The sequence below is a fragment of the Panthera onca genome, chromosome B3, assembly GCF_046562875.1.
Source record: "Panthera onca isolate mPanOnc1 chromosome B3, mPanOnc1 haplotype 2, whole genome shotgun sequence".
NCBI lineage: Eukaryota > Metazoa > Chordata > Mammalia > Carnivora > Felidae > Panthera > Panthera onca.
In genome coordinates this window covers 34,792,670-35,081,027 of record NC_138344.1, presented here as the reverse complement: position 1 = coordinate 35,081,027, position 288,358 = coordinate 34,792,670, and the positions used below count along the sequence as shown (strand labels likewise).

The 288,358-nt window shown below is 46.8% G+C and overlaps 1 protein-coding gene and 2 long non-coding RNA genes across 7 annotated transcripts; 2 read left to right on the top strand and 1 right to left on the bottom strand.

Annotated features, from left to right (window-relative positions):
• Positions 1-153,521: 153,521 nt before the first annotated feature.
• UACA (uveal autoantigen with coiled-coil domains and ankyrin repeats) lies at positions 153,522-248,260 on the bottom strand. 3 transcript variants are annotated; one of them, XM_060618139.3, is made up of 19 exons: positions 248,061-248,260; positions 197,824-197,957; positions 192,663-192,751; positions 189,652-189,716; positions 188,825-188,882; positions 185,084-185,154; positions 184,879-184,985; positions 181,200-181,381; positions 179,772-179,809; positions 176,909-176,977; positions 173,174-173,281; positions 172,611-172,643; positions 172,006-172,104; positions 166,367-166,403; positions 165,436-165,488; positions 160,901-163,639; positions 158,754-158,906; positions 156,606-156,671; positions 153,522-153,706 (listed from the first exon to the last, which is right to left on the bottom strand). In XM_060618139.3, exons 1-19 carry the CDS (start codon positions 248,142-248,144, stop codon positions 153,635-153,637), a joined length of 4,257 nt encoding a protein of 1,418 aa, XP_060474122.1. In that variant the 5' UTR covers positions 248,145-248,260; the 3' UTR covers positions 153,522-153,634. The 3 variants fall into 3 exon arrangements, with proteins under 3 accessions (XP_060474122.1, XP_060474123.1, XP_060474124.1); XM_060618140.3 differs by lacking the exon at positions 248,061-248,260 and adding an exon at positions 200,143-200,598; XM_060618141.3 differs by lacking the exon at positions 248,061-248,260 and adding an exon at positions 199,365-199,383.
• On the top strand, positions 200,374-205,765 carry LOC144616718 (uncharacterized). Its single transcript, XR_013556362.2, has 2 exons — positions 200,374-200,457; positions 203,448-205,765. It is a non-coding gene; the product is annotated as an uncharacterized LOC144616718 (long non-coding RNA).
• Positions 248,261-248,384: 124 nt separating the features above from the next.
• LOC145715556 (uncharacterized) lies at positions 248,385-279,828 on the top strand. 3 transcript variants are annotated; one of them, XR_014137792.1, is made up of 6 exons: positions 248,385-248,485; positions 248,687-248,809; positions 258,363-258,446; positions 265,146-265,226; positions 277,517-278,866; positions 279,302-279,828. It is a non-coding gene; the product is annotated as an uncharacterized LOC145715556 (long non-coding RNA). The 3 variants fall into 3 exon arrangements; XR_014137793.1 differs by having other exon boundaries at positions 248,388-248,485; positions 277,517-278,065; positions 278,258-279,828; XR_014137794.1 differs by having other exon boundaries at positions 248,393-248,485; positions 277,517-277,691; positions 278,258-279,828.
• Positions 279,829-288,358: the final 8,530 nt, after the last annotated feature.

Here is a 288,358-nt window from a genome sequence, read left to right as displayed (position 1 = left end):
CTGCCCAAGGGAGGACCCAGTCCCCACTCCCTTGGCCACTGGCCCGCACCACCTGCCCCCCTTCCTGGTTTAACGGAGGCAGGAAATCACGTCGCAAGGAGAGACTACTAGGGAAGCCTCCCTGTGGAATCGAACATTCTGGGGCTGCAGGAAAACCGCTGGCGTCCCTATCGCCTGGGTCACCAGCTGATTCCCCAGCAGTGCTGAGTATACAGTAAACACCGGCCCCATGGGTTTTCCCCGTGTTCACACAGCTCACCCCAGGATTTCCTGTGTGCATTTTTGCGTGTGTCATCTATGCGGGATGACATCAGCACCGGCCATGAAAGCAGTGGGGGTAGAGGGGCTTGGCTGAGGAATCTTGACGCTAGCTCTGGATCCAGTTGGGAGGTCCAAATATGCCAGAGCCAAGCTTAGGGAGATGGCTGTTCGTCGTGGTGGCTTTGTTGGGGCTACGGTGTTAGTGCCGGGGCTGTGGACTCACGTCAGGCTATATGCTCTAGAACTTGAAGCAGAATTTCCCAGGAGCTTGCAGTGAGGAATCTCGTCCCTTCAGTGCTTCCCCGCTTCCGCCTGGCCTGGGACACAGACACGGGCAGGGTCAGGCTCAAGACATTGGCTCTGTTCCCCACCCAGGGCCCAGGAGCTGGTCAGAGAACCCTCCACTGCCTGAGCACCTGTGCCTATCACCCCAGGCCCTGACCTCCCTCTCTGATCCCCTGGGGCCTGGGATCCGTAGGCCTGAGGGTCAGGCTGGGCATCGGAGAAGCCAGGGGTGGGAGCCAGACACAGAATTTTGAGACTTGCCTCTTCCACTTCCTCACTGTGTGGCCCTGGGCGGGTTACTTAACCTCTCTGAGCCTGAACCTCGTCCCTCACCTGTAAAAGGGAGATTATAACCTTCCCTTAGGCATGATGTGTGGACGAAACAAGGTAATGCCCGGACAGTCCCAAGCTCAGCAGTGATGAGCCCCCAGCAGAGCTAAGTAAACTTTGGCTACAATTATAAGCTGTTATAAAGCACTTGGCATGGAATAAATACTCTACAAATAAGCACCATGCAAGTCTAAATAGTTATTAATTATTATGATGACTAATCATCATTATTGTTGATGATAAACGTGAGAACTGCTACCCAAACACCAGCTCCCCCACTCAATCTGTCTGCAGATGGTTATCCCTCCTCAACCACGAAGAACATTCTGGGACCCAGAAAGATTGCTGGTCCCAAGCTGGCACGCAAGGAGCACTGTCCTCCCCCCAACACTCTGGGCAGCACTGATGGGCTGGTCTCACCCAGGCAGGTGACATTCACCCAAACGCATCCCATCTGGCCAGTCAGGCTGCTCAGTCTGCCTCTGCCTGCTCGGCTTCTCCGTCTCTGGGTTGTTACATATTTTAGAGATCACCTAATGAGAACACCCCTTGGCAATTCCTTGAGTGCCGGCTTGTAGGCAAGAGGGAGACGTGAGTGTAGAGTGTGACCTGCAGAAATCCTGGTCCAGCTCCCAAGAACTCTGTCTTTAGGATGAGAGCAGATAGGTAAGGAGGAGGCCCTGGTGAGCATGTGACTTTCACCACCATCCTGAAATGAACCAGAGGAACCCGGGACCTAGCTCAGCCCCAGCATAGGAGGAGCCCAATAAATACATGGATGGATAGATGCATGGACAGATGAATGGATGGGTGGATGGATGGGTGGATGGATGGAAGGATGGGTGGGTGGATGGATGGAAGGATGGGTGGATGAATGGATGGAAGGCTGGATGGACGGATGGATGGGTGGATGGATGGAAGGATGGGCGGGTGGATGGATGGATGGATGGATGGGTGGATGGATGGCAGATGGATGGAAGGATGGATGGATGGGTGGATGGATGGGTGGATGGGTGGATGAATGGATGGAAGGCTGGATGGACGGATGGATGGGTGGATGGATGAGTGGATAGATGCAAGGTTGCATACATGCATATATGCATAGATGGATGGAAGTGAGTATATTAATCATATCTTTTTATTTTTGCTATTTCTGATGCTTTGGTATCTGGGACTTTGCTGACCAAGGAGACACTGCCCCTCCCAAAGGTAGTCAATTCCTAGAGATAGTAAACAACTTGCCTGTGAGTATACCTTTCAGATGCAAACCAACCAATCCAAAACCCAGGCCCCTCCCAACTACCTCCTTTATCAGACTCTCCTACTCCAGGCCACTACCCACCTTCCCTAATCATCCCAGGGACAGGTACAAGACAACCAGGGACAGTCCCTATGCCCCAGAGCCTACTGAAATTATTTAGACTAGCTAATCCTGAACCTGCTCGCCCTGCCCCACCTGTCCCCTCCCACGGAAACCACTATAAAGACACTTGCCCTGCTTTCCTCTCACTCCCTCTGCCTCCAGACTGACCCCAGGACTTCCCCAGGGGGCCCGGCATGACATGCAATGAACACCAGTCCTTGGGACTGGAAGTAATAAACTCTGTCTTCACTGGCAATCCTCTGCTCATCTGATGGCCTCGCTGTACCTGAATAATAATAAAACCTGCATTTTAAAACAGAGAGGGGTGGAAGGAGGTGGGGGGGAAGGAGGAGAAGATGGAAACAAGGGTGGAGGGAGGGAGGCAAGGGAGCAAGGGAAGTTGAAATGAAACTGGGTCTCAAGTTACTGGAGGGAAGACCTGACCCGCAACTTTGCTCTATGCTTGGAAGAACCAGCTTCCTCCTAGAAGATTCTGGATATGCTGGAGAGAATGTTTCTTCAAAGTGTCATAGGCCAGCGATGAACACAGTGTGTTCTCAGGGCCTTCGGGGACAGACATGGCCCTGCTGTTTACTGGCCATGAGACCTTGGAAAAGTGACTTAACCCCTGTGACCTCATTTCCTCAACTGTTATAAACACACACACACACACACACACACACACACACACACACAAATACCTACCTTCCAATGTCTTTGATGCTAGAATAAGAAGACACATGCATAACATAGTGCCCAGCTCAGAGCAGGCACTCCATAAATAATGAATGTTATTACTTGGCTCTTATGCCATCCTGCACCCCCAGTGCCATCTGCTAGAAAGACTGTGCTATTAGGTCTAAACGTCTTCCTTACTCAGAAGCCCCTATTTGGGTCTCTTGGTCTCGGCCTCCCAGAAAGTTGTCTTAACCTCCCAGAGTTTGGGGCTCGGCAGGCAGAACGCTCGCTGCCCCGTGTGAAGGAACCTTCCAGAAGGGCCCCTGCGTGATCCTCTCCCTGACCCCTGCCTGTGGAGATTCTGTTCGGCTTCCCCTGCTGATTTGAAAGTGAGGAGGGATGGACCTTTCCACTGGAATAGCATTTCAATCTCCCCATCTCCCCGGTACACCATCACTCAGTAAAAATAGCTAATTTTAAAATGGCTGCTCTTATGATGGACGAGATTAATGGATCTTGAAGAGCAGCCAGTATCCAACTGCTCCTGCAGCCATGATGAAAGCTAATAATGTAGAAAATTCTGCCAATTCCTTTAATTCATGAATATTTAAGCCTGTGAAAAATCTGTCAGATTATATCATTTTTTTCTGGTGATTTTCCGCCTAAGTACATTGGTGGCGGCCTGCCAGTTGCTCAAGAAACTTCAGTGGGAGCAAAATCGTTTTTGTTGTTGTTGTTGTTACTATGGGCTGTCGTGTTCTTGCTGAATTTATCCCTCATCCCAGGACTGAGTCAGGTTCGCCGGAGACAGCCAAAGGCAACTCCGGGGATTTTCACCTCAACAAATAGATGGATTCCTCTCTGAGCCCAAAGGCTGGAAGAGGCCTTTGAGAGCAAAGCCTGTGGTTTTCAAACTGTGCTCCACGGTACCCCAGGGTTCCCCCGGGGGGCTCCAGGGGATCTCCAGGAGGGGGTTGGGTTAGGAATGCGGAGTGGCTGGGGCTGTGGAATGTGAGCCTCCCCACCCCATCCCACCCTGCCCCCACCTGCTTTCCGTATTGAGGTTCCAAGTAAAATTTCCTTGGAAAGAAGTGTTGCCCCAAATTTTAAGAAATTAAAAAGGGGTGAGTATGGAAACCACGGCTTAGCCCACCCCTCAAACATCAGATGAAGAAACTGAAGCCCCCCCCTCCACCCCCAAAGGGTAAGGAGTTTGTCCACGTCCTGGAAAATGTCAGCGGCAGCACCCGAACCGCGGCCGGGGTCCCCTTTCCAGCACGTTCCGGCCGACCTCTTGACGGTCCAGCTCGGCCAGTCTGGGGGAGGCAGGAAGTGGGGCTCTGATGGCAACAGCTCCCTGGCCACCAAGGAGGGGCCCCCGTCCAAAGCTGAGACGCTTCCCTGCAGAGACACGCTGGAGACAATGAGCACGTTCAGTGACTCGGGAGGGAGGGGCAGCCAACTTCAGAGATGATTATCGTTCGGGGACTTGGCTGGAAGAAGGAGCGAGCTGCTTTTTATAGGAATTGCCGTTCCTTGTTTTGTTCTCCTCGGGTTAGTCTCCAAAGAGAGCGGCTCAAGTCAGCTGGCGGGAGCGCCAGGCAGAGGCGGCGGCTGTGGCCGCGATGGCCCGGGTTCAAGGCTTGCTCCAGCCGGTCACGTCCTCACCGGGGCGGCCGGCCGGCCCCTCCTACCCTCTGCCAGGGGCCCAGGTCAGCCTCCGCCTCGCGGGCCGGACACCGGCCAAAATCAACAAGTCTTTTGTGCTTCTCCTTCAGACACTGTATAATTACAGCAAACACGTACTGGCCGTGCGCAGCGACCGTGAGGCAATCGTTGCCGGCTCTCAGATGCTCTTGGCACTGGGTCCTGGAGAGCTGCGCGGGGGACCGCGGCTCCAGTTGGCTCGCGCCGGCCAAGAAAACAAGAGATTTTCAGGAGTCGTGAGTGGGGCGCTGGCACGGCACCCACGGTGGGTCGCTCATCGGCTATTTCCTTGACAGTGGGTTGCGTCCTGCCACCGACCCAACCGGCTGACTCACGAGTCAGTCACTTTAAAACTAAATAGGCAGTCGAGGCCGACCGGGCCCAGCGAGCAAAACAACGCCGGGCTGCCGACAACACGGGCCCCTGCCGCTTTCCGGGTGGTTTCATTTTTCCTCTTTTTGCCTTCTTGGTTGCAAACCCCGAGAACGAAACCGCACACCTCCCCCCTCCAGCTGCGCTGCTCCCAGGGGGCAGCCAGAGGGGGTCCCCGTGCAGAAGGGAAGGCGTCCCGGCGACACGGCCCCTCAGCAGGTTCACAGTTCCATCAGGAAGGCTGGACCCGGGTACCCCCAGTGCCCTGCTCCGAGCGAGGCCCCGAGGGGGAGGGGGCCAAGTGCTAGGTGACCACGGACCGTGGCCGGGAACCCCCCACCCCCACCCCCGAGGCTGGCCTGCTTCGTCCTCTCCATGGCTTTATTGGGAAAACAGCCATGGCCTCCATTTACAGATGAGGAAATAAAGGCTTCTCAGTCTGTAATTCGGATTCAAGGGTCCCGTGGAGGGAGTGGAAGAGGTGGGGGCCGAACCCGGATGTGCCTGACTGCAAGACTCTGCGGGTTCCCAGGCTCACCTGGGATATAGATATCCCATAATATCTAACGTTTTGGGTCCACCAAGTGAGGTATGTGGGCCTACAGGGTGATCGACACCCATAGGGCCCTCACCCCCACCCTCGACCCCCTCCCTCCAGGCTGCCGGTCAGGCTGGGGAGCCAGAGAGGCAAGGTGAACCAGACGAGTGACCGGCTCACTGCGATTGTGTTCGAATGCTCAGGAAGCCCAGGGTGGTCTCAGCACGAGGCAGAGGGCCTGGCTTGGCTGGAGAGGCCTGAGGGATGGGTAGGAATTAAGTGGGCAAAGCGTTGCTGGCCCAAGGAATGGCAGGCACAGAGACCCTGAGACCGGCAGCGTGGGGGGCTGACCTTCCACGACCTTCAGGACACAGAGGGAGGGGTCACCAGGGTAAAGAACTTGTCCCAGGGGCCTTGAAGGCCAACCAAGAAATAGTTGGGGGGTCGTTATCCTATGGGGCAGCCCTTGATGGGTTTTAACCAGCCGCATAATCAGCTCTGTTTTTTTTAAAGGGTCCCTTGGTTGTTTTCTGAATGATAGATCAGAGGGGCAGGAGTGGGCAGGTGGGGGACAGAGGTGGCTCCTGCTTGAGGGTCAAGCTGAACCAAGCACGTCACCTCATCGCAGTGACGTTCCTAAGGACCTATCGGCTAATTAAGGCAACCTCATGATGGACAAAGTTTATAGACGTGGAAGTAACCCTAAAAGGGCAGAATGTCCTGTCGCACTGGCAGCAAATGCATGGCCTCGGGTCCTGTGGCTCTCGGTGCTGTGCGCGGTCCCCTCTCCGCCCCTCTGCGGGTCTTGGAAGAGCCGGGCCAGAGCTGAGGGCAGCCTGTGCTGACTGCAAAACCGGCACCCCCTTTCCCTCCTCCCCCTCTTCACATCGCTGTGAGTCACTCTTCTGAGCAGTCCCTTGTGTTCCCCTCAAGGTGGCTTTGAAATCCACTTGACCAGATTATACCAGTATTGAAGAAGATGCAGGTGTTTCTGCTTCCCTGCCTTTGCCCTGGAGGTTTCCTCCGCCAAGATGGCGTCTCCTCTGCCAAGCGGGCCTCTCCTGGTCCTGCCTTGGCCATCTGGTGATTGGCGGTCAAGTGGAGCTCCAGTTGCCTGATCCCTTCTCACCCCACCCCCACCTCCTTCCTTACCCCTCCCCCCAAGCCTGGAAGAGCCCAGGGCCAAGGGAGATGCTCAGCGGTGCCAGCTGCACGGGGGTGGGACTTCTCTCCCTCCAACCCCATCCAGCGTCAGCTGGGCCAGACCCTCTGTCCTGGCCCAGAAGGCCTCTGGCTGGCCTGGGCACTAAGTCTGGGGACAGGCGCCCTCCCCCTACCCCCATCTGGCCCTCCCTCAACTGTTCCCACCCCCTTACGGGACACAGCAAGACTGAGATCCGGGCCCCAGTGTAGGGTAAGGGGCAGGGGTGTCCCAAGCCCCGCAGCGTGCGTGGGCACCATGCTTCCAGCTCTGTAACGTCTGCTCTTTTGCCACAAAAAGCCCTCGGGGAACTCATGGGGAAGGAAGGGCAGCGTCCGGGGATCCCTGGGGCGCTCGGCCCAACACCACCTCAGAGCATGAGAATCTCTGCCACCGTGTCCGACCTCCATTCTGCGAATGAGGAAGTGGGGGTTTCAGGGGCCGTCGCTCACTTTCTGCTGAGTGGAAATAGCAGAGGAAGAAGCCAGGCCTGCTCTTTATATTGCTTCCTCCATCGTGAGGAGGGAGGCAGGAGGAAACCTCCAGGACCCTGTCCCCCTCAGCCAGCCCGTGGTGACACCCCCAGGACCTCAGCACAGCAGCCCGGGCGAGGTCTGGCACGCAGCTACCGGCCTCTCTGCCCAGGCTGGGGGCCAGTCACCGAGGTCCCCCAGAGCGCCCTCGGTCCCCACGAAAGCATCCGCTTGAGAAGCTGATTCAGGGCTAGGATTCGCTTACCCCGAGGCTCCTTGGTTGGGGCTGTTGAAGTCTTTCCCAGCCCCCTCCCCAGCCCCAGGACGGCCCTGCCCCCCCTCCTGGGGTCCCTCCCACCCCAGCACTTTGTCACCACTCAGACTGGGCCTCTCCCCACCCCCAGGTTATGGCGCGTGGTGTGGGAAGGGGGGGGTGACAAGTGGGATTCACAAGCCAGCCGGTCCTGGCGGGGGCCTCGCTCACCGAAACCCACATCACGCACACGTATTGCTCAGAAAACATCGGAAATGCGCTGATTCATAAATATTTAATGCCCTCACAGAGGAGCAGCCTTGGGGGGAGGCGGAGGGAGTGTCCCGAGAGGCGGTTAACTGCCTCCGGGACAGAGGAGGCCAGGCTCTCCCCGGGGGCCAGAAGGCCTCTCCCTCCTCCGGGTTGCTCAGCCCGCCAGGCCCAGCCCTCCAGCCCCTTCCCCCCAAGTGCTGAGCAGGTGGTTTCACTTCCGGGAGCTGCTGCCCGAGGATGGCCCTCCCTGAGCGCTGGGGAGTGTCTGCCATGGGGAGGCTGCATTCAAGATGGCTTCCAGGCCTGGCTAGTCAGTCGCTCAGCCCTGCGGGCCCTGTAGACAGCCCCAGTCAGGTGGGAGGAGGACCCCCAGCCAGAGAGACCCCAGGGAGGCCTACTTGCCGGCTGTCAACCTCAGGTAGGAGTGGAGGTGGAGGGAAGGAGGGAGAGAGAGAAAGAGAGAGAGAGATTGAGAAAGGAGCTAAGGAGCCAGCCTCAGCCGGGGACAGTCGATCCCCGGGGGACAGTCACCCCCAGGGTGATGCCGGATTTTTACCCCAGTCTTGGGAAAGCCCCCCCGCCCCCGCCAAGAAACAGACATGGGAAGGGCCAGAAGGAGGCCCTGGGGACAAGCACTGCCATGTTTGGGGGAGAAGGCAGGCTGGCTGACTGTTCCCTGCATTTGGGGTGGGCAGGGACAAAGGGAGACACTGTGCACATTGACTCACCGCCCCCCAGCCTCTGGGCCCTGCGTCTTCACCCCTGCAGCCCCACAGCCCTCTCCTGGTAGCTAGTCTGCATCCCCAGGGGACTGGCCCCTAGGACAGCATCCTCCCCAGCCTCCTTTGCCTGCTTGTCCCGCTGGGGCTCAGTCCAGGGGAGGCCTGCAGGAGAGGAGCCGGAGGTAGAGACGGGCAGGGGTGTGCCACCAGCGGTCCCCACATCCTCCATGACCACAGCGTCTCCTCCAGGGTCCGGTTCTCACCAGGTCCCCACAACACTGCCCCCCACCCCTCCAACCCAGCTCCCACCCCAGCTAGTCTTGGGGTTCCTCAGCCTGTCTCACGGGTCCCTCCGTCCTGCACAACCCCTCACCCTTCAGTGAGAAACCCCTGTCCTCAGTTCCTTCATCTGAACCCTTGGGGCAAATCCCCTTCCTGGCAGGAACCAGCTCCCCGCTCCGCCCCTCACTTCCTCTTCCTCTTGGCCCCTCAGAGGAGAGGCAGAGCTGCCCCCAGAGGGGCTGGCATGGGACAGGGGAGAGAGGGCGGCTTCATGGACCAGGCAGACCTGGCACCAAGTCCGGAGGTGTCACTGAACATCCACGGGGACTTGGGCTGGTCCCTTAAATTCTCCATGCTTCAGTTTCCTAATCCGTAAGCTGGAGAACCGGGGCAGGAGCCTCCTTGGGAGTTAAGACGAAATTCGACCCTCTGCACACTTGGAGCCCTCACTGTCCTAGAGGTCCACAGCCAGTGGGGAGGGGGGGGACAGCTCCCCCAGGGACTCCCCAGAGTCCCTCCTGTATCCCCTGGGTCCCAACACACTGAGCTCTCCATGGCAGCCCGAGGGGTCTCAGGAGCCCACACCCTCTGCCCCCAGACCTCAAAGCCACAAAGAAAGAAATGACTGTCGCGGTTCCTGATGACAGCCTCAGACCACAGGGAGAGGGCTGACTCACCCCCCAGCTAGCAGCCTTCCCCCCTGCTTCTGCTGGGTTCCATCCACAGACCACCACGTTGTCACCTCCTCTGTGCCAAGTGCAGGGAGTGGGCAGAACAGCGTAAACACGAGGAGCTTGGTTCTCAGCTCAGAGTGCCTGGGTTCCGATCCTGGACAGAGGCTACGTGAGAGGATCACCCCATCACCCCCCAGGCCCCGGCACCAACTGCCCGGAATCCAACAGTGGCCCCCTATGAGTGCCCGTTGGTCCTTCCAAGGGATCCTGAACCAGCCTCAGTGTTCAGGGAAAGCCATACCGGGCTACCTCAGCTACCTCTTAATAGTAAAAATGATCTAACTAACACCACAGAACCGATAGCCGATTTCTCTTATACCATGTGTTGGCTCAATCAAAAAAATACTTACCAAGCGCCTACTATGTGCTAGGCGCTGTGCCAGGAGTGAGATGGGATGAGAAGCAAGCAGAGACCAGGATTTCATCCTTTTCCCAAGAGCAATGGCGGGGCTATTGAATGGGGAGAGGGAATGGGTGATCAAATTTGCATCTTGAAAGGATCCCTCCGATTGCAGCATGAAGAACATCTGGGTGGGGTTCGATGGGCACGGAGGTCACCGAGGGACCTCACAGCAACCAGATGGGACACGGAGGCCACACGGACTAGTGATGAAGCAGGAGAGAGAGGGTGGATGGAGTGGAGAGATGTCGAAGAAGTAAATTGGCAGGGCTGAGTGAGGGGGTTAAAATGAAATGGTGTGGGAGAGAGAGGGAAGGGCCAAGGATAACACTGGCCTGTGTAAGCAGGTGGATGGCATTGCCATCTAGTGAGCTGAGGAGCCCCGGGGGGAGGGCCAGCCTTAGGGACCAGGGGTGGAGGCAGGAAGACCCTTTGGTTTTCAGCATATTAAATTTCAGGTAACTTTGAAGATTCTCAAGAAGACGCCAAGTAGACAGTGGGACATAGGGTCATGGAGCTCAGAAGGAAGATGAATCCGGTGAAAGCTGAGGAGACATCCAAGCCCAGGGGGCGGACGAGGACTGCTAAGAACAAAGTTGAGTGAGGAGAAGGGAGGTCCGTGCCCTGGGAAACTCCAAAATGGAAGGCCAGGTGGAGGAAGGTGGAGAAAGTTGCAAAGGAGGAGGGAAGCGGTGACCCAAGGGGGGGAAGAAAATCAGACCAGCCTTGCGTCCTGAAGCCAAGAGACCTGTATTAAGAAGGAAAGCGAGGGGCGCCTGGGTGGCTCAGTCAGTTAAGCATCGACTTCAGCTCAGGTCACGATCTCGCGGTCCGTGAATTCGAGCCCCGCATCGGGCTCTGGGCTGACGGCTCAGAGCCTGGAGCCCGCTTCCGATTCTGTGTCTCCCTCTCTCTCTGCCCCTCCCCCGTTCATGCTCTGTCTCTCTCTGTCTCAAAAATAAAAATAAGCGTTAAAAAAAAATTAAAAAAAAAAAAAAAGGACAGCGAGGCATTACACGCAAGGTCAAGGGAGACAAGGACGGAAAAGCATCCACCGCTGGTAGCGATACAAAGGTCCTCGGTGCCTTGGCAAGCGCTACTCTGGGGACACTGGTTGGGCTGGAAACTATTTCATCAAAAATGTGTGCCCGTCTAGGCTCTCTGCCAGGCGGGAGGTATACTGGGGACCTCAGGGGGGCCGCTTTGCACGTTGATCTACCTCCCCCGCCTTTCTGCCAGACGCCTGCCGGTTGGCGAGGCCGTGTGACTAATTCCAGCCCATGCACTGTGAGCAGAACCAGCGGAAGTCACTTCTAGCCCGGACAGGTGCGAGATACACCACAGCTCGTTTTCCTTCTGGCGTGGGACTGGCCAGGCTCGAGGGGGTGGCCGCCCTCTCAGCCTGAGCCCGGAGTCATCATGAGGAACTGAGCCTCCCCGCCATCTTTCTTTGGTATTCTCCCAATGTTCGGCCACAGCGTCCCTCACTCCGCTCAGTGTCCTGTCTGCAGACACCCTCCTGTTAGTGGCAGCTTCCAAAAAAAAAAAAAATGAATTAACGAAGAAGCTTTTCTCACTGATTGAGGCTTGACGTCCCAGCTGACAAGGGTTCCTGGCACACCGGCAAGCCATAGCCCTGGGGCTGGGAGTCCCTGCTCGGGCAGGTGACAGGGGAGACGGTGTAGGCATGAGACAGCGAGGATGTGCACAAGGTAGGAGGAGGCGACAAGGGTGAGGAAGAGGTGAAAACAAGAGGCAGTGAGAAGCAAGAGGATTGACAGAAACTAACAGGGAGCTTCCGCATCGACGTGGGCTTGCAAAGCAATCATCCTGTCAGAAGGTGGGGACGTTTTAGGAACGCGGGCTTTGTTGTCAGAAAGACCTGAGTTCGTATCACACGTCTTCCGTGTCTTTGTTCTATGGCGTCCGGCGAGGTATGGATAATCTCTGTCTAATGTGCTCTCCGGGCCACTGTCCTCCAAATCTTCCCATTGCTCCTTGGTTCTGAAGCGAAGCTGGAAGACACAGGCCGTGCTGGCTGTCACCCCCGGGTCCCAGATCTAGGGAAGACGTCACCCACGGCTCACAGCATTCTTTGCTAGAAAACCAGATGCAGCCTCAACATCCTTCTTAGCGCAGTGCTCCAAGCAGCTGCCACCAATTCAGCACAGTTGGCTTTGAAGATAAAACGTCCTTGCTGTCTGCAGCCTTCTAAGTGTTTTGCAATGTCACAGGTTAGGCCCCCCTGTTCTTCCTGCCTGGCCTCTCAGCAGTCTTTCTTACTCGTTTTATTTATTTTTCTTAATGTTTTTAAAGGTTTTTCTTTCTTTTATTTTTGAGAGAGAGAGAGAGAGACAGAGCATGAGCGGGGGAGGGGCAGGGAGAGAGAGGAGGAGACACAGAATCTGAAACGGGCTCCAGGCTCCGAGCTGTCAGCACAGAGCCCGACGCGGGGCTCGAACTCGTGAACCGCGAGATCCTGACCTGAGCCGAAGTCAGACACTCAAGCGACCGAGCCACCCAGGCGCCCCTTCCTTACTCATTTATGTTCCTGTGCCTATTTCTGGTGAAGAACCACGGTGAATGGCATCTATCCACTCGTCTGATAAGTGACCCCCACCAGGCAGGAACCATGACTCTTCATATTTAGACGCTTCCCACCTTTCCCTCCAGCACTGCCCACTGGCCCCCAGTGGGTACTCAATGCAGATGAATAAAATAAAGGAAGGGTACCCGGGGGCGGAAAGGGGAAAGATTCTAGGGCTCACACTCTTCCTCTGTAAAATGGGATTAGTGCCTCTCTGTTAAGGCGAACGGAAAAGCAGGACAACGCGTGCAAAGCACAGTGTCTGGGATTCAGAACAAAATGAAGGCACGGCGCAGGGAGTTTGCAGGAAGAATACGCTGGAAAGGAGGGAAACCGGAGGCAGACGGGGAGAAGACAACTTCTTAATGAGCCCTGACCATGTGCCAGGCACTGTTCTAGGCCCCGGGTGTACTCAGTGGTGAAAAAAAAAGACAAGCCAGAGGCAAGACAGATCGCCTCTTTAACCTCTGCGGGAGCTGCCCCTCTAAGACTCTATTCATTTCCCAGGCCTGTAGGATCAAGGCCAATCTCCTCGGCTTGGCATTTGTATAGTCAGGACAGGTAGGATCATGCTGCAGTAACAACCGCCCCTCCCCCCCAGATTTCAGGGGATTGCACAAGTTCGTCACTCAGGCAAAGCCACACGCATCTAGGGACGCTCCAGGAATGGTCTTGTCTGTGTCGGCCCCAGGTTTGGGGCTGCTCTGTTCCGGGGCCACCTCCAAACACCATGGCCCGTTTCTCTTCTTGTCGCTGGTGGGGTTGAAACCCCAGTCCTATGCCAGGGCCCTCGCTGGGCCCCCTCGGAGCCGCTGCATTTACCCTCCCCCCTGCAGAGAAGACACTGCCCCTCACTCCTGCCCTCGCCTGGCTGGCAGGTGCCAACAGAGCCTGGGACTCTGACGCAGTGGGGACTCTGACCCCACGCCAAGCTGTGCCGTGGGATTCAGAAAGGCAAGAGGGACGCAAGGTGTTGGCCACGTTCCCTTGGGACCTCACCCTCTCCATCCGGGAAATGGGCAGAATGGCTCTTGCTGCCCGGGGAGGGGGTAAAGGTTGCCCCTTCCTGCCTCTGAGAAGAAGAATAAAAACCCAGCTAGTTGGAGTCTTCACCTCTTCCTGGTGACAGTCCCGACCTGAGAGCAGTTATAGGCCGGGCTTGTGAAGCGGAGAGAAGAAGAAATGGGTCTTGAGGCTGGGAGCCCTGAGCCCATGGCCACTGCGTGTCAGCTGAAGGGGAAGCAGGCCAGGGAGTTCCAACTAGAGGAAGAGGAAGAAACAAACAGGCTCATGTCCCTGGCTCCCCCCACGCCACTGCAGCGCGTTAGAGGGGACACCTGCTCGGTCCCCTCATCCCTCTTCCTCTGGGTGTCGTGGTCGGGCCGGGGGTGAGCAAGCCGTATGGTTCCCCAGTGTGGTCACGGCCACAGTCACCGGACCCTCGCTTCAGTCCCCTGCCCTGCCTGTGTGGACGAGCCCCGTGACCTCTCTCACCGGTCCCCCCCCCCCCCCCACCGCTGGCGCTCCCCCGGTGGCCTCTGCTTCCCTCGCCCAAGTACAAGTCAGACCACGGTCAGCCCCAAACCCCAGCCCGGCCTGGCCCAGCTGGCCCCTAACTGGAGCACAGGGCGCCGCCTGTGACCACATCTTGCAACGTGACTCACTCCATCTGTGGAAAGACTGACACAACTGTAGGTGAGGAGTCATTTCTGCTGATGAGGAAACCGCAGCAACCCAATGGGGGTGAGAGGGCAATCCATCAGGGCCATGGGGACCCGCCCTGAGAACAGGCACGAGGGAGAGGACTCGGGCTTTCGGGCTTTCGGCTTTCGGGAACCACCAGCCGCACCAGAGAACCGGGGCCAGAGAACAGCCCCGGGGCGCATGGCTGGCCACCTGCTGAGATGTAGCAGGGCTGGGGCCAGGAGGAGGGCTAGACTATTCATAGGCAAGGGTGGGTGCAGTTCAAGGACGCCAACTCTGCCAGGGACCCCCGGGCCATGCATCTTCCACCCTCTGCAATATAAAGGTGGGTGTGGGGGGGTTCTTGGAGGAGGCTGGGCGATCATGAGCGGGGAAAGCCTTCTCTGGGGGCTGGGTCTGGTGCCTGGACCAAAGATGGGAGCCATCTTGCTGCGCGGGAAGCATCTGCGTCTACTTCTAGAGCATAAGCTCCCACAGCCAGAGCAGGTGCTCAGGAAATACTACTGAATGGAACCTGAAATCCCAGAGGCCCAACAGCCCGCAGGCTGTGGCCTGGCTCATCTCGGCGCACCCGCACTGGGTGCCTGATCTAGCGCCCGTTTCCAAAGGCCGCAAAGCCCAGCTGAGCCACCTGCCCGATGAGACCTGAGTTCGTTCCCCCAGCTATGAAGGATCAAGCCAGTGAACTGCCCTCTTGTGGGTTTACAGCACCCCCTCCCTCCTCGGAGCTCGGCACTTGCTTCCAGGACTTGGCAAAGGGTCCGGTGGCGCCTCCTGACGGTCCTTGTACTGGATTCTCTTCCTGTCTTTCTATTATGTCTCCGCCTTCAACATAAGCCATTCCAGACACGGGCTGCGCTGGCCTAGAGACACCACCCCTGCCCCATAGCCACACCTCCGCTCTCCAGATCTTGATACATCGCTGCAAGAGAGGCACTGTTACCTCATTCTACTGAAGAAACCCGGGGCTCAGGAGGCTATATAATCCACAAAGACGCTAATAAGAGGCAGACTTAGAGCAAGGACGCAAACGCTCTCCAAATTCCCTGCCCAGAATTCTCTCCAGACTCCAGCCCCATGAACTAGCTTCTTCCATGGGGTCTCCCGGTGAGGGCCAAAGATGTGAGGAGCCCTCCAGGAGGTACCAAGCAGAATGTAAATACAGGAGAAGACAGCAGTTCACCTTCCAGATCTACAGGTCACAGACCCCCCAGCCCAGGAGCCACAGGGAACATGTGGCCCTCTAGCTCACACGCCGGAGGCCCCCCCAGAGCAGCACATAAGGCAGAACTTAGCCATCGACGTGCAAGCCTGACCCCTGGTGACCATAACCTTGAACTGCATGGCCAGCCATGCAGAGCAGAAGAGGTCAAGAGGTTTGACACTTACGGGGTGCCATAGACCAGGCCAAGTTCTCACCTGCACAGAGCTTAAACGTTGGGCCGTACCTCTCAGCCTTCCAGGCCAAGTGGCTTTGGAACCTCACGCGGCTAGCTCTTGGGGTGTGCTCATGAATCGTATATCCCAGGCCACCTGACAGGCAAATAGAGTTTTAGCCCTTTCTACAGATAAATAAACTGAGGCCAGAGCAGTGAAAGAAATTCCCGAGTCCAGTCAGTTAGGGAATCAATGGCAGACCTTATACCTGAACCCAGATTTTCTGACTTAAGAGGCTGTCCTCTCTAATTTTCCTAACATCTCCACTCCCCAGGTCACTAAAGGCGAGAAAGCAATAGGAAAACCTGGCCTCTAGGACACCCCACTTAAAAAGTGGATTTATTTAAAATAACATAAGCGTAGTAAAATAAATGCATTGGGGTGCCTGAGTGGCTCAGTCGGTTAAGTGTCCGACTTTGGCTCAGGTCATGATCTCACAGCTCGTGAGTTCAAGCCCCACGTCGGGTTCTGTGCTGACGGCTCAGAGCCTGGAGCCCGTTTCAGATTCTGTGTCTCCTCTCTCTCTCTCTGACCCTCTGCCATTCATGCTGTGTCTCTCTCTGTCTCAAAAATAAATAAACGTTAAAAAAAATTAAAAAAAAAAATGAGTGCCCTATTTGGGACACACTTACACTAAAAAAGCCTTCACTGTTGATCTGAAATTCTAATTTAACTGGGTGTCCTGTATTTTATCTGGCAATCCTAGACTAGCCGCCACTCTGGGATGGGAGAGGATGGCAGCTGGTTTAGGGGGCTCCGGGACCAGCCCGGCACCTGAGGCATGAAGCAGGAGACCCAGGCAGGGAGAGGGGAGCCCCTGCAGGCTCTGAGCAGGGGAGCGAGGTGCTGGTGTGTTTCTTTCCTCAGGGATTATTTTGACAAGCATGTGGGGGAATAGGCTGAGGGGGAAGCTGCTGAGTAGGGAGGGCCAGCAGGGATGCATACTATATGATTTGCATGCGGGTTGCAAGCAGGGCAGGGGGGTAGGGGGTAGCGGTGGTCTCTGGCCAAATTCTAAATTTTTTTTTTAATGTGTATTTATTTTTGAGAGAGAGAGAGAGAGAGAGAGAGCATGAGTGGAGGAGGGTCAGAGAGAGAGGGAGACACAGAATCGGAAGCAGGATCCAGGCTCTGAGCCATCAGCACAGAGCCCGATGCGGGGCTCGAACCCACGAACCGTGAGATCATGACCTGAGCCAAAGTCGGATGCTCAACCGACTGAGCCACCCAGGCGCCCCTCTCCGGCTGTATTCTAACTATGTTCCTCCCAGCTCTGCCTCCTCAGACACTCACACCTGGGTTTCCACCCCTACCTTGGACTTCTGTTCCTTTCCTCCTCCCTCTGCCTGTTTTCCTCACCCCCCTGTCTTCCGACTGCCTTGTCCCCGCTCATCTGCAGCAGTCAGAGTAACAAAGGGAAGAGGAAGGAAGCCACTTTGCTGTTTTTTCTTTCCCACCTCAACCTCCCCAGCCCTCCCCACCCGGGAGGCGGCGGGGGGAGGGGGGTACCCAGCCAAGTGGCCAGTGGCCAGCCTTCCTGAGAAAAGCCTTCCCCTTCCACATGGGCCTGAGAACCAGAACAGGAAAGGCCTCCCGCTGGCCGTCCCCTAGAAGCAGGAGGCTTCTGGGCCCTTGTTCACCCCTCGGGCCGAAGGCTGAAGATACCAGCCCCCCAGGACACAGCCCTACCACCCCCCTGCTGCCGGCAAATGCTTCCTGATGTCCAACAGCCCCACCCCCAACCCTGTTCTCCCCGGGGGAATTCTATACTAATTTCCCCTGAGCTGAATCTCAGAGGGAGACGGGGAAAGCCGGTCTTCCCAGGTCAGTGGTTTTCAAACTTACCCCCAAATCAGGTCACCGTGAGGGTGGCGAGGGGGGGACCTCTCCAGGGGGCAACTCCAGGAACCTGTCCCTCATGTCAGCCACAGATGCCATTATACTTATTGTGTAAACAGAGCTCCTTGTGAAATTCTTGTTTTTTAAGAAGGGATCCGCTGCTGAAAAATAGTCACCTATATACATCTGAACCCCATGGGTGAGTCTGTGTGGTGACGCTTTGTTCTCTTGTAGGAAGGCTCCCTGAGTTCAGCCCTTCCTATTCCACATCACCATCACCGGACCCTTGTCCCCTCAGCTTTTAGTCCCCTCCTGTCTTTCTCCCCGAAGCTTTAAATCCTGGTGCTGACTGGCCCTCTCTCCAAAGGTCTCTTTATCAATCCCCACAGCAGCTCCCTAGCACCACATTGGCTGTGGCTTCGTGGCCCATTTTACAGATGGGATCACTGAGGCCCTGAGGTAGCACAACCCAAAGTGGATCCTGGGAGTCTGACCTTGGATGCTGGCCCTCCCTCGATGGGCAACTACTGTATCCCCAGCCCAAACTGCTCGCCGGGATCCCCGTCCAGAGAGGAGTCCCCAAGTCTTTGGATGGCCCGACTCCCACCCAAAGGGAAGAGTTTGCCTCAAGAGCTGGGAGCTCCCTGCTAGCAGCGTTCAAATCAGTGTGGCCCAGCTTCCCCGTGGAGAAAAGAATGAGGTTTCCGGGGTTCTCGGCCCTGGAGACAAATCCCCACGTAGCCTCCTCTCTGCAAGCACCCAGGAGCCCGCCGCCTGTCACCTGTTAATGGTAGGAGAGGAACAGCCCCCCATGCTGGGAGACAGCTCCCGGCTGAGACAGATGCTCAGTCAGGGCTGTTACTCACCCACACGCATGCTAAGAGGATATGCAAAGCCCTGCTCACGGCAGTTGATTGGCCCCCCTCCCCCATACAGCTCTGCTACGTTCCGTCCACTGGGGACCCCAGAGCCATCCGGTGGCTCCCACCCTTCACTCGGCATCACGACCAAAACCACAGAGGCTCAAGTGGCACCCACAGAAGTTCAGCCGACCTGGGTCACGCCTGGGCCTCAGGATTGCTTGAAAGCTGCCCAAGTGAGGGGTACCCTCTGGTCCCACCTCTCCCTTTCACAGAGGAGGAAACTGAGGCCCGAGGGAGGCTGGTGACACATGAAAGCTAGGACCCCGGACCACTGGTCTGGAATCAGGGGTCTTTGCACCCTAAACCAGCGCGCCCCACGATAGTCAGGTCCGTGCTGCAAGAGGTCAGAGGAAAGGGACGAATACCCTGGTTCCCACCCCCAGACGGAAATGCTGGCCTTCCCTCCTGACTGAGACACGTCTTCCTCCTCGGATTCTTCTCCATGAGTCAGATAATGGGTAGGTGACTCGGAGCAGGCAAACAGCCCTTTCAGGCCTCGTTAGCAGTTGTGAGCACCTACGTTATGCAGACACTCTTGCTAAATCTTTGGCTGGCATTTTCTCATCGCTGAGCTCTGCCATTTCTGGCCAGAATCGCTCAATGTTCTCCAAGAGGCAAATGCAAGCTGGTGTTCATCAGTGGATGGGTGGATAAAGAAAACGTGGTCTAGGTACATAATGGAGTATTACTTGGCCATAAAAAAAAAGGAAATCCGGCAACAACTTGGACGGACCTCGAGGGCACTATGCAAAGTGAAATGAGTCAGACAGAGAAGGGCAAACACCACGTGATCTCACTTACACGTGGAATCTGGAAACATCAAACCCGTAGAAACAGGGAGCAGACTGATGGTCACCAGGGGCTCTGGGTGGCTCCGTCGGTTGGGCGTCCGACTTCGGCTCAGGTCACGATCTCGCGGTTCGTGAGTTCGAGCCCCGCGTCGGGCTCTGTGCTGACAGCTCGGAGCCTAGAGCCTGCTTCGGGTTCTGTGTCTCCCCTTCTCTCTGCCCCTCCCCTGCTCATGTGCTGTCTCTCTCTCTCTCTCTCTCTCAAAATGGTAATCAGGGGAGGTGAAGGATGTGTTCGCTAACCTGATTCTGGGAAACATTTTGCAATAAATACACATATCAAATCATCACGTTCTGCATCTTAAACTTACACAATGTTATATGTCGATAAAGCTGTGGGTGGAACACAGGCGGGGCTTCACCGGATTTTCTTAGCCATGCCCCGCCTCACAAAATCCAAAAGGCCTTGCTTGGAATTTCCGTTGGACAGCCAAGGAGCTTCAATCCTTGCCCAAGGCAGGCAATTCCTGGTCCGACTCCAGGGCCAGGGCTGGCCACGACTCTGGAAGGTGCCGAGCACAGAGCCAAGAGTTAGGCCGCCTGAGTTATTGTCCCAGCTCTGCCATCATCTGCGAGGCAAGTCATTTCCCTCAGTGTCATTGTTCATTAAATGGGAGGGTTGAACTCTCTCAAGGATACTTGAATTTATTTCGTGCCGGACAATGCTTTCTTTTCCTTAATTTTATTCATTTTGAGAGAGAGAAAGAGAGAGTGAGCAAGCAAGGGAGGGGCAGAGTGAGAGGGAGAGGGAGAGAAGGCCTCTTGGGAGCAGGCTGGATCCACACTGTCAGCCCAGAGCCCGACGCGGGGCTCGAACTCACAAACCGTGAGATCACGACCTGAGGCGAAGTCAAGAGTCAGACGCTTAACCGACGGAACCGCCCAGGCGTCCCCATGCTTTCTTCACATAAAGCTGCATGTGGGCCGCGCCTGGGTGGCTCTGTCGGTTGAGGGTCCGCCTTCGGCTCAGGTCGTGATCTCACGGTTCGTGAGTTCCAGCCCCGAGTTGGGCTCTGGGCTGACAGCTCGGAGCCTGGAGCCTGCTTCGGATTCTGTGTCTCCCTCCCTCTCTGCCCCTCCCCTGCTCACGCTCTGTCTCTCTCACTCAAAGACAAACAAACATTAAAAAATTTAATTAAAAAAAATAATAAAGCTGCGTGCAGAACACGCAGATGATCGTGAACCTGACAGAAGCAACAGCCACGCTCTCAGAGCTGGGCACACACAGCCCTCCCCCTCCCCCAAGCTTCACTCTGGTCTGTGAGGCCCCCTTTGGGTCTGTCACCCTGGGATTCGACGGTGGGGGCGGGAGAGGGCGTGGTGGTAAGAGACCGCTCAAGAAAACAACGATATCTGCGCAGAAGGGTCCAGCGTTCCTTTTTCCCCAGAATAACAAGGGTAGGAAATTTCTTGCTCATTTAACATGACTCTTACAGCTAAGGAGGTGACGGTGCAGGGAAGAGTGCTCCCAGGGCACCAGGGAGGAGACAGAGGGGCAGATGGGGCCCAGTAGCACCCTTGGTTTGCAGCCACGTTTCCCCTTTCCTGCAGGATGTGAGCCAGGGTGCCCCCCCCACGGATCCCCAAGGATATTTTCGTGTGTCTCCCAATCTGTGAAGTGGGCACATCAGGGCCGTTGGAAGGATTGTGGAAACCATGCGAAGGGCCCAGAGCAGGGCCCAGCAGTTACTCCCCAGCAGTTAGGACTTGCCAGCTGTGGTTTTCCGTGTTGTTATTTTGTTCCCTTGCGGTTTGTATGCTCCTTTGATTGGGTGGGGGCAGGGGAGAGTCATAATTCTTAGAGCCCTGGAAACCTCATCTTAGAGATAAAGAAAGAAAGTGAGGCCCGGAGAGAGAGAAGGCCTTGCCCAAGTGCACGTGGTGAGTCAGAACCGAGCTGGGCTCCGACCCAGGACTGCAGACCCCGGGGGGAGCCCCCCCGCCAAGGCGGAGCCCACAGCGTGGTTTCCTCTCCCTGCTCAGCCTGGCCCTGGCCTGCGTGGACTCATCCTCCCACAAGCCCTCCGCCCTCCGGCCGGCGGTGCAACCACTCACCCCTGGGGACGCGTCGGGTTCCTGAGGCCCAATTTGCCCCACCCCTCCTTCGGAGCATATCCTCTCTTCCCTGGCGGGCCAGGGCCTGTAATTGCTCTAACTGGCCCCTGGGGAAGGGGGAGCCTGGTCCTCGTCCACATGAGTCAGGTTTCCAGAGAAGAAACCTCAGGCACAGCCACATCGCACAGCCTCGGCCTCGTCTCCACTCCCCACAAACCACTTCCTGCCCTTTCCTGGCACCACCAGCCCGAGGCTCCTGGCAGCTGCACAGCCCTGGTCTCTGCTGCCCCACCGGTCCCAGCCCACCCCCCAGCCCACTGCAGACCCACCGTCCCGCCTGCAGGCAGGGGCAGGAGTCTGCCCGTCCAGGTGCAGGGACCACCAGCCGGGGCACCGAGGTCGCGGAAGCCCCCCCACCCCACCCCGAGCTCAGCCTAGCCCCGGCTGTTCATGAACCCTCAGTCACTGTAACTACATTGCCCACTGTAACTGTGGGCAGCAGAGGGAGGGACGGAGAGGCGGGGGTGGCTGTCCCCTGCCCATCCACCCGGGGCCGGGGCCCAACTACATCCGTCTCTCCACGCGAGGCGGCAGGAAGGACGGAAAGAGCCCGGGCTTTGGAGTCAGGGAGGTCTGAGTTTGAATTCTGGCTTTGTCCTCACCCTACTGGGACTTGACCCCGGTGACTTCACCTTTCTTAGCCTCGGTCTCTCCACCTGTAAAATGGGGAGCATATTACCTCTCTTCCAGATGGGATGGGGGAAGCAACTGAACCCATACACGCAAAGGCTACACAGGGCCCGGCACACAGTAGATACTTAGCAAACACTAGTGTCCCTGTTCTTCCACAGCGTGATGCCAGTGGCTCTGGTGAGGTGATGACAGGTAGCACAGGGCTGGGTCTTCCCTCCAGTGGGAGTCGAGAGACTGGATCCAATCCCAGCACTGCATCTGACTTGCTGTGTGGCCTCAGGCCAGAGGGACAACCTCTCTGGTCCTCAGTTTCCTCACGCGGAAGTGTGGGGACTAGATGGTTTCCAAGGTCTCCCCTAGCTCTTGACGCTCCAGGACAGGGGCTTGGGGCTAATAGGACAGTGACACTGGGGAGGGCAGAGGTGAACGGGATGTGGTTATCACCATCAGCAGGGCGATGGGTAGTCTATCTGTGACCGTGACGCGGGCAGGGCTGGGGAGGCGTGATCGCTCAGATAGGGCGCCGGAGGCAGCTCCCAGAGGCACAAGCGCTGGGTGGGGAGATGGGCCAGTGCTCCAGACAAGCAAGCACCCAGCACCTCCCTCCACCTGGCCTCCCCGGCCCCTCTCTGGAGTCAGGCCCAGTGAACGGGCACCACAGGTCCTAAGAAAAGCCGAGGACTGTCTCCGCCTTTAGGCAGCTTTTGCTAGGGAAGGCCAGACTTCACAGCACGTGATCAATAACAATACTAATAATAACAGCACATCAAGACATTTACTCACGGCTCGCCCCAGGCCATGCCTGTGTTGAGCCCTTAATGAGCATTATTTCATTTAATCCCCAACAACCCCAATGAGATCATCACCCCCATTATTTTGACTCCATAGTTAAAGCGAAACGTAGAAAGACTATAGTCCCCGGCTCTGCGGCGAGCAGCGAGGGTCAGCATTCAGGCTCAGGCTAGCCCCCCCCCACCCCGCCCGAGAGCAGAGGTGCGAACAAAGTGCCAAGGGGGCCCAGAGGACAGGGCCGTTATCTGTTGGGGGTTTGGAAAGGTGTCCAAGAGGCAAGGCCAGTTGAGTCCGTCGCCGACAACACTAGCTGCCATGTACATTGGGCACTTGCGAATGTCACGTACTTTTCAGCCTTCCGGTGAGGGTCTCATTTAACTCTCGATTCCCATCCGTGTGGTAGGCGTTCATGTTATTTCTTTTTCACGGAGGCACAGAGAGCTCAAGGCAGGGGCAACAGAGGCCAAGGTGAGAGAGCAGATCAGAACCCGCCAAGCTCAGGGAGGGGCAGTGGCTGAGTGGCTGGAGCCTTAGGCTCTGGGAATAGAGGCTGACAGGCAGGCAGGGCCCAGTCCTGAGCCCCCACCCAAGGGCACACACACCCCCTTGAAGACCCAGGTCTTCATGTCATGTCAGAACCTGGCGCTCGAGCTTCAGGGCCTCCCTCTCCCCGAGTGGCGCTGTTAGCCATCCTGTGTGTGACCGATGCACAGCCCCTGAGAGACCAGACACTGGGGCCCCTAATCCCCTCACACCCAGAAAGCTGGGGAGAGGCTGGGGTGTCTGGCCTGGAACTCGTGCCCTCTGGGAGAGACAGGGAACCTCCTTCTCGCCCTCCTTCCTGAACCAGTAGAGCAATTCCAGTGTGATTCATTTTTTGGAAGATAAAGAGTCAACAAAGTGGGAGAAGAGATTAGGTCTTTGTTTCCCCCGACTGAAGATGACCGGAAAAACAGGGTCGAAAATGGTGAAACTCGGGGCGCCTGGGTGGCTCAGTCAGCTGGGCGACCGACTTCGGCACAGGCCATGATCTCACAACTTGTGAGTTCAAGCCCTGTGTCGGGCTCTGTGCTGACAGCTCAGAGCCCGGAGCCTGCTTCGGGTTCTGTGTCTCCCTCTCTCTCTTTCTCTCTGCGCTCCCCCACTCATGCTCTCTCTCTCACTCTCTCAAAAATAAATAAACATTAAAAAAAAAAAAAAGAAAATGCTGAAATCCAGGTTGGCAAACAAAAAATCAGTGGCAGATTAATTTCACTGTCTCACCAGGGAGTGGAATCCTGTACATTAAATATAGGATTATGGGAGATTAATTTCCCATCTCACTGGGCTGGAGGGAGTAGCCTGGAGGGAATTCACAAGGGTTCCATGCCTTTGGGGTGCAGGGGGGGCCCGTTTCAGTGGAGGAGAAGCAAGGATTGTCCAGGGGTAATGTGGCGGGGCAGGACGGGCAGGAGGGTCCCAGCCCCTGATAGCTGGGAAGGAGGCACTCATTTTCACTATGGTCGTGACTCCTTTCTGTCGCTTCTCTGTCCTGCAAAGGTATGTCCAGATTCATTCCATCTTATTCACATGCCCTTTGTGTACCCATTCTGTCCTTCTTTCCTTATAATGGATTATATATACGTGTGTGTATATATATATATATATAATACATATATTTATAATTTATAATACATATATATATACACACACACACACATGTATTATAAATATATAATATACCCTATGTAATCTTTACATCGTGGTTACTAAGGGCCGGCGCTCTCCTTCGAGTCATTCGGTCCATGCTTACAACCCATGAAGAATTTCTATTATTATCCCCACTTTACAGATGAGAAAACAGAGCCACAGAGACGATACGTGGTAGAGCTGGTAAGCAGCGGAACCAGGCTTTGACTCCAGGCCAACCGGCCACCAAGCCTGTGCTCCTCGCTCCTGCCTCTCCAAACGCAGGGCTTCGTAAATGAAGCACGCCTGTACCCTGTGGTGTCGTCTGGGCTATTCCTGGCCCCTGCTGCGGCGGCCCGTCTCGGACCGAGTCCCGCCCTGCTCGCATCCCTCACTCACACACGCGTCGTGAGGCCCTGCGCAAACTGGAGGCATCTCGGGCAAGCTTTGAACGTTGTCGCTGGGCCCAGGGTGGCGGCCCTGGGCTTCAGCTGCTGCTGCATACAGGTGGAGAGCAAGCGGGGTCCAGCACGGAGACCTGCCCACCCACGCGGTCAAACGCTGGCCAGGGATGCTACGGCCCTCGCTGTGGGGAGGGTGGGGTGCATACAGCCGGGGCCAGCCAAACCTCGAATGGCAGGGCTGTCCCAGCTGCCTCCCAGACCTGCGGTCAGGACCTGGCACCAGAAGAGGCTGGCCTGAGAGAAGGGAAGGCCACGGCTTCCCAGTCTGCTGCAGCCCAAACCACAGTGTGGCAGAGACAGGAAAGGCTTCATAAGGCTCCCAGCCAGGGGCAGGGATGTGCGAGCGGGTTCTGGCCCGGCCGGGATCTAGTCCTCTCTCGGGGATGGCAAATAGCCTTGAACTTACAGGTGAGAGCCAATCGTCTGGTAGTGGCAGCCGGGAGCATTCACTGATGATGCCAGAGTCACAGCCTGGCTCAGCAAGGAAGAGTTCTGTGATCGATCAGCCATGTCTGCAGCAGGGGCAGCATCGGAGGTGGGAGCATGATCGGAACCCGGAGCCATCCCCGTTAGCTCCATCATATCACATTACCCCCCCCCCCCCACATACACACACACACACACACACACACAACAGGGCTTCATCACCCACTCCCTTCCCATTCTGCTCACCTGGAGCCACGGCCCCCGCGGTCAAGGTTCTCTGGCCACATTCCGGAAGACGATGCTCTAGCCTGGGCTTCAGGCAGCCTTCGTACCTCATCGTGTTCCCACTGTCTCCAAAGCCCCTCCAGCCTCACCCGCCTGGTGAACTCGTTTTCATCCCCCGACACTCGTCTACGCAGCGCTGCCCCAGATCCCTGCCTTGACCGGTTCCTCACTTTCTCTTCCGCTCGTTAGAATCAATACAAGTAGTGTTGCGGAGGGATTCCCAGACCCGGGGCCAAGTGCATTACACGCATCATCTCCCCACCTCCTTAGACACTCTACATCATGTTCTAAGATGATCCCGTTTTACAGATGAGGACCCGACACTGAGCGATGGTAACTACTTACCCCAGGTCCCCCAGCTGGGCCGTGACGGAACCGAGATCGGAGGCCTGCTTGTCTAATTCCACGTCTCCATCCTGATGCCTGCTCTCGCGGTAACACACCAAGGTGGAGGCCCTTATGAATGTCTCTGTCTTCCCTCCGGAGAAGTTGCTTCCCAGGTGCCTACAGCCATTTCTCTCTCCTGTCCTCAGCAGCTAGCCCACGGCCTGGCACGCAGGAGGCACTCAATAAATGGTAGCTGAACTGGGGTTGATGGGGTGATGGAGAGCTCGCTTGTCCTGTCCCCCTGCCTCACTTCTGTCCCAGTCCTCCTCCCAGGACTTCCCCCAGCCCTGCCTGTCTGATCCGGGCAGTCTGTGTTTAACAGGGCCTCGTGGGGACAGAGTCCCTGTGGCCTCCCAGGCTGGGTGAGGGGTTCATCTTTCCAGAGAGGTTGTAAACTCACAGTGAAAGAAGACAAAGTATGCATTTTCTGTTTTAATTAAATTCTATTATTTATTTTATTTTATTATTTGATTTTATTTTTTCCTTCCTTTGCCTCTTATCGATTGAGTGCTTCCATTGTATCAGGCATGGGCTGGGTCCAGGGGGAACATGTCCCCCTTCTAACCCAGTGTTATCAAAGTGGGTGCTGTGGACAATCCACTGCTTTAAAATCTTTTTTAACATTTATTCATTTGTGAGAGACAGAGAGAGACAGAGCATGAGCGGGGGAGGGGCAGAGAGAGAGGGAGACACAGAATCGGAAGCAGCAGGCTCCAGGCTCTGAGCTGTCAGCACAGAGCCCGATGCGGGGCTCGAACCCACGAACCGCGAGATCACCACCTGAGCTGAAGTTGGACTTAACCGACTGAGCCACCCAGATGCCTCTAACAAGCCACTGCTTTAAAACACAGCTTCCTGGACTCCCCCAACCCTCCAGGCTCCAATTCCAGAAGACCAGGGCAGAGCTCTGGATTGCCCAGCTTTCATGTGACATTTCTGATACAAAGCCATCAATGGCTATAGAAATCCCCAGGCTGGCATCCCAGGCTCAGTGTCATTGGGTGCCCTGGTTCCCCTGCTGCCCACAGGGCACTGGGGGTCCTAATTCTGGCTGTTCCTCCTTCGGACTCAATTTAAATACCTCTTCCCTGGGGAGGCCCTCTCCGATCCCTCAGGCTGGGATCAATGCACCCTCACTTTGCCATCCATCAACTCGTCCCACTGTGATTGCCTGGTTATGTGTCTCACCCTCACCCTAGACTGTGAGCTCCATGAGGGGAGACGCCTCTTACGAACTGATCTACTCTGTCTAGCTCATCGTACATTTTTGTGGATTTAAAGGAAACATTTTAACCTGCCCAGTACAGGCTGGCTTGAAGGCATGGGGGGCTGTCTATCTATCCGGGCTCCAGGGGCGTGCGGGTCCGAGTTGGGGCCAGAGCAGAGGTGGGGAAGCACTGGGCACCAGCTCCCCCAAGGGTGCGGAGGGGGAAGGCTGGCAGGGCCCCTCAGGTGGGACAGTTGGATGTAAGCACAGACGTGCTATGGTCTGAAATGCAGCCCCAAATTCTGCCTCAGAGATTCTGAACTGCCAAGGCCTTAAGGGACCTCCGGAAGTCGGCAGCACGGTCTTCTCCCTAGGAGCTCCAAGTGGGGGCTGCTTTCGCCCACCCAGAGATTGTTGCCTCGTGACTCGGCTCTCCCATGCTGATCCCTAAGAGATGATGCTAACTGGTGACTTCATTAGCAAGCATATCCAGTACGACCAGCCATGCCCAGCAACAAGCGTCGCGTCTCGTTACTGGCTGTGTGACTTTGGATGCACAGCGTGCCTCTCTGGGCTTTATTTCTCCCACCTGTAAGACAGAAGTAACTACAGCTGTGCCTCATGAGGCTGTGGGGAGAAATCAGTGATACAGCAGAAGGCCCGTGACATCTCTTTCCCTTCCCCTCCATGACTGTGTCCCACCTCTCGCCCTGAGAGCTTCCCAATACTGGCCATCTGCCGGCCTGAATGTCCCCTCCCAGCAGCATCTTCCTCGGTTAGGCCAATCTGCCACTGCCAGGCCCCGGAGAGAGCAGAGACTTTTCCGTCCACAGTGCTTAGGTGACTCATAATTTCCTCAAGGCTGAAACATGCCTTTTCTGAGTTGTGACCCCCCCCTCCCCCCGACCCCGAGAGGTCCTGAGGTCCTAGGCTTGCACTGGGCTCAGCGACACCTCTGTAGCCTGGTCACCTTCCCAGTGATGGACCCACCCAATAGGCCTCGGGAGGAGGGTGTCCTCTGTTAGCATCTCTAGGGGACCATATGCAGCCCATGGCACATGGGCAGTGTTCAGTCAATGCTGGTTAATCACATGAGGTCCCCGTAAGGTAACACGTCCCTCAACATGACGAATCAGCTCCCCCTCCTACATCAGCTGCTTCTGTTTTCTTCCAGCGCCTTATCTCTTGCCAGGAAGAGAGATAACTAACTATCTCTGGGCAGGAGAGAGGAACTAACTAGGTAGGACCCGGATGCCTGTGCACCTTCATTTAAATTTTTATGAAATGAGGAAATTCTCTCTCCCACCGCTAAGGTCCTGGGGTTAATGAACCTAGTCTGGAGGAAAAGACTCACTGCTCCTCTCTGGTGGGCACACGGGCGGGAAAAACCTGGTGCCCACCCCTTCCAGGCCTGCGGGAGAAGAGGGCTCCCTTTTCTTCCCCAATGCCAGGAGTAAGAGGTGAAAATATCTTGAATTCTCTTGCACTTGGGCTCACCAGAACGTACCTCTGGGCTCCAGCAACATCCAGGATTTGAAGTGAAACACAGAGGGCAATTCTGTCAGGAGACAGGGAGGTACCAGCCCCCAGTACAAGGAAGAGAAGCCAGGAGCGTGCGTATAAATGCTTGGAGATCCCCCGCACGTCGGAGGCACCCACAGCCCGCTTTAAACACCCTTGTGACCAGTCATCAGGCCGAACGTCTTGACAAGGTGCATCAGAGTCTGGGATTTCACACACTCTGCCTGTGCAGAGGTGGCTTCTGAGGTCCGAACAAACAGCTTTTTGCAGGAACTTGCGAGAAATGATTCCTTGTTTTGGGGGGTGGGGTGGGGAGAGCAGATGAAGGGGGGCAATGATGTCTTCAACGGAAAGCATGCCCAGGTGCTACATGTCAGGCAGACCCCCTTTGCCAAGATCCCCTCCCCTCCCCTGGACTGGCCAGTTGGAGTCACCAGGATGAGGACTCCGCATGTCTAGGGTTGGGGGTGTGGGCAGGGGGAGGGGACATCATCTGCTCCGGGATCTCACACAGCCCCGTGTCACCACTGGGGGGCAGTTGGGCCTGCATCTTCCGGGGGGGCAGTTGGGCCTGCCTCTGGAGCCAGCCTGGTTTTATTTTTATTTTTTTTATTTAAAAAAAAATTTTTTTCAACGTTTTTTATTTATTTTGGGGACAGAGAGAGACAGAGCATGAACGGGGGAGGGGCAGAGAGAGAGGGAGACACAGAATCGGAAACAGACTCCAGGCTCCGAGCCATCAGCCCGGAGCCTGACGCGGGGCTCGAACTCACGGACCGCGAGATCGTGACCTGGCTGAAGTTGGACGCTTAACCGACTGCGCCACCCAGGCGCCCCAAGCCTGGTTTTAGATCCCAGCTCTGCCACTGGCTGTATGACCTCGAGCGCGTCACTTAACCTCTCCGAACCTCAGTTTCCTTTTCAGGCAAATAAGGACAATAAAACTACCTCCTTAGTTGTGGTGGTGGGATGGAGTGGATAATAATGAGTGTGCCCGAGATATTGTTTGAAATCACTGTGTGGGATCTCTCATTGTTTGTGTTAGCCCTTCCGCACTTGATCTTAGCCAAAAGGTGGAGAAGCGATTGCTAACCCTTCTGGTCAAGGAGAAGAGGTTGGCCTGCCCCTCCCCTTCCTCCCCCAACATCCCTGGTTGCTGTCAGCGTACCTTCAGGGGACTTCTCCCCGGTCGCAGCTGCTCTGTCCCCAGTAGCCACTTCACCTGGATGCTACCTGCACCCTCTGTCATCCCCTTGGCCTCGCCTCACCTTCGGAGAGCACACGAGATGCCCCAGCACAAGCGTAGCGTGGAGGGGGAAAGACTCCGGCCTCTGTGCGGAATCCCGGGGGGTGGGGGGCTCTCCATGAGAAGTTATGGCCACCCTGGAAGGGACTCAAGTCATCCAGGAAGAGAAGAGCTTGGACATCCAGTCCCCACCCTGCCATCAGCCCACTGAGTCACCTTGGGCGAACCCCTCTCCACTCTGGGCCTGGTTCTCCTTTGTATGATACAAGGGGGAGGGACCAGAGCTGTGGATTTCAAACCGCACGGTCCGGGGGCCCCTCCACCCCCATCTACGGGCCCGGGAGGGCAAGGCTGCAATGGTGCAGCTCTCTCTGGTTTGTTTTCTACGCCGGGGCCCCAGGGGTATTGTCGCTTGAGCAGAACCGGCTCTCGCGACCTACCACCCTGGGCGTGCGCCTTAAACCCCGGGCGGAGTAAAGGGGAGGCGGTCAGTTAAGCTGCTGAGTGAAGGAAGGGAAAGAGAGAGCCACGGAGATGGGAAGGGAAAAGAAGAGAACCCGGTAAGCGAGGGGCAGGGGCAGGATAAAAGGCGGCCGGTATAGGTTTCCGGGGCCCCCGCCCGCTGGCACGCACATCGGCCTCCTGAAGGGCTGGCTCACCGGGAGGCCAGGAGGGGCCGCTTCCCCTTGCCTGGCAGGTGCCCCATCTTCTGCTCTGAATATTTGATGGCCCCGCAGGAAGGATAGCGCTTCCCGGGTCGGGAGCAGCGAGCGGTGGAGGCAGAGCCAGTAATGAGCCCCCCTGGGTCCCCCCGTGCGGCAGTCATGCCTGCATCTGGAAACCAGCTGGGCCCTCCCTCCTCGGCAGCACCCCCTCCATCCAAGCGCTGCTTGCTGATTCCAATTGAAGCCCGCACCACAGGAGCCTCGGGCCTCACGCGGCCAACGGCCTGGGCTGGGGGGCCAGGCCGGATGCCTACAGAGGGCTGGCCCGGCCTTCATCCCGCCTGCGCACCTGCCGGACCCTCAGCCTCCTACCGAGGCCGCCCAGCGCTCTTCTCTGGGCAGAAGAACCAGAGGAGAGGTCTCAATGCTCAGTCAGGACAGGCGCTGGCACCTGGCACCTCCACCATGTGGGAGCGAGGCAGGCCCATGTTACAGATGAGGAAAATAAAGTCCAAAGCAAGGAATTGGTCCACGTCCACGCAGCTGCTGGAGCCCTGGTCTTCTGAGGCCCAAACCAGGGCTCCTTCCGGCAGCAACGGCCCCCTCTTACCGGGTATGTCGTGTCAGTGTCTGTCTACACGCGGTGCTCACACGGTGAAAAGAAAGAAGCCAGAGCAAGGAAAAAGCTGGAAGGCTTGGGATACCGATTCTCAGCGTCGTTTAGTTGTCACCACTTTCTACCCTTTGGGGCGGGCCATTTACATCGTCAGTTTACAGATGACGAGGCTAAGGCTCAGGAGAGTAAGTTTCAAGTCCGTTGCAGCGGCCCCGGCAGCGGCTAACAGATGTGCTCATTCCACAACCCTGCTTGCCCTCCCGGGGATTCACAGAGCACCCCTGGGGACTCTGCTCGGCTCTCTGCTAAGAGGACACCGGGGCAGGGGAGGGGGTAGATCTTGAGGTTCCTGACCTCGAGTTGCTGGTAGCCTTAAGGAGGGGGTCGCCTCCCGCAGGAAGATTCCCTGATTTGCCCAGCCTGGGCTATGACTTCGCTCTACTCTCTCCTGGTGCCCTGTGCTTTGCCCTCATGGTACGGATCCTAACCCTCATCATATGTGGGCGGAATTATCCATCTGAAGCCTCCGTCCCTTTTCTACAGGGCGGGGACCGGGCGTGCCTGGTCCCGGACGGAGCCTGGTGCTTGGAGAAGCCCGCCAACGCTTGTCCCGTGAAGGAGTGCCCAGATGGATGGATGGGTGGACAGACGCCTGTCCACGTGGTGAAGCAAGCAGTTAAGTGGGAAGTCAGAGAACAGAGAGAGGGGAGTGTAAGCACAAGCCCGAGAGGGAGTATAAAAGAAAGTTTCCGCGTGTGTGGGTGGGGAAAAGCAGAAAAGCAGCAGCTGTTATCTTTAGCAGAGCTTTCTGGAGAGAGATGAACCCAGGGTCACATGGAAAGAACAGTCAGGAGACCAGGGTCAGTGTCCACCATGGTCCCAACTTGCTGGTGACCTTGCTAGGGGCCCTGACTTGCTAGGGAGTGGGGTTGACCAAAAGCCCCGGGCCCCGGAGCCTGAAGCCCTGGCAGGGCAGGGCCGACCCTGACGCGGCCAAGCGGCTGCAGAAGTGTGTGTGTGTGTGTGTGTGTGTGTGTGTGTGTGTGTGACTTCTCCTACCTCGCCCCAGGTCCACTTGGGGCCTCTGGGCCCCGCTGTGTCTTACAGCCACGAGGCCTAAATCTGCCAAATCTTGGCTCCGTGCATCAGGACAAGTCACTGTGAGCTTTGGGGTTCCCATCTGTGACGCCACAGAGGGGCTTTGAACCCCTCTCTAGTCTCCCACCACGAAGTTGCTGGGAGCTCCAGTAGAATCCGGTTTGTGTAAGAACCTGTATATCCATGAAGTTCTACCTGCAAAGACATTAGGATGGAGAGATTTGTCTTCTAGCTGTCCTTCCCTCCCCGGCCCCTTCTGGCGCCCATAATGTCCTGTGTATGTCCTGGGGTCCTTCCTTTTAAGCAATCCTAGTGGTAATGATGGCGACTTAAGTATTACTTCTTTCTTTCCAGGGGGACAGGGGTCCTCTGAAAGCCAAATACAGGCTCTCTCCCGGGCAAGATTCCGGCCAGGAATGAAGGAAGCTGGCAGGACAAGCAGATGCCCATTCAACCTGCTCCCTGAGCTCAAACATCCCTTGGGTCCCCTGGAAGCTTCTCCCCAAATGCCACTCCCGGAAGCTGGGTGGGGCTGCGCTTTGGGGAAGGAGAGGCGGAGCTAAGATGTCAGGCCATTCCTCAGGGCACCTCTTATCCACCCCTCACTGTACAGACAGGACCTCAAGAAGGGCCAGGAGCTGCCCAGTGTTACCCAGTGAGCCAGCCCCAGGCCCCCCCACTCTTCTGACTGCACTCATGCTGCCTTCTCAAGGTGCTCACCGGCTGGGCCATCGTGCTGCGGGATGTGACGGTGGCAGAGGTGAGCAGCACCCCTGGGTTCATCTGCCTGTAGCACGGGGGCATCTGGGGAGCTGCAGAGCTTGGCAGCTCCCTAGGGGAGCTCAGGGGATCCCTTGCCTCTGTTAGGAAGGCTCAGATTTGGAAGCCAAATTCAGGCTTGGCTGCCAAAGAGTTCTTGGCCAGAGGCAAACGCCTCCAACCCTAACAAAGGGTCAGCCCCTTCACTTTCTAGCTGCTAGCTTCCCCCTAAAACCCAAAAGCAACCCTCTAGTTTGGCCTTGAATGCCGAAACAGTGACCCCTGCTGGTGGCCAGGTGTTTGCATCACCAGGCTCTGACCCTGATGTCTTAAGGCAGCTTGGAGAGCAAGCTGGGCAGTAGGCACAGACCAGAAGGAACGGAATGACCATCTATGCCTCGCCCAGATAGCAAAGGCCCAGAGGGAGAACCCTTAGTTCCCAGCCTTCCGGGGCCCTCCTGGAGTTGCCCAGACCTGCCCTCCCCAGAGTTGCCCTCCCTTTCGTCTGTGCAAACAAGGCCTTCTGCTTGCCAATGGCAGCTCTCTTCTCACCCATTATACTGGGCCGCTTGTGCGGACAGATACAAAGCTGGGAAATTCTGAAAGGCAGAGCCTGCCCAGGCTGCCTGAGTAATTCAGGCCACCCGCTGTACTTCCATCAAAAGCCCCTTCCCTTGGGGATGTTAATGGGGAAAGCAATCTGATTAAACTAATTCACACTCAGGTGTGGCTGACTAATAGCACTATTGAGGGGAGTGGGGAGAGGTGGTGGGGATTACTTCTCGGGTGTCTTGCCAACCCCAAACAGAGGGAAATCTCAGACAGCTGCCCAGCCCATGAAACCAGACCCAACGGCAGTTAAAGAGAAGAGCCGGGGGGGGTTTGTCAGGGAGTTCCCTGACATCCCTGCCTGGGAAAAGGGCCTCCACGGTCCATTATGCATTCAGGAGATTAATCATAGACTCACAGTCCCAGCAGAGTCCGAAGGACCTTGCAGGCCAGCTGGGCCCGAGTGGTATGCAAATGAAGGCAGACGAACTCGCACAGGGGCATTCGCACGGTGCAGTCACCTGCTGAGAAAATTCCGGGGTGCAGAGTAACGCTGATGGCCAGAGCCCAGAGCGTCATCCAAAGGTCTCCTACTGGAAATGTCCAAAGAGGCCCCGGAGAAACTCCAGAGAGCACGGAGGGACTGGCCTGCCCAACCTGGCCTTGGGAGGCAAGCGGTTCTCTACCTCTGCCAACAGAGAAGCAACAGGGAAAAGGAAGTGTAGCAGAGACAGGGCTCAGCCAGAGGCGCGCGCACCGGTACCCAATGGCGGGGTCCGTGCCTGTGTGATTGAGTAAACGGTGACTCAGGAGATGGTGTGAACCCAACTCTAGGGGAAGGGCCCCAGAGCAAGTACCCCTGCTCTGCCCACCTGGTAATGGTCCTAGGACTAACAGAGGCCACGCAAAGAGGCAGGTCAGGGGTAAAGGGTCGGGGTTCCCAGATGTCCTCTGCCAAACGTCCTCTGCCACCATCCCTTCCGTCTTCCGGCCAGGCTCCTGTGGCGGGCATCTCGGGGCACCCAGCTGTGACTTAGGCAGGGTATTTCCCCCAGAAGAGGATGTAGGGGCCGCGTGCACCACCCTGCGTCAGGTCAGAACTCAAACTCAGGCCTTCAGATGCCGAGGACAGCACTCTGGACATAGGTTGTCCTCTACTGTTCGTGCAGATGGCCCAAAGCCAGGTAGCCATCCCGCCAGGCACAGCCCACCCACGGCATGGCACTCACATGGAAGAAACCTGCCTGGCCAGGCTCCAGGAGGTGGGTCCGAGCAGAGGGGGAGGGGGATTGATATTTATTGAGCATGTAGTGTGAGCCGCGCCTCATTTACTCACAACGGCCTTGGGAGGTAGGGGTATAGCCTCTCCAATGTACTATTGAAGATCTTAGATTCAAAAAGGTTAAATGACCCTCCAAAGCCACACAGCTAGAAATCTGTAGGACTTCCAAGCCTTCAGACAAGCCAAGGGAAGTGGGGGGGGGGGGGGGAGCAGGGGGGGGAGAGGCTGAAGTTAGAGCAGGTGGTTTCGGGGATAGCTCGCTACCGGCCGCCCGGCCCCTAGTGTCGTTCTGGCCACTCCCACTCACAGGTACACACACACTCTTGTCTCCTCCCGCCCATCCCCCAACACCCGCACACACGAGTTCATAGTACAGAGCACAGCCAGGCCCACCAGGCACGTGGCAGGTCTGAACTCCCCCCGGGAGGGTTAGGGGAGGGAGAATCATGCCTTTAGAGGCCCCTCCCCGCCCCCTCCCTCCTCTCTCCAAGTCGGAGGCAGCAGCTGCCTCCCCAGCGTCAGCATCAAAGATTCATCAAAGCGGAGGCCCTGCAAAGTGTGTGCTTCACATCTCTAAATGTGCTTCTTCCCAATGAAAAATTCAGTGGAAAACGCAGAGAGTAAAAGGGGGGGGGAGGGGGGGAAACAGGTTCAGGAAGGAAGCAGGGAGGGAAGGAAAAGAAAAGAAAGCTACCTCTGAGTTGTGGTTCTGCTGAGTCCACCCACGTTTATTGAGCATCTGCCTCACTCGGGGCCCTGGGCCAGGCACAAAGGCAAGGCCAAAGAATACAGTGGCACAGGCTGTGCACTGCACAACTCCAGAGGATCCATTCCTGGAGACAGCAGAGGTGGTTCTGCAGAGGAAGCAGGCTGGCTCCTGTCCACATGGTGTGGGAATCCAAGGCCTGGGTCCGCTTCCCCACTCCTTCTTCATCTAACATCCTTGAGCCTTAGATTTCTTAAATCTAAATGGTGGGGGGAGGGGGGGGGACGGCTTACGGTATTCACGCTTCTCATCCCGGGTGTCCCAAGGAAGACGTGCCCTTTGTGATAAAAAGAGAGAAAGCAGATAAGCGGTCCTAGAGAAAAGCCCAAACAAGGGGTTCGAGGGTAAAGAGGAGGAAGGGAGACGGCTGGGGAGTCTCCAGTGGGGAGACCAGGGGAGGCTTCCTGGAGGAGGTGATATTTGACTCACATTATAAAGGATGAGGAGGATTTCTATAGGCAAGCCAGCAGGACAGACGAGCAGCCACCACGGGGCCAGGGGAAGCGACAGTGTTGGCAAAGGCCTGGCAGTAGGAATGAGCAAAAGGGAACGTCTGGTTTGGCCTAGAAGGAGTGGAGGGGAGGGTGATGGATTTAGTCTGTAATAAGACAGGGAAAAGAAAAACCCAGGGTCGTTGCAGGGAAGGCCTTGTGGGGCCCACGGGTGTGGGGAGGGGTCAGGAGCCAGTTCAGCTCGACCCCCTCCCTGGTTTTGCCACCTCAGATGAGCCACAGCCTCAGTTTCCTAATCCATAAGACAGGTAGATGTCAGGTAAAGTCATCTACAAGTTTCTGGTTCCTTCGGCCTGGACTTCTAGTTCTAAGACGTTGGCTCCGCTGGCCATGGGGCATCACGGGGAGCTTAGATTGACCTGCCCTGGCTTTCCCATTCCCCCGAGGGCACCCCCGTCTCTACCCCACATCCCATTTCCAAACAGCGGGCCGACAGCCCCGGTGTCCCCAGCTCAGACCCGGGAACCCCCAGGGCGAGCAGCCATAACCCCCGGGGCCCACGTTGAACTGCACGCCAGCATCCCCGTCAGATGCAACCTGAGGTTAAGCCTCTGCATCCTGGTCAGGCCCGATGGCCCTGTGCAGAGACCAGAGCGACACCCGTGAAACAGCCAGTCCCCGAGCCGCTGACACCTCCTCCTGCTGTGACAAGACCTTCCCCATCTCCTGATGAGAAGTGAGGTGCCTTCTCAGCCCAGCTCTGGGGCAACACAGAGAAGCGGCTCCCGTCGTGGGCTTGGGGGTTAGTGGTCTGAGCGGGGAGTCTCAGCACGATCTTGACCTCGGACGACTTCCTTATCCTTTCTAAGTCTCGGTTTGCGCCCTCCTGCAAAAGAGGAATTCTATCATCTTTCTCATAGGGCTTCGAGGATGATTACGTGCGATCAAGTTTTTAAGGCGCCCTTCCCGAGGTGCCTGAATTCTATCATCTTTCTCATAGGGCTTCGAGGATGATTACGTGCGATCAAGTTTTTAAGGCGCCCTTCCCGAGGTGCCTGAAGGTCCTGCACATAATATGGGTTCAACAGTATGGTGGAATTTGCTGGCGGGGCAGCCTTGGACCAAGCAGAGGATTTGCAATAAACCGGGTGGGTCATGCAAGGTGAATCCTTCAAACTGGGGCTGGCCGGAGGGGCAGGGGTGATTTGCCCAGAGTTTCAAGGGCTTGGCGCTTGGCTCCACGGCGCCCTCTTCCTGCCAAGCCTGGCCACTACCCCTGCTAGTGCCACCCGGAGACTCGAGCGCCCCCTGTGGCCGAACTTTCGTTCTCCTGGCACCAGGGGAAAGTCGGCCACGGCAGGGTCCCCACAGCCTGTGAAGACTTTTCCTGGACGCAGCAGCAGGGGGCCCTTCGTCGGGGCCACGCGAAAGCAAAGCAGCTCCCAAGTAATACCTAATAGGCTTCTGCAAGCTCACACTCTCCCAAATTAAAAGGGATCGAGTTTCTCCAGCGAGCATATATTGGTTATGTTAGAAAAAAAAAAAAAAAAAAGAAAGAAACAAGATAAAAATTGATTTTAAAACAGCCACAAAACGTGATGGAGGTGTTGGGGTGCGAAAGAGAAAAAAGTCCGTTTTCCGCCAGCTTTGTTGCAGGGGTGAAGGAAAGTGGGGAACAGGAAATTACGGTTCCCAGATCCACTCCTGTATACTCTGCCTGAAAAATAAGGTTGTCCAGTCAGCACCGGGGATCGCAAACCATGGCGCAGCCACAGCCTGCAGGCTCTTCTGTGAGCAGGTGGGATCCCAGGCAGAAAGGCACCTTCTCGGGGCGCCTGAGTGGCTCAGTCTGTTAAGCGCCCACCTTCAGCTCAGGTCATGATCTCACAGTTCGTGAGTTCAAGCCCCGCGTCAGGCTCTGTGCTGACAGCTTCGGATTCTGTGTCTCCCTCTCTTTCTGTCCCTCCCCTGCTCTGTCTGTCTCTCAAAGATAAATGCACATTAAAAAAAAAAAAAAGGAAAGAAATAAAGGCACCCACACCACCCCCTGCTCCTGGGATCACCCCTGTAGTCGGCTGCGACTCGCTTACGGCCCTCCCTTTGGCCATGGCAGAGCGCCTTCAAATTCAGGGTTTCAGAGCAACCCCCAAGTGACCAGGAGAGGATGACTGAGCCTCCCCTGGGGAACGAGGACGGACAGTCGGCCCGAGCACCCTCACATGTAACCCTCATGCCTCCAGCCCTCTGGGTTGCAAGGGTCACCTTTCCTTTGAGAACCCAAGAACAGCAGCCCCAGCACCCATCCCAAGTGCAGCGGGGAGCTGGTGTTTCTTGGGATTCCCCTCTGAGGATTTCTGAGCCTGTCCATAGGACACTCTGGTTATTTCCTATGACTCAGCTCCCCAGCCATTCGACGTGGGGACGCCTGCCCACCTTCCCGTCATCTGCTTCTCCAGGCCACTGCGCCCAACATCTCCATGAGTGTCCCATCTCAGCCCTGGACGCAAGCCAGTGTCTCTAGCCTCAAACTCAGTGAAGAGCGAGCTGCTATTTCAACACAATTTTATTGAAGGTTTAGGAATCATGTTTGTGCAACACGGAGATTAATTTACAGCTGCGGCTAGAAGTTGCTAGTCTTTTCTTTTTTTTTTTAACATTTATTTATTTTTGAAGGAGAGGGAGACAGAGCACAGAGAGGCAGAGAGAGGGAGACACGGAATCCGAAGAACTCACGAGCCGTGAGATCCCGACCTGAGCCGAAGTCAGATACTTAACCGACTGAGCCACCCAGGTGCCCTTAAAAGTTGCTGGTCTTCAAGTTCATAGTCCAAAACCTGGCTTCACCCCCACGGTGGGGTCTGTGCTAACAGCTCAGCCCAAGGGCTCTTGGGCTCAGCTCCCGCCCAAGCCCAGTCCCGTGCCCGGTCACCCCCATCTGAGGTGAAGGGCACGTAGCTTGCACACCTCACCTGGCCCGGTTCGGTCTCGGCTCTGGGCATGTCAAGAGACAAGAGGACACCAAGGACCCAGCACAAGAGTTTTGTAGATCCAAGTGTTGGCTGAAGAAGCAGGGTGCAAGTACCCCCCTAGGCTCCACGGGACCGGGCTCTCCTGACCTACCAGGTACATTCGAAACGAGACACTGAACCTCTCAGGCTGCAGCCTCAGCTCTGGGTGCCCTTCACTCGTGTGTCAGAGATTCCTCGGGAAACACGGGCAGGTTCTTGCTGCCCTGACCAAAGGCCTCAACAAAGGATTGACTCCCAGAGCTCCCCAAAGGTGAATTCCAATCTCCTTCCTAGACTGTCTCAAGCGTGTCCAGGCCCCCAGGGGCAGATTTTCATCTCCAACTTTATTTGAAAATCCAGTCCCTACCAGATACCTGATTACATACATGCAGAATTGAGAAGCCCTTTGTCCAGTGTAGGGAGGGAAGAAGTGTTCTAATCAAGATTCTTTTGTCCGTCATCTGGCTCCTTCCCTCAGTCTGTCTGTCTATCTATCTATCTATCTATCTATCTATCATCTATTTATCTATCATCTATCTATCAATCATCTATCATCTATCTATCTATCTATCATCTATCTATCATCTATCAATCATCTATCCATCCATCTATCTATCTATCTATCATCTATTTATCTATCATCTATCTATCAATCATCTATCTATCATCTATCATCTATCTATCATCTATCAATCATCTATCTATCTATCATCTATCAATCATCTATCTATCCATCTATCTATCCATCTATCTATCTATCTATCTATCTACCCATCCATTATCCATGCCAATCTTTGCTGAAATAGTCATGTTTTACGTCAAAGAATCTAGTCACTCACAGGTTAGACTTTCAATTCTGAGTCTCCTCCAGTGGTTCCCATGATGCTAGCCAGTTCTGTCCCTGTCACTTCCACAGACTCCGTCCACACCCAGAACTGGGGTGATTTACTTTCCTTCAAAGCACGCCTTCTGCAAAATACCAGAGTCGGCTTCTTTATCGGAATCACTTTATTAAATTTAGAACCTTTCGTTTTTATTTATTTATTTATTTAATTTTTTTTTTCAACGTTTTTAATTTATTTTTGGGACAGAGAGAGACAGAGCATGAACAGGGGAGGGGCAGAGAGAGAGGGAGACACAGAATCGGAAACAGGTTCCAGGCTCCGAGCCATCAGCCCAGAGCCTGACGCGGGGCTCGAACTCACGGACCGCGAGATCGTGACCTGGCTGAAGTCGGACGCTTAACCGACTGCGCCACCCAGGCGCCCCTGAACCTTTCGTTTTTAAACATTCGAAAAATACCGGAAAAAATACTAGCTGGAAAAGAAAAGCATCTATTCCCAACACGCAGAGTTAAAAGCACTGTTAACTCCTTGGCATAATTATTTTCAGGGTTTTCTACTTTACCACAACTAACAGGGGGAAAAAAACACTGGATAATTTTTGTTTCAAAAAATGTATATGTTCGGGGCACCTGGGTGGCTCCGTCGGTTCAGCATCTGACTTCAGCTCAGGTCATGATCTCATGGTTGGTGAGTTCGAGCCCCGCATGGGGCTCTGTGCTGACAGCTCAGAGCCTGGAGCCTGCTTCGGATTCTGTGTCTCCCTCTCTCTCTGCTCCTGCCCCGCTTGCACTCTGTCTCTCTCTCTCAAAAATAAACATTAAAAAAATTAAAAATATATAAATATATGTTCATTATAAAGAACTTAGGCAAAGCAGAAAAGTACAAAATCAGCATTAACTATCACCCAGAAATGACCATTATTCACATTAGGTAAACATCACTGTGGATAACTGTCTCTGCATTTATATGAAGAGCAAGTCAAATAATTGGGTACATACGTAGAGAAAAAGTCAGAAATACTTTAATAAAAATGAGATAATACCATATATGCTAGCTTAATAAAAAGTATTCAATTTAATTTTGCATGAATTTATCCAAAGAGAAAGAAATTGACATGAAACAGAAAGAATCGTTGAATTTCAAATGTTTTTTTTTTACCGCGCACACACACACACACACACACACACACAAATGTGTTAACAATTCCCGTAAAGTTAACTAAAGAGATGATGAGAAGCATTATATTTTGTGATCATTATTTTCTTAAACTACGTGTTGCATTATAAACAGTACCAACTGAGGGGCACCTGGCTGGCTCAGTCAGTTAAGCATCCAACTTCAGCTCAGGTCATGATCTCATGGTCCGGGAGTTCGAGCCCCACGTTGGGCTCTGTGCTGACCACTCAGAGCCTGGAGCCTGCTTCGGATTCTGTGTCTCCCTCTCTCTCTGACCCTACCCCGTTCATGCTCTGTCTCTCTCTGTCTCAAAAATAAATAAACGTTAAAAAAAAAAATAAAAAAAAACCAGTACCAACTGATTTCCCCCACTCTCTCTAAAGACAGGTTTTATTTTTCCATTTCTATTAGTTACATTATTCTTTTAATAAGATTTATAATATTCATATTTGATAGCTATAACTCTCACAGTTGTTGGAAACTCTATTTTTAAGTGGATTCTATGATCCCCATTGGTTTTTCTTAATTCCTGAACTCTTTTACTCATAACTTAGCTGGCTGGCTGTCCTTACCAAGTACAGCCCCCCTCACGGGCTCATGGATGATGTTCTCACAAGTTCTTTTACATTTGGAAATATACGTCTGCTTAGTCTTTTTTTTTTTTTTTAATGTTTATTTATTTATTTTTTGAGAGACAGAGCACAAGCCGGGGAGGAGCAGAGAGAGAGGGGGAGACACAAAATCCAAAGCAGGCTCCAGGACTCCAAGCTGTCAGCACAGAGCCCGATGCGGGGCTCGAACCTACAAAATGTGAGATCGTGACCTGAGCAGAAGTTGGACACCCAACTGACCGAGCTCCCCAGGCGCCCCTACCTAGTCTTTATACTCAAACGATAGCCTGCGTGTAATATTTTTAGGCAAGACTCTAAGATCACCCCAGAGCTTTGGAGACAGGATTTTACGACCTTTGGGAATTGATGATTGCAATGGAGAAAGCCTGATTTGCAACCCCCCCCTCCAACCCTCGTTGGCGGTTTGCTTTTGCTTTCTTGATATCCAAAGATATTGGGGGATTTGGAGACTTTCTGGTTTTTGTTTTATCCTGGAAGTTCAATAGCCTACCTATGTTCAGCAAAGAGTAGTTCTGATCACATTTTCCTGGAACATGGTATGCCCTTTGGATCAGCAGGATTATTTCTTTCCTCATTTCAGGGAACCTGTCTGGCACCTCTTTGAATACATCTTTTTTATCCTTTGTAGGGCTCTTGAGTTCGGGCAACACCTGTTATGCTCAGGTGTTGGAGCATCCGTGTCTCATCCGGATATCTTGTCCCTCCTGTCTAATCGTCATAATCCTTTGACTTTCCTCCATGTCAGTAATGTTGATGTCATCTACGTTCAACGCCGTCAATTCCTTCTTGGCTCTTTCTAATTTATTTATCGTGCATGAAGATTTCGGGCCCTCGGTTTACTTTTTTAGCTCTTGTAACTTCCCTTGGAACTTTAGACTTAGGATTTATGCACGTATGAGGTTGTTCTTACATGTGGCGGTAGCGAAGAATCAATCTCCTTCTGCTCTGTGAGTGTCTTTTCTTCCAGGTTGGGTCCTTTCTTCTTTCGGCTGTAGCACGTTGGTGTAGTTGCCCTGTGGTTTCTGTTTATTTTCCTTTTGTTTAAATAGTTCCGGACTTCCTGTTTGCACGCATGCAGCAAGGGTGTTTCTCGACTCTTTTGCACACCTAAGACCAGTCTGAGCTCTGAACTCCCGACTGAGGCCTGGGTAAAGCGTTTCTGTCCACTTTCCTTCAGCTTGAGGGATTGGGAAGGGTACAGGGTGTGGAGGCGCTCAGCTAAGGCATTAGGCGCTCTTGGTTAGAGTGACTGGGCCGGGGGTGCCTGGGTGGCTCAGTCGGTTAAGCATCTGACTTCGGCTCGGGTCACGATCTCGTGGTTTGTGAGTTCGAGCCCCACAACGGGCTCTGTGCTGATAGGTCAGAGCCTGGAGCCCGTTTCAGATTCTGTGTCTCCCTCTCTCTCTGCCCCTCCCCCTCTCACACTCTATCTCTCTCTCCTACAAAAAGAAATAAACATTTTAAAAAATTTAAGAACAAAAAAAAAGAGTAACTGGGCTGACTACTTTCTCGTTGAAAGCTTGTCAAATGACCTGTGCCAGGGTTCACCCCACCTGCTTTGAGGATGTACTTTGTCACCGTGGGGAATATCCTGAGGGAGGCATCTTCCCCCTAACTGGGAGTGAGGCCCTGAAGCCTTACTTGGTGTTAGAGGGGGTGGCTTCACCGTCCATTGTCTCCCATTTCACACCTCCCTAACAGCCTTCCCACTATCCAGAGACAGAAGAGGAAAGAGGGAGGGGAATCAAGTCATTTTGCATTTCTACAGACTTGGGAGTCTTCTGGAGGAAAAAAAAAAAAAAAAAAAAAAACCTCCAGCCTTTTTATCTACTTAAAAAGAATCCTCACTGGGTACATCACTCCATTCCAGAACCTTCTATTTCTTTTCTTGGCCATCAGTGTTCACACTTACAGGACGGGGCACGCCTTTCCTCACGGGGTTGCTGTGGTTGATCGCTTGCTTATTGGAGTTTACAGTTTTAAATTCATTTTCTTAAGCATTGCAGGAGGGGATTTCTAAGATTCGGTCTGCAGTCCCCCGGCTCCCTCTAACAGTTTTGGTAGCTGTGTTCGTTTTGATAATAATAATCAACATTTATCGAGCGTTTGTCACCTTCTAGGCACCACGCTAAGCCCTCTGATACTTAACCGCCTCACCAAATACTCCAAACAGTACTTTAAGGAGAGTATTGTTAATGAGTCCCATTTTAAAGATGAGAACGCTAAGACCTAAAACATTTAAAGGATTTACTCAAAGCCACCAGCCAATAAGCAGAGCCTAGACTGGCCACCACGCCCTTGAAGGCAGCCCAGGCTTTTATGGAAGCAAAAGAACGTGTAGGCTGACCATGCCGGAAATGGCTTCTACTTCCGCCCTGAGCGGTGAGAGCGGCGTCTCTCGCCACTTCCTGTGTCACGTGAGTCATCGTCGCCAGGGAGCCACGGTCACAGGCCACGCCTGTGTGCCCTACTTCTCGGTATTCTAGGGGGTCGTCAGGGCCCTCCAGGCCCACCGATGGCACAGCGCTGCCCCGAGGGTGGCCTCCAGCTGCAGCGAAGTCTCTACTTGGGGTTTCTATCCCAGGGGCCCCACATCTAACCCAGAGTCACCCAGACTTTTCCTGCCAAAGCAAGTCTCAAATGGGCCTCCGGGTAACAGAAGGGCCCCTTCTGATGGTGAAAGGCCTCCAGATTTTCATTTTTAAAACGTATGGGAATTTTTGCTTTCTGACACGTTTGATTTAATATTAAAATCGTCCAGGAAAATTGGCCTTCCAGGAAGAGAGGCTATGCTTCTCCTGTGGGTTTGCCTCCCTGGCACTCTGCCTTTGGTGGGTGGGTGAAAAGAAGATTTCCCCTCCACAGCCATCCCAGAGACCACGGGTCGTTACCCTTCCTCGGTTCAGAAAGGAGAAAAACGGTTCATAGTGAAAATGGGCGTGAACAGGAGCGGGCCTCTTGCCCGGAAGGTTCGCCTCTCCTGGCTCACCTGCCTCAGTGCGCTGCCTGGGCACACTGGCCAGGCCACAGGCAGGGGGAGGCCGCTTTTTCTAAGTGCATCTCCACACCATCCCTCAGACTGGGCGGTTTTCACAGTGTGGCCCTGTCTCCGGAGACGTGTTCACCGTGCCCAGGGGAGCCAGCCAAAGCTCGCTGCCAGGCAGGGTGCCGGGGGCCCAGACACAGGACTCCCCAAGGCCTCCTCAGTCACTCACGGTCCCCTCCCAACCCCTCCAACCTCCAGAACCACACCCTCCAGTTCGTAGGTCTTAAAATCGCTTCCATTTACTGAGCAACGATAGGCCACAGGGTGTGAGCTGCTCTGAATTCATCGCCTTTAATCTTCTCAACAGCCCGGCAAAATAGGTTTGTTTTTTTTTTTTTTTTTTGCACCCATTTTGCTGAGTAAAAAACTGAGGTTAAGGGGCTTGCTGTCAGGCACACAGTCAGTAAGGGGCACGGCAGGATTCAAATGCACTTGAGTGGCTTCATGGAAGTCTTAGCTCCGCGATGGGGACCCTCAAGCCCGTGGGCCGGAGGCGTGGCTTTTCCTTCTGTGAGTCTGAGCAGTGGACAGCGTGAGGTACACTCAGACTCGTCCCTCTTCTGAGCAGGGTCACGCCTGTGTACTTCCCTCCTCTTTCCCTTAGGGTGACATCTTTGCCCTGAGGCTTTTTCAGTCTTCCTGCAAATACACCTATAAGGGCCTGAGGCCTCAGCCCTGCAGGACTGCCCTCTTTCTGTGACCCTTCCCAAGATGGATGGGGTCCCACTGGACAACAGGATCCTTTTCCATTCAGGAAGCGCGTTCCTGTGCCCTGAGGGGGTTCCTCTGTCCCCTGCAGTCACCCTGGACCCCTAATCTCTCCTTTATACCACTGAGTGCTATGCTGGCCCTGCAGAGATGCACCTGAAGGAGGAGCCCACACAGCCTGGCTGCAGAGAACACACACACACACACACACACACACTTTGAGAAATTGAGCGACACTAGGGTTATCAGTTGGCATTCTGTGCTCAGAGTCATGTGCATGACACAAGGAAAGAAACAGGGGAGAAAGAGAACACTTAGTTGGGTTGGGGCTAATCAGGGAAGGCTTCAAGGAAGAGGTGAAATCATAATTGAGCATGAGTTGAACAGACACTTCTCCAAAGAAGACATCCAGATAGCCAACCGACACGTGGAAAAATGCTCCACATCACTCATCATCAGGAAAATACAAATCAAAACCACAATGTGATACCCCCTCACACCTGTCAGAATGGCTAACATCAACAACTCAGGCAACAACAGATGTTGGTGACGATGCAGAGAAAGAGGATCTCTTTTGCATTGTTGGTGGGAATGCAAGCTGGTGCAGCCACTCTGGAAAACAGTATGGAGGTTCCTCAAAAAACTAAAAATAGAACTACCCTACGACCCAGCAATTGCACTACTAGGCATTTATCCACGGGATACGGGTGTGCTGTTTCGAAGGGACACGTGCACCCCCATGTTTATAGCAGCACTATCGACAATAGCCAAAGTATGGAAAGAGCCCAAATGTCCGTCGATGGATGAATGGATAAAGAAAATGTGGTATATATACACAACGGAGTATGACTCAGCAATCAAAAAGAATGAAATCTTGCCATTTGCAACTACGTGGATGGAACTGGAGGGTATTATGCTAAGTGAAATTAGTCAGTCAGAGAAAGACAAAAATCAGATGACTTCACTCCTATGAGGACTTTAGGAGACAAAACAGATGAACATAAGGGAAGGGAAACCAAAATAATATAAAAACAGGGAAGGGGACAAGACATGAGACTCTTAAATATGGAGAACAAACAGAGGGTTGCTGGAGGGGTGGTGGGAGGGGGGATGGGCTAAATGGGGAAGGGGCACTAAGGAATCAACTCCTGAAATCATTGCTGCACTGTATGCTAACTTGGATGTAAATTAAAAAATAAGTAAGAAAAATTACAAAGAACTGGGCATGAGTTCTGTCATCCTTACAGTGTAGCAAAAAGTGAAAGGAGATCCTGGTAAGCAGAGGGGCAGAGCGGCAAAGAGGCTTGAGGCTGCACCTTGCAGTTAGAAGACAGGACCGGGAGGTGAGGCCAGCCACGGGGAGGCCAGGCTATGTGTAGGCCTGCTGCCCCCTTCTCTGCGTGTTTCTTCTTATCCCCTGCCCCGCACTGGCCACCAAGGGAGTATACAGTGGGCACCGGTGGGGTGACAGCTTTTCAGGACGCCCATTCTCAAGCATCAGCCCTTGATGGATGTAAAAGCGGGATCCCAGGGTCGTGAGGATCTTTCAAGACCCTGCCCGGGCAAGGACGACACCTCCAAGCCCCTGAGCTTGGCCGATCAGACTCTCTCCCCTGGTAGATTGAAAAGGAACCTGGGAGACACAGGGTGGTCAGGGGATGGTCGGGCAGAGCCAAGGCCTGCCAGGGGGAGATTGCAGAGCCCAGGAGCAGCCTGGCTCCTGCCCTCCTCAAGGCAGAAGTTCACCAAGGAAATTTCTTATTTTGCTTAAGTCCGCCAAGACTGGTTTCTGTTGTTTGCGATGCAGATACCCTCCGTTGATACGAAAAGGAAGGTGGGCAATTTTCCCACCGGGCACCTGTGTGTGCTAGGAAAATTAATGCTGTCATCTCTCTGCATATTCCCCAGAACCACGTGGAGGTAGGCATTCGTGTTCCTATTTTACAGATACGGAAACTGAGGCCAGGCTCCCGAGGCCAGGCCTAGCATGCCCAGTGCACCCGGCTCGGAAGGAGCAGAGTTGACAAGCTCACCCTGGTCTGTCCGACTTCAGAGGCTGTTCTTTTCCTACCTTTCCACCCTTCCGTGTAATCACCCCACCGCCCATCGCTCTAGGCCTGATGTCGATATTATCTCAGGGTCAAACTTATTTCCCTTTAGAGAAGCCAATATAGCTTTTCTCTTCATTATTACTTTTGGGGCAAAATGTACACAACCAAGTTGATCATTATTAACATCTAGCACTTTCCAATGTCGAGCGACCATCACCGCTATCTAGCCAGCTGTCCAGAACATTTCCTTCACCCCAAAAGGAAATCCTGTACCCGTTAAGCTGTTACTTCCCATTTCCCCCTTCTCCCACCCCAACCTGGCAATCACTAATCTACTTTCAGTCTCTAGGGATTTGCTGACTCTGGACATTTCAAATAAATGGAATCGTACGATACGGGGCCTTCCGTGCCTGGCTTCTTTCACTGAGAATAACGTCTTGGAGATCTATCCCTGTTGTAGCATACTTTAGTGACTTGTAGTCACTACTTTATTCCTTTTTCCGGCTGAATAATATTCCATTGTATGGACATACCACAGTCCGTTTATCCGCTCATCTGCCGAGGGACATTTGGATCGTTTCCATCTTTAGGCTATTATGACTAACGCTGCTCCGAAACTCACATACAGGTTTAGTCTGGACACTTGCTTTCAATTCTTCAGGACATATGCCAGGAGTGGAATTGCTGAGTCATACAATAATTCTATGTTTAACTTAATGAGGAAACGAGATCCTTTTATGTCTTTCTTTTCCTGAAAATTTCCACAGCCTTCTCCCCAACATCAAGGCACTGTGGCAAAGGACAGAGAAGAACAGTGCTCAGAGACCAGAAAGAAACCCCTTGTGAAATTTTCAAAAACGACCATGTCTACGATGGGCTGAAGGTTTACCATGGACAGGCACGATGTTGAGTGCCTTGGAAAGCTTTCTCCAGGGCCCGGAACCAACAGAAGCCAAGAAAACCGTGTTTCCCCAACCACCCCGGGACTTAGGAGGGGCTGAGAGGGTGCCCTGGGCGGTGATGGGTGGCCTCGGTAGTAATCTGGTTCCGGCCACCCCAACAGAGCCGCGGCTCGTCGCGCCAGGCGGGGGTGGGGGGGGTTGGTGCGTCACTGCAAATTGGCATTTCAATTTCCAAACACAAATTAAGCCCAAAGTTGTCATCAAAGGAGAGATGAAGACAAGGGTCAAAGTGACTCCACACTCCCGGAAGAGAAGAGATAAAAGAAAGTGAATTGAACAGTCTTAAAGAGGTTTCAAAGGTCTTAATGCAGGTTAATGCCGTTAATGAAGCTTAAAAAAAAAATTAGCGGTTGCTCAGTTCGCATTTTCAGCCAGAAGAACTGTTTGCACCTTCCCTCGTTTCAAAGCCTGGATGTTTCCTCTTCTGAAAAGACAGCCTCGATTATTTGAAAAGGAAGAGGAGATTAAAAATAGATTGATGATAATTGCCTCATCCATAATAGTAACAATTTATTTCTCGGCTCCCCAAACTGAGCCTCATAATCTATGATATATTTGGCTGCCCCCAAGCGGTCCTCGAACCAACGCGGTAGGGGCTGCGGGGTGAGGTGTGTAAAAGCAACGGTCACGATCGAGGGTTTGACTTTCTGCTGGATACTCCGGTTCTCCTGACATAGTGGAAAGAAAAGGGAGCCCAGATGGACCCAGAAAGTCCTGAGGTTGGATCTGTTGCCCGGTGTCTATTCTGAACATCAATATTACGTAATAAACAAGAATCGGGCAGTCGGCCTTCCAGCATGGCTGGTGGTCAGGGTTCTGCGTGACGGTCTCTGGGAAGAGGTAAGCGCCGGTAAGGACGCATTTCCTCCCAAGACAAATAAACTCAGCAGGTGGCGGGGCCCCGGGCAGAATGCCAGTCCATGCCGGGAGGGTCCCAGGAGCCAGGAGGGTCTGCTTCAGAGGAACGTAAAAACCAGACAGGTTGGTGAGGCACGAGGGAGTGACACAAAGTCCTTGTCTTCATGATCTGCATTTTATTCACCATCACCATTGCCATCATAGTAGCTAATGCTTATTGAGCACGCCTCATGTGCCGGACCGTATTCCCAACACTTTACAAATATCTCATTTAATCCTAACATCGATCCTATGAAGCTGGCACTATTATTCCCATTTTACAGAAGAGAAGCTAAGGCTCAGAGAGACACGGTACCAGTGAGGAGCTGAGGTACATTCTGGGCCATCGCTTTCCATCACGGTAAGTCCCAGACACGGGTCAGGGACGGCCCCAGTTACCATGGAGGGTTCCTTCAAGATCTCCCCGCTTCCAGCCAGGGACATGTGGGGTTCTGGGGCGGGAGCCAGAGTCAGCAAGTGGGGCAAAGCTTCCCTGTGGGGTTGGAGGAATCGGGAGGGTCTTGAGTTATGGAAGGAGTGCCCTCTTCTGCCCTCGCGCGCAGGAGCCACCTGCAGGGACCCAGGAGGGACAGGAGTGATGCAGGCAGGGACCTATAATGAGACCCTTAGCAGAATTTGCTCAGTACAGGCTTACTGGGCAGGTAACCTCAGATGGTCCCACTTTCGCTCAACCAACGATCATCAAATGCCAAGAAAGCACAGTTCGTATCCTGAAAACCTCTTGGTCGAGGTGTGGGGAGGAGACTCTGAAACGGGGAAGGATAACATTTATAAAACCACGGATAAGTGAAATGCACGGGCTCTTGCTACATCACCGAGAAAAAGCACCAAACTTAACAGGGGAGGGGGCATTCAGGGAAGGCTCCCCAAGGGAGGCGATGCTGGGTGACGGTCATGGTGGGGCCCGCTGTGGGAGCCCGGACACCCAGGCTGCCGGTCTAACTAGCTGCTGATGTTTCCAGTTTGTTACACGTTAAGGACAGCTTTCAAGTCCTGGGCTGTCCGGTGGGGACCAAGTAAGGGAGGAGGAGTAACTCATGACCCAGTGCCTTTATTAGGCCTCCTCTGGCATCAGAGATGCGGGCAAATGAGCAAACTCTTCTGGCGGGGGCATCCGCCTCTCTGGATTTATCCATTTCACTTGAGAAAACGTCCTAAGCCCCAGAAAGACAATGGGGAACAGAGGACACCGGTGCCCCCCTGCACGGGGCTTACACCCCGAGAAACCTGGGCTCCCCTTGCTTTGTTTCAGAAAAGCTCGGGGGAGCCTCAGGCATTTAGGTGAGTGATCTTAACACAGAAAAGAAGAAACATTTCAGAAGTGACTGAATCCACGGCCGTGAGTGGCCTGGGCGTATCCGTAAGAACAGCCGCCTTTGAAAGAATCAGAGTGCTGATTCTTGAACACGCCTGGGCAGGGCCCCGGGGGGGAGGGGCCTGGTTCTCAAAGGGGAATCCTGAGGACTCACCAGCAATGCCGATTCCCAGGCCCCATCCCTGGACCTGCTGCACCCGAGACTCCGTGGGTGGGGCCAGCGATGGGTGGGGATTTCACACGGACTCTTATCGGTTCTGCTCCACACTCCAGCTTGCCGAGCACAGAACTGGAGAAAAGCACAGTGGTAACCACACCCCCCCGGTCCCTGTGCTGGGGCGAGTCCAGGAGCCGATGAGGCCCCAGACCCCCTTCCCGCTAGCCCCGGCCTGCGGGAGTCAGGAATCACGGTGGCGGTGATGGTGGCGGTAAAGGGGAAGATGGAGACAGTAATCAGCTGTCGCCACCGTAACCATTCACTGAGCCCTTCCTAGTGGCACCTCCATTCATTCCTTACCCGCGAGATTTGCCTCGATGTTACGTTCATCCTACAGGTGAGAGCACTGAGGCCTGAAGAGACTGTGGTTCCCTCTGGGGTCCCATAGTGTCATCCAAGTTATCCCGTTAAGTGTGTGCAAAGCAAAAGCAAGCAATTGCTCAATGAGACGTCGTCAGTAGCTCCCAAGTATTCGCGACGTGTAAGATTCTAAGGGCAAGAGCCAGATGAAAAGAAGATTCTCCTCTCCTTCCCGCCCCCGAGTCACTTACAGCACAGACGCTCTGCGTCCCACAGGCAGGTGCATCCTTAAGAGAACTGACCCCCGTGGGGCGCCTGGGTGGCACATTCGGTTGAGCGTCCGGCTCTCGGCTTCGACTCAGGTTCATGAGATTGAGCCCCGCATGGGGCTCCACGCTGACAGCACTGAACCTGCTTGGGAATTTTCCCTCTCTCTCTCTCTCTTTCGGTCTCCCCGGCTCTCTCTCTCTCTCAAAATAAATAAATAAACATTTAAAAAAAAAAAGATCACTGACCCTGGTCATTTGCAGATTTGCTCTTTTGGATTTTAGTTGTCGGCTGGCAACCCTGAATCCCAAGGTCTGTAATCGGCGGTGGCTTCGCTGAGTCACCCACCGACATCCCAGGCTCTGTGACCGTGCGGTGGGGGAAGGAGACCAGCAAGCGGGCATGAGCAAGAGTCTGGCTTGGGGCCCCTCTCAGCTCCCGTTCCCTGCGGTCTTCTCAGCAGGTGCAAAGGCTATTAGAAAGGGATGGAGACTTTGCTTCCTTTTGGAAGGAAAAAAGCCCGGATGTTTGTGGCTCGGTGGCTTTGCACAGATCTCTGGATGTACTCCTCCCGTGGACAGGGTCTGTGGCGTTCTGCTAGTCTGTGCTTATGACAGCAATAATATGTGTGGGTTGATGCTTCTCTCTTACTGCCCCCAGCCATGGAAGGCCCTGGTGCACCTCCTATTCTCCTGCCCCGACTCCCTGCTCTCGCGTCTCCCGGTTCCTCCTCACTCCACTTGGATGGACATCACACACCAACGCCGTCATATTTGCACACTGGCCCTCCAGAGGAGGCCGCGAGCCACTCAAGGGCAAGCCTGGTCCCAACGGTCTCTTTCCCCCAACGCTTAACACGGTGCCGGGAATCAAGGCGCCACGGGAAAGTGTTTGTTGGATGGGTACGTGAATTACTTAGTTAACTGATTGATTCATCCACTTTGCCATAGCCCCGTGGATGTGTCAGGGGAGGTGCTATTTCCCTTCGGTTCCGGAGGCCAGAGAGGGTAAGTGACTTGTCCAAGGTCACGCAGCCGCTGAAGCCCTAGCTTCTAGTCCAGAGACGTTATGCAAAGTACCTAGCCTGCTGCTTGGAAGACAGCATAAACGCAACGTGTTCTAATGTCCCCCCCCCTCCACAGCTTTGCACGTGTAGATTGGCAATAGAGCTGGGACTAGTTTCTTCTTCTCCTTCTCCTTCTTGATGTATTGATTTCTTTTGAGAGAGAGAGAGAGAGAACGCAAGTGGGGGAGGAACAGAGAGAGAGGAAGAGGGGGAGAATCCCCAGCAGGCTCTGCCCTGTCAGCACAGAGCCCGGTGTGGGGCTCAAACTCACGAACCGGGAGATGGTGACCCGAGCCGAAACGCTTAGCCGACTGAGCCACCCGTGAAGAGTTTGAGTTAGGAACCTGCCTCTGAGGCTATCAAGCCAACCTGCGAAGAGAAGCCAGCACTTAGCCCCCTGTTTTCTTCTCACGAACGGACGCCTATCCCGTGCCCCGGGCGCCAAGAAGAAGGATCAGTGAAGGAATGGGTATATCCTTCCACGCTGTAGCCACCGTTCCGTTTGCAGAGGGCGCCAGCGTTGAGGAAATTTTCCCCCATCCCGTTCTGCTTGTGGTCCTCAGGGAGCCCCTGAGACCTCGGAGAACCGGCCCAGTTCTTCGGCCCGCACGGCCCCCCTCAGTTTGAAGACAGCCCCTTCCATTGCGAACGTGTGCCTGCAGGATGCACGTTCTTTCCGTTACCATCAGCGGTACTCCAGCTTGCTGTGCTCGGGGTGGCAGAGGGAAGACAAGTTTATGTTCTTTATTCATCTCCCAGGTTGGTGGCAGAACCCTTACTTTATGTCAAGGCCATGTCTCCTCTCAGTTTCGGGCTCCCCGGGGTCAAGGTCTCTGCCTTCCCCTTAATGAAGTCCATATAGCATCCAGGTCTCCATGGGGCCCGGCACTGAACTGGCACCCGGCCCAGCACACATGCGGGGGAGCAGTGAAGCACCCCTGGCCTGGGGGCGGGGGGGTGGGCAGGCCACCTCGCCCGGTGCCATCCAGACTTTGCAAATCACCCAGATAACTCTCCAGCCAAGAGCCACGTCTTTGCTGGGGGAAGGGAGGCTTAAATTGGTAGCTTCCGAACATAACAAGCTCAAGACCAGACAAAGGCTGCTGAACGGCCCCCGTGGGAACCAGCGGTTTTATGAGCCCGTCATATTTACTATTATCCAATGAGTCATCGGCGGCGTGTTTTCATTTTGAGGCTGCTGGACGAATGGGCTCTCATCGGAGCCGCTCTCGATCCATTATTTATGCCCACTCTTTGTCCTCTCCCAATTGCACCTTTGCAGACCGGAGCCTTGGTCTACCTCCACCCGCAGCATTTCCCGGGCTGATGCACATCCTTCATTTCCAGCAAAGCCTGCGGCGCTTAAAAATAGCAAACTAGGCAAACACTCTGATTATGACATTTCTAGCTGATATTTCCCTCGCCTTTCATTAGGGAGAAAGCTAGCATTAGGCAAACCCGCCAAGTCCGATGGGTGGAAATTAAGAACGCCGTGTTTACGACTTCTGCTCAGACCTGTTTCGCGCGAAGCTTATGCTGGTATCGTAACAACCGGGGATCAACAATTTGAACGTGTCTGTGGTGCCTAAAGATCCCTCGGCTGAGGCCAAGGAAGCCGGAACAATTAGCCGATTAGAAATCGCCCTTACATTGGTACTTAGCCCGCAAGAACAAATCACTCGTGAGTGCTCGGAGCTGGCCTACGCCTTTTGGGCCACGAGAAAATATAAGGCTTGTGAAATTTAAAGTGACTCATTGCATCCAAGTTTGCATTATGGTATCGGCCACTAATGACCCGTGATCTTGGCTAAGTAAGGAAATGGTCTACTTTCTAAGATGAGGGGTCAACAGGAGGGCAGTTCCCTTCATGGCTAATTGTCCTGCTGCTGCTGGTGTCACGGCCCAGAGGGCCATGTCACCTGGATCAGGCAACAGCCTGGCACCTCAGGGGAAGGCAGTTCGGGAACCCCCTAGTGGAGCTGCGTGCGTCCGGAGGGATGGGTGGTTCTGGTAGCCAGAAAACAGCCAGGAGGCAGGGCAGTGGACGTCGAAGCAGAAGCACGTTCCAGGCCCAGTTGAACACTCTGTTGGAGCTTGAATCCTGAGCACGGCCGCCAAGAGACTAAAAGAGGTTGGCGTTCGGGGCGCCTGGGTGGCTCAGTCGGTTAGGCGTCCGACTTCGGCTCAGGTCATGATCTCGCGGTCCGTGAGTTCGAGCCCCGCGTCAGGTTCTGTGCTGACAGCTCAGAGCGTGGAGCCTGTTTCAGATTCTGTGTCTCCCTCTCTCTGACCCTCCCCCGTTCATGCTCTGTCTCTCTCTGTCTCAAAAAATGAATAAACGTTAAAAAAAAATGTTAAAAGAGGTTGGCGCTCACATTCACTGGCAGTGGCAGCGGTAACGCAGTCCTTGAGGACTGTTCTTTCCTCCATAGTGCCTGTTTCTGAGAGCCACACCCCACCCGTGTGCTGTCCCGGCCCCGGTCCCCCTGAGCTGGCTCTCCAGCACTCCCTCCAGTTCTGTGAGCTCTGCCACAATGTCCCAGTAAACTCCCTGATGCTGACATCAGCCAGAGGGGTCTCTGTTGCTGGCGTCCAAAGTGCCCTAGCAGGTAAGAGCAGGAGAACGGAAGCAGGACACGGATAAGTGCCAAGACCCGAAGCCCAGTGGTCCAGGGGAGGGGCCGAGTCGGAGAGAGAGACGTGGCCCCAGGGCTCAGGGCCTGAGAAGCCAGAGAGCACGTTCAAAGGACTGGCTAACACATGCCTCGAAGCTCAGACATCGTTCTCTCAGGCAGAGGGTACTGTTGCCAGTGGGTTAGACAGCCATGGGCGGTCAACTGTGGGGTCACTCCCAACCTTGAGTCTCAACAATGTGACAGCTCCGGCTGCGATCCGCCAAATGCTTATTGTAATTTTGACCAATGGCGAGAAGTGATGTTCGCAAGGCGAGCACGCTTCCCGCCCGGGATGATTTGAGTGCCATTGTGAGAAAGCAGGGCGTCGGATTAGAATGCCGTCCTGACTCACTGAACAAACGTTTATGGAGCTCCTATTCCCGGCAAACACCCGCTGTGGGCACTGGAGGAGTCCCAGGCCCTGCTTCTGTGCTTGGGGCAGGACGGGGTGCACGCAGCACTACCCAGCAGGGCGTGGTAAGTGCCCGGAGACTGGGACACACCCGGGGTTCGGAAGCCAAGAACTCCTGGGAGCCAGGAGGAGGAGAGAAGACGACAGGGAGAAGTTGGCCTGGGAGCTGCTTCCTGAAGGAGACAGAAGCTCTCACTGACGGTGATTCCAGACACAGGAGCAGGAAACAAAAAGGCAAGTGGTCTGAGCCGGCTGGTGTACCTTCAGTCCCAGGCCGGGTGGGGAAGGTAGGCCGACGTCAGATTGTGGAAGGCCAGGCTGGGAAGTCTGGGGAACCAATGGGGAGCTGATAAGGACTTGGAGCCAGAGGGGGATGGCCCCAGGCCGTGTCTGGCAGAGAATTTCTTGATAACAATGTGTGCGGCCAACGGGAGACGGGAAGAGTCTCAGCATAGTCCTACGAGCTTGGAGGCTACTGCAATAGTCCAGGCAGGACCCTTCATTTGAGGCTAACGGTGGGAATACAAAGGAAGACAGGGATGGAAAGCCTTGACGGTGGAAGGACTGGAAGGCCTGGCCTTGGTACACGGGTGGGCATGGGGAGAGAGGGTAAGCCAAGGTCTGGGCCAAGATGTCTGCTCAGTTCCATTTAATTAACAGACGTTTCCTGAGCACCTGCTGTGTGCCCAGCAATGGGTTGGGTGGGGGGGGAGAGAGGCAGAGGGGTGGGAAGGAGGCAGGAGGGTGGGAAAGGAAAGAACTAGAAGGCCCAGGTCCCAGAGAGCCTGAGATGCTCCGTTGAGGAGCTGGGGCTATTTCTTTACGGCCAGGTTCTTACCAAAATGCGCTCCGCGCACGTGAATTTTCCCTTTAGCATCTGTGAGGAGACAGACACTGTGTCTCTTAATTCCTCCCCTGCCAGTTTCCTTGAGTGAAGGCTTGAGGGTAAGAGAAAGGAAGTACAACCCGGAGGAAAACGTGCCGTCACTAGGAGTGGCTACTCCGTGAGCCGGGGGGTGCAAACTCAACCCCAAGCCACGGTCTTCACTGGGGCGCTTCCTGGCCTGGTTTCTAGGCTGCTTCAGACTCCTCTCCCAGGATCCACTTCAGCCCAGGACAATTACGCCACCCTCGGCTTGTTTCCGAGTGAAATGTATCCACCAAGAGAAGACGCTCCTAAGAGTGCACGGCACGCCGTCCCCAAACTGTGCCCACGTAACATCTGTCACGAGAGGACAGGACCCAGTCAAGGCTCAGCTGTGCCACGCCAGGGCCTGCCCCCTTGCACCACCTCCAGCACGAGGGGCCGGGGTTAAGCCTACATGTCCCTCCTGCAGTGAAAGTCTCTGTTCGGTCCCCACCGGCCACCTCGTGACGGAGAAGACGCTGAGGCTCAGGAAGCACCAGTCACAAACAACGGGTGAAGCGTCGAGAGCAGAGCTGGGACTTGAACTCGGGTCTGCCCCTCCTCTCACCCAGGAGGCCTGTGGCCGTCCCTGCCAGGCAGCGATGGGCACGTGGTGGGCTGCTGAACCCTGAGGCCTTGACCTTGGGAGAGATGCGTCGAACGTGGGAAGCTCGGGCACTGAGAAGATAAAAACGGGTAGAAATGCTGTGTTTCCGTCTCGTGCTTGGGACTTGGTATTTCGAAGCCTTTCAGACGCCGTTTGTGGTCAAACACCAGGCCTTCAAAGCAGCCGGGCCTGGCTGCCTTGACCTTGAATGATCTGGCCCACGTGAAATGGCCGACCAACCTTACCCCAGCCTGCCTGCCGACCCCAGCGTGATAACCGGCATCGGACTCTTGGATCAGCTCCCTCTTCTCAAGCAGGTTTGCCTTTGCCTTTTGTTGAAGGGAAATCAGGGCTGAGCCCCGGAGGAGAGATGGGACTCCCCCGCCCCCCTTCCCGAAAACAAAAGCAAAGCTGTGCGACAGGCAATTACTTTTGCTTTCATTTTCGTCGCTCCTGATGCAAAGCGGGAAGGGTGAACTCACCGGGGCCCAGACCTGCCCCAGGACTCGTCCAGAGTCACAACTCACGGGCTTGGCATCCAGCTGCCTGACCGTCAGCAAGCGATTCTCGCCTCCTTTCCACCGGCTGCATCTTTATTTTGAAGACCACACACGCGTGCCTGCACGCACACAGCCTCTCGGAACCAATTAAGTAGACCCTGGGGTGACTTATCATAGATCAGTCACAGCATCACAGGTGGGGAGCTCTTGAAAGGTTGTTAGCAAACTAATGAATTCTGTAATAGCTGCTCAGTAAGTCCCAGGGCTGAGGGAAGCTCCCGGAACACATACCTGTGCTTGAAAGAGTAAGTTAAAACCATGTGTACTGTGCTTTGGCTAATCTGCGAGCACCGCCCTCTTTCCTGAGAACATTTGGACGAGGAAAAACGCGTGGGGATGGAAGGCCAGGGCTGCCTGGGGAGGTAGACCTCAGGAAACCACCTGACTCTGGTGTTGAAAAGGGTGAGAGCCACCCCCGACTCAGCACTAGGCTCCCGCCACCCCCGGGCCCGCCACGGGGGTGGCGGGCAGGAGGCCGTGAGCCCCGAGGATCCGTGTGTGCAGGGCTCAGTCCTGTGCACTGTGAGAGGAGACTACATTAGGAATATGGTTCCCGGACTCAAGAAGCTACCGCATTGGTCGGGAGACACCCTCCCTACTTTGGGAAAACTCCCGGGGAAGAGAGTGTAGCCTCCCCTTGGAGAGCTCTCGAGTTTGTTGAAGACATATGTCCTTCTGAAGTTCCTGGTTGGTGGAGAGGACACGGGATGTGCCCTCGGGAAAGGCCAACCCATCTGCAGGTTGGAGGGGAGGGGGGAAGACGGAGCTTGCCTTCAGGAACCTTCCAGGCTGAGGGGGAGGATAAAGATGTGCTCTGATCGGGGATGGGCGTGGCCCTTGGTCTCATGGGGGGGGTATCATCCGCGCGTCCTTCACTCTAACAGGGAGTTGAGTCCCGGAAAGTGGTGCCCACGCGTGTGTGTTTCTGCCTTGCAGGACCTTGTCTGGAATCTCCTCTTATATGCATGGCTTATATTGACGATCTCCTTGAAAAATATAACCCAGCTCAGAACAGGGCCTTCTGCCTGCGTGTCTCCGACTGCACTGACACCTGATTTAGCCAACCCCCATGAAGTCGCCATCCATCCGTACACGGAGAGGCCAGCCAGTCCCTGGAAGGCGGGATGGGGGGCCTCTTACTCACACCCTGCACAAGACTCTCATCCCAGGCAAGAGGCCCCAGGGGCTGGCAAGTTCGAGAGAGAGAGGAGGGGCCGTGACGGGCCGCCGTCAGTTTCACAAAGACGGCAACGGAGATGGCCATCCAGCTCTAGTCTCAAGAGGCACAGAGGGGACAGTGAAGAGAATGGAGGGGACAAATGAAATCTGCGCCTGCTTCTCCCCACCTCCCCTCTGTTGTGCTACCCCTAATTCCCAGGCCCTAACAGCCTTAAGGACCAGTGCTGACCTGAGTGAGAAACACAGTTTTCTCAGTAACCACAGCTTATTTCCAGGGTCCATGTTTGGCTTCCCAGTTCACTTCCACGAGGATCTTCGAACAAGATCTCGAGGGTGGTTCAAAGGGCCCTTTGAGAAATGCACTCACGGGCCAGTATCGATACTGAATTGGGCACCCACTGGGGAGCCATGGGCTTTGACTGCCTCCTACTTAAAGCTCAAGTCCCAGGCTTCAGGGAACCTACCAACCTCCTCCCACCCCCCACCCCCACCCCCCCAGGACATATCGCAACTTCCCTCTTTTGTTCGAGAGAGTCTCGGTTCCAGGGTAGATATAGCTGCTCTTAGGTTCCAGCGTTTCTGAAAGGTAGTTTCCAGATCATACCCGACACAATGACCACACGACTTAATGGACTGTATTAACAACTACTACCTTGAAAAAAGTCAACAAACAATGTAATAAGCCAGATAATGCAGTCCAATCATCGTGCGTTAAGTTTACTGGGGGAAGAAAGTCGCTCCGACCTGTTTAATGATGTAATCTGGAATCGTCTTGAATAAATGCAGATTGGAAGCTCAGGAGGGCATCCTCGCCCTCCCCACTAGCACAGCAATGCGCCAGGGGCTCTCGTGGGAAGCACACAGTTTCGTGTTGCCCTTTGAACCCCAGTGCACACGGGCCACTGATCGGAGCCAGGATTTCTGAACAGTAGGAGCAGGTTAACAGGTGGCTAGGTGTCAGGCGGGTGAGACAGCAATGAAACTGAGCTTGGAGTCAGAGGACCCTGACTCTGTGCAACTCCAAGAAGTCCTCTCATCCTTCCATTTCATTCAATGCATCCATTTCATTTCATCCAACGCACAGAAAGAGGGGATGGTTGTAACGTCTCGTGGATCGTTGCAATGACCTTGAGAGAGACGCACAAAGGGACCCAGGCAAAAGGAAGCCCTGACTGAGCACAGTCGTGTCCTTCTCCTCCTGCCAATGTCTCTGGGATCACTGAAGGGGTGCGTTTTGAAGAAGGAGGGAGGAAGGGGGTGGAGGAGGAGGGGAAGAAGGGAGAGGAGGTGGAAGGGGATGGGGAGAAGGATGGGGAGGCAGGAGGAGGGGGAGGAAGAAGAAGAGGAAGTCTGTGTATACCAGGACCAAAACCTGGAAAGAAGAGAGGGAGAAGAGGAGGGAGGGAAGGAGGGGGGCAGTGCTAAAAAACCAGAAACGTTGAGGGATCCCTGAAAGACACACAGCACAAGGGACAGAGTTGATGGAGAAAGAAGCGTAGAGAAAAACCCAATTATGAGGAGCCCCACGAGAAACAGGGATTCTCAGGCGCAAGGGTGAATAGACCACCAAGAACCACCAACCGTAGGAAGACCAACCACATGAAAGAGGGCCCCTGACACCTGAGGGAAACATCAGTAGGGGAAACAGAGGGCCATTTTAAAGCAATAGTTAATATTCTCAGAACGAGTCGAGACGATGACACACCCATACGGAATAAAAAGTCGCCGTGACAAGCAACGATTCAACAGTGATTTCGTATTCAAACTATGACCATAAACATTAAAGTCACAATCACGGGCTGAATAAACGAACACACACGGGGATCGGATTAGTGAGCTGAGTGGTGGAATCCAAGAAGTGCCCCCGAACACAGAGGGAGAGGCCAGAGCCAGACTGGGGGTGAGCGGCGTGCCCGCAGGAAGTGGGGGTTCAGTCGATGCTGGTGGAATCTGGGGAGATGCAGCCTGGGGTCAGGGAGATGGTTTTTCCATCGTGACACCAACAGTACTCGTGAGTGAATCAAGCCCTTTGCTGTGTGAATTATGCAAGACTAGCCTTCAGCCTAGTGCAAGTCAAAAAAATCACACGTTCAGAATCAATAAGGTCTGAATTTGCCACATTTGGGTGCGCTGAGCTCTCAAAGGACACACACACACACACACACACATACACACACACAGCCAAACTCCCGAGCTTGCTGAGTAGAAGGGTCTCCTCCAGAGATCACATAACCCGATGCACTCTTTGTACAGCTGAGGACACTGAGGCTCTGTGAGGCCCCCAATTCTCAGTCAGCCCATCCTTCCAGAAGATTCCAAGGGGTCTGACGTTGGGGGCAGCTCTGGGAAGGAGGACATGCCAGGGAGGTGCTCGAGAGCTGCTTTTAGAATTGTTTATGCAGTAGAGGGAAAAGGAAGCCAGCTGCTGCTGTCCCTGCCATGTGTCAGACCCTCACCCAGGCCCCTGACAGAGGCTTTGTCCGTCCATCAGGGGCCGTTCCGGGTCCAGTTTGTCCTTCTCACTCCCCACCTCCCAGTTTTCCATAAGTATACTTTTCCTTCCGTTTTTAGTGCGGTTGGCTATTTGCCCCTCACTTGTCCCGTGGGTTCTTCCAGAGGAAGAAATAATATTTATAAACTTCATAAAACCGCTCCCATGTGCCCTCTCTGTGGGGGCATTTGACGCACTTGACTAAGTTTTCTTCTCGCGGCAACTGTGTGCTACAAGCATCTTTCCCACTTTGACAGATGGGAGCCCTGAGTTCAGAGAGGGTAAGTAGCCGGTGGAGGGCCACACAGCCAGCAGGTGGGGAAGTCAGGATGAAACCCAGGCCCGACTCCTTGCTCCTCGAGTCCCCCCGCCACCTTCCTGGGAATTTTAAGAGTCTCCTGAGGCTTCTGGAAAAGGGCAGTAAATATAACTGGGGTGGTGGGGGGCGGGGACAAGTCACACTAGGCTGGGACTTAGATGATCTAACTCCAGGTAGCGGGTGAGTAATGGCCGAATGGGGGCCTTGCCACAAGATCGCAAGCCACGGGATCAGGGAAGCTTCGTGGAGGAGGCGTTCCCCTTAAAAGGTCAGGCAGGCAGAATTTGAAGAGCCAGGGGGAGAAGGAAGAAAGACATTCCAGGCTTAGCAGGTAAGATTTTCAATTGCTCTGAAGAGTAAAAGACAGTCACGCCATCTGCCTTGAAAGGGGGTCAGCGGCGCAGAATAATTTATATCAAGGAAAGATTACATCATGGCCTGGATTCTTTTACTGACCCAGTGCGGTGGGGGTGGGGAGCCACATGGAAAAACTGATCACGGTAAAGGTGACAGGTCAGAGCCTCTGCCGGTTCCTGTGCGTGTCTCTGATTTACAGAAACGGGTCCCAGCCCAAGTAGTGGGTGGAGGCTAAGAACCGCTCACTCCTCTGGGCTGAATTTCCAGGGTGGGGGGCGGGGGAGGCAAAGGGACAGGGGTGAAAGGGCAGAGGAAGCGAAGAGGGGGAGAAATTCGAGGAGAGTCCCGTAAAAGCGAGGAGCCAGGGAACCCAGGGACAGATGGGGAGGCCTGGGGGAGAAGGCGGGGTGCAGGAGGAGCTCCAGGAGGGAGTGGCCCCGGAACCTTCAGATCGGCCACGGGTGCCATTCAGTTCGAAGCTCACTGTACTTCCCTGTAAGGAACACACGCCCCCACCATCCACAGCAGAGCACGCGTCAGCCTACGGTTGTGGCTGCTGGATAGATTCCGTGGCAGAAGGGGCCAGCCGTGGGTTTCCCACTCCTCGTGACATGGGGCACCTGCAGCCATGGTAGTTAAATCACAAAGGGTGACCTCAGACGTGGGAGAGTTTGGGGACGGCTGGGGGGCCAACAAAGGCAGAGAGAATAGCGGAGCCGACACGCAGGCTTGAAGTTGATGGCTCTCATTCACCGGAAGGAGGCTTCTCTTCATCAAACCACACTGGCTATTTTCATCGAATTTTATTTAATGGGGCCGGGACACCATTCTTGTGCCCCGGCAGCAATTTGAGCCACTTTTTTTTTTTTTAATTTTTTTTTTTTTATCGTTTATTTATTTTTGAGACAGAGAGAAACAGAGCATGAACGGGGGAGGGCAGAGAGAGAGGGAGACACAGAATCGGAAGCAGGCTCCAGGCTCTGAGCCATCAGCCCAGAGCCCGACGTGGGGCTCGAACTCACGGAACGTGAGATCGTGACCTGAGCTGAAGTCAGACGCTTAACCGACTGAGCCACACAGGCGCCCCTGAGCCACTTTTTAATAGCAGCTGAGGCGAGTTCGTTGAGTGTTCTCTGCTAACGTAGGTTACCACGCTTATCCCCGCTGTGCAGGTGAAGAAACCGAGGCACAGAGAGGTTAAATTAGCTGCCGAGGTCACACAGGAAAAGGTCACATCTGGGGCTCCGACCGGGCAGTCTGGCTCCAGAGTCTCACCTTCTCTATCACCTCACTTCCTTACAGCTTCAGCCACTGCCTCTCCCTGAGACTAGATGGAGTATTCTCAGTGAGTGGAAGGAACAAGGAAAGAGATCCCAGGTCAGTAGAGGAAAGACTTGGCTAACATCCTGAGCCACCTGCACGAATACACGGTCTCAGGAGGTAGGGAGCCCCCTGTCGTCAGAGGGATGCGAGCCGGGAGTTCCCAACAACTTGGTCTGGATGCACACTCAGCAATGGGTGCTTTTAAGGCTCTCTCCAGCTTGAGATTCTCGGTCTCTGGGAAATTTCCCTGACCTCAAAGAAACTATGCAAAAGTGCTCGACACCGAGGAGTGCAAGGATCCAGGGGCTTCCAGTTACCCCACGTTTGTTATGTTGGCCCTTCCTGAAATCCCCTTCCTCTCTCTTTGCTCGGTTAACTCCGGCTCATCCTTCAGAGCCCAGCATGAATGACACCTCCTCTGGGAGGCCTTCCGTCCTCACTCCATTCCTCCTAGGCACAGCGGTCACCCAGGCCCTTCCCACTCTCTTGCTTCTTTCAACTATCCCATCTTTCTGATTGCATGTTAAGTCTCCTCACTAGGCAGAAACGAAGCCCGTTTATGTCTCTAAATCCATAGCTCCCGGCGTGGAGAAGGTCAGGGAGATCAATTCAGCTCAGCAAATACGTCTTTACGGTCAGCCTATTATGTTCCACTCTGATTATCCGTGTAGAGACAAGCCATCTCCCTCGAAGCGCTCACTCCCCCCTGAACACCACGGCATGACGCCCTCTCCCGCTGTCTGACCTATGCACACCCTGTAAATGATTCATGGATGAACAATGTCGGGGGCTCCCTCTCGGCTTAGTTCTCCAGGGCCCGCACAAGGCGACATCGCCTGGTCGTGAGGTGCCACATTTCCGGCAGCTGAGCTCTTCGGCCACGGCCACGGAGTGAGCCTTACTCATCTCGCGCCTGTACCCGCGGTGGACCCGCGGAGACAGGGGCCCCTTGAAGGAAGGTCTTGTCGGGAGGGCAGTGGCAGACGGCTGTCACTGGTCGGGCCCTTCAGGGACTGCCTTGGCTCAGAGGGCAGCCACGTCCAAGGTTACATCCCTTCGCCCAGAACACCACACCCAGCGACTGATGGGACTAGAGAAACGTGTGCAAAAATATCACCATAACCACCCGAGACTACTTTCCTTACGAAGGCCTGCTTGCAGGGCTGACCTCGGCTGGCACCCGGGAACTGGGATTTGAGGAAGGTTCCTACCATTCCCCGATAAGAATGGTTCACGCTGCCTACTGTGTCCAAACAATATGATTTATGCTGAACACGTGCTTTCCCCATGGGCGGGGGGGGGGGGGGGGGTCTGGAAGTTTGCTAACGAGGCAGGCAGAGGGTGCCTAGGTGGCCAGGCCTCCCGCATCTCCCAACAAAAACCCGGGGCACGGAGTCTCTCTCTGCCTGGCAACGCTTCACACGTGTTGTCACGGTTTTGTGGCCGCGGGGATTAAGATTGTCCGACATGGTTCCTGGAAGCTTGAGCCTGGTTTCCTGGACTTCTTCTGTATACCTTTCCCTGCTGCTTTGGCTTTGCCTCCCTGCAGGGCAACAACCCATTGCTAGGAACATGACTATGTGCTGAGTCCTGGGAGCCCTCCCGCTAAATCCCCAAACCCGGGACCTCCGGCACAGGGTGGAAAGGGCCCCAGAGCTCCGTGAGGGTCAGGTGACGTTGCACGCGGGCCGCTTCCTCTCCCTCTCCCTCTGCCTCTCCTCTCCCTTCCCTCCTTGGCGGGTGACCCCAGGAGCACCCCCTAATCAATATCCTGAGCGCTAGACTCCGTGTCAGAGTTTGTTTCCCTGGGAACCCGCCCTTCGACGGTTACAAACGAGCGTTCCTGGACTCCCAGGTCAACGGGCACTTTGTGGTGTGTTAATTTCACTGTCACAGCAGCCCTCTCTGGGTTTCACAGAGGAGGACAAAGGGCACTGAGGGAAGCGAGGACAGCCACCGCGAGTGCATGATGGAGCGGGGAGTGGGCAGAACGATTCTGGAGCCCGTGGCCCATCTCCTGAACCAGACCGCCTTTCACCTGTGCTTCTGGGCATCCGGGATTCTTCCAGGCCTGAGTGGCCATGCATTCCCCTAAGATATTCTAGGGGGCACCTGGGGGCCAGGTCTGGCCAGCCCCAAGCCGGAGAGAACTCCAGGACCAAGAAAGGAGGCAGGATGCCTCCTCTGTCCCTGAACGATTCCAAGGAGAAGATGTGTAAACACAGCTCCTGTAGTGTTCACACCCACCTGCACAAACACTGCAGGCTCCGGCTGGACCCTCCGGCCTCCCGGGTCTCCCACCCCAGCCCTGGAGTCTGTGCATCAGACAGGAGTGATCTAGGCTTATCCCGTTAACCCCGAGGCACCAAAGCATTCAGCCTGGCTGCAACTGCAGGAACTCGCCCAAGGAGTGACGTCACTGAGAGAAACTTGGCTTCGGGCTGGAGGGCGGTTGCCCTCCGCGGAGGCAGCCCGGCCAGCTGTCGGTGCCAAAGACGATGGGGCTGCTGGAAGATGTGACAGACAGAGTCCCCGGGAGCTCGGGAGCCCCATCTGCCCTCGGGTGGGCGGGGGGAGAGACACCCCTCCCCACGCGTGGCACCGGCTACTAAGGCGATGGGGACAAAGCCCCACAGGGCCCCGGGGGGGTGTCCACCTGCTCCACACAGAGGTTGGAGGTCCGAGGAGGCAGGTCACGTGCTGCAGGGCACGAGGGGGCTGGTGGGCCACACTCCTCCCCGCCCCCCACCCCGCACGCTGCCAGTCCCACTCCTGTGCACTGGACCTGAGTCTCTCTCAGTCCACAGCAGTTACATGAGAGAGAGAACCCAGGTCATCTCTGAAGTGCATTCGGGGCTGATCTCCGGGACTCTGTCAACCCAGAAGGAAACCAATCTCAGAAACCGGAAGGGTCTGAGGCCGGTGCTTCCCGCCTCCCAGAAGGTCCCAAGAGGCGGTCCAGGGGGGGCCCCGGGTACTCTCCGTGTCTGAGCTCGCCACGCCCCACCGCTCCCCCTCCCTGAGGCTCGAGCCGCAAATTGGATCATGTGACGAGCACGCACTGCCCGAATCACTCGTAAGATGGCTTGAGAAAAAGCAATTAAATGCTTTCTTAATTGTAGGATGGCAAGAGGTTAATGAGTTACTATAAAAACCGGTCCCTGCCATCTGGTGGCTGTCACCAGAGCCCGCATGCAGGGAGCGATCCCAATTTGTAAGACAAGATGACGGGATCACTCCAAGTCAGGAGAAGGGGTGGGGGCTGTCGGTGCTGAAGCCTGGGTCCCGGAGCTCCAGAGCCCAGCACATCCCGGCTGGCTTCCAGACGTCCCAGGGAACCAAGGGGGGGGGGGGGGTGGTTCAAGACCAAACGGAGGAAGATCAGACAGGGAGCCAAAATCGCGCATCGGTTCCAACACTGTTTTTCTCTGGGATTCGGCTCCAGGGAGAGATGGCCCTGACAGCCACTTTGCTCAGCACGAGCCAGGAGGAGAAGAGAAAAAAGTGACAGACTGAGAGAGAACTTGGCCAAAGGCGGAGGGAGGGACAGACAGAGGCAGGGGCTGCAGCCCCTGCAAAGACAAAGAGATGCAAACCAGCCTGGACAGACAGAGGGACAAAAGAGAAAGGACGAGAACTGAAATGCCAGGAGATGAAAAACGACTATGACATCGGCAGGCTGTGAATGTGACAAGCAGATGAAAGGGCCGGTAATTTTCTGGAATCAGAGACAGGAAAGAACCTTTCTGGAATCAGAGACAGGAAAGAACAGGAAAGACAGGAAAGAACCTTTGAGGGTTTTGCTTTGTTCTGGGCAAATGTGTCCTCTGCCACAGCTCCCAGGAATCATCTAGAAACATGGCCCTCCTCCCTTGTTGGAGGTGAAGAGGCAGCATGGGTCAGGGCCAGCCTTTGCTCTCCCCTGACCACCCCCCCACACACACACGTGTCCACACACATGCACATGTTCACATATGCACACGTGCATACACATTCACACACACACACATGCATTTACACACATACATACCCACGTTCACACACACATTTGCACACACTCGCACACACGCACATTCACATATGCACACACAGGAACACACACGTGCACACATATACGCGTGCACACGTATACGCATGCACGCACGTGCACCTGTTCACACAGGCACACATTTGCACACGCGTGCATATGCACACACATGCACGTAGACGCATTTACATAGGTATGCGCGTTCACATGCAGACACACATTCACACACACACACACACAGTTCACACATGTGCACGCGCACACACACCCCAGTTCTCACCAGCCAAGAGCCACTTCTAGGGCACAGGAGGCCATGGGCCTCAAGCTGTCTCTCCTCTCAGCTTCCCGAGGTCCTCTTGGCCATGCTCAGCCTGGCCGCGAGGCAGGTCTGGTTTTCTGATACAAAGAAAGGAACCCAGAAAGTCCACATATCCCCAGGGCTGCACAGCCTGTGGTTTCTGTGAGGCCACGCTCAGCGCCGGCCCTCTCTGTCATCTTGAAGGAATTGACTGAGAAGGTGACTGGGCCACCCCTCCCCTGTTCTCCTAGCGTCTGACCTCAAGACACCCACTTCCCAGGCCTCTCTGGAAGTTTCCCCTCCCGGAGCAGGCTCTAACTGGCCACAGCGACCCACCTACAGCAAGGGGGTGAGGGTCCTCTTCCCGCGACCACTATGGCTCCCCCCGCCCGCCCTGCTTTCCATCTGTGAGGACAACTGGCAGCTTGTGCCTGTAGGTCAAAGTCTCCACTTTCAGAAAAACTCTGTGGCCCAAAGTAAACACCACCACCACCAAACAAACAAACAAAAAACCCCAGGCATCCAGAGCTAGAAAATTCCAGAATCTCCACTTTCCCCATTATCTTGCGTCCTTGCTTTAACTTCTCTCCAGTGCCATTTGGCCGATTCGCTTTCGAGCAGACTCTGCCCCTGTGAAACCAGAGCATCGAGGAGATGTCCCACTAATCCATCTAGGGGTTAGAGATGCCCCTAAAATCCCCGGGGCGGAGGGGGAGGGTGTTGCTGGTATTCCAGGGCTAAATTCGAGTCTGAAATTCCTCATCTGCACTCTGGGCCCAAGCAGCACAAGAGCTGACCATAATAAGCGTCCCTTCTATTTCCAACAATAAACCGGAATGCCAAGACCCCACTGAGCCAGCTGGGCTCTCTGGGGACTCCTGCCACCTCCAAGGCTCCCAGGAGAGGAGTGCCTGGTCTTTGAGAAGCTTCCCTGATTCTGGTGTGGGCGCAGCCAGGGTCCGGCAGCTGCACGGCCGCGGTGCCAGTGGGGGACATCCAGGCGCAGGAGGGACGTCACCGGCGGTGTCCCCACAGGCCTGGTTCTGGGGTGCGATTTTGCCTGTGCCTTTGGGAGGTCTGTGTTCCTTTTCCTGGCGATTCTGTGAGCCACCCAACAGGTTTTCTGCTTCAAAAGAAAAAGAGTGTGCAGACACACGCTTGTGACAGAGAGGCAGAGATTGACAGACAGAAACAGACAAGGAAAGACAAAGAATAGAAAATACTCCAGTGCTTGGAATTCAGTCATTAAGTCACGGGCACTGGTCTCTGGCCCTCTTCTGCTGACTCTGGACGGAGCCTTCAGACTCCCAGCCGCACCCTCAAAGTCCCCCGAGTGCAGACCCCAAGCTTTGTCCCACGGCTTTAAACCTTCTCCCTCAGCCTGCAACAAAGACTCAGTCCCTGCTCATTATTTGCCACCCACCTTCCGCCCGCCGCCCCACACCCCTTCCAACACAGGCAGACACACATGCGCGCGCACACACACACACACACACACACACCACACCCGCAACGGCTTTTGCTCACGTCCCGTTCCGCATTTTCCAAAAGTCAGCGCTGGGAGTTGGTGCTGTCCAACCTCCAGCTCCTGGCCTGGCTTGTGCTCAGTCCCCCTCACCCCAGACTGCAGGCGTGGGAGGGGAGAAGCCAAGGGGCCGTGGGCAGGGGCAGGGGGAGGAGGTGGAGGTGGGCAGCCTTCGGCGTCTGAGCTGTTCCACGGAGACAAATTGAAAGCCACAGAAATCTACTCCATGACTTTAAACGGTGTGGAATTAACACCTGAAACATCGGACCCAAGGGTTTTGCTTTAACTTATGAGTCTTGAGGAGGAATTTTCACCCAGGTGGGGTAGGCACAGCCTGGTGGCACTGCCATCCGAGGCACCTGAACTCCTTCTGAGCCACCACCTTTCGTCTTCCGAGCCAGCGGGGTGCCGCTTTGTTGGGAAGGATAACTCAGATGTCACTCTGAAGGAATGAATCAGAGGAAGGCGTTCCGTTTCGAGGACAGAGGGTGCACATCGCAGTGAATTTTAATAAGCTCAGCCCTGTGAGAAAACACTTAGACAGAACAAACCACCAGGGGATAACTCTAAAGCAAGACAGGAGCAAATGCAAGTTGCAGGGAACCCTCTGTGTTACACTCGGCATGTCGGGGAAGTCGGGCGTAAAGGACAGATCGCTACTGGGAGGTGATGCTGAAATGCGTGTGTCCCCTAGCCCCGCTGTCACAGCCTAGCCTGGCTGCTCTCGACACGGCTCCCTCCCTGTGATTCCCTGGGGCTGTCACTGAGAACACGGGCCCTGGAGTAAGAAGGCTTCAGGGGTGAGTCCTGGCCCCACTGCTTGCTCTCTCTGGGCTTCGGTTGGAAGTGGGAATAATCCTAGTGACCCGACCAGCGTTTCTGGAGAGGATTAAGTGAACCCATCCGTAGGAAGGCACATCGGTCCAGGTTCAACGGTAGAAAGAACACCAGCAGGAGGTATATATGGAGAGATTTATTGCAAAGAATTGGTGCACGTGATGGTAGGGCTGGCTGGCCGAGTCTGAAATCCAGAAGGGCAGGCTGGACCCTCGGGCACAAGCAGAAGCTGCAGTCCACAGGTGGAATTTCTTCTCCTTCCAGGAAATCTCGGCTCTGCTCTTAAGGCCCTTCGACTGATTACATCAGGCCCACCCAGGTGGTCTAGGATAATCCCTTACTTAAAGTCACTGCTTTGGGACTTTAATGACATCTACCTTCACAGCAACACCCAGATCAGTGTTAGGTTGAATAACCGGAGGCTAGTGCTGAGGCAGGGCGACACCGCTGCCCACCCCAGCAGGGTCAGCACCGCGGCTGGCTCGGGATAACCCATCACTCAGCACTGTTCAGCTATTACTTTTTTTAGGGCTCCAGAGCATCTGCTGAAGAAGTGGACCCGGGGACTCAAGCTTCTCCCCTTTCTGGTTTCCATCTTCAGGACGGGTCGCACGCTCTTCCTCCCTCCCAAATCTCCAAGAGGGTTGAGGACTCACCCCAGGGAACCAAAAGGAAGGTGATCCCTTGGATTCAGCCCCTCAGCAAACACTCCCTGGGAGCACCCTGCACCAGCCTGGGGCCAGGGGCTGCACATCCAGATCAGGAACGCTCGGGGCTCCTCGAGTCCTCTTCTGTGGCCACATGCTCCCTGCCAGGCCCACTGTGGTAGCCAGGGTCTCCTCTGCAGCAACATGTCCTGCACGGACACCTCACCAAGGGGGCAGGAATGCAGCCCGTGCTCTGATCTACGCACCGCCCAGGGAGACAACTTTTGCCCGAGGAGCCAGTGGCACCTGCTACTCCGTTTGACCACGGACCATCTGCTCAGCGACAGAAGGGGGATGCCCCCCGGGAGTCACGTGCCGTTGATCCTGGGACGTCTCCTGTCACAGGCACACGTGGGTTGCAGGGAAGAACGCCTCTCAGCCCCTCCGAGCTACATCCACCCCTGTTCCGGTCTGCAGGCCCTTCTAAGTACCCGCCCAGACAGCCTCCGTCCCCCCGGCCCACCCCCAGCCTCTTACCCTGGCTCCCCCAGCTCCCAGATGGCAACCATACTCAGCCCATCCTTCCTCCCAGTCTGAAGCCGCCTCGCTCAGTGGCACCCACTAGCCTAGGACCGGCCCGTCCTGGGTCCACGGCGCCCCTGCCAGTCTGCCATCCCTCAGTTCACAGTTGCCCTTGCCAAATTTGTGCTGCCCCAGGAAGCCCCCAGACCCTTTCCGCAAGCACGGCTTTTGAGTTACGTGGGCTTGGCCAAGTTGCTTAACCTCTCTGAGCTTTCATTCCTCCGCAGGAAAACAGACGCAATCACAAACCCCACTTCAAGGGGCTGTCACGAGACGCCAGCGAAACAATGGGTACCAAGTGCCTGACACATGGCTGTCAGTCCATCTCCCGCTCGCCCAGCCCCCCAGGCCTCCCCTCCCTCCGAGCTTACAGTTATCAGGTACACGAAACCCGCACTTAACCCATCTGATGGCATGGCATCCCCGTGCCGGCCGAGCTCACCGAGCTCGGGGCACCACGGCACCGGGAGAAAGGGTATGTCTGCCTTGACATCTGCGGGGGGGACGCCTCCCTCTCGTAACTGGAACCTGGCACAATGTGCAGGGTTTGAGTCATTGGGGTTGTGATCAAAGGGAGAACGTGAAGAGTCTTATGACAAGGAACTGATTTCATGGGAGAATGAGAAGCAGGTGTAGACTTCCCCGCCCACCCCCACCCCGCCCCTCGCCAGCCCATGACCGGAACAGTGCGGCGGGGAGTGCAGAGGACCCCAATCTGCACGAACCTCAAGCACAGAGGAAGCACTTTATCACTTGTCAAGCACTGTATCAACATCCATCATTATTATAACTTAATTTCCCCCAGCTCTGCGGGGCGGTGGGCAGTGGTGTGGGGGTGGGCAGGGCTGGGCTGGTTCTCTCCACCTGGCCTTTGGACAAATCTGCTTCTCCTCTGGAATATGAGGAATATGAGCACTCCAGCCAAGGAACTTCCAGATGTGGGGTCCTTAGAACACCCACCTCTCTGCAAAGCTGCAAGGCTGGCCAGAGGGAGCTAACTCCAGGCAGGTTTTGAAATTTCAGCACCACTGAGACTTGTGGCTGGGTAATTCTTTGGCTGTCGGTACGGACTGTCGGATGTTCAACAGCATCCCTCGTCTGCAACTGACTAGATGCCAGTAACACCCACTCCCCATGGTAACAAGTAAGAGTGTCTCCAGACATTGCCAAATGTCCCCTCGGGAGGAAAACCGTCCCCGGTTGAGCTCCACTGCTCTAGACCTGTGCAGGCTGGTTAACGTGGCTCACCGGGCCCACCATGGCTTGACCACCCACTCTTCTTCGGTCTCAGCACTCACCTCTGTTCTACACCGGAACAGGACAGTCCATAGAGCCCAAGTGACTGCCATGCCCGGAGCCCCTTCCGAGTCAAGCAGCCAGAGGACTTGTGACCCTATGACTGTGGCCAAGAACAAATGGACAGGATCTCCGTCCTGGACTAGACGCCCTGTAGCATCACTCGGTTGGATCAGAGCACTCTAATTGCATGGTGATTCCCGGCCCCTGACCAGGTTTGCTTTGGGGCTTGGAGGTTGGAGCAGGATGTCCTGGGAACAGGCTATGGGGAGAAAACAGAGAAACAAATACACCACCGACCGCAGCGCAGGAGGCATGAGCTTCCCGGAAGCAACTCGATGACCATTCATTCTATCAGCTCTGTAATCCCACACTTTCTGCAATGATGATATGCTACCTTTCAATCATTTTTTGAGGGCTTTATTTAAAATAATTGATCTACTATTGAAGTAGCCATCGAAAGCCCTACTTCCAAACTGGGCTGGTTATTTCTGGCACAAACGGGTCGCGTTATTTTTCAAGAATGTATTTTTGTTACCAGACGGGGCCATTTTTATTTCATTCAAGTGAAGTGGGCTCGGGTAATAAAAAAAAAAAAAAAAAAAAAAAACAATGAAAACAGAAGGGAACTGAGCAGCTAGCTTTATTTTCTTTAATCCCACCACTTTTTAGGAAGAAAGCAAATCAACCTACTCTCACTGCCCTTTCAGTCGCTCCCACCAAATTACTTTCTATAATTAGAGTAACGCAAACATACATATAAGTAACATGCATATTACATGTGTAGACACATATATTTTAACCAAAATGCAATTATGCTGTATCTTTCTGCAACTTGCTTTTTTATCACATGACATTCAACTTTTATCGGTGATCCCCTTCCGAGTCCGTGCCTGAGGAATCTCACTGCCTGGTTCAAATACCAGCTCTGACTTCTCACAGCTGTGTGATCTTGTGAAGGTTAACAACCTCTCTGTGCCTCTCCTGCAACATACGGATGATGATAACACTGCCTACTTTATAAAGTGTCCGGAAGGTTAAGTGAGGTCACATTTGGAAAGCACTCAGGGGGCGCCTGGGTGGCTCAGTCAGTTAAGCGTCCGACTTCGGCTCAGGTCACGATCTCAGAGTTTGTGAGTTCGAGCCCCACGTCGGGCTCTGTGCTGACAGCTCAGAGCCCAGAGCCTGCTTCGGAGTCTGTGTCTCCCTCCCTCTCTGCCCCTCCCCTGCTTGTGCTCTCTCTCTGTCTCTCAAAAATAAATAAATGTGAAAACAAAAAAAGTTTTTTTAAAAAAAGAAAGAAAAGAAAGCACTCAGAAAAGTGTCTACCCTGCATGGCAAATGGTCAGGAAAGCCCTAGTCCTTATTAGACAGATCTACCTGGTTTCTTAACAGTTGGCTAGAATTCCATGCCATAAATATGCCATGCTCTGTGACGGGGATTTTTAACTTCTACTACTGTTGGTTCTCATGAGCCACCGTACAAAGAATGCCCTTGTACGTATATCTTTACTCATTTATGCTCTGATTTTTGGAGGATAAATTCCCAGAGGAGACATAGCTGGATTATTAACAAGCACATTCCAAGGATATATATATATCTCTTGACAAATTACCCTCAAAAAGGTCATTGGGATTTACATTCCTACCCGTGTCCGCTCATTTCTTCATTCTTCCCAATTCGGAGGGTTACCGATCTTTTTTTTTTTTTTTTTCAGTTTATTTATTTTGAGAAAGACAGAGAGAGCTCGAGCAGGGGAGGGGCAGAGAGAGAAGGAGGATCCCCAGAAGGCTTTGCACTGTCAGCGCAGAGCCCAATGAGGGGCTCGAACCCAGGAAACGGAGATCATGACCTGATCTGAAATCAAGAGCTGGACACTTAACCTGCTGAGCCACCCACCCAGCTGCCCCTGGTTACCTATCTTTTTAATCAGGTAGGCAAAAACAAAAACAGTGTCATGGTCTTGTTTACACTTAAATTTCTTTAGTTATTAGTGAGATAGAATATCTTGTTACATTTTTCCCTCTTTACTGGGCCATTAAAGAGGAATGCGTGTGTGTGCACATTTCCTATTTAATCATTTTTGTTGTTTCTGCTTGATCTGGAGGAACAAGTTCTATAGCACGGATATTCACAGTTTTCCTGCTCGAATGTGTAGCAAATACTTTCTCCCCAGCTGTCATTTATGCATTTACGTTTTGGTTTTTTATGACGCTTTTCACAGTACAGTTTTGGGATTTTTTTTTTTCGTGTTTTGCTTTTTAATTTCTAGGTGGTCCAACGTGCCAAACTTTTTTCTTTGGGCTACTGGGTTTGGAGCCAGATTTAGAAAACGCTCCCTCACTCCAAGATACAGAGACAGAGATGAGATAGAGACATGACATATGCCCTCTACCTGACCTTGAGGGATAGATATGTACACAGATACGTAAATACGTAGACACATAGATACATAGATAGACTTGACTTACATGTAACCTTACATACACGTAGTCTTATACTGGTTTTTTTTTCAAAATTTTTTAAATGTTCATTTATTTGTGAGAGACACAGAGACAGAGTGCGAGCAGGAGAGAGGCAGAGAGAGAGGGAGACGCAGAATCCGACACAGGCTCCGGGCTCCAAGCTGTCAGCACAGAGCCCCACATGGGTCTCGAACCCGTGAACCAGAAGATCACGACCCGAGCTGAAGTCGGACACTTAACCGACTGGGCCACCCAGGCGCCCCCGGTTTTTAATTTCTTAATATTTTATATTTAATGCACAAATCTTTAGTCCATCTGGCATTTGTTATTATACACAGCATGCGGTAGGTACCTGATTTTACCCTCTTGCAAACGGACAGCGATCTGTGCCATGGTTCAAAGTGCTCACTTTGACCTCCAAGTGGCTCACCTGAAGGAGAAGAATCTCTAGACTTGAGTCTGCCTAGCCTGGGAAGAAAACCGGACGGGGAAGGAAGCAGATCCCCCAACCCCCTGCCCCACCCCGTCCCTTTACATTTATCGCATCCAGCAACAGCAGGTGTCAGCGAGGTTCCTCTACTCAGAGAGCAGGGCAAGGCGGGCAGGCTACCGAGGGGGCCATGAACACTACATCACTTGAACACAGCATTACAGGAATGGTCAGGGCCTGAGCTATGGTTCCCCTGGGACCACAGTAACTTATGTGCCCAGAGAAATCATTTTCCTGGAAGATGCATTTTAGGCAGTGCGGAGGCTCGGGTGACCCTTATATCATCCGGTCCCAGGTTTCTGTGGATTTACACATGCTGGCTCCCCACAACAGAAAGAAATCTAATTACCAGTGGAATAACTTACAGGTTAGGGGACCTCCAGTGTGCACTCAAACCGGCCGTAAATCCTCTGAGCTGGATCCCGAGGAAAGTGAACTGGTGCTCAACCGAGATACCTCACAGCTCAGAGAGCGAGCGTCCTTTCTAACCCAGGTGTGGCCAGGGGGAGCAGGTGGCCTTTAGAGGAACCGGGGTACAGGGGGCCCGGAAAAGGGAAGGAACCTCAGGCCGCGCGTCAGAATGCCCAAGTCTTCGTTCTCCTACTGGCCACCAGCGTGACTTTAGCCTCTTGCTTAACACCCTTCCTCAGTGCCCCTGTCCCAAAACACTGGTTCCCACGTATTAAGCCTCCTCCCAGGGATGTGCTAGTTGTTTTAGACGTACATCTCCGATTTTCAGGACGGCGCTGAAAAGGGAGAATGAGTATTTCCATTTTGCGTATGTGGAAACAACATCAAAGAGTTTAAGGGGATCTGTTGAGGACGGCATTGCTGGAAAGCAGCAGAGCCCAGCCCCAACCCCGCCCCTCCGGCCAAGCACAAGGGGTAAACACTTGCCCCAGCATCCGTGTCTCCAGCTCTGTGCATAGAAGCTGAAGGGTGCGTGGAGGAAGGATTTCTGGGCCTCCCGCTGAGGCCACTGAAGAGGTTTCTCCGGCTTGTCTCTCCCTCGGCCTTGGTGTGGCCTTGGCCCTGGTGACACACACACACACAGTCAGTGGCAGCCTGGTCCACACAGCAGGCCAGCACTCTGCACCGAGGGCTCCAGCCTCACCAGAAACCGCGTCCTCCTCCAGCGGACGTGCCCGGACATTGGCAGGGCCAGGGCAAGAGACGAACGGGGCCCGCAGGCCACGTGTCTGCACACGAGAGTTCTAACACAGCCAGTGTTAGTAACATCACAAACGGCCCACGCTCCCACCTTGACAAAAAGACCTTTGTAGCAACAAAATGCGAACAGATCAGCGATTGCAGCCTTTAAATAAATAAAAGCCTTCCGGGGCGCCCGGGGGGCTCAGCCAGTTGAGCGTCCAAGTTCAGCTCAGGACGTGATCTCACAGTTTGTGAGTTTGAGCCCCGCGTCGGGCTCTCTGCTCTCAGCGCCGAGCCTGCTTTGGATCCTCTGTCCCTCTCTCTCTCTCTGCCCCTCCCTCACTCGCTCTTTCTCTCAAAAAAAAAAATAAATAAATAAATAAATAAATAAATAAATAAAATACTTAAAATAAATAAATAAATAAATAAATAAATAAATAAAACACTTAAATAAATGAGTAAATAAGTAAATGCCTTCCATTAAAGACAACTGAATTTAACTATTATTGTGCACATCTGAGTGTTCCATTAATGGGCTGGTAATATTTAGACAAGCATTAAAATAAAATAAACGGAAACATAACTCATTTACTTTTTTATATTTGTGTCATAACGTTTTCGCCTTCATTTCAGCATAAATCTCCATGTGTGTCCATTTTATTCTATTGACAATAATCATCTGATGATCAAAATACAAAATGCAATTGTGTTCGAAGAGAATAAACCATGACTGTACTTTCGTTTTTAAAATACCTTAAAATGGGGGCACCTGGGCGGCTCCGTCGGTTAAGCCTCCGGCTCTTGATTTCTGCCCAGGTCATGACCCCGTGGTTCATGAGTTTGAGCCCCGTGTTGGGCTCTGAGCCTGCTTGGGATTCTCTATCTTCCTCTCTCTCTGCCCCTCGCGCACTCTCTCTCTCTCTGTCTCTCAAAAATAAATTTAAAAGTATCTTAAGAAATAAAATAGGGGGACCTGGGTGTCCAGTCAGTTGGGCATCCAGCTTTGGCTCAGGTCACGATCTCACTGTTCATGGGTTCGAGCCCCGCATCGGGCTCCTTGCTGACAGCTCAGAGCCCGGAGCCTGCTTCGGATTCCGTGTTTCCCTCTCTCTCTGCTCCTCGCCCATTCACATTCTGTTTCTCTCTCAAAGGTAAATAAACATTTAAAAATATAATAACAACATAAAACAGGAAAAAAGGAAAGAAGATACCTTTAAAAGTATGTACAAATTAGGAACCCTAAAGTTATATGTCGATATGATTCCAGTGGAAGTTATTTCTCTCCTAAAATATTTAAACGTTGTTAAAAAAAAATTAAAAGGCAAAATATGAGTCATAACGAATATGAACTATTTGGATCAAAGCTACTTAAATAGAGCTGAAACTTTCAGATTCGATTTCTTAAAACTTTGGATGTAAGCATCTTTGTAGAAGTGAAACAGTTCGCGACCCTACGAGTCAGTGTCCATCTAGTTGCAGATGGACAGAACCGATGTCGTGCTTCACGCACATTACATCTCGAGCTGCACACGTACACGAATTTAAGAGTAACATGAATTGTTTCCTATACTGAACTATGTCTCCACATCCATACGCAAGCACCGTGAGCCCTGTGCTCAGTCTTATCTCCAGAACCAGGAATTGGAATATGAAGAGAAGCGACACAATCATTTGTTTTATGAGAATCTATGGCATTCGAGCTGAGAGGAAGGATTTGACAAGCTAATTAATTTGCCTTTTCTCTTACCCAAGCACTTCCCCTGCTCCGATCCACCCTGCTCTCCGAGGCGCTGCCTGCCCCTGATGTTTCTAGAAGCATACGGCACACAACCTTTGTGGCATTCGATCTAGCTTTCCAGGACATAAGGCAAGGGATGTGCAGAAGGGTTTCCCTGGGGCCTCAATGGTGACTGTCACTGAGCTGGTCTTTAAGGTGACAGATTGTGTTGGGCCAGCCCTGAGCTCCAGGTCCCAAGCGTGAGAGTCGTGTGTGTGTGTGTGTGTGTGTGTGTGTATGTGTGTGATATTCAGGGCCCTTCAAAGTATAAATCTCAGAGCAGAGGCTACTCTATTCAGAGTCTCAATGTGGTTCAGGAAACAGAAGTTTTGGGGGAATGCCAGGGGCCCCCAAGACCACCCCCAGGTAGACTCATAGGACCCAGCATACGGTCAAACTCATGGCTATGATTTATTATGGCAAAAGGATACAGAGAAACTCCGCAAATAGAAAGGCACAGGGGGCAAAGTCTAGAGGAAACCACGCACAGGCTTCCAGACTCCTCTCCCTTTGGGATCACACAGGACAAGCTTAATTCCCCAGCAGTGAATTGTGACAGCATGTGTGAAATGCTATCTCCCAGGGAAGCTCATGAGAGACTCGGTGCCCATGGCTTTTACCGGGGGAAGGTGAGCGGGGGTACTGGTCACATAGCACCCTCTGCCTGCCACATACCAAAATTCCAGACTCCCAGGAGGAAAGCAGATAGATGTTGAGCATGAATCATATTGTTTGGAAAGTTTAGGCGCCGTGAGCCACCCTTACCAGGGAATGCTGGGGACCTTCCCCCCATCCACGTTGCTGGATGTCAGTTGCAAGAACCAGCCTTGCAAGCAGGACTTTGTAAGGAGAGCAGTCTTAGCGGATGGGGAACGTGGAGGAAGGGGAATCCTTTTCATTCCACCCATCCTTGAATTCCATTTAAGGTGAAAGCTGGGGACCGGCCTGAGCAGAATCGGAGGCAGTGACGAGCTTCCTGCCCTGGGCAGATTAATCTGAGTGCTTGCATGCAGTCTGAATGTGTTTGTTCATTTTCTCTTGGAGTAACATCCCGTTGTGCACACACACCACAGCTGATTAGCCTGTCTCCTAGAAGAGGCTAACAGACGACAGCATTCTTATAAAGCTCATGTTCAAGCAAATCTAAACAGTATACTGTTCAGGAATGTCCTAGACGGTTAAACTATTTTTAAATACAAAGGAATTCGGGACAATTTTTACCAGAGGAGGCGGCGGTGGCTGGGGGGGGGGGGGGGGGGTGGAGGCAGCGATTCGAGGTTCCTCTGGAGAGGGGCACGTAGTTGATTAGCAACGTTCTTAAGACAGGGGTGGGTTCAAGGGCTCGTTTTATAATTATGGTTCATAACTCCACATGCAAGCTATGAATACATAGATTCTTTCTTGTGGACCAAAAAATATACACACTAAGATGTTATAATTGTTTAACATTTGCCTACCATCTGGGCAATGGTTAGGCAGGCACCCGTTCTATGAACACATGTGGGAAAGGATTATCAGTGCTGGGTACCCTCAAAGCTAAAAATCATTATACTACAAGGCGCCTGGGGGGCTCAGTCGGTTAAGCGTCCGACTTCAGCTCGGGTCATGATGTCACTGCTCGCGAGTTTGAGCCCTGCGTCGGGCTCTGTGCTGACAGCTCCAGAGCCAGGAGCCTGCTTCCGATTCTGTCGCCGTCTCTCGGCCCCTCCCCTGCTTGCACACTGTCTCTCTCTCTTTCTCTCAAATATAAAAAAATACATAAATAAATAAAAACATTTAAAAATAAAATACATTATAACTTAATTGACATAGAAACCCATGGTCATCTTAACTCAAATGACATCAAGCTTAATATTCTTTTTTTTTATTAATTTTTTTTTTTTTACAGAGACAGAGAAAGAGTGTGAGCAGGGGAGGGGCAGACAGACAGGGGGACAGAGAATCTGAAACAGGCTCCAGGCTCTGAGCTGTCAGCACAGAGCCCAACGCCAGGCTCGAACTCTCAAACTTCGAGATCATAACCTGAGCCGAAGTCGGACACTTCACGGACTGAGCCACCCACGCGCCCCAAGCTTAATATTCTTTCCTCAGCGTCTGGTCGTATACCATTTTTCTCTTGGAGGATCTCATTTTCGTGAAGCAATTAGGTTTTGTGAATCAATTCAAGTTTTATTACTCTGCCTTTCATTATTTCTATTCGCAGGTGAATAGCATTATTTCGTTTTCAGTATATTTACCTTCATAGCTACATTCTATTTATGAGGAGTGATTGTAAGGGAGGAAAAAGTTTTCCCTCCTTCTCTTCCGCATCCTTAGGCCAATCTAATGATTGAATTGACATGAGGCAGATGAGCAGGAGAATAAGGAGTTTAATTTTGTATGTACGGGAGCCCCACGAGGACATGAGATGCTCTCAGACGCTCAGGTAACTGAGGGAGAGGTGTCATCCTTAGCTAAGCAGGAGGCAGCAGGGCTCTGGGACTTTAAAGAGGCGACAACCTACAGGAAAACGAGAAGAAAAGCGCTCTCTTTCCCGTACAGGCTCTCCATCTAAAGTCCTGTAGGCCGTGTAGGGGGAGGGAAAAAGCTCTCCCTGACTCTGTTGGTCCTCGAACGTCTTTAGCCTGAAATACTCCACATGCCAAAAATGGGACATTCTGGGGCAGCCTGCCCTGAACCCTATCCTGATGCTGGTTTTCTATTTATGGCACAGACGCAATGTTTCCCTTTAAAATAAGTTTCTCCTTATCTAAGCTCAACCTGGAGACGAGTTAAATACAAGTATTAACCAGACGGTAGCACGAGGGGTACAGGATGTGGCCAGGTCACCCGTGAAGTGAATGAAAAGTCTCAGTCGGGAAAGTGCCATACGACGCTACGTGACCTCCAAATATCTCTCACCCAAGTTCGCCCAAGTGACGTGCTGTGGGAGGCCACAGAGTTGCGGGGGCAGGAGGGCAGTGGGGCGACATGACCTTTATTCTTGGTGAGTCTCCACCTGGAAAAGCAGCACATACTGTCGTAGACGAGGAAACAGTGCCGGTGCCCATGGTGGGGGGGGACACCCAGTAAGCGGAAACACGGGCAGGCCCCGGGCCGTGAGCAAGTGTGATGTTTCGAGTTGCACAGCCTTTTAAAAACACTTTCTAGACGTTAGGCTACAACCGAGCCCAGCGTTTCCAAGGGCTGTGTACAAATCCGGGGGCTCCCGGCTGGCACCACTGGGTTGCTGGACTGTACGTGCTTTCCCGAGGCAGGGTAACAGGTGTCAACTTTAAAGTGATGAACCAATAGCACAAGGCAGGGGGTAATAGGGTCTGTCCCACTTCTTGTCCGTGTGTCAGGCCTTACTGGGAATAGTCACTCATCCTGTCTGCCCATGGAAACTGAGCACCACCTTGCTGGGTCTGAACTGATTGTGTTGGCGTATCCTCAGTGGGGAAATAGAGGGGGCACGCTGGGAAAAACCCTCATGAGATGTGACCCAGGAGTCAGACGGCAGTCCTCTGAGGTTATGGCGTCCCGTCTCCTGCGCTCCTTTCAGTGCCGCGGGGCAACAGAAACAGGTGATGTAACACATTAAATAAGTCATTGCGTACGACACCGTTGGGGACCAGGCAAGGCAGGGTGGCAGACGGCCGCTACAGCTATACCCTAGGCCACCCAGGCCCAAGGAGACGAACACCAAGAAGGCCAGACGCCGAACGTTTAATTCTGAGACAGAGTGTATTATTAAAGCCACCTTAGTCTCTAAAGAAATTATATGCGTAGTGGGAAGAATGAGAAAGGGAAGCCGGAAGCGACTTGTTCATGGAGTCCCAACTACATGTGCCATCTAGCACTAAATACAGGTATGGCGAAGTTAGGTCAACCTTCAAGGGGCTCCCATATGTGGAGGCGGACAGGCATAGAACGGTTACCAGCACAGGAGAACGGGATGATCGTGCTATGTAACAATACCATGCTCCGGGAGGGAGGGAGCCCAGATAAGGGGTAGTTCACCTTGCAGGAGACGATCTGAAAAGGCTTCTTAGTCTTAATCACTCTTGTGGCCTAGAACAGAGTCTGGCACGTAGTGGGCACTCAGCAGATATCTGTTGAAGCAAGGAATGGATAAGGAGCCTGTGATAGGCTGAATGACGGTCCCCAAAGACTCCCATGTCCTAATCCCTGGAACCTGTGACCATCACCTTGCATAGCAAAAGGGACTTTGCAGACCTCATGAAGTTAGGGCTTGAGATGGAGAGATCATCCTGGATAATCCAGCCGTGCCCTAAACACAATCCCAAGTATCTTGTGAGAGGGAGATGTGACATACGGACAGGAGGAGGCAATGTGAGGCCACAGAGGCGGAAAGACTGACCACAAGCAGAGAGACATCGGCAGCCCCCGGAAGCCGGAAGAAGCAATAAAACCGATCTCCCTGAAGCCTCCCAAGGAAGCCCCGTCCTGCGACGACACCTCCATTGGGGCCCCTAAGACTCAGTTCAGATTTCTGGGCTCCAGAACCGTAAGAAAACAAGTCTCTGGTGTTCTTAAGCCCCCCAAGTTTGTGTCATTTGTTACAGCAGCCACAGGCAATTAATACAGCCACCGCTCTGGGAAGAAATTATAGGCAGAGGGGGCTACAAAAGCTGTCTGGGTGGGGCGCCTGGGTGGCTCAGTCGGTTAAGCGTCCGACTTCAGCTCAGGTCACGATCTCATGGTCCGTGAGTTCGAGCCCCTCGTGGGGCTCTGGGCCGATGGCTCAGAGCCTGGAGCCTGTTTCAGATTCTGTGTCTCCCTCTCTCTCTGACCCTCCCCCGTTCATGCTCTGTCTCTTTTTGTCTCAAAAATAAATAAGCGTTAAAAAAAAAAATTAAAAAAAAAAAAAAAAAAAAGCTGTCTGGGCAATGCCAGGTAATTTGGAGAGCCTAGGGATCCTGAGCTGAGGCACCCTAGGATGCAAACAGCTTGAGGAAGGTGAGTCTGGCTTGACTGGGCAGGGTGGATGGAAGACACAGAGGCCAGAGGCAGGGAGCTCTGCCAAAGAGGTTCTTGAGGCAGCTCGGGCATGCAAAGGGGATGAGAGCCAGGCCTCAGGGATTAGCAGTGGGAATGAGAGAAGGGGCCGGTACAAAAGAAATTTCAAAGGCCAACTTGATGGAGCTTAGTGAAAGATTGAATATAGCAGATGAAGGAGAAATTTCTTCCAGCTGTTAGAGCTGAGACTGGCAGAGAGGGGGAAATCGGAGGGAAGAAGAGACATTTCTACATGTTTCTAACAATAGCCAGTTGGTCGCAAAAACATCCCAGGGCCATGATTTGAGCTGATCTACGCATCCAAGGAACGCGTCAAAGGCCAACACCCTTCGTGGCTGGCCACCAGTGGCTGGAGTAAAGGGTTATTACCAGAGCTCCTTGTTAGAAAGTATGGAAGAGTTCCTTCCAGCCTACCTCCTGATCTCCCATCAGCTAAAGCCTCCCATGGCCTCAATTTTCAGAGGGGTGGGGGGGGAGCGGGCAGGAGAATGGGGTAGAGGAGACAGAGGGAAGGGGAGAAAAAAGGGAGGAAGGGGAGGAGAAAACAAGAGCGCGGGTCAAGCACACGCAGACATATTCTAGCTACTATCTTGCCAGGAGCCTGGCCCCATCTCTCACTTGTGGCTACTTCCTTTCTCGAGGACCCTGGGGAGCAACCTTTCTCACCAGCAACGCAAGTGGCTTCTGACATGTTGGGAGACTGCAGAGCACGGAGAGGTCAGTGGACTAAGCAGGACCTGATCTTGAGGCAAACAGCTAATTGAGAATGTGCTCTCAAACCGGGAACTGCCCGGAGCGTGGAGCGGGGCCCAGAAAAGACGGCGGTCAGTCCCAGAAGCACATCTCAAGAGATCTTGGCTATGGCTCGGGAGAGCATGAATAACAACAGAGCACAAGCATTCGGTCCCCGCCCTCAGCCTGTGGTCGCCCTGGCACCTACTGGGGAATCCTGCAAATGTGTCAACTAATCCGAGAAGGCCACAGCTCTCGAGTCCCCCTTTGTACAGAAACTGCCGGGCCTCCGTCTGCATCTTGGCTTGGGGGTGGGAAGGAGAGAAAACAGAGCTTCCTGCATTTACTTATTAGTAACTTATTGAGCATCTCCTGTGTGTCAGGCACCTGTTAGATGCTCAGACTACTCAGTGAATGAGACAGGTCCGGGCCTTGTCCCCATGATGCTTCTAAATATTACCAAAAATAGCCTTACAAAAAAAAAAAAAAAAAAAGGCCTGAGCAGAAGCTTGAATCAGAACCAAATCTCCATATTTTCCAAAAGCATTGAACTGGCGAACGTGCAAGTGTTCTCTGGACCAAACCAAGATTCCGTTCCCTCTGAGTCTCTCTACTTTTAAAAGGAGACTCACGCAACCTGCCGAACAACAGGAAGCCACGTGGCCTGCCTCTTCGGACGCCGTCCCCAGAGGAAGGGGCCGTCATCACTGACAAGTCAATTTAATCGCGTCACTTTCCAGAAGCGTTACCCCGTTCCCTGCCCAAGCCCCTTCATACGTCCATTCGCTCACCTGACAATGATTTATTGAGTGCCCAGCACGTGCCAGGTGTGGACAAAGGGCCGACAGGCCAGCAGTTGTACCCCATTCGCTCGCTCTTCCTCTCGGCCTTGGCCGGCGGACAGGGACACTTTGGTCAGACCGGCGGAGAGCTGAGGGTCAGCCTGCAGAAGGAACTGGCCCCCACACCAAGGGCTGGCAAGTGGCAGGGCCGGAAGAAAGTGCCCAAGACCCTGGTTTCTATTCTAACACCTTCCCCCTACCCTCCGCCCGGTTCCATCCCTGAGAACCAGCCAGCCAGAGAGCTGCGGCCCGGCCTTTGGCATTACCCAGTGGGTTCACGATCCATCACCGAGTCCCCTGGTGACCCTGTACGGTAAGCTTTGCGACCCCCCCTTGACAGACAAGAAAACGGAGGCACAAGGAGTGTCGGAATTTGTCCCAAGTTACGCAGCTTGGTGGGTTGCCAGATCGAGGCGTGAGCCCGGATCTTAAGACTTCCATGTGTTCCTTTCTCTTAATAGTGAACTGCTTCTCTTTCTTCCTGGCATCTTGTCCCCATCCCCCCGCCCCCACCAAGTCCCAATCCAACCAAAAAAAAAAAAAAGAAATACTAATAATTAAGTTAAATTAAAAACAGAAATGTCTTCTCCTCCCCAGAATCTGGCAGCCGGCAGCAGCCAAGCCTCTGGAGAACACTTAGTGATTTCCAGGGGAAATCTGACCATTGCTAACGGCCAAAGATACTGCCGTGTTTTCAATTAGGGAGCTGAGTACTCTGGCTTCAGAGGCCAGGGAACTGTGGACAGAATGCTCCAGGAGAGAAGAACTGACCTCTCTCAGAACCCCCTCTGTTCCCGGCTAATATGTCAATAGCCTCTTAAATGGAACGTTGTATGTCTGGGATTTTACGGTCAGACTCATCCTTTTGGGGTAGGGTTGAGGGTTGTTGTGTTTTTTTTTTTTTTTTTAATCTAAAGTTGATTGCCTCCCTCATTATCAAAGCCACCATCCATCTGGTTCCACTTTCTAAAGGGCTGCAGCAAGGATTGAGCTGGAAATGTGTTTTTCCTTGAGGTTTTAGGATTCCCTCCTCCCGCCGTGTTAAGGGTTGTTCAAGTTTTAATGTTGTCACTGCAATGTGATCTTCCAGTAGTGGGGGGGGGGGGGGGGGGCCGGCTGCGCCATTTGAAACTAATTTACAGCTTCATCGGGGACTATCGTCACTTGAAATGAATTAACCCAAAGCACCAGAAATTATACGACGGAGGGAGCAAGCAAGGAAGGGATTGGGGGGAATGTTGTAAGCCGTTAAGAAAGGACTCCCCGAGCTTTGCCAGATACTGCCTTTGGGTACAAAGGGCAATCTTTCCTTTCCTTCCCACCCACCTTTGGAAACCAAAACACACAGGGACAACATAAAAAATTCAGTATGTTGTTTTCTGAAAGGTTTCTCGGGGAAGATACAGGACTCCACTTTGGCTTCCACAAAGCCAAGGCAGAGCTTTTACCGGGGGAAAAAAAGGTGGGGAGCCCCAGCACCGGGTGATGGGAACTTCTGCGGCACATGTGAAGTCGAAATGGGAGTCTGGAGCAGGAATCAGGGGTGCATGGTGGGGAGGGGGCGGGCTGCAAGCCCTGTGGGGGAGGGGCACGCGGGGAAGAGCCTCGAAGAGGCTTACAAGCTTCATCAAAAATGGCAATCATCCTTTGCACCACTCTTGGCAGTCCCACACCTTCTCCCTTGACCCTCCCAACCGCCCTGCGAAGCATGCAGCGTTATCAGTCCGCCCGACCAGGCTCAGAGAGGCCAAGAGGCTTGCCCCAGACCACACAGCTAGCTGTGAAGGGACAGCGCCAGAATGCGAACCAAGGTCCGTCACTGGAACCCACAGCCGGGGATTATAAGCACAACAGCGACCAGGACAGAAGGGGCATGGAATCTTTGGGTGCCTCCACGCGAACAGCATTGGGAGTCGGCGGGCGGCTTACTCTCCTGCCGTCAAGCGTGCTGGCCCCGCCACCTTGAGGCTCGAGCTAGTGACGTGGCCCAGAGAGGCAGCTCTCTGACTCGCTCGAGGGAGTTCTCTGCCCTCACTCAACACAGCATAAATCTGTCAGTGACAAAGCCACGCGCATCATCTCTGGCTCGACGAGACCTTCTAAAGCTGAAACACGCAGATTATAATCCGTCTGCTCCTATACGCCAACGAGTATCTGAAAGTAATTTGAGAGCCATTAACTGATGCTTGCGTAATGCCTGGCACACACAGAATACTCAAAACACACTGGCTGTGACTGTCTTCCCCAAATCCTCCCGCTCCCCTCCGGAGCTGGGATCTCAGAGTTGGAAGGAAGCATCACGAAGGTCCTCGATCCAGCCAAAAGGATGGATATCTGTCATGGGGTTATGTCGCGTATAGTAACCGCTAACACCGAGCACGTAGCCCGTGGGAATCACCCCTCCACTGCTGTAAGCGCCTTCGTTCTCAGCACCACCCTGTGAAGTCTTGGACGACCCTATTTGACAGCCGGAGAATCTGGAGTGAGGACGAGTGAGACATCTCTTGCCCAACCAGGATTCAAGCCCACACGCCTTGCCTCCCAGCGAGGAAGCTTAGCCACGATGCGATGTAACCCGTGGAGCCCTCCCCGCCGTCTAGAGCAAGCGGCTGTCTAGCCTTAGCTTGGAGATCGCAGGGCGGGCCGCTCACTGCCTCCAGAGACAGCCCTCCTGCTGCACTTGAGGACAGCTCTCTGGGGCAGAAGGTTCATCTCGACGTCTCGCTCCCTGCCATTTCCTACCTGTCACTCCCGATAACGCGTGGAGCCCTCCCCCGACGGCGAAGCCCTTTTTCCCAAACCTTGGCAGGCACAGGGGATCTACCGAAGTGCAGGTCCGTGACTACCGACCTAGGGTGGGGCCTGAGGCTCTGCATCGCCCACACGCCCCCGTGACGCTGCGGCTCCTGGTCCACGGCACACACTTTGCGGATGGAGCTTCCTCTAGGCCGGGAGTGGGGTCACGTCCGGCCTGCCACCTGTTTCCGTAAACGACATTTTGTTGGAACCCATCCGCAAGCCCATCTGTTCACATACTGGCTACGGCGGTCTCTGTGCGACGGCGGGGCCGAGTAGCGGTGACAGGAGCCGCCGGGCCTACAAAGGCCTTTACACGAAGGGTCTGCCAACCCCTGGGTCAGGTGACTGCCGTTCAGATTTCTCAAAGCACTGTGGCGCCCTCCACCCACGCACTCAGAACGTTCTCACCTCAGGACTTGCCGTCTTTCCCACTGGGCTGAGTCTCAAGTCCCCTCGGCATCCTGGGGCCTAACTGCCGAACACATTCAGGTTAGGCAGAAGCCCTCTTAAAGGAGGAGGGAGCGTCACCCCCAAACACTCAGTCGCAGGAGTAGACAGAGACCATTCACTGCTGACCCTCAGGCCATATTCTCTGCAGGGGAGGGGCGCCAGGGCTTCTGCCCCCCCTCCTCACCCCTCACCCCCAAGCCCCCCACCCCGCTCCCTCACCTCCTCCCCAGCGCTCTCGCCCTCCCGCTCTCCGCCCACACTCTCTACTGCCCCACAGCCTCTGCTTGGGCTTTCTGCTTAATAATTGATACCGACTGCTGCCAAATGCAGAATATCAATTGTCAGGAGCTTCAGGATTCTCCACCCAGGCTGTACCGAACCGGTCCCCCCTCCTAAGGCTGCGGGGAGCAGCCCTGCTCAGTTCCACGCTGTAAGTGGGCATCTCTGACCATCCAGAGACAGCATCCCAGAGGGATGCAGGGACCAAGGCCTGGGAGATGACCAGGGGCTATTCATACCCTCAGGACCACTGCTTCCGCGATCTCAAGGCCTGTGCTCACTCGGGGCTCGAGGTGGCTCACTTAGTGGCTGAGTGTGGCTCAATGAGGAGGCGTTAAAGACTTAGCTCTTCTTAGGCAGGGCAAGAACCTCTTAACTGGGGTGATTCAGGACTGAAGGAAGTCCCCGATACACCTCAGGCCTGCTTTTTTAAAAACTGCCTTTCCTTATCTCAGCATTTCCTTATCATCCGCATCTCTGATGATGGAGACATATCTGTCTAGGCCAATTCGGTAGCCATTAGCCACACAAGGCTCTCGAGCATTTGCAATGTGGCTACGGTAACTGAGGGACTATGTTTTTAATTTTAATTAATTTAACGTTTAGTTCTTTTTGAGAGAGAGAGAGACAGAGACAGAGCATGAGGGGGGAGAGCAGCAGAGAGAGAGGAAGACACAGAATCCGAAGCAGGCTCCAGGCTCTGAGCTGTCAGCACAGAGCCCGACGCGGGGCTCGAACCCACGAACCGCGAGATCATGACCTGAGTCGAAGTCGGATGCTTAACCGACTGAACCACCCAGGCGCCCCTAATTTTAATTAAATAGCCACACGTAGCCAATGGCTACGGTATTAGACAGGAAAGGGTTTAGCTCATGCATGAAACTCGTTAGAATTTGATCTTTCCACTCTGGGGCCTGGTCAAAAAGTCCCTTGGGAGAAGTCACATTTGGGGCTATTTGAAGTCATGGGCTCCTTAGTATGAATCCAGGCACTGAAAATAGGGATTAATTTGGGGGTGGGGAGTCAGGGAAAGGGGGTGCTGGAGGTCACTGGGACCCAGGGACGGATGAGAAGGGGCAAGATCAGGCCAGCTGGAGACCAGTACAGGCACATATACAATTTTGCCAACCTGGGACCCAGCCGGGACCTTGGAGGCGACCAGTCAGTATGGAAGGAAGCCCTATCCGTTTCTACTGGCACACCAGACACTTGACGAATGGCAGCAAGGGAGGAAGAGGAAAAGAACTTGTAAGCTGGTTTAAGAAACAAAATCACAACAGCTGAAACCACGGCAGGACAGTCAGGGGCCACGGTACAGCCATGCTCCTATATAAACCAGAAATTCCGGGAGCGGGGACGTCAGTGGGGGCTGAAGAAATCCTGGAGGAAGTGGGAGTCGGCGTGGGCCAGGCACCGGGCAGGGCTCGTTTTGATCACAGGAAAAGAGATGGCACCCTGGGCAGGAGGAGGCCTTGAGCAGATGCACAAAGGTGGGGCCGAGGGGGCAGGTGGCTAAGCGGGCAACCGATCCCATCCGGTGATGAGAGTGACGGGCCAGCGGGGAAGACAGAACTGCGGTGGGACGGCCGCCATGGCGCTGGACGTGGGGGTCAGGACAGCTGCGAGGCAGGAGTTTGGGCTTCGGTGGTGTTCTCATTGTCTCAGAAGGTGTCTCAGAACAGGGTTCCGGCAGAGGCATCCTGGAGAAGCAATGCCTAAGGTCAAGCTCAGGAGGAGCCAGGGGCGGAGCACCCTGCATGGGGGACGCAGGCCCCTCGAACTGGCTGATGGTTGCCCAGAACTGTACTGTGGTCTGAGTGCTTCCTGTCCGATGCCCGTTGCCTCATCAGCAGGTGGCAGACTCCTGCCCGCCCCCTGCCCTGTATCCTTCCCAGGAGATTCCCCCCAAAACCTGTTGCGCACGCCTCATTCCATCTCAGGCTCTGCTTTTGTAGGACCTGAAATAACACAGTAAGGGATAGAGAATTCTATTATCTCCTAAGAGATTATTGCTCTTTAAAGGCTGAGGCATCCCCCTGGCCCAAACGGTCCCTGATAACGTCTCTGGAGCTTAGGAAGTACTCCAGACACATGGGTAATGTGAATATGCATCAGCCACAAAGAAGGGGTCTGGCCACCAGGAGCAGGGGCATGGAAAACACAGGTTTTCTAATTTGCCTGGGCAAATCCTGATGATGGCCCCCAGTGGCCTCCCATATCCCATTCTAACCCCGCCCCCTTCTGCTCCTGAAACCCACCCGCTCCGCTTTTCTCCAATATGGGCACCAAATGTTTCAAACTTTTGATCCTGCAGCGATAACAGAAGTGTGAGGGATGGGTGGGGGTGGGGGGACCACAGAGATGCTCTGGGTCCCTGGTAACATTTTCCCGGTGCGGGAAGGAGTAGGGAGTAGAGAGGGCTTCTGTCACAGCCCCTCCCCTGTCACAGGCCAGTTGAAGCAATTCAAAGGCCATCAGAGGAGGCCTTTCACGAACCTCCTCTACTCACTGGGTTCGCTCATTCCCTTGTTTTGAGTTGGGCTTCTCAACTCAGCACTAAGGACATTTCAGGCTTGATCATGCTGTGTTGGGGCTGCGGGCAGGGGGGCTGTCCTGTGCTTTGTAGACACCAGCATCCCTGGCCTCTACCCACCAGATGCCAGCAGCACGTCCCCCCCCCCCCCAGTTGTGACAACCAAAAACGTCTCCAGATATTGCCAAATATCTGCTGAGGATAAAAGCATCCTATTTGAGGACCACTGAGTTAAATCATCAGGAGCACTCCCACTTTGGGCAGAATAAAATAAATCCGCATCCTGTGGACTGCTTCTGTCCCCACCAATCTCCCTACACTGAGTGGAGCTTTCAAGTCTTGCCGGGTCTCTGGTTCACCTGAACCTCCCAAGATAACTTTTCCAGACCTGGTCCTGGGGGACCCCAGCCCCTCCCCAGACTCCAGAACCTTCTCTGTGTGTCCAGCCCCATCTTATCAAGTCCCGTTGGCCAGGCAGCCCAGCAGAGCCCAGCAAACAGCCACAGGGGTACTGTCTGCCCAGAGAGTCTTCAGATGGTCTTACTTAAGTATGCCAGTGGCTTCCGTTATGGATCAATAGTGTAGCGCTGTTTCCCCTCACTGCATTTAAAAGGAACTAATCCAAGCAGGGATTACATTTGCTGTCCATCACTGAACATCTCTTGATTTATTTATTCATCCAACAAATAGTTACTGAGCTCCTTCTAGATGGCAGGCACGGTGTTAGGAGCTATGGATATAATCATGAGTCAGACAGACACAACCAACTCTGCCCTTCCCAGCGGGAGCAGGTGCGGGCTCCCAAGTCAGGCCGCTTGGGTTTGAATCCGGGATCCACCACCTGCCAGCGACCTGACTTTGTCTGTCTTCACCTCCGTAAGGCTCAGTTCTTCATCTGGAACGTGGAGATAGTGGTGGCTCCCACCTCACGGGGAGATGGGAATTAGAAGGAGGAAAGAATACAAAATGCTTAGCGCAGCGGCTGGCAGGTGTTAGGGTAACAAAGCGCTCATCCTGCAGCGGGGGGGGGGGTGGGGGGGGTGGGGGGGTGGGGGGGTGGGGGGGGGTGGGGGGGGGTGTCATTATTATTCAAGATGTTGCATTCACGACTCTGTAGCCTGGGGGGAGAGACTGACAAATTTAACATATACGGTGTGATAAGTGACCTGAGAAATAGACCACCAAACTCATTTGGGTGCCGGTGGGGGAGGGCTAGGGCTCAGGGATGCTTCTGGCAGGAAGAAGTGCCGTCTAAGACCCGAAGCTGAAGTTGAAATTAACCGGAAATTAATGAGGTGGTGGAGAGAGTGTTGCAGGCAGCGGGAAGGGCATGTGTTAAGGCTCAGAGACCAGAGCACGGGGATGGGGGACGGGAGCGCAGATGCTGCAGATGTAAGCTGGGGTCACACCAATCAGTCCTGTAGGTCAAGGTGGCTGATTTGACCCTAGAGCAATGGGAAACCATTGCGAGTTTTCAGCAAAGGAGGGGCATGATCAGATTTGGTTTCGAAAGCTCACTCTGGCTGGAGAGAGAAGAAATGATGGGAGGGGCGGACGAAGAAGTGACAGTGACCTGGCCTAAGGAGTGATAACAGGAACTAGAAGAGGTGGACAGCCTCCAAGTCCACAGGGCCGCAGACTCTGGGATCACTACACCTCCAAACACACAGTAGATGACCCAGAAACAGCTGAAGAACAAGTAAGTGAATGGGGTATAACCATCCGGTGTCTGGGGGACCATTTAGGCTCTTGGCAAATTCCCCTCGCATCCAGCCCAGGGGCATCTTCAGGAAGCTGATTCAGAGCAAAACAAAAAATGCCTTCCTCCCAGCATCATCTTCCCCCACCGGCAGCCACGACCTGAGCAGACAGAGAGAGAGAAAGAAGGAACAAATACCAGGCAGTCAGAGAAGAGAAACAAAACGTGCCGGGCTCAAGCGGCTGCGATCTGTGGTGAGGCTAAAGAAATGAGGTCCAGAGTCTGGAAGGGCAGGAGCCAAGAGGGACCGGATCAAAGGCTCCCAAGTCCCGCCACAGGCACCTAAGGCCGGCTGACGACAAATGAGCTCACCCTGGGAAAGCGCCCGGCATGTAAGGTGCTCAGCACCGTGTTTGGGGGTTTTCCGGCACTGATGCGGCACAAGCTCGCTCCCCACGGCACAGAGCACCAGCTTGGAGCTTAAAGCGGGGAGTCTGGGGCGACTACAAGAAGGAGCAAACTTTCTTAAATATTAATTTTTAATTAGACAACTAATTCTCATAAAACATTAAAGCATCACAGATAAGCTGAAGTCCCTTGGCACCACTAAGCTCCGTTCCCAGCGCCTTCCTGCCCTCTCCCCGGAGGTGACCGCTCTCCACGTTCCTGAGAACGCTTCCCAGCCTTTTGCTGTTTATTTACAGGCAGGTAAGGTGCCCAAAGAAAGCACATTATACCGTTTTGTGGGGAGTCTCGTTTGCTCGCTTATCATTGTGGCTGCAAATAGCCAGTGTTCTCCATCTGCAATTTGCTTTTTAATTCGCATCCGGTCTAGCGATGTGCCCATGTGGGTCCACAGGGCTCTGCCTCACCTTTCCTGACTGTAGCACAGTTACACATATTACACCTCGGGGAACGGGGCCATTCCCCCATGAACACTTTATACGATGGGCAGAAAATCCACAACACCTTACCCTTTAAGGATAGTTAGTATAGGTCAAAAAAACAGATGTCTCTTCCAAAAGCTCAGGATAAGGTCCAGAATGGTAGTGTCTACAGGGCCCCTGAGGCTTATAGGAGGAGCTGGGGGAAGTCTCCAACCTCAACAGCGAGGGCCCCACTCGGGGGACAGTTCAAAGGCATGACTGAAAAGAGCTGCAGTGAGTGAGAAGCTGGGCAGAGAAACTGCTTCCGGCCTTGTTCATACTTGTCCTAACCCCTACCCCACACGGTAAAGGAAGCTTTTCTTAGCTCTCCCTTTGGGGTAAAGTCCAACCCTACCCTGTAGCCCAACCTGACTTCTGAGCTCAAGCAGAGCGAGCTCCTTTGAACATGTTGGCAGACGGGAAGAAGGAGGTGAGTAAGAGAAATTCATCCCTTCTGTAAATGTCTTCATTGACCGGGGCCACCTGCCTCCTGACCCAGAAGCATACATCCCGCCCTTCTTGAAGAGAGAGAGGGGGCTTGTTGGATTGCCGTGGCTTCTGTACTGGGGCCCTTCAGACGACACCTGAGTTTGGATGACTCCCCCCAGGCTAGATTCTATCAGACACGGCAGCTCAGAGGGTAAAAACCAAAGCAAGGCCGAGGATGCTGAGATGGGGCTGCTGGGGCTCTTGACTGGCCCTATCTGTAGGTTGGGTGAATGGTCACCACACTGTCACCCCTGGTGATGCCTGACGTCCCATACAACAGTGCTTGCTCAAGGTCCTCTCCCTCATCAAAATGAAACTACCCTCCGTGCCCACCAGCTTGAAATCCCACCACCTGGCAGAAGTAAGCCACACGGCACCCAACCCCACACAGATGAGCTGGACATTACCAGGGTTACCGCAGGGGTTGGGTGAAGACCCATAGAGACCCAAGGAGACGCTGGGTCTGGGCTGCGACCTTGTCTCCAGGTCAAGTCTTGGCTTTGCTCCTTATGGCGTCTCAAGCAGGTGACCCGCCCTCTCGGGAGCACCCTTTCCCAGTCACATCAGGGCCCCAACAGGGCCCTGCCTGCCTCCAGGGCTATTGGCAGCTCCCATGAGCTCTGGGTGTGCCGTCCAGATGGGCACGGGACAGGGGAGCCAGGAAGGAACTCGACACTCACCCTCCGTTTTCTTATCCTTAAAATGGAACACCAACGGCCCCTACCTCGCAGATTGTTATAAGGATGGATGTAGACGCTGCAGGAAGCACCCAGTAAAAGGGAGGTGCCAATAACCATCTTTGAAATAATAATTAGGCGTAATGAACACTACGAGCATTACAGTCTGGGATATGCCGCTGGTGTCTCAGAGAGGAAGGACTTAGCCTCCGGCAGACGGAAGCTCAGCTGACCCCCAGAGATCCCCGGTTCTTGACTCCGCTTTTCTGAGAGGTACGAAGACCGCTGGAGGCAAGCCTCCACCCACCAACTTTCTCAGTCTTCCCAAAGTCCCCCGCCATTGTGCGCACAGGGTGCTGCCACGACCACGCTGACATGACTCAATTATCTCCACCATGGACCTCCGCGGTTGGGCAGGGAACAGCCGGAGGGAGAGTGTGACAAGCTACCTCAGGCTCCTGGTCACCATTTGCTACAAGGGGAAGGGCGGGGGAAGGTCTGGTGGTGGCCCATTGGCTTGCATCTGGGGCCTTCCAGAGAAAACTCAGGATGGTGGGCCAAGCAAGAGGGTGGAGGGTGGGGCCTTTGTGGCCCCTCCTTTGGTTGTTTTTCATTTTTTTTTTCATCTTTATTTATTTTTGAGAGAGTCAGAGTGCCAAGGTGGGGAGGAACAGAGGGAGAGGGAGACACGGAATCCGAAGCAGGCTCCAGGCTCCGAGCTGTCAGCACAGAGCCCAACTCCGGGCTCGAACTCATGAACGGCGAGATCATGACCTGAGCCGAAGTCAGACACTTGAACGACTGAGCCACCCAGGCGCCCCATCCTTCGGTTGTTTTTAATGTTGTTGGTCCCCATCCAGCATCCAGGAGCCACCCACATCCCCCCTCCTCCTCCGTGAGGCCTCACACCATAAGGATGTCTGAAATTTGTGTGGCCCCCACGAGAGCCTTCTGTACCACCCTTACATTAGACTGGAATACTCCGGAAAAACTCAGAAGCGGCCCCAATCTCCTGCTCAAAACAACTGGCCTCGGTGCAACAGCGTGGCCATTGGGGTGGGGGGTGGGGGGGGGGCTTGGGGGACGGAGCGTCGTGCCAAGTCACTCCCAGACTTTCAGAAGGTCGGAGCTCAAAGGTCCAGGCCCCGCCCCAACCCCTCACTCAACAGATGAGGAAACTGAGTCCCAAGCGAGGAGCGATGCGCCCAAGTCACAAGCCAGCGAGGGACCAGGAGCCTCTAGACCCTCCCCTCCTGCCCCCTGCAAAAATAAATAAATCCCACCTGGATCCCTGCGTCCTGCTTTTCAGTAAAACATGGTAATAAACCCGTTCGCAATTCCTTCCTGAGTGGAATCCTTCGCGGCTCTGGCCTTTAATGAGAATCATCTGGGCAGATGCCATGTGAACCGTGGGCTGACTTGGGGGGGCGGCTGGGGGGGAGGTGGTGAGAGGGAGCAGGCGCCTGGCGGAGCCCTGAGGCCCCCAGCACAGACCCGCGGAGAGCCAGGATCGCGGCCCCCACCTCCCCCACCCAGGTGTGGGGGAGGGGTCTTAACACCGCCAGCCCTCCTTCCCCACCCCCCCCCCGCCGCCCCCCACTTCCTGCCGGGGCGCCCCAGGCTCCGCTCGGGGCTGTGAAAGCACGCGCCTGCCCGTCCTCGCCGCTCTGGAAATTCTGGGAATTTCCTTTGAAGTCTGGAAGCCCTTTCATTCCGCCGCCTTCCCTAGGAATTCGGGCGAGCGGGTCTGCGGCGGACTGGGAGCCCCACCCCCTGCCCTGCGGGCCTCGCCGCGCTGCCTTTTGCTCGGGTGCGCAGCGCCACCTGCGGACCGCTCGTGCGTCCCCTTCCCCGGGAGGGGTCCGGTCCCTCGGCCCCGCAGGAGAGGCTGAACCCGGTGTGGCGAGGACCCGGACAGCAGCGGGTCCAAAGAGCGCGCGGGGTTCAACCTGAAGAAGTTCTGGGGTCGAGGCCCTCCGGGACAACGTGAACGCGGGCCACCTGTGAGAGCCACTCCGTCCACAGGTGGAGGACCCCCAATCTCCTGAGCTGCTGTGAGGATCACAAGCAGTGGAGGTAAGATCCTTGGCAGTGCCTTGCCTCCCCTCCTCCTCCCCAGTCTCTCCACCCGGGTCTTGGATGCCCACGTGGGCCTCCCTCCCCCTCGGCGGCCACCTCTCTTCCTCTCCCAGCACCCTTCCCCATCCCTTACCTGTGCAACCAGTCTAGTTGGGGCTAAGCCTCGAAGCCTCCTTTCCACCACGACAGACAGAAAGGCACAAGCACCGATCTGGGCCTCAGGAGACTGGACTGCATTCAGCTTAGCCAGCCGTCCCAGGACCTTGACCTTGGATAATTCCTTTGCCCCTCGCAGGGCAATTTCCTCAACTTTGAAAAAGGAGAGGCTCTGTTTAGATCTGTCCTCCTTGACTCAAGTTCTCTTTCTGAAACCAGTATATAAGGAGAAGTGCTCATGTGGCCTTCCCCCACCCGATAATGACCCCTCCCACTCCCTGCGCCTCCTGGGTTGAATTAGTAAAGGGCACCACCCCAAGCTCCTCGCCCACCTGCAGACCTGGGGAGGGAGCAGCATAGACTCTGCTCCTGTAGTTGACGGTCTTCAGAGGCAGCCTCTTCTCTGCAGCCTCCTGCCTCTGCCTCCTGCTAGAGCAAAGCTGCCCCCACCCATCCCATGAGCGCGTACACACACACACACACACACACACACACACACACACGACTGCCAGAATGGCCACCCAAAACATGGTTCTCACCAGGCCACTCCCCTGCTTGACACTCCCCAGGGGCTCCCTAGGATGTGAGCCCAGGGTCCATACCCTAGCAGAGTGAGCCCTTGGCAATCTGCCCCTGCTGACATTTCCAACATCATGTCCTGTCCCTTCCCACCTTAGCCTTGAGAGCCCTGTATATATGAATCTGCTTCACAGGCCATGCTGACTCACACCCCTGCATTTTACTTGCAAGGTCCCTTTTGCAGAGGAGGCCCCCTCCATGGACACACTGTCATGTGACTCACTTCTGCTGTCGTTCTTGTCCCCTCCCTGGCCAGGCTGTCCTTCCTCTGGGCCGCAGAACCCTGTATGCGGACTTCTCCGGCTTCCCCTAACCACATTGTATTAAAATGCAATTCAGTGTTCTTGTTCCAATTAGGTGTCTGTCTTCCCCTCTAAACTGTGAACCCCTCAAGGGCTGTCTTATTCATCTTCAAACAACCCAGATGGCTCCTGGGGCCTCCCAGCCCACTTAGCTCTAGTTTAGATGAGATCTCAGGCAGACACGGCTAATTGCCTACCAAACAGACTCTTTCCAAGTCTTCCTTAATGACGGAACCCGGATTTTGTTCAGGGTGGCAGTATGCCCAGCTAAAATAGTCTCCTTCCCAGACTCTCTTGCAGCTAAGTGTGACCATGTGACTGACACCTGGCAGAAGTCACTGGATGGGGCTTCTGGGAAAGCTTTTTCTAAAGAGGACAGATTCATGCATCTGGCCTTTTTTTCCTCCCCCCTTTCCCTTCCTGATGGGCAAGATGTCTGCAGGAATAGCATCCATCATGCAATCATGAACACAGAAGCTAGAGTAGAGTTAGAGTTAACCACACGCTGAGTTAGAGCAGCAAGATAGAAGGAACCTCTGTCCCCTGTCACAACCTTGAGACACTACACCAGCTCCCTGCTGTTTAAGCCACTCTTGGGTGGGGGTGGGGGTGGCAGTGGGGAGGCAGAGATCTCTTACTTGTAGCCAAATGCAGTCGCAACTGATACAAACATCACGTCCTCTACCAGGAGTTCAAAGTCCTCCCCTCCAAGATGTCTGCTAATTCCCAGGGGGCTCACATTCTCATGGTCACCACTGGCATTAAGATCCCTCTCCTTGGTCTCTTTCACCTTGGAGCCTTTAGTGACAAACCGCCAGCCCTTCCATTTATATAATTTCACAGTGGGAAGTAGGTTAACTGAAAACATTTTACAGTAAAGACACAGACATTTACTCAGACTAAAGAGTGGCCTTATTCCTAGCCCGTCGGTCACTTCAGTCCTCTGGGGAATAGATTCTGACCACATCATTCCATGGGGTCCCCAGCCTCACACCCTCTGGCCTCCTCTCTCCTCCTTCCCTCTCTGCTGATCTTCCCTCCCCAGCCCGTGAAGGGGAAAAACCCGAATTCTTCTCATGTCCTCACTCACAGCAACTTAACCATCAGTTCTCTGGCTTGGACTCCCGGAAGCACCCTCCCTTTCTGTCCCAGTGGCTCTCCAAGCTGTTATTCTAAAGTTATTTCTCTCTAAGAGGAATTCTGTTACTAGGGGTTAAGTTTGGTGCATGGCTCCTTAATTTTTAGGCTTTCTTTGCTTCTCATACAAGTATTTAAGGCTATAAACTTTCCAATATGTACTGCTTTGGCTGCATCATGATGTTTTGATGTGTAGTATTTCTGTTACGATTCAATTCTAAATGTTCTATACTTATGATTTCCTTAACCCATGCGTTGTTGAGAAGTGTTTCTTTTTTTACCTTCCAAAATAATGGGGAGGGTTGTAGTTTCTTATAATTATGGTTGTTAATTTCTAACGTAATTGCATTGTGATTAGATAATGTAGTCTGTATGACAATAATCCTTTTGAAATGTTTGAGGCTTACTTCATGGCCTCTCATGATCAGTGTTCATAAATGTTCTATGTGTTCTTAAAAAGAATGTGTGTTTTCTATTTGTGTGCAAAAGTCCTTACGTTTCTATTAGGTCAAACTTTGTATTCGTCAAATATTTTGTATCTTTGTTAATTTTGTATCTCCTAGAAAAATGAGTTAATAAGAAGGGAATGTTAAAAATCTACTTTGAGGGGTACCTGGTTGACTCAGTCATTTAAGCATCCAACTCTCAATGGTTTTTGTTTTGTTTTGTTTTTTGTTTTTATTTATTTTTGAGAGAGAAAGAGACAGAGTACGAGTGGGGGAGGGGCAGAGAGGGAGGGAAACACAGAATCTGAAGCAGACCCCAGGCTCTGAGTTGTTAGCACAGAGCCCGATGTAGGGCTTGAACTTGCGAACCGTGAGTTCATTACTTGAGCCGAAGTTGGACACTTAACTGTAAGCCACCCAGGTGCCCCTAAGCATCCGACTCTTGATTTCAGCTCAGGTCATGATCTCACAGTCATGAGATGGAATGCTGTGTTGGGCTCTGCACTGGGCATGGAGTCTGCTTGGGATTCTCACTCTACCTCTCTCTACGCCCCTCCCCCACTCATGGGTATGCACTTTCTCTCGCTCTCAGAAAAATCTACTTTGAACATGAATTTGTTAATTTCTCCTTATAATTCTATCAATCTTTGCTTTATATATGTTAAGGCTATTATTTTAGATTCATGTCACTTAGACTTGTTACATCTTTCTGATAAAGAATGTTCTATCATTATGCAGTCGTACTCTGCTTTTGTAATTATGCTTTCTTCTTTGAATAGTATTTTGTCCTATATTAATATCCCACACCATTTCTTTTCCTTGGCTTAGAATTTGCCTGGCGTGTATTTTTCCATGCTTTTACATTCAGCTTTTATGTATCTTTATGTCTCTTGTAAACCACATACAAACTGAATTTTGCTTATTTAAGAATAACCAACTCTGAAAATCTTTGCATTTTACCAAGAGATTTTAGTTACTTTATATTTATTGTGATTATTGGCATGTTTTTATTTTTTGCTCTCTTACTTTGTATTGTACATCTGTCCCACTTTTTCTCTTTCTCTTATTTAGTTTTTCTTGTCATTTGTGGGAGGGAGTTAATTTTTTTTCTCATTCAGTTTTTTACCTCTATTACTTTAATCATTACTCTGGAAAATTTAAGTGCATTTTTAACAAAGTCTAAAGTTAATCAGTATCCTTACCCTTTTTCTGAACAATCCATAGACTATAAAATATTTATCTCTGCTCACTTCTCCATACTTGCAAGTTATTGAGGGTCTACATTTTATCCTTTTTTTTTCTTTAATCAAAAATGGGCATTATTCTTATTTTATACAGTCAACATTTATTTATATATACACACATGTTTACCACTTCCTTGTCTTTTAATTCCTTTTTGTGTGTCATAGCTGGGATTTAGAATCACATCTGAGATTACATTCCTTGTGTGGGAAAACATGATTTTAGAATTTCCTTTAACAAAGATTTGTTAGTTTTAACTTCTCATTTTTTGTATAAAAAAGATTTTACTTTGCTCTTCCATTATAAGACACTTTTGCTAAGTGTATAATTTTCAACTAACAGTATTTTCTCTCTACATATTTTTCTATTGCCTTCTGGCTTCTGTTCTGCTCATAGTATAATTACTTTGTGGGTAATAGACTTTCTGGATGCTCTTGTAATGTGTTCTCTGCCTTTGGTGTTCCACATTTTCACTATGATATGTCTAGGAGTGAATTTCTTATTCTGCTTAAAATTCAGAGCATCCTCATTCTGATGTTTTGCATCTTTCAACATGGAAGATTCTCAGGTGCAATCTCCCTTTCTTCTCATCCTGAAACTCCGATTTGAGACTGCTCTATCCTCCATGTTGCTTAACTTTTCTCTCATACTTTCCATTGCTTTTTCCCTATGGTCTACATTCTAATTACTTCACATTTATCTTTTAGTTTATGAATCTCTCTTTAGCTGCTTCTAATCTCTATATCTCCCATCTACTGAGATTTTCCATTTCAGTTGCTATATTTATTGTTACTAGGAGTTTTGTTTGGTTCTTTTACAGTTCTTCTTGGTCTTTTTAATACTCTGTTTTTCTTTGTTTATTTTCAGAGTATCTCTTTATTTTCAAGTATATTTTTAATTTCTGTAAATGCACTAACATAATTAATAGTCTGTATTCTTAATTCTTTTGTCTGCTGATTGTTACCCACTGTGCCTTTTTCATGTATGTTTTTTTCATTTTTGACTATGAGCACAACTTCCTTAGAATTTTATCTGTGAGAGTTCTTTGCATTTTGGGATGAAGTTGTGTTTCTCCAGATAATTTACATTTATTTCTGCCAGTGTCCGGGGTACTACAAACCTAAGACTACTTTAAATTCTCTATTTAAAGCTTTTGGGGATTATATAAGTAGAATGAATTTAGACTATATTAGGGCCAGCCAGGAATTATGATTTCTCAGAGGATCTTCTTCCTCTCCACTCAGTGCCCAGTCTTGTCAAACAAAGGCAAGTTTGCTTGTTGTCCTTCCACCTGCCTGGTGGACTTATTCCCCACCTCAACACTAGGGATACAGCCCTTTTGAGTCCAAGCTCTCTATGAGGGTCTCTATTATATTTACCAACCTGGGTGAGCCCAAGACATTATCTCCCCACACCCCATATCTAGCTGTCAAAAACTAAAGCTCAGGATCATCAGTTCTTGGTGGAAACCTTCAAGGTGAACTGGCTTCTGTGCTAGCTTACCTACCTGGCTTCCCTGTTATTCTTGTTATTCCTCTTCCTCTTCCTCCTTTCTTTTTTTGTTTTTGTTTTTGTTTTTGAATATTCTTTATTTTTTGGTCAGCTCAGCTCTTCATTTAAAACTTTTTTTTTCAAAATAATCTATAGAGGTTTTGTTTTGGTTTAGTTTGGTTTTGGTTTTAGTTTTCTCTAGAATCTAATTTAGGATGTCCAGTCCACCAAACTTTGTGAAACAAAGTCTAAAAACATATTTGGATTGTGACAGTTGTCCCTAAGTGGATCTGTGATTCATATTGTCTTCACCACCAGAGTCCCACAAGTACTATAGTGATTTCACTGTCTTGCTTTCATGCCCCCCTCACCCTTACCAACACCAGACCCTGTGGATGATGACAAGTGACTTTTATCTGCACTATTTGGAGCCCAGAATGGTACTAAACTTTCAGGGGTGATGAAAGTTCTTCAGGTCATCTTCTAATAGAGATAATAATGACTACTAACTCCTAATGAGCACTCACTACATGCCAGTCGTTATGCTAAGTGCGTTTTGTGCATTCTCCCCTCTCATCCACACAACAGCCCTATGAAGTAACGTGGTAATTATCATATCCATTTAAAATATGAAGAAGCTGGGGGCGCCTGGGTGGCTCAGTCGCTTGAGCGTCCGACTTTGGCTCAGGTCATGATCTCACCGTCTGTGAGTTCGAGCCCCGCGTCAGGCTCTGTGCTGACAGCTCAGAGCCTGGAGCCTGCTTCGGATTCTGTGTCCCCCTCTCTCTCCGCCCCACCCCTGCCTGTGCTCTGTCTCTCTCTGTCAAAAATAAATAAATGTTAAAAAAAATTTTTTTTTAATATGAAGAATCTGAAGTCTGAGTAGTTAAGTAAATCACCCAAGTTCATCAGCCAGGCAGGACTGGAGTCTGACCCCCAGGTTGTGTCTAATTCAGAACCAGAGTTCTTAAGCACCGTGCTGTACTGCATGAGTATGCTCTTTGGCCATGATGACTAACAGCCACAGAGAGCATGAAAACGCTACAGGCAAGGAGGTGGCTGAAGGGGCTCCAAAGCATCCCAGAGCACTTTCAGCCTTCAGAAGCCTTAAAACCAGAGATTCATCCCTTTAGGTGAAGGCACTGTGTCTTTAACCTTTACTTCGAGGAATGGTAGCATACAATGGCTGATAGTGAGGGAAGGAGAGAAAACTATCGTGTATGTGGCATCTGTTATGTGCCAGACCCTAGCCAGGTGCTTCCCCATTGACCTTGTAAAATGGATATTCTCGTCCCATTCTGAAGATGAAGCAACTGAAGCTCTGAGAAGTTAAATGACTTCCCCTGACCTGGACCGGGGGGTGCAGAACTATGTCACTTCAAAGCCACGGTCTGTCGTCCACATAACACTGAAGATGGTAAGGCAGTGGAGGGAGGCACTGCTACTGAAGTTGTGTGGGAGAAGAGAGCCAGAGAGACCAGGCGACAGAATCAGAGAAGGTCGGCCAAGGCCCCCAGAGCACGGATTGATGGGGGAAAGTGAAATACTTTGGCAGAGACTGTCCTGACCCGCTCGGCCCTGCTATCCTTGGCACTGAGATGACTCAGACCCCCAGAAAGGGACTGGGGAGCTGGATCCCCAGACAGTCCTACACAATAGGGACCCAGTTCTGGGGTAAGTGGGGGTGCTGACAGCCCCTCAAAAGCAACTATATTACAATTTCCAAGACTCCCCATGGTGGACAGTAAAGTGCTGGGTTATACAGTAGCCCTGGCTCTTGAATAGTATGGGGACAAGGCTAATTCTAAAGATTATGCGAGTCATATGGCTTCTGTTAACTGCTCTGGAAGCTTTAAAAGACAATGATCTACAAAACTCTAGTGAAAGATATCAAAGAAAAGCTAAGTAAAGGGAGAGGTGTTCCATTTTCATGGATAGAAGGCTCGATCTTGTCAAGATGTCAGCTCTTCCCAACTTAATCCAAAGATTCATTCAACCCTAATCAAAACCCCGTCAACTGATTTTATTGATGTTGACAAACTGGTTCTACAGTTTATATGGAGAGGCAAAAGGTCCAGAATAGCCAGCTCAATCTGGAATGATAAAAACAAGGGTGGAGTGGGCGCCTGGGTGGCTCAGTCATTCAGCATCTGACTTGGGCTCAGGTGGGATCTCACAGTTTGTGAGTCTGCGTCCCACATCGGGTGAATGAGCTCCACTTTGGGTGGGTGAGCTCAAGCCGCACTTCGGGGGAGCTCGAGCCCTGCTTCAGATGAACACGAGCCCCACTTCTGGTGAACACAAGCCCTGCTTCGGGTGACCCCCACTTCTCACTCTTTCCCCCCACCCCGCCCCTCATGGGATTCTCTCTCTCTCTCTCTCTCTCTCTCCCTCTCCCTGCCCTCACTCACTTGTGTCCTCTCTCTCAATTAAAAAAAAATGTGGAAGACTAACATTATCTGAATTTGAAACATAATGTAAAGCTGCCATAATCAAAATACTGGGGTATTGGTGAAAGAACAAATAGATCGATGCAACAGAATCGAGAGCCCAGAAACAGACCCGTGTAACTAGAGTCAATTGATCTTTGGCAAAGACACTATGGCAGAGCAAAGACAGGATTTTCAACAAATGGTGCCGGAACACCTGGACATCCGCATGTAAAGAACTGAGTCTAGATGCAGACCTTACACCTTTCACAAAGATTCATTTACGATGGATGATGGGCCTAAAATGCAACATGAACAATTATAAAACTTCTAGAAGATAACAGAGGAGAAAGCTAATGACCTTGGGTACGGTGATGACTTTTTAGATACGACACCAAAAGCACAATCCATGAAAGAAACAATAAAAAATTTTGTTCTGCAAAAGATGCTATCAAGAAAAAGAGAAGACAAGGCTTAGACTTGGAGAAAATATGTTCCCAAGACATATCTGATAAAGAACTGCTTTCCAAAGTATACAAAGAACTCTCACAATTCAACAAAAAGGAAATGAACTACCTAATTAGACAACAGGCCAAAGAGCTTAACAGACACCTCACCAGAAAATATATGCGGGTGGCAAATAGCATATGAAAAGGTGCACCACATCACGTGTCATCAGGGGAATGTAAATCAAAACAACAAGATACCAGGGGCGCCTGGGTGGCTCTGTCGTCGGTTGAGCATCTGACTTCAGCTCCGGGCATGATCCCCCGGTCCGTGAGCTCAAGCCCCGCATCGGGCTCTGTGCCGACAGCTCGGAGCCTGGAGCCTGCTTCCGATTCTGTGTCTCCCTCTCTCTCTGCCCCTCCCTCACACATGCTCTGTCTCTCTCTCTCTCTCTCTCTCTCAACAAAAAATAAACATTAAAAAAAATTAAAAAAGCAAGATACCACCACGCACCTGTTGGAATGTCCAGTCTCTGGAACACTTGACGACACCAGAGGCTGGTGAGGGGTGTGGAGCAACAGGAACTCTCATTCATTGTTGGCGGGGATGCAAAAGGGCGCATCCACGTTGGAAGACAGGCTGATGGTTTCATATAAAGCTAAACATACGTTTACCGTACAATCTATTAATCGTCGTATTTCCCTAAAGGACTGGGAAACTTCTATCTGCACAAAAACCTGTGCGCGGACATTTGTGGCAGCTTTATTCATAATTGCCAAAGGTTGGAGGCAACCAAGGTGTCCTTCGGCAGGTGAATGGATAAATAAACTGTGGTCCGTCCAGGCGATGGAATATTATTAGGTGCTAAAAAGAAACGAGCTGTCAAGCCATGAAAAGACCTGAAGTAACCTTAAATGCGTGTCACTAAGTGAAGAAGCCCAATCTGAAAAGGCTACAAAGGTATGATTGCAACTCTGTGACCCTCTGGAAAAGGCAAAACTATGGAAACGGTGAAGAAACGATGGTTACCAGGAGTCAGGGAAAATGGCAGAACGAATAGGTAGAACACGGAGAATTTTTAGGGCTCGAGGTATGTAAAAGGGTATCTGAGAACTCTTGGGTACTTTCCACGCAATTTGGCTCTAAAAATTAAAATCTACTTAAAAAAGGAACAGAAAGGGAAAAAACTAACAGGCCCAGACCAGGTAGCGACCAACTCGGGGTTCACTGTGAAAACCACAGGGCCTTTGTGGAGACTCATCAATGTTACCCACAGGGACTCTTGGGCAAAAACCCGGGCCCCAGATCGAACTGTAAAGGTATCAGTGTTACCGGGGGGGACACATCTTCCGCATCAAAGTCAACAACTTCATAGGAAGAGGAGGACCCTGAGATACAGGACAGGGACAGAGTGGACAAGCCTGGGAATTTTGGAACCTCCTGATGCCCTGAGTCCTCGGGGCTAGAAGAAGCTCCCTCCTTTTTTGCTAGAGACAAGGGGTCTCCCCAGGCCTGGAGAGCGTGCATACACGTCACCTGAGACAGGCCCCTCCCCAAATGATTCTTGACCTTCTCGAGGTCTTTCGGCACCATTGCTTGCTGCCCCGAGGCCAGTAACCAGGGTCGGGATTCAGCAGGGCCCAAGCGTGGAAACACTGCCCCTGCTCTGGGACAGGACAGCTTACACCTCAAAGGAGTGTCAGCGCGTGGCTGGTGAGCACCTGCTAAGAACCACGGGAATATTTGTGGAAGCAGATCTTCAGAGTCTGGGCTCACTACAGTTGGCGAAAGAGAAGGTGGAATGTCTTTTACATTCACGGACGTGGGCGCGCGTCGTCACTCGGGCGCCAGAGTCCCGGCAAGACCTTTGGACTCGGCCTCAGACACTGCCGACACCGTCTTCGAGGCTGGGCTCAGCGATGGCCTGCGGCCCAGGAGGCGGAGATGCTGGAGCGTGTGGGAGAATTCTCAGGAAGGTGGGGGTGTTTGGATGTAGTACGTGAAAGCTCAGACCTCACTCTGCTTCCTCAAATCAGCCAGCGCCCACCCCACATATGAGGCAGTAAAGCCGCACTGGGAAGGGGGCCGCCAGCCTCTTCGAGAAGCCCAGCAGTGGTGGTGGCTGTTCTCCGCAGGACACGGTGGAAGGTAGCAGGGGCTGCCATGGAACCGGGACCCCCCGGCATCCTAGGGGGGATGGCGGGATTCCAGAAAGGCTCAGGAGAACAGTTAACCAGCAGCACCGAGGTGGACAGAGCTACTGAAATACCAAGGCTGGGGTGCCGTCACACTGCCCCGAGCTGCAGGGATCGTGGGTTGCTAATTGATCCTGCTGTTGTGAGGGGCGTGGCAGATTGACAGCCGACTTGTTACCTGTGTAACCAAAGCAAAACAAAACACGAAAACCGCCCAGAGCTAGCGAGCAGAAGCTGCCGTCAGCCGCCACAAGCCGCCACGCTAGAACGCAGGGGTTCTGTGTGCGGCTCCCAGAGCTGAGTCCGTTCGCAGACGCGGGGCCCGTGGATTGCAGAGGAGGCCAGGTCTCCAGAAGGGCCCCCGTAATGCCATCACGAGCGTATATATGATAAACCCTTTCCCGATCCCTTCCCAGAGTCCCGCAGCCAGTTGCCATGGTACCTGCACACTGGGAGAGGAAAACACCCAGACTTTTCAAGAAGCGCTGGACAGGAGTCTGAGCTGACCCTGATGCCAGGGGAGTTGAAATGCCACTGTGGTCCGCCAGCCAGAGTGGGGACTTGCAGAGGGCGGGCACCACAGGACGGGAGTGGGAGGGGACGCTTTCGGATCGCGCCCTGGGTCTCTCTGCAAAGCGGTGCCCGTGACACCGTCGACCTCTGAACTGAAAGAACGAAATGGTGTGCACGTGAAAAAAAGACCACATAATCCTCCCGGCCGGTGATAAATGCCATTTAGTTTATAGCCTCACGGTAAGAAAGTCCCTAAACCAATCCTTGAGGAGCCGGAAACAATTAAAATGAAAACATTTTATAAAATATCAAAAACGCAATGGGCTCACCCACCCAGTGTTGGACGCCACCCCCATACCGCAAGTTCCCCATGAGAAGGGGCCAAGCCTCCTGGGCTTTCCCAGTGTCTCCCAGTCTGGGCAGGCACTACAACCCGCTCTCCCATCTAAGAGGTGGTTCTGTCACCCCCTGGCGGTGGAGGGGCGCACACTTGACTAGGAATCAGGAGCCGGAGCCCTGTCTTCGTTCTCCCCCAGCCGGCTATGTGATGTCAGGAAAGTTCCTCACCCCATCCACGTTCCCAGGGTGAACTAAATGGGGGGGGGGGAGGGACTGGATACCCCCCAAGGCCTCTTTTATCTCCAGGACCCATAGACTTACCGGGAGCAACTCCCAGGGACTGCCTCTCTGGAACCTCAGCATTTCGAAGAAAGTAAACCTCGTTACAATGGTCTCTGCCCAAAGACCTTCAGAGTGACTGTGTTTATCTAACACAAATGACCTTGTTTCGGCTGGCACGTGGCCTTCCACGTTCCCAGGTACACTCGACGTGCGCTGAGGGGCCCAATGGGACTCTGGCCTTGGGACAATCCCTGAACAGACTACCCCATGCCACCCCTGGGCACACGGCTCTTCTCGGCCTTCAGCTGCCTTTTCGTTCTTTTTTTTAATTTTATTTTACTTTTAATTTTTTTTTTTGAACGTTTATGTATTTTTGGGAGACGAGAGAGACAGAGCACGAGGAAGGGGAAGGGCAGAGAGAGAGGGAGACACAGAATCTGAGGCGGGCTCCAGGCTCCGAGCTGTCAGCCCAGAGCCCGACGCGGGGCTCGAACTCACAAACCGCGAGATCATGACCTGAGCCGAAGTCAGTTGCTTAACCCACGGAGCCACCCAGGCGCCCCTACGTTTTCATTCTTCATACCCTCAACATATCCTCAAACGTGCCATTTGTGTCCTCGCTGTGATGCCCTTTGTGCCTGTGCGGGGTGGGGGATGGGAGGGGGGGCAGGAAGCAAGCTGGAGGCCCTGCCAGTCCCCCTCTCGGTCCAGGCCAAGGGCTGCATTTAATCAGACACAGGCCGGAGCCTACTTAGCCCGGGAACGCATACCTTGGGCAGATGTCAGCTGCCTTGAGGAAGCTTTTACAGCAGCCGCTTTCTCCTCTCAGACTTTTGGCAAAGCCCTCGCCATTTCTTCGTGTTAATAATGAAAAAAGAAAAACCCTCGATGAATGTGCAGTGAAATGAATCTGCAATTAATTTCAAATAAGCTTAAAATCCCATCGAAATGCCCTCCCTTGGTGTTTGGATGGGAAATGGTTTTCGCTAGATATGCGCCCGGTAAAGATCCTGAAACATACGAGAGACGAAATCCTCCCAGGCGTGCTGGAGGCCAATTTGGTTTTTCTCAAAGCTACATTAAAAAAAATAATAAATACGGGATAGAAATAAGCCAGCTTTTAAAGAAATCTTAACCACTAACCTATAAACTATCCCAAGAAGCAATCTCCCCACTCAGGAAACCTATGGTTCGCCAAGCTTAACCCTTTTCCTTCCTCGCATCCTTACCCATCTCGCGCTTACTTAAGTCAAATCCCTTATCCCAAGGGGCCTAAGAAGGCCCTTTCTCGTGGATCTAAAACCAGCCACGACCCTCATCCTGCACGGGGCTGGTCTGGCTGCAGTTCAGGAGGGCAGCCACTCCAAGGCTGCGGGAAGCCCTTCTCCCCCGGCCTCTGGGACGGTTTCCAGATCCAGCTCCCAGCCCCCCGCCCCCCTGTCTGATCCCAGGCCAAACCTTGGCTCCAATAATAACAAAGAGGCCCAGAAGATGAAAAGCCGAAGTCCTTTCTCTTCCAGCTGAAACCAGGTGTGATGTCGGCGGGGAGAGGTGCCAAGCTCCGGCGGGCCAGATGAAGGCACTCTAAAGCAATAACCCGACAACGAGCCCCAAGTGGGGCCAGATGCCCAGACCTTTCACTTATTTTGCTATAAATGAGTTTCCTGGGGCAAAATAATTTCTTCCTTCAAAGAAAATCGCAGTCAAAGGCCAAAGAAGAGAAGGATGGGGAGGTGGGAGGAAGGGAAAGGGGAGGTAGGAGAGGGCCAGGGGCAGGAGCCTCCTGGTGGGTTTTCTAGGGCTTTCCAGAGGATCCACCAGACCCAGAGGGAGCTCTGGTGGGTAAGCTCCCACTTTGGTGTTTGCAATGGGAAGGAGCCCTAGAAGCTTTGCCCAGCCGTGTTCCTCAGCAGGGAGACAAGCCATCGGGATGGTCCGCTGGCTTCCCAGAGGGCTGGACCTCCGGGTGCCCTAAGGGCTGGTAGGCTCCCAAGGGAGGCATCTGAATCCCAGAGTAAAACCTTGCGGGGGGAGGGGGGGGGTGGACGCAGGCTGCAGGCTCTATTAGAAGTCTGCTCCCACCTCCGTCTCCCTTCGAGGTCACTCAGATGCAGGGACTTTAGAAGGCGGCCTTCAGCCCTGCCTGCCAGGAAATCCTTGGTCCCTTTTTATAATCTCAGGGTCGCATATATTTGAAGCTTCTGGACTCGGTCTCAGAATGAAAGCCAGATGCCCTGCCAAGCTGTTTCTGCCTGGTCGTTTCGAGTAGATGGCCCTACAGGGTGAGCCAGAGCCGATGGCCATCAGCCCAGAAAGGGGTGTTTTCTGTCGTGACCAGAAATGGGGACATGAAGACAGCAAAGCCCCTCTCTTGTTTGCCTTTGGTTAACAGCTCGTTCAGGTAGGGAAGGGTGGTCTGGCTGGTCACCACCCCACTTGCCAAGGCCCCAGCTGCCTCCTGGATCTCGAGCCACTGCTTGGAACCCAGCACATTCAACCTCAAACTCACGACCCTATCCCTTGGGTCAGTTTTTGCTTTCACTGCAACTTGGAGAAGTCTGAATTCTCACTCCAATGCATCCAGCCTACCGAGATGCAGAGAGGGCTGAGGCATTCCTTTGTTTAGTCGATACTTATTGAGCACCTACTGTGTACCTAGTACTGTTACAAGCACTGGGGAGATGGCTGAGAAAGAAGAGGCTCTTTTCTCAAGGAACTGCTGCTTGGAGTCCCAGAGTGTGATCTACAGTCTTTAAGAATCATCCAGCCGAACACCAAACAGCCCCCTCTGCCAAAGGGCCCTGAGACCCAGAGAGCGGCACGGCCTGCCCAGTGCTGCCCAGAGTGGGTCTTCTGCCTTCTAGTCCAGTGTTCTTTCTGCTGCCCCCACACGGCTTTGTCGATCACCTGTTGGGTACCCAACTTGGAGGACCCAAGATCCTAAGAGGAGGCAGGATAAGGGGCTCAGAGTTCGAAGCCCAGAGCTGCCTGTTACTGCGGGACCCTGAGTGGAATCATTTAACTTCCCGAACCTCCTTTGCTGAGTGGGATCTGAGAGCAACTAGCTCATGCTGCTGACATTGTTAGGAGAGTTCAGGAGAATGTCCAGCTCCTGTCGCCTGATAGAGCCCTATAAATGCTGGCCGCATTACCAGGTCATGGCGACTGCCCTGCCTTCAAAGAGTACGGTCTAGCTGAAAAGATAAGACAGGGGCAAAATGGTTAGAATTCTGACACCCGAATATGTGACATGTGTCCCGTGATTGATGCAGAGGAGGGAAAGAGCATCCCGTCTTTGACTTCTTTTTTAAAAAATTTTTTAATGTTTATTTATTTTTGAGAGAGTGAGACAGAGAGAGAGTGCGTGAACAGGGGAGGGGCAGAGAGAGAGGGAGACAGGATCCGAAGTAGGCTCCAGGTTCTGAGCTGTCAGCACAGAGCCCGATGCGGGGCTCGAACTCACAGACCATGAGATCATGACCTGAGCCGAAGTCGGACGCTTAACCAACTGAGCCACCCAGGCGCCCCCCGTCTTCGACTTCTTGAAGGTGATGGGGCCTTAGCCTGAGCACTGCTGGATGGGTAGGATTTGAGTAAGTCTGAGCAGGCTGAGAATTTCCTACTGGATGGGACCTTGGTGACCACATAGTCATCCATTCATTCTTTCATTTGTTCGCCTGACAAATACATATTGAGCAACAATTATGCGCCAGGCTCTGCTCTAAGCATTGGAGAGACAACGGGGAACGAGATAAGTGATGTCCCTGCCTCCATGGAGTTTATGTTCTAGGAGGGGAGACAGCATATTAGTCAGCATATAAATTAACAAGAGAATGTGAGGAGGTTAGTATGACAGAGAAACTTGGAAAGGGAAGGAAACTTCTTTAGACAGGGAGGCCAGCAAAGCCTTTCTGGTGTGGCGGTTTTTCTGAAGGGTGCAATGACAGCTCTTGCTTGCGGTCAGCCACGGAGAGGAACAGAAAACAGGGAATCAGGAGGTCTCCTGGGTTGTTCGTTGAAGCAGTTGGATGATGATCCTGCCTTCTGTGAGATGGGGAAGATTTGTGGTGAAGTCGTGGGTTCTGTTTGGGGCATGCTGTGTCTGATATGTTTCATTCAGGGAAGCAATGGAACCTTCAGTGGGGAGCTCGAGAGAGTATCAGGCCTGGAGACACAAACATGGGACCCATTGAAATGGAGATGAAAAGCCATGGTGGGGGGTGGGGGGGCACCTGGGTGGCTCAGTCGGTTGGGCGTCCGACTTCGGCTCAGGTCATGATCTCGCGGTCCGTGAGTTCGAGCCCGGCGTCGGGCTCTGTGCCAGAAGCTCAGAGCCTGGAGCCGGCTTTGGATCCTGTCTCTCTCTCTTGCCCCTCCCCATTCCCGCTCTGCCTCTCTCTCAAAAATAAACATTCAAAGAAATTTAAAAGCCATGGAACTGGGAAAGATTACTTGGGAGGGGACAGAGGAATTGCAGAGGATCCAGGGGCAAGCTCTGGTGCCCTTGGATACTTAGAGGTCGGTTGAGCAGAGAGCATGAAATCCAAGAAGGTAGTATCAGAGAAGCTGTGTGGCTCACTCAGTTCCATTTGTACTTCCTGGCAGTCAGCCTTCCTGCCTGCTCGACACTGGGAAGCTAAAGAATATCTTCCTCGTGCTCCTCTCCATCTCGGGTCTGCACATGGCCTGACTTTCCCCAAGCAGGTGCACCAACTCAAGATGTGGGTGACAGGGCGTAAGCCTGCATCCGCTGTGCCTCCTGGCAAACATGGGATCCAGAACGGAGGAAACCGCTGGCCTTCCAAAGGATGAAAGGAACTTCCTCCGTTATAACAACCTCTTGGCATGCAGATGATACAGAGCAGGGGTGCCTGGGTGGCTGAGTCGGGTAAGTGTCCCACTCTTTATTTCAGTTCAGGTCATGATTTCACGGTTTGTGGGATCGAGCCCTGTGTCGGGCTCTGCGTTGACAGCATGGAGCCTGCTTAGGGTTCTCTCTTTCTCTCTCTCTGCCCCTTTCCTGCTTGCAAGCATGCTGTCTCTCTCTGTCTCAAAATAAATAAATACTAAAACAAAAAAAACAAAAGAGAGAGGGCAGACCAGCTGGGTCCCAGGGCATGTGTTGGGATCCGTGAGGGATAAAGTGAGAGGAACCCAAATTGTATAGAGTCTTGAGCCGACCCAAGGAATTTAGACCTCCTCCTGTAAAAGGCGAAAGATGTGTACTGTCTGAAGAGAAACCAGAGTGTAGACCTCCTCCCGCAGACGCCGGTTTTGGGGGACAAATAATCCCAGCCAAGAGGATTACACAAGAGCAAATATCTGAGGGAGACCCCAATCAGGTCCACAGGAAGGAAAACCATTACTTAGTACAGTGTCCATGGTTGGGCTGGTGTCAGAACTGGGGCAGGGTTTCGGACTAAAGAAAGAGCAGTATGATGGATAGAGCACTGGCTTTGGATTCAGACAGATCCAAGTTAGAATCCTGCCAATTCATAGTGGTGAGACTTGGGAGAAAATCTTCAACTTTTCTGAGCCTCCTCTGTAAAGGGGGAGGAATAATTGTCCCCTTGGAATGGATGTTGTAAAGATGAGATGAGATTACGTACTCGCCTCACACACAGTGAGCGTTTACTGAATAGCAGCTACTGAACCAGAATTCCTGGAAGAGGGGCCTGGGATCCAGTTTTAGAAAGCCCTTGGAGGTGATTCAAGTGTGGGCCCCCGGGGCCTGCAGAGAAAGCTTGTCTTGGGCTTTCCCATGAGCTTTCCCTGCTTTGTCCAATGCTTAAATAGATAGACCGACAGACAGGTGGGGTGGGGGTGAAGAAGGAAAAGAAGGAGAAGAAAGAGTGTCTTAGTCCATTCAGGCTGCTATGACAAAATATCACAGACTGGATAGCTGATAAACAACAGACCTTTATTTCCTACAGTTCTGGGAGGTTGGGAAATCCAAGATCAAGGTGCCAGCCTCGGAGGACGAGGGCCCTCTTCCTGGTTCATAACTGACACATTTCTACTGTGTCCTCACCTGGCGAAAGGGGCTGAGGGTCTCTCTGGAGCCTGTTTTATAAAGGCACTAATCCCATTCCTGAGGGCTTCACCTCCATGACCTAGTCATCTCTCAGAGGCCCCACCTCCTAATGTCATCACCTTTCAGGTTAGGATTTCAACATATGAATATGGGAGGGGGTGGTGGATACAAACATTTAGAGATAGGTGATGATTGATGATAGATAGATGATAGTTAGATAGATAATATAGATAGATAGATAGATGATATAGATAGATAATAGATGATATAGATAAATAGATGATAGATAGTAGATGAGATAGATACATAGATAATGGAAAGAATGGACATAAGTAGAAAACAGGCAGATAAACAGAATTAGCTATAAAAAAATTAGTCTCAGTTTGGGGTACTAAAATTTAAAACCCACTTTGTAAGACCTTACCACCCTCCTGTAAGTAACAGGGTCATTGGACATGAATCATTTTCCTTTTTGGAGAACCAAAGCCCAAGGGAACGCCCCATAACCACACAAAACCCAACACCGGGCAAAACCAAACGAGCCACGGACTAACTGCATATACATGCTTGTTATGTCTTAATAGGACAGCGGGGGTTTTCAGCAACATCCTTGCAAAGCTGATCCGTTTGAAACACACATTCATCTGGAAGCAGAACAAGTCCGTTGGACCTAATTATACTGAACCCACATCAGGACCAGATCTCGCCCCTCCATCCCAACGCATGCCAGAACTCAGAATGCACACACCCAAAAGATTCCCTGCCAGGATCCCCCGTTGAAGGTTTTCACCAACACCTTCTCATTCACCTAATTTAGTAGTGTCTGAACACCAAGGCTTTGGAACGGTCCTAATTTTACTTCTTCCTGCCTGATTGGCAGGAAGTTTAAATAAGCCAAGATGTAATGGGCAGGGAGTGGGGGGAGAATAAGAGAGGGGGTGGGTGTGGGTGGGGGAAAGAGAGTCCAGGACAAAAAAAAAAAAAAAAAAAAAAAAAAAAGAGCCTGCCTGACATTTTCCTTCAGGAGAATCATTTGTTATGCTATTAAAGCTCCCCACCCTCATCATTCTTAGAGAATGTCAGCTTGAATATTCAACTCTCCATCAACCTTGATCTCCACTTGATGCCTCTTCCCTGCAGAGCAGGAATTTTGAAAGGTTAGAAGCAGCCTCAAAATCACAGCCTTTTCAGGGCTTGGCAGGCAGACCACACCTCCTCCCGCTTCACCTCTTTGGGCAAATGGTGTGTGTATCCAGTGGCAGCTGAGCCTTGCTCCGTGAGGGCCCCGGTGGCTTCTGGGGACTTCCCCCTCCCCCCCCCCCCGCTGGTTTTCAGTGAACATGACGTTTTGAACCTGAAACTGGCATATCAATCAAGTCTGCATCCGGAATAGGACTCTGAATCACCTGAAATGTACAGACTCCATTTGGAACAGCGATGGTTCCTGCAGCCATTTTCTGCGGATGCCGTCAGGGCACCAACACGTCTTAAGAAGGGAGGGGGACACCTCTCAGATGAGCTCAGACAAACTAGCCGGAGCCATATTGAGACCTGGTATAAAGCTTCAAAATATTTTTCAGTTTTTCTTCGAGTGTGACAGCCCAGTGAGCTAGAAATGCCACCTGGGGTTGGAATCCTAGCATGCCCATGAACTAGCGGGGGTGGCCTTGGTTGAATCGCTCTGGAGCTCAGTGTTCTCAGCCGTTAGCCGGGTGGAGGTGATGCCGGCTTCATCAGGAGAAGGGTGGAAAATACAGAACAGACGGTAGAGGATGCCTCGCCCAGCCCTGATGCATGGTAACTGGTCAACCCAAGTTCGTTCCTCACTCCCTCTCTCCCTCCCTGGCCCTCTTCCTAGGACTGTAGAGGGAGTCTTCTCAGAGGACACTCACTGACCAGAAGACTCAGAAGAGTAGTTTTGCCAAGGTTTTGTCCGTGTATAAGTTCAACAAGCAAAGACTTTTTTGACGCTCAACAGAGAAAACTGTGTCCTCACCTGTGTGGTTAGCAAGTTCAATATCAGCTGCTTACTTCACATCAAGAGAGACAAAGGCATTGAAATTTAAGTCCCTTTGAGGACTAAAAGATAACAGTCAACACCTGCAAAAAGAACCCTTATGTTAGTAGTTTCAATGAGGGAATTTTTTCTACATTGGAAATGAACACGTGTATTTTCTTCCCTGAAAAGACCTCCACTCAGGCTGCTGAGACGTTGTTAGCATCCAGCCAAACAGGGCGTTTATTTCTAAGACACATTAATACTTTTCTTTTAAGAAAAAGTTTCAGGGAGCGCCTGGGTGGCTCAGTCGGTCAAGTGTCTGACTGGGGCTCAGGTCATGATCTCGTGGTTCATGTGTTCGAGCCCCGCGTCGGGCTCTGTGCTGACAGCTCGGAGTCTGGAGCCTGGTTCAGATTCTGTGTCTCCCTCTCTCTCTCTCTCTCTCTGCTCCTCCCCTGCTTGCACTCTGTCTCTCTCTAAAATAAACAAACATTAAAAAAATTAATTAAAAAAGAAAGAGAAGAAGTTTCAGGATCTTCGAAAATCTTTTTTAGACCATGCATAAAATCTCCTATGTGCCACACCATGAGTTTCCCCAGCACCCTCCTTCACCCAGTCCAAGAATATTCCCCCATTTGACTGTCCTCTGCCTAAAAACCCTCTACTATGGATCCAATCCTTTGGGTCCCAGGGCGTTAAGGAACATAATAGCTGCTAATGACAGGGTAGCAGGAATTCGTCTCTACACACAAATACAAATATAGTTACAGATAACTATAATTGGAGTTCTTTTCCTCATCAAACTAATTCCAGACCTCTGCATCTTGAATCCTTCCAGAGGGCCCCCCCGATTCTCCAGCTTCCTGCCCCCACCTCTCTCAGGAGTCTTGCTGAAGTTCTAGCAGCTCAGTCTGGGAGGGTTTGGTTGAGAAGTAGACCCCACCTGGTAGGTGTCTCCCTCATTTGCCTGATCCTATCCTTAGGGGATAGGATTCACACCCTCCCGAAGATGAGCAACACCATGATGAACATCTCTCAGTACCAGTGCCAGAGAGGCTCTCTGGCATTTAGAACAGATAGCTAACTGTGGGTGTCACACTTAGCATGTCACTTAGCATGCCCAGTTTCACTCTGCACTGCCAGATTGCTCTCTAAGACCACTGGATGTATGTGGCAGTGGCTCTGGTTCCCGCTGGCCTTCCTGACATTGGTCATTCTCTGGTTTTCCAATTTTTGTCACCAGATGGGTATAACGTGGATCTTACTTCTGCCTTAGTTTTGCATCTCTGCGGTTACCAGCAATGTTCAGCATTTCTTCAGGTACTTATCACAGTCACGTTCCCTTTTCTGTGAGCTGCCTGTTCCTGACCTTCGCCCATTTTTCTAAACTGTTCTTAAATTTTTTTTTTAATGTTTATTTGTGAGAAAGAGAGAGACAGAGTGTGAGCAGGGGAGGGGCAGAGAGAGAGGGAGACACAGAATCGGGAGCAGGCTCCAGGCTCTGAGCTGTCAGCACAGAGCCTGACGCGGGGCTCCGACTCACGAGCCTTCGAGCCGTGAGATCATGACCTGAGCCAAAGTCGGCCACCTAACCGACTGAGCCACCCAGGCACCCCCTAAATTGTTCTTGATTTTTTTTTTTACTGTTGATTTTCAAGAGCTCCATGTATATTTTGAATGTTGCCTTATTGCTATTTCCTCTATCTTCTCATTTTGAAAAATCTCAAACTAACAATAAAGTCACATGAATGTCATAACAGATTTACCAATTGTACATATTGTCTCACACGTTTGCTTGCTTTCTTTTTCTTTCTTTCTTTTTTCTTTCTTTCTTCCTTTCTATGATATAGGTTATAAATATAGATATATAAATATATATTTAGATGAAACATTTGAAAGTGAGTTGGTGACATTCAGACCCTTCACTGCTGAATATTTCAATGTATATCTAAGAATAAGGACGATCTGTTGTGTAAGCCGTAATACAAGTCCTCCACTCAACAAATTTCATGTTTATTTAACGCTCATGTCTACTGTAGGGTTCATATTCAATGCTTCCCGTTATCCTCATCCACTTGGACATTGTAAAAAATACCTCCCAATCTATCAATTATTTATTAATGTCATCTATGAAGACCATTTAACAAGATCTCTCCCTTTTGATATCATCAAATGCGTTAATTTTCCTCCCTTAGGAGAATGGTTTTGAGAGTCTCATTTAAGAGGTTTTGGGCTATCCCCACGTTGCAAAGTTATCTTTGAACAATTTCTCCTGCTAGCTTTTCAGCTTCACCTTTCAAATTGAGCTTTAAAATCTCAGAGGGGTTCACCTTTGTGTAGGGTAAGAACTAGGGGGTCAACGTTCTTTTCACAGAGTGGGCAGGGTTTTCCAATGCTATTTATTAAACAGTCTGTTGTCTCCCAAGTTGTTTGTGGTTGTCTGTGCTACATCCTGTTCCCGCCAACGATCTGTTCTCAGGCTCTCTCTTCTTTCCATGTATCTATTTGTTCTTTCCCAGTCAGGAGCCACCAGTGGTTTTGCCACGTGGGTGGTGAGCAACCTCGAAGGTCCCTCTCGCTGGACTAAGAATCAAATTGACATGAGACCGATTAATAGGAGAAAATCCAGTTGAATAGTGTCTGCATGGAGAATGCACACACACGTGGAAATTCCAAAGGCAGGTGAAGTGAGGTATGTATGTCATTTGGAACTAAGGAGAAGGGCATCAGGGGTGCACTTCACAAGGTGATGAGAGCAGATGTTTGGTAATTAGATGTTTGCCCCGCCGTACAGATGGGTCACTCAGGTAAAATTTTTCTCTATTAATAACCCTTTTTCTGGGAAAGACCCCCAGTGTAGATTCTTCTATGTGGCTAAAGGAGGGACAGAGGTTTCTCTTGAGCCTGCAAGGTCTCAAGTGCCTTTAGCTCAAACTAATCCATATGCCAACGGGACACATTCGGCTGGGGGGGGGGGGGATTGGGATTGTGGTTGCATTGAACCCCTTCAACATGTTTTCATATATTTTTGATAAATCAAGTTCTCTCTTTTTGCTCTCAAGTTTCAACCTGGACAGCTATTTGGAGACTTAGTTACTCTACTGTATCAATTTTTGACCATATTTTTTTAAGTGCCTCAAACAATCTTGCCGGTAGCCGACCACTGTAATAACCTTAATACAGAGCTGTCATGACACTAAGTAGCAGAGTTACTTCCATATCCTACCACACACACACACAAAAAAAGCCAAAATTTAGCCTGACAATAAACCAATAAAAGCAACTGTGAACGGGTGTGAATTCCAGTGTCGCAACGTCATAAATACAAGAAAAAAAAAAAAAAGCACTGTTTCTGATTTCTCAAGACGGAAATGAATTTCCTTTTGGAGCTTCTATTCCACTGCAGCAGAAACTTAATTTCATTCCACTTAAGGACACTTCCCATTTCCTCTGGGGTGGTATTTGAGTTCCAAAGGACTTACAGAGAACCAAGTCTTCAAGGGGAGGGGAGATCTATTAAGCCCTCGATATCCCTGAGACAGACAGACATCAGTAGATGTCCCTTGCCCCATCCAGTGTTCAGCTGATGGTCCCCAAAGATCTCTCTCTACTCCTATTCCCCCTTAGGCTCCTGCACGTCATCCCAGCGCTACATAAAGGGGATTGACAAAGGCCGGGAGACCCTCATCTGCCGAGAGGCTCCTTGCAACCATCAGTCCTCTGGGATCCTGCTGCCTCCCCAAGGTCCGCCAGGAAAACCAGGCCCAGGTGCCCTGCAGTCTCAGCCCCCACCAATTAGATCTCATCAATGTTCATTGTCCACTCCCTGGGATCACCAATAGCTACCTCTCCAGACTGGTCAGCGGTCTCTGGAAGAAACAGAACCAATAGGATGTATAGAGATAGAGAAAGAGCTTTATTGTAAGGAGTTGGCTCACACGATTATGGAGGCTGGCCCATCCAATATCGGCAGGGTGGGCTCCCAGCCTGGGGACTCAGGACAACAGATGCTCCGGTTCAAATCTGAGGGCAGTCTGATGTAGACCCAGAAGGAGATGTCACAGATGAAGTTCAAGGACAGTGTGTTGGGGAATTCTCTCTTGCTTGAGGGAAACTGGCCTTTTTATTCTAATCAGGTCTTCAACTGATCGGACAAGGCCCACCCACATTGTAGAGGGCAATCTGCTTTACTCAAAGTCCACTGATTTAAATGTTAATCTCATCCAAATCACCCTTCCATAAACGCTCAGAATAATGGTTGATCAAATATCTGGGCACTGTGAACCAGCCAAGCGGACGCATAAGATTAACCACCACATTCTCCTTGATTAGTGCGATCCCCTTTAGGATCCAGTCAGGTAATGCATTCCCCATAGGGGACTATATTTTTAATGAGGTATAATTCACATATCCTAATATTCATCCTTTTAAAGCATGCAATGCGGTGATTTTCAGCATAGTCACAAGGTTGTGCAATCATCACCACAGTCTAATCCCAGGACATTTTTTACCACCACCGCCCCCCCCCCCCGCCCCCCAAATTCGAAAACCCATACCCATTAGCAGGCAGCAAGAGGATTAATGACAGGGAGTTGACAACAAAGGGACAGGCGTCTGGGGATTGAAAAGTCAGGAAAAGGACACAGCGTCATACAAATGCGTAGCCGCAAGAAACAGCTCCCACTCGTATGCCTGCCCTCGCTTTTCCCACCTGCTGAACCCGCAGCGCCCCACGCCATAGCTGGACATCCAGCCCCAGACTCTCAGACGTGGCGGCCCTGCGGAGGCCCCGGACTTCTACAGACTTCTTCCCCCACCGGCCCCGGTCTAGCAGCTGCACGTGCCCGGTTGCCGGCTCCTGTGCCAAGTCCGAAAGCGCACCCCATGTCAAACAGCGCTTCGGGGGGTTGGTGAGCAGACTTCTCGCTCCTTCGACTCCCCTTTCTGAACCTCAACTCCCCTAGCCTTTCCCACAACTGCGTGAGCTCTGGTTCCTCTAGCGCGTCCTGCACGCCACGAGATTTCACAGTGTCCCGCTTCCCGGCTGGAAAGCCAACTGATACGTAGGCCTCCGCGGTAACCGCCTTCTTGGTTTTCTTCACAGTGTTACCAACCAGCGGGCATCCCTAAACGCTGGACTTGAGTCTTGCCTCTTTGCTTGGTTAACAATCTGTGAGTGCAATCCTTCAATGTTTCACTCGACGGCCAGCTCTGCCGACTCAACATACGTCTGCAAGATGCATCCGCGCTGTTGTGTGAGGCTGTCGCCGATTCATTTTCTTTGCTGTGAGAATTTCTTTGCACGAATAGCTGACACTTCATTTACTCATCCTACTGGTGGTGAGCCTCTGGGTTGTTTATTTGGACTATTATAAATGATGCTACTTTAAGCAATCGTGCGTGTAGCCCTTGCACTCGTGTGTCTGTATGTTGGTTGAATGCATATTTGGGGGCAGAGCGGCTGAGTCCCCGAGTGTGTGTGACTTCAAGTTTAGTCAATAAAATCTAATTGTTTCTCAAAGTGATTTTACCGGTGCACATTCTCACCAAAATCACAATTAGTTTTATCAGTCTCTTCCTTTTAGCCCTTCTGGGAGCTCATAGGGGAAGCTCATTTGGGTTTTAAATTGCATTCCCCTGATAATGACGTTGAGCACATCTGCATATCTTCATTAGCCATTTTTTTAAGCGTCTGTTCTAGTCTTCTGCTCAATTTTGCATTAGGTGTTTGCTTGCTGTGTTTATTTTTTTCTCATTGATTCGTAAAAGCTGTATATATTCTGAATGTAAGAACCCATTTTAGGGACGGCTGGGTGGCTCAGTCATTTAAGCATCTGAGTCTTGGTGGCTCAGGTCATGAACCCATGGTTGATGAGTTTAAGCCCCACATCGGGCTCTGCGTGGAGCCTACTTGGGATTCTCTCTCTCTCTCTCTCTCTCTCTCTCTGCCCTCCCCCCACCCACACTTGCTCGCTTTCTGTCTCTCTCAAAGTGAATAAATAAACTTTAGAAAAAAAGAAACCCATTTAGTTTGGGGAGGGTTGACATTTATATACACCACATATGGAAAAGCCTGCTCTTTCTGTTGAATGATCTGGGCAGCTTTGTCAAAAATCAATCCGTTCTCTGTGGATGGTCCATATCTGGGCTCCACTCTCCACATATATCTCTACACACTGTGTTATTTACAGCAAGTCTTAAAGTCACATAGTTTAAGTCCTCCAACATTTTCCTTCTTGTTCAAAATTGTATTTGCTTTTCATGGTCCTTTACAATTTCAAAATTTAAAAATCAGTTTACCAATCTCTGGTTTTAAAAAGCCTGCTTGGGGAACGCCTGAATGGCTCAGTCGGTTGAGAGGCTGACCTCGGCTCAGGTCACGATCTCACAGTTCGTGGGTTCAAGCCCGGCGTTGGGCTCTGGGCTGACAGCTCAGAGCCTGCAGCCTGCTTCAGATTCTGTGTCTCCCTTTCTCTCTGTGCCTTCCCTGCTCATGCCTTATTCCTCTCTCAAAAACAAACAGTAAGAAAAAAAAACACATTTTTTTAAGCCTGCTTTGGGGGAGCGTGGGTGGCTCAGTCAGTTAAGCATCAGACTCTTGATATGGTCTCAGGTCATGATCTCACAGTCCTGGGACTGAGCCCTGAGTCAGGCACGGACTGACTCAAGCATGGAACCTGATTGGGATTCTCTTTCTCTCTCTCTCTCTGCCCCTTTCTTTCCCTTTCTCTCTCTCTCTCTCTCTCTCTCTCTCTCTCTCTCTCTCTCTCAAAAATAAATAAATAAACTAAAAAAAAAAAAAAAAGGCTGCTTGGATTTGTATTGATTAATAGATTCAATATCCCAATTGGGAGAGAATTGACATCTTAATGATGCTGAGTCTTATGGTCCGTGAATATGGTATTATTTGTCTATTTATTTAGATCTTTAATTTCTCTCCACAGTGTTCTTCCATTTCAGTGTACAAGTCTTTCGTTATATTTAATCCTCAGTATTTCATGCTTTTGACATTGTATTCAATGAATCTTCTTATTTTATTTTCCAATAGTTCACTGCAAATATAAATTACAAAGAATTTTTTTGTTTTACACCATGTCCCACAGCTGCTAAATGCACTTTCTAGTTGTAGTAGATTTTTTGCAGAGTCCTTGGAATTTCCTGTGTAAACACTCAAGGCACTCGCAAATAGGGGCAGTTTATTTTTCTTACTTTTCAACCCGTAAACCTTTTATTTCTTTTCCTTGCCTTATTACAATGGCTACGACTTCCAGTATAATGTTGAATGGTAGCAGTGAGAACTGCATCCTTATGCTCCCAGTCTTAGGAGTAAAGCATTCACAATTTCACCAGGAGGGATGGGTTGCAATTCGTTCACACACGCCCTAAAGGCGTTTGAAGACGTTTCCTTCTTTCCTAGTTGTGAAGAGATTTTACGAGGAATGGATATTAAATTTTTCAAATGCAGTTTCTACGTCTTTTGAAATGATCACGCTGTTCTCCTTTTTTCCATTAATACGATGAATTACATTCATTCTGAAATGTTGCACCAACTTGGCATATATCTAGGCTAAACCCACCTGGTCACAGCATGCTATCCTTTGTATGTATCGCTTGATTCAATTGGCTAACGTCTTGTCAAGAACTTCTGTGTCAAAGGTTCATGAGAGATATTGGTCTGTAATTTATATTATTTTTGGAACACCTTGCACAGATTTTGATATTGGGGTTTATGCCAACTTCAGGAAATTAGTGTGATAGTGGCCCCACCTTATTTTCTAAGGGATTTAATGTAAGATTGGTACTGTTTTATTTCACTCTTAAAGTTTTTATAGAATTTATCAACAAATATATTTGAAACTGATATTAACTACACTGGAAATATCTTTTAGGAAATATCCAGGCTGGAGATTTTTTTATGGGAAGTGTTTTGTTTTGTTTTGTTTTGTTTTGTTTTTAACAACAAACAAACTAAATGTATCTGATGAGTATAATAGAGTGCTATAGTGAGTTTCTGTTTCATTTTGCAACAGTTCTTGTAAATATTATTTTTAAAGTCACATATGCATTTAATCTATAGTATTGACTTTGTTGGTATAAAGTTATTCATAACATTCCCTTACTAAGCTTTTTAAAACTGTTTTATTTATTTTTGAGAGAGCGCGAGCAGGGGAAAGGTAGAGACGGGGGGGTGAAGGATCTGAAGCGGGCTCTGCACTGACAGTAAAGAACCCCATGTGGGGCTCCAATTCAGGAACTGTGAGCTCATGACCTGAGCCAAAGTCGGATGCTCAACTGACTGAGCCACCCAGGTGCCCCTCCCTTACTAAGCTTTTAACTGTCTATAGTGTCTGTAGTGATAACCTGTCACTTCTTCTTGGTGTTGGTCATTTGTCTTCTATGTGTTCATCATGAGGAACTTAGCAATTCTGTTCATCTTTTTCAAGGAAACAACTTTTGAACTTGTCAATTTTTTTGTATTACTTGATCTTTTCTACCCTGACTTGTGCTCTTATCTTTATCTTTTTTCCTTCTACTTACTTTGGGTTTACTTTGTTCTTTTTCTGTTTTCCCCTAGCTTTTAGAAGGATACCCTTGGGCATTTCATTTGAACCTTTCACCTTTTTTTAATTATAAGCATTTAAAGCTGTATGTTTCCCTGGTTTATTTATATAGTATATATCACACTGGTTTAGCTAAATCCACAGGTTTGAATGTTATATGTCACTCTCAGGCAGTCTGAAAGAGTTCTAAATTTCCTTGGGTTTTGGTTTTGGTTTTGGTTTTCGGGCTTTTTTTTTTTTTTTGTTCTTTTGACCATGAGTTCTAGAGAACTGTAGTGTTTAATTTCCAATACATGAGTTTTTCCTACATGTCTTCTCGCTATTGATTTCTCACTTAGTTCAGTTTTGGTCAGACAACATGCTCCAGAAGTCCTGAATTCTGAACGTATCCTCCTGAGCTGCTGTTCTCCCCCAAGACTCGTTACAGTCTCGTCAGCTAACTATGAGCTTCCAGCAGATTCTTTAAAATCATATTTCCTGGTTTTTCTTACTATGCCAAGTGGGAGGGTTCATCCAAATGACCTAGCCCTCTCTTACCAGAGGTCACTATTGCTGCTTTTACAAACAGGTATCATTCAGACAGAATCGATCATTTAGCATGAAAGCTAGGCCATAAATGCTGTTGGGGGAATTTTTCCTGCGTGGGGTTACACTGGGTCACGTCTTGAAACAGGAAGTCAAATGAAGTCTGGCCAAAGGTATTTTCTCCCTCTCTTAGGATGACCTTCAGAATCAAGCCGAGGCATTCTCTCCACAAGAACTTCCAAGAGGTGCTCCAGACTGGGGTCCTCTGTCTGAAGCTTCATTGCCCACTCAGTTTATCAAGATTGTCTTCAACAATTATTATGCAATAATGTCTGAGGAAAGAGAGATTCCATTTCTTCCTCTTTATTCCTTGATCCCTGTTTTATCCACCTGAAAGACCCGTTTTGGACTGCCTTCCTCTTCAACCATCAAGTACAATATTTTCTGGAAAATTCTACAATGCTCTAGCCAGTCTTAGAGTTTTCTTCAAACCCCCTTGTTATTGTGAGGTGGGAAAGCTTAACCCCGCTCATGTGTCATTCCACATGGAGGGTGTAACACTTTGTAACACTTTGGCCTCACTCAGACTGGTGAGGGAGAAAACAAACTGGGCATGTGCAGTCCAGGCCCCTCTGTCCTTTCCCTTAGGAACAGGCTGCTCTAAGAAGCATACCTTCTTAGGTGTGCAAAATTTTGCAAGCCAATATTTCTGGGTGGGTACATCCATCACAATCTGAGGTTCAGGGTTAGAAAGCCCAGATATCAAGTTCACCATTAATAAAGGAGCAATTTTTGGTGTTTCTCTGCCTTATTCTCTCGTCTATTTTCTCAGGACATTCAGAAACTAGGGTAGGGTAAGAGGGTGCTACTTACTAGGTTCTCTCGAACCCAGTAGATATGCCAACCAATTCTCTTCCTGAAGTGAACCATCCATCCTTTGTTTAAAAGGAAAACATTCTCGGGGCGCCTGGGTGGCTCAGTTGGTTAAGCATCCGACTTCGGCTCAAGTCACCGTCTCACAGTTTGTGAGTTCGAACCCCGTGCCGGACTCTGTGCTGACAGCTCGGAGCTGGGAGCCTGCTTCGGATTCTGTGTCTCCCTCTCTCTGCCTGTCCCCCATTCGTGCTTTCTTTCTCTCTCTCTCTCTCTCTCAAAAATAAATATTAAAATTTTTTTTTAAAATTCTTATGTTCTCAAACATTCCAGAGAGACTGTAGCTCTTCTCAATTTGTTCCTCGGCTCAGAGGTGTCCGATGATATAATGCATCCATGAGAAAGTATGCCCACCTCGTGAATCAGCTCATCATATATTTTTTTTTTTTGGTCACCATTGATCATTTGGACTATTAACAACTTCATATGAATCCAGAAAAGAACTTTAACGAAAGGAGTCTTATTTGTAATAAGAAAAGTCAAATATGAGGAAAGGGGCAGTGAAAAGGTAGGTAGGTTGAGAACGTCTCTAATGAAAGACGAACGGTGGTCTTGAGTCCCCGTGTGGCAGGAGAGGCCAGAACTGAGTTCACATCCCTGCTCTGTGACTTTGAGCAGATACTTGGCCTCTCTGAGTCCCCAGTTCCTTCTGCTGTGAAAACAGAGACAAATGCCCATCCCAGAAGGCTGTTCAACGAGGTAACTTCGGAACGCCTGAAAGGTAGTGAATCCTCGACGATGGTAGTTTCTTTTCTCTTCTGAAAACACCAGCTGGCCTGGGTTTTCTTGATCGCCTTAGGAAGTCTCGGGGGAACTTCTGGATGATCCCGAAAACCAGAGAAATGGCGCGATTGGCAAAAACCAACAGGCAAAACAGAACAACAGAGTTTAGAGACAGAACGACTCGGTAAAGCTTCTTCTATCTGTACAACTTCACGCTTTGCCGAAGGGCTCCCCTAACTGCAATTTGATTGGGCCTCACACTCGCTCGCTCTAGGAGACCTGATGGGGCAAATACCACCCGGTCCACGTGAAGCACGAGGAAACTAATGGTAAGAAATTAGATACGATCGCTCATGGCCCTTCGGTGTCCAGTCTAGTGCATTTCTCCCATGGTGCTTTCTCAGCATCACAGTGATTCTAAAATAATGACCATAACGACGTCGCCTGCGTGCGCACACGTAGGGCCCTTTTCAGCGCGCACACCTCCCGTGGGGCGTCTCCCCTGGCTCTCACGACAGGGATTTCTGGGCTTTTCACCCATGAAGAGCCCAGCGCTTCAGATAGTCCAAGAGTCAGCTCAATATCACACGGCTGATCCAGAGGTTGAGCTTGGGCCTCCTGCTACGTCCAGGGCTCCCGTGCTGGAGGACGTTCATCGCACTCAAGGTACCGAGGGCAGTGGGGAGGTGGATGCGTGTCTAGGGTGAGAGCAGGCCGCGCGTTCTCTGGCCCCGGTGGAGGGCCATGCCCCGGCGGCCCCGGCCCCGGCGGTCACAGCGACGGGCACAGCCGGCTCCCTGCCCAGGTCATTTTGTGTGATCCGCGGCGGCGGTGTGATTTATTGACGGCCTTTCTTCCCCGCTGGGACAGCATGGAAATAATCAGATGAATAATGAGCCTGTGAAGACAGATGCCGTCTGAGCCAGCGCCCACAGAAGGGAATCCTACCCCGCGATTCCCGCCTCGAGCAGCACAGGACGATGGATGTTTCCGCAGAAGGCTGGCCCTTGTTTGCTCCGTTGGCAGCTGATTGTTCCTCTCCACGGACAGCAGAGAGGCTTCGGATTTAATAGTGCTGGCAGCTCTGTGTTTCAGGAGCGGGGGGGAGATGAGCGCTGGTGGGCTCAGGGATGACAGCACAGAACCTCGTTCTGGGGACGGAAGGCCGCCTCTGACCCGGAGTCGGCTGTCAGGCGGGCCAGCCACCCTCCGTGGAAGGTTTTCCCACGCAGAGGTGGCCACCCTACCTGGTGATGAGCCACGGTGCGCCCGTGCGACTTTCCTCACCTATTGCTGGATCACAAACCATCCCCAAACTCGAGGCTTCACACCAAGTTGTTCTGCACCTTACCATTCTATGGGCCAGGTTTCTGTTCCACGTCGCGTTGGCTGGGGTGGCCCGACTGGGGCTGGAGGATCCACCGTGGCCTCGCTCACGCGTCCGGGAGCGTGGTGCTGGCGGTCGGCGGGGTGCCTCAGTTTCCCTCCACACGGCCCCCCTCCGGCAGCGCAGCCCGGACTCGTTTACGCGGCAGCTGGGTCCCAGGAACAAAAGTGAAACGGTAAGTCCGCGGAGGCTTGGGCCCCGAAGTCCCAGAAGGTCAGTTGATCAAAGCAAGACGATACATGGAGCCAGCTCAGATTCCGGGGTGGAAGCAGATGGCATGAGAGGAGCAGCAAAGTCACTGCAAAGGAGGGGGGACCCAGGGGCACGATTCACTGGGGGCCACCGGGAGGCGCCTCTGAGATGGAGTTTAATGAGTGAGCAGGATAGGGATCCAGGGGTGCCCTTGGGATGGACACCAGTGGCAGGGACGGGAAGGAAGCAGAAGCGGGGAGAGGGAGACCCTGCAGTCAGGTCCACAGGGCGCCCGAGCTTACGTCACAGGAGCAGCGAAGCTAGAATGGCCCGTCACAGCTGTCCTAAGGTGATCCAAGATGCCAAGATTTCATACGCTCACGTCACAGGTAGTGGGCACCACAGGGAGGGGCATGACCTTGGGCGAGGCAGTTCCTGAAGGGGCTGACCCTGAAGGCTGCCTGCCCGGGGCTCCTTGCAGCCGGGAGCAGACCCTGCGGGGAGGGGGGATCTGGGAAGCCAAGCCAATATTCTGCCATGCTTGCCTGCCCCAAGAATCTGTTTTTCTCCGGGGCACCTGAGCGGCTCAGTGGGTCAAGTGTCCAACCCTTGATCTCAGCCCAGGTCATGATCTCACGGTTCGGGAGATCGAGCCCTGCATGGGGCTCTGTGCTGACGGTGTGGAGCCTGCTTGGGATTCTCTCTCTCTCTCCCCCTCTCTCCCTGCCCCTTCCCTGCTTGCACACGCTCTCTCTCTCTCTCTCTCAAAATTAATAATAATAAATTTAAAAATTTTTAGATCTTTTAAAAAAATGTATTTTTCTCCCAAGCTCCCATCTCCTTGCACTCCCCACGCCACCACCCCTCCCCAAGACAAAGCAAAATGCCCTGACACCTCCCTCTCCTGGTTTGCCTCCTCAATGCCCCCCTCCCCACCAGCCCAGGCTTTCCCTCCTGCCCCGCCCCAGGATAGCTTCCTGACCGGGTTTCCTCCCTTCTGCCCCACCCCTTTCACAGCTAGCTTTGCCCCCATGACTCTCCCTTCCCCGCTCCCCATACCCTCCCTTCACTTTCCTCCCTGGCCCTGGGGAGCTTCGTGCACGCTCTCGCCTCTGGGCTGCTGCACGAGCTGTTCCATCTGTCCTGTGTACCTTTCTTCCTCACCTTTCCCATCTCCCTCTGCTCGGTCTTCAGCTGACCCCTCGCCCCGGCAGCCTCCCTGAGCCCCAAGCCCACCTTGTGTGGACAGGCGGCCTTCCTCCCCTTCCTGTGGCCCCTCCGCTCCCCTGCACCAGCTCACTGCACAGAGGTACAGATGCACCTGCTGACCTTGTCCGTCCTCTCCCGCTAGACGGTGAGCTCCGCGGGGAAACACCTGTGTTCTCTGCACCCCACGGGGCAGGCGCAGCACGGCACAGCGGCTCAGTCCCATGTCCTCCGGGCTGTGGATGGGGCAGCGAGAGGAAGAGAAAAGAGGGCTGCCCCGAGGTCCTGAGTTAGACAAGCCTCAGAAGATGAACGTCCTCCAGGGAGAAAAGACAGCTGTTCTGGAAAATGGGCCTGGCCTACAGACTGTGCCCAGCCACAGTGGGGAGAGGCTGGCAGTCACATTCATCCGTCACGGGCATCTCTAGTTGGCTCTTAGCAAGCCCAGGGGAAAAGGCATTTCTCTCTCTCCTAGTTTCTGCCTGTCCATTCAGAGAACTTGGGAGTGACCTTGCTTGGGTGTTCACACACGATTGATCCCTGGGGCCCCGGAATTCTGATAGACTGAGCCCCGTCAGATGACTGCCCTGGTTTGGGGTGGGTGGACAGCGTGCCCCTCCTCAGATGCAAGGCTGAGCCAGGCGAGGGGAGCCCAGGGGACACCCCGCAGAAGCACCCTGCCTCAGGACAGCATCCGGATCTCTACTCCCTCCTGGGCTTTTCCACACTGGCAGAGTCCTCCGCGTTTCTGTCTGTCTTCCTCCCACCCCAGAACAACGCTGCCACCCTGCAATGCGAGAGAATTGCCCATCATTTCCTGAGCTCTCACTATGAGCCACACCTGTCTGGCCAACTTCATGAAGATTATTGTCCTCGTGTTCCAGGTTAGCTAACTGAGGCTCGGAGAACTCAAGCGGCTTGTCCAAAGTGTTGGTGTATGGCAAATCGGGGATTTGAAATCCGGTCCTGACTCGTGTGGACCCCCCGGGGACTTTGCGTGAGTCCCCACAGGGCAACCTAGAAGAGTCAGAGCTCGTGCCTCGGAAAGCAGCCCAAACCAAAGGAGGCTGGGGGCTCTGGAACTAGAACACCAAGCTCCTGTGTCTGACTTCCGTGATTCACGCTGCCTTCTACAAACACGGGGCTGAAAGGGAACTTGCAGACTATCTTATTGAACTACCTCCGTTCGTATTTAATTTTATTTCATGGGCCCCGAGGGCTGCGGTTTTAAGTTCCATCCACGCTTCTCCGGTGAACATGTGGTCTGTTGCTTTTAAGTGCTCCTAACAGTGCCTCCTCCCTGGTTTCCTGGCCCCCGCTGTAGTGATGGACTTTCAGATCACAGCTCGCTCCATAAGCGAGCGCCCACAGTCATGGCCCTGTTTTTAAAAGTGAGGAAAAAATAAAGGGACGAGAAGTGGGGAGAGGCTGACGGCCAGATTCATCCATCGTGGGCATCTCCAGTTAGCGCTTAGCAAGCCCCTGGGGGGAGAGGCATTTCCCTCTCTCCTAATGTCTGCCTGTCCCTTGAGGAAAGACCTCAGAGTGGCCTTGCTTAGGTGCTCACACCCGTGATTCATCCCCAGGGCTGGGGCTTCCTGCCTTGGGTCCTGGGACCTTCCCCAGTTTGGGATGGGTGGAGCTGGGCTTTGCCTCCCTCCTGGGGACACAAGGAATGGGGGACACGAGAATGCTTCCTTCTTCCAAGATGAAAGGAAAACAGCAGGGGGGGTTGGCCAGGAAAAACAGCAGGGGTCCGCGGAGGGACTCACAATCACTCCCAGGCTGGGATACAAGGTGCTGGTCACAGAGGCGGAGCCCTTTCTGGGAGGGGGGGGGGGCACAGTGGAACTGCCTCTGGGGGGCAGGGGTGAGTGCATGTGGTTCCATGCTGCCCATCCAGAGGGATGTGTTCCCTGCAGTGTGCTCCCCCACACGGGGGCTCGGGAGCCCCAGATGCCTCTGTGCTCCCTCCGATGTGCTGAGCAGGGGGCAGCAGGGCCCCCTCGCTTACTAGACACCCCCTCCCCACCTTGGCGCAGCCCAGAGGACGGAGATGGTGAGCCTCGCCACATTTGCACAGAAGCAGGTGCAGGGGCACCGAGAGTCTCCCCGCCACGGGAGGGAGCGCCATTCTCCACCCCGCTAAGGGTGGAGTCCCATCCTGGCTGACAGTGTAATCTCTCAGAAAGTGCAGGAACGAGAAGGTGCCTCCGCGGACTTGGTTCTGGTCAACAAAGCAAGCCACAGCCACGGAGGACCGGGATGCAGTGCCTTAAAGGCCCCGCTCCCTCTCCTTCCGTGGGGCAGCTCGGGGTATGATCTCCGGGGCCTCCCAGGGCTCCCCACGGGGACTGAGCTTTCGTTGCCCAAGTGGACACTCACGATGCACACTCGCATGGAAGCTCAGACACCCCAGAGCTTCTTTCCCTCTTGCCCCACCTCCCCACTCCCCTGCCCTTGTCTCCCAGATCACACTCCAAAAAAAAAAAAAAGACTTTCACTCACATCCTTCCTTCAGGGTCTCTGTGTGGAAGGGCTCCAATTCAGGTAACGTGATAACCAAGAAAGCAAATCTGGAAACCTGGAGGCCTAGGAGCAGGCTGGGTAATCTTACAGGCTTTGGAGTCAGGCAGTCTGTGTTTGAATTTGCCTCTACGAGTATATAAACATTTAATATTGAAATGAGTGCTATTTACAGACTTTAGGAAGTAGATTTCAGAACAGGCAGAGCTGGAAACCCTGGGAACAGGAAGGTAGCTCAAGTATGGGAGGCTTTTACAGATTCTGAGAAAAACACAAATAATCCGTTCCTCAGAGGCAGCTCCAGATACACTGTGGCTCCCCAGGATGCTCTGGGGCGGGAAGGGGCAGGTGTTTAAAATGACCAAGAGGGGCACCTGGGTGGCTCAGTCGGTCGAGCATCCGACTTCGGCTCAGGTCATGATCTCACGGTCCGTGAGTTCAAGCCCCGCGTCGGGCTCTGTGCTGACAGCTCGGAGCCTGGAGCCTGCTTCATATTCTGTGCCTCCCTCTCTCTGACCCTCTTCCGCTTGCTCTCTCTCTCTCTCCCTCTCTCAAAGATAAACTTAAAAAAAAATTTTTTTTAAACAGCAAAGAGCAGGAGTAACCACAGCCAGGCAGAGAGCAAAAGAGCCCACCCCCAGCCCCGAAGGCTGGCATTGGAAGGCCAAAGCCCAGAATGCACTGCGGCTCACTAATATCCCAAGGACGATAGAGAGGGTTTTGTTCAAGTATGTCCCGAATGAGCTGAAGGAGCAGGGAGGGACAAGCCTGTGCCTGTGGCGGAGCGTTCGTGAGTGACAGGGAGAAAGCAGAACTGCCTTTCCTATCAAGGCAAACGTTTTAGAACATAAAAGGTGAAGACAGAGTTAAGAGAAATTAACACTCAACTGAAGCCCTAGCAGGCGTTGGGGCTTCACAGGGTCCCTAGACTGGCAGACGCCGTGGTGAGGCTGAGCTGGGTTCCACGGCCGACCGACCAGCAGTGTCAGTGCCGAGACCCCTAGGAGTGGGCTGCTAGGCTCTGTCCTTCCTCCCAGCATGCTTTCCCAGAAGCGTCAGGAAGATTCCAAGCACGGCGTTTGCCTCTCCAAAGGCTCTAAAGCAGCATTGAGAAAATGCTGCTTACATACAAGGTCTGGAGACCATGTATGGTGGTCACAGCTGGGCGGGGGGGTGGGCATTGGCGTCTAGTGGGCAGAGGCCAGGGAGACTTACCGCCCCACAATGCGCAGGACAGTCCCTTACAACAGAGAATTCTCTGTTCCAACACGTCGGTCAGTAGGGCCAAGACTGAGAAACCCAGCTCTAAGTGGGTGACTGTTGAATGAATGAGGGAGCAGTTGAGCACCCGCTGTGTGCCGCGGGACTGCACGGATGCATAAAACACAGGCTGTCCCCTCCAGAGTTCATCCTCCAGAGACAGAGGCAGGTGGCCGCCTTGCCGTGTGAAATGTGCTCTAATGGGGGGGAGTGAGAACAGACATAAAAGAAACGCCAGCCCCGCCAAGCAAAGGCGCCATGTGAGCTGGGCCATGAAGGATGGGTGGAAGCTTGTCCAGGACACAAGGCAGAGACAAAGGTTGAGCAGAGGCATTAAACACGCCTCCGTGCTGGGGACAGCAGGAGCTGGAGTGCGGGACTCTCGAGGAGGAACAACTGGAGGCAGGGTGGGGGGCTCCAAATGCCATGGTCAGGCTCCTGGACGGAGTCATGCAGGCACAGGGTTCAGGAAAGGTGGTCATCAGATGACGTCATGATCAGATTGGGCTCTCTTTTTCTTAAATGTGTATTTATTTATTTTCAGATAGAGAGAGTGCAAGCAGGGGAGGGGCAGAGGGAAAGGGAGAGAGAAGCCCAAGCAGGCTCCGCACCGTCAGCACAGAGCCCGACTCAGGGCTCGATCTCACGAGATCATGACCTGAGCGGAAATCGAGAGTCAGATGCTTAACCAACTGAGGCACCCAGGTGCCCCAGATTGATCTCTTTAAAATAAGAACATATGTATTGCCTGTTTGGTTAAAAACAAAACCAAAAACAAAACTTCTTCCTTCCTGTAAAGAATGAGTGTAACCTTAATCTTATTTATAAATCCAGCATGATGACCAAAACACAGGGGAATATGTTGGAATCTTCTAGAGCACACCAAAACATTACCCCAACCATCCCATCAAACCCTCCCTTTGCCCTGTGTATGTGCCAGATTTAAGTGTACAATTCACTAATTTTTAGTAAATTTACAGGATTGTGTAACATTACCATAATCCAGTTTTATAAGATTTTTTTTAAGTTTATTTTTGAGAGAGAGAGAGAGAGACAGTGTGTGTGTGTGTGTGTGTGTGTGTGTGCAAGCAGGGGAAGGGGCAGAGAGAGAGGGAGAGAGAGAGAATCCCAAACAGGCTCCACACTGTCCGCACAGAGCCTGACACGGGGTTCGAACCCACAAACTGCGAGACCTGAGCCAAAATCAAGAGCTGGACGCTTAACTGACTGAGCCACCCGGGCAGCCTTACTGTAATCCGGTTTTAGAACATTTGTGGTCAACCCCCCAGCCCCAGGTAACCACTAATCTGATCTCTGTTGCTATTCATTCGCTGCTTCTAGACATTTCCTATAATGGCCATCTTACAATATGTGGTCTTTTACCTCCAGCTTCGTTCACTCAGCACTGTGCTCTGAGGTTCATCATGTGGGAGTATGACTCAGCAGTCTGTTCCTTTTTATCGCTGAATGATCCTCGGGTCAGATGTCTACTGAAAAGACGATGCTAACTGAATGAAAGATGGGCGGGAGGAGGAAGAACCGAGAAGCCCGGGGACCTACTAGGAGACCACGGTGGTTGTTCAGGCTGTAGACAAAGAAGGTCTGAGCCGGCAGAGTGGCAGCGGGCACGAGAGAGGGAGGGATGAGGTGGGGGCGGGGGGGCGGGACACAGGCCCTGGAGGCAGTTCACTTACACAGGGCTGTGTGGGGAAGGGGAGAAGCCTGGGGGCTAAGGAAGGGGTGGCAGGCAGATTCGGGGCTGGCTGATGAGGTGGGGTATCCACAGGTCCATGTGGCCCTAAGGACCCTCTGGGGGCCTGCTGAGAGGCTGCTTCCTTAGCTTTGGGATGAAGACACTGAAAACATGTCTGTCAACCCTGCTGATGACACAGAGCCGTCAGGGGACAGCAAATTGGGGATGTCAGAATTGAAGAAAATTCTTGGCAGGCTCAGATGATGAACCGTGGCAGAATCTGGGCAGCTCTTAGGACCTAAAAATGCCAGGGGACTGTGGTTTTCGGGACCCTCGTCGGTCCTCCTGGGCTGCCACACCCACAACAAGGGCAGTGAGTGAGTCCTTGTGAGAACAAGGACAGTGTCTACAGCGGTACAAGGAGGATCATGAGAAAACGGCCCCAGTAGCTTGCTCTGGGTTGTTGGAGCCTTCTTTTGTCAGCTTCCTAGGGGACCAGGAGCCCCTTTGCTCTAGCAAGATAGTCTGCGCCTGCCTGAAACTCCCACAGGTCCCCAAGGCCCCCAAGCGTAAGGTGACGGCTTTCCTGGACCACTCCTCTAGCGTCCCTCCACCTGACAAGCCTGGCATGCCACTCCATGGGATGTTGGAAAGACGGAGACCTCATCCGTCTTCTTCCTGATCTTTACTGTGTGTTTCTCCCAGTAAAGTCTGTTCCTTATCGCTGACTGTGCGGTGTGCCGGAATTTGTCCCCAGCCCTGGGACACAACAGGTGGCCATCATGGTAGCAACAGCAGGACAAGAGTGACGGCCTCATCTTTGTATCCATCCATGCCAGCGGAGTGCCTGGCCCGTGCTAAGAATTCGATAGACGGCAATGGACACGTGAATGCACAAGCCCCCTGGGTGAAGGATGCCTGCCTTGAAAGGGGGCAGTTCCGACCTCCAAGTAGCAAGCAGGGATCCCATCCCTCAACTCTGTTCATCGTGCCCTAATTCTTGGAAACTGGGACTTCTGGTAACATTTACTGTAATGTTTAATTATAGAAGTAGCACGTGATCTCCAAGGCAGATTTAGAAACTATAAGCAATGCTACCTTTTTGATTAATTTCTTTCTCTCTCAATATAGAACGTATGTTGAGAGTAGTCATCCGTTCATACGTGTACTTCGTATCCACACACGTACGCCACGGATCTTCACTACATAATTGGGTCAACAGCAGGATTTTCCGTTTCAACTTAAAAACGTTTTTCTGGGGCGCCTGGGTGGTTCAGTCGGTTAGACTTCCGACTTCGGCTCAGGTCATGATCTCACGGTTTGTGGGTTCGAGCCCCGCGTCGGGCTCTGTGCTGACGGCTCGGAGCCCGGAGCCTGCTGCGGATTCTGTGTCTCCCTCTCTCTCTGCTCCTCCCCCGTTCATGCTCTGTCTCTATCTCTCAAAAATAAATAAAAAGTTAAAAAAAAAAGTAATTAAAAACATTTTTGTGTGAGTAAAACTCTTTGGAAGTACCTTTATAATCAGGGCAGCATGTTCCGTCACACGTAGGTTACATGATTGACTTGCGCATTCCCGTCTCACTGTCCCTGTGGGTTGTTTCTGGGTCCGGGGTTGGGCTTCGGTGGTCCCTGAGCCTGTGCTCCCCACATGGGGCTCAGGAGCCCTGCTCCTGCCACGTGGTTCTCTCCTCTTTAACTGCCTGCTCTCAGTACCTGAAAACTCTCCTCTTCCGGTTACCTTGCCCAGAGTCTATGATAGGCTTCACCCTCACCCTGCTCCCCACCACAGGGGCCATCTCGCTGGGTTCCTGTCTTCTCCCCGCCAGCTGGTTTCCAGAGCGTCACACCTTCACAGTCCTGGAGGCCATGCTGGTGGTTCCTGGCTCTCTCCTGCCATCTCCTGCCCAGTTGCAACATGTCTGGCACCAGGCTTAACTCTCCTGGTGCTGGAACGAGCTGGGACAGGACAGACCTGAGCCACCATGACGACATTTAACATGTTTGATTGTGTGGGGCGCCTGGGTGGCTCAGTCGGTTGGGCGTCCGACTTCAGCTCAGGTCATGATCTCGCGGTCTGTGAGTTCGAGCCCCACGACGGGCTCTGTGCTGACAGCTCGGAGCCTGGAGCCTGTTTCGGATTCTGTGTCTCCTCCTCTCTCTGCCCCTCCCATGCTTGTGCTCTGTCTCTCTTTGTCTCTCAATAACAAATAAACGTTAAAAAAATTTTTTTTTTTAAACCAACATGTTTAATTGTGAAGTCCCATACTTAACTTTGTTCTCAGTTATCTGCATATTCACACCATGAGAGGCCTGATTTCATTGCATCTGAAAATGGTCCTAAAGGTTTTACTTGGTAATAAGCCCAGTAAGAATCAATAATGGAATGTGGCTGTCAAAAAAAAAAAAAAAAAAAAAAAAAAGGCTGGGATGCCTGGGTGGCTCAGTTGATTAATCGTCTGGCTCCTGATTTCAGCTCAAGTCATGATCTCATGGTCCATGAGTTCGAGCCCCACGTCAGGCTCTGCGTTGACAGCATGGAGCCTGCTTGAGATTCTCTCCCTCTCCCTCTCTCTCTGCCCCTCCTCTGCTTGTGCTCTTTCTCTCTCAAAATAAATAAACATTTAAAAAAATTGAAAAAAATAAGACTAATGCCATTTCCAGCTACGTTTATGTACTGTTTTTAGGCTCAGGACCAATAGGGGAATGTCATGAGAAGGCGATTTTAGTCAAAATCGGGAAAAAGCTTTGTCACAGGAGTTGTCCCCCCATGAAATGGGCTGGCAGTGAGTTGCCCAGCACTGGCAATGTTCAAGAAAAGATGGGGTCCCTTATGCCTCCAAGATTTTATTGCTACCTTCACCCACTTATGACACATACTTCTTAAGTGACTGCAGACCGAAAGAGAGAGAACACCCAAATTTCTGTGGAAAGTGTGAGCACTGGGTGAACCTTCATTATGCAGTCCATTCCCTGGGGTCGCCAGGACCCAGAGGGCATCGAAGGCCAAGTGAGGTGTGGTTCTTCCCCTGAGGCAGGTCCTGAACAAGCCCCAGGCAGGTTTTTCATGAGCTGCTTGGCCTTGGCAGAGTGGGGCAGCACCCAGTCTCATTCACTAAGACAACCCCGGGGTGGGGTGGGACACGGTATTCTCCACTCTCCCTGACCCTAGCAAGCCGAGCTCAGAGGCCCCACATCCCCTCCCCATCCGATCCATGATGCTTTGCTGCTGTCACTGCACTGTCTGTGCTCAAAGCCAAGGCAACTCCAATAGACATGTACCTGTTGTTCGTGCAACGCACGTTTCCTTCCTCTAGGCCTGTGGTGTGGAACCATCTGCAAGGGCGGTACGCCAGGGCCTAAGAGAAAGTCTCCATTTCTCTTGGGAAGAGGGATCAAGAGAGCAAAAGCCTGGAGGGCCAGGGCAGAGGACTTGTCAAAGAATATATCTGCCAGACAAAAAGGAGCCAGTGCAAAAGCAGGGGAGCTGGAGGGGCTTGGGACAGGCTGTTGGGAAAGAAAGCATTCAATATGGCAAGCAGCTGCTGGGCTCGGGCCGTGGAGGGCAAGACACAAAGCTGGAGGGGCAGACGGGGCTCTGGACGAGAACAGCTAGGGAACTTGGATATCAATCCGAAGGCCATGGCAGAGATCGGTATGCAAAGCCTCAAGAATTCAAGGACTATGAGGTGAGTGGTTCCTTCTAAGGGCGATGGCCAGCTGGTTGGAAGAAAAGCTCCAGTCCCCACATTCTTGATCCTCCTGGGCTCAACCTGCCAGCAGTGAGCAACCCGAGACTTCATACAGCACCATGTGGACAGAGTGGCACTTTGTTCTCAATGCAACACGTTTGGATCCCCTTTCCGTGCCCGCGATGCTGCTGCCGGCACAGCCATCTGCCGACTCCCCTTCTACACGGACTTCGTCACAAAGACAACCTTGCTTCTAAGGAAATTAGAATGGGATGCCTGGGTGGCTCAGTTGATTAATCGTCTGGCTCAGCTCAGGTCATGATCTCACGGTCCATGAGTTCGAGCCCCACGTCAGGCTCTGCGCTGACAGCATGGAGCCTGCTTGAGATTCTCTCTCTCTCCCTCTCTCTCTGCCCCTCCCCTGCTTGTGCTCTTTCTCTCTCAAAATAAATAAACATTTAAAAAAATAAGACTAAAGAAGGAAAACCTTGCTTCTTCTGCAAAATTAGAAGACTGCATGATGGTCTTTGTTCGTGAGTTTTTACCACGTACCAAACCACCCAGACGCAGTGGGCCTTCCAGAAGCGTTTTTCTATTGAAACCTCCAGTTACAGCGCCGTTGGAGAAACGGCACCTTCGAGGTGAGGGTGCTGATGTATAGTGCACAGTACCCGTCTTGAACCAGCAACCGGTCCCTGGGGCCTGGAACCAAGCAGCGGACATGGAACCGGCGCTGGCTTGTCAGTATCACACCTAGCGTTTGCTTCCCATCCCTCTGCCTCAGAGCTCTTTTGGCTTCCAGCTTTCAGTCTTGAGAGAAGAACACGTCCATCGGGAGGCCAAAGAGTGGCTTCAAATGCTCGGCCATGTCACCTCCTCAGGCTACCGTGGTGGCCTCACCGCGCTACTGCATGACGCAAGAGGAGAAAAGTGAAGACAGAGCACACAAGATCCCATGGGACTCCCCTTGACCCTGCAACGGTCAGGGGCTGTGCTGCACTGTTGGCCAGTTTCCTTAGGGTCAAATCTCCTCCGCTGGCTAATTTCGAGCTATCGATATGCCATTACTGCACTAAGAACATGGAAGGGGGAAAAAAATGAAAGAGCACGCATTCTCTGGCATTTCTCCCATGTAGGTTAAGAGACACAAATGCTCTCGAAAGGACAGATAGTAGTAAAACAATTAGGAAGTGACGAGTTCGGGGGTATTTATTACATTGTTTTTAATTTGCTTTATTTAGTTGCGGATTTATATCTTTTAATCATTAATAATAGCTGTTTTTAACAAACGACTCCCTCCATCCCCAAAAGTCTCCTCTCCCAAGGCGGGAGAAGGTAAAACCAGCACACCACTGATAAGCAGCTCCCTAGAAAAAGGATCATCCTCCCTAGGTCCCTCAGAAAGGAAACTCTTCCTTTCTGGAAGAGTTCCTTCCTTCCAGGAAACCCTTCCTGGTTAAAAAATCCAATTGAGATTCTGGCTGAAGGCAAAGGGAGTCTTACGTTTTGGTGGAGGAAAAAAAGTCATAAACACCGATTCTGGCCTTGGGTCCGTTTGCAAAAGCTGAGACTAGAGCAGCCATCCATATTTTCTCCCAGTCCGTGTACGCATTTCTGGGTTGTAACTCATCTTCCTCGTCTTTGCTCCATTGTCCCCACTCAGGGAGTCAAGTTTACAAGTTAGTGTCTAGGTCAGGCCACAGAATTGTGGGAAGAATGTGACGGGACTGGAAGAGGAGGATGTCCCCAGAGACCCAGGACATAGACTTGGAACCGTTTTCAGTCTTTATGAGACGCTGGTTTGTCTCCCTTTGTCAAATGGATGGATGCGGGTTTTTGTTTGTTTGTTTCTTTGTTTGATCATATGAGGGTTACCACTGGGGAAGTTTTGCTTGGTCATATTTTGTTTTTGAAGCAAAAATGTGGGAAGAAGGAATATACTGATATACAATCGTACACAACCTCACTATACAGACTTGGACACAGCACAATTAGTAATCATTCTGTCTCCCGCCCAACCCCTGTTCTCTAATGGGGTCAGGCATAACTTATCTTCTGCTTCTGCGGCAGGACCGAGGAAGGAGAATGAAGCCGAGCAGAGAAACAGCAGGCTACCTTGTACGGTAAAGGAGAGAGAGAGAGAGAGAGAGTATCCTCTTCCATCATTGGTATTCGCTCCAGATCAAGGCAATGAAATGGGAACCAACTGGGGGAGTTTTAGAATCACTGCAACTGTTCTAGAATCCTTTCCTGCTGCAGAATCCAGAATCGTTCTCTTGATATTTAAGCTGGAGGTGACACCTGCCCCCAAATGACACCAGAGGGCAGCCAGAACCTGGACCCAAGTGCGTCATGTGATGGGGCTCTCAGAACTGCCATCCGGCTAACTGCCGTCACGCCCACATATGATTTGTTTCACGATCATGCATCTCTCATCTTACGAGGCTTAGATATTCTTGGAACTTACTGATAGTATTACAACTGGGTGCTATGGTATTGGACACCAAAGGGAAGTTAATGGTGGATACTTGTGTTTTGTTTGTTGGATTTTGGGCTTCCCAGAATTGGAGCCCATTTCCACAATTGGGACATTCCCACCCTAAGAGTCTTACAGTAGGAGGTGGTGCTGATGGTGCCCTGTGCCCACTCTCCCAGCCTCCCGCACACTTAGCACAGTCAGGAGCAGCTAGGTCGCAACCCCCCCGGCACCAGGCACTGAGTGGTAATGGTGCTGGCATCCGCACTGAACCAATTCTACATGGCTTGGCTGTGTAGACTTCACACTTTGTCCTTCCTTCTTTCCAGTGGTTCTATGAGCTTCCTTATATATTTTTTCTCAGTAAATTATGTTTATGTTTAAACCAGACAACTGTTCCTGTAACTGAAATCCCTGGTTGTTACTATATACATAATTTCTAAGGGGAAGTAGCAGAATCTCATTTTAACTGTTGGACGAGTGACCCAGGTTGTAGGGCCACCCCCCCCCCCCCCAACAGAGTTCTGGGCACACAGTGGTTGAAATAAAATGATGAGCCACTTTGAGCTACTATGGAGACTTCTTTGAATGAGTCTGCTTCCAGCATCAAATTGCTACTTCCTTGGTGAGTACTATGAACTTCCCGGCTTTAATCTCTCCTTCTTTCATATGGCTTGTCTTCCAGTCACTTTTGTAGAGGCAGGAGAGAAGCTCTTCTCTCCGTAGCAGCTTGATTGTGCCCTGTATTTTTCCTCTCCTGATTAATGCACACAAGCTCTTGATCTCAAGGTTGTGAGTTCAAGCCCCTTGCTGGGTGTGGAGATTACTTAAAGTCTCTAAGAGAAAACGAGAGAAGAGAAGAGAAGGGAAGGGAAGGGAAGGGAAGGGAAGGGAAGGGAAAAGAGAAGAGAAGAGAAGAGAAGAGAAGAGAAGAGAAGAGAAGAAAAAAGAAAAGAAAATGCAACCTGAAATCCATAATTCAGAGAAAACAGTAAGAGCATGATTGGCCCAAATGCCAAGACAAACCAGCAATCACTCCAGGAATAGACCCTCATAAAACTTTTATGCTGAGAAGTACTTTTGTAATCATCAAAGCATCTCTTTTTCCATTCAGGTCTAGATACTGGAGTTATTTATCCAAGGTCACACCAATAATCAGGAGTGTACCAGGAGCCAGAACCAAATCTTGCTTACACCTGTACATTTCACAAAACTGTATACGTTTTCATCATGAAGTATGTTCCGGGAGGGCCCATAGATACTATTTAATGTGATCATATCACCATAGACCTAGTGTCCAGTAAGACGAAGAGCCTTTCTACAGAAAAGCAAGTCCAACTTCTAACTGAGCCCACTCATCTTTAAAAGATACCCCTCACTTGATCTACAGTTAATTTCTCTCCCCGAGAGGTGAACCTCTTCTCCTACCCAGTGCCATTTTGGAAGGATCACAGCAAGCTTCGCACTTTGGAGATTTTACAGTGCTAGTTTTTCCAACACGGGCTCTGGCCTTTCCTGCTGACCATCATGGCCACGGCATAAATTGGGCCAGCCAAGCTCTTGAATATACCCAGATCCCGACGCAGAAGAGAAAGGACTGATTTGGATCGGTATTTTCAATGTAACACAAAATGACAGAAAGTCCCTTTGATTCACCTGGGTCCTACAGGTACTGTCTTCTGGATTAGAGATGTAGCTCGGGGTGGGGGGGGGGGGACAGAAAACCCTAACAGACTAATTTTTCTTTGGCCTTTAGAGAGCTCAGAGCTGATTTCGTGGGTTATGAGCTTTATCTTAACCCTCAACTTCCTAACATAATTACTTCTACTTTGTCATATATGTTTCTGTAAGTCATTGCTTATTTTTCTCAAGAACAAAATTATTTTTACGATCTTTACGCTGTAAAATCATTTGAGAGTCACCAAAAGTTTTAAAGATATTACAGAGAGGTTCTGCTCACCATTTACCTAGTTTCCTCTGGTGGTTACACTTTACAGAAATACAGTAAAGTATCAAAACCAGGAACTTGATGTTGGTACAATGTGTATATAGTTCCTGGTCATGTTATCATGTGTGTAGATCCGTGTAACTATGCAACTCCCAATGCAGTCAAGACTCAGAACATTCCATCACCACAGAGACCTCCTTTGTGCTATTTATTCCTTTATAGCCACCCTCCCCACGACTAACCCCTCTGGTAACCCCTAATCTGCTCTCCATCGCTGTAACTTTGTCATTCTGCAAATGTTACGTAAACGGGTTCATGCAGTGTGTGAAAGTAAATATATTTTTGAAGTATATTTATTTGTTCACTCATCTCTTTTTCTCTAAGTCATTTTCATTGGCTATTTTGTTCATATGTTCACTTATTCAAGTGGAAGATTCTGGGCTGGGATAGCCACTGCTGGAGAGATGCAAAGTTTTCTAAGTTGCCCAGTAGTTGATAATTTGGTTTAGGAGATAAAAAAACCAGTAGAACCGATTTGGGACTTCTGCCTTCCATAGCTTTGAAAGAATACATTTCGGTTGTTTTATGCCACTGAGTTTATAGTAATTTCTTATAGCAGCCATAGTTAACTGATATATTCCTCATCCACTAGCCTTGTGCCTTTCTGTACATGACAAGGACTCAGGAAATGTTTTATGAATGTCTTTGAGTTCAGAATAAAAGGAAAGACTCTTCCAAAAGGAAATTCCTGGAAGCCTTCATGGAAGTAGGATTTGGGTTGTTCCTTGAAGAGTTAGGTGGGGTATAATAGGAAGAAATGGAGTAGATTATTTCCAGCGGTGGGATAAAATGCACAGAGCAAGGAGGCAGGCAAGCCTAGGACTATGAGAGCAATGACCTTGGCCCAGTTTGCCTGGGATCCAAGGGTGCAGATGCCCTGGCTCCCTCATTTATCAGCCCATGTGTGGGTTTTCATTGGTTTTCCTCCAATAGAGTCAATTCTACCGATGTGGGGAACATTCACGGATTAAAGACCTGAGCGTAAGCAGTGGTATTCCGTGGTGTGCCATAGAAATTCAAGTGGGTCCTCTTGATAGCTGCAAGGAAGCTATTTAGAACCTAGTAAGATAGAAAGAAACTTTTCCCTCCCCTGGGAAATGGCTGTGTAAATTACTGACCAACTGTTTGGGATTGTTTACTTAGCATTCTGTAATAGCACTAACTCACAGAGTCCATTCATCAGCTTAGTGTGGATGTGGTAATTCACATAGCAAATTGGTAAACTTGTCATCTGTCTCCAAGGACCTATACTCACTTCACTGCCAGCATCTGAAAAGAAAATATAGTCAATTCTAGTTTATCCAGTATTCTGCTCAGACTCTGTTAATGAGCACATTAGTGTATCTACAGCATAATGATAATTAGTGTTTGTGGTGTTGGTGATGATCCTGAGATACTATAAGGTCTTGACAAGCCTTGTGAGTTCTCAAAGTCAAAATCAAATGACTTCAATCCAATTGCTTATTTACAAGAATCCTGCATTAACCAGAACATCCCATTCCCTGTCCACATGAAAGAACAGTGTTTTCCATAATGGCAATCCCCAATTGATAGGTACCCCCAAATCCTTGCCTATTTACCCAGGATGGTTTTAGTTTGTTTGTTTGTTTGTTTGGTTGGTTGGTTGGTTGGTTGGTTTTGTTTACCCAAGAGCAACTGCAGAGAGATTTGGAACTTGACAGAACCTATAGATATTGAAGCGGAGGGAAGAGATAGGTAGACGAACGAAATAGAACGAAGAGTCAAAAACCAGCCCCAGATAGGAATTTGGCACCTTCCCACGGTGCCATTAGAAATCAACCAGAGAAAACACAAATTACTGAATTAAAGATAAAAGATAATTGAATTAATCAAACTGGAGAGCAATATAAACAATAATTAAACAGAATCTGTACCTCACGCGACACCAGAAAACAAACTCCAAGTGGATTATTTGTTTAATGTAAACCGTAATACCATACAAGTACTAGATAAAATGTAGGCCCGCATGTTGGACAAGGATGTTGAAGGTATGACATTAATGCTACAAACCACAAAAGACAGCCAAATTTGTATATGAAGTTTCAACTTCTAAATGAGAGGAAAAAAACAAAAAACAAAGTTGAAGCACCGTTGACAAAATTAGAAGGAAAAAATTGCAACCTACACAGCAAAGGAGTCAACAGCCTTTTGTAGGTGATGCTTTCAATAGCTCCAGGGGTTAGAAGTAACTCCTGCCCACACAGTCCAGTGCAATTAAGCCCTCTTAACCCCAGGCTGTTAAAACAGGGGTAGGAAGCCTATTTATTGGATTCCCTGGACAAAGAAGACAGTGGCCCCCCAAATCCTGAACCATTATTTTTCTAAAGCATAGTCTTCCTTGAAATGGATGCATACAATAGTATTAGGGGGGAAAAATGCTTTACCAAAGCATTAACAATATTTGGGTTATCTGGGCTTGGGGTAAATTATGTTTTCGTTTTTCTAAGTTTCTAAATTGAATAGTTTGCTTTGGAAATAGGTGGAAATTTTTATATCAGCCTAGGTTCTTAATGGCAAGAAACAGAAACCAATCTTGGCTGTTTTCAGCAAATAGGGGATTTATTATTTATTACGAATGTACTAGGTAGCTCACTGAATTATAGAGAAGGCGGGAGACCAGGCTTGGGCCCAAGCAGACAGAAAAAGCTTCCAAATCATGCTCCAAAGTCTGTCTGGGAGAAAACAGCAGCTGTCCCACCAATGGATGCTAATCTCTGGGCCACCTCCATCTCTGCACCAGGAACTTGATCTTGGTGCAAACCAATCTGTCCCTGCTACTAGAAAGTGATCAGTATCACCTCTGCCTCTTATGGTCTCCTAGTGCCCCGAAGTCGAGGACACAGTTGGCAAAATGACCTGGCCTGGGTCATGTACCTCCATCCCAAGATGTCAGGTAAAAGCAAATATCTGACATTTTTAGTCTCTCTATCTCATTAAGGAGCAAAAGACAGACAATCGCCTAAACACAGAAAGATGGTTCATGTGATGGGTGATCAGGAGGACAGTGGCTGTCCACTGCTTAATACACTTTACAGAAGAGATTTTCATCAAAAATCTCGAGGGAGGGAGGAATCTGTGAAAAGCAGTAATAGAGTAATAGTTTAGAGGGAGTTGTGACGACAGGGCTAGCATAATTCAAGCAAGGCTGACGTCTCCTCCACTTGCTGCAAGTTATTTTCCTCTCCCTTTAAAATGTGATTTCCCCTTAAGTTTACTATTCCCCCCCGCAAAAAAAAAGTTCTCGGATTAATACATTATTGGGAGTTCAGCATGTCTTTTTAAGTAAAAATTCATTTATAATAGTTACCACATTATCAACAAGGTACAACTGGTGTGAGCTAATTTGGTCGTAGTGGCTTTTGATACCTGCCCCAAAGTGCGGCCCCGTTTCCTACTTTGGAATGGAGGGGAGGAAGATCAAGGGAAACAGAAGCACGTGGCTGGCCCAGATAAGGGGGTGCCAAAGGGGGGTTTAGGGTCTGGTGAGAGCATAGGCGCCTGAAGGGACATAGGTAACGAATGCAGAGCAGAAAGGAAGGTGCAAAATCCCAGAGACAAACCTCTACTCGAGAATAATTTGGCTTGAAACATCTGTGGATCAAGAGGAGAGGGGTGAAAAAATTATTCATCCTCATGGACTCAAATGGCCCCCACACGTGGGCAGTTATTACCGATCCAGCTATCTCGTGGGCTACAAGTTATTGCAAAATAGAAAGGTTGTCCCAAACCAGCTTCAGTTTCTTACCGTCAAGTCCGACGGAAGCGCTTCGGAAGATGCACCATTCATTCCACCGTGCACGCCCCCAGGGGACTGCATACCCCGGTTTGAGTTGTGCACCACCAGATGTGCTGGACCCATGGGGGGAAGGCCGGCTGGCTTCAGAACCAGGAATACCTGTGCTGTCCGTGACGGGTGCCGTGCCTCACAGATGGGATGCTCGGTCCTTGCACCGGCTGCTAGGAAGCTGAGTCGTGTCGAGGCCAGCTCCAGAAAAGCAAGCCGTGGATTATGGTGTTTATGAAATGTTTTCTGGATCCCAAGCTGCTGCTTCTTTTTCCTACCCTTTCACTATTTACCATCCCCCTTCTCCTCTCCCACATTAAGGAAAACATTGCAAGCCACCTTAATTTCCTTTTTGTAACGCGGCAGGGCAGAAATAATAAATATGCATACTGACATTTGCTTGGGAACCCAGAATGTAAATTCAAGGCACCAGCTCTTTATTCTGGTTAGACATCAGATCACAATTAAATCTTCCTCAAATTCTCTGTCGTCCTGGTAACTGCTCTCTACTTAGAACATGAGGGCGAAATTACCCAAAAGGGTCTGGAAGGGTGTAGCAAGAGCTTATTAAGGAATTCTGATGTTGAGAACCACACAACAAGCTGTGCCAGCAGGGTAGCGTGGAGTTGGAGAGAGGCCCTCCTTCAGGTTATCGCAATTGCTGTGATGTATTTGGGCTTTGCCGCCGTTAAGCAGTTATGTACATTATAATAACAAGATTGGCTATGGCACACCAAAAATATTGACAATGAATAGTATTTTGGATAATCACAGATTGCAAATCCTCTTAAACGCATTCAACTCTAACAGATATATTTAGACTTAGATGAACAGTAGCTGGAGGAATTTCTTCAAGTGTCAATTGGTGTGAATGAATAAAGATGGCTTTCGAGGAGCCATATTGCTTGGGGATTAAGGCCAACTGGAACAATTCACTTAAAAAAAAAAAAAAAAAAAAAGCCTCCAAGCTCAAGAGAGCAGCTTCCCCTTTATTCAATTGCGGCGCACAGACTTCAGTCCTTAAGACTGGTGTTGGCAGCCCAGCCCTGCCGTGTCGGTTCAGCTCTCTCCGTTTGTCTAAAGAAGAGTTTTTAATTGTGCATCAACGGGAACTTGCAAATCCTGTGAGACAATGTTTGTAGCGGCGACGAGGAAAACAAAATTTAAGTAGCAGTCATTTTTATTTTGGCTTAACAGATTTGAGCAGGAAGACTCTGAATATGAATCGGCTTCATCTTTAAATCCTGAAGACAATTTCTGAAGCAGCCCAGAAGGTGCCACTTTAGTCTTGAGGCAATTAAAAAAAGCCTAGAATAGCAAGAAAGAAAATCACACAGTTTGTTTGGACATTGCAGGGGGAGAAAGTTACAAATTCTATTAACTCCAGTCCTTCATCCCCCCGCCCGCCTGTTTGCTTTTGTGACCCGACGTAAGACCCTTCCTGGTTTTCAGAGGTGGGGATGGGACAGGAGGCATGGTGCGAATCGTAAGAAAAGTTTTTAATATTTAAGATATTGCTTGTCACGTTTTAACTGCAATGATGTGAAGTGTGTGACGAGCTTTGAGAAAAAGGGTGGCACAGACTTTCCCCCCATAGGTGAGTGAGTCTTCTCAAGAGTTGATTCCTTCTTTGATAATTTGGGCATCACTAACAAAAAAAAAAAAAAAGTAAATACTTATTAGAACTAACTTCTCCTCTCTAGGTCTTTTTTTTTTTTTTTTTTTTTTTTCTTTCCTGGTCCTTAATAAGGACCCCTGGAAAAGGCATTTTCAAACTTAAATTCTTTATGATACCGAATGACCGGGAAACCATTAGAAATTTCTGGAAGTGGCATATCAACAGAGGGTCCCTGGCCACTTGGATTTCTGCAGGGACCACCTTTAGAGTGGCCTTCACTATATTCTTGTAGCCTGTACGCTACTTAGTGATGAACAGAACTAATTATTCTAACACCAGACCGTATCTGTATAGCAGCTGTTCGCAAGGTGGAAAAATCAGTTTTTTCATGGCTTCTTTTCTTTTAAAACGTAGGCCCTTTTCCCATCCTTGATGCGTTCTGTATATATGAAATAACTACTCTTCGCAGCAGGATCTGGACTCAGAGGCCTCAAAACCCAATAGACGAGTCCTGTAGTTTAATGGTCCTTAAATGCTCGACATCTTTTTCACTTAATGTAAAATCCATCTGATCTAATAGCCGTGACTGAATTATAGATATATAATTTTTTTTCTATTAAATGTTAATCTTCTGACTTGGCAGAGCAATAGAAGCTCTAAATTATTAAGAAGGCAATAACCTCTCTAAACTCTTTCCTGAATTCAGAATATTCCCAGGACTGCTATCTTGAGAAATAAATTGCAAAGCTGTTTAAAATATAAAAATCAGGCCCATTCAGTGTAACAATTTGATGCCAAATACCAATTATAATGGGCATTATTTTTATGGCTGTCTCTTCCAGTATTTCACAGAGAGTACACACACACACACACACACACACACACACACACACACACACAACTGGGGGAGCGACCCTCACAAGCCTTGGCTCTTTTTCATTTACATATGACATTTTTGTAACCTTCCCTTTTTGGTTGAATTCATTCATCATCGATGTTTGTTCACACAGGCATAAATAATGAAAATGCCCTCTGATGCCTAAGTGATGCCACATGGCCAACTATGCTAACCACGAGTGCTCTCAGTGCCCAGGGATCTTCCCGGGAACGCCACCTCTGTTGCAGTTTTTCGGTTTTTTGTTTTTAATCTCTACAGTCATGACTCTTATGAGGCAAAGGCCCCTACGTGGAGGTAAGAATCAGGCCGTGCTAAGAAGCAGGTCAGGATTTCCCCAGAGAGGTCCGGGCCACGCGGTCTTGGTTCAAGTAGCCAAGCCCCGGACACGAGAGAGAATTTCCAACAACGAAGTCTCAGATGCAGTTTAGCTGGGGGTATCACTGAAGGCAATGGGCGCTGAGATGCCCATTTTCCATTCCGTGTTTCGTACGTGATATATTTTATGGTGCCTTTTCTTCCCCCCTTCTGAAACGTAGTCATTGCCGCACCTCTCTCACACAGCATTGATGAGCCAGGAGGCAGGCCCAGGCTCTTGTTTCTCTGGCAGGCATGGGCGACCATATTTCTGCATGTTCATCACAGGCAATTCTCTTTCAATCCTTATTTTGGTGCCAGAGGTACAGCCATTGCTCTGATGCACAGAACTTGCGAGAAAAGATCACACGAGGTTGCAGAGTCCGGTGATGAGGCAGGTCAAGAGGTAGTAAGACGTTTTCTTCCCCTGTGGGGAAGCAGGTGTCGAGACGCTCGTAACCAATGCTAAGGTTGCCCGTGCGAGCAGGCACCGATACACCTGGTCATCACAGACACCAAAAATTTACTTGAAACTCTTCCCTTTTCTACTCCGAAACAAGCAAACCAAGAACATGAACCATTCAGGTGGGTTCCGAAGCTGCAACATTTTCAAAGCAGCAATGATCCAATGCATAAGAGAGACTTTTACGCCATGTAACGTTCGGTTAGGGTCGAAAGCAGTCTAAATAAGTAAGCCTTCAGAAAGATTAAGCTACATTCATCCAGGGTTTTAGAACAGCACAGATATGGCTAGTGAATACAGTCACTGCAATATTAAATTTTGAGAGGTTCGTTGAATGAATATTCAATTTTAGTAGTTGTTTATAACACTGACCTTCTGGCCAAAAGAATGAGCTTTCCTGAGGAAGCAGGAATGATAAGAATAAAACTGAACAGGGGAAGAGTAATAAAGCTTTCGACAAAGGAACACACCCCGACAGGGATTTGGTGAGTCTCCCAGAAAGCACGCCCATCTTGGACACAACCGATCTTTCTCCCTCTCGCTTCTTAAGTTCAGATGTTATCGTTTTTCTGAACACAGACCGGCAGAGAGGCCAGCATTGCCCACTATATATATTCCATTTGTTTACTCTCTAAAAAGCTTTAGCCTTCAGTGTTGTAAATGCAGTCTCTGCCTTTGATATCAAAAAGTGGGTGAAGGAGACAACGGGATTAATTCAGGGAGGCGACCTACTACTCCACCCTCCACGGAGGACTGAAAATGGGTAACACCTGTCTGTACTTGGACCCCATCGTTCTCTACACCAAATTCTCCACAGCGGCACATGGAGTAATTGGCCTTGTAGATCTTTTACGAGGATGTTCAAAAACAGTAGTCCACAGAAAACATTTTATTTGTGATTGAAGACAAAATAAAGTACACACAAGTTTCCCCTCCCACTTCTAATAAGGAAAATACAAGACGAAAGTGTGAGTATTCAGTAAGAACTTTCTCTCCTCTACAGCTTCAAAGGAGACCTACATAAAACTCATGGAACAGACTTCATGCAGAAGGACAACATTAAGCATAAAACCAAGGAATTTGCGTACTGCTCGTGTAAACTGTATAACTAAAGAATTAAAAAGAAATCCAATTCTGACTTTTCACTGTGGTTTCTACACTGAAGAAATCTGATGGCTTGTGGGGGGAGAAGCTATTCGGATGGCTCTTTGTCCTTGTTATTATTTACAGAATTGGGCTAAAAAGTCTGGCTCAGGGAGCACCTTACTGGTTCAGTCGGTGGAGTACACAACTCTTGACCTTGTGGTCATGAGTTCAAGCCCCACGTTGGGCACAGAGATTACTTAAAAAAAAAAAATTCCAAAAAATAAGAAATCTTTCAAATCTTTCAGGATGCTCAAAGATTACTGCTAAGGCACACTTTGCGATTGAAAGAAAATCTGGCTGAAAGTATTCATTGGTTCAGTTTATTTGCTAACAGTCAAACTAGTAATCTTCAATCTGGATGGAAAACAAAATATTAATAAAAGCAACAAAACATATAAACTTTCCTTAATGAGATGTGGTTAATAAAAATGGTTGGTTACAATAAAGTATTCACTAAAACGTGGCCAATTTTATTTTTTCCTTGTGATCTATATTCTTACAGTTTACTATATTATTGCACTTTTATCTGAAACCTTAAAAATCTGTTTTCTAAAATTAGTTCTCTAATTTTGCAAGAAAACTGCATTTCACATTATTAATTTCATTAGTGCAATTTTCCTATAAATAAGTGCAAAACATTTGGAGGATGCATGTATAATGAGTGTTTGGTTACTATAGTAGCAAATGTCAAAGTAATTGCTAAAAAAAAAAAAAAGCCTAAGAATTTTGATACTTTGAAAAATCTAGGATACCAGCTATCATAGCTCTCTAAATACTGTGGCAAGAAAAAAATCACCACGAGTAAAAAATTAAGATACTGTTGTGGATATTATGAGGCCATCGGATTAGGAATTCCTGATATGTTCTACGCTGGTCTGCTTTTAATCTAAATGTAATTTAGTACAGTACACCATTTATGAGAAGAAATGTATTGAAAGAGGCATAAAAGTTAGAAGAAAAAAATCTGTGCCTCCAAAAGAAGTCAAAGGCACTCATTAGGTTACTTCAATAAAAAACGCAACTCGGCCAGCCAAGTTATGATGCATATTCCTTAAAATCACGTTAGGCTCTCGTGGCTCAGCTGAAGGCCTGAAAGATCTTTTGATCCACTTAACCAAATTAATTTCTCTGAAAGAAACCTTTAAACAATTATTTCAGCCTAACGCCTCTTCATATGGACCTACACAGATGGCTTATGTTTTATTAGGGACTCGACGGCTTAAAAATACGTAGCCAACCCGAGGCAAAGTGTTACATTGTTTGCCTCACCATAAAATTAACATATATAGATTATAAGATCTGAATTGCTATTGAAAAACTCAGGAACATCCCCATCTAATTAAAAAAAAAAAAAAACTTGCTGATGAAACAAAATATATTTTATTTCAATGATACTAGCACAAAAGGGCCCAGAAAGGCTGTGGGTTTGCACACGGAAGGCTCGGCACCAGCAGCTGAAGCACAGGCTGCTTAGTTAGCACACAAGCCCCTGCCGCATTTGTATGATTTGGAGTAAGGCCGCCTGCACGTCTTCGTCCATGTGACCCTTGAGAGAAAGAAGAAAGGGAGAAATATTTTACGTCCTCTTCAATGACACAAGAATTCTATTAGGCCTAAATGGCTGTGATTCACCAAATGCTAAAGCCTCATCATTGCAGAGATATTCTAAAGGATTTATTGGAAAAGACAGCAGAGCTCTGCGACGGAAATTTAAAAAGTCAATCTAAAAGCAGTGCAAACCAGCTGCTCTTAACACTTATTATCAGAAGACAGATGGACAAACTTTTCTCCTTCTCTCTTTTTTAATAATGGCTCAGATAATAGGGGCGGCGTAAGTCATAAGTGAGCGAAGTCAGCTACACGTTAAGTTTTCTTTCTGCTTCTGCTGAGAAACGTTTTTGTAATTAGAAAAATTAATGGACAAGCCCCCATACTTATATTTTCATCCTAGGGAAGATCACATCATTTTGCAACTTGCCATTTCACCTAATGTCACGGATGTCTTTCCTAAGCTATTTCTCTAATTATTTTAAGTTACTGGATACCATCCCACCGTACAGATGAATCGTACTTTCTTTACTCGTTCCCCCAAACGACGGGCGTTTAAGGGGTTTCCCATCTTCATGGGCAGACTCCTAGAGAAGAAACTGCTGGGTCAAAAAGCAAGGCTCCATTGCTAATTTTGCAAAGCACTACAAAACTTCCCTCTACGGGCATTGTAACAAGTTACACTCCCACCAACAGGGTATAAATGCCAATTTCCCACAACACCTTGGCCAATGCTACAGATGCTCATCTTGTTTAATACTTGCCAATCCCATAGGTGAAAAAATGGTCCCTCCCTGTTTATTTGGATTTCCCCCATTACCAATGAGGTGGAGATCCTTTTATGTGAATGTTAGTCATCTATATTTAGGAAGAAACATTTTGAACTTAAAAAGATGGCAAGGGGCAGATTAAATGCGAGTCAGTATGGTGGGCTTACGACACCCTCGGCCCCCTTCTCTTTGCTTGGACATTTGAATAGAATTCAGCTTAACACTTCCCATTCATATAAAAAGTTGTGCTTCCAAAATCTGTTTCTGTAAGAATGGGATGTTGAAATTTCAAACATTAGCCATGGCTGACTACACTGAATTTCTTGGTTAACTTTATGATGCCGGAAGGCAAGACAATTTCTGATGCCAGTTGTTTTTGTTATGTTTCATTAGGAGTCAGTAGGATTTCAACTTTTGGAAGCATACATTATACAGAGTTGAAAGGCTTGACAGTTTGTGGTGTCTTTCATGCTCTTTCTCTCCTGGCTGATATCAGATCTGAATGAGTTCTTTATCCACATCTTCCACACTTGTCTACCATTTCCCTCCTAAAGTTCCCACTCTGCTGTCCCTCAACGGTCTTCTCTAACAATTTCAATGTACAGCTACCCTTGAACAACATGAGTTTGAACCGTGGGGGTCCACTTACACAAAGATCTTTTATTTGGATTAATACCGTACAGTACTATAAGTGTATTTTCTCTTTCCTTGATTTTCTTAGTAACACTGTCTTTCCTCGAGCTTCTTATTGTAACACTACAGTATTTAATAAATATAACATACCAAATACATGTGAATTGACTCTTTATATTACTGGTGAGGCTTCCTCACAATAGATAGCCTATATGAGTAGTCAAGTTTTGGGGGAATCGAAAGTTACACACAGATTTTTGACTGTGCAGGGTCAGCGCCCCTACGTCCCACTGTTCAAGGGTCAGCTGTACTTTCAAATCCCAGCTTATCTTCTAGCTCCTCAAAAGAAAGTAGCCAAACTTCCTCTTATCATACCATTCATGCTTTTACATTTGTTTCCCCTCATCTCCTATAGAAAAGGAAGGCTTTTTGGTTTTACGAATTCGATGTTGTAAAGTTTCTTCTTTTTATTATTTTACCTAGTTCTTCTTATTAAAAAATGACCTTCTTGGAAGCTTTCTCGCAACAACTCCCCGCCACCCCCCCCACCCCGCCTTTTTTGGTAAACAGTGTCGCCTAATACTTCAAATCCTGAACAATTCCTAATGTATCTCACCTGCCATTCTAACGTTGCCTCTTTCAGGACATCTTCCTGAAAAATCTACTCTGAGAATTTTAGAGATTGCTGATCACAGGGTTTCTACGGGGCATTAAGTATGGTATTCTTCACATGCTGAACAGTTTCTCAGTGTGATATATTCTTCCAAAAGAGGAGCCTTTTCATTACACCCCCCAAAGAGGGAATTCTTAATCTGATGTTTCACTGAATTTAAGCCACATTAAATAAATACTATTGATAATCTCCAAACAGAACCAGTTTATTTTCTTACATTATTACAATTTTGTGCACACCCTGTCATCTTTGCGCTTTTATAGCATTCTCTACGTTTCAAAGAAACACTCCTGAGCTACCAAGAAACAGTGAAGTCCTTTGCACTCTCTTTAGCTGACAGCCAGGTATGGATGTCAAGGCATTATCTCCAGCTAGCAATACCATTAACATGTGCTGCCATCGTATGTTGCCAAACTGTCTATAAAATGAGTGACAAGCAGATGGAGAGAACACTACATTTAAGATGTTGTGTTACCATATAGCTTTGTAAATTTCTCTGGGAGATACACAAGCCATGATTTAAAAAAACACAATGATTTTAAAATAAGCATATGGGATACAACTACTTTACACAGCAATGACTTTCACATACATTTACTTGAAAATAAAAAAATGATCTTCTCTAAAATGGGGATGAAGGAGTGCACGTGTTGTGTTGAGCACCGGGTGATATATGAAATTGGTGAATCGCCGTATCGTACACCTGAAACTAACATAACACTGTATGTTGACGATATTGGAATCAAAAAAACAGAAGCATTTTTATAAAGAAAATTACAAAATAAAATGGTATCTCTGCCAGAGGAGAAATCGTTTTTTACCTGCGCAGCACTAAGGAGATGTGTCCGATAAATTGCAATTACCTCTTGGTGCTGTCTGTCGGCATCCTAGACATGTGGAAAGATGGACAGATCAGAGTATCAGCATTCACGTTTTCAAACACACGGAGGCTTGTGACAATGCCATCTTCAGGCCTGACACTACAAAATGGCAATATTATTAAAGTGCTCCTGCCACGTCTTGTAACAAACCACCTGGGACCCACCGGATGCAAAACTGCACAGCATTAACAATCGTTTAAACTTTCCTAATCAATGTGTGGAAACATTCATAGCGAAAGCAATGCCGCTTGTCCTAGGTAACATGAAATTACTGCCTTAGTTCACATCTAATGCCACGAAATTATCCAGATACTTAACAGTTTATCCTTGGGATTATTGCAAAAGCTTCCAATCTTGTCTCCCTGTCTCTAGATTTTATTCCCGATCATGCTTCCAAGATGAAGGCAGCTCTTTTCTGGAATCACTTCTGGTTCAAAGACCTTGGGAGAAACCTCATTACATATAAAAGAGAATCTAAACTCCTCAAACTTCTCCACAGCCTGGACAATCTAGCCACAAATACAGTTTCCACTCCCAGCCAGGCTGATCAGCTTTTACGGCCCCTTGGGGACACCGTTCACATTCGACCCCCACGCCCTTCTTCAAACTACTTCCCTTGCCTGGAAGATTCTCTATTTTCCATTCACCTACCAAAACACCAACTATCTTACAAGTTCCAGCCAGGTATTCCCTTCCTCTCGGCCTAGCTCCTATCGCACCAGTGATCTTTCCCTCCTATGAATTCATATCACTTATAGCCAGGGACCTTATTCTCAACTCTGTATATGACATTTTTTATCTTGTTAATTCACTTTTCATGGATCTAAATTTTGCTTCTCTAATTACCTAGAACTCCTTGGGACAAAACCTGTGTACTCTCTTTATCCCTGACAGTGTTTTAGCACAGTGTCATGAATATAATAAATAAGAAACAAATATTTCCAATTATTGAAGGGACTACCAGATCCTTTTGATAAGATCCAAATCAATAATCTGTCATCATTAATCTGTAGGCCAGAGTATTAATAAACAAACACTTACAAAAAGAGCTTTCTTCTATTCAAAAACAACTCATAACCAATTCCTATAAAATAGGAAATTTTTAGTAACAATTTACATTTGACTGGGCTGTTTTACTTAGCATCTCCATGTATGTCATATTACCTCATTTGATTAAAAAAGCAAATAAGTAATCAGTTCTTACTATTCCACTGTATGGATAAGGTAGCCGAGGATTAGGGGGAATGTTCCACGTCACCTGGTTTTTAAACAGCAGTGTTTAGAACTGAGCTCCCGTGTTCAGTTTCTCAATCCAGTTGCTTTCCTTTTTTTTTTTTTTTTTTTAATATTTATTTATTTGGGGGAAAGCACAAGCGGGGGAGGGGCAGAGAGAAGGGGACAGAGGATCTGAAGCGGGCTCTGTTCTGACAGGCTGATAGCAGAGAGCCCAAGGTGGGGCTTGAACTCACAAACTGCAAGATCATGAGCTGGGCTGAAGTAGGACACTCAACCCACTGAGCCACCCAGGCGCCCCCAGTTGCTTTCTTTAATATAGAAAGGAAATACATATATGCATATAGGATACGTATGTGGATATATATATTTCCAGGTGTTTTCTTTTACTATATAAGGATATAAGGTATAAAACCAGAGGGATGCCTACCTTCATTCATAAGTAGAAAATATTTTAAAAACTTCCCTTAGTTTAGCGGACGGATATTTTAAAGAGTGTGCTGCAGCTGGGAAGACACCACCAGAGCTGGAGTTAGCCAGTCTCACGATCGAATCCCAGCTTTATGTCCCCAAGCATCGAGTATTTTCTTCTTTGTTTCCTTAAGAATCAAATGGGGGGGGGGGGCGTGATGAAGATAAAGGCTAAAGTACGTACAATGTTTAGTGTAGTGCGTGGCATATAGTAGGCACCAAATATACCGCCGCCATGGGCGTAAGTAACTTCTGGCAAAAATGATTCCGTTCCTGGATCTCAGCACAGCCACAAATCAATCCCGGCTCTACATAAACTTTCACAAGCAAACGAACACGACCCCGCACGTACAGCACGAAGCCCTCCCAGGCCAGGGTACTCACAGCCAGCTGCTGCTGCAGGGCCTTTACTTGGCTCTGTAGGCTGTCAATCAGCTGGCTCTGTCTCCTGCCGGGGCTCCCACTCGGGTAGGTGAGCTGTGAAAGGCCACTGAGCGCCTGCTTCAGTCTTTCCACGTCATTAAGCAGTTCGGTTATCTTGTAAACAAAGAGAAAAGGTATGGGAGAAACATATATTATTCACTTATGCGATTCTAATGAACATCTTTATACCAAAATCCCTCCGCGAGGAACCAAATTTATCTTTGTACACCAGAAAATTGAGGAATGAATACTGTCGAGATTGTCATCAACAGTACATAATACAATACATAATTTAATTGCTTTAAATTCCTCTCAGTAAATTCCTTGCAAAAGCATTACTAAGTTGAGAATAAATATATATCCTAAGGTCTGAGAGTGACCTCAGTCTTCTTATTCTTAATATTTAAGTACCTATGAAAGTCTACAGATCACCTTCTAGGCTCTCTGAAACACAGGAGCTTGTGGGGCATTCCCTCCAACAGAGTTTGAAAAGAAAGGCGCAGCTCACACAAGCCTCGCATGAACTTATGTGCCTTGTTCATTTCAAGAAGGTAGGATTTTAGACTACTTTATCTTAAAGAGGGAAAAAAATCAGGAGGCCGTTTACCAGAGAGAGCAAAACCTTTTTATTTCAAGTCAGACTGATCTGGTATTTATTAGCTGTGTGAGCTTGGCTAATTTCCTTTATTTTTATGAGCTTTAGTTCCCTTATCAGTGAAAGAAAGAAGTTCTTTAACAGTTAAGAAAATCAAATGCGGGGTGGCTAGGGGGCCCAGTCGGTTGAGCGACCGACTCTTCATTTCGGCTTGCATCATGATCTCACAGTTCGTAAGTTCGAGCCCCGTGTCGGGCTCTGTGCCAACAGTGTGCAACCTGCTTTGGATCCTCTCCCGCTCTCTCTGCCCCTCCCCTGCTCACGCTCATGCTCTCTCTCTCAAAATAAATAAACAAACACTTCAAAAACTCAAACCCAATCATAAATATCTGCCTGGTACGTAGTATATCCTCAATAAATGACAATAATTGTAAGTAGTTATTAATAACTTGCTATTATAATTATACACTGTTATATTCCTAACTACCTTCTGAACAAGGTGCGAGCATTTAAGTTCTGGGTCACACAAACAGATGGATCAGAAGGCTAGTACTTGTACTTCTCCACTGAGGAGGGCCAGGGATGTGTATTTGCCGCCGTATCCCCAGAACTTGGCATAGAGAAGACATTTAATCATTGCTCACTGAACCGATAAAAATGCACCCAATCTCCCTGATTTCTCATCCTCACAGTACACACTTTATTATGCCAACCACCAGTTTCGAAAATATTGAAAGCATCTACTGTGTAAACTGTACCATGGGAATGAATGAGAAGAAAAGCTTAAGTTGCAAACCGTCTGATCTTAATAGCTGGTTGAGAAGATCGAGCACCTAACTCTGACACAGTAATATTTACGTCTTGAATAGTGGCAACGCTAACATTTCAGAAGAGGAACAGTTCACGGGAGGCTAGAGTGCATAGCGAAGGCTTCAGGAAGGAGGATAAGTGTTGAAGTGGGCGTTAAGGAACGAGTAGGACTTAACTCGGTAGAAAGGAGAGGCAGGACATTCTGGGTGCGGAGACCAGTCTGTGGGAAGTTATGAGGACAAAATGTACACGGAACTGGAGGGCTCGGTCACTGGTGTGGGTGAATGCCAAGATCAAGTCTGGGGTGGTTCCCAGTGTCCTTTGTTTCTTGTAGCCTGGAAACACAGCTTTCTTCCTCCTCTCCCTCAATCACCCTTCAGGTAACCCTAAAACCCACTGGACTCTGACCACTTTTGAGGCAAGTGAACCTGGAGTCTCCTCATCTTTCCTCAATTCTTGGCTATGCCAGTTGAGGAAACCCGAGGAGAAATGCTTTTTGCTTGTGTGACTTTAACTATTTTCTCAATTCTGAATTTTTTTGCACACCAGTAGACTAACCGGAAAGGTGGCATTTAGTGGTCCCGCAGCTAATGCTTCTGGAAACCTGTCTTGTGGGATGCTGCGGTAAAGGGGCCCTATTCCACTCGGGAAGTTCCTCTCGGGGGCTCCTGACGCAAAGCCGTGCCGCCTGCTCGGTGCCTACCTTATTATCTTTCGCTTCAATTTGTTTGGCAGATTCCTGTATTCTTTTCTGTAACTCTGTGATTGTTGTTAAGGACTTATCACACCGTTCCTGCTGGTCCTTGATTTCTTGCTCAATGCTGAAATGGAGCAATTCCTTCTCATCCTTTGCAGACAGCTGCTTCCTTTGGGCGTGCAAAACCTCCTCACAGGCTTCTTCGTACTTTCTATTCAGATTGGCCAATTTTTCATTCAAGTTGGAAATCTGGGTCTCCAAATCACTTTTTGTCGCTTTATATTTAGACAAATCAACCACCTCTCTCGTCTCTAATTTTCTTAATGCTCGTTTAGTGTTCTGCACCTCGGATTGGAGTTTGGAGACCTCTTGGGTTTTGGTTTGGTTTTCTTCTTCCTTCTCCCTCAAGCTAGCCTTGATGATCCCCACTTCCTTCTCAAATGCCTCCTTAACCTGCAAATGCTCTGCCAGGGGCACCGACGAGTTCTTCTGGTTCTCCAGCATCTGATGCAGGGTGGCCACTGTCTGCTGCTCTTTCTCGTAACATCTTTGCTTATTCTTCAGTTCTTCCTTGAGACTCTCGATTGTGCCGTTCAGAGACTTTTTGAGGGCCTCAACCTGTTCCAACGGAACATGCTGCTTCTGCAGAAGGGTCTGGGCTGCGAGAATCTCCGAAGTCTGTCTGGCATTTTCGTCGACCAGCTTCTCTTTCTCGGTCTTTACCTCCGTGTATTTCTGCAGCAGGTCTTTGAATTGTTTGTTTAGCTCTTCTGCTTTTCTGCTTAGCGCTCTTTCCATTTCATGAGCACTCTCAAGGAGAACATTCTTATCTTGCAAATCCTTCTGAAGAGTGAAAATCTCCTTCTTCAACTTGTCATTCTCTTGCTTGCACTTCTTGGCCTCTTCTTCCCTGACGTGATATTTTTGTGTCTGCTCGGATAACTGTTCTTTTAGTTCTTTCTCTGTCGCTTTAAATTTTCTTTCACACTCTTCGAAGCTGATGATTGGAGCATATTTGAGCTTGATGCATTCTTGAATCGTGTCGAGCTCCTTCTTCTGGGCTTCGATCTCTGCGTGCAGCGTCACGATCTCCTCTTGGCCCTTCTTGTAGTTGGCCAGGATTTCCGCACTGTCATCCTGTACCCTCTTCATGCTCTGACTCGCGGCACCCATCTTCTCCTCGTGCTCTCGGAGGCTGATGTACTCGGCCTTCATTTGGTTCTGAGTGTTCTCCAGGTTTCTTTTGAGTAGCTCATTCTCCTCTTTTGTTTTTACAAGTTCCCGACTGAGATCCTCGATGTTTTTCTTCGCATCTAGTAATTCTCTGTTCGTCTTATCTAGGGTGCCACTCAGTGCGGCTTTAATCTCCTCGTGGGCTGGAGCTGGCACATACTGAGTACTCAGGCTCTTTTTCAACGCGGTGTTTTCGGACAGGAGTGCATGTATTTTCTCTTGGTCTCCGGCACGTTTTTTGTGAAGCTCAGAGAGCTGTTGTCTGAGGTCAGCAAGGCTGGAGTTCAAAGCCGTGACCTCCTTCTCATGTTTCTCAGGAGGCACGAACGCGGTCTCGAGGCGGCTGACGTTCTCACTCAAACGGCCATTCTCCACCAGCAGCTTCTCCATGGCCATCTTCTGCTCCGTGTACTTCTGCGTGACATCTACAAGCTGTTGATTCAGCTCACCGACCATGACGTCATGCGACTTTTTCATTTCTTCGCTCACTTGTAAAGGAACGTAATGACTCTTCATTTCACTTGTTAAGTTACGGACTTGCTGGCTGAGGAGCTTGTTATCCAGATACACCTTTTCGACGTCCTTTTGTAACGTCTGATTTTTCGACGTGAGTTCGGTGATCTTCTTCGTAAGTTCTCCCGCCCTCTGCTCCAGCCTGCTCTTGAGCTGCTCGTGCTCCTCCGGTCTGACGTGCTGAGCAAGCTTGGCCTTACAATTCTCAACTTCTCTCTTCAACTGTCTGATTTCGCTAAGTGACTTTTCCTGCTCCCTTTCCATCTCTCCTATTCTCTTGGCCTTCTCATTGACTTCACTTGACAACAAGCTCTTCATGCTCTCGAATTTTTCCGTCGGAACAGAAAGGGCCAACTTGGCCAACAGTTCTTTGACCTGGCCTTCCGCCTCCGTGACCCTCCTGCCTTTCTTGTCTCGCTCCGTCTCACACATACTGAAGTCCCTCTGCAGTCGCTTGTTCTCTTCCACCAGCTTGCCTGCATCCCGCTTCAACTCTTCTACCAGCATCTCGCTCTGTCCGATCTGGCTTCGTAACTTCCCCACTTCTGCTGACGCGCCCTCGTATTTTGCTTTCATGTCTTTCAACTGGTCCTTCAGTTCCTCGGTTAGTCTGTGATTCCCCGCAGCTGCTTCACTTGTTAGGTGCTCTTTAAGGGCAAGAAAATGTGTCTGCATTTGTTTTACTTTACCTTCCGACTCGTACATTCTCTTCTGCACATCTTTCAATGCGTCTTCTAACTGCTTTACCTGCTCATCTGAGTCCTCCTTGATCCGTTCACATTCTAATGCTAAAGCTTTGCATTCGGCCACCTTGTGAGCCAGCTCGTTCTGGAGCTTGAGTCGGTCTTGTTTTGCTGACTCGCAGAACGTTCTCATTGCTTCTAACTCTTTCTTTAAAATGTCATTTTCAGAATATGAGGTTTGATGGGGTAAGGACAGCTCCAGCGGTCTTAACATAGACCTGCTTTGCATGTGGGCCGGCACCCCTGGGGATGTACACTGAAAGGGGAAACAAACAAACAAAAAAAGAGACACTAATCACAAAAGCCTAAAGAAGACATTTACTTATTTGCCAAACTTCTAGATTCCCACATCATCAGTAGTCAAGGGGTTTTCAGACTAGCGTATTGGAAAAATACAGTACTGATTTTTGAGGTTAAGAAAAGCAATTCTGGGTATGATTCCCTTAAAATGCTCTCAAGCAGGGATACTTTGAAAGTCTGCTCACCGTAAGTGTATTTCTGGCAGAACAAAGAAGGAAAAGAGTTGTGGCCTCTGGGGACCATTTCCTCTTCCCTTCTCCATTCACAATAACTACCCACAAGTGATATCAACTTTATCAAAACACATTTATTATTTCTATGCTTTATGGCACACAGTGTGCTTAGAACTTCCAATTCTGAAGACAGTCATCAAAACCGTTGAATAAAAACAAGTATGGCAATTTTATATCTGCAAATAATTTCACAGAATGATATATTATTTAACTTCTAAGAAGCTATATAATTTCTGAATATCCTTGTTAACTCCAATGTAATGTTCTTTAAATTATAAAAACAGCACCAAAATAAACACAGCTAGCATGAGTTGTCGAGAGAATATTAGTTAACTCACAAAAAAAGAAAGAAAGCAGTTTTCTCCTCTCAAGTAGGATAAAGTAAACCTTAACATGTGATCTTAGTACAAAATTTTATTGACATCTTATTCCTCCACTAAGAGTTGACACAAAAAAGAAGTATAATTAAACTTCTCATGAAATAGTGCCTAAATAGAACATGTAACCATGAAAGACTAAATTCAATTATCTTACTTTTTCCCACACAGCCTATTACAGCAAGGGCTCCTTACAAGTACTAACTCATGGATAAAAGCTATGTGCTGTGAATACATTCCACCATTTTAACAGGCAGGTTTTACTGTTGTTCAGTTAAATCTACACTGTCTTGCCCTGGATCAAGAAGAAAATTAACAACATGGAATAATTTCGCAGCCTTTAGTCTGCTTTTAAATTCCCTTTCAATTTACCAATGATCTTTAGACTAAGACTACTATAATTTAGCAATTACTTACACAGCTTTACAATTTCCATACTTGCTTTATTACAATCCAATATTTATCTAATCTTAAATACTTCTCAGGTGACATTCATTTTCTCAACTTAGAATCTTAGAGTTTTCCAGCTTCAAGTGATCTTAGACATCACAAAGGCTAACTCACTCTGCCTATAAATGATGGTATGTAAAAGGGCCTCTCAAAGCCCAAATATTTATCAGTTCAGGCCATGGGAAGTGCTGACCTTCCCATGCAATGCAAACCTGTATCTACCGGAAGCAGTATAAACAGGTTAGAAAATCAGACAACACTACCTCTTGGAAGCTTTCCTTATTCTGAGGTGACTTTCCAACACACAGGATATATATTGGAATGCAAGGAAAAATACATTTCAAAGTCCAAAAAAATGACTTCTGAATTACTCGTAGTTGGCTTCCCCTTTATATGGGTAAATATGAAGCGTTAACCGAACACGGTTAATGAGGCTTACTATCAAAGACAATGAACTTGTAATTCAAATCTCTTATTTAAGCTACTGTCATCAAAACACTCTAGAGGGCACCAGAAACAGTACTATCGGCTTTTATTAAACTCAGAACACCAAGAACAACTTTTCTTTGAAAATGAAGGCCTTATTCAATGTATATTGAATTTCTGTATTCCATTTTCGTATTCAATTAATATACAATACTGTTTTCCTCTTTTTAAAAAGGTACAAATATTTTTAATTAAAAAACAATTACCTGTGAATCTGTCATGTACATTTGACCCTGTTTGAGAAGCATATCTTCTTTTCCTACATAAATCCAAATAAATGAGATCTTAACTGAAATACTCATACCAAATAGGCTAAGAATTAATTTGGTGTTATTATCTCTCCTCTTATTCAAACTAAAGAAAAGTATGAGTTAAAACATAAAGTTATCCTTGTTCTAAAATACCCCTGTTTTTCTTTATTTTTTCTAGACACATAAGGGAAGTATCTATATTGTTCTGAGTAGAAACTAAGTTGGTTTTTAGAAATATATAAGACTGTTAGACTAAATAAGCTACATGATTATTATAAAATATGTATCTTATAATCAGTCAAAATAAAAATGGTGTTCTTTACAACTTACGGGATAAACATTACTATTGTACTTAAAGGATAATTTAATATTTACTAGGAAGCAAAAAATGGATTTTGTAGAGAAATTCTTTAGAACTAGCAAACAAAAAACCGAAGTCAATACTAATTACATATACTCTTAAGTAAGAAATAATTATTTATGTAACTTCTCATTTTAAAATGCTTCCCTGCATTGAGACTATATCCAAAGATTTCTCCAAATGAGAAAACTATGTCATTTTTCTTTTAATAAAAAACAAGCTCCAAATATCACAAGACAAATATCTACTAATCAACAAGGTAAGTTTGGCCATTCATGCAATATCCAACTTAAAAATACAAGTGGCTAGGGAAAATCGGAGCCTCAGGATTACCAGATTTTCTGTTAGAGGCTACAGCAGTCATCTTAACCTCTTCCTGCTTCGATGTGTTGAGGTTTAACACACAAGTAGTTGACATTTAGCAGCAAGAAGGGCATATACAGTTAGACAAAACAAACAGACGTAAACATTCTCCCTTGTCCGAACTGGGTGAAGAGTAATGATAATCTATGCTTCCATACTTACGGTTACTGAAATGACTTCCTGATCCTAAATGATCACTCTGAAATCAGAAGCATAAATTAAAACATTTGGGTGAATATTGCTTCATTTTGTTAAATTCTGTATCTATTTCAGTTCTAAATGATCCAACCATTAAAACCACATTTTCAACATTCCTTGTTTCTCCCGAGTATTACTCTACTTTAAAACCACAAAAAAGTCACAGCACTAGCAACAATTAGAGAGATCAGTTGGGAATAAACTACTTCACTAGGCATTTTAATAAAAGCAGCCAAGTGTTCCAAGGAAAAATTTTATTGCTCAAAAGAAAAAAAAAAAAAAACAACCGAGCCCCAAATGAACTACAACAACTTTCAGCGCATGCTCTTTGCTGCTGTTTTACCTCAAAAGGAAGAAGCTGCCACCTGTGCGTCCAGTACTGACTTTACCCCTGTTGGGAGCGGGAACCCTACCTCACTGCCTGTGAAATATTAGTGTAACCTCTTTTTTCAGAATTTATAAAATACAGAAAACTTTGGAAGGCAGAGGGAGACAGAGAGCAGAAAAGGAAACTGAGGCACAGACCTACACACAGTTAGTAATAAATCCGTCAATGTGTCGGTTAGGAAAAGGAGAATAAAAGAGAAATTTTAGGTACTCTGAATTGAAGTGTGTTTGAACTGCTCCTTTTTTTTCAAGTCAGAATCTAGCAAACAAACTGAAACATATACCTTCAAGAGTAAAGATACACAGAGGTGAAATTTAACCAAGGAAGTGAAAGGCCTATACTCTGAAAACTAAGAACCTTGATGAAAGAAATTGAAGATGACACAAACAAATGGAAAGATATTCCGCACTCATAGACTGGAAGAATTAATACTGTTAAAATGTCCATACTACCTTGGGGCTCCTCGGCAGCTTAGCCGGTTAAGCGTCAACTCTTGATTTCGGCTCAGGTCACCATCCCATGGTTCATGGGATTGAGCCTCACTATCAGTGCAGAGCCTGCTTGGGATTCTCTCTCTCCCTCTCTCTCTGTCCCCTCCCCAGCCTGTGTGCACACTCACTCTCTCTCAAAATAAATGAATAAACTAATTTTAAAAAAGTGTCCATACTACCCAACGCAGTCTAGAGATTCAATGCAATCTCTATTAAAATATCAACAGCATTTTTCACAGAACTAGAACAAATAATAGTAAAATTTGAATGGAACCACAAAGACCCCAAATGCCCCAAGCAATCTTGAGAAAGAAGAACAAAGCTGGAAGTATCACAATCCCACATTTCAAGGTAAATTACAAAGCTGTAGTAATCAAAACAGTCTGCGGGGCGCCTGGGTGGCTTGGTCGGTTAAGCGTCCAACTTCGGCTCAGGTCATGATCTCACGGGTCCGTGAGTTCGAGCCCCGCGTCAGGCTCTGTGCCGACAGCTCAGAGCCTGGAGCCTGTTTCGGATTCTGTGTCTCCCTCTCTCTCTGCCCCTCCCCTGTTCATGCTCTGTCTCTGTCTCAAAAATAAATAAATGTTTAAAAAAAATAAAAAAAATAAAAAAACAGTCTGGTAATGGTACAAAAACAGACACCTAGATCAACATAACAGAACAGAGAGCCCAGAAATAAACCAGTGCTCATACAGTCAATTAATCTATGACAAAGAAGGCAAGTGTATACAATGGAGAAAAGACAGTGTCTTCAACAAATGGTGCTGGGAAGACTGGACAGCTACATGCAAAAGAATGAAACTGCACCACTTTCTTATACCATACACAAAAAATAAACTCAGAATGGATTAAAGACCTAAATGTGAGATGTGAAATCATAAAGCTCATGGAAGAAAACACAGACGACAATCTCGCTGACGTCAACAACATTTTTCTAGATGCCTCCTCTGGCAAAGGAAACAAAGCAAAAATAAATTACTGGGGCCACATAAAAATAAAAAGCCTTTGCACAGTGAAGGAAACTATCAAAAAAGTAAAAAAGCCACCTAGTGAATGGGAGAAGATATTTGTAAATGATATATCATATATCTGATAAGGAACTAATATCCAAAATACAGGAAGAACTTATACAAGCCAACCCTCCCCCAAATAATCCAATTTAAAAAATGGGCAGGGGACCTCAAAAGACAGTTTTCCAAAGAAGATATACAGATGGCCAACAGATACATGAAAAGATGCTCAGTACCACTAACCATCATGGAAAGGCAATTGAAATCACAATGAGATATCACCTCACACCTATCATAATGGCTAGTATCAGAAAGACAAGACATAAGAAGTGTTGGCAAGGATGTGGAGAAAAAAAGAACCCTGTGTACTGTTGGTAGGAATGTAAATTGGTGCAGCCACTATGAAAAACAGTATGGAGTTTCCTCAAAAAATTAAAAATAGAAATACACCATATGATCCAGTAACTCCACTACTGGATAATTTACCCAAAGAAAACAAAAACACTAACTTGAAAAGATGTATGCACTATGTACAATAGCCAAGGTGTGGGAGCAACCCATGTGTCCATCCATAGATGAATGGATAAAAAAGATATCGCATATGTACACACGCACACACACACACACACACACACACACACACACCAAGAACTATTTGGCACTTGCAAACCATGGATGGACCTCGAGGGTATTATGCTAAGTGAAATAAATGAGACAGAGAAAGACAAATGCACTTATACGTGAAATTCCCAAAACAAAACAAATGAACAAACAAAAAGCAGAAACAGACACATAAATATAGAGAACAGTGTTATGGTTGCCAGAGGGGAGAAGCTAGGGGAATGGGCAAAACAGATGAAGAAGAGTGGAAGATATAGGTTTCTAGTTATGGAAGGAATAAGTCATGGGGATAAAAGGTACAGTACAGGGAATAGCATCGTAACAGTGTTGTATGGTGACAGATGGGAACTACGCTTGTGGTGACCACAGCATAACACACAGAGTTGTCAAATCACTAAGTTGTACACCTGAAACTAACTGTGGGTCAACTATTTTCAATTTAAAAAAGGATGTGCAGACGTAGTTTGTGTTTGTGTATCTGTATCAGTACTAATAGCTATGTGTCAAGGTGATATAGGTGACCACAATAAAAATGGTCCATAGTTCTATAAATTAATGCCACATCCACTAATCCTTAGTGCCCCCAGGGAATGGAAAGATGTCTGTAGGCTTAGTTAAGCTCTTTGTTAGATGTAATATTAAATATTAGAGTTTGCAATAGTTGCTAAATGGGCTTATACATGTATGGGTTGGGAGAGGCCTATCCCCATATAAGGAGTTCAAAAAACTTAGTTTGGGTTTATTACCTTTACTTGACTACTCACATAAAAATGGATTGATGAGTTGTCTCATAAAATTAGTCTCATTCTAAAATACCCATATTTTTCCACGTTTTTCTACAAACGTAAGGGAACTGCCTACATATTATATATACAAATAATGTAGCATTTCTGTTGGCAGTTTAGGAGGAACTTTTAGCATGTGAGAGGACACAGTTGTAAATATTCAATATTTATAAATAAAGCATTCTTAGTTTTTAATGGCTGCTGTCACAAATACTGGATCACATGTAAAATGGACCCTCTAATTTTCTTTTTGAAAGTAAAAACTTATTTCTTACGTAAAAATTCATCAAAATGAATTATTTATTGACTAGAGAAAATGTCCCCACTATAATATGTGCAAAAGTTACAAAACGATATTCCCACCTCTGGCTGAATGTGCATGTAACACAAGTTATGCACAAAGCAAGTTCTGAAAGATCAGTCAGGTACTAAGAGTGCTGGGATCCTAGGTGTGTTTATCTTCTGTTTTTAGTCTAATAATATTTTCTAAATTTTCTAAAATAAATTATGTATTGTTTTTATGAGAAAAAACGTGTTATTTTTCTATAATATATTATAATCTTACTGAAAATTATAGACTTGACTCCAAGTTTGTCTACAGCTCCAGAAAAACATGTTAGTCTTAAGATGTGAGAGTCCGCTCGTAGAAGAAAATACAAAAATGGTACTCGATTATAGGTATCCAACTTTGATAAATACTTCAAAAATCCTATATTCACAACTGTATTTTCTCATTCAAGCTATACTGAGGATAAAACTAGTCAGACTGCCTGGGTTCAAGTTCTAGGCTTGCCACTTACTATTTATAGAGCCCCTCCATGCCTCAGTCTCCTCACTTACAAAGCAGAGTTAAAGTAAAATCTACCATACAGAGTCGATGTGTTTATGAAATGCATACAAAGCGCACAGAGCAGTTCCTGGCACATGGTTGGTGCTATGAGCTGTTAACTGTTACAAGTTTCACTATTAACCTTAAAAACAAACATGTTCAAATGTGAAAGGCAGAAGCCACTATACTAGTTCTAAATTAGCCTATAAACCTGTATCTCTGAATAATCTTCAGGATTCAGTCATATAAACGCAAACATGCTTTTATTTTTTTCAATGTATCGAGGCATAAAATACATGAATATTAAGTGCACAGTGCAACACATTTTCTGCATATGCGCACCCTGTGTAATCACAACCCGGATCTAGAACATTCCCTGCACCCTCAGAAGCTTCTTCATACCTCTAGTCAGTAACCCGTCACCAAAAGGTGGCCTCTACTCTGACCTCGTTCACTACAGATTTGTTTTGTCGGATTCCGAGTTTCATAAAAATGGAGTCATGAAGCATGTACTCTTTGTGTCTGATTTCTTTCACACAACATTATGTCTGTGAGATTCATCCACGTCTTTACTTTTTTTCATAGCTACATGCATTTGTTTCATTTACAAAGAAAAAAATTACTTTTGTTATGTCCTTTGGAGTTCTATTCCCCAATGAAGATAAAAGATTCACACTGAATCAGCCACCTTCTTCAGTGACCCCCGTGATGAACATTTATAAAATATATATTACGGCCTTTCAAAACAAACCTGTGCAGTTAAAAATCAGGAGAGTGGTCACTGTTGGTGCAGGAAGTGTGGGTAGTGACAGGAAGTAAGAATGAGGAGGCTTTTAGGTATTGGAGGTGTTCTGCTTCTTGATCTCAGTGTGTTTGACTTATGAAAGTTCTTCAACATATATACACTTTCACAAGTGTACTCTATAATGTATACTGTATTTCAACAAAAAAAATTTTTTTAAAAAACCATGACTTTGGAAAACATAAGAGCTAACTGATCCAACCAAAGTTGAGTATACGATCTAAGACTTATTAAGACACTACTCTCACCAAAGTGGTCTACTTAAGGCATATATACACAGACTCCTGAGATAAGCCTGGAAAGACACTATTCATTTATGACACTTTGTTATTATCACTATCATAATCATTGCAGATTTACAGGTAAAAGTATGAAGTTTTGTAAAGGTAAAGATGGACAAAGAGAAAAGCTAGGGAAGAGATACTGGGACGGAAGAGAATGCCAGGCACACATTGGTCAATTTCGGGCGTCTCGTTTAACCTTTACAACAACTCTGTGGAGAGGGGGACAATCCCCCCGATTTTGCGAAAGCGGTAGCAAGCTCAGAGACTTTAAATGAATTGCCCGAGGTTGCACAATAAAGAAAAAAGTGATCATTCAAATTTAAGTCTGACTCCAAGCTCCTTATCACTGCCCATTTTGTGTTATATGAGATAATTTATTTAAGCTTTCTATACCTCAAAATATTTAAATCTATTTTTCAGAGCCTCGATAGTTCTCAGGCTTTCTTCATGTTGCTTTTCTTTAGCTGCCAAAAGGGACTTCAGCTTTTCTTTCTGAAATGGAAAGGAATAAATACAGAGCAAAATCATTCTGTGCTTGCAACTGGGTTAAAAATGGGTTTCAGAAAATGTGAATTAAAATTACTTTAATTTTTTTTAGTATTTTTAACTATTAGTAGAGTTGAAAATTTCTACAAGTATACTAATATAGAACACATACCAACAATACTATGAAAAATTCAAATGTCCGTTGTTTGTTTTAGATCTTATTATTTTCAGACATTTTGTTTGTAGTGTTTAGAACTTTACGTCTTTTCATAAGAAGTTTCACAGAAAATCAGGCATTCAGAGGCAGTGACAACAAAATGTTTATGATAAGCCATGCTACTGTACTTAACGTGTATTTTCACAGTCACACGTACGTTTTGTTTTCCCCTTTAAGCAATACCCAGAAACAGAATCCTCATCCCCAACTCAGTTCAAGATTCAAACCTCTCCAGCAGTACCATTTTCCATTTACGTAAGATTTTATATCTTTAAAGTAAAACCTATCATCCTACCTCACTTTCCAGATCATCAGCAACCATTACTTCCTAAATTTAAAAAGAAGAAATGTACTTTCGTTATTAAAAGGCATGAACTTGGCGAGTATCATTTGAAAAGACTAGCGTGTGTCTTTAGGATTGGGAACAGGAACACAAGAAGCACACGTCTCTAGGTGACCAATTCTGTGGTCTGAGCTTTCATTTGTTTTTCCCACTAACCAGGCTCAGATGCACTGATTCTCCTGAGAACCCATCACTTATCAACTCCTACTTACTCCTCTTCCTCACGTCTTTTGTCTGCTCCTTCCTCTCCAATCCCGGGGCCCCTACTAGAGTTCAGAGCTTTGCTATCACCATCTACCAACAGTATTTCTCTGTTCTTACATGTGACACTGAAAGTTTCCTGTAAAGATCCCAGTAGGATATAACTTTCCTCAAGGGCAAGGACCTGGTTGTACCTCCTTTAGCATCTAGCACGGTGACTTAATGTGACAGGCGATCATTAACGATTTGTTGTCAAGGACGATTACTGGTAGTAAAACATTTTAAAAATTTTTTAGATGATGTAGATTCTTTACCTCATTCAGCTGTAGTTGTAAACCGTTGACTTTATCCAGTAATATTCTCTGTTCTTGCTGAATTTTTCTCAACCTCTCTTTCAAATCTTCATTTTCAATCTCCAGATCCTTAAATAGTAAAGATAACAGGTGCTAGACTGGCCTTAAAAGAGCAATTCTTATGGAAGAAAATTTTAAAAGTAGTTTGCTATCACGTATGGATGTATACATCTATAAAACGGCTTTAAGTCCAAATACACAATAGTTTCGATGACATTTAAATGATCTAAAATTTGTGGATCAGAAATCATACACAGGCATACTCATTTTATCGTGCTTCGCTTTACTGTGCTTTGCAGACACCGTGTTTTTTACAGATTGGAAGTTTGTGGCAACCCCGCACTGAGCAAGTCTATGGGTGTCATTTTTCTAACAGCATTTGCTTACTTTGTCTCCGTGCCACATTTTGGTAACTCTCTCGATGTTTGAAACTTTTTAATTGTATTTGTTATGGTGACCTGTGCTCAGTGATCCTTGAGGATACTACTGTAACTGTCTCGGGGCACCATGACCTGTGCCGATCTCCGATTATAAACTTAACCAACGAATAGTGTGTGTGTTCTGACTGCTCTACCCACCGATCCTTCCTCTACCCCTCTCCTTCTCCTCAGGCCTCCCTAGTCTCTGAGACACAACAATACTGAAATTAGTCCAATTAACAACCCTACAGTAGCCTCTAACTGTTCAAGTGAAAGGAAGAATCACACGTCTCTCACCTTAAATCAAAAGCTAAAAATGATTATGCTTGAGGAAGGCATGTCAGAAGCTGAGAAAGGCCCAAAGTTGGCTCTCCTGTACCAGTTAGCCAAGTTGTGAATGCAAAGGAAAGTTCTCGAAGGAAAAAGGGCTACTCCAGTGAACGAATGAATGATAAGAAAGCAAAACAGACTGACTGCTGATATGGAGAAAGTTTTAGTGGTCTGGATAGAAGATCAAACCAGAACCATCCACAACATTCCCATAAGCCAAATCCAGAGCAAGGCCCCAACTCTCTTCAATTCTATGAAGGCTGCTAACATATCATCCATGCTACAGCTCATGGATCAAGGAGTAATTTCAACTTTCAAGGCTCATTAGCTAAAAAAATACATTTTGGGGGTGCCTGGGTGGTTCAGTCGGTTAAGCATCTGCCTTCGGCTAAGGTCGTGATCTCACGGTTTGTGAGTTCGAGCCCTATGTGGGGCTCTCTGTTGTCCGCATAGAGACCACGTCAGATCTTCTGTCCCTCTCCCTCTCTCTGCCCCTCCTCTGCTTCCTCGCTTTCTCTTGCTCTCTCAAAAATAAATTTTAAAAAATTTTAAATAAAAAAAAATCAGTACATTTTGTATGTATTGTATGGCTGCCTTAGACAGAGATTCTTCTGATGGATCTGGGCAAAGGAAATTGAAAACCTTCTTGGAAAGGATTCACCTTTCTAGATGCCATTAAGAACATATCAACATTAACAGGAGTTTGGAAGAAGTGGATTCCAACCCTCATGGAGGACTTTGAAGGGTTCAAGGCTTCATTGCAGGAAGCACCTGCAGATGTGCAGCAAATAGCAAGAAAATTTGAGTTAGAAGTAGAGCCCGAAGACAGGATTGAATTCCATGATAAAACTGATGACTTGAGGAGTTGCTTTTTATGGATGAGCAAAGAAAGTGGTTTCTTGAGATGGAATCTACTTCTGGTGAAGATCCTGGAAAGATTATTGAAATGACAACAAAGGACTTAGAATATGACATAAACTTAGTTGATAAAGCAGGTTTGAAAGGATCAGCTCCAATTTTTTTCAAATGTTTATCTCTTTATTTTTGAGAGAGAGGGAGAGAGAGAAAGAGAGAGAGAAAGCAGGGGAGGAGCAGAAAGAGAATCTCAAGCAGGCTCCACGCTGTCAGCATGGAGCCAGACATGGGCCTGGAACCCATGAACCTTGAGATTGTGACCTGAGCCGAAATCAAGAGTAGGACGCTTAAATGACTGAGCCACCCAGGCGTCCTGGATCAGCTTCAATTCTGAAAGGAGTTCTACTGTGGGGAAAATGCTAGCAAACAGCATACTACCAAGAAAACCTTTGCTAAAGGAAGAGTTCATCGATGTGGCAAACTTCATTGTGATCTTATTTTAAGAAACTGCCACACTCACTTGCACCTTCAACAACTCACCACCCTTATCAGTCAGCAGCCGTCAACATCAAGGCAAGACTCTCACCAATAAAAAGATGACAGCTCACTGAAAACTCCAATGATGTCTAGCATTTTTCAGCAATAAAGTACTTTTATTTTTTTTCTCTTTTTTCTTTAAAAAAATATATTTATTTAAGCAATCTGTACACCCATCATGGGGCTCAAACTCATGACCCCGAGATCAAGAGTCGCATGCCCTTCTGACTGAGCCAGCCAGGTTCAGCAATAAAGTATTGTTTTAACGTTTATTTATACTTATTTTTGAGAGACAGAGAGGCAGTGAGAAAAGGAGACAGAGAATCCCAAGCAGGCTCCACATTGTCAGCACAGAGCCTGATGAGAGGCTCGAGCTCACAAACTGTGAGATCATGACCTGAGCTGAAATCAAGAGCCAGACACTTAACTGACCAAGCCAGCCGGGTGCCCCAGCAATAAAGTATTTTTAAATTATGACATATACATTGGGGGTTTTTTTAGATACAACACTGCGTCACACTTAACAGGCTACAGTAAAATGCAAAAATAACTTTTATATATACTGGGAAACTAAAAAGTTCATTTGACTCGCTTTATTGCAATATTTGCTTTGCTGCAATATTCACTTTATTGCGATGATCTGGAAATGAACTGCAGTCTCTCCGAGGTATGCCTACAGACGACGGTCCTATGCCGTCTAGTTAATACAAGCATATACAACACAGCAAACCACCATGATTCTAGTAAGTACAAAATAAAAGAATCACCTGGAAATAGAAAATAGAAGAATATGCCACTTTAACTTCTGTTTAACACATCTCTCAAGTTCATGAGAGCGTTCTACTGCTTTTGCTAAACTAATTATTATTTCAGTGCTCTGATGACATGTTTAAGGCTCCAATTTAGGGCTATAGTTCACTTTGTTAATACCACACAGTAAACTAAAAAAGCCCAAATAAAATGCTTTTGTTTTATCATATGGAAAACAGCTATACAATGTATACTTTAACGGTGTTTCAGTCGTAAAATAAGCCATTTAACTATGGAATCTTCCTCCGACATTAATCCACATAATAATTATTTTTTGAACACTTTGATGAACATAAAATATTGTGTGCTTAACAAATGATTTTTTTGATCAAAATAAAAAATACTTGCATTAGACAAAAGTAAATATTTATTTACATTAATAACCATCATTTTTAACCACAATATTTAAACTTGTATTCATTTTTTAAAATAAACACAAATTTAGAATTTATGGCCCAAAACAGATAAATTTAAATCAACAAAAAGTTACATAAAGTTGTTAAATTATTTGCTCCTAATACATACGAAAACGATACTTTCTGTAAGATAATACAACCCAACCATTTGTTTCAAACGTCAATTCTTTGAGAAGATATGGCAAGAAAACAGAATCACAAAACATAACAGGGTGCCCTCCTTTCTCCCACTCATTTTCTCTCGTTTCTTGTTCCTTCTCCTCACCCGACCCCACTACAAACAACACTGCCATTCTCTGCAAAGGAAGACACCACTTTTTTCTTTTTACCTGAATGTTTGGATGCTCCCTCTGACCTGACTTCATATTTACTTCATCTAGCATGTATGGCAAATTTCGCTTTGGTGAAACATAAGAAAACACAGGTTAGCAAGTAGGAAAATACAGAGAAGGACATTTTCCTCAGTAGGCAATGATCTCCAATCAGCGCTCTGAAGCTTATCCAACGCTAAATTTTGCTGTACAAGACACAAGGTGGCAGTGTTTCCACTTAAAACTCCAAATGGACGGCAACTCTTTAAGTTTTAAATAAATCAAGTATGATGTATTTTGAAATACGAAGACATAACAAAATTTAAAATCTGAATTGTGAAGGGTTTATTTTAACTAAAGTCACCAAGATTTAAAAGGTAGGATTCACGCTAGACCCAAAACTAACATTGCGTTAGAAGGCACCATCAACTATTCCCAAAGGAAAAAATCTAGTATTGAAAATGAAGAAGGAGGGGGACTTACATTAATGTTAAAATGAAATACGGAAATTATTTACTTTTCTAAGCACTGATAAACTACAAAACAAAGGGTGTGGGAAGAAAGAGAGAGACAATCCTCTGACCAGAGCTATACAGAAGATCTCTAAAATGACTTGGTTCAGGACATGTCGTTTTGTACACTTACCGCTTTGAAACCTTATTCCAGCCTACAGATGTGCTTTCATAAAAACATTAATAAGACAGCGTAAAACCTTTTTTTTGGCCCCAACTGACCTTTTAATCTACATAATAGTTTAGAAAGCTATGGTCTTCCTTTTTGAGAGCTTTAAAAAAAAAAAAACAACTAATACTTTAATTCTCCAAGGTTTTTTTTTATATTTTGTATTATTTGTCAAGTTTTGTTTCACCAGGTGTTTTAACTACCATTCTAATGAGAGGGGCAAGGTCCCATTAGACAGATATTTCATACCCACGATTTGGTCCAAACTACATTTCTAGCCTCATTCCTTCCAGCAAAGGACTGTTCCTCATTTGAGATCTGACCTGCTTCCTCATTCTACCTTCACCCCCGCCTTCCCTTCAGAGGGTCCTTCATCATCTGACATCTGCTTACCTCGCCCGCCTCTTCTCCTCCTCGGTCAAGGGCATTATCGCTCCTCCACTCTGACCTTCTACTGCCCCGTGGACATGTTCAACATGTTCCTGTATCAGGGGGCTGGCACCTGCCCTTCCCTCTGCCCATGAGGCTTCTCCTACAGAGCCCTTGTGGCTCCCTTCTCGCTTCCTTCAGACCTCTGCTCAAATGTCACTTCCTGAGAGAGGCCTTTGCTGGCCACGCCATCTAAAATAGCTTCCTGCCCTCTCCTTCTTCATCCCCTAATCCCGTTCCACTTTCCTTCAAAGTGTATGCCAGGATGCTAACTACTAGTATTTGCTTGGTTTTCATTTCTCTCCCTAGGAGGGGAGCAACGCGAGGCAGGGACTTCGCACAGCACTACGATTCCATGGCACTTAGGACAGTGATTGGCATATAGTAGGTGCCTCACAGATGTCTGTTAAGCAAACAACCGAAGAAGTCTTATTTTGACAACTATACTGTGGTCTTCTTGATAACAGGGATTAGCTGTCCCTTAGTTCAGGAACAAATCCTGTTGACAGCAGATATTTTTAAATGTATTCAATAAATAACGGGAATAAGTGAGTTTTACTGTTCCTAGCAGAATATTAACTCCATGCATTCACTTAGATAACTCCTAGAGCACTAAACAGAATACCATTCCCACATTAATATTTGACAATTCTTTATCTTAACTATCTCTGTAATTCAGAAATCACTTTGGTCTGATCCCATGTAAGATGGCTGATACAGACATAACAGGGTACAGTTTGTTTTTTCACTCCACTCCCACTTAGGTTGCGTGAGGAATGGAAGAGAAGGGTGAAATGGCTGCTCCAGATGGAAAGGTAAAGTGACGGCAGGCGTGACCCATGCATGAAGTATGACTTAATTCTGATGGGTGGAAAAGGAGAACATGCGTTAATGTAGCTTTCGGATTCTGGTGAGAGGAAGAGAAACGATGTTCAGAGAGAATGATGATCAGGACTTCTCAGAGGGTACCTGAGGCCTCTCTCCGGGGTGCGCAAGTGCTCAGGCTCCTCTCACTAGAGAAAAGCTGAAAGCCTGGAAGGGAACAGCCAACAGAAAAGGACAGCTGCCTACGCTAGCTTTGAGCAAGTCGGTGACCGCGCAATACGCCAGCCCCCTTACTCTAACCTAAAGAGATCAGGGGAAAACAGGAAGACATCTACTGAGACGGGGACACAAAACCAGGGTGACACAGTGTTTTGATAACAAGTTAGTACAAAGTATGAATTATCTCATGCATTGTATTTCAAAGTCCTCGTTAAATACCGATAAGGCGAAAACAAAAAGCACAAAAAAGCAGAATAGTAACAATGGTATTGAAATCACAATATATAATTAGTTTTCATTTCTTACTGCATTAGAAGAATTTCCCGAAACAGTAAACATTTCGCTCTCTTATTAAGGGAGAGTAGAGGAAACTGTTAATGCTCTACCAGGCTAAAACTCATCATTTAAGAATCTCCACAAGGTACAATATCTCATATTTGAAAGGGCTGGAGGCTCAAGGCTGGCAATCAGGAGGTGATTTATTTCCCACTGGATATATTCACTGTATGACTGTATCACTGTAATTGAGATTCACTGTCTCAAGCGGAGTGATTGTATCAAAGCCTCAGGATCTAAATATCTGGGTTCTACAGGGGCATGATTAACTGAGGAGAGAGAATAGCATGCACTTAAACTCAAAACAGTTATGTATAATCACTAACCTGTAAACACGTTACTGAAATTGAACAATATATATAATTTTTAAAAAAATAAAATGAAGACCTACCTGTTGTAAAGATGGTCCTTTCTTCCAAAGTTCTCTTCCTGAAGATTTAAAGAGAGAGAGAGGAGAAAGGAATAGTAAAATGGCAGGTTAACTTGGATAGATTACAGACTATGGATTCCCTAACACACAACTGAGTCATTAAAGAAATCAGTTTTAAAGTTTCCTCTAAAGCTTGCTACTTCACAGGTAAAGTGACAGGGACCTATTTTTTACCTGCATTTTTTTTTTTTTTTTTTTTTTTTTGCTATGACTATGTCCAGGTAGATAATATTCAATGCTAGGAAGTGGAGGCAATTGCAAAATACGAAATTTTAAACAATTTTAAATTGGAAGGTAATTTGTCAATATATATCAAAAGCTTAGAGAAATGTGTATATCCTGAGACCCATGATTCAATTTCTAGGAACTGATCCTAAGACTTATAAAAATATGCTAAAACATTTATGCATAATGACAGTCACTGAATTGTTACACATATTACTAAAAACTATAAACTTAAATGACACATACAGAAAATTGCTTAATTAAATTAAACTTAAATATATGGAATTTTAGGGGCACCTGGGTGGCTCAGTCAGTTAGGCATCCGACTTCGGCTCAGGTCATGATCTCATGGTTCATGAGTTCAAGCCCTGCGTCGGGCTCTGTGCTGACAGCTCAGAGCCTGGAGCCTGCTTTGGATTCTGTGTCTCCCTCTCTCTCTTTGCCCCTTCCTCACTCATGCTCTGTCTGTCTCTCTCAAAAAAAAAATAAATATTAAAGAACATATGTGGAATTTTATGCATTAATAAAAACCACAATATAGACAAAATGTTTATCTAGGAGGGCAAACTCTTCAACATTTATTACACAAAAAACAACCTGCAGCTCACTGTAAGTGAGCTTAATTTTACGCATGGGCAAAAGACTGAAAGGCTATTCCTCAAAATAGTAATAAGGAGTCTTCAATGGTAGGATGAGTAACTAATTCTATTTGTTGTGCTTTTCTGTATTTCCCAATTTCTCTTTCATAAAGATAGAGAAATACTTGGTACAGGTATCTGATAAATATTGGTTGAATATTTTATATACATGCTTAAACAAGGATTCTTTCTTTAAAACTTTTTAAAGAAAGCGCTACAGCCCTCCTCATCAAAAAAAATACGTATATACTAGTAAAACGCACTTGATTTGGCTCTTTCTCCTCATTGAACTTACTCCACAGTACGGGGTTTACTCAATCAACTGGCCAATATATGCCCCAAACACACTGCTCCAAACACGTGACTGCTAAAATCAAATACGCAAAGCTGCGGAACAGAGGGAGACAGACCAATGACGTGCATCATGAAGCAAGGTTTTGCTTCTTACAAACCATGGCTCCACCATCTAAATCTTTCAAGGCTGCTCTTTATTAAGCTAGACATTTCTCGTTACTTTGCTACCTACCTTTGTTGGTATTTTCCGATGCGGTCTTCAGTAAACTTAGGATGTCCAGGTTGTCACCAATTCTTGCATAGTAAGAGCTGTCATGGCCCAGGGCATCCAGCAAGCTTACATCAGCACCATTTTTGATTAAGACTTCCACAGCATCTTTACAACCATACTCACAACCTAGCATGAGAGCAGTTCTAAAAGAGAAGACAAGAGGCACAAAAGACCTTGAGAGAGATCCAAGAAGATATTTCAGAAACCTTCCAGGGGCTCCCTTCTTAAAGAATAAGTATTACTTATTAGGGGCGCTTGGGTGGTTCAGTCGGTTAAGCGTCCGACTCTTGGTTTCGGCTCAGGTTATATCCCACGGTTCATGAGTTTGAGTCCCGCATCAGGCTCTGCAATGACAGTGCAGAGCCTGCTCGGGATTCTCTCTCTCTCTCTCTCTCTTAAGATTCTCTCTCTCTCTCTCTCTCTCTCAATCTCTCTCTCTCCCACTCCCCCTCCCCACCCACCGCCTTTCAAAAAAATAAAGGAACTTAAAAAAAAAAAAAAGAATAGGTATTACTTTAAAAAGTCATACTTGTTATACATACCGATTTTATTTCATAAATTTAGCTTCTATTTTAACTTCATCACATTTACAAAAACATTTGCTGTGTGTCTTAGTTTGCAGAACTGAAAACCTCACATCACCATACATACACTTGTTGCTGCCGCTGCCGAACTCACCGCAAAATCTTCCAAAACGGATACTGTCACCCATCCATTCAAAACCCACAGCTATAAACCCACGCTATGCGAGTCCCTTCATGAACTGAACCTTGTATCATGCAAACCTCTTCACAGCGTCCCTTCTACTCCAAAACAAGAATCAGATTCCCGTCCTGATTTCTCTCCTTGGAAGAGCTTGCCTTCTCCTAACCGGGGACCTTCGCATCCTCACACTTAATTTCAAAACCTGCCTCCTCTATAAACCTTCCTCAACTATCCCCATTATCATGGACCACCGTAATAGGATCATTAGCACCGAAACCCTTTGCAAATAGTAATAATGTAATTACACAACTGAATCATCATGGAGATGTGGAAGGACGCTGGAAATTATTTTGTCCCATTCCTAGTTTTACTGCTGAGGAAACTAAAACATAACGAAATGGAGTGACTTATCCTATGTCTAACACTGTCTTTGACTTTGAACGTTGGATTTTGTAAGGAAATGGGACTCTTGCCTTATTCTATGTATACTCTGTTTCTCTTCTCACTCCCCAGTAGTTGCTGGAATACAATTTTATATCCACCAGGCACCAACAAAGTTTTTTTTTTTTTAATTAGGGAAAAAAAATGTTATAGATAAGACAGGAAAATAAAGAAATACAGAGTATCAGAAACTAAGATTTTAATTTATTTTTAAAGCCATCTGCTACCTAGCCTATTTAATACACATTGCCCTACCTTACTCTGTGTGTGTGTGTGTGTGTGTGTGTGTGTGTGTGTGTGTGTGTGAGAGAGAGAGAGAGAGAGAGAGAGAGAGAGAGAGACAGAGACATTCAAGTGCTTGGGAAAATATAAGATTAAAAAATAATAATAACATGGATCAACCAGATCATCCCTCTCTGATCCTAAACTTTATTTTTAAACCAAGTGTTCTTAGTCATACTTAGAACCAGATTATAGTATCTGCAAAAACAAAGTAATGCAAAAAAGCCACTTCCTTAATAATCACATTAATGATTTAATTGCTTAAGAATTTCCTCCTTTGAGAGGTCTGAACAATACAAACAAGTAGAACTATAAAATCTGACATCTAAAGACTATTTTATTATACTTATCTGCCTCTAATGAAATACAAAAAACAGGATACATGTTTAGAGGAATAAAACTAAGTCAAACGAAAGCAAAAATTTTACCAGTCATCATTTACAAAACGCCAAAAATCTGTTATAAATTATTGTAATGCTTCAACTAGGGGATGGGATGCATTTCAGATACTTCGTTGTCAGAAGCGTGACCATGAACATGAGAATTAATGCAGTGCCACCACACACTAGACCTACAGGAGGGGAAATGGAGAATTACAGACAGAAAGGGAATTACAGACAGAATTACAGACAGAAATGACATTGGACACAGAAGCAAAAATAAATGCAGGGAACCTCAGGGTACAGAAAGGAACTCGGTTTCAGAGAAGGAGACAGCACTATGCCCAGGCGGGGTAAGGAGAGGGAGCACGTTGGGGAAGTCTATAGAGAAAAACGGCAAGCTCCAGGACACCCAAGAACCTTTGCTCTCAAAAGATTCACTAACGAAGAAGCAGACTGTAGATGTAATTTTTTATTCCTCTCCCCCATATCTTATTTGAGCACATTTCTCATTGAAAATTGTTTTAAAACTTTTTTTTTTTTTTTGGTTTGGTCTTACATATTAATCCTTTATTTTTTTTTTTTTTGATGGTGCATCATTACTTTGTTTTTTTTTAAATTTTTTTTTTTTTCAACGTTTTTTATTTTTTATTTTTGGGACAGAGAGAGACAGAGCATGAACGGGGGAGGGGCAGAGAGAGAGGGAGACACAGAATCGGAAACAGGCTCCAGGCTCCGAGCCATCAGCCCAGAGCCTGATGCGGGGCTCGAACTCACAGACCGCGAGATCGTGACCTGGCTGAAGTCGGACGCTTAACCGACTACGCCACCCAGGCGCCCCCATTACTTTGTTTTAATGTTTGTTTGTTTATTTATTTTAAACCTAATTTATTGTCAAGTTGGCTAACAGCAGCCCCTCTGGAAAACAGTGTGGTGGTTCCTCAAAAAATTAAAAACAGAACTACCCTACAACCCAGCAATAGCACTACTGGGAATTTATCCAAAGGATACAGGAGTGCTGACGCATAGGGGCACATGTACCCCAATGTTTACAGCAGCGCTTTCAACAATAGTCAAATTATGGAAAGAGCCTAAATGTCCATCCACCGACAGATGGATACAGAAGATGTGGTTTATATATACAGTGGAATACTACTTGGCAATGAGAAAGAATGAAGTCCTGCCATTTGCAGCAACGTGGATGGAACCGGAGGGTATGATGCTAAGTGAAACAAGTCAGAGAAAGATCTGTTTTCACTCATATATAGAACTTGAGAAACTTAAGAAGACTTTAAAATAGGGGCGGTGCTTGGTGGCTCAGTCAGTTAAGCAAATGACTCTTGATTTCGGCTCAGGTCATGATCTTGCAGTTTGTGGTATCGAGCCCCTCATCAGGCTCCGTGCTGACAGTGCAGAGCCTGCTTGGGATTCTCTTTCTCTCCCTCTCTCTCTACCCCACCCCTGCTCTCGCTCTCTCTCTCTCTCTCTCTCTCAAAATAAATAAATAAATAATAAATAAATAAAAATTCTTAAAAAAAATAAAGTAAAAATAAAATCAGTAAGTGGGACATGATTCCTCTTCTTCAGTTTTCTGACCTGAACACAGGCTCCAATCACTGCTTGTATTCCACATTTACCCTGTCATCTTCCCCTATTTCCCTCTCCTTCCTTCATTAGACTCTGGGGAAAAAAGGGGGAAAAAAAAAGAAGTGGGTGCTAATTCCAAGGAAGGGGAGATCTAAGGGGGAGTGGAAAGGCCAAGGCACAGCGGCAGAGTTTCAGAGTCGCTGCAAATCCAGCTGGAGTCTGCAGAGCTGTGATAAAAGGGTTACCTGTTTTGTTTGTCTCTGGAATTAATATCCGCCCCTTTATCTATCAGCATTTGACAAATTGTTGGCCTACACATCTGAGTGGCCAGAACCAGTGGTGTCCGCCCATCCTAAGCAACAAGAAAAATAAAACAGCATCAGGACAACAAATCTCCCAAAGCATAAAAGGCAGAATACTTGGATTGAAATGAGAATATAACTGACTTACTACATCTTTGGCATTCACTGAGGCCCCGTGGTCACAAAGCAGCTGAATGCTAGAGGGACAGTCGGCCATGGCTTTGAGGAACAGAGGAAAATGATAAATGGTGAACATCTGGTGGTAAGACACATGGTGCTTTGCTACGTCCATAAAAGGCGTAAGTTCTTCCATTTCTAAACTACCGAGCTTCACGTCAGCTGCTCTCAGTTTAGTACAAGTACCCATTTTCTCTCTGAAAATGGATTAGACAAGATCATTTCATAAATGTTGTATAATGTATTGGGACTAAGGAATATTGTCACCCTTGCAGAAGACAATATGCTGCTACCCTACAGGTAAACATGGGAAATAAAAATAAATTTTCTACTTAGAATGTATTCTTAAATGTGGCTTAATCCTTGAAGGGTGAGCTCAATTATTTTTTCAGTGAATCATATTCAGTTGTTTACAGAAGAGTCACAGTAAATACGGTTTGACTCATAATTCATATTTCCTTTTAAAAGCAGAGACTGCAATGTCTGCCTTTAATGATGCAAAGCAGAGTCACTTTCCTAAAAATTCTATTACAAAAACCACACACTGCTTCTCCTCTGACCAACACTGGAGTTCATTATTTGTATTAGAAAAAAAATTATTGTTAACTTCATAAAAATAGGATTGTGTTTCAACTCCCCATGAGTTTTTATTAAAAGTTTTTATATTATTATTAACAAATACTCCCCATGAGTATTTATTAGGAGTCAAGACTAGACTATTACCCACAAAAAGTACAAAGTCAGCATTCTTGTGTGTGTGTGTATGTGTGTGTGTTAAACAGAATAAAACCAAATATAAGAAAATCAAGTAAATTTCATTTCTGCTGTCTTTAATCCAGCAAGCCTTTTATATAAAATACAAACTCAGTCTTAAAAAAAAAGAGATAAATTGAAGCTGAATACATTAATTCAGGAATTATAAAATTAACAACCATTCAGGCCCAATTAAAAGTAAGAATGAAAAAGTGTAAAAAGCATAGCAAAGTCCAGAATTACAATATGGTGAACCAGGAAAGTCAGTACTAAAGGTGCTATGGTGGAGAGTGGCAGCTGTTCATCAAACTGTGGTCACCCTTTCTTCCATGGTGATAAAGTCGTGCTGGGAGCATGGGAGCTCACCTGGAGACCACAGTTCCCAGAGTTCTTTGCATGCGGGCATGACCACGTGCATTAGATCTCACCGGCGGAATGTGACAGGAGTGACGTGTGCTACTTTCTGGCTCTAGGGCTTAAAAGTGTGGTTTGTACATTCCTCCGTGATCTTTCCCCTTCCTGTTAGCAGGAAAACACAAGTGCCTGCTATCAGCTTCAGCCTTATAGATGAGGACAACACCCTAGGCAACAGCAGAACTGCAAAGTGGAAGACATCTGGGTCCCTGAATGACCATATGGTACAGAGGCACAAGCCAATCTGAACACCAGGACTATGACACGAGAGAAAGCAATTGCTAGGTTGTCGGTTTTTTTAAGCCACTGTTATGTTATGGTGCCTTTGTCACAGCAGCCTAGTCTTAGCCCTAACTAAGACAAAAACTGCTATCAGGAGTTAGGTGCTATTACAACAAATACCTAAACGACATGGCACTGGCTTAGTGGCTGGACACTAGGTGGCGAATAAACATATTTCAGGCTAGAGGTCTTGTGATTTTTCTCATGCTGTGGCAAAACATTTGAAAGAGCTATCATCCATGATAGAAGCATATCATGTGGCTAGGGAGCCTTTCCAGGTGACTACAGAAGGGGTACCATGTGTCTATGGAGCCCTTCTAAGTGAAGCAATAGAAAAGAGCCAAAATTTTGGTGCGTGTTGGCAGCTGCTTACTACTTTTGGTGAGGTATTTACAAGAAAGAGATGAGGTCAAGCAAGACTCAGCCGGTTTATGAACAGAGATAAAAGGGAATAGAGAGCATCTAGATAGCTGGGACCTCAGAGATGTGGGGAAGCCAACTGTTTATATCAAACAGCAAGATACAAACTATTGTTGGTCACAGATTTTCTCAAGGACTTCCCAATAAGGAGAAAAGAAAAAAAAATCTAGTCTTGGAATAAACAACATCTTAAGGATACTATAATCCCATTCAAGAGTATGATTTCAGATGGCTTTAAGGTGGCAGCCATTAAATGAGGCAGGGAATCGTGAGCCTACAAATAAGGACAAGAAATAAAGGAGGCTTAAGAACTTTATGTCCAGAAAACAACTTCGAAGACAGATGTATGGAAGCAGCTGGTGATGAATAAACCAGAAAGTCCACCAAGGCTTTATAGGAACCGTACTACGCAAGGTCCCAGAAGCCCAGTCTGCTAACACTCATGATTGTTCTAGCCCTTAAGCTGCCTCTACAGAGGACATGTTCTCTGCCGTGCAATTTATCTGTGACCCTAGAGAATAATGGACAAGGAAGAACCTCCCAGAAGGCGGAGCTAGGGCCTGTAGAGAACAATGGATAAGACATTTCTCCTCAAGACCAAAAACCACATAGGCATCATTGAGGCTCAACTGACAACGTATGTGAAAATGCTTTGCAAGTACCACCATCTTATACAAAAATAAAAGAAAAAAAAATCATTGCGTAAAAAAATTAAACTATCCTAAAGCACATAAAATGTTTTTAAAAACTAAAAAAAAGGGGCACCTGGGTGGCTCAGTCGGTTGAACGTCTGACTTGGGCCCAGGTCATAATCCCACGCTTCGTGGGTTCTGGCCCCACGTAGGGCTCCGTACTGACAGGCTCGGAGCCCAGAGCCTGCTTCGGATTCTGTGTCTCCCTCTCTCCCTTCCCCTCCCCCGCTCACACTCTGTCTCCCAAAATAAATAAACGTTTAAAAAACTATTTAAAAAACTAAAAGATACCAAAGTTTGAAGGAAATTTGCAGTTTATTGCATTTTTCATTCAGACCACTTTCCTCTACTGCAGATATTCCATAAACATGAAGAGAGAAGGTAGCTATTTTTCTTTCCTTTGGCCTTCCAACAAAATGTAGGAATGTCAGACTTAAGAGTCAGGCCAGAGGTCAGACTGTTGAACATTCCAAAAATACTTTCGTACTTAACCTTTGCCTTGAAGACACCTAAAGAATAATGCAGATAAACTGAGATCCGTAAGTATGCATAATAAACTCTGTGAAATTACTAGTACAAATCTTTTTAAAAAAAACAGCACATTACAGAAACATGAAAATCAGCACTGAGACCTAAACCAACAGATATCACCACCATTAATTAAGAAATTACTACATGCCAGGCACTATTTATGATTTAATTAAAACCACTTACTGGTAGTATTAACTTCATTTTGCAGATGAGAAAAATGATGCTCAGACATGCTAATTAGGTAAAAGTAGTTTTTAAGAAAAGGAAAAGTCATCTTCCCATTTCTCCTACCAGTTCCCCTGCTCCTCTTGTCACACACACACACACACACACACACACACACACACACACACACACACACGGTGCCTGGAGCTCCTTGACAGCAGATCATGGTTTATTTATCTTTGGACTTTGGATATCTAGCAAACTAGCCTGGAAACGTTGGCTGAATCTTTTTAAGCTGTACAATCAAATAAATTTCACATCTGCATAAACAAAAACTTCGTAATGTTGTTTCTCCGCGAATTATACAAACGTATACGTTAAAACTTTGAAATTAATTTAAACGCCTAGCCGTTTCAACAAATAATTGCTTCTGTCCAAGCGCAACCTTCGCTCACCTGCGTCATGAAGCGCGGTTCTTCCCTGAAGGTCTACATGCTCAGTGGGACAATTGTACTGTTAAAACACAGAAACTCAGTCATCTGGGAGGGTTTTACTTTACAGTTAAATATCTAGACTCAAATGAACAGCTGTTATTTAATCTTAAAATATTCCATTTATCAAAAAAAAACTAAACGTCTACTAGACAAGCCACTAAATATTTTGACATGAAACAAATAACATCATACTGTAAAGTTGAGTTTTTCACCAAACAGGAAAACATATGGTACATTATAATAGCATGGGATGCAGAGACTGTTATTGTTTGGGTGTTTTTCTCACCAAGAGTTAAAATTTGAACTGAATCAGGAAAAACAAAGGAGGTCTGCTGTGAAACTTCGTGGCAACAACGTTTATGGAAATGTATGGTGGGACCCTTTCCCACTAGTTCAAGGAATTCTGTGACTGCTTGACTACAAGTTTAACTAAAGGCATTCATATCATATAGTCTAAGTGCCTGATGTTTATATAGAAACATATAGAGCCTATGTCGTATCACTTTATGTCACAGCCTAGACAACAGAAAACTCCAGTCTCCAGCTAATGTCAACAGGAAGGTCAAGCCTTTGTTATTTATTTTTAATACACCGAGTTATGCGATTCACTTCCCTCAGAGTTTCTGCTCTTTATTGTTCACGTTCTTTCACAAACGATGGGAAAGATATTACGTAAGTCAAAATTAGCCCACTATTTTCTTTGATCTCAAATTCCAAAAACACATTGAAGACACGTCTATTATTTGTAGTCAAAATAATAAAGCTGAAGTATTAACCACTTTTACTACCTGTAGAAGTTTTTGTAGACACAACGCATGCCCATACTTTGCAGCCAGGTGAAGAGCATTTCTTCCTAGAAAAGAAAGAATTAAAGACATCCACGAAGGGTTATTTCCTTCACGTGTGAATTTTCCAAAGAAATGGGACTCATTTTTCCAACGTTAGTTGACAGGACACTGAACTTATCAGCACGCTTTCACTCAGGTCGATATTTTAATAAGAGATAATATACACACCAACACCATGAAGGGGGGAAGAAAAATTAAACCTATAAATCCATAAAGAGCAAGAACTTGGCCATAGTCATCACTGTATCTCCAATATCCACAGTAGTGCCTGAGACAGAGTAAGTAAGTTAAGTCGGCACAGGAAAGAAGGGAGGGAGGGAGAGGAAGAGAAAGAGAAAAAGAGAATGGGGACAGGAGAGTGAGAAACATACCTAGATTTCTCATAATAATTCCAAACAGGCAGTGTGGACACTAAAGTGCAAGAAGTTAAGAGACCTAAATCAAAGAAACTAATTTTCAACTAAAATTCAAAGTTCATTAGGACTGTGGCTCTGAAAATAATGTGAAAATAATGTCTCTCAAATATAATGTGTATTAAATGTGAAAATTTAGGGGTGCCTCGGTGGCTCAGTTGGTTAAGTGTCCGACTCGTGATCTCAGGTCATGATCTCACGGTTTGGGAGATCAAGCCCCACATCGGGCTCTGCGCTAACAGCGTGGAGCCTGCTTGGGATTCTCTCTCTCTCACTCTCTCTGCCCCTCCTGCTCTCTCTCCTTCTCTCTCTCAGATACACAATTTTTTTTATTAAATGTGCAATTTTAAAGGAAATTATCATCTGAAAGATTAACTCTGAATACTGATCCAGAACAAATTAGCAGTGAGTCCGGGTCTTTAAACAGGTACAGGTACAACATACTCATCCACACCTAAACATCCTCGAATTACAAATAAGACAGATGTGATGACTTCAAATTTCAATTTGTTACTGTTCATGGACAAGTTTCCTAGAGCTTTTACACTGCGAAAATTGACAAGAAAAACTGTCACATTTACATGGCAAGTAAGAGAGAGTATGAAGTGGGACGGTGGGGGAAGGCACAGTGGTGACAGTCCCTGGTACTCAACAAACTGCCATAGAAACTTGATCAGATAAAAATGTCAGGTAGGTATTTCCTTAGCCAAATCCAAATCCAGCCACTTGAGAGGACAGAGTAAACAAATTAAGGAAACATCAAAATCTAAAGCACAACACTATGAATTACACCCAACACGATGAATTACACTATGAATGCCTACCTGGTAAGACCTGGGTCACAAATACCTCAAAACCCAAACCACACTAACTTGAAATCTGGCTATCTTTCACCTACGTTTGTACTGGTAACAAATCAAGGAGTTAAGATAAAATACATACCACTTTGGAACTGAATTGTTATCCAATATCCACATCTGGACTACAACTGACAATGTGACAGCAAACGAGAAAAGGTCCTTACCCTGAGGACAGGACAACTCGATGGAGAAAAATACTAAACCAAAGTAAAAAAAAGTATAACTGGACAACAGCAAAAACAAAAGACAAAGAGCTGAAGCAGAGTAGGCTGGAATGCTGCACACGAGATGATGTCTGCTGAGCCTGGGAAAGCATCTGAACCTATCTTCTCTGAAGGCGGGAGGGCAAAAGTCACTAGATCGGCCACTAGGCAAAAATACCCAGAGCGGAAAGAACACAGACAATACATAAGAAAGATGCTTGTTTGAATGAGAATCAGCACAATATCTAAATAAAGTCTAAAGAGTTCTAAAGAGATACACGGTTAGTCTGAAATTTCTAAAGCTAAATATTCCTCCACACCAATGGAATGCTTTTGTAAATAATTAACATATTCTTCTGTTCGTTCAGAGGTGGCAGATAAATAGAGTTTGTTCTTTGATTTAGAAGCTGACACATCTTTAGGTGAAGATCTTCCTCACTAACTCACTGAGATCTCTCTATCCCTCTGCCTCCCTTCCATTTCTAAACACGATGCTGGTTTAACTGTAACGTATTTGTCTATACACGGAACCACAGGATAAAATATGAAAGTTGTTAAGGAAATTCTCTGTTCTAGGTCACCTCCTATATTTATTGAATAACAAAAGTAGAACTGCAGAGAAATAAGCTGTCGAGAGAACGGAGAGCGGTCATCCTGAGAAAACCAGCGTGCGCATCGAAGAAAGACAATGGCTATCTTCACATGCTTAAAGGTCTATCCTGTGATGTGCAGACAAACTTAGGCTGTATGAGTTTGAAAGACAGACATGGGTACGACTACATGTAAGCAGAAGGCACTGAAAGAACCAGACTTCAAACTGTCTACAAAAAATTTTTTTTTCTCAATGTAGCTAACCAAATACAGCACAGGCTTCCTTGCACGGCATAATGGTGAAAAGCACAGACTCTGGTCACAGCTCATCCATTGAAGGACCCTGGGCAAGTCAGTGAATGGCTCAGTGCCTCACAGCCTCCCTGGGATGGTGTGAGGACAGAATGAGCTGGCACGTGTTCGTGTGCTCAGCAGAGTAGCGGGTGATGTGAGTGGCAGCTCTCCTTGTTATGATCATTAGCGGTAACGCTGTCGTTGTCATGAGGCCGTTAGTTCCCCGTCACGAGAGATGTTCAACCCAACGCTGAACCACCGCATGACAGCAAGAATTCATATACTCGAGGCTACGGGAGTAGAATCTAAATGGCCCCTAAAGGTCCTTCAAAACCTGAAATTTTAGGATTCGGGAACACTACCAAGACCAGCACTTGACTTCAGTTCAGCAACCCTGTCTCCGCACTTCCCTGTACTTTACCTCTTCCCATCGACGATACCTCAGAAGTAAACTTTCTCTTAACTGTTTAAAAAGAGAAAATTAAGGACTTCTCTTTTTAAGTCACGTTCGGGTCTGATTAAGGACATGAGCAGTGGACAAGGCTTGTCCTCTCTTTTCGTTGCACAACTGACTATGGAGGCAAACCCACCTGCAGTGTCAGTGGCTGTAATATCAACTCCATGGATAAGGATGGCATTCAAACATTCAAGATTCCCTTTTGAGGCCACAACATGGAAGCTAAACAAAAAGAAAATATTTGTTATGCACAGAAACTACTAAATGTCAGCTTAAATGTTCCATCAACGTCACCTTTTATTCAACACACACACACACACACACACACACACACACACACACACACACACACACGTTTTAAAGGCTACATGAAAACACCTATATATTTTATGTCAGAAAAAGAAACCTATCACTTATTACTGAAAAACTAATTTGAACCCAAATTTACATAAGGAGCCAAAACGTCCTAGAAATAGCTCCTTAGAACCAATGGAATATTCCAATGTTCAACAGTCTTAATAATAGAAAATGTATCCAATAATACCGCTAACTCTACAGTTTATTATTCAGTAGCGAAGGCACTGGTGCTAGAAGTCTGATAGATGCATGGAAAATTTTCTATCAGATTATTTTGCTTAGTTTCAAATATACTGAAACTGCCAAGACAACAAGTTATCACAGAATGCTAAGGCCAAAGACAATCAAAACACTTAATCCTTCTCTTTAGAATTATCAAATTAAACCTTGCAGAGAAAAGCCTTCAGGACAACAAACTAAGCAACGCTTGGAAAGCCATAAAAGTCATCTTCCCCAAAAGTACCAACAACTACCACCCATTCTTCCTTTTGTTCACAGACCTGTATGACTGGGCAAAGTTTCACACAAACGGGCATAACGGCACAAGCTTCCTAATAAGGCAAGTAAAGGCTGCTTAAAAAACTTACTTTAGATCATCAAGTATTCCAGATACAGTGGAAAATATCCCATTGTTTCTTTGATCATCTAACACTTTATTAACCAACCAACCTGTACAAAAATCTTTGGGGCGCAGTAAGAACAGACAGCGACTGACTGACTATACTCCACCAAATCCAAACTGGTAGGTAAACACAATAGGGCTTGCTAGCAAAGGATGTTGAAATCGGGTCAACATAGAACTGAACCCTAAATAAGGACAATAACCACTGTGAAGATGCCAGGAGATAAGGATGTGCAAGTTCTCTGCCAGGTGCCTGGATACAGACAAACTGAACATGCTCTCAAAAGGGGTCTTCCATAACCACATCATCTAAAATGTCTATGATTCCCCATTCCCTGAAGACTTAGTATGCCTACTTCCCCAATCCCTGCCTTTATTCTATGGAGAACTACGTATTATCTAATACACAAATTCAAGATTTATTTTCTTTACAGTCTTTCTTTATAATCTGTCACTCTCCTCCTACTCAAGTATAAACTCAACAAAAGCAGGGATTTTTGTCTGTTTTGCTTCCTATTACATTCCCCAGAACAATTTAAGTACCAGACAGATGACAGGCCCTCAAATATTTGAATAATTAAATGCCTGGAGTCGCGCTTGGGTGGCTCGGTTGGTTAAGCAACCAACTCTTGATTTCAGCTCAGGTCATGATCTCACAGTTCATGAGTTCGAGCCCTGTATTAGGCTCTGCACTTTGGGGATTCTCTCTCTCTCTTTCTCTCTCGCTCGCTTTCGCTCTCGCTCTCTGCCCCTTCCCCACTCATGCTGTCTCTCTCTTAAATAAACAAACTTTAAAAAAAAAATAAATGCTCAGAGACAAAATCTGGAGATAGGTTGCAAATTCACTTCCAGATATTACAACACTCCGTCATGTGTCTCAACTAGTATTATTATGATGGATTTATTTTTATTTTTTTTTAAATTTTTTTAACGTTTATTTATTTTTGAGACAGAGAGAGACAGAGCATGAACGGGGGAGGGTCAGAGAGAGGGAGACACAGAATCGGTAACAGACTCCAGGCTCCGAGCTGTCAGCACAGAGCCTGACGCGGGGCTCGAACTCACGGACCGCGAGATCATGACCTGAGCGGAAGTCGGCCGCTCAACCGACTGAGCCACCCAGGCACCCCTTATGATGGATGTAAATGCAAACCAGACACCAAGCACTAGTAAGTAAAATAAAGGAGGTTTGTGTACAATTTGAATTCGAGAGACAGAGATATTTCTGATTAAAGGAATACGGTGTTCACAGGAATCAGATAAGTTCTCCTTACAGTGGAATTAAATTCCACTATAAATCTATAAGATTATAAATCTCTTTTCAATACCAAAGTAGGGAATTATACTGTGCAAAGCACCATTAGAACCTTTTGAGGAACGGTAATTTCCTTCAAGCAAACATTTTTAGTCTCCCAACAATCTTGGAGGGAACATTTTTTTGTTTGTTTTCCTTTCTTAGCTCAAAAATTTGGAAGACTTCTTTCTTCAAAATAAATCAACTGGGGCGCCTGGGTGGTTCAGTCGGTTAAGCGTCCAACTCTTCATCTTGGCTCAGGTCATGATCTCATGGTTCATGAGTTTCCGAGGCCTGTGTTGGGCTCTGCCTGTTTGGGATTCTCTCTCTCCCTCTCTCTCTCTCCCTTGCTCACTCGCTCTCTCTCTTTCTCTCTCTCTCTCAAAATAAATAAATAAACTTTAAAAAAAAAAAAGGAAAAACAGATCAACATTACACTGATGATGTACCAAAGGGCAGAATTCACAACAAATCTACAATGCATTATTAATGCAGATGTGCTATAAATAGCACACTTCAGAAAGAAGACATATCGATCACTAACTTGTATACAAAGAGTCGTAAAGGAAATCTGAAAAATTAGTTTATAGAAATACTCTTTTTCAATATAAAAAAATCAACTTTAAGCTGTCTTTTTTTATTTATTTATTTTTTCAGTGTTTATTTTTTGAGAGAGACAGAGAGACAGAGCAGGGTAGGGGCAGAAAGACACAGAATCCAAAGACACAGAATCCAAAGCAGGCTCCAGGCTCTGAGCTGTCAGTACAGAGCCCGACATGGGGCTCGAACTCACAAATCGTGAGATCTTGACCTGAGCCCAAGTTGGAGGCTTAACCAACTGAGCCACCCAGGCATCCCAGAAGCTGTCTTTTTAAAAACAAGACCTGTATTTGTGTTTCCACAACAGGAAACCCAGGTAATACGGGACAATGGGAAAAACCACACAAACCGTATGACATCTGTGTGAGGGCATCAGTAAGCTAACAAGATAGTGAAAAATATCTAGACCAGGATGCAGGGAAGGAGAGAGGCCCAGAGAGGCGAGGGTGGTATCTGAAGCCATTTTTTGCCGAGGAGCATTTACTGATTCCAGAGAAAACGGCTGGGAGCCAAACAAACGTCACTTCTGACAGCCTGAGGGGACAGAGGGACAGGAATTGGTATCTGACTTTCCAAGTGGCAGTGGGGATTTCCGGTGACTCTGTCCCATTTTGCTTTGGCAATGGGCTGAACCCTAGGAGAGAGGTGAACAGGAAGAAAACAAGTCCTTGCAGTGACTATGGCTAGGCTTCAAATATTTCATTTCTGAAACTGGACTGAGGTCAAGAAGCACAGGTTACTTTGGTCTTAAATTTCAAAATTAAAAACAAAAAAAACCCAAGTCATTCAAAACGAACTCACTTTTGTAATTACATAATATACAGAAAGCATATCTGCAACATGTCCTATACACAAAATGCTTTTGGAAGCATACAGTTTGTATGCAATTTAGGAAGAATACAGTTTGTGTGCAAGGAGCAAAAGGAAAATATTTTATCCCATGAATCCTAAAAGACTTCTATTTCCTGCAGTGAAAACCTTAGAGACTAGAACTACTCACATATTTCACAAACTAAAGTTCATAGTTCATCAAATTACACTAGATTTTTATAACTCTGACCATCCATACAAGTAATTTCACTCCAAACTGAACCTCAGATTTAAAAAACATTAACAGAAACTGAAGCAATCATTCATTCAAAACATCCAAAGCATGGATAGGCAGAACTGAAGAAATCACGTTTCACTGAAGATTTTCATCCCAAAGATTGCCTGTATCTTCTAACATGTTGGCATTTGGGAAAAAAGAAACACGAAAAACAAAGTCACTTCTAGATGTTAAATTTTTACTGTTTATACTGTGAGCCCAAAAAATAGCTTCAAATTTAGCGAAAATAGGAGCAGGACTCAAAATAACTAATGTTGTCATAGCTATCAGACTGCCCCCTTGATAAAACTGAGACAGCATTGAAAAACTTGGAACTTTTCAAACCTTACCGGTATTAAAAACCAACTTGATTTTTAAGTTGCGCTTTGCTATGTTTCCTGTACTTAAATCTACAAGCATCCTAACGTATTGATCTATATCAAACTTTCACTATCCACTTCCTAATATTCATTTCTATATTTAGCATCTGGTTTCCAGTTATAATATTCTAAATAAACTCATGAAAGACTGAGAGGAATTTTAGGAAATGAGACTTTTCACCTCTAACTTTGGAAGGTTTCCCAGCGGTTTTAACTGCTGTAATTATAGAGCATGGTGCCGGACCATACACCTGCCCTTTAACCCAACTGCTTCCACCCTCAACAGGAAGGCAAGTGAAGAAGATTCGGGAGGGGCGGGAGGAAAGATAAGAAGGTCAACAAGCCAGTAGTCATTCTCGGGGACCCCAAAGCCAAAGGATGGGATCACCCCCTGTGCCTCCCTAAGACACACTAATTATTCTGCCTCTTCTGTTCTACACATTCTTGTTTAAAATGATGACCGAATATAAAAACAGATCGGGAGTTGAGAGGAAAAGTCCGTGTAATTACAGAAAACTCTTCCAACACAGAAAACTTGGGTTCACATCCCAGCTCTGTGACTTTTCATGAGTTTAGACCAAGTTATTTAACCTCTGTAGACTTTCTCCTACTGCTTTCAGAGGGCCGCTGCAAGGATCAAACAGGATAAGGAATATGAAAAAGGTGATACACAGAAATGCACCAAACAACCCAGGCTATGGTTTGCCATAGAGCCTAAACAACTAGACCACTGGGTAGTATTTTAGCATTCTCTGTCTAACTTGAAAATCTTTCAAATTGAGGACAGTTATTAGTCTATGATGTCTGAAAAGCAATGTGTGAAAGATTGTAGAGCATGGTTTTTGATCAAGGCTTTTTAAATTAATAAGTTGATAGCCACAATTCACAAATTTTACTTGTGTCCCAAGAGCATACCCAAATCCCCTTTGGGGAGTTAGCATCAGTAATACTTACGCAGATCTGCCCTCCACGTCTAGTTTGCCTGGATTGATGCCCTTTTTAGCAAGGATGGAGGAAACTTTTTCTACATCTCCCCTTTCTGCAGCTTTCATCAGTCGGTCATCATATTTATTCCAATCTGCTGCATGCTACAAAAAGAAAAAAAAAAGTAAACATGGCCTACTCTATATACTATATCAGCAAGACTTTCTAAACCAGGAAGGAAGAGGAGGGAAGACAATACTGCATAATGTATCATTCAATGTCGAGTCGCATCCCACATTTCCTTCTCCCTGCGATGCTGACTTCACGAGAAGAGCTTCTCCAAACACCTGATATTCAAGAAGCATTTTAAACGACGCTTTTGAGAAAGGGCATGTTTCTCACGTTCTGTTTTGTTTCCCTTCAGAGCCAAGAAAGGAAATTAATAATTGCCGAAGACATACCCCGTGCCAGGCATGAATTACGCAAACAACCCCCATAAACTAAAATCATCATCCCCATTTCACAAATGAGAAAAGTCAAGGCTCCAGGGACATTGAAAAACATAAGGGGCCAAACCCAACCAAGACTTCTCATGACTTCCAGAATCATGTGTCCTTCTCCTACTCTCTAACTCATACTTTCAGATTTGGCTCTGAAATCTATCTCCTATCTCCCAAGACCTTAGATGCAGTGGAATTTTGTACACATTTTAAAACACCTCCCTCCCCCCACCTTATTTAAAAGATACTGTTGGGAATATATTTATAAATGCAAATTAGACACACACACACAGACACACACACGTACACTGTCTCTGTCTCAACACAGAAAGCAATTCATCAAGGTTACATATTAGAATAAAAAGAAACTTCTACGTAGAACAAACTTAAAAAAAAAAAGCCTCTAAAGTATTAACTACTTTAAAATCCTAAAATAATAGGATTACAGGTGACTTTCATTTTCTCCCTTCTTTTTTACATTCAACATACAAAAAAGTTTTTTTTATATTAACAAAACTCAGTACATATATTTAAGAGGAAGATTAAAGGAAATTTTTTAAATAGGAGTATGTAGCACATGATATACACCTTCATTGTATCAAGGTTATTTTCAGCTTTGGAGAAAATATATTCAAGACATTCCAAGGCCAATAACTTGGATTTTTTTCTTAGTAGGCAGAAATGTAGAACCCAGAACTAAAACATACATTATTTAAACAAGTAAGGTTTTAGCCTTTTAAAATATTATACAGTAAACCTACTGCTAAATTCTGTACTAAGCCCAGTATTATTTCCAGAACAAAGAAAGATGTACCTATTTTTCACTTAAACTTACAAACAATTCCTGTGTCCACAAATACCATAACAAATCCCTGAGGGAGAAAAAATGAATCTCTTATATGAAGCATATCCTCTAAATGTTTCATCATTATGATTACTTAATATCACCTATCTCCTTCAAATGGCCACACAAAATCACCAGTCTTCTAGCTAAATAAGCAATGTCTTCCTTACATACTTAAAGAAAGTGAAACTGCATATGAAATTTGAAGAGGAGAAAAAGATAAATACATTACATTTTTAACCCACTCCTGAAGTGAAATGTTTCAATGGAATCCGGTTCAAGAACCTACACAGACTTCAGAATTGCTGCCTCTAAATCAGTTAAATTTGGAGATGAGCCCACTTCCGCCTAACTTCAAAAGCACAAATTGTCAACTCTGAGATTCGCCCTGTTTATTGGCTCAAGGTCTACACAACATTTTAGGCACCCCCTTCTTTAGCTTTAAAACAAAACAGTTTAGAGACTCGAAACTGGGGAGTGGTAGTAGATGCAGGCTTAAGAGACTTTGTGTTTTCAAATGCCTAAGGGATTAAGTCACGTTTAACACACAAATACTGGCTCTAAATTGATTAGTTTATCCTTGCAGCTAAAACAATCTGTTTTATTTCCAATTAAACTTGCTGCTGGGGAAAAGAGTTATTGAAAACACTGGAAAAAATTGTAAAACCCTAAAGTAAGGCTTTTTAGGAGATAGTTAAACATGACCAAAGTCTCATATTCTCATGTGATTTTTCAGTTCCACTTCACGAAGTGCCGTTTCCATTTGGTCCACTGTCAGTTAACAGAAACACTGCTCAATTACGAAGATTCTATTATGAGCTTCTTAAATCCAGAAAAAGAAACAAGAACTTTTGTTTTCTATCATTAACCCCAGCCTACTAATCAAACAGAAAGATAGTAAACAAGGAGACCAAAATTAATAAAACAGTAGTCCACTTTAAAAGAATACGGTTTGGAAAGCCTAACCAAGAATCTTTTGTTACACTGCGCTACAGGGATACCTACTCTGTTCTTAGGAGCACAAGAAAACCAACAGTTCATCATAGACAGGATTTAGTTTCTTGTTGCTAGCAGCAAACGGCTTCGCCTTGGGTTACAAATCTCTGCAGCTCACAAAGCACGCCCTCAGACAAACTCCTAACCAGTGAATCCGTCCCTCGCTTTACAAATCTTCCTGCTCTACAATCTTCATGCTGTGCTACACTTAGCTTGGATCTCTAACGATATTTTCTTCGTCTTCGGGATCCTTCTCCGCCTTCATACCGCTTGAAAATTATCTTCCTTGCTGAACAGCACTTGATTGCGAGCGGCCGGAGTCAGGTACCGTAACTCCTCCTGTTTCTTATTGTTTAGACGCTGTCTTTCAAAGCTGTCCCTTTCAGGGACTCTGCTGGAAAACCTGCACAGCACTCTACATCCTGCCTCAACACTGCAACCCAGACGCTGCAGTGCATGATAAAACTGTCCACCTCCGAATCCTCCTGTAAACAAGGGGTAGACGGTCTCCCATTGGTCAGGTTCTATTTTAGATTCCATAGGCCTTGACAGCTGAGTGATAGAAAAGAGCAGCTAAGAATATACTGTAAATGCATGCTTCTCCTCTGAGTAATAAATTTCAGGTCTACTGGGGACAAATGACTCAAACACATTGTAAAACGTGCTTATTATACATCGCGTGACATCACGACAACACTGTTAAGAGACGAATTTGGTTATTCCACAAGACAACATTTGAAACCAGTTTCAGTCTTCGGATCTACCGTGAAGTTATAACAGCCTTGATAAACAGGATATAAAATTCTATTTTAAGCAAATGTGTCACACTTTAATTTAATACACAAACACATACAGAGTGACGCTTTCAAATTTTCTCCATTTTCCTTCATACCCCTGTCGGGCTTACTCTGCATACAACCAGGTTTCAATTTACAACTGCTGCCAGTCTGTCTCCTAACATGTTAAATGAGAAGAGCAAGAGGCGTTGCCAAGACATTAAATAGACTGCATCATGATGAATACTTTCGACAAATTTTAAATTTAACTCCGTACTCTTCATGTCTAAGTTTAGCACCCTGCCTGATACAACAAGTAAATATTTTACCAGTGGAAAGTCAAATTGTCTGGATTCAGGAATTTTTAAAAAATACATTAAAAACCTAACGAGGCAAATAGATATTGAACACTGGGCTAGACGGTAAATAAAAGTCTATTTGGAGACAAAGCAGACTACTCCTCTACATTCTTTATGACGTTTAACATACTTGTACCAATGTTCCTTACTTTATCAAGGAAAATAACAAACATCCACAAGTTCCAGGGTGTTGTTTACCGTGTATTACCACAAGAGCGTGACAGTTTACGCTTCCTCCAAAAAGACCAATTTGGGAAAACTGTTTCATGGGAATGTAAAACATTCCAACACAAGTGTTTATAAGAAGGAGGTAAGTGCTATACTATAGATCATGCTGCCAGTTAAAAACTGTTACGAACTAAGTCCAGGCATTGAGGTGCCTGGGTGGCTCAGTCGGTTGAGCATCCGACTTTGGCACAGGTCATGATCTCGCAGTTCGTGGGTTCGAGCCCCACGTCAGGCTGTGCTGACAGCTCAGAGCCTGGAGCCTCCTTCAGATTCTATGTCTACCTCTCTCTCTCTCTCTCTCTCTGCCCTTCCCCTGCTTGTGCTCTCTCTCTCTCAAAAATAAATTTAAAAACATTAAAAAAAATTGTTCTGAACTTAAGCAATCCATTTCCTACTAAATTTAAAATATTAGGCGCATATTCTAATTATAAAATACATAAGGTCATACTCCATAATATATTATTTTTGAAACAATTATTTTTTTCCCCAAATCGCATCAGACATCACAATGGATTCTTGGCTCGACCCTGAGACTCCACCCACTCTATTTCACCCTTCTTCAGAGGAAATCTGGGATAAAATTCAGGCCCTGTTCTTTGGTTAACAAAGCAAGCACATTCTTTCTAGAAATAGACAGCCAAGGGAAAGGAAATAAAAAGGAGGAAATCTGTAATGAGTAATAAAAGCCATATAAGGAGCTGTTCACACTAAGGCTCAGGAGATGGGATTTATGTGCTCTCCTCCACTGTGGACATCCTGAGCCTCTCCACCCTCTGTCACAACCTCCTGTTCCCACTCTCACACCCTCTTTCCCAGCTATTTCTCAGAAACTCTAAGTCCCACCATTGCTTGTCCCCCGTGCCTGCAGGTTCTTCCCTCACTTTCTCCAATGACACTTCCTCAGAGGGCTTTTCAAATCTCCAGTCTAAACAACCCCAGCTTCACTCTACTCCTGCCACTACTTTTTTTCAAAGTAAGTTCTACACCCAACATGGCGCTTGAACTCACGACCTTGAGATCAAGAGCCACATGCTCTACCGACGGAGCCAGCCATGCGCCCTTACTCCTACCATTCTTGACCTGCCCTGTTTTACTTTTCTTCATAATAAATACCCATCAGTATCTGCCATTATATCATATGTTTATTTGTTAGCTTACTGCCTACGTCTGTTTTTGCTTTAAAAAGAATCAAAATAATCCGGGGGCGCACTGAATTCAACAGCACATTATAAGGATCATGACCATATGGTGTCTATTGCTGAAATGCAAGGATGGTTCAACACATGAAAACTGATCAGTGTAATATTCCACATCAACAGAATTAAGGATGAAAATCACATGAGCATCTCATGTGTATCACATGAGATACAGAAAAAACATTAGGCAAGATTCAAACATCTTTCATGATAAAAACTTCAACAAACTGGAAACAGAAGGAAACTACCTAAGAAGGGTCATATATGAAAAGCACACAGCTGGGGCGCCTGGCTGGCTCAGTCGGTTAAGTGTCCAACTTCAGCTCAGGTCATGATCTCTCGGTCAGTGAGTTTGAGCCCCATATCAGGCTCTGTGCTGCTGACAGCCCAGAGCCTGCTTTGGATTTTCTGTCCTCCTCTCTCTCTGCCCCTCTCCCACTTTGCACGCGTGTGCATTCTCTCTCAAAAATAAACATTAAAAAAATTAAAAAAGGAAGAAAATATTTCCACTTACAATAGCATCCAAAAGAATACAATAATTAAGAATAAACCTAATCAAGGAGGTGTAAAACCTGTACCCTGAAAACTATAAAACATTGCTGAAAGAAACTAGAGGAGAAACCCATATAAATGGAAAAGGCAGTGTTTGTGGCTTGGAAGACTTAATACTGTTAAGATAGCAATACTTCCCAGAGTGATCTACAGATTCAAACAATCCCTATCAAAATTCCAATGGCATTTTTTTTTCTTGGCAGAAATAGAAAACTCCATCCTAAAATTCATATTGGATCTCAGAGGCACCCAAACAGCCAAACAACCTCAAAAAAGATCAAACAGCCAAATAATCTTGAAAAAGAAAACCAAAGTTGGAGGTCTCACACTTAATGATTTGAAAACATTTTATAAAACTACGGTAATCAAAACAGCGTGGCACTGGCATAAAGACAGATATACAGACCAATGAAATAAGACCGCAAACTACTGAAATGGACCTCACATATGTGGTCAAATGGTTTTCAACAAGGGTTCTAAGGCTACTCAAAGGGGAAAGGAGAGTCTCTTCAACAAATGGTGCTAGGGAAACTGGATATACACACGCAAAAGACTGAAGTTGGATCCTTGTATCACACCATATACAAAAATGAATTTTAAATGACTAAGACCTTAAATTTAAGATCTGACCACAAAGCTCTTTTTTTTAGGGCCACCTGGGTGGCTCAGTCAGTTAAGCAGTTAAGCATCCATCTTCAGCTCAAGTCATGATCTTACCGCTTGTGAGTTCCAGCCCCACGTCAGGCTCTGAGCTGACAGCTCAGAGCCTGGAGCCTGCTTTGGATTCTGTGTCTCCCTCTCTTTCTGCCCCTCCCCCACTCATGCTCTGTCTCAAAAATAAACATTTTCTTTAAAAAAAAAAAGCTCTTTTTTTTAAAACAAAATTTATTATTTACTTATTTATTTATTTATTTATTTATTTTTGAGAGAGAGACAGAGCACAAGCAGGGGAGGGGCAGAGAGAGAGAGGGAGACACAGAATCTGAAGCTGGCTTCAGGCTCTAAGCTGTCAGCACAGAGCCTGACATGGGGCTCAAACCCATGAACAGCAAGATCATAACCTGAGTCGAAGTTGGATGCTCAACTGACTGAGCCACCCAGGTGACCCCTGACTACAAAGCTCTTAAAAGAAATTATAAGAGGGCACCTGAGTGGCTCAGTCAGTTGAGTGTCTGACTCTTGATTTCAGCTCAGGTCGTGATCTCAAGGTTGTGAGATCAAGCCCCATGTTAGGCTCCACGCTGACAGCACAGAGCCTCCTTGGGATTCCTTCTCCCTCTCTCTCTGTCCCACCCCCCCCCCCACACACACACACACACACGCACACATGCACTCTCTCTCTCTCTCTCAAAACAGATAAACTTAAAAAAAAAAAGAAAAGAAAAAAAGAAACTACAGGGAGGGAGATTCAGGACAATGGATTTGACAATGATTTCTTAGATATGAAACCAACAGCACAGGCAACAAAAGCAATAACAAATGCGATTACATTAAACTTAAAAACTTCTGTACATCAAAGGACGCAATCAATAGAGTGCAAGGGCAACCTATGGAATGGGAGAAGATTTTTGCCAATTACATATTAGATTTTTATATTTACATATTAGATACAGGGCTAATATGCACAATATATGAAGAACTCCTACAACTCAGTAACAAATAACCCAACTAAAAATGGGCAAATGACTTGAACAGACCTTTCTCTAAGGATAATACACACATGACCAACAAGCACATTAAAATGATGCTCAACACGATTAATCATTAGAGAAATGCAAATCAAAATCATCATAAGGTATCACTTCATATTCATTAGAATGACTACTATCAAAAAAAACAGGAAAGAGTAAGTGTTAGCAAGGATGTGGAGAAAATGGAACCTTTATGTGCTGTTGGTGGGAATGAAAAATGGTATAGCCGCCATGGAAAACAGGATAGCGTTTCCTCAAAACATTAAAAACAGAGCCACTATATGATTCAACAGTCCCTACTCAGGGTATCTATGAGAAAGAATTGAAAGCAGGGTCTCAAAGAGGTATCTGTACACCCTGTTCACAGCAAGTATTCACAATAGCCAAGATGTGGAAGTAACACAAATGTCCATGGATGGATGGATGAACAAAATGTGGTGTATACGTGCAACGGAATATTATTCAACCATAAAACAGAAGGAAATTCTGTCACATGCTACAACATGGACGAATCTGGAGGACATTCTGCTCCGTGACGTAGACCAGTCCCCAAAAGACAAACGCCGTACGCTTCCACGTACACGAGGTATCTGGAACAGTCGGATCACAGAAACAGAGAGTAAAATGGTGGCTACCAGGGGCTGGAGGAAGAGGGAAGTGGGGAGTTATTGTTTAATGGGTATAGCTTTTCAGATGTGCAAGATGAAAACATGCTGGTGATCAGCTGCACAACAACGCGACTCTACTTAACGAGTGAACTATACACTTAAAAGTGGTTAAGACAGTAAATTGCATGTGTTTTTTACCACAATTAAAAATGAAATAAATGAGGGGCGCCTGGGTGGCTCAGTCGGTTAAGCATCCGACTTCGGCTCAGGTCGTGATCTCGCGGTCCGTGAGTTCGAGCCCCGTGTTGGGCTCTGTGCTGACAGCTCAGGGCCTGGAGCCTGTTTCGGATTCTGTGTCTCCCTCTCTCTGACCCTCCCCCATTCATACTCTGTCTCTCTCTGTCTCAAAAATAAATAAAGGTTAAAAAAAATTTTTTTAAATAAAATAAATGAAAGAAATGCAATCTCTCACAGTTTCATTGTGATTAATAATTTAAAAAAAAACAAGACGGTGAGGATACGGATGAGACAAGATTAACTATAGGCTAATAATTGTTCAAGCCAAGTTATAGGTTCATGAGCATTCACCATACTAAACTATTCTCTCAGCTTCTGTGTATTTCACACACTTTTGATACTTGGTCCAAGAAGTCTGGTTGGCGTATAAATTGTAAACTATTTTACATGCTTATCACCAAGGCCCTTCACGGGCTCACTAATATGGCAGGAAACGAAGCATATCCTTTCTACTCAATCCTCCCCCGATTAAAATCAAGCTGTTAACATTTCAACATATTTTGGTGAGTCCATAGTCATATGCTATCAAGATAAGCCCTGTGATATCAAACAAAAGCATTCTAAAACATTTTTTAATTTTCTAAATTTTATTTATTTATGAGAGACAGAGACAGCATGAGTGGGGGAGGGGCAAAGACAGAGGGGGACACAGTATCCGAAGGAGGCTCCAGGCTCTGAGCTGCAACACAGAACCCAATGGGGGGCTCAAACTCACAAACCATGAGATCATGACCTGAGCCAAAGTCAGACGCTTAACAGACTGAGCCACCCAGGTGTCCCAATGCTCAAACAAAAGCATTCTCAAAAGAAACCGTTAAGTTTCTTAAGGAGCACTAATGTTTATTGTATATCATAACAAACATCCTTCTAAAGTCAGGGACTGCATTCATTTGAATAAAGATATTCATCAAACTCAGAATGCAGCAAGCCCAACTTTGTATGGTAAATGTTAAAATACAACTGTTTCTAGAGAACAAATAGATCATTCTAACACAAGTAGTTATTTCGCTTTCTAGACCTAACAGGATGATAATGTTAAGCTCTAAATCAGTATAAAGGAAGTCACTTGAAAGTTTTTTGACAGTGACTCCCTCATATTAACATCAATTGCAAATTCATATCTTTTTTGGAAATTATGAGATGTTTAAAAATTTTATGAAAGTAATGCATATGCAGTGTAGCAAAGTTATAATACATTTCAGTTTGTATGTTAAAATAAAAGGTATAATTCTACCATGAAGAAAGACCATTATCAAAAATGTTGTATACAAACCTCTAATCTCTTTTCTGTTAAAAGATCTAATCAAGATTTCTTTTTTTTTTTTTTTAATTTTTAACATTTATTTATTTTTGAGAGACAGAGAGAGACAGAGTGCGAGCAGAGGAGGGGCAGAGAGAGAGGGAGGCACAGAATCTGAAGCAGGCTCCAGGCTCTGAGCTGTCAGCACAGAGCCCAACATGGGGCTCGAACCCACCAATCGTGTGATCGTGACTTGAGCCCAAGTCAGACGCTTAACCGACTGAGCCACCCAGACACCCCAAATCAAGATTGTTTTTAAACCTACATGAGTCCAACGGTTGCCTCATTTACTCAATATTTAGGATAGAAGGTCTCCTGAGAAGAAATGTATAGATGCAAATACATAAGGAGACTTTAAAATATATGCAAACCCACATAAAATACTTACATTTAAGAGGTAGACTCAACAGAATACAGCTAAAATGACTGATGACAAGTTTTAACCTACTGGCAATTTTTTGTTTATTATTCTAAAGAGAAATATACAGGATGACAGCAAAACGTTCATGGGAAACTACTTAAAACAAAGGAGCTAAAATATTTAACTATTTAATAAAAATATCTAACAGACCTTAATAATTTTGGTGCCATGGACCCCTTTAAGAATCTGATGAAAGCAATGGATCCTGCTTTAAAAATTATATACCAGCACATATTCAGAAAAATTTACATTTGTTTTCAGAGACTTCACCGATCTCCCTACAAATATGGAGTCCATGAACCCCAAAATAAAAAAAAATGCTTAACATGGATAAAGAGAAGCAGCAAGAGAATTTTGTTTTTTTATGCAAGGTTTATAAAACAAGTACTGAAAAACTGCCAGACGACTGGATAATGTAGTTGTTCAATAAAAACTTACTGAGCATCTATGTATAAACGGATACAAATACTTCCCTCAACTCTCAAATATGTATGATCATTTATGTATCATGCTACACGCTGGGTGTCAGGTAGACCATGGGGAGAAAAACAGACAGGAAGCCTGGTCTCAGGCAATTCAGAGAGTAAAATCCAGTAGTCGCTTTCTTCTTGATCTCACACTATAAAAAGACAGATTTGTATGTAAACATGCATGTAATCATAATACACTGTGCTAATACCATAATAGTTGTGTGTGAGGTACAGCGGTAGTTCAAAAGAGAAAAATCAGAAAGGTTTTATAAAAAATAATAACGAAACCATCTACTGAAGGATGAGTAGAAAGTCACTAGGATGAAAACAGCACCACAGGGGCACCTGGGTGGCTCAGTGAGCTAAGCGGCCAACTTTTGGCTTCCGCTCAGGTCATGATCTTGCAGTTTGTGGGTTCGGGCCCCCTGTCAGGCTCCGCACCAACAGCGCAAGACCTGCTGGGATTCTCTCTCTCTCTCTCTGTCTCTCTCTCTCTCTGCCCCTCCCCTGCTCATGCTCATTCTCTCTCCCTCTCAAAAATAATAAAACATGTTTATTAAAAAAAATAGAAATTAAACAAAACAGCACCGCAAATTAGGAAAATACCAACACAACTTGGAGCCTCATAGTTTACAAAGTATGGTACTTCATAGTCATGATTGTCAATTGGAATCCATCCACCATGACTTACATACGCACCTGTGACCCAAGTTTCCCTAAGCTCCAGGCCCACGTATTTAAATATCTTCCTAAAGCTCTTCTTCAGTTTCTTAAAAGCACCTCCGTGTCCCAAACTAAAAACACGTTCTTCCTCCTGAAACCTGACCCCATTCCAAGTTATACGTACACAGCAAATGATGTGTCTAGTTGATCTATCTAGCTGTACAAAAGAGAAACCTAGAAATCAGTCTTGACACCTTCCTCTCTTTGGTCCTCCATCACCAAGTCCTGGTGGATTTCTCTCCCCCCATTATTGCTCAAATCCCACTGCTCATCTCCGTGTCCGTCAATGTTACCCTACTTTAAGTTAGCAGCATCCCTCACCAGGATGACCGCATTGAGCAACGAACAGTCCGGCCATATTCATTCCAACCCTTCCCTGTGTTCTCCACACTGTAGCCAGAGTGGTTTTCCCAAAATGTAAACCTCGTCATACCACCACCACTATCGCTCCCTTGCGTATACCCTGTCCCGCCCACTTAAAATCCTTCGGTACCTTTCTATTCTCGCAGGATAAAGAGAAAATTCCTTAATGGAATCGACAAATCCCTGAACGGTGTTACCCCTACAACCTACTCAGCTTCATCACATGAAACATTAACACTGTTTCTCATGTTATATATGCAGATATTGAGTCACTAGGAGATTACGGAATTTTGTCCACTATAATTAGTTGCAGAATGATCAGAGAATCCTATTATTATGACTTCTTGTCCGGAGCTTTCCACTAATTAAGCTATTTCCATTTCTCTAATCATCTGAAAATAAATCTTTGATGTAAAAATATGTAAGTGTGCTTTTAAAATTTAAATGTAAGCTTAGATATCCTTTATAGTAAAAAAGGATGAAAGTTTCCACATTTGGATACCTTACTTTTACAAAGCACCAACCACAGGTCATGCATGGCACCGGGGACACAGCAGTGAATAAACCACTTGAAGTCTCTCTTTTTTAAAAAAAACCACTTTATTGAAGTATGACTGACATATAAAAAGCTGTATATATTTAATGCATAAACTCAATGAGTTTGAGGAAAGCATACACCCATTAAACCATCACCACCATCAAGGCCATAAACTATCAGAGTGCTTCTAATGGAATTTAATGTTCTAATGGGATAAGATAAACAATGAAGGAAAACAAGAAAGTATCAGGTAAGAATGGGAAAGGAGATGTTGATGGAATGCTGGGGATAGATTCCAGGAGACAGACTGGGTAACCTCAAAGTTCTGGGAAGGTGATACTGATGATGGGATCTGGATGAAAAGGAACAGCCAGCCTGTGAGAATTTCTGTTTCAGATGGAGGGGACAACTACTAAAAGGAGCTTAGCATGTTTGAAAGAAGTATAGTTGACATATGATGAGTAAGAAGGATCACAGAATGAGATGAGAGTACAGGGGAAGGCAGGTACCACCAGTTGTCAAACGTGGGATTCCCCAGCTGTGTCATAAACATCTTTCAAAAGTGATTTCTTCGAAGACTACAGCAATTCTTTTTCATAGGGTTCTTTTGGCCACTTTAGGATCAAGTCTAAAAACATAAATCAAATAAATCATCCTAACGTACTATTTTTTTCACTTCAAGAATTTATCTTTAAAATAACCAGCTGAATCTCAACTTGCCTTGAAATGTAAGATTCGCCAATTATATTAATATAATAGATATTATAATCTACCTCACCCACATCAGACCTAGAAACCTGAACAACCTTTACAATGAACTACACTAAAAAAAAATCCACCATAGAAGAAAGACAGCACCCCCCAAAATAGGATTTCATAATCATATTCATAAGATAAGACTCTTCAAATAAAAAGAACACAGAGGCAACTAAATAAAGCCTTCTCCAAGGGGGTTAAAATCCTAAATAAAAACTAAACAACATGTACATTTGGGCAAAACGCCCTGAATATCTGACTGAAACGAAGCACAGGTACTGATAAGACTCTACAATTGCCCACATTCCCCAATAACTAAATCCAAGACAAGCTCCGACACAACTGAAAACTGAGCGAGTGGCAGAAAGCAAGGCTCATGGAGCATAAACATTCCTTGCAGATTAGGCTGCACAATTAAGAACTGTTCTACAGCTCATTGGATTGATGATAATTAGAAATATTTCCCCCATTCCATGTAGTCAAAAGGTTATTTATTCCCCTCTCTTACATAACAGCAAATTAGAGCTTACATAATCGAAAAGGCAAAGAAGAATGCTAAAATAAACCAGAAAAACAAGAGCTGTACATCCTGTTTCTTTCTCCCTGACCCCCGACTCTCTTCCTTTTTTCATTTTGCCTTACCCTTATTTAATTATGCCCCATCCACTTCCCTTTACCTCTCGACCCTTCCACTGTACGATCTGAAAGTATGTAGTTATGGCTCAACGAAACAAATAGAGGAAAGGGGAAGTTATATGCCATCGATTATTTTTCTGACCAAGACAATAACAAGCTAAATCCTTCTTTAATGGAATTTCACTCCATAAAAATAACATGGACAAAAAAGATAATAATAATAATTATTATTACTATTTAAATAATAAATCTAGCATCTTCAGGACTGGCAGTGGTTATGAAATCTGAAAAAAAAAAAGAAAAAGAAAAGAATGAAAGAAGTGGAGTCAGAAAGACTCCGAAAGCACTGCTTTGCAGATAAGATTTCCTAACTACCTGGTTTGAGTCTATTGTAGTCAGTTGTATAAATACCCCTCCCTATCACAGGTGTTCCTTAACAAATTCCTATAACTAGTTCCTGTAACAAATGTTCCTTTATTAAAACTGGCTAGGCACCCAAAAGAGTTTATGAAAAATACAGATAGGAAATCACCTCTCCAATTTTAATAAGCATTATTTGTTTTGTAGTATCACTTATTTCACCTTTCCTCACTAGAAGAAGCTTTACATTCCAAAGTAACTATATAAATGGATCTTTAACACATTTATAGTTAAATGTAACTATAAACATTACATTATGATATTACAATGTTTATCATACAAGAATAGAGCTCCCAGGCTATAGAAGGAAGATTTAAGATAGTAAGCAACTGGTTATTCGGGAAGAATAAACTTTGTCCCTAGAAAATTTTATAGAAAAATGTATTCAAATTAGTTCTTTGAATGCCTACAAGCCACGAGTGAAATTGTTTAAATATGAAGGTTAAAAACTGAGGAAGGTCTATATGCCTCCTATCCCACCCTACACACACCAATGACCAAAGAAGTACTTCTGGTAAGTTTTAACAAACATTTTTGCCAGTCTGATATATATTTATATCTCAAAATGGGACAGATTTAGGAAGCATTCTATGTTTATTCCTAACAAAGTAAAGAGCAAAACAGATATACTTACAGAAAAGCCTCTGATGGGGTTTGACCACAATGAAAAATAAGATATTTTTGTTCCTTTGGTTTTCTATTTTTTCTTGGCTTTGCAAGGAAACATTAGCCAAACAAGAATATGTTTGCAAAAGACTTTTCTAGAATTAAACTGATACAAACCTTATACTACTGGTCAGTATTGTTTAAATTTTAAATGGGAAATATAAACACACAGAGGGTTACAGGAATACGTATGTTTTTGTAAACACATTAGAAGGTAATCGCTTTTCTTTTTATTTATTGAATGAATCCCATAGTTCTACACAAAAGTATAACTCTTCCTACGCTGGTATTTTACATAGGATATCCTTCGAGTCTTAATATACATCTCCCATATTAAAAAAAAAAAATACATACCCAAGGTAATAAGGAGAAAGAATAAATACTCTCATGATATTTAGGTCTATAATAAAAAGCACAATATTTAACATAAAGATTCAATTTCAAAACTGTTTAAGAAAATCTTCCAAGTGCTCTCTATATAGGTAATTGTTAAACTTGAAGGAACTCTTCAGGTCAATATTGCTATTTCTACTTTCCAAATGGGGCATACAGAAACTAAGCAATTTATAGTCGTGCTGGATTGTGCAGTCACTATTAATTTCTTTCATTCCTATAAGCCCATCCGTTTGCCATATGACTTTGCCAAGCTTCCCATCAAGAGATGGCATTTATTTCTTCATCCCTTGAATCTGAGCGGGACTTGTAACTTATTTTGACAAACAGAATGTGGCTTGTGAGACTTCTGAATCTAGGTCTCAAGAGATCTGGTCCTGGCATACTGCGGGCAGAATGAACAAGCTGGCCTCCTGGCGCCCCAGAGATCTCGGGACAGAAAGATCCCGATTGCCCAATCATGCCAGGTAGCCGTGCTGGCTAGCATAATATGCCAGACGTTATCAGTGTGGCCATCTCCAACCAAGCAACCCCTAGAGGAGCTTCTAGATGACAGCAGCCACATGAGTAAGACCAGCGGAACAACCATGCAACAGAGCCCAGCTCAAACTGTTGACCCATGAAGTCAGCAGCAAATAAAATGGCTGTTGTTTTAAGCCACTAAATTTAAACCCAGGACTGTCTGGACCCAGGGCCTAGACTCTCTTCACTAACTAAAGCTGCCATCTACTCTTTGGTTTGTAAAAAAAAAATACATCTTATAGTTGAATTCAATTTTATAGATATTCTACAAGAGCAATCAAATGAGAATTAAAATAATAGCTGGCAGAATGGTTCAAATGGCCTCTACTTCTTGGGCATCTATTGTGCTTGTATGTGTAAGTTTAGTTGTTAATATTAGTGAAATAATGTAAAGAACTAGGGAACTGATCAGAAATACAATTATTAGTGTGTGGTCATGGAAGTGTAGGAGCTCCTCTATAATAGGAGACGTAGCATCTTGAAAACCTAGCTGGAAAGGATATGCCATACAAGTATAAAGCGTTTAAACCTATAATTTAACTTTGACAAAGTTATGTAATTTATTACTAATGCTTCTTTATTGAGAAAGACATAGTGGTTATGGTATTGGCTTGAAACGAGTTTTTAAGAGGGTTCGATTCCTTCCTTTCTTATTTTAGGGATATGTAAGTTGGCTCCTCAAATGTATGGTTTGGAGGAGGGCATTCATGTAGTCACTCGAGATTAGTTGTAGTTCACCTACTATAGCTACTTCTCGTTTGGATGCAAAGGCTTCTCAGACTATGAAGACCATTAACATAACTGCTGTTAATGAGATGAAACAGCCTATTGAGGAAATTGTGTTTCAAGTTGTATGTGCATCTGGGTAATCAGAATAACGTTGAGGCATTCATTCCAGATAAACCTAGGAAGTGCTGAGGGACAAATGTTATGTTGACGCCCATGAACATAATTGTGAAGTGAATTTTTGCCCGAGTATTATCGAGAGTATGCCCTGAGAATGGGGGGAATCAATGGACGAAGCCTCCTATAATAGCGAATACTGCCCTTATTGACAAGACACAGTGGAAGTGGGCTACCACGTAGTACGTATCGTGAAGGACAATGTCTAATGAAGAGTTTGCTTGTTACCATGCCCGTTAGACCCCCTACGGTAAATAAGAAAATAAAGCCCAAGGCTCATAGTATGGCAGGGGATCACTTAATATTTCCTCCATGAAGGGTAGCAAGTCAACTAAATACTTTTACCCCAGTAGGAATGGCGAGAATTATAGTGGCTGACATAAAATATGCTTGTGTGTCGACGTCCATTCCCACAGTAAACATATGGTGGGCTCATACAATAAAGCCCAGAATGCCAATGGATATTATTGCCCAGACTATTCCCATATAGCCAAAGGGCTCCTTTTTACCCAAATAGTAAGTGACGATATGTGAGATTATTCCGAATCCCGGTAAAATTAGAATATAAACTTCTGGGTGGCCAAAGAATCAGAATAAGTGTTGATATAAAAGAGGATCTCCTCCTCCGGCAGGATCGAAAAATGTAGTATTTAGATTTTGATCTGTCAGTAGCATAGTAATCCCTGCTGCTAGAACTGGTAGTGATAGGAGCAGTAGGACAGCAGTAATTAGAACTGATCAGACAAATAGGGGTGTTTGATATTGAGATAGGGCAGGAGGTTTTATATTAATAATACTGGTGATGAAATTAACGGCGCCCAAGATTGAAGAGACACCTACAAGATGTAGGGAAAAGATAGTTAGATCTACGGATGCTCCCGCGTGGGCTAAATTACCAGCTAGAGGGGGGTATACGGTCCATCCAGTCCCCGCCCCAGCTTCTACCACAGAGGAAGTGAGTAAAAGTAGGAAGGATGGAGGCAGAAGTCAGAAATTTATATTATTTATCCGAGGGAATGCCATGTCGGGTGCCCCAATTATTAATGGTACCAATCAGTTTCCGAATCCTCCAATCATAATGGGTATCACCATAAAGAAAATTATTTACAAAGGCATGGACAGTGACAACCACATTATAAATCTGGTCATCTCCTAATCATGTACTAGGTTGGCCAAGTTCGGCTCGGATTAGGAGACAGAGGGCAGTCCCTACCATACCGGCTCAGACACCGAATAGAAGGTAAAGAGTGCCAAGAGCTTTATGATTAGTTGAAAATAAAAAAGGGGATGAGTTAGGCACACTAATATTACATTTTTACCATCTTAAAAGAAAATAGGTACATTGAAATCTGTAATTATAATAGTATGAAAATCATAAAATTTTGTGGAAGAAGTACTTTCTATTCCCAAAGATGCACAAGTATTCATTTTAAACAACCAGCATTCATATGCATTTTATCGGCAAAACCTGAACTCTATTAAGCGATCTAAAAGAAAAGCTGAATGGCTATGCAATAAAAATTAATAAGCCGTTAATTTTTATAAATCTAATAAAATTTAAATAATACTTTAATAATATTGCTACTGTAGTGTTTAATGAGCATACATTCATCCTCAGATGAAGACGCTGCAGTAGAAGTAAACCATGACAAAGCAAAAATCACAAGCTTCTTTTCCATGCATTCTTTAAGGGTTGGTTGGCAAACATTTTCTGTGTAAACCAGATGGTAAACACGTTAGGATTTGCAGGCCATGCAGTCTCTGTTGTAACTATTCAACTTTGCCCTTATGGGATGAAAATAGCCATAGACAATATATAGAGAATAACCATGGCCATGTTCCAATAAAACTTTATTTATAAAAACAGGCAGTAGGCCACAGTTTGCCAAACCCCGTTTTAGGTGCTCAGTTATCTTCGGCCAAAATATACGGCGTTTATTAGCTACGATCAAGCTAATTTGTTGGTGCTCTACCATGAGACCTATGAGAGAATACTCTCTGTGTTCATATTCTCCTATCTGCAAAATAGCACTATGTGTATATGAAGGGCAATTCTTTATCACCTTGGCTCAGCTATGGTGCCCAGTTGTTTTGACAAACATGAATCCAGACGATACCAGGAAGGACTCTGTAGATGTGACTGACATCTAAAATATGTTGACTTGAGGTAAAGAGATTACCCTTAATATTGTGGATAGGCCTCTTCTAATCATTTTAAGACCCTAAGAGCAAAAACTGAAGATTCCCTGACAAGAAGCAATTCTGTCTCATGACTATAAGCACAGAAATCCTGCCTGAGCTCCTAGCCTGTGAGCCTGCCTTATAAATTTCAGATTTTCTAGCCCCCACAATTATATAAGCCAATTCCTTAAAGTAAATTAATTTATCTCTCTCATAGTTATAGATATCTATATATTTCCTATTAGTTCTAGTTCTCTGGAGAGTCCATACAGTATAGTATAGTAAGGTAATATGCCATTAAGTTTAAAATACACACACACACACACACACACACACACACACACACAAACACTATTCTGATTTTTCATGCATCATCCAAAACTACATGAGAAAGTTATGGTAGACTGTATTATTTGAGACTAGCCATTCCCCTGCTTCCTTGCAAGATTATTATACACACACACATATGTTTCGGTATCTCTCTGTATGTAGACGTGTGACCTGTGTATCATCTCATAGGGAAAGAATAGCCATCCCTAGGTCACTGATTTGGGGATCACCCATGAGATATGATTTGGCCAACAGAACATGAACAGACGGGATATACATCGCATCTAAGCAAAACCTTGAAGCAGCCGTCCAAGTTTGCGCCAGTCTTGGCTTCAGTCAAGAGACTATCATATCTCATATAAGGGCTTTTCCTTTAGCCTTGGGTCTGGAGGGGAGCCACAGGCTGTTTCGACAGAGCTGACCCATAGTCTATAACATAGGTTAGGAAATATAAGTTTGTTATTTTGAGAAGCCACTGCAATTTGAAGGTAATTACTACCATAAAGCTGAACACTGCAGAAACTGGTACCAGAGGCAGGTGCTACACCTTAACAACCACTGTCACAAATAATAATAAAAGTATGTGATGTAGGCTTTAAAGCTGGGTGATGGAGAGCCAGGAAATGGTTAGTGGAGGTTGGAAAGACAGCCAACCACATAATGTAGCAGTAAATAAAATTGTTGACATGTGAAAAATGAGATAACTTGGTGAAAGGACTGGACTTGCTACTGATGTCCAAAGTGAGAGAGGGACAGTCTAGTGGGACTGAGTCCTTAACCTGTGGGGTCTGAGCTAAGTCTAGGTAGTCAGTGTCAGGATTAAGTTAAACCGTAGGACACCCAGTTGGTTCTCACAGAGAATCAGGGAACAGCCTGGTATGGAAACACACACACACACACACACACACACACACACGCACTTGGGAGTACAAAAGAAGCATTCAGCGGACAGTGAGTAAAGGAAACAAGTGTTTTCCTTTCACCCAGCAAATCCTTTCAATGAAACAAAATGGCTCGGAGGGGGATTCCCCACAGGAAGAGCCTAAGGATGTGGTCCCATTGAAGCCCAATAAGCTCAAGGCAACTGAACTGAAGTTTAGAGAAAAATGCGTCTGCCAAAGGATCGAGGATATGATTGTCGGCACCTGGATCTGACTCAAATAGATAAAAAGACAAAAAACAACTTCCAAAACAGCCCCCAGCCTGAGTTTAGGGTCTGTGACTCCTAGATCATATTTAATGGGCCCCAGGTTTCTACAGGCGAGAAGCAGACCAGTAAAGCTGTTTAACCCTTACCTCATTCCCTCACCAACAAGGGCATCCCCTCCAATACTCTGTTCAAATATGGACACAGATGATATATTAAAAGAAACACCTCACAAAGGGCACAACCAAGAGCCATGGAAAACAATGGACTAGGGAGCTACCCATGGGAACATAACCAGGGCCAAATGAAGGAACATCCTCCAGTGCCAAGAAAAGGAGCCCTCGTTACATTCACCCAAAAATCCAATTGATACAATACAATACAATTAACTGCCGGGGACCAGAGACTGCTGGGTGCCTCCATTATTCCTACGTCTTAACAGGAATGTTCACTGTGGATATCCTATCCCTGTTCCATCACTGTATGGTGGGGGGTGGGGGGTGGAGAGGGGGTGGAGGGTTGAAGAGAACTGGTCTCCGGATCAAGAAAATCTACACACATAAAAGACGTACAAATTCTAAGAGGTTCTAGACTATAAACCTAATGCAATTGAAAGAAATTCTTGAGGCATTTTCCTTGATGAAGGGATAAATGTATTTTGTAAGCAGAAGGGAACACAGTTGGCATTTGTGATGAGGAGGACAAATTGTGGTAGATTACATTACTGTTCACCATTTATCATCCCCATCCTTGGAAGAGGCTTATACATCCCTGCCCGGTTTATAACTCGCCTATACCTACAGCGTGAAGAGTATCTGTCCCTGCGCCTCACTACTCAGAGTGCAGCCATGCGGCACGCTGTGGTGGTCATGACACACGGCACACCTGAGCAGAAGCTTTAAGGGGTGTCACAAGTTTCAGCCAGCCCTCTGAGTTCTGGCTACCATGCAATGGCAGGTCCAGAGAGAGGCTGCTTCTTCAGTCTGGGTCTTAGAATGAAAGCATGTGGAGTAGAACCACTCTCCACAGGCAGCTCAAAGGCTACATGTAATGTAACGTTGTTAGAAACCACCAAGACTTGTGGGTTGTTTCTGCAGCAAAGTTGCTTAATACAGAACATGAACGAAACAAAGGGTTAAAGGGGAAAGAATTGTGTGATGCATAGCTATATTTTGGTAGCTAAATATAATGTGAGATGCCTATGATTGTAGGTAAGTGTAGTTCATGATGAATCTGTGTGCCTACAGCGGCTATTGGTATGGGCAAATACGGATTCTATAAAAGACAAATCAGTTCAGTTGTTGGAAGCGAGCTTGTGGCAAAAACAAAACTAAGGTTGCAAACCTGATAAATTAACGTTTACTGTAATAATAAACACTTTGCAAATGCTTCTGATAGTCTTCAACTATGACCAAAGAAGACTTATTACCATCTTCATTCCCCATATAAAGCAAAAGAAACTTAGAGCGGTTCAGTAACTTGCCAACATGTGATAACTACTAAGTGGCAGAGTTAAAAGTCAAATTCCAGGGGACCCTAGGTGGCTCAGTTGATTAAGTGTCCGACTCTTGGTTTTGGCTCAGATCATGATCTCATGGTTCACGGAATCAGGTCCCGCACTGGGTTCCGTGATGGTAGCATAGAGCCTGCTTGGGATTCTCTCTCTCTCCCCATCCTCCCCTGCTCACATGTGTGCATGTACTAACGACCCCCCCCCCACACACACACACACAATAAATAAACCTTTTAAAATATTAAAAATTAAAGTCAAATTCCTAGACTATCTAATTCTAAACTTCAATTAAAGGTACAGGTTATTAAAAATCATTTCACTGAAGTGATAACTTGATTTTATACTATTTACCAATTCTATAAGATAGATGGAAGAGAAAGCTGATACCATGAATACCATGAACTCAGTTCTGAGTCTGAATCCTATTAAATATATTATTCATAATGAATTTTTTCTTTTATATTCTACAATATTCTTATTAATGGGACAACCAAGAATCTAAAACATTTTTTATTTCTACTTGATACACTTTCTTAAATTTAGGCTGTAGTAATTCAGAATTTTGAAGATTCAGATAGGTGTTGGCCTAAATTTACCTTGTCAATATAAAAAAGATACCCCAAGTAAATTAATAATGCATTAAAATGATGGGTGATGCATTTTAGTCTCAAAAAGCATTTTAAACACTTTATAAACCATTGACAGCCCTTCCGCTGCTTACATAAACTACAAATAAGAGTTACATTTTACTACATAATACATGTTCATGGCAGAAAACTTCTAGAAGATTAATATGTTCCAAAAAAAAGGTGGAAAAGAAAAAAACCTAGCAAAACCACTGCTGAGAGATAACAATAATGTTATATTTTGTCTTTCCAGACTTCTTTTCAATACCTAGATACACATTTACCTTTAAATCAAAATGAGACCACACCATATACATATTTAATCTAAACAATTATTCTTAATATGAGTTCAACAGAATTGCTTATGAATACTCCTAACTTGGAGATTTCCAAAACTTATTAAAATATCAATCTTTCTGGCTCCCTCTGCTGGCAACAAGGAGAAGCTCTTTTTTATTCAATGAAGTTTGAAAAATCAAACTCAAAAAAGCATTAATTTATCACTATTTAAAACATCCTTAATAGCCTGTCTGAATGTACAGTTTGGTCAGAAAGTGCACACTGGACAATTTTTGGGTGAAGTCCTATTATCCCACAGGGATTTAGCATCAGAAAACCCTGGGCTGAGTTTCCAGCTCAATCACTCATTTGCTAATGAGCTTGGTCAAATTACTTACACCTTCTGCACGTCGGTTTGCTTATCTGTAAAATATCAACCGCCTCACTAGTTATAAGAATGAGAGTTAATGTATTTATACCTTGGGTATGCTCCAAAGGACTGACACAGAGTAAGTGCAAAATAAACGCAGTTAAGTATCATTACTGCTACTACTAACTGCTGCTACCGCCAAGGTGCTAAGATGTGATTAGAGAGCATAGCTACTAAGTTATTCAAATAGATCTATTTTTACAACAGAAACTTAGCACACTTACACGTTTTAAAAAACTTCCTATTGCCCTCAAGATCAAAATCCTTAACATGACCTCAAAGATTCTTCGTGGTCTGGCCCCTACTGGCCTCTATAGTTGGATATTCTCTCTCCTGCCCTCCAATCTCTTTTCATAGGAAAGTTCTTTAGAAGCACCGAGTGCCCTCACAGGGTACCTGAGAACACCCTTCCTTTCCTCTATGCTACTTAACCTGGTTTTTTTTATCGCAGCAGCTCAGCTTTTTCAGAGAAACTTCCTCTGACTTCCCAGGCCAAGTCAAGCCTTCCTTGTCATATATTCTGGAATACCTCTCCTTCACAGAGCTTATTACATAGAGCTGTAGCTTTCTATTTAAATGTGTTAGCGCTGTAATAAGGTCTCCCCCATTCGTCTGTCTACAAGTTCCTCAAGAGCAAGGAGTAAGCTGCACCCTTACCAACCTAGCCACTTGACTGCATGGAATAGGCAATTAAGTATCTGCACGGGGACTAAAGAAACTGAAATTAACAAATATCGAAATTAAAGAATTCATTCTAAACCCGATCACTTCAGATAGAAAGTGATCACACAAGTAACATTTACAAATATTTGGCTTTGTATCGCATCTCAGGCTAGCTGGTATTCATAAAGTCTGATAGAAAATAACACATAGAAATGTTTTTAACACATATACTCAGAAAAAGTTGTGCCCTTCAAAGAGAAGAATCTTTAAGAACACAGAAACCTACATGACAATCCTTTAACACTTTTTTTTTCTTTAGAGAGAGAGAGAGTAAGCACAAGTGAGTGTGGGGCAGAGAGAGTGGGGGGGAAAGGTGGGGAGAGAGACAGAAGCAGGTCTCACCCAAGGCAGGACTCACGTTTTACCCGAAGCAGGGCTCATGTTCACCCAAAGCGGGGCTCGAGCTCACCGGATGTGAGACTCCAACTAACGAACCATGAGTTCGTGACCGAGCCGAAATCAGATGCACAACTGACCCTGTGCAGGCGCCCAACAATCCTTTAACACTTCTGATTTAAATTTTTAAAAATCTGAATGTGGGTGGTTTGCTTTTATAACAAATACTCTACTGAAAAGTTTTCTGAAACTGACTGTACTAGGGAGTTTCACCTTTGAAGGAAACCTGTGGTAAATGAATTAGTAAAGCTAATAATAACCAGCTAAAAGGTGCCTCATGGTTTCTTTGGGAAGTGTGTATACTGAGCTATTTTAAGCCAAGGCGTCCCTACAATTGCCTTGGAGAGTGTGACCTTTTTATAGATTAAATTCTTTCATTATATGGTAAGCATTCCCAAGTATATACGCTAAATTTTGTCCCAGAATGGCTTTTTCCTCTATTCATTTACACCAAGCCAGAAAATAAGATCTGGAAAGCCCAACCAAAGAAAGCAGCAAGGTTTGCAATACATCTCTTAGATTAAAATCTCTATTTGATAGAATATTTGATAGATTTATTTAGTGACCATTAGTAAAGGGAAACCTCACTAAAATGCAGTCAGGAAGCCAGCCAGAAGGGGAGCTGTCAGGCTCGAGGGGTCCTCAGTTGCAGACCCAACAGGAAAAGACACGTCGTGCACTTCGTACTATTAGCTACTACTTTACTACCCCAACAGGAGGAAGAAAGGCTTTCCTCTGGCCCCAGCAACAGCCCAGCCAATGAGAGACTGTCACAACCTAGCCAATGACAAGCCACTATACTTCAAACTCCACTTTAACCTCCGATGGACTTTTTACTTTTAAAAAAAATTTTTTTTTAACATTTATTTATTTCTGAGACAGAGAGAGACAGAGCATGAATGGGGGAGGGTCAGAGAGAGAGGGAGACACAGAATCTGAAACAGGCTCCAGGCTCTGAGCTGTCAGCACAGAGCCCAACGCGGGGCTTGAACTCACGGACCGTGAGATCATGACCTGAGCCGAAGTCGGACGCTCAACCGACTGAGCAACCCAGGCGCCCCAGACTTTTCGTTTATTAACAGCCCTTCCAGCTGCCCCCACCCCTTTCCTCTATAAAAGAGAAGTCCTCTCCTTTGTTCTCAGGACTTGCCTATGGTTTTGCAGTAGTTTGCTTGCGCTGAATTGCAATTCTCTGTTATTCTCAAACTCATTTTTGCTGGTAAAACAACCGGCAGTTTTATTTTTAAGGTTAACATTATGATAGATTGTTCGCACATCCTGTAACTCCAAAATAGCAATAGTGATTTTCTCTCCCACAAGCTGCAGTATGTATGGAAAATGTAAAACTCAATGTCTTTCCTTGTTATGTTAAAGGAAGTTACATTTTAAAACAGATCTCAGATTTATAAAAGAATCAAGACTTCGAAGAATCATCAAGTCCAGGAATGGTAAAAATCCGGCGTATATGTGACCACTCACTCCCATGGCGAATATGGATAAGTCCATCTTGGCGCTCCTTCCTTTTGACCAGAATGGCCACAGGCCTCCCTGGTCCCTGAGGACAAAGCAGTGGTCGGTAACGTAAGAAAAGCAGAGTCATTTTAATTGTCACGGGGAACATTTGCTGCTAGTGGTTGTGAAAGGAGGCAGACAGCTGCTTCAGGTAAACCCTCCTTCCTGTTTGAAAAGGAAATCTTTTCAGCTTTCACAGTGTCCTTCCTTCCCCACCTTAAGGAGGACCTCTCAAGATACAGCTCTTAATTCTCCACAGTCCCGGTGGAGGTGGACAGACTGTGAACTGACTCAACAATATATTTCCTTCGTTATCATTTAACCAAGAAATAGGAACAGCGAGCAGGGACACAGCTGAAGGAGCTATGAACGTGCCTGAATGAGAGCAGAGGTACGCTGATAGGAAGGTTTCCAGGAATTCTGGCACTGACTGTGCACGAACGAACGATACAAAAGGATGAAGACATCTAGTCATCAAAGCACCATGGCTTTCCACATTTGCATTCCTTCATTTATTCCATTGTTCTACTTTCAACAAGCAAGCTTCTGCTAAACTTGCTTCCCGTTCATGGAGAGACTGGATGGAAGGAACCAGCCCACTGGCCAGCTATTTCGTTCTCCTTATACATTACTTAACACCGCAGTGAACTTTTGGTTTAACTCTGCAGCTTCTAATCCAATCAAGATTGAGTTTCTGCTTAAACAAGGCTAAGGTGAATTTATCAGGGTGACAAAAGGCCTTCACCTTGCAATGGGAAACTGAGTCTCCCCTAACAAAACTTCTAATTCAAACTTTTACAAGACACGGAATATATTAGCAGCACAGAGGAAATTGTAAAAACTATAAACAATATTCACTTTCTCATTAGTTTAGAAGCTTCTTTGCTGTTCTTTCGGTAACGAAACTAAATGTCTCTAAAATTTAGGTTTTTAATGTTTATCTATTTTTGCGAGTGGGGGCAGAGGCAGAGAAGGGGGACAGAGGATCTAAAGCGGGCTCCGTCCTGACAGCAGACAGCCCGATGCAGGGCTTGAATTCACAAACGGCAAGATCGTGACCAGAGCTGAAGTCGGATGCCTAACTGCCTGAGCCTCCCAGGTGCCCCTAAACTCCAGGTTTCAAAAATACATATTCCCTACAGAGTTTCTTCCAACTATTCTCATTTCATTCGGCTTTGCTTTAATTTTCTTGTGAACTACAAATAAAATCACAGAGCTCAGAATATTGAAAAGGCATACAAACGTTAATCAAGGTTGTAAAATCACAATTTTAAGAAATAAACACTCAAAAAAAAAAAAAAGGAAATAACCAGAGTTAACAGCGATGGAATGTGGAATTAGAGAAGTTTTTTTTTAATATTTCCTGTATTTTCTAAATTCTATAATGAGTATTATTCCGTTCAGCCTTTACATAAGAAAGACCCATTCAGTTGCCTTAAGCAATAACAAGATTTACCATAAAGACACACATAAAGAGTCACAAGGGAAAATCGCACAGAAAACAAATGATGGGAACAACAATTGAACGGGTCCCCAGGTCTGGAGCTAGAGGGGGGCCCCCGGGGTCACCTGAGTCCTAGGAACCTCCTGAAGAGAGTACCCGGAGCCACCTCCAAAGCTCTGCGGCTGACACGGTCCAGCGCAGATCTGGGTGATCTTAACAAGCTCACCCTCAGCCAGGGACGTTCTTTCTTTGCTTCCATCTTAAGCTCCGAAACTCCAAATTTCTTTCACTGTATGTGTAGGCTGTGGTTGACGTACAAGAAGGTTAGGGAAACAGGCAGCTTTTGCTTAAGGATTAAGCAAGGGGATTTTCGAGGAAGAATTATACATACACATGGCTTTTAGGAAGATCCAATAGAAGAGATAGAACTGGGTATATTTTTAGACCCAGTCTTTACTCATGTAAAGTCTTTACCCAGTTAAAGTCTCCTTCCTGGTCCCTGGCATTTTGGGGGGGGGGGGGGGGGCATTGTAATCTATAAAAGAAATTTTACATTTATGTTTCTAAAAATCACAAAAATATTATTTAACAAAGCACAGTATAAAGTGTGTTCTCATTTTACTATAGAAACAGGTATGGTAGAGCAACTAGAAAGAGCACATAATCAAAACAAATAGGTTACTTCAAAATTATTTTATAACATATCACACAGAAATAATATAAAGCACTCTAAAACTGATTGCTTCTATTTCAAATACTTTTCTGAACTCTACTGTCCACAGAGCAGATACACTTCCATTGACAACCTATTTATAAATTATTTGAGATACTTCATCACTGTAGGAATATTTCAAGTCCCATTGTACTTTCCATCTGTTCCACTCAGGTTTAATTGGCTAAAATAAAAATAATTGTTCAAAGTCTCCTCAAAAACTAAAAACATCAAATAAACATTAGGTAGTGATGTTTAAGATTTTAAGATTTTCAAATTATTGAATACCCTCAAATTGTCCTAGAACTTCTACTCGATACGGGCAGTTATCTCAGATGTAGTTTTCAAGCCTTTTTAATTTCAGAAATGTTCTTTAAGGAAGCTCTGAAATGAACAAAAAAGGAATTGCTCTGTTTGAAGATAGGGTCCCTTTACAGCCTGTATTTCTTCCTTTGTCCCTGCACCACCTAAGATCCTTCATAGGGCAGCTCCGAGTATAGCAGGCAAACAGTCTACGTCAAATGTGTGTGTTTATTCAAAACGTCGATAGTCACCACTCTTAACTAAACCTTCCAAATTCACCTCTTTTTTTTTCTTTTAATATTTATTTATTTTTGAGAGAGAGAGAGACAGACAGAGCACAAGTAGGAGAGGGGCAGAGAGAGAGGGAGACACAGAATCCGAAGCAGGCTCCAGGCCCCGAGCTTCAGCACAGACCCCGACGCGGGGCTCGAAGTCACGAACTGTGAGATCATGACCTGAGCCGAAGTCGGCCGCTTAACCGACTGAGCCACCCAGGCGCCCCCAAATTCATCTCTTAAAGTGTGATCCAGGAATGGTTGAGAACCTCATGTCATATTCCTGAATTCCTTAAACACAGGAATCTATTTTTAAGAGTTTGGTGAAGAATTTGGTGTGTATTTCTCCAATTAAAAAAGTGTCCACTAATCAAACAAGGATTATACTAATGGAATGTCCTCCAACTTGCTTCACATAATAAACATGTCTTGAACATCTTGACAAGTCACATATACTTGTATGGAGTACAAGTATGGAGAATTTTCACATTCTAAATGATAATTTCTAAAGATTTACAATTGTCTATGATCAGAGAAAATGAAGACTTCTTAAAAGGAGTAAAAAACAAATGCTTTAGTTTTTCTGTTTTTGTTATTTCAGGTACCCTACATTGATTTTAGAATTTAATGTCGGGCAGATTATGATATTAAATTTGTGCTGGCAGATACCTTAATGGGAAACACCTCTGGTTTGGGGTTTGGAAGAAATTGCCAAATTTCTAAATGTTTTCATGTTTTAGAAATATTTAATAACTATTAAAAGCAATTTTGAATGTTTCACATTCTATTTTACATCAGTCAAATAGCTGCAGACAAAGACTAATTTAAATTTGGCATGGAATAATAAGTAGTTTCCATATTAATTAGGATGCTTTACGTATTTTGCTTTTACAGTCAAATTCTTATTTATCATAAACTATTCTAAATGTTGTATTTTATTATGCAAATGGAATTAAAACATTTTGTTCTGATTTTAATGGAATGCTGACATAGGCAACAGGCTTTTTGAATAATACTTTCTCTACTTGAGAAATGGAGCTTCAAGTCCAGTATCTTTATTATCATCTGAACGGAGGACTGTACTTTTTATTTATATTGAGGTGATTATTCTAATCCTACTTAATAAACGCTGACGCTGGTAACTTTTTGGCTGACGGTGACACGAGGCACGACCTTTGCTAAAGGCAGGGCTGGGAGCTGTGCATCACATGAGTCTCAGCTCCCTGGCTCTCCCCCGGTCACTGATGAGTGACCCCTTAAGTATTGTGAGGGGTATAGGGGTGACCCATAGACATTATACTGTTTCTCTGACTTTCAAGGATGCGGAAAATGTTTTACAGTGGGCAGCTCTGAGATCCAGAAGAGGTGCGGGGCTTTGAAATCATTCCCGGTCGGAGCTGGGAGACGAATTTGAATGGGTGGCTCTCAGGGCTAAATGTCTGAGGCAGATTGTCTTGAAGATTGTCTCTTTTGAGTGTGGCAGTACCCTACTTGAGAACCACGCCTATATTGTGAACAGATTAAGAAGAGTGAGGTTTTCATACGGAGTCTTATAAACATCTACCTTTAAAGGAAAAAAATGGTGTTTTTCTTGAGGTCAAAATCTCAAATTTTATATTAGACTCCGTCTAATTCAGTTTTTAATTTGCACAGTATTTTTCCCATATTTAAAAACATTTGTTAGTCTATTTGCTTAGATGTGTTTATAAAATATACTTTGTTATATACAGGATATTTGGGTTTTTTAAAGGAACATCTTTTATACGTCAATCACAGCCGTGTACTTAAAAAAAAAAATTGGCCATAGTCCGTAAACAGAACCAAGCCACACCCAGAGGCCAATTCCTACAAATATGTAATTTGCTTGGGCTTTTCCAATAACACAGATATACCACAGCCTCACACATGTAACGTGTTTTTCTCTTCTTGCAACTCTTCCTGAACTTATCATTAATGTGTTCGGGAAAGATGAGTTTGTTTGTGTTTTTAATGTTTATTTCTTTATTTTGAGAGACAGAGAGAGAGAGAGAGAGAGGCAGAGAGAGAGAAGCCCAAGCAGGCTCCACGCTGCTCCACCTGGGGCTCAGTCTCACAAAACATGAGATCACGACCTGAGCCAAAATCAAGAGTCAGACACTTAACTGACTGAGCCACCCAGATGCCCCAAGATGAGTTTTTAAATAGGCTTAGGAGTACAAGAGTGCCTGGCTGGCTCAGTCAGTGGAACATGCAACTCTTGATCTCGAGGTTGTAAATTCGAGCCCCACGCTAGGTGCAGAGATTACTTAAAAATAAAATTTGGGTGTATCTGGGTGGCTTAGTCTGTTGAACGTCCAACTCTTGATTTCGGCTTGGGTCACGATCCCAGGGTCATGGGATCGAGCTCCACACTGAGCGTGGAACCTGCTTAAGATTTTCTCTCTCTCTCCCTCTGCCCCTCACCCTTACTCATGCTCTCTCTCTCTAAAATAAAAAATAAATTAAATAAAATCCAAATAAATTTTAAAAAATAGACCTAGGACTCTATAGGCCAATTTTTAAAGTTTCATTATTTCTCAAGTGAGAGCATATGGAAAATACAAAAGAAAGTTTTAAAAATAGCCTAGCATAAACGAATTTACTCAATAGCAATAAGATTTATTATATTTTGCATTTTTTTCTGGTTTTGGCATCCTCGTCTGGATTATGATAACCTACTAATGGTCTCCTTGCTTCCACCCTTGTCCCCCACTCCCTACAGTTATTCTCCACACAGCAGTCAGAATATGTTTTAAAACAAGTCAGATTATGTCACTCCTTTCCTTAAAACCCTCTAGTAGTTGGATTCTTGCCACAAACATTGAACCTAGAAGTAATAATCAGGAAGCAATCAAACAAACCCAATACATGGGATGTTCTATAAACAAAAACAAAACAAAACAAAACAAAACAAAAAACTGATCTGCTAAACTCTTTAGCCTGGGATCCAAATACAATCCAAAACCATTTCCCAAACATGATCCAGACCCCAAGAGATCACGGATTTAATCTCCTTCTACTTTCTCCCCTTTGTTCACTTGACTTCAATCTTTATTCCAACAATAACCAAATTATGGAAAGAGCCTAAATGTCCATCAACTGATGAATGGATAAAGAAATTGTGGTTTATGTACACAATGGACTACTACTTGGCAATGAGAAAGATTGAAATATGGCCTTTTGTAGCAACGTGGATGGAACTGGAGTGTTATGCTAAGTGAAATAAGTCATACAGAGAAAGACAGATAACATATGTTTTCACTCTTACGTGGATCCTGAGAAACTTAACAGAAGACCGTGGGGGAGGGGAAAGAAAAAAAAAAGTTAGGGAGGGAGCCAAACCATGAGAGATTCTTAAAAAGTGAGAATACACTGAGGGTTGATGGGAGGTGGGGGGGGGGGTGGTGATGGGCATTGAGGAGGGCACCTGTTGGGATGAGCACTGGGTGTTGTATGGAAACCAGTTTGACAATAAATCTCATATTAAAAAAAAAAAATTTATAGCTTTCCTGTCTGTAAAACATGAAGACAACAAATGCAATCCTATATCAAGGCTTTTTTAACAAGCCCTCTGCCTGGCATTATTAATAATCAGAGGAAAAGGCAAAAATGTCCATTCTCCCACAAAAGTGTTATTATTTCATCACGTATCAGTTTTCTATTGCTGCAAAACCAAACAGTGATTTTAAAACAGTGACCATTTACTATTGCTCACAAGTCTGCAGGTCAACTGGGCAGTTCTGCTGTGCCGGGCCAGACTGAGTAATCTCAGGCCCACACAGACCTCTACTACCACCTGCCCAAGGGGGTTGGGGCCTGGCTGGTCTAGGATGGTCTCTTTCCCATGTCTGGTGAGTGGCTTGCCGACAGGGCAAAAGCAGCAACTGCTAACTAGCAGTGTGGCATGGGCTTGCTCCTAAGAGAGAACAGAAGCATGAAAAATCTTTGATACCAAGACTCAACATCATTTCCAACACCTTCTATTGTCCAAAGCACAACCTAGACTCAAGAAGCAGGAAAACAGATAGTCACATTGCAGCCTGTGGATACAAGGAAAGGTACAGAATAGGGCCATTTTTGTAATCAATCTACTAACTATCATGACAAAAGCACTTTTTTAAAAATCCTGGTTCACCTAAGTGGTGGGAAAATGGAAAATGCAAAGGACTACAGAAACTATACTTTGCTATGATGGCATATAAGGCAGGGTTTCTCAACCTTGGCATTATTGACATTTTGAACCATGTTAAGTTTTTGTTGCAGAGGGACTGTCCTATGCATTATAAGAGGGTTAGCAGCATCCCTGGCGACTTCCCACTAGGCGTCATAGTACCCCCCAAGTTGTGACAACCAAAAATGTCCCCAGACATTGCCAAATGTCCCCACGGGAACAAAGGTGCCTGCAAGTTGAGAACCGCTGCCATAAAGAGATGAATTAAAGCAAAAATAATTTGGTCTTATTGTTTGCAATATAAACTAATGTTGCTTTAAAAGTTTGTTCAAATGATTCTAAAATGCAAACTTTATAGATGTGTAAAATATATACCAAATTCTCAAGTGGCTACATATTAAAAACTCAAAATTCAAAAAATAAAATAAAAAACCCTCAAAATTCCACTGATGATAGAGTCCTGCTAATTTATATAATTTAACCAAAAATTTTGCCATATTTTTGAAATCAATAGGAAAGATAACTGTGTTAGAAGTTCAACTAAATTGATACTATTGGCTCTAGAATTCGGTTTGAGATGTGTATCTAAGCCCCAGGGATTGTCTCCCTCCCTCTGCCTCGCCCTTTCATGAACTCTCTCTCTCTTTCTCAAAATAAACCAATAAACATTTTTAAAAAACAGATAAGGGTGATGTTAAAAAAAAAAGTAAGCACAACCAATCAGAATCAGAATATTCCCTGGACAATTAAAAAAAAAAAAAAAACAACAACAGATAACACTTTAGAAAAGGCAGCAATCACAGTCATGTGATATTTGCTGATCTAAACTATTTTCACAATACTTACATTACTAAGATGCTATACACAAATCAAACTACTTCAACTGCCTAAGAAATTTTATGAATCTTTATAAACTGAATATTCTTACATTCATGTATAAATCTGTGATCGCAGTGGCCAAGTCAAGTCATATACACAAGAACCAATTTAAAGACCGTCGCTGTAGATTCTCTGGGCAAAAAAAAGAATAGTTTCTCCTTCAGAGAAAAGAAAATGGGGTAACTTGCTAATCAAATGAGGCACCAATGAGCAAAGCCAGGACCAGGATTAAGGGAGAGATTTGCTTAGGGTACCAAATTTAAGGAGGGACTCATTCAGGATCAGGAAATGAGCGAAAATAGGAGGCAAGAGCCTGTTGTTTTAATCTCACCTCCCACTCAGCAGGAATTGCACCAAGCAGAAAACAGCACACTGATTCCCACATGCCCAAGGTCTGTCCTGTTCTAAGCCATGATGGCACTTGCCACCCCACTCATCATCTGCGTCCCCTCAAAGAACCACAGGGTCTGCTTAGCCTTTTGGGAGGGATGGTACCAAACAGGGACAGGGGAACTCAGCAGAAAGAGTCACCTATAAGCACACACTCAGAACACTTAAAAGTTTTGAAACTGTGAAGGAGGAGAAGTCAGGCATTCCAGAAAGCTCCCGAAACTGTCCTTTATAAAGTTGGCCTGGTGTTTAAAAGTGGTTTGTAATTTTCAAGCACGTGCGTTCACACTTGAAATGGAAATGTTGCCATTTTAGGCATTTATTTCCAATTACTGCTGTTTAACGGAATCAGTGTTATCACCCAGGGACGATGAAAAGCAACAGTACCCTAGGCGGTTGGCAATGTTGGTTTTAAGAAATCAGCCCGACTCCAGAATAACTCGGAGGATACGGTTTCATCTCCACGACAACAACATTCCTTCTCTAGCCATCTTTGAGGAGTATCTACCATGCTGCGCAGTCAGGAGCAGACACAGGAAAGTTGACCTTACAGGGCAGAACCAACAATAACAACAAAAACCCAACAAGACAGGCTCATTGCGTTAGATGAGACACTTCCTTTGTCTTAGGGGTACAGCCCAACCCACCACACCCAAAAGCCTCTCTAATGGACCCTAAGTGTAGTGCCTTCCTCCTCTGTGACGCATCCTTTCCCATGCCATCAGTTCAGCAGCAGGAATGCAATTAGATCTAAGCAATTAGGAAAACTGCTATTCTACTTCCTCAGTTGTGTGTACAGAAAACGCTCTGACTAATAAAAGCTGAACTTACAGGGCCCTTGCAGTAAATAATGCCTTCACTCTAAGAGGGATGAAGGACTCAAAGTGGCTTGAAGGCAAGCAATAAGAAGAAGTCCTTGCACATCTTTATTTTAAAGGCCACACACAAGCGACTTTAAGTCTATCTTTCCAAGCCACTCTTAGACCTCTCTGTGGACTCTCTTTTTCAAAAACAACATGCAGGCCTGTGCATTCTCCCTGTCAGTATAACATGGGCCAGCAAGAGCTGTTTCCCCAGCAAATGAATGAGGTGGCAAATGTTAGGAAATACAGGACTTTTACCTAATTACCCACAGGTTCTTGCTACCCATGAGCTTCATGATATATTCAGTAGTTAAACAAAATTAGGGGGAACGTTCAGAAGTTTTTCACATGTGACACTTGCCAGCAAGAATCTTTCAAGGCCAATGATTTGTATGTTCCCAGTAATAAATTCCCAAATTAGGTTCCTAGTTTTATATAAATCAGTTCATTATAAATGCTATTAATATAAGTCTATTTTAGGGGCGCCTGGGTGGCTCAGTTGGCTAAGCGTCCGACTTCGGCTCAGGTCATGATCTCACGGTTCGTGGGTCTGTGCTGACAGCTCAGAGCCTGGACCTGCTTCGGATTCTGTGTCTCCGTCCGTCTCTGCCCCTACTCCGCTCATGCTCTGTTCTCTCAAAAATAAACAAACGTTAAAAAAATATAAGTCTATTTTAGTTATAACAAGTCACATCATGACAAAAAAAAACCCAGAAAATAAAAATCTCATAATTCATAATGATAATCACCTTTGTATATTCCCTGCTGATCTCTTCCCGAGTGAATGTTTTATATGACTACTATCAGGTTGCACCTCTGTTTTTTATTCTGATTTTTTCACTTGTAAGAACTCTATCTCTTCCACAGAACTTCTTCATATGGTTGCAAAATAGTCTTGCATATTAGTTTTCTACTGCTGTGTAAAAAATCCCTACAAACTTAGAGGCTTGAAAACACACTTACTTATTACTTCACAGTTGTGTAGGTTAGAAGCCCAGGTGGGACCAACTGGCTTCTTTGCTTAGGGTCTCCCAAAGCCAAAGTCACCAGCCAGGCTTGGCTCTTACCTGGGGACAAATTTGCTTCCAGGCTCGTTCAGGTTGTTGGTAGAACTCAGTTCCCTCCAGCTGTAGTTCTGTGGCACCTGTCTCCTTGCTGGCCGTCAGAGCCTCTCTCCCACAGCTCTTGAAGGCCACTGGCATTCCTTCTCCCACAACCCCGTACCCCCTCAAGGCTAGCAACAACATGACCAGTCTCTCTTGTCCTTCCAAACTCTCTGACTTCCAATTCTGCTGTGAGCCAGAGAAAAATCTGTTTTCCAAGGTTCAAGTGATTAGAACAGGTCCACCTGGATAGTCTCCTTTTTGGCCAACCCAAAGTCAAGTGATTACAACCTTAAATTACATCTGCAAAATCTCGTCTGCCACATAGCAACATAATCGTGGGCATATTTTCTCATCATATTCAAAGTCCTGGGGATGAGGGAGATCGTGGAGGATCGTTTTTAGAATTCTGTCTACCACACCTCTGCGTCACAATAGAAAATGTACACTTAACTGTGGGTTGTGGCTGAAAAGCTTGAAGGTTATCTTGCCACTGGATCAGAAAACCTGAAAGGTCCTTTCTAACTCTAAAAATCAAATATTTAAATGTATTAAAGAAATAAAGTGTAAAGTTATTTTAAAACTTGGGGGAAAATTACATGAATTCTGAAATTAGTTAAATAAAAAAGTGAGCTGAAGTTCAAAAAAAGAAACATGTTTTTGCAAAATTGTCACCTCTCTGGGGGCCAGTGTTCTAGTCACAACAAAAGGTTGAACATTTAGGAAATAATGAACCATTAAAGTGGAAATAAAGGTTAGTGCCACTTTAGTGCTAAATCATAATGCCTGGGGAAAACAGAAGCAAAGAACTCTGAAACCAGTGACAATTTCCATAACACAAAACTCCAGTTTGATTCTAAATATGCAGATTGGAGGAGAGGTAAATAGGCCAAATAAAAAACTAGCTCATATATAGATTATTCCATCCAAAGTTCATTAACAAAAACTAGGACTAAGGATATGACCCTGGGATCAGGCTGGCAGGGCCTCTCAGGAAGGATTCAGCTGACTGACTTTGGTTTAAGATAGTTCCCATCGGCACCACACAAATCAGGTGGTGGAGGAGGAGGAGGAAAGAGAAAAGAGAAGGAGGAAAGAGAAAGGAGGAAGAGGGAGGAGGAAAGAGAAAGGAGGAGGAGGAAAGAGAAAGGAGGAGGAGGAAAGAGAAAGGAGGAAGACGGAGGAGGAAAGAGAAAGGAGGAGGAAGAAAGAAAAAAGGAAGAGGAAAGAGAAAGGAGGAAGGGAAGGAAGAGGAGGAAAAAGAAGGCGGGCAAGGCGAAAGAGAGGAGAAAAAGAAAGGAGAAAAGAAGAGGGGAGGAAGGAAGGGAGGAAGGGAGGGAGGAAAAGAACCTGACATATAGTCAGTGCTAAATAAATATTTTTGAATGAAAATACAATGTAACAGATCATAAATACGTTTGTGGCCTTCAGGAAATTCTTCCCCCTAGGCAGAGAAGAAAGTCTTTCTAAATCTCAGCTACTCTTGAGCTAAAAATTCTGGGGCAGTCTGCAAGGGAGCTCGGATAACAGCTCCTAGAAGTGACACCAAAAAATTGAGGGCAGGCAATGAAACTGTGAAGACCAAATCTGCTAAATAGTGGGGGAACTGAACTGTGCTGAAATTTTTAGTCTCAAAGTAATTATAACCTATACAGTGGCAAATATATAAGTAGCGTGTCCCTCAATAGAATTCCAAAGTCTTGTCTCCAGAAAAAAAAAAAAAAAAAAAAAAAGAGCCAGGATCCTGCCTATTGGTACTAACAGCAGAAAGAACATGTTGATAGCTGTGAGAGATACCCCTGGAATGAGAAGCCTGTGACGGTCAGAAATACAAAATACTAGCCATAGTTTCAACTCTTACTGCAGTGCCCTTTTCTCCACAGCCTGCAAAGTAGTCATTCATTGTGTTACTCCAGGAAAGTTCAGTGGGGAAAAATACGTATTTTGTAACCTGACAAAGACTTCTCCCTTGCAAGTGTATTTTTAAATTCAGCTAACCAACTCAAAATCCCCTTGTACAAAAACAAAAGTTGTACTTTTCTTAGTCTTATTCTCTATTCATGCAAACATTAGAAAAAAGCAATTCAAATTAGAATTCAGAAGGTCTTTTCATTCCACATATAAACAATAAACTTTACTCTTCACCCCGTCAAGATGTGAGCAATGCTTTCTATATTTTCAGAATAGGATCAGTACAATTTTAGGTACACCTAACAAAAACTAATGTAATTGTTTTAACTGACAGATAACAACCACTGCTGAAATTTCTATTTACATTGTTGTACAGCTTCCAAAATGTTGGCATTCTTTTTAGTTACCTATAATCTCTGATAGGGTAGAAAGGCAAGTAAAATTATCCCCACCTTACAAGAGAAAGAATTGGAACTTCCAAAGTAACTTGTCCAAGTTCACAGAGCTTTTCAATCGCAGCGCCTGGACTCAAACCAAGATTTTCGGACATCTTCTTAATCCTGATCTTCTGCCTATAGAATATCTCTACTTATATGGTATGACACTAAAATGAAAGATGCTTCTAAAACTGCATCACATTTTCCTTCTATTTACACAAGGAAAAGGAAAATCATAGAATAATTTATGTCAAACAAAAGCATTGATTTTGATAAAAATTCTTATGAAATAGACCAATATAAGAAACCAAAAGCAACAATACAAGAAATGAAAAAAAATGATATAATGCCCTTCTGCATCTCTTGATACAGTCTTTCAAGTCTAGATTGTCTGATATAAGTATGGCTACTCCAGCTTTCTTTTGTTGAACGTTAGCATGATAGATGGTTCTCCATCCCCTTATTTTTAATCTGTAGGTGTCTTTAGGTCTAAAGTGGGTCTCTTGCAAACAGCATATAGATGGGTCTTGTTTTCTTATCCATTCTGTTACCCTATGTCTTTTGACTGGAGCATTGAGTCCATTGACGTTTAGAGTGAGTACTGAAAGATGAACTTATTGCCATTATGATGCTTGTAGAGTTGGAGTTTCTGGTGGTGTTTTCTGGTCCTTTCTAACCTTTTGTTGCTTTTGGTATTTATTTATATATATATATATACACATACATACATATATATATATATATATATATATACATACATATATATATATGTATACATATATATACATACATATATATACAAATATATATATGTATGTATATACGTATATACATACATATATATACAAATGTATGTATATACGTATATACATACGTATATACGTATATACATACATATATATACAAGTATATATATGTATGTATATACGTATATACGTATATACATACATACATATGTATGTATATATATATATATATATATATGTATGTATGTATATATATATGTATATATATATATATATATATGTATTTTTTTTTCATCTTTTGCCCCCTCAAAGAGTCCCCCTTAATATTTCTTACAGGGCTGGTTTAGTGGTCACAAACTCCTTTAAAATATCAGTATTATATCATAGATAAGAAGACATCTTATCCTTAAGTGATGGATGCTACAGTATTTAAAGGTAAAATATAATGTCTGCAACTCTCAAGAGACTTAATGAAAAATGTGTGTATATATTACATATAGATAGATAGAGCAAATACAGCAGAATTTTGACTCTTGAATCTAAGTAATGAGCAAGTAGATCCTAATCCACTGTACTATTTTATATTTCAAATTTTCATAATAAAAGTTGGAGAAAACTTTTATTAGCACAAATTAGATATGTGCTCAAAATCTGTGCCTATAAAGATTATTAGAATAGCAAATTAAACTTTCAAAAGTATTTTGCAAATAGCATCATCAGAATATTGAGCTATTCGTCCAAACTGGTTATAAATCAAGCTCACTTTAAAACAATGCCAACTTGCTGGCCTACAAGAAGACACAGGCAGTGTTCTAGCACACAATTACCTCTGGTCAGGGACTATGCCTCCCACACACTGCATCATGCCCTGGGGGACTCACTGGGGCTCGCTGAGGGCCAGCAAACAAGGGCTCTTGTCTGTTGACTGTGACTTTAACAAGTCACAACTTCTCTGGGTCTCAGATACCATGTCTCTAACAGTGCCCTCCTCTCTCTCCCTTACAGCACTGTAAGGATTTGGGCCCTCGGGGATTCCTGCCTACACTACGGTGACAGCCTCATGAACCATCCACCCGCCCGCCAAGCTTGAGCCCCTACAATCCCTCCTAAACAGGCCTATCAAGTAATCCATCCGAAGCATAGTTGATCGTGTGATTCCCAAATTCTGAATACACAGGACAAAGTCCAACACTCTTAAAATATGGCGTATTTTAAGCCATTCCGAGATTTAGTCCCAACTTCCCCTCCTGCCTATCTCCTACTCAATCCCCCCACCTATTACCCATTCTAGGAGCCACCAAAGCTAAACTGACAAACCAGCTGCCCTCTTCCCCCACTCTTGACACTTTTCTGCCCCGTGCCTTTGCTCTCTTGCTGTTGCCTCAGAGAGCAGTTTCTTCCTTTCCTGGATCACATAAGCAACTGCTTCATGGGTACAGGGTTTCCTTCTGGGGTGACGAAAACGTTCTGGAACTAGACAGAGATGGCAGTTACACAACACTGGGAACACCCTATATGACACCGAGTTGTTCACTTTGTGACTGATTAACTTTGTGTTGTGTGAATCTCACCTCCAAGTTTCAAAAAGCAGCAGCAGCAGGCTCATCCTGCAGGAAAACACCTGCACGGACTCCTCAGCCCCAGACGGGATCCGCACGGAGACCGCAGAGACCCATTCCCCTGTCACAGCAGTTAGTACTTTGTAGCATGTGTTTAAAGAATTCCCCCTCCCGACTTCCAGCCTCCTATCTTCCTCATCTTCTCATCCCTCAGAAACATTGTTTGTTTGGTTTTTCAATAAGTAAAACATAGAGACACCACTTATATCCTTAGGGGCAAGAGACTGGAGCAGATGGTCCTTTGAAGATCCAGATCTAAAAGTCCACAAGGGCATGTATTAATTGGAAAGGAAAAGATCAGGAAAACTGCCGTTCAGCTGGTTATAAGGGTAAAAATGGAAAGACCTTTGGTGAGATTTTTCAGTTCGTAATAATAAGAACTAACATTTATTGAGTTCTTAACTTTAATTAATAATCCCACTTTCCAAATGAGGAAACAAATATATTTAAGTAACTTGTCCAAGGTCACAAAGGGGCAGCAAGATTCAAACCCAAGTGGGCGGACACACTGTCCTGCCTCCATACTGCCTCAGACAAGGTTTCAAGAGGTATGAGTGGACATTCTTTGGCCCACAATTTGGCTTTTCTGAGGCTAAGAAAACACTCCCTTTTCCACATTTATCTACTTAGCCATTGCCATGAATGTCGATATGTCATAAAGTGCTTTTTTAAATATAAAATGTTAATTTGTCAAACCTTGACAACATATCAATAAGGTCAGTATTAAAAACATATCATCCTCCCCCGCCAAGAAAGTATATACCCTATGGTACACACTTGTGTGCACACACCTCCAGCTAGTAAGCCCACAATTTTTAGTTCTACTGGATTCTCAGATCTTGCTTCACCAATTTGTCCTCCAAAATATTTAAAACCAAGAATGATAGGATAATATGTTGGGCAAAGACACACACACACACACACACACACACACACACACGCAAAAGCAAAAAGGGATAATATCACAAAATATGACAAAGTAGAATTCAAGACAAAAGTTGAATAGGACAAATTAAAGACTTTTATACCACCAGTTACACTCCACAGTGAATGTAAAAAATCCAAGATTCTTAATGTATCAATTATCACAAAATTAAGTACAAAAACTAAAAGTGGCAATAAGCCTAGAAATATGTTCACACTCCCTAGCAATCAAAAACACAGATTAAAGCTGTAATTTTTTTCCGATCAGGTCGACAAATGGGTTTAAATGATAGTGCCCATTTTGGAAGGGTGTAGTGAATGCAACAATTTCTACACTGCTGGAAGGAACACAAATTGGTTTTGAGACTTAGCGTAAAAGGCCTTCCTTCCCTCTAAACCTTCCTCTCTCTCATTTTCTTCGGTACATACATGGTTTAAGATTCAAATGCCATCTCTTGGAAATCCTATCAGTTCACATGGTTAAAAACATGAGTTCCAGAGTCAGGTTACCTGATGTCCACTTACTTATTAGCTATGACACCTTAGGCACGCAAATTACTTAATTTTGTCTGTAAAATGACAGCAATAGTACCCACTCCTTAGGGTTGCTGTCAGGATTAAGTAAGCTAATGCAAAACACTTTAAACAATGCCGGGACATACACGCTCAGTACATATTGCCTATTGGCACTTGGATTTCTTATCAATAATCTCTTTTTACGTAATTGACTAGTATTTGCTAAGTATTCCTGGTGGGACATTTGTATCCGCTCAAATCATTTCAAATTACTTATAATTTTAAGTACAAAGCTTATCAGAATCAAAGATGATCCAAAAAATGATACATGTATCATCACTGTTATCAAGATAATTAAATTCTGATTGAATAATAAAGAGGCAATATGCAATCTTTAAAAAGAGCATGACCAGTGGCTTATGGCATAGTAAAAAGCATTGCGGGTGACTTATTTTATTCTTTATCTTCAACTGTATTTTGTTTTCTATACTGAACATGTATGACTCTTAGGCCACGGGGAGGGGAAGGTTTTTAAAACAATAGGCAGTCACTTATCTTGACTGCTTCAGTCATACACTTATTCTCCCTCCAGGGCACTTGCCAGGTCTGATTCGATTATACAGTTCATCCCATCTCATCCTTCACCACAGCTTTAGTAACTATCATGGCTCATCTTCTGCACATCACTTTGGAGACTATACCATTCTGAAATAAATTCATCAATGTTCGTAATAGTCAAGACTTCCGAGGCTAACAAAAATCCAACAGACAAAACTGTTCTTGTGACTACAAAAGGGTAATTCTTTTCTTGTGTTTTTGTGTTATATATTTAAGCCTAGAAGAGAAAAGCTACATAAAGCTTTTAATTATTTTATGATTCAGAATAAGGAGGCATCAAGTGTATATTATCCTGCCATTCTGTTTATAACTTCAGGAAGTGCATTTCAACCATCATTTTTTGGCAAATTTCCTACAGAAATCAATTTGATCGCTCTTATATAACTAAGCTCAAGCAGGTGGAAATTTTCGACAATTTATTATATGCCTTAGGTGTCAAGGCAAATGTTTGCATGATTGCTAACAGGACACTTAAGTCTTCTAATATGATAGAGATGAAACACAGGAGTTGTAATGTTTAAGTTGAATATTCTTGGATGTAGATTTCTTTACCAAGTATGTTGCTGGCTATTAGCTCATTCTAAGCAGGAAAGAAAAGAAGGATAAACTTGTTAACTCCTACCTATACAATAATTTCTTCACATGAAATTTTACCAATTGAGAAATCTGTCTGAACAAGGACTTAAACTTGTCAAGGAACTCAAATTCTTTATTCTTGAGAGAGAGAGAGAGAGACAGACAGCATGAGCAGGGGGGAGGAGCAGAGCAAGAGGAGCAGAGCAACAGAATCCGAAGCAAGCTTCAGGCTCTGAGCTGTCAACACAGAGCCCGACGTGGGGCTCGAACTCACAAGCTGTGAGACCAAGGCCCGAGCCGAAGTCAGACTCTCAACGGACTGAGCCACCCAGGCGCCCAGGAATTCAAATTCTTAATTCAAGTTAACAAAAAATAAAAGCTTTCCTTTATTCCCCTCTAGCTGCCACCCTCCAGCTCCTTACTCTGAAATTTTCATCCGTACCTCATCTGCGCCACCCTCTATGGTAACACCAAGGTTCCTTTCCACGTCTGATGCTCCCTCAATGCACTATGGAATTTCACAGCTCTACACCACTGCGTTTGCTGTTCTTTCGCCTGGACAACCCTTCAAACTGTCTATCTGGCCCAGGCTCAAGCTTCACCTTTTCACCTCCTCCTCCTCCACCCTACATATCTGTGCACCCACGGCAATTTATATACACCTCTATCACTCCCTGGCTTTTAACATACCGTATTATATGTCTGGCTCTTAAAACTTTTGAAGGCTGTGACTAGATCTTTCTCATTACGGAATTTTTAGAACAGACACAAAATACAATAGTATCACAAAAGTAAATACAACAGTATCATGAACCAGCCAACCACAACAATGAATTCATGACCAACCCTGTTTCAACTCTACCCCCTACTACTCACTTCTCCCACCCGCCCACTCACAGATTATTTGGAAACAAATCCCAGACTTCACATGGTTTCATCTGTAAATAATATACTTCTAAATGTTTCTCTGAAAGATAAAAACTCTTTGCAAACACAACCACATCGCTACCATTATCACATTTAAATCTTTTTAGGTAATGGTTCCACAATGCCATCACTTATCCCGGTGGTGTTTACATTGCCTCATTTTATTTTTATGATTAATCAGGGTCCAAATGAAGTATATCATTGCAATTGGTTAATATGTCTCCTAAATCTCTTTTAATCTCCAGATTTCTCCATTTTTTTTCTTATTATAATTTACTTTTGAAGAAACTAAGCCATTTGTTCTAAGGGTTTCCCATGATCACAATTACATTCACTGCATCCCCATGTTGCTCTATACCTGTATTTTCTGTTAAATGGAGGCTCTTTGGGCAAGACTATTCATAGGTAGTCATGAATATTTCTATCAGGAGAAATAGACAACAACCCATCTGGTTGTCTTTCCCTTTGAGACCTTAGTAGCCACTGATAATCACTGTCTGTGCTCTAGATCCATCAATTCAATAGGAGCTGGGAAACTATGACATATACCAATTCCATCATCCCAACTTCATCTATTAGCTGGGATGAAAACACCTTGTATAAAAAAGAAACCTCCCTCATCAAATACTTGGTTGGCTTAAGGAAAAGTATCATACTTCATTCTTTGTCTTTATTTTCTGGTTCTTAAAAGAATACATCGGCTCCCTAACATCCTCCAAAAGTGACAAGTTTCTCTTTGTTTTGTAATCATTATTATGAATGCACAGATTTAAAGACTAGTACACTGCCACATTATCCTTATTGATTATGGAACTGTCCCAGCACTGGCCACATGGGAACCTCTTCAAGTTGGCTCCTGAGTCCGAACCTTTGATAGCCTCCCTGCTTTCTAGTGTGACAGAGGATTCCAGGCTCCACTTACGCATTTTCTGCTTCCAACTTGGAATTACCTATTTCTTCACGGAGGACTTAATTATAATTCACTCTTGAGCCTAACTTATGTGTTCCATCAACGTTTTCCAAACTAAATAGGGTCCAATTCCTGAACTAATAATTTTAAATTTGAAAAATGTGTATCGTGCACAATAAACAAAGATTTACAATCATTACTTCACTCTTATTAATAAGCAATTAAGGGGGCGCCTGGGTGGCTCAGTCGGTTAGGCATCCGGCTTCGGCTCAGGTCATGATCTCGCGGTCCGTCAGTTCAAGCCCCGCGTCAGGCTCTGTGCTGACAGCTCAGAGCCTGGAGCCTGTTTCAGATTCTGTGTCTCCCTCTCTCTCTGACCCTCCCCTGTTCATGCTCTATCTCTCCCTGTCTCAAAAATAAATAAACGTTAAAAAAAAAAAAAATTTAATAAGCAATTAAGGGGCGCCTGGGTGGCTCAGTTAAGCGCCTCTTAGTTTCCGCTCAGGTCATGATCTCACAGTTCATGGGATCAACCCCTGCCCCCCCGACCCCCACCTCATCAGGCTCTGAGCTGACAGTGCAGAGCCTACTTGGGATTCTCTCTCTCTCCCTTGCTGTCTGCCCCTCCCCACCCTCTTGCAAAACAAATAAATAAACTTTTAAAAAAAGTAATTAAAATCCTTAACTACTCAGGTCCCTGAGTGGCTCAATCAGTTAGGCTTCTGACTCTTGATTCTGGCTCAGGTCATGAGCTCATAGTTTGTGAGTTCGAGCCCCACATTGGGCTCAGCAAGGACAGTGCAGAGCCTGCTTGGGATTCTCTCTCTCCCTCTCTTATCCTCCCCCACTTGTCTCTCTCTGTCTCAAAATAAATAAATAAACTTAAAAAAGAAATCCTTAAGTACTCATCATTTAAGTTCTTGAATTCCCTGTGTACCAACTCAACTGTCTGCTTTAGTATTATAATAAAATTCAGCAATTCAAATAAGCATGATCCCCTGGAGTTAAAATCAAAAGTATAAAAATAGGTCTTCTTTATTGTGATCTTCCTTCAAGAACCACAAGAAATGCAATGCAGGGATAACTCTAGGAAATTGTCTGAACAAAACTTTAATTAAGTTAAGCGTTTTTAATTAAAGGTTGGCATCCAGGGGGCGCCTGACTGGCTCAGTCATGAAGCATGCAACTCTTGATCTCAGGGTCGTGAGTTTGATCTCCAGTTGGGTGTGGAGATTACTTTAAAAAATAAAATAAAATCTTTAAAAGAAAACAACAAAAATAAAGGTTGGTATCCTAAATGAAATTGAGTAAACAATGCTCAATTAAGTATCATGAGTTTAAATGTAACAATTTGTGATCTTAATTCTTACTATTCACATTACCCAAAAATCATTGTTATAACAATAATGTTAACATCTTTTCAAATGTACTCCAAAACAGAAAACGCTTCTCAAAATCATAACTGAGACAAAATTTAATCTTTTATACTTTCTAAACATCTCATACTTGTGTTCTTAGTGGGAATCAAAGGAATTTTTTGAAGATATTTTTCAGTTGCTGTATCTGTAACTCTAAATGTGTTTAGAAATACCAATATTTTTTCAGGTTACTGAGATATTAACAAGATGCTTTAGAACATATTTGGTTGCTCATTCATAAAATTCATTGCCCCCAAATCAGAGTAGCCTAGAGAAACAGCAGAAAACTAACTGCAGAACCTCCCATATCAGAGATAACTAACAATCAGCATTTACTCCACTACAAATGATAAGTGTAATAAGTACGGTTTAGGTGGAACCCCCTTCCAAAATGTCTGTTAACAGTATTTGTTACTGTGACTGTTCTGGAAATACAGTCTCTTAATTTTAATTACTCAATTTTCCTAGTCTGAACTAGGTGAAACCGGAATAGTCTATTCTCACTGTACACATAAATGTATACATAATTGTACATATAATTGCATATGTAATTGACTAGATTTGAAATAGCATTTACAGTCATTCAATTATCCCTTTCAGAAATCTGAAGCTCCAATTTAGTGATTAAGATAAATGTCAACAACAAAAATAGTTTTATTTTATGATTAAAAGATGCAGCTATCTCCAGATTCATCTAATATAGGACAAACTCTCAAATGTATTTTACCCACAATTTATAATTATGAACTACATTTATATATATATATATATAAACATAACCACTGTTGAGTGAACTCTAAACTCATTGGCATATTTATAACCATGGTACTATTCAAAATATTTTAAATGACTTTTTCTACATATAACTTAGTAATAATCTGTATTTCACATACTATAAAATATTTACATACCTCAGTCTATTGCTAATGCATCTCTTTCAAATAAATAACCTTAAATAAATACAAGAAGAAAAAGATTTATGAAATACACATGTTAAGATTTTTCTTCCTCAAATCAAAGTTGTGCAGAGAACATTATGATGATTACCATGATAATCAAATGACTGCTTTAAGATTCAAATTAGGTAATCATGGGGGTAAAAGGGAGGGGGGGGAAGCAAGATATATATATATATATATGCGCATATATATATGCCTTATACCAGATTATTCTATATGGATCAAACACTTATATGTTAAAAATGAAGCAAATTAAAAAACTAAAAGAAATTAGGTACATTTTTTTTTTTGCTTAATATTACAGAGTAAAAAGATGAAAATATAATGTAAACCTAAAAGTCACAAAAGGTTGATAAACTGAATTGCATAAAAATAACCACTTTCTGCATAGCAAAAGCCACCATAAACAAAGTCCTAAGATGAATAACCAACTAAGAAAAAATATTACTCCTACTAAAATGGCTAATTTCCATGACATAAAGTATGTACAAATGAATTTAAAAAATCAACAACCCAATAGAAAAATGCAAAGGATAAACTGTTCATGAAAAAGAGAAAAGATCTATTGGGAGTTGGATTGGAATAGCATTGAATGTATGGGCCAATTGAAAGTTGATGTTCTTAAGATAATGAGTGTTCCATTCCAAAACATGGTTATTTATCTCCTTATTTAGGTCTTTAGTGATTTTCAATAAAATTTTGTGATTTAAAAAAGAAAGAAAGAAAGAAAGAAAGAAAGAAAGAAAGAAAGAAAGAAAGAAAACATGCAGCAGGCTCTTAAAAGCATGGAAAAAATAATTTCTCACACATTGGGTACATGATGTATGGAAGGAAATTTAACATTCTTCAATATTACAAATGCGTGTATCCTTTAACCCAGCAATTCTTTTAGAAACTGATCCTACAAGTGTACACGCACATGCACACACACGCACATACACACACAGACTTGGAAATATACACAGGTTTATTCATCATTGCATATTACAGCAAGGATCTGAATGGAGAAGCTCTGATTGGGCCTAATTATTTACAATTAAAAAAATGATATAGAATAAGTACAGTATGCTATCATTCCCATAAAGGGTGAATATTTATATTCATATTTGTTTGTATGTGCTACACTCTGAAGGAATATGCAATTAACTGGTAACACCAACAATATATACACATGTGATCAAATCTGACTGACATTTGGGATTATGGTATAGATTGAAAGCAAAAGGAATCTATTTCTCCTGTACATTCATTTCATTCTATCTTGGTTTGGTGTCATTCATCATCACACTCATTTATTTTCATTTAATTATTTTACAAAATTTATTCTAACGTCTAACTTAAACAGAAATGCTCACTTCTTCTTTTCTATTATTTATTTATTTTGAGAGAGAGAGAGAGAGAGAGAGCGCATAAGCAGGGAAGGGGCAAAGAAAGGGAGAGAGTCCCAAGCTGGCTCTGCGCTGTCAGCATGGAGCATGAAGCGGGGCTCAAACTCACGAGCCATGATATCGGGACCTGAGTTGAAACCAAGAACTGCATGCTTAACCGACTGAGCCACCTAGGCGCCCCAAAATGTTCACGTTTTCTAAGCAGGCAGATTCTGTCTTTTTTATACGATGTATTTCTCTTTATTTTTATGCTATTTTAAGAAAAAGAATGCTCAGTTTAGTAAATACTAAAGATTTAAGGTTGGAGAGATGCACTTCATGTTCCAAATGTATAAAATGCAAACTGGCAGGCTAATAGCAATAACAATTAAATACTCTGCATTTCTAGAGGAGAAAACAGGATAAAATTAAGGTATAGAAACCTCCCAGTGGGATGTGGATCTGTAGCCAAACAAAATGGGAAAATACAGCAAATAAATATAGAAAAGCTTATCTTTTACAAAGCTGAAAGGCAACCTGCACTACAAAAAAGTTTAATCTTTAACTACGGTGACCTCTGATATCACTAAATATTTGTCAATTATTATTTTAAAAAACAACGTGAAGCAAAGAAATCTCTTATGTGCTTATAAAACAAGTCCATGCTTTATTAAACTTCAAATCATCAAGTATCGTGCCATCTATAACTTTCCTTTTTTTTTTAAACTGGAAATTAAAGAGCCTAGTTTTGCCACAATGTCCTGTTAAGACCGAGTAAAATCATCGCAGAAGTAGGCGAAGAGAAAGCCACAATTCTGAATTAACTCCTAACCAGAAGCAGATCAAATAGTATTCTCATAAAAAGCACATAGAATCATTTAGTACAATTTGTGCCACATTATAAAGGCCCTTTTTAGTAACTCCAACTGGGCAAACTGGGCAGTTGGGGCATCCCATCTCGTGTACGTTTCTGACTCTTCGCGACTTTTTAAAGCAACGTTTCATTTAATAACGCAGAATTTTGATGACACTGCCATTCTTCTGACTTGCCAAATTATCCAAATCCCAACATCTGCAGTCAGGCTGTTTCTCAAGATTTCTGATCTGCTGCCAACTAGAGAGAGGCCCTGAGTATTCGTGAGCTTGCACGCTGAGGCCGGGCTGCCGAGCGCCGCCCGCCTGTCCCCCCGCACGTCTGTCCCACAGGTGAAGCTCGGCCCCGCAGGACCACCACCTTCCCAGCGTCACCACCACTTCCAGGACCGCTCCCTACGATGCTTTGTCTGCATCTGCGCCCTAGTCCGTCCGCCTCACTCAGAAATCCAGCTTCCCCAGTGATACAGCGACGGCGGCCAGCACCCGACGTCCCCTGGGCCTCGGAGTATCGGACCCGAGGAGGGTGCGGAGTGCGACGGGCCGGCACCCGGGCCGCTGCCCTGCCCACCCGGATCGTGGGGCGCTAGTCCCCCCGTCCCGGCCCCCCGCGGGCCCGGCCCGACAGGACGCGCGTGGGGAACCGGGCCAGCCCCGGGCGAGGGGAGGGGCCGGGGTCGCCAGGGAAGAGGGGAGCCAGAAACCCGGGATGGAGGGAGGAGTGGGGCCGATTGAATCCCGGAGCGCCGGGGTTTCATCCAGGAGTTTCGGGGACCTGGGGGTGAGCGGCGGGGGCTGTGCCGTGGCGGCGACGGGGAGGGTCTCCAGGGTCTCCGCGCCGACGCCGAGCCCCGGCCCAAGGGAGGAGGAGTCCCCGGGACGACGGAGAGGGACGAGCTGAGAGGAGGCTGAGGAGGGCGGCGCGCGCTTCCGAGCAAAGGACCCCGCGGCTCGCGGGAGGGCAGCGCCGGCAGCCCTGGCAGCCCAGGACACGCACGGGCCATGGGACTCACCGCGCTGGCGGTGGCGACGGCGGCGCCGGACGACGCGGGTCCGGACGCCTCCTGCCTCCTCAGGCGGGACTTGAGACTCTTCATGGCCAAGTCTTCGCAGTCCGGCTCCTGGCGGCGCGGCGCGCCCGAGCCGCGCGCGAACCTTCAAGGGTGCGGGCTGCGAGCGCTCGGCGAGGCGACGGAGGCGGCGCCGGCGGTCCCGGCCCCACCTGCCACCTGGGGGGCCCCCCGGCTGCCCCCGGCTCCGGGCCTGCGGTGGGGCTCCCCTTCCGCAGCCAATCCTCCCGCGGCCCTGGCGGGGGTGGGGCCGGCTCCGGCCAATCGGAATCCGGGAAGGGGGCGGGACTTCCCTTTCAAACTTCTTAACACCCTTCCTCTCCCTGCTGGAAGAAAAGTTTAGAACTTCAGCCGCGGGACCGGCGGAGGTGAGCGGTGGCTACTTGGAAGGACGTGGGAACCAGTCTCCAGGCCACCGGTGCCTGCCTACTTTAGTGGTCTCAGGTCTAAAGAGAGCAGAGGGTCCAACCTAAGCCAGCTCGCGTATTGGCCGGATCCGCCCCCGCCCCCCATCTCCTACCCATGTGCTTTTCCCCAAGTTAAGTTCCCTTTCTTTCGTCTGGTCCCAGGAAGAACACACAGCTTTCAACTTCCCTGCCGTCGGCCGGTGTTTTACTACACAAATCCCAGTGCCTGGAAACAACCACACGCATCTAAACTCCGGAAACATACCACAGCCTCTAAGGAATAAGGTGCGGGCGCTACAGAAAAACATACAGTTAAGAACAGACTTTGAAAGACGTTACAGTAAATGTTAGATGGTCAGTAATTATTTGTTGAGGGAAGAACCTGCTGCTTTAGAGAGAAAGATGGAATGGCGGGGGAGAGAGAGTGGGAGAGCATCAATAAAATACAGTGGTAAAGACAGTGGTGAAAAAGGGAGAGACGAAATTTTTTTTTTTTTAATTTTTTTTTTTTCAACGTTTATTTATTTTTGGGACAGAGAGAGACAGAGCATGAACGGGGGAGGGACAGAGAGAGAGGGAGACACAGAATCGGAAACAGGCTCCAGGCTCTGAGCCATCAGCCCAGAGCCTGACGCGGGGCTCAAACTCACAGACCGTGAGATCGTGACCTGGCTGAAGTCGGACGCTTAACCGACTGCGCCACCCAGGCGCCCCCGAAATTTTTGAGAAAGGGAAATAAGTATACCTCTAACACTTTGTGCTGTGCCAAGGAAAAAAGAGGAAACAAGGTCTAGTGCGTTCCATATAGTCACATTTTGCTACACTTTTTGCTTTCTCGCTTCATCTTCCCTCTCTGCTCTAGTATTCCCTACTTAGCCTACTGAATTAGTTTGTACTCCTCCAAAAAAGAAAACGAAAAAAGCTTGGATCCTCCAATGAGAATCCAGGCTTTCAGTAATACTATTTCAGGTAAAAACTTATAAATTAATATGGATAGTAATATATTTCTTGGTTCTCAGCTGTAATTGTCCTCCTTCCTCCTCCCCCCCCAACAAAAAGTATTTAATATCTATTAGATCAGTCTGCACAGATTTTGTTAAGACATCACAATTCTCTGAATCCAATCCATTCATTTATTCATTCAACCCACACATATGTTTAAGGAGTACTATACACAGCTAGTTACCAGAGGGAAAATAATAAACATGATATGTTGCTTTGCATCCAGGAAGTTTACAATCTAGTGAGTAAGACAGTAAAACAGGTAATCTCACTAAAGTATGTAGAGTTTGCCTCAGCTGCTAGGAGACAACATAGATAGCCCAGCTCTACAGTCTAAGTTCAAGGAAGATCTGATGGAAGAAGCAAAGCCTGATTTGATACTTTAACTTATTTAAAAAAAAAAAAAAAAAAAAAATGACCCACATAGCCAAAGCGATACAAGAAGTTGCCAAAGGAAAACATATCATGGCCTTTTCTTCAAAATATTTTTCATTTTCTGCAAAAATACACTAAAGCTAATGAATTAATTCATCCTGTCCAGAAATTCGGATTAATGAGAATCATTTAAAGGAAGGACGAAGAGGGGCGCCTGGGTGGCTCAGTCGGTTAAGCATCTGACTTCGGCTCAGGTCATGATCTCACGGTTCATGAGTTGAAGCCCCCCATATGAGGCTCTGTGCTGACCACTCAAAGCCTGGAGCCTGCTTTGGGTTCTGTGTCTCCCTCTCTCTTTGCCCCTCCCCTGCTCGCTTGCTCTCTCTCTCTCTCAAATAAATAAACATTTTTTTAAAGGAAAAAAATGTTTTGAAGGAAAGATGAAGAAACAGGCAGGTGAGCAACACCCAGTAATTTGCTTTTAATATGACATCTTCAATCATCATTAAGGTCCATTTTTCCCAGCAAAATATTTATTCTAGCAGGCACCCATTTGAAAAGACAAACAGTCCATGTTTCTGACTAACAATGGATTCTTTTTGTCTGAAAGGTCAGTGGCTTCCTTTAGAATTTCCTTAGAAGTAACTCAAGGTTTTACTTAAATATTGTTAAAAAAAAATTTTTTTTAGAGCTCTCTTGGAGAGGCAGCATTCAAAGATTGCGTTAGCCCTTAACAAAAAAGTAATTAACAGTGAATTTTGCCTTAATTAGTTCTATGAAAGGAAATTTCTTTGGCTCTTCCTCTTTCCTCAGATCCACAACCATTCAATTTTTGGTGGCTCTTAATAAGGGTGCCTGTGGACAGTTGTGTCTCTGTCTTTTCCTGACTCTTCCTCTTTTCTCAGATCCACAACCATTCAATTTTTGGTGGCTCTTAATAGTGCCTGTGGACAGTTGTGTCTCTGTCTTTTCTTGACTCTTCCTCTTTCCTCAGATCCACAACCATTCAATTTTTGGTGGCTCTTAATAAGGGTGCCTGTGGACAGTTGTGTCTCTGTCTTTTCTTGACTCTTCCTCTTTCCTCAGATCCACAACCATTCAATTTTTGGTGGCTCTTAATAAGGGTGCCTGTGGACAGTTGTGTCTCTGTCTTCACCTGCCACTACAAAGCCAAAATTATCCCATATCGGGATATTATAGAAGTTTCCCAACCAGTCATCCAACCTCCAGTCTCACCTTTCCCATCACTGGTAAATTACCAGCCATCCTCAAAAGTCTTAACAAAATATTCCTCCCTTGCTCAAAAACCTTCAGCAGCTAATGAATGAAATCTAACTCCTTTACTTGGCATTTAAAGCTCTACAACATGAGCTCAACCCTGTTCTCCATCTGACGCTCCAAGCAAATTACTCTTCAGTTCATTCCGCAAACATGGGTCATGCCTTTCCATTTCCTCGTCTTTATGAGGCTATTCCCTCCTCCAGTGACTTTCTATCTACATTCAGCTAACAAAATCCTACTCCCTCCAGGAATGATTGGACAAAGGCACAAGGTGGCTTCTGGAGTACTGTAGTATTCCATCTGGTTACCTAACCAGAGCGCTGGTTGTGTAACTAGTGTGTTCCATTTGTGAAAATTCAGTTAGCCTGTAGTCTTTACGAGATGTACGCTTTTAAGTGTGTGTGCTATACTTTAATAAAAAGGTTTTTTAAATCATACATCTGTTCTAAGTGCCCTCCTCTATCATAGAGCCTTCTCTGATCACTCCACTGAAAGTGATCTCTCCATCCTCCAACGGGTTAAATTGGGTCTCCTATGATACTAACAGATATGTTCTGAACAAGCATTTCGCTACTAGACTCCAAATTCCTTTAAACTAGGGGATAACTGATATATGTTTGAATCCCTTTTGATACTTAGCACGTAGTGGTAAGTGCTCAATAAATCTCTCTGGATTGATGCATTCTTTTACAGTGCATAACGGTTGTTTGTTCCAAGTATTCATGGACAGGATTGGCAACCCGCTGGTTATGAGTAGGAGTAGTGGCTATCTCCTGTAGCATCCAAGTTCTCATAGCCCTGGTAACTGGCTTCTTTTCTGTTGTTACTGGATAAAGCAAAGGAAACAGACACAGCCACGAGTCCAGCCTGCATCAGTTTCCAAAAATGTTGGGCAAGTTATTTTTATGAACTGTCTGTATGATGTCCCCACGGTGTCTGTGTCCAGTGGCCTTTATGGATTTTTCCAGGCTAGAAACTTGATAGCTGATGTCTGCTTATTCCCGTTTGAGAACAGCTAAGTAAATAGCAGTGGTTTGAATATGGAGTGAGGCTTTTTATATTGATCTGGAAGCCCCCTACATGAAGTAAAGTCACTATTATTAGCACTCGGCCAGACAGGTTTGGTTTTGTTCACTATCATCACTATGGTTTATTTTTATCTTCCCTTCAGAGCAAAAGGCACTTATCAAACGTGGATGGATTTTTATTTGTTACCATACCGAATCTGTATGAAAGCTTTTGTTTTGCTTATGTGTTACAACTTATGAAGCCAGGAAGGGAAATGATGTTTAGAAAAGCATTTTAATGTAAAGGCTCTCAAATAATACCAACGGGCAAAGTTAGTCTCCTTACCACCCCTATCGCTTGACCCCTGTTGTCAAGGAACTTGTGTTCTAGACCGGGGAACAAAGCTAACATGTACAGCTCAACTGGCAAATGACTACTCACTGAACTGCAGAGTAGGATCGTGGATGTGGGTGGTGTTCAGGGAAGGGAAAAAGCAGGAGATAAATGTGGATGAAGGGATGGTATCCAAGAGTGGACGGAGCTTCAGTGAGTGCCCACAGGTGACAAGGAACACCAGGGAGGAAGAGGATGCCGAGGGGACCAGCCAGAGCAGGTACAGAGAGCACAGTTGGGAGATGACTGCTGATAACAATCTGATGACAGTGGCAACAAGCCGACGAAGACCATTCCTTAGGACCATAAAGAACTGACACACAAAATCAGAAGTGTACACATAAAAAGATCCCTTTTGAAACAGGAAAATCTTCCAGACAAACTCCGGTTATGAACTTCGTGTCCAATGACTTCCCTCCTCACTTTTAGAGCTTCCTGCCACTCCGGGTAGCCCAGGGAACTCAGCCAACAAAGCCCCGTCAAAATTCCTTGGAGGGAACCATGGTCTCCTGGCTCAGATGCCAGGGCATAGCTGCCAGAGCCACGTGTGGCCATGGGGTCATGAAGAAGGGCACCCCCAGCCACGACTCCTACAGCAGCCCCAGGAATGTGAGACCTGAGGCAGTTCTCACACCCTTTTCTCTTGCCACATATAAAACTAAAACACGTTGCATGAGAGAGCTTTTAAAAAATAAATAATAGGTCATCTTTGGCACTAATTTAAAAACGATCTGCATCTCTAGTCAGCTCTCCGATGACCCCATTCTGGAAAATCTAGAGTAAGAAGAAGAAAAGTGGGAAGAAAGGGTGGCTTCTGCTCCCTAGAACCATAGGCACTTGTGTGAGTTTTCTTAGTTACTCAGCTCAAAAACTTGTAGGGATGTCAGTTCCCTCTTACAGAACCTTCTCTAATTTCTCCCATGGAGAAATTATCACTCTGCTATAGCGATCGTTAAGTCTGCTAGCTATCTCCCAAAGAGGCCTGCTTTCTGTCTATCTCTCTGTCCTCCGTGGCATTTACAGACTGCCTTTCACCTACAACACACCAAATGTGCCATGGGTTTCAATATTGAAAAAGGGAGCAAAAGAACAGGGAGGGGCATGGTCAGCAACTTCCTTGGCATAATTGAGCTTACACCTAAAAAAAGCAGTTGAGATACTCAGTTATTTCTTTGAATCCAGGTTTAATGTTGAAAGAAAAAGAAAGAAAGAAAGAAAGAAAGAAAGAACAACACGTTTCATTTGGTGAAAAATAACTTCTGTTATCAAGTCTTGATTATACAAAGCTCTAGAAATACCAATGGCTTTGCTTTAATGAGATCAATGGCCCTAGGTACACATGGTTCAAAGGCAGAAGCTCTTGATTGCCTCTTTTAAAAACAGTCTTCCTTGTCCTGGAGCCCAGATAAACATAAAGCATTTGGTTCAGGGATCAGTAACTGTCTGACTCCACAGTAAACTTTCCTGGACCTTGGGGTTTTCTTATCTTGGCTAGGATACCAGGATATGCACAAACAGTGAGCCAAAGACTCCCAAGATTCCAGCACTCCTGAATAAGTAGATAAAGAAAGCTTCTTGCTTTTGAGTTGAAAATATGGCCGATAAAGACTATCTCCATAGAATTTAAATGAAATTTTTACTTTTTCTCCTTATAATTTTTGCCTTCCGGATCTTCAGGGGAATTTTTAAATTCTGGCAAGGTATCAGTAAATACTCTGGATTGAATAACTAAATTACTGATAAATTATGTGACTGGTACACTCCATGCCAATCTTTGCTAATGAAAAAACATTGCAGATAAAATAACTCAAGGTAAATCTCATATTCAAATGCACTTGGTAAGTGGCCCAAGCTTTATGATGCACGTTTAACAATGATCTTACAATTACTTAAATTAAAATTACTATTGACCTGAGGCACCTGGGTGGTTAGTTGGTTGAGCATTGAACCCTTGATTTCGGCTTAGGTCATGATCCCAGGGTTGTGGGGAGCCTGCTTAAGAGTCTATCTCTCCCTCTGCCCCTCCCCCACTTGTGTCCTATGTGCCCTCGCTCTCTCTCTCTCTCTCTCTCTCTCAAAAAAAAAAAAAAAAAAAAAAAAGGACTATAGTGATTTAAATTATCCCAAAAGAAAGGCTATAGGCACCATACTGGATAGGTAGATGTTCTAACAAAGTTGTATGTAAACACAGCTTATTACATATATTATATTTCATATTACATATGATTGTGTATTATTTTATATACATATTTTTTTTTAGTTTTTTTTTTTACATTTATTTATTTTTGAAGAACATTTTGAGGAACATTTATTTATTTTTGAGACAAAGCCTGAGCGGGGGAGGTGCAGAGAGAGAAGGAGACACAGAATCCGAAGCAGGCTCCAGGCTCTGAGCAAGCGGTCAGCACAGAGCCTGATGTGGGGCTCGAACCCACAAACCGTGAGATCATGACCTGAGCTGAAGTCGGAGGCTTAACCGACTGAGCCACCCAGGTGCCCCTATTTTATATATTTTTAATGTACTATTTGGAATTTTCATAAAATATCTTTACAATTTCATATATCTTTATGTAAGTCCTGATTTTTATATAAAAATTATATCGATATAAGTGTAGATAAAACATGTATTTTTAAAAATTTAATCTTAAAAATGAGTTCCTAGGGCACCTGGGTGGCCCAGGCAGTTTAGCATCTGACTCTTGGTTTAGGCTGAGGTCATGATCTCACAGTTGCCGAGATTGAGCCCCTAGTCAGGCTCTGGGCTGACAGCAAAGAGCGTGCTTGGGATTCTCTCTCTCCCTCTCTTTCTGCCCCTCCCCTGTTCCTGCTGGCTCTCTCTCTCTCTTAAATAAATAAATAGAACTTTTAAAAATGAGTTCCTTGCACAATATTATACAGGATTTATAGATGGATGGATGGATGGATGGATGGATGGATGGATGGATGAATTCGGTTACCAAAAGTCTCAGACTTCTGCTTTTTGGAAAAGAATAGTTGATTAAAAATTTTTCCTGCATGCCCCTTCTTCAAAACGACTTGCATCAATGTTTAAATTAGCATAAAAATTAAAATATAATTTATACCAAATTGGCGATATTTAATTACAATGCTGATTTGAGAGAAATTTTTTAATTAAAATATGATTCTTAAATACTGCAACTTTATTCCACTTTGCATATAAGCCATTAGGGCTCTTTTAAAAGCATACATTATTCAGAGACATTTGTCCACTATTCCACCCTCATAGATAACCCACATATATATTCTTTACATCATCTGTATCAGTTTAGTACAAGCATCAAGAGATATTCAATAATAATTGATCAGTGTATGCTTTTCCTATGGCTATTTTATGAATGCTGTTGCCACAAGCAAATATTCAAAATAACTAATAAATTAAAATACCAATACATCCTGGACTTCAAAAGAGTTACGTTTTAATTTTGCCATGCTAAGGAGAAGCATGTATGTATTATACTCTGTAAACTTCAAAACCGTCCCTAACCCAAACAACAATTAAGAACAGTTCCTTTGAACCTTCAAGGGGCGTGGTCCGTGGATCTCCGGAAGATCAAGGCACAGCATTTTAAAGCTAAGCTAAAAGGCATGTTTCTTCCACTACTGAGACGCAGAGCTCTGAAAGAATAATAAACTCTCACGATCCAACGTCTTAGCTCATAACTCTGAAGTGACACTCATCAAGTCAACAAATGCCAATAAGCCTGAAAACCTTACCACCCAGAGGGTTGGGCTCCCACGAAGCAAGTAAACCCTAACTGAGTAACCTTGGGGAATTCCCAAATATGAATCACAGCAAATCACCCAACAACGATAAAGGTTGCTCCCGCTCCGACATGAACACATATAGCCAGAAAGCCCCCGTTCACGAGCACACTATGCAAGGCAACACTATCCAGCCTATGGCAGAATGTCAACACGTTTGCATGCTTTTGTCTAAACGACACTTCTCTCCAGAAAGGAGTTGAAGTGACTTACAACAAATGTCATTGCCATGCTTCCCATAACAAAAGTAGGAAATGAGCCTGAGGAAGGGAGAATTTGTGTTCGCTGTTGGAACAAAGACTACTGCTGTCCTTGAGTCTGAAATGTGGTTTTCAGCTTCCTAAGAGCCAGGCCAAAACAAAACTGGGAACAATCAGTGACAGCTTTAATAGTGGAAAAGGAAAAGGTGAAGCAAGTTCTCAATGGAGGTAAAGTTTTCCTGATGCTGCCTTCCAAAAGAAATTTCTCGTGTGGGTGTGGCTTTCTATGTGGGGCAGGGAACAGTATAGCAGCCGGTCTCCTCAACGATACTAACTATTGTATTTAGAAATACCTTTGTTGGGCGTCCAGAACGTGCATTCATTCACACAGCAGTTGTTGGTTAGTCACAGGTGATGTGTGAGGCAACGCTAGGGAAACAGCAGGGGCCAAAATAGTCAAAGGGTCCACTGGTTCTCATGAGCTGGATTCTAGCAAGGCTGGTGGGAAGGAGACAAAACAGATGAGTGGACAAGATAAATGCAGACGGTAGATATGAGGAAAATGCAAAAAGTAACATGCTGGAGAATAAGCTCCCGTAGATTCGGTGCTCAGGGAAGTGCTTTGGGGAGAAGTGACTGAACTAAGGTCTGAATGACAGAAAGGAGGCTGCCCCGTTTAGATGTGAAAGCAGAACGCTCCAGGCAGGGGAAAGAGCAAATGCCAAAGTACAAAGGGGCGGTCCAGCTTGGCAATGTTGCAGGAGCATATGGAAGGCCAGTGTGGCTGAAGCATAATGGGAGAAAAATATGAGCCAGATGAGTTTGGAGAGGCAGCCTGGGGCCAACACAAGTAGGGATTGTAGGCCAAAGTGAGGATTTGGGATGGTTTTCTAATGGAAAGCTAATGAAGATTTCCTGATAGGAAGCTAATTAAGCAGGGGATGATGGGGTCTTATTTATATCCTGAAAAAAATCTTCCTGCTTCTAGGGAAAGAATTGATCATAAGTGACTAGGAGGGAAAGCAGGAGGGCATGAACAGGATTGGGATACAGTCTAGAAATAGAAGTGACTTCCTAGTAGACTGGATCTGGAGAGGGAAACCTGAGGCAACGAGGTGGTTGGAGATACCACTTACTGAGTGGGGATGACATTGGGAACTATGTTTTGAAGGGAAAGCCAGGGGTTCTATTTTGGTAATGCTGGTCGGAGCTGCCCACTGGGGAGCCAAGGGAGGAGATATTAAGTAGGCGGCTTAAATAGCTAGAGTGAAACTCCTTGGGGAGGGGGCTAGAGACACAGCCTTGGGAATCCTGGGCAAATGCATAGAGCTTAAGGCCATGGGACCAGATGAGATCTATCATGGGAGAAAAAGGCCAAGGGCCAAGGCATGGGCACTGCAAATTTTAGAGAGCGAGCAGAGGAGAAGGTCCCGCATAGGAGACAGACAGGGATGGCCAGAGGGCAGGCAAAAAACCAGAGTGTGGTGCTCCACAATCAAGGGAGGGTGGTTTTTCAAAGGCAGAATACTGCAGAATACTGCAGAGAGATGGACGAGCATGAAGACAGTTGAGTGACCATTGGGTTTGGCATTATGGATGCCGCTAATGACAAAACAGCTCCCGGCGGGAAAGAGAAGCCTGAGTAAACTGGGTTCGAGAGAGAATGGAAGGTAATGAGGTAGAGGCTATGACCAGTGCAGTGTGAAGGAGAGCAGAGAAGGGGATAGTAGCTGGAAAGTGGCAAGGGAACCACAGAAGGCTTTGTTTTTTTAAGAACTACTAAAACTTTTTTGTAGGCTGGGAGAATGAACCAGTCAAGGAGAAAGACTGAAGAAGGACTGAAGAAGGGGAACACAGATGGGAGTTAAGCTCTTGAGAAGGTAAAAAAAAAAAAGGGGGGGGGGGGTTGTGATCCTTTAGATAGGAGCTTGGACATGCCATCTGCAATAACACAAGTGAAGACAAAAAATACAGGTATAGACGCACAAAGGTCGCTATATTTGTGGAAGGAAAAGAAGAAGGTCTTTACTGTCATCATTGCTTCTGTTTTCCTGCGAATCAGACCATCAGTTAAAAGGAAGATGGGCAATGAGGACACAGGGCGTTTGGATGTTTCAGGAGAACAAGAAGGTACGAAGTAGCCAACATTTCTCAGTCTTACAACTCTGAAATATCAACCTGATCTGACTGATCTACTAAATCCGCCTTGTTATTCTGAGTGTATGAAGATAATGTCTCCACTGATCTCTTTCTACCTGCAAAGCAATCCGCTTAGATAGGGACACCCAATATCTCAACTACCAGGCAGCAAACATTGGTTTATTCGTGTTCCTAAGCTATAAAGGGATGGGTCAAAGTATTTGTTCACCAAAGCATTCCATCTCACCCTTTTGTGTGTGCGCTCCTTACAGCTCAATACCTGCCACTATTACTACACAATAAGTAAAAGTTTGTGAGATATTGCCATGTGCCCAGCACCGTGCCGAGTCCTTTACGTGTTGTTTTTTTAATACTCCCCGCAAGTAAATGAGCAGTATGTACCATTATTCCAGTTTTAAGAATGATGATGCGGAAGCTGACATAGGCTAAATTACATCAATATTAGAGAAGGGGCGGGACAGAGAGTCAGCAATTATTAATCATGCCATGTAGTTATAAATGGAGTTGTGTAAACAAACGGAAAACCAAAGCCTAATCAGGGATTCCCAGTTGTAAAGAATTTGCTCATAGAGAAAAAACAAAAACAACAAGACAAAAAACACACAACAAACGATAAAGTCAAAACTTAAATAAAATGACCTGTAAGTGATTTGCTATAGAAAATTAAAATACTTCAGAGAAAAAGACCAAAACTGGAAAATGGGAATTTAGAAACCTCTGTTGACAAAACTGGGTCTGTTGAAAAAGAAATTCAACCCCTGCTGTACTGGTAAAATGTCTGATAGCTGACTTTTTTGGTTGTGGTCAGCTGGTGGGGGTGGGGGGAGGTTTGTAGTAATTGTCAACTTCCAACTCTCACCATGGAGAGACAGCAGTGTGACGTCAACCGGCTCAAAAAACAAAAATCCTTTGAAATTTACCAGTCGGCTCTTGTGAGGTCACCCCAGCACACCATGGGAGGCAGTTAGAATGAATCCTTCTGGAACCACCAGAACTCATGTTCCCTCCGGCAGGTCTAGCAAGATCTCAGACTGTCAGCTGTCCGAGATTATAGCCCCCCCACCCCAGGAGCCAAGTCAATGAAATAAAAAGAGAACTCCAGCCCCGAATTATGCTGAGTCTAATGTATTTTTGATACTAGGGTTAGGAAAAGTATAACAGACCAGCTTGCTTTAGTCTTTGCATTTTGCTGGTACTTCCTCTTTTTTCCAAAATATGGAAAAGATGAAGTGAAGAAGATATAATCACATCTAGAGGTTCAGAGTAGTCATTTCCTGGGTAACTCCGGGTCTATGTCCTCAAGCAGGAGTCATGGCTTCTTCCAGCAAGTGCCCAGGAAGTCAGTGTTGATTTATTGGATAATGTAAGTGACTGAGTTTTCTGAATGAAAACAATTCAGACACAGATTTAGCTTAATGCCATTTTAAACAAAGGATTCGTTGACCTTCTGGTTTCAGGTTTAAGAATATGAATACTCATGGGGCACCTGGGTGGCTCAATCGGTTGAGCTTCCAACTTCTGCTCAGGTCACGATCTCACAGTTCATGGGTTCACGCCCCGCATCGGCCTCTGTGCTGACAGCTCAGAGCCTGCTTCCGATTCTGTGTCTCCCTCTCTCTCTGCCCTTTCCCCATTCATGCTGTCTCTCTCTGTCTCTCAAAAATGAATAAATGTTAAAAAAAAAATTTTTTAAAGAATATGAATACTCACAAAAGCGGTGCATTTATAACGTCATGGGTGATTGTCGTGTGAACTTTCAGAATTACATATTTGCAGTTTCATCTCTGAGTCAAGTCGGAACAAGTTTGGTGGAGAGTGCCAGGTTGAAAAACGACTCTGAGGTAGACTCAAGCTTTCAGACATGTTCCCTAAGGGTTGTTTTTTCAATTGTTTGCTCTTTGTTTTTAATATTAATGCTCCTGACATCATAAAAGCACTGCATTCTAAATAAAAAATCAAAACATTCAAGAGCCCAGTCAATGCTGTCCAAAACTGAGATTCTAGATAAATATCTCAAGCAACTAGTGGTGTAAACAGCATCATTAAAAACAAGGAGAATCAGGGGCGCCTGGGTGGCTCAGTCGGTTAAGCGTCCGACTTCGGCTCAGGTCATGATCTCGCGGTCCGTGAGTTCAAGCCCCGCGTCGGGCTCTGTGCTGACTGCTCAGAGCCTGGAGCCTGTTTCACATTCTGTGTCTCCCTCTCTCTCTGACCCTCCCCCGTTCATGTTCTGTCTCTCTCTGTCTCAAAAATAAATAAACGTTAAAAAAAAAAAAATTAAAAAAAAAAAAAAAAACAAGGAGAATCAAGCAACAGGAGAGCTAGTGATTAAGAACATTCATTTGTTCACTCATTGAATATTTACTGGGTGCTTCTTAAGTGCCAGGCATAGTTCAGACTCCCTGAGACTGATCGTTCTTCCTAAAGAACAAAGATCCAGATGTGAAAAGCACTAGGGTAGCTGAAACAGAATGGAAAAAAAGGGCAACAGATAGAGATAGCCTGAGGGACGGAAGATGGGGCGGGGATCCAGATCCTGTAGTGCCTGGTAGGATATTGTGAGGGCTTAAGGCTTTTCTGGGAGGGACATGGGAAACCATATCATGGTTTTGCAGTAATCCAGGCAAGAGGCAATGGTGAGCAGACCAGGGTAGTAGCAGTAGAGAAGTGGTCAGATTCTGGATATATTTGAAGGTTGAGCCAATTAAAATTCCTGATAGACTGATATGAAACGCAGTCAGTTATGAATCTGAGCACTTGGAAGTTGTCTACTGAGATGGGGAAGGCTGTGGACAGAGTAGGTTGTCAGAGGCATGGTGGGATAGGGCAGACCAGGGGTTCGGTGTTAGACATGTTCCCTATGAGATGTCCATTACATATCCAAGTGGAGATGGCAAGTGGGAGGCTGGATGTATAAATCCGGAGCCCAGGACAGAGGTCTGGGATGGGGAGATAAACTTGGCTGTGGTCAGCATGTAGTTGGCATGAGACTATATGAGGTCACCAAAGGAAGAAATACAGCTACAGAAAAGAGGGCCAAGGACACTCTAGGACATTCCAATATGAACGGGTTGGGAGAAGATAAGGAACAAAGGAGATAGATATGGAAAAGTGACATCCGGTGAAGAAGGAGAAAAACCAAAAGAGTGTGGGGTCCTGCAAACCAAAAGAAGGAAGAGTGTCTAGGAAGAGGGCATGATCAGCCGTGTCAATGTCGTTAACCAGCTGCACCATCAGAGACTGAAAATTACCACTGGGTAATCTGAAAACTGGAGAGACTAACAGGAAGTTTCCAAATAAATTTTGATGTACACAGCTCCATGCACACACTCCAAACTTGGCCCTTTTATTATGCTGTTCACATGTTTCTCTCCACATGTTTCTTGTTCAAGAAACAATTTTGTGAGTTTCTTGAAGATAGGGACTTTGTCTTATTCAACTTTATATGCCTTAGCCTAATCCAATGTATCCAGTTTACTGTTGCCGACCACAAATTTATGACCACAAATTTAGTGGCTTAAAACAACGCAGCTCTGGGGCACCTCAGTTGATTAAGTGTCCAACTCTTGATCTCAGCTCAGGTCATGGGTTCTCAACCCACGGTTCGTGGGTTTGAGTCCCTCATCAGGCTCCGCACTGTCAGTACGGGGCCTGCTTGGGGTTCTCTCTCTCTCTCCCTCTCTCTATCTCTATCTCTCTACCCCAATCACATGCTCTCTGTCTCTCTCTGTCTGTCTCTCTCTCCCAAAATAAATAAATACATTTAAAAAAAAGTCACAGTTCTGTAAATTAGAGGCCAGACACAGGTCTCACTGGGCTAAAATCAAGGTGTCCATGGAGTGTTCATTTCTGTTTTTTCCAGCCTTATTCCATGGTTGGTGGCCCCTTCCTCCATCTTCAAAGCCACATCTCCCTCTCACTCTGAAATCAACTGGGAGACAGTCTCTGATTTTAAGGAGGCATATAATTACATTTCTCCACCCCCCAATTATCCAGGGTAACATCTCCATCTCGAGGTTCTGAATTGAATCACGTCTGCAAAGACCCTTTTGCTTCGTAAGATAGCATATTCACAGGCTTCTGAGGATTAAGACAGGGCCATCCCTGGAGGTCATTACTCTGCCTATCATACCAAGTGACTGACACATAGATAAGCAGGCATTTGGAATACAAAGCTTCTACAGTTTTCCTTTTGACATTTATCACACTGCATCAAAGGCCTAAATTCCTCAAAAGACTGCACTCCCTCCAAGAGCGGATATATTACACCTTCGTTCTTTACTGTATTCCCAACACTTAACACAGGTCAAGAAATAGGTGCTTAATTAATATTTGTCGAATGAATGAATAAGTGAGCAAACCTATTCTTTCCCGTCAGCTGCTAGAGGGGAAATCTCCTCTCTGAGTTTAGCAGATAATGTCTGAACCTTTCAAGAGAAATAGGGCTCCTTCTCCAGGAACAGGTTTTTACCTTCCTTGTCCTCTCTTACGTCTGATCTAACAGGCTATGCGTGGTCTAGCTCGGCATAGACAACTTCTCTACATAACACGGAAGTGTCCCAAGACAGACTTTTCTACACCTTGCTTTTTCATTTGATGAGGTCAATCTTTCCGACAGCTGCTTAGGATGCCATTATTAAACAGAAATGCAAGAACTTAGGACACCTTTATAAATAGGGCACTAAGGTGGTAACTCGAATGTGGTAGGATTTCAGGCATCGGAGGCAGAGAGAATGTGACCCGTCCTGTGTGGAAAGGACACAGAAAGAACCGGAGGGGGGGGGGGGGGGACAGGGTGCAGCCGGAAGCCCAGATGTGGGTCGCAGGCAGATCTTAAAGAATGTTAACATAGAGAAGCCTGCAACAACCAGAAGGCAGCCAAAGAAACCTGGATGCAAGGAGAGGGAAGGCCAAGGGAGCCGGAAGAATGGGCACTGAGGGCTCTTCACAACCCATTGCCACCCACTCAACCAGGTGCATCTTCCTCTGCCCCCTAAGTGTCTCCACGCCTTGGAGCAGATGCGGGTCCTCTCCGCACCCCCACCCCTCGGTGAGCGAGCACATTCCTCTGCTCACATCCTCCTGCTTCCCGGGATGCATCGGAAACCATGGAGCACACCCTCCTGCCTGGGCTGTCACCTACCCAGGTTTCCGGGTTCCCCTCGACCGACTGGTATTCCTGCCACGTCTCTGAACTTCCTTCAGTCATTCTCTGGATTCACATTCGTATTAGTTTCCCAGGATTGCTGTAACAAGTACCACAAGCTTTGTGGCTGAACACAACCGAGACGTACGGTCTCACGGTTCTGGAGGCTAGAAGTTCAAAAGCAAGGGGTCCGCAGAGCCATGCTCCTTCTGAAACCTGTAAGGGGGACTCCTTCCTTGTCTCTTCCAGCTTCTGGTGTTTGTTGGCAGTCCTTGGCTCATGGCTACGTCACTCTGATCTCTGCTTTCCTTATCACACGGCTATCTCCCTGTGGGCCTCTACCTTGTCTTTTTTTCTGAGCGTCTCCTCCTCTTGTCAGGAGACCAGTCATATCAGATAAAGGGCCCACCTGCTCCAGCTTGACCACATCTTAATTAAACTAACTATATTTGCAGTGACCTTATTTCCAAACACGGTCACGTTCACAAGCATGTGAACCCCCTGGTTCAGGAGTAGGATCTACTGCATCCTACAGTGGGGAGGGATGCAGTTCAACTTAGAACATCCTCCTAGAAAACCACGGTCTACAGAGACCCCCTCAGAATGCACAAGATAATCCTTTGAGGAAAGAGAAGAAAATATTAAAATTCTGTTTAATTTATTTTTTTTTAAAGGCGATAGGCCTTCTTAATGTTTACTGTGTTACCGATACTGGTGATTTCCCCCATGTTCTATTTGTCAGCGTCCTATGTCCTGCCCTATGAGTCCTGGGGGCATAGCAGAGGGAATAGCAGACACTTTCAAGTAAAGAAGGGGTTGATGGAAGGACCCCTGCGTCTTGTGTGAGTTCAGTGTATCCCCGCATATTGCAATTTACGTGAGTCAGGATAACATCCAGGTGACCACTTTTATAAAAACAACACATTTATACGGCAGAATCTTTATAATGCTTGGTACTGAGATAAAGCACGACCAGGGAATTACTCTAAAATGCAATCGAAAGACGAGGTTCTACTTTATTTTACAAAATTAAAGATTTTCCAATTCTGCTCACCTTTTCTGTCCTGTGATGACTAATAAGTAGCACGCTGCCTAGCAAATATCGTTGGGGAAAAAAATGAAAGTCTGGGAGCCACAACTAGAAAACCATCGTAAAGCTAGGCGTTGCATGGGGGGGATGGGCTAAATGGGCGATGGGCGTTAAGGAGGGCACTTGTTGGGATGAGCACTGGGTGTTATACGGAAGTGATGAATCACCGAATTCTATTCCTAGGTCTTCTGTGGAAGCATGCACTGGAAAATCTCCACCTGCTGGCAAAGAGATGCATGGGGAAAGGCGTCAAGTGGGAAACAGGTAGTCTCCAAAAAGGATCTTTAACTTCGTGCTTGGCCCCACACCATCTGGGGTTTTGAAACTATATTAATTGCATGACCAGGCACCTTGAAGCCAAGAAACTGGCATTAAAATTGTTTTTAAGGGTGCCTGCGTGGTTCAGTCGGTTGGGCGTCTGACTTCGGCTCGGGTCATGATCTCACGGTTCTTGGGTTGGCACCTGCGTCGGGCTCTGTGCTGCCAGCTCGGAGCCTGCAGCCTGCTGCGGATTCTGCGTCTCCCTCTCTCTCTGCGCCTCCCCTGCTTGCCCTCTGTGTCTCTCTCTCAAAAACAAACATTAAAAAAATATTTTTAAAAAAATATTTTTAATCTACTTTACACTCCTGGCAGAAGCAAACTAAAGCAAAGTAAAACCAACTCGGAGGGACACAACCTCAACCTAGGTTGGATATGATTCTTTTCAATACAGTTTTTTTTCATGAGTAAAATAGCTGCCTGGTTAAAAACTAGTTGAGTTGTGGGAGTCCAGGTTAGAGGTTCTGGCACATGGGTGGGAGTGGGGTGGAAACTAGGAGGCGGATTGAAAGATTTTAGAGGATCTCAGTAGCCTTTGAGGACTGATACGAATGTTTGGGGGGGGGTGGGGCGGTGGTGAGAATGAAAGCATAAGAATGACTTCCTGGTTTTTACCTTGCACCCCTGGGTGAAAGAATGTTGTCTTATGCTAAGAGGGCAAGCAGGAGTGGAAGCAGCTTTGTGGGGTAAGAAAGTTCGTTCAGCTCAGGACACGTTGAGCTAGAATTGCCTATTCCGGCCTGGAGCTGAAGATAAAAACTCAGACAGATGTTGTCAGCAGATATAAATGGTAATCTGAGCCACAGGAATGGATAGGAAGGGCCAGGAAGTACAGCTTTTAGAGGATGCGTGGAGAAACAGAGGCCAACCAAGAGAGGTAGGAGGAAAGTCAGCAAACTCTTGGGTCACAGAGGCCAAATATCAGTAAATATTAAATACAAGCAATATTGACCAAGGTCAATAGCCACTTGCCTTCTGTCATCCCCACACAGGGCACAGCTTGTCGAAACACTCAGAACACTTCTGAGCCACACCTCTGCCCGATTTTCACTCATGAGAGAGCAAATAAACCCGACGCACCCGACACAGCAAGGCTGTGTTTGCACCGTTGATCGCAATTATTCGGGACATTTATTTGTTCTTCTTTTTTGGTATTTCAAAGTTTCAGTTAACGTGCAGAGCAAGAGTGATGATTACAACAGTGAACCCTCCACACTAGCAAATGGTCAACCCATTGATATGAGAACCACGGGTTTGCCTAAATGATGGCGGAAGGTCTGTATAATGACGTTTCCTCCAAATGAGGCTGTCCAGGGACTCAGAGGTCCTGTGTGCTGATCTCCCTATCATCAGTCTGTGTGCATTACACATGTGTTGGGAACGGGCTGAGTTCGGACATTAGGCTAGCAAATTTGGGGTCACGGGACTTGTGGCCACATCTTGGCCTATTCCCTCAATATTTGCCCATTGTTCAACGTTCTTCTCAAATTGGGATTCCAACACACATCTTTCCTTGACCATTTCAGCCTGTGGATGTTTCTCCTTCCTACAACCTTCTATCACATTTTCTCATTCACCTGGTTCTTCCTAGCATTTGCTTTGAGATTCCCTTCATTCTTGATCTTACTTCTCTGAGTTATTTGTTGTCATTTGGAAGGCTAGCGAAGGCCTTGACAACTTTTATTCATTCCCCTGGAAGCTCAGATGTACCTACATCCTTGGCATAGTTGTTACTAATAACTTATCACTACTTACATAATTGTAATTAAAACATATTTATAATCATATATAAGCATAATTATGGCATGCTCAGAGTTTTAAAGTCAAAGGTCTTCCTCCCCAGGACTGTTTTGTGTTGTGTTGTGTTGTGTTGTGTTGTTTCTGAAGCAATTCATTAATTATTGAGGAATAGAGGGGAGGAGATCATAGAGTAGGCTAAGACCATGTCTAGGCTAGGTACCATACAAATGATTTACTTCTTTCATACATTTGAACGTTAAAAAACAGGACTGAATCAAAGAATCATATATTATAGAATGATAATGTGCCAGTCATCGATTTGTCATATCTCATCTGCAAATCTACCCTTCATTGCCCAACATGTGGTACTGGGGTGGGAGCCTGAAAATATTTCTCTTTACCCGATGATGGCATGATGTTACGCTTTGTCAGTAGAGGGTTCTGGAAGGACACCGCAGGAGAGCGGTAGAAAGGGACTTCTCTTCCTGGTTCTGACATGCTTTCTTCTTTCTCGTGTGCCTTACCTGCGGCAGGGGGCCAGGGGATGGGGCACACGCACCTCAAGCAAGTTTCCGTGCAACCCTCAATGGCAGCTTCTGTGGGCTTCCACAAGCTCCTTAGTGGGCTTCCCAGCAAGACCCACAGCACTCCCAAGGGCAGTTTCTCAACAAATTTCTCTAGTGCCTCAGTGTCATGACTCCTTGCCTGCCTGCCCAGCCCGGTAACACCTCAAAGAATTTCTGTGCCATTCACTGGATTACAGCTACCTGGTCCTCACATCAGCCTTGGGGATAGGGACTCTCCAACTTGTTCCTTCCTTGGATACTCTGTCTCAGCCCGAGGACAAGCCTGAGGCCGCGCCCTCTAGGTGCTATTCTAATACTCTGCAGAGTTCACTTCACCCCCCAGTAACTAGTTCTCTGTTATTAGTGAATGATTCCGTGTGTTGAACTTCCCCTGTTCCAAGTACTGTGTGGTTTCTGTCTCCTAACTGGATCCCAAGTCACACAGGTAGAAGGAAAGGGAATCATTTTGTACAACCCCTTCACTTTATAGGTGATGAGATTGAGCCAGAAGTACAAGGAGGTGGACCAGAAAAATAAACGCCTCGCCCAAGTCACACAGCTAGGGAGCAGTAGCATCAGAGGTGGAGGTCACATGATGGTCAATGTAAGTCGTGACTTCACCATACTAACCTGGCACAATAGATGGGCGTTGAGTGAATGGATTAATGGATTAAGGCTCCCAGAGCAATGCTTTGTTAGGGAAACTTGACCAATAGCTTGACTTCAGTCCACAGATGTTCAGGGAATTTGGGGTGATTTCTCGAGGGCATTTGCCCCTCCAGATTCCCGAGCCTCAAACATCCTTGGCCAGAAGGCCTATCTGTGTATCTCAGTGCCCACCCACTGACTTTCCAGATCACCCAGGACGCCTAAATATTCACCAGATGGTGGGAGCTTCCCTGGCCGGGTCCCAACCTAATTGCTTTGTGGTATCCTAGGGAAGACAGCTCTCTGTTGTGGGTGAAAACTAATGACGGTGAAGAAAGCCCCTCCAGAACTTCCCCCATCTCCCACCCGTGCTCACGAAATCCCCACAATCCACAAAGCAATGGTTTGGGTTCTGTAATTAACAGTCTGTCTTTTCCAAGAATGGGTTTTGGCATTGTGGGTGCCAATACACAGACTCTTTGAAGCATTGGCCTGGGCCCAGGAGTTGCTTCTGATTTCTAATTAGGGCGTGTTTAGATAGCAAGAGAAGAAAGGCCAGTCTAGCATTGTGATTAGAATAAGAAGGCGGGTGGGTTAGCCTCAGGCAGACTTGTTTTAGACAAGTAGTTCTGATAAGTTCAGTGAAAGGAAAGGGATTTTCAAGGTAGGAAGATAAAGTGGAAAGAACACTAGCTTTGAAGTCCAGCTCCTAGAGGTCAAGTCCCAGCTATGCTAGGAATTGGTTTTATGAACCTGGGCAAGTCACTTTTCCATTGGAGCCTTAATAGTCTCACCCATGGAAGGTTGACCTACATGATTTCCGGATCCCAGCACTAACATTCTAAGAGATTATAGGATTCAGGGGTTCCTGGAAGGAAATAGGAAAATGCCTCTCCTCTTCATCCACTGCTCCTTGCAAGAAATTGACTCCTGTGTGTTTCCGAGGAAGAGTTATTCTTTTGAAAAATGAGAGTTTCACTTTGTACCTGTCTAGGAAGAAATAACCCACAGTACTTTTTGTATGCATTAATTCATTCAGTTCTTCTCTGAGCACCTTCCAGGGCTGAAGGAGGCAGCCAGGTCCTAATCATCTTTCAGTTTGCACTGAAACTCACTGCATGATTAATCCTATAACCTGTGGAGTTCAGCCATTAAAGAGTCACTTGCTCTCAGAGCCTTAATTCACTAATTCATTAATGCATTCGTGGAGACATTTGCCATGTCTTTATAACTATACTGTCGGATCTCAAGACTAAGAAGTGGATCTTATACTTTGTATCTCCCAGGGTCAAGTTCAGTGTCCTGCGTGTGGTTAGTGCTCAGTTGATGATCTTTAATTGATGGGTCTACTAGCATTGTGGATGTACAAAAGCATGTAAGGGGAAGTTCTTGTCCTCGGGTAGGATTCAGTCTAACTGTGGGAGATAGTCCTGAAGAGTTAAGTGACCAGGCAAGCAGTGTCCCTTGGTGTGTGATTCTTTGTACATAAATGAAATAGGCCAACGGCTCCCAAACTGTGGACCTTGGTTCCCTTGTAATCTATGGGTTATATTAAGCATCACAAATCCTTATATCTGTAAGATGACTCAGACACAACTCAGAAGGTACATATACTTATTTTATAAATATATATTGTGACTGCCAAATGCATAGCCACTTAAAAACAATTTCATGCTGTCTGTCCTTTGGTCTTCATGAATTTTTAAAATAGGTGCTCAAAGAACACTTATTGTCATGTGAGTGTGTAAACATTTTTTGAAATTAAAAAGGAGAGATTATCATACCCAAATAGGATTGTTTAAACCACTGGCATAGACAGCCAAAATTTAGAAGACAACCTGAATTCTTTAGCGTGGTGGTTGGGGGCAGGGAGAGGGGGTGTCAAAAGATTTTTTTTTTCCCTAAAAGAGATGGGATTTGAATCTAGCCTTGAATAATGATTAAGGGTGTTTTTTTTTTTTTAATTTTTTAATGTTTATTTATTTTTGAGAAAGACAGAGCATGAGGGAGGGGTGGCAGAGAGAGAAGGAGACACAGAATCTGAAGCAGCCTCCAGGCTCTGAGCTGTCAGCACAGAACCCGTCACAGGGCTCAAACTCACAGAACAGACTGCGAGATCATGACCTGAACCGAAGTTCGACGCTTAACCAATGGAGCCACCCAGGGGCCCCAATGATGATTAAGTTAATAACAGCAAGATCATATCTAAGGTTAAGTCTTAGATATCAATGTCCCAATGTATGTGGAAAGGGAAAGGCCACAAGACTCATACCTACGTGCTTTAATTCTCCCCGCGATAGGGCATTATTCTTCAAGAGCAGAAGGTGCACAGATGAACTGGAACACAGGTAGATCCACACCTCCCATTAGTTAACTTATTTTAAGAGCATCCAGAAAATTAGCAAAGACCTGAGAAACCATTCACCCTCGTAATGAATACCAGTCAGAAAACCCTGAAACTTACATTATTAGAATTTTTTAAAGTGCACCTTCTAAGCACTGTAGACAACTGTGCAACATCAGCCACCCCCAAAACTTAGGAGGAAAGCATACGTGTACAAGGAATCATGTAAACAAGGATTGTGCTGAAGTACAGTGAATCGGAGAAATACAGTGAAAGACCGGAGAATCTTTAAGATCTCTTCCTTTCGGGCATGTTTCAGCCTTTTAGATAGAGGTTATGGTGGGCAGGGCACAGCCACCTGTCTCCAGGGAAGCTGGCTGCTGCCACTACTCAGCCCTCCATTCTAGGAGAGATGGGCAAGGGAGTCACCCAGGGAGATGAGCAGAGGAAAAGCAGATGGTGGGTTCCCAAGTTAATCTGGAAAAAGTCCCCATTGGTTCTCCTTCCTATAGTCGTTTTGTAAAAGTTGTTTCTCTGCAAGAGGTGACACTTCATTCTTTCCCTTCCCGACCTTTCGCTTTAGGCTAAAATTTGCCAGTGAATCTGATTTCTTTCTTTGAACTTGGTTCGCTCACTTCGAAGTGCTGCCTCTTCACCCCTCCACACTGCTGGGAGATCATGTAAGATGATCCAGCTCTTTTGGAAAGTATTTTGGCATGAAAGATCACAAGGCTTAAAAATATTCGTAGCTTTTTATCTTATAATCCCACTTCTAGAAATTGATCTTAAGGAAGTAATTCTAAATGTCATTAAAGATTCAGGCATAGCGATGTTCATCATCAAGTTGTAAAATTCACAATTTTAAAAAATCAGAAGCAACCTCCGAATAGGGGAATAGTAAAGTAAGCCATAGTTCACTGAAACCATAAAACCCTGTGTTAGCAAGTGGTCTTTAAAAGTTTGAAGCAAAAACCTGAAGACTGCTTATTTTGCAGAATGGAAGGTGAAGAAATGAGGCACGAAACCGATGGCATCGTAGGATTTCAACTCTGTAGACCAAAAAAAAAAAAAAAAAATGAATTGAAAAATACTGAAAAACTTGTATGCTTATCAGAATAAAAAAATGACTCAAACGTCAAGAAACAAGACTGGACAAAATATTAACAAGGAAACCGCTTAGTGATGGAAATAGAAATGTTATTTATTTTCTTTTTCATATTTTTCTGTATTTTCTAAATTACGTATTACTTCTATAAGCTAAGGAAAAAAAGAAACTTAAGAAAGCCCACAGTGCAGGAGACCCCAGCAGGAAGACTACGGTGGGGCTCCCACACCAACTCGCCACCCCCATGGTGGCCCCACGCTCATTAGCAGCTCAGTGGCCTGAGCCCGGGGGTGGAAAGTGCTGTCCCCTGCTCATCACTAAATTTAGACTACAGGTGGCAGGAAGGACACAGGAGGAAGGATAAAGATCCAAGGGGGTGGCTCGTTAGCAATTCTCAGGAACCTAAATCCGGGTTGCGCTGGTGAGTGGAAACACCACGTTCAAACATCACAGCCAGTCACTGCTGGCTTCACCTGCCACACTTCATCCTGAGGTGTGCAGGCGGGCTCACTTGTCCCCACAAGCATCACCAGCAAAAAATCAGTCGAGAGAAGGAGACAACTGGACGGGTGACCCCACTAGAGACTTAGGAACGTCTCTGACACTTCCCTGGGCTGCTCCAAAAGCTGGCCGACTCTACCTGCTGGGAGGTCAGATTCCAGTAGATTCCAGGCTGGACAAAACCCCGGGGAACACCTATGAGTTCTTCCCTCCAGTTCAAACATCTGGCATCGAGGTGAAGAGTGAGGGCTGTGGATTGAGCTCTATTTGTCTTCCAGCTCTTCCACCAACTGTCTGGGGGACCGTGGACAAGCTTGCTTGATCTGTGCCTCCGTTTCCCCATTAGCTTTGAGCATAGGACCTGGTATATAGTCGATGCTTGGTAAAAGGTGTTGACTGAATGACAAGGAGTAAGATAGGGTCAGCCTCGCCAAGCAGGCCCAGGGAAGGGTCACAGGGGCTTCTCCCCTTTGTTTGTATTTTTAATTTTTATTTCTGAGAGAGAGAGAGAGAGAGCAGGGAGGGACAGAGACAGAAGGAGACACACAATCTGAAGCAGCCTCTGAGCCATCAGCACAGATCCTGACACGAGGCTCGAACTCATGAACTGAGAGATCATGACCTGAGCTGAAGTCGGATGCCCAACCAACTGAGCCACCCAGGGGCCCCGGGGCTTCTCCCCTTTGGAAAGAGACATACAGTATGGTGTTGCCTGCCATACTACACCCATACCCCACCTATGACAGGTGAATTCCCTTCTGCCCGTGTAGGCACTTTTCTGGCTTTCCTCTTGGTGGGCAGGCCCAAATTGACAATCCGGTCCACAGTTAGGGATCACTCAGTCTCGTCTCCAGTATCGCCAGCTCAGTTTCATCCAGGATCTGTTCAAACGCTTGTTAAAGAAATACGGACAAAGTGGAGCTGGAAACATAGAAAAGACCCAGTCCTCATCCTCACCAAAGCTCCTGGTTCAGCCAGGGGCGAGGGAGCTAACTGTGGCTCAACATGCTACGTGTAAAGGGGAAGCCTGAATCCAGGGCTCCCTGGGGGCCTCAGGTCTGGGGTCGGGGAGGCTGTCGGGATGGATGAGGCAAGTCTTCACCTATGCACTGATGCTACAGGAGTAACGGCTAGCCTGACGATCGCATGAGAGCTAAAGGGAGAGGAATGGGGGTCCCTCTGCAGAGGACTGGGGGAGCTGCTCCTTCTGAGAAAGGGAGGATCTGTCTGCTCTGGGGACAGAGTTAAGAGACGCAGGGGCAGAGACAGACAGGAGTCACTAAATACGGGCAGGAGAGTGTGTGCGACGGGGGGAAGAGGGGCTGGAGCACCTGCCCAGGAGGCCAGTATGGGAGTTTCGGAGCTCACGGTGCACAGATGTTGCTTGTAAACAAAGACAGGGCTGAGGTTGGCCTCGGAGCTGTCATAGGATTAAACAGAGACATGCTGCGAGAGAGATCTTAGGTGCAGGGAGCAGAGGGCATCTCTGGGGAAGAAGCCCAGGACTCAAGAATTCGCAGGGAGAGTTTTGTTGGCTCAGGCAGAGGGGTGGTCAAGAGCTCGACTGGCGGGGAGCATGCGCGGTGGCGGGTTTGGGTTGGCGGGGCGGTGGGAACTGCTTTTCTCCATCGGTCTCACAATCTCGATTTCCTTTAGCATTGTTCCATCTTAGTCTCAACCATGATGTTATTATATTATCCGTAAAAATGTGGAAAAGCCCCCCACCCCCGTTTCCCACCACCCCTACCCTATGATACTGCCTCTGGTCACACACTGCGGGGTCGAGGCTTAAGCCAAGTATAACCCGCCCACAAAGATGCAGGGGGCCCCAGGGGACCTTAACCATTAAAGGAAAAATAACAGCACATCAAGGCGTTCCCAAGGGGCCAGCCAAGAGATGCCGAAGCCCACGCAGACTTCTCCAAGGGTAGAGTGGGGTGGGAGAGCTTCCCTTGAAGGGGGCCTGAGGGGAAAGATAAACAGAAAGGAAAAGCAGCATTCAGAGGAGAGGAGGAGAGAGGAGAGGCCACCCCCAAATGTGGCAAGAACGTCTGAGTGGCTTGTAGGATGGGACCGTTCATTGAGACCTCTCAGTCATACTGAATCTCTCCATGTCCCCCAAACCCACACAGTCTGTGGTACCGTAGTGGTTCCCTTTCAACCACTAAAGTAGACGTCGGGCCACATGAAGAGCCAGCTGCAGTGACCAGGCCACACTGGGCCACAGTGGGCCACACTGGGAATTCAAGCAGAGGAGGGCACATGTAGTTGGCTTAATGCCTGGCTGGGCTTTGTGGATGCAGGGGCGGGCGTGCCCGTGTGTGTGTGTGCCCATGTGTGTGTGTGTGTGTGTGTGTGTGTGCATGCGTGTGTAAAATGGAGCTTGCCCGCCAGCAGATCAGGCCCACCAGCAGCAACTGCCCCGGCAATTGGGGATTAAGGGGCTTCCTGCGAGGCCAGTGTAGCTAATTTAAGTCATCTGTCTGCTGAAACTTAGTTAAAATGAAGTTTTAGTAGGATTCTTCCTGTGGGCTCTGTGGTTAAACAGAAATTCCTTTGAAATGATGTCTGAAGAGTGAGTCAAAACAAGGCCGAAAGCTAGGGATGAGTAACTCCAGGCCAGAGCCTGAGCTGGGTGGAGAGGATATTTACGAGGAGCACACAGGCCAGAGTGGCTTGGAGATGCTGGTCCCTCCAGCTCTGGACCCAGGGCGTGGCCTCTGCTCCCTCCCCATCCCACTGCTGTTCCTGGTCCTACAGAATTCTGGGGGTGGGGCCGAACCTCAGTAATCACAGTCAAGCCCCTCTCTTTGCCAAAAAAAAAAAAAGGTTTCTTTCACTGCTTTGTCTTTCTAAAAAGCACCTTTGCTCATTATAGAAAATTAGACAATACAGACAAGCAAGAGGAAAACAGTATGGTCAAATACCCATAATCTCACTTACTTTAAACAACCACTGGCAAAAGCATGATAGATCATTAAAATAGCCCTCTAGGTAAAGCGCATAAATTCTTAAGGCTTTTTCTGGATACATTCCCAGAAGTCAAATTTGGATTCTACAATCTGGATAATACTTTACACTATCAGCACCATATTAGATCATTAGAAGACCCTCCTAGGTAAAAATATATATTTGTGTTATTATATATAATATAATGCAGAATAGAATATATGCTTCATATAAGATGTATAATAAATGTTATACTATGTATAATAAGTTATATGTAATATATATTTCATATACACATACGGATGTACCTTTTTAAAATAGAAATGAATTCATCCTATATAAACCATTTTTTTATGATATTTTCCCCCTTTACCTAATATTTTCTGCTCTGTAGATATGTTTCTTAACATCGTTTTAATGCCTGTGTATAATCCTACTACCTAAACTACTAACCTTGTTTAACCAGTCCCCTGCTGCTGGACACAGGTTATTCCAACTTTTTCTCTATTAATAGCAGTGCTGTAATGAACATTCATGCCGCTAAATATTTGCATTAATCCTCAATGCTTTTTTTGGGGGGGGTGGGATACATTCCCAGACATCAAATTGCTCACAGCTTCTCGATTTTCATAGGCTAGGAAAATGAAACCCAGAGATTGGCCTAAGGAACTAGGAGAATAATAAAAGGTGGTAGGACAGGGGAATGGATGGCCCACGAACCAGAGCGCAGGCCTGCTGGTTCCAGATGCAGCACTCTTCACACTATACAAGATGAGGAAGGAACTCTCCAGATTCCTCGGGCAGTTGGCAACATCAGCTGTGAGAATGGAGGCCACAATGGTGATACAATGTCTTGTAAAACCAGGGGCTCTTAATTCAAAGTCACTTATGGGAGTCACTCACTTTCTAGAGCCTCAGGTCCGGCTACTCTTGACATGTGTGTGATGTGCATCAGACCTTGGCAGTATTTACCTGCCTTCAGCTTTGACACTCCACTCTCTATCTTCTTTCTTTCCAGCTGGCCACAGGTGAATTGGGACATGTGTCTTTCAATTCTACAGGAATTTCCTGGCCCATTATTATGCGATACCTACTTCTCACTTAACGTCTCTGCCCTGACAGTATTTGGAGAACAATCCTAAGGCCTCAGAACAGAAACACAGATCGTCCTGTTTATTAGAAAGTAGGGCAAAGTTCCTGCCACCCATGGCTCCCCCACCACACGTTAGTAATACAACATAAACTGAACCACCCAGCGGCTGAATCTGTAAAGTAGCAATCTTCCTCCAAGGAAGAAGATGGCTGGGTGGAGAAGAGGTCCTGGGGCAGGCAACAGCTTTCTAGAGGACTGCAAGTGGGGGTGTAGAGGAAAGGCGAGGTTATGCAGTGAAGTCAAAAAAACGTTGGCCTTTGAGTGAGGCTACTGGGATCCAGTGCCTCCCATGTGCTGTGTGGCTTTAAGGAAGTTGCTTTCTACCCTGGTCTCGTTTATTCATCAGTTAACCAGGGCACCAGACCAGTTCAGCCTTACTGTTCCTTTCTGCTTTAGCTGCTCTGCCGTTTTCCTCACTCCTTTGGGACACTGGTCCAGCAGCATACTTCAGAGCATTCCTTTTTGTGACTTTTGACAGTCTTTTTGTGTTTTCTGAATCTTATAGATGAATCACCAGTCATTGATCCTATGTTGATGGCATGGAAAAAAGTCTAATGCCAGTGGTGTTCTAACGCCAGTGTCAAAGCCCTGGAGGTATCCTTCCCATAGCAACAAGATCTTTTTTTTAATAATTGACCACACCCTTTGTATTCAAAGCCTAGCACAAGGGCTCCGGGAGCTAGAATGTCCACCTCACATGTACCTCAATGCTTTCTTTCTGCCTCCTTCCTACAAAGCTTTTGGGTCACCAGAGTTGGTAGAGTCTATCCGTCACGCCAGCCTGATCAAGCGGTAGTGCCTTCCTCAAGGCACTTCCATCGTCAACCAGAAAGACCTCCATGTCTGCCACACAGAGGAATGGGGGCAAGCCGTGACGTCACCATTTCTCACTCTCCCTGACCTACATACACCATGAGAATGTGGATACTTCTCCAGTCCCAGCTTTCCAAAAGGTTCCTATGCTCCAGGGTTCGTGGTAAAGAAAAGCCGCTCTCTCGAGGAAGATGAGCTCGGAGAGGAGGTGACACGTGCTGTCAAAGCAATATCTCATCCCAAACCTTCTAGCAGCACGTCGTCTCCTACCTCTACCATTCTTCCAATGGCTTCCAATGGCTCCTCCTCCAAGCCTTCTTCGACGTTCATTTTGAATTTCTCTTGAATCACATTTTGTTTTGAGGAGGTAGCGGGGAGCAGTCACAGTGAAATTGGCTCTGGGCCTCTGTTTTCCAGCAGGAGGACGCTGGCTGGATTCTCTATGGGCTGGGAGTTGGAACTTCAAAGAGAATTCACCGTCTTCTCCTGGCAACAGAAGATGGAGGAGCCCGGACCTGGAGGACACGTTTGATGTTTTCCCCTCATTCTTTCTTCGTGGACGCAAAGTACAGCGAGTTTACAGTGGTGATGAGTAAGTAAGGTGTCAAGTGGAAAACCCCAGAAGGGTTTTTAAAACAGGCTTCCTAGAGCTGAGGAGAGCATACAGCTCTATTCATGACGGTGTGACCTTCTGGACAAGCCGAGATCTGGAATGGGAAACCGGAGCTCCGCCTCCAGCCTTGTCCCTCACGGGGAAAGTCACTTCCCCCTCTCTGGGCCTCAGTTTCCTGATCCATTACCCGCCCTGCCCACCTCAAAGGGTTTGGGGGAAGAGGTGATGAGAGAAAGGACGTGAACGGGCTTTGAAAAGAAGGCTCAAGAGCTGTGTAAATGGAAGGGGTGACTGTTTGTTTTCACAAGTGGAGTTGTCTCTTTGCCATTGCCACTGGAGAGGCTGTTCGGGCCGTAAGTATTTGACCTCTGAGCTTTGCTCAGACTGGAGCAGCTGTGGGTGGCAGGAATGCAGGGAGGGAGGAAATATCAGAGTTAGCCAGCATGGGCCTCAGTCTCAGAGTTGGCCAGGCTTCTAGAGGGGAAAAAAAATCTCAAGTAGCTCTTTGTGGTCATGAAGAATACACTTATGTGATTGTTTTTAAGTATTTCAGACTCTGAAAAAAAGCTTTAAGGAACCCATCGCAATGGACAACAGTAGAGTTACTCATTCAACTTCGCGGGAACAAATCCACGTGAAATGGAGAATGGAAGAAATTAGCTAAATAATTCAGTCCCGTCTTCATTCTAGCATGCAGGTGCACACGCACACACGCACACACACACACACACACATGGATTATTTCACCCACATTGATTCAGAGTGTGGTTTTAATTCTTGCCCCTTTCAATCGGGTTAGAACCTTTCCAGTCTTCAAAGTTCTTCTCAATCCTTTGTCATTTTATGCTCAGTGCCCAGCACAGTTCCCGGCTCATAGTAGGCACTCAGTAAGTTTCTGATCAATGACATACCGCCTGATCTGGAGTATACTCTTACCGACACGGCCTCCAATGAACCACACGTCTCTGAATCCATGTGAAGCCCTCTCCACACTGACTCTGGGCTTAATTTGCTTGCCTGGAGAGATTTTAGTAAGTGCGATACAAACAGGCACGTGAACGGCACATTGGAACATCACACTTATGAAGAAGCCTGGGCCAGCCTGCAGGGGACATGTGGCCAAGTCAACAGCCAGCTTCACTACTGCTAGCCATGTGAGTAAGGCTGTTTTAGACCCTCCGGTCCCCATCAAGCTGCCAGATGACTGCAACCAGACAAAATCAGCAGAACGGCCCAGTTGAGCTCAGTTCAAGTGCTGACCCATAAAATCATGAGAAAATATATTGTAGTTTTAAGCCCGTGAATTTTGGGTTGGCGTGTCATACAAAGACAATTGAGACGGTACTTTTTTTAAAAAGTGCATAGATAGATACCTTTAGACCAGAAATGACAAATATGTAACATCTCATCTAACACATTTAATGGATTGGTCCTGTCTTCCTGGAGGGCCATGTGGAGGGGAACTTGAAGTCCCAGTTACTAGAAGAGAAAGCCATGATTCATTAGTAATGGGTGCAAAGAACGCGGATGGGAATAGTGGCAATATGCGTGCTTTATTGTTGCCATCTTTGTTCCCTTTTATCAATCAGGGGCCAGCGAACAAGGAAAGAATTATCAAAGTGAAATGCTAAGTGGGCCATTTGGTAAGGAGATTTTCCACTGAGTTAGGGCACAGCTTGCAGGGACAGTGATTATGAAGGTAGAACTCCTTGAGTGAACTCAAGCAGATGTTATTTATGTCACTGGAGAACACAATTCCATGACTGCAGAAACCCACAATTTGGAACTCTGGTTGATTTCCCAGGTTTGCTAGGGGGCAGTGTCCAAGTGGCTTTACTCTGCCCACAGATCTGGTCATCAGCTTCATAGGTACAGAAACTCAATATTTTTGGTGCATCCAGAGGTGGTTGGGCTCTTGGGAACAGCCCTACAAGAATCACCTTCATGCGATTCCGTCAGCAAAATAAAATGCAAGGAATTTCCAAAGACACAACAACTCTTATTGGCTCCCCAGACTCAGTTAGTCATCAGAAAAGCTCCATCCCACAAAGAAGATGGAATGAGAAGAAAGGAAGTGGGAAGGTTCAGAGGGAATATTTCACACGAGTCAGTAAAGGCTGACGAGAGTACCCTCTCTCTAGCAGTGGGAAACCATGAACCTCAGGTCCAGTGTCTCTCTCCCTTGAGAATAATTGGAAGCACACTGACCAGTTGTAGACATTGACTTATCTTCTGACATCTCTGCAGACCCCATTCCTTCTGGAAGATATGCTTCCTCGGACACATTAACATAATTGATTAAGCCATTGCCATTTTTTTGGTTCAGCAGCACCATCTGAAGATCCCACCTTCTTTAGAGTTTGCCTGCCCAAGCTCCTGACTATCCATTATCCCCTTGATTTATAAGGCATCTTTCCCCTTCCAAGATTTCTACATAACGCATGGATTTCGTCCCATCTACCCATCCATCCATCCATGCATCATTTCATCTACTTATTCTATAAATCACATGCACTCAGTTGGTCTGGGGGGCCACAAAGAGGAATAAACATGGACCCTGCCTTTGAGGAGCCTCAAAGGTGAGAAAGGAGATGGGAGTCGAGGTGAAGACTTGTCCTAGAGAAGCCCAGGAAAGACAAGAGGATACTGTAACTAAGACTGAGCAGCAGTGATAGGGAAGAAGGGGCAGATACCAGAGAAAGGCAGTGTTATGGAGAGAAAATGAACAGTGATTGCCCAGTGGGCAGGCAGTGAGAAAGAAGGAAGAGACCAGAGCAATAAAAATGGTTGTAAACCACTAAGTATTCATTAGTATCATCATTATGACCATTAATAGCTGGCATTTATTGAGAACTTTCACCATGCCAGGGACTATTCTGAGCCCTTTATATGCACAAATTCACGTAATCCTCAACCAAATGAGGTAGGTACCATCATTATGTCCAGATTTCAGATGAGGAACTATAGGAGGAAGATCCACAGAACAGTTCTAGAAATGTGTCATTTGGCATGCCTGGGACCGTCCCAATGGAGAGCTCCAGCAGGGAGTGTAATGGCGGGAGGCCAATGAGAGCATCTGTGCTAGAAACATCAACTGAGACACCATCTACGCCTACACGTGGTGGTAAGAGCCACAGGTTTGGTATGGCAGGTTGAGGACAGGGACAAGGTCAGGACCCAGGAGAAGACGCAAGGCTCCTCACTAGGGGGCCTTGAGTATGGAAATGAATGATTAAAAAGTTAAGCTATCTCTCTACCTTGGTGCTGCCCGTGGAGGTGGCAGCCATGTCTTACTGGGCATCATGTCTGCCCTCAGATCTCTGGTGAATCCCAAGATCAGTAAAAACAGAACTGGGAAGCTCACCCAGGACCGGTCAGACCAATATGTCCAAGTTGGGGGCAAACGGCACAAATCAGAGGGCCCAGCCCAATCTTGATGCCCAACACTGGTTACAGGAGCAGTAAGAAAACCAAGCACGGGCTGGCCGGAGGCTTCTGGAAGTTTCTAGTCCACAACGTCAAGGAGCTGGAAGTGCTACAGGTGTGCTACAAATCTCACCGTGCACAGATTGTTCATGATGTCTCCTCCAAGGAGCCATGAGCAGCCCAGCCGGCCGCCTGAGTCACCAGTCCCAATGCCAGGCTGTGCAGCAAAGGAGACGAATAGAGAGACAGCTCATATACCCACTGCATTTGTGTTAATAAAACCACAACACCCCAAAACTTTTTTTTAAAAGTTAGGATACACACCAGAACAGGGGGTGTCAAAGCAGCAGGGCAAGCCAAAAGTTTCAAAAAGGAGGCAATGTTCCAGCGGCTTCAATCCCACCCAAGAGAGAGCACACAAACGTGTATGAGAAGCAGCCACTGAATTAGACATTCAGGCAGTTTGACAGCTAGTGACGTCGAGAAGCACAGTTTTAGAGGCATACACACCATCTCCCAACACGCCTGGATCAGTGGTTCTCAGATTCTGGTGCAGAAGACTTTCCTGGCAGTTTATTAAAATTCAGATTCCTGGGACTACCTCCGGAGATTTGGATTCATAAGGCTTGGGTCGGGGTCCAGGAGCCTAAATTTTTAAACATCAACCCCCCACCCGCACCCCCGTCCCTGCAAGGTGCTTCTGATGCGGTTGTTTCCAAAACTATACTTTGATAAGCACTGCCCTGAAGACATAAGCATCCTTTCCCCACCTGCCCCAGGTTCCGGTTTCCTGTTAAATGATCCACAGGCTCCCTGCGGGAGATCAACACTGTGAGTGGCCAGCCTTCCTCGTTCATGCCTTCCCATGGAGGCCTTGCTTCCCGGGCCCTAGTGGTGGGATTACGTCTCAGGACTACAGTTAGCAAAGCGTTCATACGTACCACAGACACACGTGCACATTCTGTGCATATGCAGAATAGGAGAGAAAGCATTTATCCCAGAGATGAACACCTAGAAACAGATAGATATAAATACAAGTGACTGATCCAATCGAGACAGAGGAGGAGCCTAGAATAATGCAAAAGGAGGCAGATTAGCACTGGGTGTTGTATGGAAACCAATTTGACAATAAATTTCATATATTAAAAAAAAAAAAAAGGAGGCAGATTTGCTCAAGTGAGTCAAATACCACCAAAGAGAGCCTGTAAAAGAGGTTCTTAACGGTCAAGTGCATGATATTTACTTTAAGGGAGTACACCCTAACTTTTTAATCCTTCATTTCCATACTCCCTACCCTGCTCCTTTTCCTTCAAATGCCCCCAAGTGCAAAAGGAACACAGACGAAGGACTAACAAATTCTACTCAGAGAAGCTGGCGAAGGCATCCCCAAGGAGGTAGCACGGAGTCCTTCCTTCTCCAGTAAGAGCTCCCAAGGCAGAGAAAGGGAAAGGGATCTGAAGGCAGAGGAAAAGCGAGTATAAGAGCAGGGGGTGGGTGGGGGGAGGCACAAAGGAGCAGGGTGTTTCCAGGAAACCTAGGAAGCTTGGCTGGAAGAGAGGAAGTAGGGCTGGAGGGAGGGAGAGGCAGATAGAGTAAGAGTGAACTAGCTCGAAAAGCTAGGGTCTTGGAGGTTCTTCCTCGCATGCTAAGGATTTTAGAGCCAATCTCAGCGGAAACGGAGAGTCCCTGCGGTTTATAAGTGGGAGCCGCATCTTTTGCTTTAGGGAGCTGGGGATCCCACGCCAGGGAAGCGGGCTGACTCCTTCCCTTCCACCCGCCACGGGCATCCAGTGGAAGAGAAATCTCCAGCACAGCCAGGCTCGTGAATCCACAGGGTACTTGCAGGCACAGCTTTTGAGTCTGTTTCTTCTCCCCGAAGCCTCTCATTTAGGAAACAAACCGCAGGGAACGCGGAGGGAGAGAAAGAGGGGGGAGAAATAACACTCAACTCCAATTCCTCAAGTGGAAAAAAGGAAGGGTGGTGCCCTTCCTGTCTAAACATGGATGGAAAATAATCACCAAAAATGAAGTTTGGTTTTGCAGGGTGGGCTAGGGGAGGAGAACCAAAAATGACCGAAGAACAACAAAGCAGAAAAAACAAGCAGGGGAGGAAGGAGTATAAAAACAGGAAGGCCCCAGGGGCAGATTCTCTGCAGGGCGTGGGGCTGGGGAAGGGAACGCTGGCCTGGCGTGCAGGCCTTTCCCCGTAGCCTTGGGCACTAGAACCGTCCAGGACGTGCATGGGGTCAATGCCAGACACACCTGGAAAAGTTCAAAAACCGTTTCTGGATGGGATGGGGGAGGGGTAGCTTCCAGGCTGCCCAAGGGGGCCCCAGGGGTGAAGTAGGAGGCAGCCGCTAAATTCAAGTCAGAAACCGAGTCCTGGGTGCGGGCCTATGTGACTTTGGGCAAAGGGCCTCTACCTTCCTGGGCCTGTTTCCACATCTGGGATCTCGCGTGGTTGGCCAGGCCTCTGTGCATGGGTGGCCAAGGGACACGTTGAAATCCAGCTGTGCACTCTGGCGTGAGCGGTGACCGCGAAGACAGAGCGTTTTATTTCTCTAATTTACGCCAAAGGATTGTTCCGCCGGCCAAACCAGAGGCCACAGGACTGGAACCGCTTAGGTCACCTTTTTTCTCTTCTCCGGGGGCTTCAGGACCCAATGGGGGCCCTGGGTGCAGTGCGCTAGGCTGGGAAAATCTGCTGAGCCCCGACTCCCCCTGCTCGCCGGGGAGGGTGTCCCATGCCGTGCTTAGGAACTTGGACTTCAGTGTGAAAGAAACGGAAAGCCAGATTTGCTGGAGGCCACCCGCCTCCCCCTCGTACTTCTCCTGGCCCTGCTCAGTGTCACCTATCTCCCAACACAGCAGGCTTCCTCAGCCACCTCGGGGGTGAGCACCGAGTTTGGGCGTGACCATTACTGTGCCCCACTCTGATGGGAGGAGCTAAAACAGCCCCGGCACCCACGTCCAACCTGACCTGGACGCACTGAGGCTGGCCCCAGAGCTGCCCAGAGGGCCCGGGTTCACAGCCCAGACGTGTGAAGTAACGAGTTAGTGCCCACAGGGTGGGTTTTGACCAGTGAGAGACCTGAGACAGAGAGGAAGCAACAGAGAGACCCCTGAGTCTCCTCCCCAAGATGGTTCCCAGGTGCGGGGCGTTTATGTGGTGTTCCCAGAAACATCCAGCATGGCCACACGATCCTTCCTTACTCGTGGAGCCACAACCCCACAGAAGAGACCATTTTGTGTTCGCTTTTGCTTTCTCTCCGCCTCATGTCCCCTTTCTTTCAGTGTCTCTGCCCTGGGATTACCCTCCCCTCCCCGCAGAGCCTTGGCACATAAGCTTTGCCTCTTGCTTTTTAGGGAAAATGGGCGAAGGCAGAGGGCTCGATGGCTCGTGCTGGCCATCTTGCTGACCGTGGCAAGTGAGGGCTTGCCACGTTAGCCATGTGATTTTTCTCACTTGGGTGCGTTGGAACGAAGTTTTACTTGTCACACACGTTTGGGCCGCAGAGTCTAGAGGGCATGGGGTCAGTCAGGCCCGGGGCTCGAGTCCTGGCTCTGTCTCCCATGCTAGTTTACATGCATGAACTTGGACGACCGAAGACCTCACCTTGCCTAGTCTTGGTTTCCTCTTCTGCGAGGAAGATGGGAGACAATAAAACTTACTTCACGGCCTTGGTGATGATTCAATGGTGACATGATCTTTGTTGAATAGTCAGCCGACTGCTGGACGCATGGGATGAGCGCAGACAATGCTGTTTCTGTTGTAACGATTAGGAAAATTGAAGAGTAGGCATCCAGGAGGCCTTTGAGTCAGCGCCCTGCCACAGCAACTCAGACAGGGACAGACGCGGCCTGCAGGAGGGGTGTGGCCTTGGTGGCCGAGGCCAGCCTGGAAGATTTTCCAGACTAGATTCTGAACATGGGGACTCTCTGTTGTTTGACCCCTAATGTTCCTCCTGGTCACCCATTTCATCTACAGGCTGCACATGCCCATCAGCCGCCTACTCTGACCTTGGCCCGGAGCGTGTCTACCTCTTACCCCTGAGCGCCTTATCCGCTGCTGTTCCTGCCCCCATCTGACCCTCAGAAAGGACAGGCTTCTTGCCGGGCACATTTCCACTCTGGCCTTGGTCTTGGAGACCAGAGGCGTGATTTGGCGGGAGGGGAGGTCCGGGGCAACCTAGGACAGAGGCTCTCACTGCCCACGGCCTCAGCAGTCTGCGGAAGCCTCTGATGCCAGCTCCAGTGTCAGTCGCTGGACCTCAGGGACATTGCCACATTCACACAGCAGCGCTATTGCCCGGGGCCCTGTGTTCACAATTCCCGTCCCGCTTCTGAGTGGTAACAGACTGCAGGTGGGGCAGGGTGGGGAGAAGAGAGGGGGCTTCGACCCCCTCCTCATCCCCCTGTGTCTCTACACCTGACCCACATCTGAAGCTGAGCACCTTAGGTTCGAGGGAACTGAGGCAGGCTTGAGGATGTGCCCACAGTCTTACAGGAGGGTTTTGTTTTGTCCTGTTACACTTGTCGATGATGAGGGAGCCTGCACGTGGAAAAAGCCAGAAAGAGCAATGAAAGTTAGTGGAGTGCTCAGCCCTGGCCTCTCTTTCCTAGATGCCCCAAGCACACAGATGTCAACCAAGCGGCCTGGCCTTTTAGGAGAGAGATTAGCCATGTATCTCTCTCTCTCTCTCTCTCTCTCTCTCTTTTTAAATTAATTAATTTATTTTGAGAGAGAGAGTGCATGCGCACGTACGAGCAGGGGAGAGGCAGAGAGAGAGGGAGAGAGAATCCCAAGCACGCTTTGCACGGTCAGTGCAGAGCCCGGTGCGGGGCTCAAACTCACAAACCCGGCGATCATGACCCGAGCGGAAACCAAGAGTCCGATGCTTAACTGACAGAGGCACCCAGGCACCCCTCACTTTTTTTTTTTAACACCACTTCAAATTCTACCAGTTTGTTTATATAAAAGGATAAAGGTCCAAAACCAAAGAAACAAAAACCCCTCCTGTGCTACATCTTTATCTCCAAGTTCAGGGATACCTCCCTCTCGCTTTGGCGCCCCACAGACTCTGTTCTACGGTGATGTTTGTTATGTCGCCATCTGGTGGCGGCAGAGGGTAACGGCCTATCTACGCACTGGGGTCATGGTCCTCGTTTCCACAAGTGCCCTATCTGTTGAGCGTCCACTCTGTATCAGGCACTGGGTGGTACCTGCGGTCATCCCTTGACATTAAAACTAAGAGGTAGGAACCTGCCCCCCGGGATTGGTGCTTACTGCCCTTCCACGCCTTCCATAGCAGCTGCGTCAAAGGACTCCAACCCCCTCCCTCCCCACTGTTTGAGATTTTACCCAGAATCTTGGAGGCTGGAAGGAGCCTGATGGAACAAGGCTGCCTGAGGCTGCAAAATCCATTGCAGGGGCCACAAAACGTGACCTCTTCCCGCTGTGGTAATCTCTCATCCCTACACGCCAGTGGTTCTCGCCCTGGCTGCCCATTAGAACCACCGACAGGCTTTTACATTATTTTTTTCTTTTAACATTTATTTATTTTTGAGACAGAGAGAGACAGAGCATGAACGGGAGAGGGGCAGAGAGAGAGGGAAACACAGAACCGGAAGCAGGCTCCAGGCTCTGAGCCATCAGCCCAGAGCCCGACGCGGGGCTCGAACTCACGGACCGTGAGATCGTGACCTGAGCTGAAGTCAGATGCTTAACCGACTGAGCCACCCAGGCGCCCCACCCACGGGCTTTTAAAAACAGCGCTGCGCGGGCCTTACCCCCAGAGACTCTGATTGAACAGTTCAAGTGAGGTATTGGGTATTTTTAAAGCTCTCCAGGTGATGGTAAGGGGCAGCCAGGATTGAGAAACGCTGTAAAATCGGTAAACGCCGGTCAGGCCGTCACCCTTCTTACTGCTATTGTATTTGAGAGAATTACTCCCTCACATACACATAGCCCTCCCCGCTCCCCACACTCAGCCGTTGGGAGCAGACGGGCCCCATCATCTAAGAAGTTCATCTGTCTCTCGCGTCACAAGGAACATCTTCCAGATTTCCGGGGGGACCTTTGAGAGGCTCCACAGCTACTATCCAAAGGTGCAGGGCGCCTGGGTGGCGCAGTCGATTGGGCGTCCGACTTCAGCCAGGTCACGATCTCACGGTCCGTGAGTTCGAGCCCCGCGTCAGGCTCTGGGCTGATGGCTCAGAGCCTGGAGCCTGTTTCCGATTCTGTGTCTCCCTCTCTCTCTGCCCCTCCCCCGTTCATGCTCTGTCTGTCTCTGTCCCAAAAATAAATAAATGTTGAAAAAAAAATTAAAAAAAAAAACCAAAGGTGCACAGCCCGTAGGCCCCTTTGCTTATTCTTGGCCAGACTAAGGGAGCACTATTCGAAAGTAGAATGAGTAAGGCAAGAGTTGAACATAGAAGCATATTCTGGTCACCAAAAGAATGTAGCATAAACCCCAAGGGGAGGGCTTGCAAAGTATGGGAAGTTGGGGAGGGAAAGTTTGTTTTGTTTTCTCCCTAAGGGTCTAAAGTTAGTCTGTGCTGCCCCGGGGAATTGTGGGTCATGGCAAGGGAATCGCGTGCACTGTCACTACACAGATATTCGGAAGAATGAAGAGGCCCCTTTTCGATTCACATTGGTGGGACACGGTCGAGAGGACCAGATACGGGGTCCCCGCATTCCTCCATAGTTTATCTGGTTCTGACGGACTTGGAGAGCCCAAGGTCCTCTTGGACTATTTTGCTGAGCCCTTCGGGGCGGTGTAACTAAAACTCGGTTAAATGAACTTCTGGGGAGTTGGGTGGGGGTGGGAGACCCTTGTGCGACAGGTCAGTGTCTAAAGGTGGGAGGTGGGGTTTCCTAAGCACGGGAGGGGCTTCACACCCCAGAGCAAGGAGGTGAGGAGGAAGGCTGTCTCTACAAAAGGGAGACACATATAAGGTCATGGCAACAAGATTAAGTTCTGGAGAGCACTGACCTAAAAAGTTTCCTCCTATGAAATGTTTCATTTCTTGGGTGTTTTTCCAGGAAAAATTGTATTGGTGGCCATTTAAAATTCTCCCTCTTAAATGTTGTCACTTTAGGGGCACCTGGGTGGCTCAGTTGGTTGAGCGTCCGACTTCGGCTCAGGTCATGATCTCCGGGTTCATGGGTTGGAGCTCCGCATCCTGCTCTGTGCTGACAGCTCAGAGCCTGGAGCCTG

What these genes read in the sequence shown, in the direction of transcription:
- UACA (XM_060618139.3), bottom strand. Translation starts at nt 248,144, where the DNA reads ATGAAGAGTCTCAAGTCCCGCCTGAGGAGGCAGGAGGCGTCCGGACCC. An exon ending in ATCGGAAAATACCAACAAAG is followed by an intron (nt 179,810 to 181,199) that starts GTAGGTAGCAAA and finishes TTAAATCTTCAG; the next exon opens with GAAGAGAACTTTGGAAGAAA. An exon ending in GGGAGCATCCAAACATTCAG is followed by an intron (nt 173,282 to 176,908) that starts GTAAAAAGAAAA and finishes TTACTATTTAAG; the next exon opens with GATCTGGAGATTGAAAATGA.